Source organism: Thamnophis sirtalis, unplaced genomic scaffold (genome assembly GCF_051295495.1).
Source record: "Thamnophis sirtalis isolate CommonGarterSnake01/CBP01778 unplaced genomic scaffold, rThaSir2_p1.2 scaffold_5, whole genome shotgun sequence".
Taxonomy (NCBI): Eukaryota; Metazoa; Chordata; class Lepidosauria; order Squamata; family Natricidae; genus Thamnophis; species Thamnophis sirtalis.
Genome location: NW_028261385.1, coordinates 118,036,895 through 118,252,958, shown reverse-complemented (window position 1 = coordinate 118,252,958; position 216,064 = coordinate 118,036,895). Strand labels below are relative to the sequence as shown.

Sequence of the window (216,064 nt, the reverse complement as noted above, 5' to 3'; positions counted from 1 at the left end):
ATGGTGTTGCAGCAATGAATTCTTCAACTGAGTGGCAGTCTGCTCTATCTCGGGTGCCTAATGCATTGTCCCCTGAGAAATGGAGACATATAGTAGCACTGGCAAAAAATGTTGGTGTGTATATTGATTCCTGGTAAATGCCTGGGCAAAACATTGGCAAGATTTTATAAGTGATTTGCCACAGCCAGTTTTTTAGGGCCTTACCAAAAGCTAACAGGGTTGGCCCCGTTCTAACCTCCAAGGGGAAGATGTTCTATAGATCAGAAGAGGCAGAAAATGCCTCTTTTCTAGTTCCTTCCAGCTGATACTCTTTGGCTGATGGGATCTGCGTCATGCGCATTCTGCTAGATCAGGTTGAACTGGTAGAGACTTTTGGAAAAAGATGATCCCTCAGATAACCTGGCCTCAAGCCATGTAAAGATGACAGTGGGCACATTCAATTGCACCCAGAAATGCACCAGGTCTGCCAGATGTGCAGCATATTCTTCATATATTCTTCACAGCAACCCTTTAGATAAATGTCAGTATTGCTCCCTCTGAGGAGGGACTGAGTCACCCAAAACAGAGCCTCCGGGTGACTATCTTCAGATGGAGTGGAGAAACAGTTACATTTCACCATGAGGTAGCTTGTGTCTGATTGTATTCATTCCTTGTCTTTCCCCAGAGATGCCTTAAGTGTCTCTTAGACTGTTTAGGTTCCCTCAATTCCCTCATATATCATGAAGAGCACCACAAACCCTGAGCACTGAGAGGCTGCTCAGGCATGATTCAATCTAAAGCCACTGCTGCTTTGCTATTCCATGCAGCCACCAACCACCACCTGGACCGAGTAGCAGGTTTTTTGGAATAACCCCAAGCCTCCCTCCCTCCATTAGTCACCTGAGTGATCCAATACAATAGGCCTGCCCTCCCTGTGAAGAGACTCACTAGTGAGCAATCTGTCCATAGTGGGGGGGGAAACAAAATCCAGAACACTCTGCCATTGCTTTGACAGAAAAACCAAATTGGGTGTATTACCACTGCTATGAGTTGGGCCCTGGATACTTTGGACCAGGACCATGGCTGCCATCATGACCACAAACCTCCGAGCTACCGCTGACCCTTCACCTAGGGACGACAGGTTGAAATATCCCAGCAGTCCAGGGAACTCTATTGCCAGCCCAGCCACAGAATCAAGGTGGTTAGGCAAGGAGATTGCTAAGTAGGAGGGAGCCTGGTAGCATAGCAACAGCCTTAGATGACATCTACTGGTATCCAACTTAAGAAACAGTGTCTCACCTACAGCAATCTATGGGGCAAGGCCCATGGATGCCTCCCAAGTACTTCAGACAATCACCACCACTACCCTAGCTCCCCTACCATGGGGTCACAGCTGGTGCCCAATCCAGAAACCAGCTGGGCAGATTTCAGTGAGTGGGACTCAGCCCCCTTGTTCCAACCAAGTCTCAGTAATGTATGATAGATCAGTCTTTCTCTAGACAATTAAGTCATAGATTAAGATGGCTTTATTACACTGACAGATCTAGCATTCACCAGCAGTAGCCATCAGCTGGTTTGAAAGGGCCTAAGTTTAAATCTGAGAAACTGGAATGTACCATAGGCACAAGATACTTGTGGTTCGGTCCCCATGATGAGTCCATTTCCCAACTCTCACCATATTTTGCCCATCACTATTGGAATTTTATAACCTACACTTCAGAGCTCTCCCCACTTCCCTATGCCAACCCTTGGCTCCCACCTCACACAAACAAAATTCCTGAGAGGCTTTTGCTACCCAAAGCACTTCTATCTAGTTTACTCAGCCTTCCAATTATAATCCAACAGCACTAGGTACTCAGTCAGTCTTTCACTGGACTGCTGAGCACCTAACTACACCAATTCTACCTCCCTTTTCACCCAAAAAGGTGGGCTGCTCCACTCACCAAACTCTCCAACTAATATCAGTCCCAATCAATCTTTTGCAGAGACCATTTGTTTTCTTGACCAGTTTATAATTCCTGCGTACACATTTGTTTTATTATCCTCCAGCTCAATTACAGAGTGGAGTCAAAATGGCTGGCAATTAGAAATGGCAAATTACAGAAAGACTTTGGCATGGGTGCTGCTCCCTTCAAAGTCGCAGAGGGTAGTTTCAAGAAAATTTCATGCATCAAATGTCCATGCCAGCATAATAATGGGGAAGTAGAATCTGCTGAGCATATCAATCTTCAATCTGTGCTGTACAGAAACAAGCATCATATTTTTATCTCCCTGATAATATCAAGACTGTCAGTTATACTCATCAGTCTTATTTGCAAATGTTCGTTTTATGCTGCAGCTTTTAAAACTTGCCAGGAACCAATTAAGAATAAAAACTAATAAATGTCATACAGTCATATGACATAGTTTATAAATTAAAGCTAAATTAATATTGAATTTCTGAATAGTGATAGACATATGGTTTATCCATTCTAATTTTCATTACATTTTATGGATTGAACAATATTAGCCTTATGTTATCTTACGCTGGTTTCTAGCCAAAGTAAAGATTGTTATATTATTACCTTTTATGCAATTATGGCTGTTGCAAATTCTTCTATGATGATGCTTTATCAGCCACTTTACTAACATTTTGTATGATAATTTCTCTTTAACAGCTAATACATTTATTCTGTTTGGTAGCTAACATTGCTGTTATCTATACTTTGTCCTCATCATAAAGATTTGCAAGGATTATAGGAATTACTTTTCCTGAATACCTTTATTATTGATGGTTTGGGCAAAGTATATTATAATTGCACATGGACATATTCATTTATGAAATACATATTTTGAAAATGCTTGGTTTTATTCGGTAATATAGATTTCCTTTTCTACAAAGATTTAACACCAGTTTTGTCTGTCTGGCAGTCCTCTTAATGTGTGCAATATAGGAAACCTGCAGTGTTATGAATTCGTCCATCCATAGTAGTTGTTCAATTCCTAATTTAGGTTTGTGTTGAACTTATTTCTGCAACCGGCAGCACAAAGGCTATATTTCAACCAGACAGAAAACAAAGCAAAGATGCCTTACAGGTCTCAAAGGGCCCCCAAAACAAAGATTTAAAATACATGTCAGCCGAAATTATCTCTTGACAAAAGCCAATCTGCTTTTGCATCTTGCCAATCTAAGGAAAATGCATGTGATACTAGTCACCATTATTGAATCCAGTAGGTCTCTTTTTAAAAACTTTTGTAGTTGATGGCCATTTGAATTGTATAACGTTTTGCCCTTTTTTTGCTGATCACAGGCCTGTTAATTCATTCTCCATGATATCAATAAGTGTTTAAAGAAACTCTCATTTTATGAATGGGATTTTAGTGTTGGGTTTTTTGGCTAGTTGGTTTGTGTCATAAGATTAATTGTATGACCAGAAGGAAAAAGATAAGCCTCTCCTCTCTTGTACACTGCAATATCACATTCACACAATCTCATTTCTAGGACTACCTTTAGCATCACATCTGGTGTGGTTTTAGGACTTGAATGCATTTTAGCTCTAATGTACAATATTTATATATTGTAGTCAGTGTTACAATTAGCAAACCTAATTCCTGACATTCCAGCAAAGATTTGAGGAGTATATGGGAAAGGAAGAATCAATGCCACCAGCAGATGCTTTCCCATAACCAGATAAATGTTAGATGTTAAATCTAATCAGCCAACTTTCCTTGAGAATCTTGGTTTTGATTTCAAGGAAAGTCAACTCTTTTTCATTATATTTTTTCATTACACTTCAGCATAACTGAGAAGCAAATTTCAGATGAGGGGATAGAATTAAATGGTAAGAGTATATAAATAGGCTTTTCTTCTACTTTTCCTCTTGGGGGAACGTTTAAGAGTCAAAAAGAAAGTTTACTTCTGTAGCCCAGTGGAAATTCTGTGTACGTACCTTAGTTTCCCATAACTAGGCAATTAAAAGCAATACAGAGTAGAAAAAACACAGCAAATGTGCATTCCTTCTTTAGGGAATATATAAAAATACATCAATTTCATGAGGTACATAATATATAAATGGATATATTATGGGTTCATTGGGGGAGGAGGATGCAGAGAGAACAAATGACCTTTAACATAATTGAATAGAGAGGGTAGGCTGAACAAAATGGTTTATTATTATGCAATCCGAAGCAGTACTACTATTCTTCTTTATTCAAGACCAACACCAGTTACTAAGGCTGAAAATGTCAATGCTGAGAATACAAGTATTAGTAGTATTACATATATAACATCACCACGTTGGCAGCAGAACACAGCTATTTCTATAATAGTAAAACTGGTGGTAGAACAGAAGGACAAGCCTGACAAGGCTAAAGAAAAATCACTGATATCAAAGTGGACAGTGCTTCTATTTCTTAAGCGAAGTACAAAAATGAATAACTATAATGAATACATATATTTATTTATATATACATGCAATAAATACTTTGAGATGCTATAAGGTTTTATTTTGTTTTGACATTTGCCTGGTGTTCTGCACTTATAAATTTCCCCCCTTCTATGTAATTATTTGATAAAGGGAGTCTCCCTTTAATCTCAAGCTGGAAAAAAGTAAAATAAATAAATCAGAAAAGCTGGGGTATGTATGAGAGTTCTTTAAAACACCTTTTCCTGACAGTTTTCATTGTACTTTTTTTTGCCAGAACAATTAAACTGACAAATTAAGGAATTTAGATTTTTTTTTTTAAGATTGATGTATAAAGCATTGAAGTATACATACCGTATTCCAACACTGAAACCTTTTCAGCTTTCCAAATGATCTATTAAAAGAGACTTTTTTTTTTACAATGGATAATTTCAACACCTTGCTTGATTTTTTTTCAAAATTTCCAGGTGTCTCTCCCATAAATAATCTTTCTTCTACTCGATCCAACCTATTTGCAATATTTCTAGAAAGCACATCTCTTCAAGCTGTACAGTCCAAGGTGGGAGCTGTTACCTTGTTTGCTGATATATATAATTAAGGAATTTAGGAGCCACCAGCATACACCAATGATTCCTTACTGATAAAGCTCAATAAAGCCCCATTAAGTTTATGTAACAGAGATTATGAACATTCTCAGTTTTGTCATGGCCAGCTTTGATGTGGGAAACAGCTATTCTTACAATAAGGTCCAATTATTGGCAAGTTCACAAATTACCCTTTTGGTAGACAATATTTCTTCCATTACAACCTGAAGTAACAGCCTTCTATAATGCAGCATCACGTTAGATTCTGAAGGAGCATGCCATATTGTATTCAAGATACAGTTTTTGAACTTTTACTTCTGCCAACATCACGATTAGAGCAGAAATGAGTATCTGTGAGCAAGATCAAACTTCATAAATTCAACCAATGTGGATTTGAATTCAGATTCTAATTGTATTTGACAACTTTGTTCATAGGTTCAGTAAAAGTTGTCAAATTTTATTTTTATCATTTGTGACTTATGTTCCATACTGTCCACATCATTTAAAGGCGAGTGCCATTCTTTTGAACTGAATCTATTTCTTTGGAAGTTAGAAGAGGAAGTCATGCCCTGTTCATATACAAACCAAGGAAATTAAAAAATGTGGATTTAAACTGCTTTAGCCCCATCATTTTTGAGTGTGCAGGAGTTGGTGATCCCAGGAAAACATGCAGCTGTTCTACAGAATTGCAGACAGCTGCTGCATTTGTGCCCCTAACAATTGCAAAGCATCTTTTTGGAATCAAATACAAAATGCTACACCATTCTATATGAACAATCCATTCTTTGCTGGAGAGACATTTTTATGGTGTTTTGCATGTTTGTGTATGCATGTGAAAGATGAAGCATTTCTTCAATTCAGATGCTTTTTTTGGTGGGGAATCTACACACTAGTGGTAATTAAAGGAATTTTAAGCAAGCCACAAAAAATGATGATCTACCGGAGCTCTTGTGAAGGAGATAAGTGGTTTTAATCATTTGATAAATATGTATGTATGTATGTATATATGTATATTATATACATACATATACACACACACACATATATATATATTAGTTAAAGCTCCATGGTAACTCTCAGTATTGGGAAACATCAAGATAGACCACTATAGACATGAACTTTGATTGATTCATTGTTATAAAGTTACTTGAGTAGAAATGAATGATTCCACTGTTGTTGCAACTGTTTTCCCATTAGTACCATACACGTTTCTGAAAGCTATTTAAGCAGTCTTATTGACATTTTTCTGTGGCTAGTAAATGAAATTTAACTCCCAGTTTTGGATCTGGGTTCCCTTATTCTTTCATACTGAGTTGTTTCAAAATGTATATTATGTGCATAGCAGCTTGGTTACACCAGTGACTGATTTTTGGGTTCTGTATATGATTTGGCCAATTGTTGGCACTGGAATGGTTTTTCATGCTTCTCTCTGACTCTTCCCTGGAAAAGAATCTCAGGACAATGTTGAATTCAGTGATATGTGAATTCATTTACTTTCATAACCCCTTGGCTATGGAGAGATCCAAAACATTTGTGTGGTTTCCATAAGGGGAGGTACAGATGAGATCTATGACATTATGGTATCTTGGGATCATCAAACAATAAGGGATTCATGCTGTTAGTGTGTTATCTCCTACTTGTTTAGAGGTCAGCAGAATAGTCAGAGATGCTGGTTATCCCATCCTGCTCCTACTTGGGTGATGATTTACTTTTTACTTTGGCTGCATAGATTTGCTATGGTAGTCATCGACTTAAAGACGACAGTTGAGCCCAAACTTTCTGTTGCTAAGCAAGACAGTTGTTGAATGATTTTTCCCCATTTTACAACCTTTCTTGCCACAGTTATTAAGTGAATCACTGCAGCTGTTAAATTAGTAACATGGTTGTAAATTTGTTAATTTGGCTTTCCCATTGACTTTGCTTGTAAGAAGGTAGCAAAAGGTTAATACCTGACCCTGGAACATTGCAACTGTCATAAATATGAGTCAGTTGCCAAGCATCTGAATTTTGATCAATGACCTTGGGCAAGTTGCAACAGTTGTAAGTATGAAAAACCATCATGCATCACTTTTTTCAGTATCATTAACTTCAAACAGTCGTTAAATAAACTGTTGTAGGTTGAGGATTACCTGTATGTTTCTTGAGCACTTTGTCAAAATAGAAAGAACATGGGATATGCTGTGCTAATTTTATCTTATTAGCAAAATTATTCATATTAAAAGAATTTTAAAAGAAATTTCTTGTTTCAGAGCAGATGGTAATCTCTTAGATGAAAGCCATCACAGGAAAAGATTGTTATTTTGTTACATATGCATACTAGGCCTTGAATTTTCTTCCTTTCCCTTTGTCTCTTTCTCTCCCTTTTGGTGAAGAGTAATCAGCAGATTAGAAAATCATTTTGTAGTTTCCCAATGATCCAATAGCTGAATGATAAAGGACTGGAAAAAAATTAACTGGGTGCATTTTTGTACAAAATATCTTACATTTAGGATGTGTATTTTGTAAAGAAAAGATCATTTCAGGCCTATGCATATTTTCCAATTTTGAATAAACTCAGTCGTGTTTTAGGGATGCTGTTGAATTTTGTCCATATTTAGGACAATACTTATTATGGTGTATCATTTGTCCATTTGTTAAAATGATACACCATAATAAATATTGAAAGAAATTGACTTCAACATTTTTTTTAAAAAATATTTAGTATCGTTTTTATTAGTAGCATTCACAGTAGTAGCATGACAGTAGGATGCCTCCATGGCTCATCAGATTCTTTGCACAGAAAACAATAGATCTCTGAAGTGCTATCACCAGAAAGTCTCACAACTGACCCACTGCAGAATTCTCCATATGAATCCTCTGAAAACACAAATTGCTAACATTGTTTCAGTGAAAGCATATAAAGAAAGGAAAGGAAAAAATGTGACATCTTGTGCAGAATGCTATAATAAGGGTTGAAGATCCAGTATCACTGCAAAAACAATGCCTGCTTCAGGAAGATAGATGATTTGCCTGGAGAGGTGAGGGGGGTGGGGAGTAATTAGGGAAACAACAGGATATTGACAGAAAGTCAATGTATATCCTCTCCAGTACTCTACACTAGTGTTATAGTCCAATGACAAGTATAATGCATTGGCCAATAGACCCATTTAGCTAATTCCTTAGCTATTGTAGCATAATTTATTTTATCCTACTGGTATTCCCTTTAGTGTGTCTAGTCCATTGCTACCCTGTTGATTGGCTGGAGTGCTGGTCTCTGCATCTTATGTCTCTATAAAACTTGTTTATCTCCTCCAATGAGTCTGGCCCAGACTCTTTTATCTGACCATTGTCTTGGTTATTCCTCAAGGTTATTCCTACTGCCCATTACAGAGTGGGAAGATTTGAAATCTTGGGAGCTTTTTCTTTTTCAAGTACTTGATGGGTGGTGGCATATGATTTAGCCTGTAGACTTCTTTCATCTTTGTTGCTCTTCTCCATACTCTTTCTAAGGCAAGGATGTCAAACTGGTGGCCCGTGGGCCAGATGCATCACATGCAGGCCACACTCACCCCAGTTCCGCGAATGGGAAAAATGCCACAAAATGTCACGTGATGGCAACATGACGCAATGAGTTTGACACCTGTGTCCTAAGGCCTCAGCATTTTTTTTTTGTATCACGGGGACCAGAATTAGATACAATATGACATGTGTGTCCAACACTAATGCAGTTCAGGGCAGTAATATTACTTCTCATGATTTTGATGCTATCCCTGTTAATTCAGCCTAGGACTGCATTTATTTATTTTTTGCAGCTGTGGCACACTGCTGAGTCATACTTAAGTGGTAATCCACCAGAAGACTTAGATCACTCTCACAGGTATTATTGTTAAGCCATGTACTGCCTATTCTGTACATGTGCATTTGATTTTTCATGCCTAAATGCAGGGCTTACTTTTCTTCACACTGAACTGCATCTTGTTGGGTAGGACCCAATACTCAAGTTTCAAGATCCTTCTGAATCCTGCATCTGTCTTCCAAAGTGTTAGCATTTTCCCTAAGGTTGGCGACATCTGCAAACTTGATGAGCTCCCCTTCTACCCTCTCATCTAGATTATTTATGAAGATTGTGAAGAATACTGTCTCCAATACAAAACACTGAGGTACCCCACTGCATGCTTCCCTCCAATGTAGTTCCATTGAGGATCACAAACAGAGTTATGGTTGGTCAGCCAACCGCAAATCCATCCGACAGTGGTATTGTCTATCCCACATTGTTCTATCTTATCAAGGAGTAGGCTGTGGTCTAGTTTATCAAAAGCCTTACTGAAGTCTAAGTATATTCTATCCACAGAATTTCCTTGATCCACTAATTTAAAAGGCAATAATATTTGTTTGGCATGATTTGCTTTTAACAAACCCATATTGGCTTCTAGTTTATTCCTTCCTTGTTTATTTCCAGATGCTCACAACTCTGCTGCTTAATTATCTTTTCCAGGATTTTCCCAGGTATTGATGTCAAGTTGATTGGTCTGTAGTTTCTGGTTCCCCCTTTTTCTCCTTTTTGAAGATTAGGACCACATCAGTTTTTTTCCAGGCCTCTGGCAGTTTCTCCATGCTCCAGGAGCTCTAAAGATTTTATTCAGTGGTTCTGGGATCTCATCTGCCAACTCCTTCAGTATCCTGGGATGTAAACCATCTGGTAATCATGTCATCATGATAATCATGTAATATAATCATCATTACATTATCCTACAGCAGAAGTCCTTGGAGTGCAATAAAAGTGACAATAAAATAATAATGAATTAAAGCAACACAACAATGGAAATGCAAAAAAATTTGAAAAGATCCAGGAATTTTTTAAAAAGCTAAACAAGATATGATGACTTAAAATATTCAACAAGTCTTTGCCTAATCTCACATTGCCTGTATGTATGAGCGCTTGGAGCAGGCCTTACTTGATCTTCTCGATTTCCGTCAGTGTACAACATAGCAAGTAGCTGGCCTTCACATTCCCAATATCTAAACGAACTTACACAGTATTGTCAATGCCAACAGGCTTAATTCATCCTGGAAATAACTGAGAAATGATAAATCTGATGTTATGTTGGTGTTACATGATAATATTGTAATATTCAGTTCTGGTCACTATATTTGTATGAACTGAACTAATCTAAATCATCCCCAAAGTCAGTCCTTGAAAAATGAATCATTTGTAATCATTTTACTGGGAGATTACCAAGATGTAGATCACTAAAGATAAGCTCTCTTTTTAAACAATCAACAAACCCAAGTTATGAATGTGATCCTTTAGAACAGGAATGTCCAAAGTCCAGCCCAGGGGCCAATTGCGGCCCATTTTCAAATTTTGAGCGGCCCGCAGCCTCTTCTCCCCGCCGGCTCAACCTGTCACTCATCCCCACCAGCTGGTGTGTTTGTCTGTCACTGCACATTAATGTTAATGGTTCAAAGAATGTCAGGCTGAATGGTCAGCCCCACACATTTTCACCTCATCAAATCTGGCCCTCCTTGCAAAAAGTTTGGACATCCCTGCTTTAGGAGGAGAAAAAACCTTCCAGAATATGCCAAACTCCTCATGCAGACAGATGACTCACCAATGAGCACTTCTGTCTTGTCTGGTTTCAACTACAGATTACTGACCCTCTTCCAGACAATTACAGCAACCAGACCTTGATTAAGCATTTCCACTTCCTCACCTGGATGAGATAAAAATGAGAAACCAAATGTTAAGATTTCAGTGGTAATATGTCCTGGAATTGAAAGAGTAAAGAGACATAGCAGAATAAGAAGTACAACACACTCTGTGGTACATTGGAATGCGTGGTAAACCTCTTGGAAACCAGCAGAAACATAAAGGGTCAACAGCAGAAGTAGTATTGTTTTGTAGGAATGATGGAGGATAAGAATGTATTCGACTCTGCCTTTTTCCTACAGGTTCCCTCCCACTTCCCCCTCCTCCCCATGTCTTCTTTTGGAAGCAAGCTCTTACTGAGATAATTGGGGCAATGCTCCTCTGTCTCATTTAGTCCCAAGAAGCCAAACTGATTGTGCACGGAATAAGACACCATAAGCTACCCAATGTCACCCAAGCAGATGTCGGCTTGAACAATTAGGGTTTCTCTTTGCTGTCCTCCCCATCTCTTTTGCATAGTTCCAGGTATCTTCCAAATTTTGGCTTTTCCAATCTTCAATAACAAATTAAGGAATGAATAAAGAAAGGGAAGTCCATCCTGCTATTAATTAGCTTTCAATATTTGAGAAGCAGAAGAAATGATTGCAGTTAAATGTCTGGAATCCCTTTGATAAATTCATTGATATATCTGGGAAGAAACTACATTTCATGTTTAAAGGCGATTATTTCACCTTTACCAATACCTCCTACTACATCTCAGTTTTCTCCCCCATGTAAGGAAGTACAGCATGGGGGTGGGGGATCCATACTTCCTAATATCTTCTGCTGTTAGTCTTGGATAGAATAGTAGAGATCAGAATTGTCCTATCTGGTTCCAGAATTGTCTTTTTCCCCCCATTGGTAACTTTTCAGCAAAATGCCTGTAACTAGAATTTCCATTTATATGTCCAGTGGTATTCCTTTGATTTATACCCCACCTTTTCTCCATCAGTTCAAAGCAATACAGCTAAATCTCTTTCCTTCAAATTTCTCCCAGAATTAAACTACTCCCAGATTCACCTAGTGAATTTCCATGCCTGAAAGTGGGCTGGAACCTGGATCTCCTATTCTAATTTTAACCATGACCATGTCGGCACTCTAGATATTAAAGCAAACAGATTTTTCCTATCCTGAAAAGCCATTTGTCCTAATATCTGAAATGAATCTTTCATACCAGACTTACATGTTATTACTAGTATGTTATGATTGACTATAAGTTGCCCACCCCTGCTATAAAAGATATTTTAAACTGTTTTTTAGAATTCTGATGAGATATTAGAGATAGCAATTATGCCAACTCCCAGCATTGTAAATGGAGCCCAGAAGACAAAGGGAACTTAGGCAGATGCAGGAATACTTGCATAACTTGTTCTATAAAGTAATTCTTGAACATCTCCTTACTTACACTCATTCTATAATATATTATTGGTCCAGAAAAATCAACACCTCCCGTAAAGCAGTAGTTAAGATTTCTTTCCTGTATGAAGTACCGTAAACTAGAAGGCTTGTCTTTTGCCAATTTTGTACACATCATGAATAATCCCCAAGCATTACAGAAGTATAATCCTTTTTCAATAACATTCACCTTTTAATTCTTCCACAATCAAACAGAGGAAGAAAAAAGAGAGAACTTATACTTTGATTTCATTATGAAAACTTAGTTTGAATGAAATTGGCAGACTTAAGCATGGATATTTATACACAAAATTCAGAGATTGAATTTCTGCCTCAAGCCATACACAGAGGAAGATCCCACTGAAGAAAGGTGGGGGGGAGTGTATTGTCAATATGCTTTAAACTTCTAGATGAACTCCCACATTGTTCCAAGAACTCCCCTAACTCCAGAAAGCCATTTCTCAGCGAGACATTTGAGGAAGACTTTTGAGAATACTATGAATAGTCAAGAAAACAAACAAAGGAATCATAGGTCACAAATGACTAGGCTCAAGTTATTGTATTTTGGATAGATAACACAAAGACCCAGTTTCCTTGAAAACTCCATAGTTCTAAGCAAGGTGGAATGAAAGTGAAGAAAAGGATATTAAGCAACAAGGTAAATGAGCTCAGTTATAGCAATGATGGATAGACCAGTGGTGGGTTCCTACCAGTTCGGCTGAACTGGTAGTGGTTTGGCAGCTTGGGTCACTGCAACTGGCAGTGACCCAGGCCTACCATGCCTCCAAACAGGTTCCCCGGTCGGTGCAGGCAGCAGCACCATCTTGTTTTTTAGTTGCGTGTACACCAAACCGGCAGTAATGCCAGCAGCAACCCACCCCTGGGATATACCAATGCATGGTGTGTGCATGGCCAGGTGAGGAACAGATCATCCTGGAGACAATCTAACTAAGGGATCACTAGGCATTAGCATTGACTTGATATGAATTCACTCAATGAAGTGGGGGGAAAGAAAGAATTGATGAAAATAATCTCTCTTGCTTCCTCCAGCAGGAACATTGTCTGAAAAGGTTTAGCTCATACTAAGACAGAAAACATTATTTGTGGAAAGGAAGTAATGTTTAAAACCTTTGACATTATGCTCCCAATTTATCTGAAATCAATAATTCAATTTAACTCTAAAAATCTATTACATTTCATAAGAAATTATTTGTTTTTGGAACAGTATAGTTGAAAACACATGAGATGCATTTGAAAATAAGTCTTAGTACATATCTAATTGATTAACATTCTAAAACATACTGAAATATATTATTTCATAATAATATATCTTTAATAATAATAATAATAATATTTTGCTATTATCTTCAATGGCAGTAGAATAAAATTGTAACATTTTAATACAAGTAGTCCTACAAGTAGCTATAACAGTTTATTTAGTGTCTAGTCAAAGTTACGCCACTGAAAAAGGTGAATTATGACTGTTTTTCACAGTTATGACAGTTGTAATATCTCCAAAGTCTTTTAATAAAAAATTCAGATGCTTGGCCACTGGTTCATATTTATGACGGTTGCAGTGTCCCAGGGTCATGTGATTAACTTTTGCAAACTTCTGATAAGCAAAGTCAGTGGGGGAAGCCAGATTCACTTAACAACTGAGTTATTAATTTAACAACTACAATGATTCACTTAACAAAGTCGCAAGAAAAGTTGCAAAATATGGGAAAACTCACTTAACAAATGCTTACTTAGCAACATAAATTTTGGGCTCAATTTTTGTCTTAAGTCAGGGATTACCTGTAGTTTTCAGTAAATCAGATAATAATAAAGATTGTTCAATAACAATATGTTATACTGGAACCTAGTTAATCACTTCACTTAATTTGCCTTCTATGCTAGGCATAATCATGGCCATAATATTTGACCATGAAAAACAGAAGACACTATTTGAATGTGTACAATGTTTTCTTTCCCCCTTGTCCCTACTCCTTCCAGTAAGCAGTAACCTGGCTATCCATTATATCACTAGCAAAACATGGAGGATATTGTTGAAGGTTATGACTTTGAGAAAAGACAATTTGCATGATATCACTATGGAGATCTTCCCAGGAGTTCAGGATGTTGTATATGGAAGCTTATTTTGGTGGGGTTCCACAGCAATCCCCACTAAATAGATTGGGCTGAGTGATACTAGGTGCCCTTCATTTACAAAATATGCTTTAATTCTAAATAGTTATGTGGACTGTCAGCTTCCTGGTTCAAATCCAACCACTTCTTATAATTTGCATCAGTGCCTCCATCCAATCATTTGATTAGATTTCTGTGGCAGCAATCTTGACACATAATCAAATACTGTATCCCTGCTTATCATATATTTAATTATGTTTATATCCTTCCATATGTTAATGTGTACGGATCATTGATCACAATAAAGGACATTTGTATATAACATTTGAGTAGAAATGTTGTAACGTTAGTAATATTGTTTGATAACTAGCCTTTTATTCTATTATGCTAAGAAAGTATGAACATATTATAATCTAGCCAAAGAAAAGCAAGTTTAACGTTCATTTATTTTGATGGCATAGATAAACTTCTGATTGATTTAATTTACATTGAAACACCATATACACTAATCTTACATTTAAGAACAGCAGTTGAGGAATTATATATTGTACCCAAGTGATCCATCCATGTGAGAAAATCAAAGCGCCTCAATCATGCTGTAGGCAGTGCTTATAGCCTTATCCCAGGGCCTCATTATGCCTAGTATTCCAAGTGTCAGATGAAGGTAGCACAGCCCATATGAAATAATGACAAACCATCTTCATCAAAAACAGAATGTGCATAAGGCCCACAATTCTGAATAATTGTCATTACTTGAAAAATGGTAGGATCTGGATAAAGTCAGAAAACACAAGTTTGTGGCTTAGCTAGGAAACCATAAGGCCTGTCTCACTAATGAAAAAATAAAATAAGACAATTTGATTATTTCCTCCAACTTCTCCCAAAGCAGAGTCAGCCTATGCAATTATGGGGTATTGAATGAATTTAAAAATTGGAATTAATGTTTACTATTTAGACAGTGCTAGTTCACTATTTATACTACTGTAATTATGAAATATTCCTACTTAGTTTTATTTGTATTAGGTAGAAGTTGAATCAATTAAAAATGTGTAATATATGCTCAAGATACATTTGACCCATTTTACAACCTTTCTTGCCACAGTTGTTAAGTGAATCACTGCAGTTGTTAAGTTAATAGCACAGTTGTTAAGTAAATCTGGTTACCTCCATTGACTTTGCTTATAAGGAGGTTGCAAAAGGTGATCACATGACCCCAGGACACTGCAACCGGCATAAATATGAGTCAGTTGCTAAACGGCTGAATTTTGATCACATGACCATGGGGTTGCTGCCATGATTGTAAGTGTGGAAAATGGTCATAAGTCACTTTTTTCAGTGGCATTGTAATTTTGAACTGTCAACAAGTGAACTGTTGTAAGTCGAGAACTATCTATATGTCTACCTTCCATGAACTCTAGTTTTCCTCTAATTGGCCACTAGAGATGATTAAAAAGAAACCTTCATTAACAAAGTTAAATATAGTTTAGAAATCATTTATTTTAAATGCTATTTTTGGCCAATAAACTTTTCATTGCATTGAAGGTTATCTGTAAAAGCCCATGTAACTAACTTAATTCCATTATTTTCAAGAGAATAGTGATCTATCTGTTTCTGAAAATCATTAAAATCACTAGTGTTTCAACTCAAATTTGATTGCAATTAATTTCCCATTTCATACATTCACTGGCAAATCATCTTTATCTGCTTAGCATCTTTTCCATTCTAGAATTCTGATCTTTTTTTTAATGTGGAGGATGAAAGACAAAACATTAGTGCCTTTCTAGATCATTCAGACGAAATCATATCATAGCTATGGAATTCTAAGCTTCATTTATCTTTATAAATATTATGGCTTGTATTAAACCATTTTATCATGAAAGTCAATTCCATTGGAATCAGCAAGATTTAGTTGCAGGTAAAAGCTAAGCCTCAGATTTATAATTCCTTGAATAAAAATGAGTATAATCTGAATGCTCTAAATTGTGGTCTTTCATAGGATCAAATGCTGTTACCTCCACAAAGTATTCATCAAGGTTTTCTTCTTTACAAAGAATGAGGATCATTTTTACTAAAAGCCTAAAACTGTGGAGGCATTTGGTAGGAAAATATTATTTCCACATTAGAAACGACTGCTGTCTATTTTAAGTATCTCTTTACACTAGTTGCCAGTAGCTTCCTTAAACATCTAAACATTTATTTTTAGTCAGCAGAGAAGGGAAAGTTTATAGTCAATGAGATTTACAGAAAGCAAATGGAAATCTGACAAGCATATTCTTAATTGTGCATGCATTTTTATTAATATTCAGTGGAGGTGTCCTAAAGACATTATAAATGACCAAATAGGTATCAACAACTCAATTATTCCAAATGTAGTAACAAGTAATATATTTAGCAACAGATCATAAATAAATTAACTGAATTTACAACTGAAGAATGAATGTTTAGGCTTGAAATGGCAAATGTCAACTGTTTAGGTAATTATAACTTGATCCTAATGGTGATGATAAAAAGTGCAAGAATAATGTTCACTCTTGTACCTTTATAATTGGCTGCACCGAATTTGCCAGTACAATTCTACCAGACTCTGATCCTAAAAGAAAGATCTTATCAATGTGCCTTCCAAAAGATGGACGGATGTTAAGAGTGATCAAAAGAATCGCCTAGCAAGGAAACATGTTTATCTCAAAGCAGGGGTGTTTGTGGGATGTGCTACAGAGGATAATTGTAATGGAAGAATGGACTGGTGTATTTAAAAACAGGGTGGGGGGGGAATGCAGACCCCAAGATCTTGCCTTCTCTGGACAAAGTTGCTCCGAACGGAGCGGTGACTTGCTCTAAAGCAAGCGGGGAGTTTCAGGACTGGGTCGGTGGGGAAGAGGCCTAGCTCAGGACTAACCCCGTAGTCCGTCCCTCTGCAACGCGCGGTGTTTTTTATTTATTTATTTATTTACGACGACAGGCGAAACGGAGAGAGATGAACGGGGCGCGTGGCTGGGGAGGAGGTCTATTACCCTTGCGCTCCTCTTATCTCGAAAAGTAATCCGGGTGACAAATGGGATGAAAGAGAGAAGGGTTGGGGGGGGGGGGTTGGACATCGCTGTTCTTGCCTGTTGTTTTTAGGCACCCTCCTCTTTCTTGGGTCAAAACTCAGGAAGGAAGGAAGGAAGGAAGGAAGGAAGGAAGGAAGGAAGGAAGGAAGGAAGGAAGGAAGGAAGGAAGGAAGGAAGGAAGGAAGGAAGGAAGGAAGGAAGTTGTCGATCTTAAATACACCCCAGCAGCTCTCGTGAAACTGTATTAGGAAGACTAATTGGTGGTCACGGGGGGCTACCCCACCGGCTTCCCAACTTTTTCTCGCGCCAAATCCCTTTGCCTTGAGCGCACGGACTGCTTGGCGGGCAGGCTGAAAGATCAAGCCGAACTCAGACCTTAGAAATTAGGGTCGATTTGATAGGTTGCTATCTACACTGGGCGGCGTTTACCCTATTACACTATTGGGTATGTGGAGGCTTTCATAAACTCTGCCTTTTGTTGTGCGCTTGCCGAGAGGGAACCGAGCGCTCTTCTACTTTTTAGTATTCTCTCCGAATACTGTAATTGATTCGAAAAGATTTTCGACTACCAGATGTGGGGTTGGAATGGGGACTATGTTGACAATGGGTCGTCGGAGAGGGGGGATTGTTTGGAAAGTAAGTTTATAATGGAAGGGTGAATAGGAAAACTCCCCCCCCCTCCAGCCCTCCCCTGCTCCAAAACAGAGAGCAGCGTCTCGGATTCTCGCTGCTCCCGGAGTGGGACTTTTTCGAAGGGGCAGGGGAAAGCGAGGACGCGCAAGATCTGAGTTGCTTCGGAAAGCCCCGGAACCGGAGGATAGAGCGAAGCCTCCGGCGCTACAGCCTCTCATCAGCCTAATGGTCGCGTTAGCATAGCAGGCAGAGTTCCGTATATGTAAACCACAAACAGCTAATCGTTAGAAATCCCAGCCTCCGCCCTAAGCGCACCCATTCTGGACCCGCCTGGACTCCCCAAATCGATCCCTTTCAATCGGTGGCTCTTTGGCTAGATCAGCCCCGCGGCTTTTCGAAGCGCTGGCCGAAGTCAAGAGTTGTTCGCCTTCCTCATACAAGCCACCCCTAGCAGCAAACTTTGGAAACTCGCCCCGACAATCCGCCTCCTCCACGCTCAGAGACAGACAGAAAGACAGACACGCTTTCGTCCCACGCAGTTTGTTCCTCCAGTCGGAAGTTCGCCCCCTCTGACAGATTCTTGAGCCCAGGAGCCGCCTAAAGTTCCTGTCCTCTCATTATTATTTTCACTACTTTTCCTTTCCTAAACCCCTCCCCAGAGACCTTGCCGCTTTTGCGGAAGAAGAACTCACGCTCGTTTCTGAGCAAAGGGCAGACTTTTGCTAAAAAGCTCTCCTCCCAATTAGCTTATCTTGCACTACCCAAAGCGACGAAACTCGCGAGCGGAGAGCCCACCAAGTTCACTCGCACCCTCGTCTTATTCGACTTGGGTGGAAGTGTGTGTGTGTGGGGGGGGTGTTGCTCAAAGACCCTCGTAGGAAAGCGAGCAACTCCACTTCCAGCCAATAAATCTTGCGCGGAGGAGCGACAGAAACGCTCAAGGAAGCTAGTTTACCTCCTCGCGCTGCCAGCCCTTTAGGACACCTCCTAAAGGAAAGAAGAAAATAAAGACGCGGGGAGGGAGGGGGCACAAAGCAGCCCAAACACGTAGCAGTGGAAGGAAGACGCGCTGGTGCGAGGGAGAGAGAGAGAGACAGATACACACGCAGAGAGAGAGAGAGAGAGACGGAGCGCGCGAGTGAGCGAGGCGGAACGGAGCGAAAAGAGAGGAAGAGACGCGCTTCGCAGCTCTGCCGCAGCCGGGACTTCGCCGCGGCGCTTGGCCAACAAGCCGCGCGGCCGCCCAAGCGCCTCCCGCATTCAGCCACACTTTTCCCTACCGCGATTTCCCCTGCAACCCCTCTTGCTCTCCCCTTAATTGGAGCCGGTTCCGCCGGTCCTCCCCGCATCCCTCTCCGTCCCCTCCCGCCCTTTCTCTCTCTCTCTCTCTCTCTCTCTCTTCCCCGTCTCTTTTTCGACTCCCCGGTCCTCCTCCAACGCCTCTTCCAGCGGCCCTTCCGAGTCCCCTGCAGACCTCGCTAACTTGTGGCTGTTGTGATGCGTATTCCCGTAGATCCCAGCACCAGCAGGAGGTTCAGCCCCCCTTCCAGCAGCCTGCAGCCCGGAAAGATGAGCGAAGTCAGCCCGGTGGTGGCGGCAGCCCAGCAGCAGCAGCAGCAACAACAGCAGCAGCAGCAGCAGCAGCAACAGCAGCACCAGGAGGCGGCGGCAGTGGCGGCGGTGCCCAGGCTTCGCCCGCACGATAACCGCACCATGGTGGAGATCATCGCCGACCACCCGGCCGAGCTGGTCCGCACTGACAGCCCGAACTTCTTGTGCTCCGTGCTGCCTTCACACTGGCGCTGCAACAAAACTCTCCCCGTGGCATTCAAGGTAAGGAGAACTGGGCAAACCTTCATCAGTCCCCCCCCCTCCCGCCCTTCACGGTGGCCCAAGGCAATTTCCTCCTTTCCTCCTGGCCAGGGTAAGGGGCAAGGCGTCAGGGGGCAGTGTGATAAGTTAGGGCCTTGGCATCCACTGCATGCAGATTAGGGGGATTTGTAAGTGTCGGCTACTATTCTCAAGGAGCACCTAAGTGCCATTGAGATAGTGCTTTCCATCAGCTGAGAATTGTCCATCTTATAGGTACCTGGCCTTGTCTTCTTGGAGTGAGGGAATTGCCTTCACTATATGGCCTCCTCCTTGCTGCCTGTTTTTAAAGCCTTCATGTTACTGGCACAAGTTGGCTTCTCGCTTTTCCTTAAATCCTTAGTCCTCTCCTCTTCCTCCCCTACCCTGGTTATTGCAGTGGCCAAAGGATCTTTCCTTCTTAAAGAAAGGTTCAGAAAAGTTTGAACAAGCATTCATCTCATGCCTTTAGGAGAGGACTTGTGGTCCCCTTTAAAATAGGAGATGTGTATCTTTTGCCACATCAGAAAAGGAGGCATTATATATTTGTGATGGTAATCCTTAGCCTCAGTCCTTAGGCAGCTCCCCAGTCCCCTGTTGACTGTTAGTTTCTTTACTGTCTAGGATGCTTGTTTATAGTTCTTGATTAACATTTACCTCCCTCATATTAGCTCTAGACTGAAGTTCATTGGCTTATTATTAGCAACTGCCCAGTAAGACTAACACAAATTAGAGTGAAGTATTAGTATATATGCAGAAGGCATTTTAAATAAAATGACCCCAGCTGTTACAAAATGTTTTCCATAAATAATCATAAAGATAGGAGTCATCTAATTGACCATCAGGGTCAGTTAGACGCTCCAAGACATCAGGCAAAATCTCTGGAGGACACTGGAACTGTTCTTTCCAGAATCAAAGACTTTGGGGGGGTTAGATCTCTGCAGTGCTTCCATCTTTTGGTCCTAGGCACCTTCCTGACCCATCCTTCCAATGTCATTTTAAGTTTCCCGTGTTGTTGTTTTTTATGTTTAATTTTCTCAACCATAAAATGAGTGTCTGTTCTAGAAGAACTTTGAATTCATTGATGTTGATCTAAAAATGGAATTGAGCAGAAGTTTCATTGTGGGAGGTGCCTCTTTTGCATCTGGTCGTGTTTGTTGTATCTCTCCAGGGCATTAAATAAAAAGTTCTGCTGGAAGCTGTTTAGACATCCTTAATAGAAGGTGTTTTGTTGATTTGTGGAGTAATGAGGATGAAAGAGTCTTTAAAACTAGTGACAGAAAGGAAAAGCTGTTGATTGGGACTGGGTGGGAAGATTTCTGTTGGGGTGGGGGAGATTGTGTTGGACTCCTGCTGGGCAAATTAGGAAGCATTTGCACAGAAGGATGGGTTTGGGATTGGTGGGGGTTTTTTTGGCCAAGGCAAAGAAAGTCAATATTTTTAACATGATCACAGATCAGTGAAATGCTATTCAGAACTGAATCAAGAATGGCTTTATTAATATTTTACAGTATATTCACACTCAAATTTTAGAAAACAGAATGTTTTCTCCACTTTCCTTTCTCTTGTATCCATTTTCATAATCCTCAAGTGAATCTCCTTAATCTGTACTACAGATTTATGCCTCTACTTTTCCTTTTTAATAGGATGACTCTTGTTCAGTAGAAAAGGAATAATAGCTAATACATAAGAGAGCTAAACATGTCACATGGACATTACTATAGTACATCTATCCTTTATTAAGTTTATGTAGATAGAAACAAAATGTTTATATATGTAGCCCTATTAAATTATTTCATATGTATGTATGTCTGTATGTCTGTATGTATGTATGTATCTATGTATCTATGTATGTATGTATAACAGAAAAATACACAGTATATTAATCAAGTCCATCATATCTAACTCATAAGAAGACGCTTTTCCCTGTCCCCCAATATAACAGCCAAAGCTACACTGAATTCTGAGTTTAAAATAACATATGATTAAATGAATAAGGGGTCAGGATTCCCCAGAGAGTTGAATATTAGTACTGAAAGAGATATTCTGTGCATAAATGATAAACAAGACATTGTGGAGCTATTAGGGAAACAGTGAGTTTGGTTTGAGAATTTAGCTAAGGCTTGTATTTATTCCAAACATGCAATGACCTCTTCAGTTAGAGATTCCTGGGAACAGTAGCTAAATCATGGAATAATCTAATATGCCATGTGGTCTTGCCACAGCTTCAGTAAAATGAAATTCTGTAGTTTAAAACTGGACAAAGTTTTAGGTACTTTCAGCTTAGTTCAGTGGCCATCCATTAAAGGATGAAAGTGTTCGTAAACTGAGTTTTTTTAATAGTGTGTTGAAAGGCTGATAAATCTTTCTTTAACTGGGTTTATCAACAGCTTGGATGCAATACCTAGAATCACTGAAAAAGAGAGAGATCTTATTTAAATCTGATTACCATCGTTATTCTGCATCGTAGCTTGGCATGGCAGAAGCTGCAGCTGGCAAGTTTAAAAACAAGCAAGCTTGTGTGTTTATGTGTGTTCATGCATACAAACTTGATTCCTGCTTGCATATTTGCCAAATATGTTTGAGATTTCTTATCTCAAATGAAAAGGCTATGGCAGATACAGGGAAAGCTTCTTTTCTGTAATAATGTCAATATGTGATAAAGTATACTGGTATCAGAATTTTAAACCATGAAAAATAAATATGCTCTTTTTAAATTATTACTGCCACCTGCTGAGTTTTAAACATTAGGGATGTGATGTCCAATCTTAAAATGCTAATATAGAAGTAATAGTATCAGTGACATTTAATTAAGAAGCAGACCCGATATGTCTATACTATACACCAGTATAGATTTATGGTGATTACAAAGACACCATACAAGTTAATTATTTAGTTTGAACAGTAAAAAGTTGTGATACAAAATGTAAAGGTCTGCATTCTTAATCTTTTACTGGTTAACTATGACATGCAAATAGAAAATAAAGCAGTACAATTTGTTTATAACATATAGCTGGAGATAAAGACCCTACTGGAAAGAATATTTGTAAAATAAAATACTGGTAAAAGTTTCCACTAAATAATTTTCACAAAAGGATTTGAAGTTATTTGGGAGGTAGATTATTCTGAAAAAAAACAAGGCATGATTGCAAATACATGTATTAATTACAGGGTTTAAAGTGGTTGCTTGTATTAGCTATCATGTGACGGATCCACTTCAAAGGCACATAATATATAGAAGCTTCTTGGAAAAAGCAGCTTTGTAAGCTATATTGGTTTTAATAGTAGTTACTGAACTGCATTCAGCTGCATACAACTTTGCTGAAGTATGAGTCAAGTATCAGTTGAGAGAAATGGATTTACTTATAAAAAGTCTTTAATTGGAAAGTAATCCCACATAGTAATAATGAAATGAAATGTCAGTTGGAAATTTATGTTGACATGATGGTCAAAGACATCATCCACCATGAGTAAATTTATCTGAAGTGGTTTGACTAGAGGCAAATATGTTTATAAGATTTCCAAATGCTCTCTCACTTATGGCAGAGAGAAGGGGAGGGAGAGAAAGAGGTGGGGGCTCTTTTAGGCTATATTTTGTTGAAATTGCATTGGTCAAGCGTTACTGAAGGTCATCTTTATATTTAGGGGCTGGTTGAAGAAAAGTCCTGATTTATTGAGAAATAAGATTGGCTAAACATTTCTTTTAGAAACTTCATCTATATTTGATTTTTTTTTAAAAAAAAACTGTCTCCCAGGAAAATGTGAAAATTTTAATATCAAAGCTTTATGTAGTAAATTAGGAGCTGCTGAAAAAAAAAACAGGTATTAAGTGAAAATTGTAACTGTTCCATAATATTCACAGTGGAAACAATGTGATCATCTCCATCCATCCACTTTCCCATGAATCATTCTGTATAGTGGGGCTGGACTAGGAATCCAGCATTTGACCCACTGGTAATATTTTAATGTTTCTTTTAGGGACACTAATTATGTTTTCACAAAGACACTGCGTCCATTCATCATATTCCTTGCTCCAGAGAAGCCTTATTGGGAGTCAGTGGGACTTTACCAAAGTAAGTGGCTGAAGGAATGTAGTCAGAATTATTAGTTATTCAGCTCTCTACATTTTTGCTGACCTAGATGATGTCAGTAGTAATAAAAAGCTTGTAAGTTAAAAATAACAGGAAAATAATTACATTTGGTGTGAAGTAATAATGCTGTTGTAGCATTGCAGCTATCTGGGATGTTTCTATTTCCATCAGACCCTGAGTTTTTCAGTTGATTTCAACAGCCTCAAGTTAAAGTCCAGAACATGAATGGCAAGCAGAGTGCTATATTTGTAATTAAAAATACTGTAATTCAAATAAGTTACAGCAAAGACTTCAAGTTTTTTTAAAAACTTAGCTGTACTTTTACTGTTTAGCTACATAAAATTATTGTAGTAATGAATATTTTACATTATTTAAATTCAAAATATATGTTGCATTTTATAAAAGATACCACAGTATACAATGTTACATCCCTTAGAATACATTTAAAACATTTGTTCAGGATACTCGCTCAGATAAGATATTTACATGATATATAGACTATTGAAGATAAACATTGCAACAGTTCAGTTTTTCAGTTTTTAGTTTTAACCTTGTTCATTGGACTGAAAACGGCAAAAATTAAAATAGCTGATAAAAATACAATTCTGCAGGCTTTTAGCAGATTGTTACTCTTATCACTGTTTTAAACTGTAATACAAAATTCCTTTAATTTCTAGTGTGGAAAAATGCAAGTTCTCAAAACATTGGAAATTATGTACCTATATAGAAAAATATATGCAAGAGGCTAACAACAATTCTTGTGGCTCAATTGGAAGTGTGCTCATATGATGTTATAGTCATGCTGTATTTTTTAAAAACAGCTGTACAGATTGGATCACTAAATGGATTAATTTACATCATAGTACATGAAGGAGATTATATGTCATGTAAATTCTAGATAGCTTTAGAAGCACTCATTATGTGTACCCTAAAAATCTGGTTTCCATTTTTATTTAAATAAAATACTCTTACAAAGTACCTCGGTTTAAATGATCAGATCTCAGGTACATGGAACAGAACCAAATTTTGTATCTTGTTGAGATGTTCTTCAGTCATTTTGTGGTATTAGTTAAGTTGTTCTGTGTTCTAGAACAGAGAACACATATCAGCTTAAGTTGCTTTATTTTCAAAAAGTTCATTTCTTCTGTAAAGACTGGGTTGGGGGGGGTATAAAGTGTGGGATTTGTGACGGTCAGAACATCCTGAGATTTGTGCATAGTTATCACCTTGTGGAAGTTTTTTCCATGAAAGGTTTACCTCACTTCTTCTTGCTGGACATTATTGCTTCTGTCAAGGAAGGATCCTGGTCTTCTACTTATGGTTTTAAAATGCCTCACAGAAAAAGTTTTTCTTCCCAAAGTCTTTCCTCCCCAAATCCAGGGTTGGAGAGATGAACTGCCATCATTGTGTATACATATAACAGGATTGCATCTTCTATGTTTGCCACATTTTCTGCGACTGCTATTCTGTTTCCATATTGCTGGTCAGCTCCTCCTTTTCATATCTGCCTACAACAGGAATTAATGATGATTGGGGTATGTGAAAACCAGTGGCGGGATTCACTTACCTTCCCTACCGGTTCGCAAATGTGAGTGTGTGCAGTGCTCACACAATATGTTGGGGCAGGTGGGTGGAGCCTCCTGCAGCCGCCGCTACTAGTTTGCCCACACCGGAGAGAACCAACTGAATACCACCTCTGGTGCAGACATATTCCATATAATAAGCTGAGGCAGATCTTTCCAAAATACATATAGTAAGTCATTTTGGGTTTCTAGATAGAATAAAGTAATACATTTTTTCAAAATGGTATACCATCATCGGGGCTAGTTGTGGAAGCCTATGATTCACTTTCAAGTAGGCTATATTTTATAGCTTGATTCACTTTTAACATTAAATCTAAGTTGGGTGCCCAGTTTGCATGTTGGCTATTGACTTCACTTCATTTCATTTCACTTCCTTCAAATCAGTGTGACTGCCTGGAAAAATTCCTGAAATTTTCTTGGCAAGATTTTGGAAATGATTAGCCCTTGCCTTCTGCCTAGGCTTGAGAGAGACTGACTGGCCTAAGGTCACCAAGATAGCTTTGTGCCTAAGGCAGGACTCATGGTCTCATGATGGTCTCTACTCTGATGTCTTCACCACTACACCATACTGGCTCTCTGGATCTAAATGTAGAATGCTATTAACAGTTCATTCTTTTCAGTTTTATATATCATAATAATATTTGTATTGTTATTGTCCAGAATTACAAAATAGCTCTGGGGATAGTTTGAGCAATTAGAAGTTCAACTGGCTGACTTTCCATTATAATAACTAGTGCAAAAAACGTAGCTCTGGGCTTTCCCACATTTGACTGACGAAAGCAGATACCATAGATACAAATCTGTAACCTATATGTACTTTACATTATAACATACTGGTCCCATTTTGCAGCTGAGGTATATTGACATTCAATGATAAAGTGGAATCAGATAGAATGTACAAAAATAGTAGCGTTACTAAATATGTATATCATTATTGTTTCTCATTACTCTGCAACTAAATTTCCTTTTTTGAAATAATTGAAATAACAGAGCATACAAGGGGTTAATTTTAAAATTTAAATTGTAGCACATGTAGTACTTGTCTTTCACATGGCAAGATAACAACAAAATTGTCTTTCTTTCATATGAGAATGTAGTCCCCTTCTCATTCTTCTTCACAAAATCAAATCTTTTTTTACTGCACAATTTCTTCTAATAAAATAGAAACTCACCTTGTGTGTTCTCCCTGGATTAATGTGTGCCTAGACACACAATTTGGTATCATATAGGGGTGATTTAACTCCTCCTTTACAGAAGTTATAGTTATTTAGGTTCCTTGCTCCCATTGATCGGAAACTCTTTGTGGCAAATGATGAAAAAGATAGAAGTCTAATAATGTGGAACACCTCAAAGTCCCTCTGATTTCAGCAGGAAGTTATTTATGTATCTATTATCATCAATTGAATTGATCCCTAGATGCTTAACCTTCAATCTATCAACAACCATTGGAGCTTTACGCTAAAATCATGAATTCTAAGTTGTTCATGATATGGTTGAAATACATATAATGATGAAAAGTACAGTTAGAAAGCAGAAGTGAAAATAAAATCTGTCCAAGATATACTTAGTTTATTGTAATTTCTATGGTTATATTGGTTTCTTGGTTCACAAAGCTATTTGCAATATTGACACGAAATCCAAAATATACTTGAGAAGTATTTTCACTGTAATTGTGTACTTTATTTACTATAGAATTGAAAGTGTTTCCTTATCACTGTGTGAAATCATAGGAATAGGCAATTTAACATATTGTGATAAATGCAGATTCCAGAATCCATAAAGTGTATTTCTATAGTTGAAGATACTTAATTTTAAATATAATTGAGCATTATTTTTTACATTTAGAATAATTTGGTACTGTTCTGTTTGCTTCTGTATAATATAATATACCCTTATAATAATAAACAGCCTAAGAAGAAATTATATTGCAGAAACAAAATTGACAGTTTAAACTGAGATTCTTAAACATTTAATACAGTTCTCATATTTTTCAATCCCCCCCCCAATAATAATGAAAACTAGAACCTTTTAATCTTACTTTGCTTTGTGTTATTTAAAACAAAATTAAACAGAGACTTATTCCCTGAGTGAAACTTGGATGTGAAGACTATAGTGGAATACACAGATGTAGGGATCCTAAGAATCAGCATATTGTCATGTAAACATCTTCTTTTCTTTAGAATTAAAGCATGGGAGGTCACCATTTTATCTATCTATCTATCCCATGTGGTTTCTGGAGGTGTGCTGACTTAGCAGTCTTTGAAAGCTAAGATCCGCTCTTAACCATTTTGTGGGGATGGTGTAATGATATAATACATCTGGGAGGAGGGGTATTGGGGAAGTTAAGCAGTTTTTCATTGGTTGTTTGATATATTTATTTCAGAGTTTACACTACTGTTTTAATAAGTTTTACACTGAAAAGGCAGACATTTGCACTGCTTGTTTTTTTTTTAAAGCATGATCACCGTGAGTTCTGAGGACTGCAAAACTGGGATATGGCAAATTTGTATCAATATGACATCACCTCCAGTGTCATGATTGCCAATGCTGTGGCCTATTGCTGTAATATAGTAATTGAAGACGTGATGTTTATAGCAATAGCACTTAGACTTAAATATTGCTTCACAGTGCTTTACAGCCCTCTCTAAACCGTTTACAGAGTCAGCATATTGCCATCAACAATCTGGGCCTCATTTTACTGATCTTGGAAGGATGGAAGGATAAGTCAACCTTGAGCTGGTGAGACTCAAACTGCTGGCAGTTGGCAGAGTTAGCCTGCAATACTGCATTCTAACCGTTGTGACAGCCCTATTTGACTATGGAAGTTTCATGAGAAACAAACTTGTGAAAATAATTTATGCTGTGAAGTAGAAACCAGAACCCCATATCCAGGAGGCCGCTGAATGGCTGCTTCCTGGTACAAATGTGCTCATACCTCAAGGAGTGGAATCATAATCATTTGGAAAATAATGGCCATGATCAGCCTGAAACTTCCCCTCTTCTGCTGATACAATTAAAGTGTGCAAGTAACACTAACTACCAAGTATTTAGTGGTTGGTTTGCGACTCAGAGAGATTAAGAAATTATTGTTATGTCTTTATTGTCATAGGTGGTGGCTTTAGGAGAAGTCCCTGATGGGACAGTGGTCACAGTCATGGCTGGAAATGATGAAAATTATTCTGCAGAGCTGAGGAATGCCTCAGCTGTAATGAAGAATCAAGTGGCGCGGTTTAATGACCTGAGATTCGTTGGCAGAAGTGGAAGAGGTAAATAATTTCATTATAGTTTTTTTTAAACCAACAACTGAAAGCACAGTCAAGACCTAAAATGGAATCCATTAACTATTAATCTAGTAGATTAACTATTAATCTACTAGATTAAATGTAGGCTGCAACATTCTTTAACTAGGTTTGGTCATCTACTACAGGATTTTTTTCCTATGGATGGATGGATGGATTGAAGGATAGATGTGTGTGTGTGTGTGTGTGTGTGTGTGTGTGTGAGAGAGAGAGAGAGAGAGAGAGAGAGAGAGAGAGAGATGAATGAAAGGAAGGATGGATGGAAGGAAAGGAGGAAATGGAAGGAGGGAGGGAGGGAGAAAGGAAGGAATCTGGATTTTGAGGAGGTATTGCTTTCTGATAACAGCAAATGGGTTGAAAGGAAGCATGATGGTGTTTCTCTTTTGGTACACAGTTCACTTTGCAATTTTTCACTTATGGAAATGTTGAGGAGAAAAAAAAATCTGTCAAATATACTGCCAGATCCAAAGAACAGTTGGATTGTCTTAGTGGATTCAGGTTATTATTTTCAAATAAACATGCATAGCATTACAGTCTTAATAATAAAATCATTTCCTGATTCTAGTAGAGCAGTGCTTCTCAACTTTGGTCACCTGAAGATGCGTGGACTTCAACTCCCAGAATCCCCAGCCAGAGCTGGCTGGGGAATTCTGGGAGTTGAAGTCCACGCATCTTCAGGTGGGCCAAGGTTGAGAAACACTGTAGTAGAGGAATTATTTTACTTTTTTAATTTTAGTATTGGGTGCTGGTGTATTTATAAACAGTCTCCTCTGGTTTTGATGTAATTGACTTTTTGTGAATCCAAAGTACTTTCTAAATAGGTTTTGAGCAGAAAAGTTATCCTGCTTTTCTCTATCAACTTTTATTTCAATTTAATGAAATAGAATTTAATTCAGACATTCTTTCAAGGGAGGTTAAGAAGTTGAATGTTCTCATGGAGGTGGTATGATGCTTTCGCATTTATTTAATTATGAAGAGGCCAAGTGATGTATATCTGTGATTTTGCGAACATACTCTTCTTCCAAAGCAGTTTGCACCTTCATGGTTTTCCAGTCTTCAATTAAATTCTAAGGGAATACTCCACAAGATATCACAAACCTTCTATGGGTCTTTCTCAGAAAAGGCTGTCTTTGAAAACCACTAAGGGGATGTTAATTAGACCCATTTGTAAAGGTTTTATTCCTAGACTTCAGCAGCTATATAAATGGGTTAAATAAATACACAAAATTCTTCTCCATGTCATGTTCTCAGTTACTGTTGCTGGAAATCCAGAAGGAAGCATAGAAGGAGGCAGAAACAAGATTGAGGATTCTGGTGGATAGCCAGAGAAAAAAATAAGTTTGCAGCTATCACATAAGTGAGAATAAGTGAAAATGTTGAGTACCTGTCTTATTTCTGTACTGAATATACAAAACAAATTTATATAGCTGTCCATCTCAGTGACTTCACAAATGATTTAATGAGTTAGTCATTGCTCTTATAGAAGACTACCATTAACCCCAATACTGCTTTTATACCAATAAGACACTATTTGGAATTCTGCTAGTTGCATGAAAAATGAAGGTAATAGCTAAATGGATAACTCAAAATAAGCAAACAAAATCCCTAAAGGCAGCAATACTTGCTCACCACATTGCATTAGTTGTAAATAAAATTTTGGCTCAAGTTAAAATTTATTCCACAACACTTCCTGAAGCAAGGATAGCAGTGCAGAACTCAAGGTAAGGAAAACCTTGCTAGATTTGGCATCTGACTTATTGCTCTGAAATAGGAGGTGAGGGCTAGTTACAAATTTAAGTACAATAGACAAGTTTGAGGGCACTATCCAAAATGATAACATGGCCTGGTAACCTTGTGCTTGTGAGGAAGGCTCTTCAGCATAGTATTTGCACTTGAACTCAGAGCATAGGTAACTCTGGGTCTAATCCTGTGCTCTGGGTTTAATCCTACATTAAAAGTCATAGCCACAGACTCCAAACTTCCTCAATTGAATAAAAGCAAAACAAAACAAAAACAGTTACTCAGAACTTTCTGGATATGTAATTAACACAAATGCAAATTTGGGAACAAAGGCATGACTGTCCACAATCATTTTACTTTTAAGAATGTGGTCAATACTTTATGCATCCAGGCTGATTTCAAATCTGAATGATAAAATACAACTTCAAAGATAATACAACTTAATAAAAAAAGATCACTTTCTGGATAAGAAGGAAAGGCCTTATACTTTTTATAAAATTTTGTTCTCCTTTAATAACCTTTTGATATTACATTTTGATTTGTCTTTATATTGATTGATTATACTTGAAAGATCTCTGGATGGTAAAACATGGTTTGCAAAAGAAGTATAGTGGTTTCATCATATAATGATTGCTGAAAACAAACATAAATATGATGGAACATGTGTGTTTCAAAATTCAGTGGAGGAAAAGGGTTATCCCTCCCCTCTTCTCTCTCTCTCTTTCCCTCCCTCCCTCCCCCTCCCTCCTTATCTTCTTTAACTGTCACAAAGGAAATGAAATGAGTAATTAGAGAATCATCATGATTATTCCCCACATTTACATCCCATCAGTGAGACGTTTACTGAGTAAAATCTAGAAAAATTGATGATGCATTTTAGAAACTGTTCAACATATTTATTCAAAGAACTTCAAAGGAAAACAAAGGGGTGTATATACAATTTTCCTACATTAGCTTTCCATATTTTGGCTACTTTCCCAAATAGCAATTTTTATATTTAAAAAAGGAAAGAAAAATGACTGAAAGAGAGAGAGAGAGAGAAAGAAAGAAAAAGGGGGAGGAAGACAGTCTTAACTGCTTGCAGACTTTTCACGCATGGAAGATGAAGAAAGCTTCTTTTGATGAAGTGTAATTATGTCCAAACAGAGCTGACCCCCTCCTCCTCTATTTCTTATGATCTTAACAGAAGAAAGTAGGGTATTTCCTTTGAAGCAGCTGGGATTTGGTAGAGGATCCGAAATGCTAGCTCTATTTGCTGCCAGAGGCAGGATGGAGAAATTGGTCCAGACTTGTCTCTAAGACACAGAGCAGAGAAAATGAAAGAAAAGAGTTATCATGAATGATTTTTATGATACTGCTTAAAATAGCAGGAAAGGAAACAGTAGTAGCAAACAGGAGCTCATATGATCTACACACAGCAAGAATGTTCTTGGCTAACCGTATCTGGTCTGTGGTAGCCTTGTAGCCAAGGTCCAGGTAGCAGTACTGAAACATACATTCAGATAAAAATCAGACAAGGTCAAACATGAGAATTTACACTGACTGAAGAACTTTGTTCTGGCAATCACAGATCTGATTGCTTTGAAAAACCATCTCCTGTTTTAAGGACCAGGCCCATTGGCAAGATTCCAAGGGGCTCTGCTGCTCTCACTTGACTCAAAGAGAAAGGCAAGAGGGCTTTAAGAAGAATCAACTTCTAGGAAAGAACCACTGCAGGTCATACAAACTTTGAAAATAGAAACATTTTTTTTCAGTTAGTGTTTTCGTTTTCCTATTTGGTAGGAATAGAATGTCCGCACTTATTTTATGTGTTTCTAATTTTACTTCTTTCTTTTTCATTGAAGTCACAGTCTAAATTACCAAGTCGGCTTCTCTAGTCTGGGCTGTCTCTAGTCTCCCATATGTTCCTTGTTTATCATGACTTCATCATTTCTCTAACCTCACACGAAATCCTCTTCTGCATTTTTATCTAATCTAGCTGTGCAAATACTTAGAATGGCCTGCTCAGCTGTTTACCTACTACCCCGTGCCATCACTAACTTCTCTAATCACTTTATCCACTTTCAGTTGCCTGATCTGGTCTTTTGAAGCATATTAATAGTTGCAGAAGGAGAGAGGAAATAGGAAGGCAGCCAAAGGACTTGGCAAATTCCATAAGACATTTCTAGTCATGTGTTATTTCCTGTCCTCAAAGGAATACATTTCCCCCATAGTTATTTATCAATACACAGATATGCACCCCTCCCTTTATTCCAGTTATCTACTTCTTACATTGGCTCTTCATATTAGTTTTAATTATGCTGTAATCTGATATTATTTACTATTCATACTTCAATTCAGGGAACATATCTACAGGGAATCTTCGATGTACGACCATTCATTTAGGGACTGAAGTTACAGCAGCACTGAAAAAAGTGACTTATGGCTGTTTTTCACACGACTATTGCAGAATCTCCATGGTCATATGATCAAAAGTTGGATGCTTGGCTAATGACATGTATTTACAGTTGCAGTGCCCCAGGGTCATATGATTACCTTTCGCAAACTTCTGACAAGCAAAGTCAATGGGGAAGCCAGATTCATTTATAAACCATGTTACCAATTTAACAACTGAAGTAATTAACTTAACAACTGTGGCAAGAAAGGTTGTACAATGGGGCAAATCTTACTTAACAACTGTCTTGCTTAGCAACACAAATGTTGGGCTCAATTGTGGTCATATGTCAAGGACTACCTGTACTTCACTGTTATCAGTTAATTTCTCTAGATAATTATATACTTTTAAACAGAGGCTCCAGCCCCACTAACAGAAATTCATTGGGTAATTTCCAAGTATTCCTTGAAGCAAATTATAAGAGTTAAATTAGCCTGGTTAAACTTTTGGCTTGGGTAGCTGGCTATAATTACTTAACTGCCTAAGAGACCAAACTGTGTTTTTAGCACACTAGGCTAATGTTTTGGCCAGTGGGCACAACATGAATTCTAAGAACATGCATGACTGTCCTAGCTCAATAGCTGCAATGGAAAGCTCCCCCAGCCCAGGAGCTATGGCATGGCCAACCACAAAACATCCATTTCCAAAGAAGTAAACTGTTGTGGCCAAGAGAAAAGTTATTTACTCAAGAATGACGTAGAAACAGAATTTGGTTAGATGTTTTAAAACACAACATAGATAAAACTATTCAAAAAATTAGAATAAAATATTGCTCTGTACACACATGCATTCAAAAATACTAAAGTTTTCAACATCCCTTCTAACTGACCCTGAGCAGACTGTTCTCTACATATTTCTACATGGTTTAGTTTGTTTGTTGTGACATGGAGCATTATTCAAAATGTTCTGAGTAACAATATTTTGATTCTTAAACATTACAGCCATTCTCCATATTTATTTTCCATTAAGTCCCTGCCAAAGAATGAAAATAAAGATGGCACTCAAGGCTGGTGTTTTGCTTTGCAGTAGGTGACCTTTCCAATTAATAATTGACAGGCACCAAGAAAGACATCCATAGGTTAAGTAAAATTTGAATATATATTACTGCAACAAAGGAGACATTGTTTCAACTTTGTTATTTTGAAGTTGTGGGATACATGCATGCAAAACTTTAAGACTAGAGTACTTAGACCTTAATCATTGCTCTGTATGGAAAGTTATATATGTGCTAAGAAACTTTCTATCTTATCAAATGTCAGTTAAATATGTCAATGACATAGAGTGAATAAAGCAGTATTATAGCCTTGGCACTGAGGTTCATATTAAATCCCTAAAATAATCATTTGCTTTCAGGAATAATGTTTAATGACTCGGAGGAAAGCAGAAAAGTCTGGTGGTAAAAGAATATTGTCATGAGCCACAATTTTTAAAATCCCAGTGATTTAAGCATTCATGTTCTCAAAATGGTGCCATGCTTCTGTCTAGTTCATGCTTTTGATTTTGTAGTTGTTTTATATATCCTAAGAATCTTAAATTATGAGAAATTCATTCTGCGAAGCTGGAGAAAGGTTTTCGCCTCTTTTTGCTTCCATTTTGGTTTTTAATTTTTCTTCCCATATAACAGGAATGGGAAGGAAAACAGGAAAGGCTAGTTAGATTATTGGTCTAAAATCCCTGGGGAATGATTGGTGGAGGGACTATTTTTCCAGCTTTGGGAAGTACCACTCCTGGTAGCTGGTATGAAAAGAGCCTCTATAATCAGATTACCCACTTGTTAGAAATCTATGCTTGACATTGTCCCAAGGGATGTAGAATTGTTTTTTTTAAAAAGTATTTTGATGTGGTAGAATATAATAAAAGCACTGCAAGTATCTTCCTCTTGTAGCTTAATTAAACAGATGTTCTTGTAGTTCCCCACAGATCCAGAAATCTGAACACAGGCTTCTTTGACCTGTTCAGATATATTCTCAAGAAGCATTGGCATTATTTTAGTTCCTTATGCTATGGGGTTATTCATTTCTAGAATTGATTAGTTACATTCCGTACTCTGAAAATATTTGAAGCGATGCCCAAAGGTACTGTTATAAAGAATAAGGTACGCTAAAATTAATACAGTCTAAAAAAAGGAAAAATTCAAATTAAAGTCAGTGATCAGGAATAGAAAGGCAAATCAGGTATATAATGTTATACAATATATAATAACAGTTTTCTGCCTTTTTCAAACAAAGATAGTGACAGCTGACTTCTTTCAAACAGCATTTATTTCTGTCTGCTGTCATATTATGTATTTTTTAAAGATCTCAACAACTCTCCCTGCCCTCTGAGTCGATTTTACGGCATAAACTGTGTTGGGGTAGTCAGATGGATTGGCTGAGCAAGTCAGCTTGCACTGAGAATAAGCAGGCCTTCTCTTTTTGTGTGACTGTTACATTGGAAGTTTACTATTACCTTCTCTCTTTTTGGAGTAACGTTTCTGCAAATGTTCTGAAACCACATGGGTGATAATAAATGATGTGACAGGAAGCTTTGAAAGCTGAATGAGACAGCAACAGACCTGTTCTGTATTACACATGCGTGTGCCTTTGCACACCCACACATACCCCACTCAGTCACACTTCCTGTTTTGTATTAGACTTTGAAATAATGTATTACATTTAGTGCTGCTACATTTTCTTAACCTCTTGTGTTTTCATTAATGCTCTTTGAGTTTCATAAAGTAGGATAGAATAGGTAGAAATCCAAAGTCCCTAGATGGCTCGGGTATTTTTAAAGATCTTTTAAAGATTTTGGTAAAGCAGCAGGCAAAGTGAGCCATAAGCCATGAGATAGCTGACTGTTGCATTGAGTCACTGTTGCACGCCCACCTCTTCCTGCCTTGAAACAGTTTGCAGTTTTGACTATCTGAAATGATTAACGGTTGCATATCTCACTGATTAGAACTGTCAGTGACTCGCAGAACAAAGGCCACAGACTTCCCTGGGTGAAGATTCTGTATGTTCTCTGTAGGCTGTTTTCCGTTTCCTAACACTTGCAGAGTTGCAGGGCACCACATCCATCTTAACTGCAGAATTTCTATTATAGTAATTGGGATTTTCAGAGGAACATACATTTTATGCATTTAAAGCACAATCCTCACCCTTGGCAGATAGTTTCTTTAAGATTGAATAGCTGGAACATGGTCCAGGAAAAGGGGGACCGACCATCTCTCATTTTCTTTGTGAATTATATCATTAGCCTCCTGTTACCCCAGGCATATTGAACATAGGAGACTCTGTTAGGGTTCCCAAGAAGTTATATATATAAGTTCTTTGTATATGATAAAGTCAGCTTAAATGATAAAACCATGTGGAGTCAAATGTAAAAACAGCACATTCCATTCAGTTAAACAGCAGAAGAAAGAGAAATTCTCCTCAATTGAGCAAATCTCCCTCGCAGAAAGTGCTGGAGTAGAATTTTGCTTTCTGTGGAGGGCAAATTATATCAGTCCAGTCCACATGTCACGTCCTAAGTCATAATAATATGGTTTGTTCCATATTGCCACAGACATGTTGCAGATGTTCATGGCCACTGCAATTCACACACTGTCTGTAGGAAGAGATCTATTTAGATATGTTCATGAGGCATTTCTTGCTCTTCTCAAAGCTGAGCCCCTGATGCAACGGAAAGCTACTGTGCTGTAGTGTAGCATCCTGTGTACCCACACATCTCCACATTTGCTTTGAATCCCAAAGATGTAAGAATGTGTTTGGTGTTTGAATCCAACCTTCTCTTCAGGAAACATTTCATCTTGTGGCTTTGCAAGCCAGTTTCTTTCAGCTAACAGCAACCCTGGGTCTTACTTTGCTAGGGGAAGTCTTTATCACTCTTTTTCACTTTGAGTATCCACTTTATTACTTTGTTCCTGTAAGTGTGTGCAGATAAGTGTGAATGTAATTGACATCATGTATTTACTTAGTTTATTGAGTTCTATAGTTAAAATAACAGATTACTTGCATGTGAAATTTGTTCCTAATATACAATATATAGTTCTGTACATTTTACTTGTAATCTTCCCTAATGTTTCCTCAATGAAACTGGCCTGTTAGATTTTTTTTTTTGTATGCAACATATCCAAGTAGGTATTATTTGGGACTGAATTTTGGAATTGAAAATGATGAATACTAATTAGGTATAATTTACTGCTGGATATTTCTCTTTAGAATCTGGCCTTTTTAATTATTTTATATTTTTTAAAGATACTAATATTCTCTCTTTTTTCTGATTGAAACAAAATGGAACTGAATTCAGTTAAGTCTATAGTTACTTTTTAAAGTTAAGACTCTAATTGATATGAATCTTTTAACATCAAGGAAGCTTTCTTTTTTTTCTTGATGCAGAGCTCTGGAGAACTGAGCAGTTATTCATTATTTTAGTGGCCTTAGGAAGGTACTGGTCTGCTGTGGATTTTGCTCTTCCATAGATTTTAGCTATAAGGACAGGGCCCTTAGGTGTTATAGTTAGTTTGTATCATATTTATTTATGTTTTTATTTATAGCAATAGTAATCAGACTTATATACCGCTTCACAGTGCTTTACAGCCCTCTCTAAGCAATTTACAGAGTCAACATATTGCCCTCAACAATCTGGGTCTTCATTTTACCCACCTCGGAAGGATGGAAGGCTGAGTCAACCTTGAGCCTGGTGAGATCTGAATTGCCAAACTGTTCACAGCTGGCAGTCAGTAGAAGTAGCCTGCAGTACTGTGTTCTAACCACTGTGCCACCATGGCTCTTATGATTTTTACATGGCAATACTATCCCAGCTTTTTTCTAAAAGGTCAAGGAAAGATACATATTGTGTTCTTCTACAAGAAAATCAATCTAGATATCTAATGTATTTCCTTCCGTGTTCCTTGCTTCTCTTTCTTTGAGGCCCTGTGATGTGAGTCACAATGCTCTACAAATACATGCACTCAACCTATAGAAAGAATTCTACTCTAAGGTGACTTTTTCAGCATTCCTAGTTCTACAGGTTGAATCATGTTCCATCCTACCTGCCACAGTGGACAGGGCCTCTGAAAAGATTAAGTTCTGTTCACACCTTAGATGATATCTTCAATTTATTTTCTATGACTGGTTCATCTAGATGGTAGCTATACATTGCAGCATTAAAAATGGTGATCTGAACATGTTCTGAAAGTATTACTTACAAGCAGTTTGCTCTTCAAGCAAAAATGTCCTTTTTCTTGAGGAAGATATTGGTTCTAATTATTGCCACTACCTCATGATCTGGTATAAAAAATCCTTTTTTAAAATTTGTGATACTCGGCTGAATTTCACAATTAATGAGGAGGGCAGATACATATTTCTTTGCTCCATTCCAAATATAAAATTTATATTTTATAGTTTTTAGATTTAATGCAAACTTTTCTATACTAATTTCTATTTTTTCTTCCTTTTTTTTTTAACAGGGAAAAGTTTTACTCTAACAATAACTGTCCTTACAAATCCTCCTCAAGTTGCTACATATCACAGAGCTATAAAAGTGACAGTAGATGGACCAAGGGAACCACGGAGTAAGTACTATGTTCTCTATTTGTGATCTAGGATACAGTATAGATAACCTGTGAAATAAATAGTTATAGTTTGTTTTCAGTATTTAGTTTCTTCACCTCACAAATCCAGCCTTGTTTCTTGAGCCTTGAGATTGCTGTAGTATGCAATCTGTGAGTGAGTGTAAGTAAGCAATCCAGAAATGAAATTTTCCATTTTTCATTTTTAATTACTGTATTTCTTTCGTGTCTCGTGAATTTTAGATTGAAGTTGTGGGTTATTTTGCCTTTTAGTCTTCTGAAATCAAAATTACATGGATTCCTTTCCTCACAGTTTGATACTTAAATGAAGTGGTACTTGTGGAGTTCAGACTACTTTTTCTCTATTAGATTACCTTTCTAGGAGATTTCTCCACTGTGAATATAATTTGTCAAAATCATCTGGGCCTTTCATCACAATATAGTTAATAATACAAATTATTACAAGTAATATTTTTTTCTTGGCAATTTTTGTAAGTCATCCTAAACAATCTAGAAGTGGAAACCTGATCTCCAGTTTTCTATTGAATTCAATAAGATATAGAAATTGCATTTTGTATCTCATATCTGAAAGTTCAGGTTAAATGTTCATAATATTGTATTCACATTGTCTCAAACTGCTATGTGGGCGTTTGTTTCCGTATAAGATCCATGTGTCAATATGTCTTTGATTACCTCTATAGTTGAAAATGCCAATTTTCAAGATCTGATTGAGCATGCTCAAGTTTTTGTAAGGAAGTAGTGTTCAATTGCACCAGGAAAAAAATAACATCCTAGTTTGTTACCTATGAATTTTAGCCTTCTTTTTAAAGCATATTTTCACCCTATTCTTACCACCATGAAAAATGAGATTTTTCTCAGCACAGAATTTGTGTTTCCCACCAAAATAATTACAAAGCACCTGTAGTAGATAGTACCCAATGTATTACAAAAATCCCAAGAACTTAAAATATAATTTATATTTTCTCCATATATTGGCTATTTGGGTTTAGGTTTGATTTATACTTTATACAAAATATTAGGCTCAATATCTCTTCCTTGTCCCATCCTTTCACTCATTATGTTCCAGGTTTGGTACTTCTTTGCTATTTGTCCTAATCCAGAGATTTAATTTCTGAACTGGAGACTTTACGAACTCATCAATTTTGACTCTTTCTATCAAATTTAGAGCTACAGCCACCCCCAAAAGCGAGCTACAAAATATTCCCACAATGAAATCTCATTTGTGTGTAGTGTCTAAGTAAAAAATGATGTGATTTCCTTATAGTGCCATGATCAATCAAAACACATTCTTGCTCTAACTCTTGAACTTTCTATGGTCATTTCTAGAAAGCCAGTGTGCCCTCTGGGGTAAGGTAATTGTTACTTATTTCCAGTGTACATATCTCACCCCAATCCTGTCAGATTATGAGTAGGCTACAGTAAGATTAAATATTTAATATTAACAAGGCACCTAAAAATAACGAAATATTAACAAGGCACCTAAGAATAACGCAAAGCCAAAAACATGTTCAAACAAAGTAGCTTTAACAAGTTTGTTAAAGATAAGAACAGTTGGGGCCAATTGTAAATATCAGTCTGTAACTGATAATGAACAATTGATTGAAATTGAAATAATCCACTATGGTACTTTTGAATCAGTCAATTGGGCCAATTATGTTTCAGGGGATAGACTCTCTCTGTGAAAACCTGTTTCTTGTCCATACTCCATGAAGCCTATGAGAACAGGGGAAACTTGAGTGCGGAAAGACGAAATTTGGAAGAAATAGAAATTTCCTAGTATCTGCAATTGGTGATACGCTAACATAAATCTCCAAATGAGCCCCCCCTTTGTGATTTCACATACATTGATAACACAGGAGGCAAAATGGACTTTCCATGCCCAGCAACCATGGTGTAAATTTCAGAAGCACCATCTTCTCCCCTCTAGTTAAACATCTAGGATTGGAAATGCTTTAGCACCTGGAGATTGTAAGATGGATATCATGATTGCTGTGACATTAAAAGTCATTAAGGAATGTATGAAAGCCAAAAAATTTAGTTCTCCATCAAGGCAGGTTCACAGAGCTAAGCTGAAACGGATCTACACTATTAGCCACTTGACCAACTCTATGGATTTCAAAATCCAACAAATCTAAATTAAATCTTTTGTCAGGAATAGTTTCACTATTTCCATTATTAACATAGAGGGGATGATTTCATTACTTATTGCAGTATTTACCACCCCTGAAACCCTTTTTCAGTCCACCTGGTTTATAGGGCACAATGCTAAAGGAAATATGGCCAGTTCCTTAATGTACAGAAATTGAAAGTATATTGGTCAACCGATGGTTAAAATAGAGTTGCTCAGTCACAGTCCTCATCTGGCAAGGTTTCTGAACCCAATATTTTGGCCTATTTCACACCTACATTTCACTTTCAGTAAACAAGAGAACAGACCACAAGCTATTATCCTAGAATGAGAATGGGTAAACGGGGGAAGTTGTGTATACTAATTCTTTCCAAGTCCAAAGTTCTGGAAAGATCTACGAGATCCACATAAGATCAAAAACAGTTATTATTAAGATCATTTGATTTTTTTAAAATGTTCAACCAAGCAAAATAATACAAAGGGGGAAAAGCTTGATTAAATTGTTGTGGTATTTATAACAGCTAGATCTCATGTGTGACTCAATATTGTAGCTAGCAGCCTGTTTGGTAGGGTGGAAATTGGCTGTCTGGAAGAGAGTAGGACACAGAGAGTGATTGTTCCTGTCTTTCCTTTGGATGGAGTTCCAGGAAAAACAGTGGAATATGAGGCCTTAAAAGTAACTTGCTCACAAGTTAGGTGCATGCTAATCTTAACAATACTTTACTGATCTCGGAAGCTTCTTATAGCTACTTAGTGCACTACTTCTTTCCCTTTTGAATTGTTTATTGTACTGTATGGTCAAGCAGGTAGCATGTTTCTGCTTCTGTTGTACATCATATGCGCATTCCTTCAGGAATAAAAATGTACTTGCCAGACAATGAGCTTTTCAATGACAGTGGTTTGGTCAAGTTCCAGTCATTGTTGTACATTGTGCTTTTTGATGTGCACAGTCAGACCTGGTTAATCCATCCTGGTTTATCTGTCTGCCTTTGTCTTTGGAAAAATTCAATTAATAATCAGTGCCATTTATAAGGCAAATATCTTGGTAAGACAATCTTAAATCCTTCTTTTCGGTGCTAATTAAAATCTGAAGTTGTTTGATGAAGCATGCTTGTATTTAAGTTAGAGATTAACTATTATTTGAAGAATAACCACATTTATAAAAACGTGAATTCTTCTAAAAGGATCATTTCGGTCATTTGCATGCCTTTGATGAATAAATGATGGTAAGATCAGTTCTATTTTTCTGAAGCATTACAGAAGAGAATCCAGTTGCTACTTCTCCTTATTGTTCTCCTTTTTTTTCTGATTAACAATAGAGAACTATTGGAAACTCTTATTTTCTCAGTAAATATAAAGTTTTCTGGCCCATGTAAAGTCTGTTTTCACCATATAGCACAAGGCTTTCCTGTTTACTTCATTAATCTCTACTAAATTTACTGCTATTGAAAAAGCTCTTCTCTCACATGCAACTGCTAGCATTTTATTGACTCTGAAAGAATGTTGTCCCTTGTGGAACACTAACAATTTTTGACATCTGGTATTAATTTATTTCTTCCCATTTGGAAATCTGCATGGTTATTCTGATATACCTTTGAAACGGGAAGTTTCTAAACAGGCAAGGCAATTTCTGAATGTGGAGAAAAGTTAATTTGGCCATCAGAGCAACATGTGGTAGCCCAGCATGGAGGAAATATTTCAACAAAAAGACTTCTACGTGTAAAATATCGCTAGGAATGTTATAATACATTCATCTGAAGAAAAAAATTATAATGACCTTGGAACTCCTGGCATAAAGCATCTTTCCACCTACAAAAGGCTACATTTTGATCTATAAAATTTATTTCTTGAAAGATGTACTTTGGATGGCGAATCAAGTCCCCTAAGTTTCACAATGGTAAAGAGCTGGCTTCTTCTCAAAACAGCTGGATATATGTTTTAAAATATGAAAAAAACCCACCCAAAATACAACTTTATATTTAATAAGGCGCTGATTGATCTACTTGTTATTTTGTTTGGACCAAAAGAGGAAAAAATAATGACTACAACAGACCTTTAGCCTATCTAATTTATCTAAAATAAGATTTATTAATAGGAACTTCTAGATCCTTCCTTCCCATGATTGAGCTAGAGACATGGTATGGATGACAAGGGGCTCTCCATATTTTACCCAGCTTCTTAAAATATCTAATTTCACTTTTTAGTAAAGATCTGGGTTAGAGTGCTGGGAAAATATGGATATTCTGTAAGTGTGAACTGGGCCAATAACTACCATAGAACAAATGCAGTGAATTAAATATGAGAATTCAATTGCAATAAAAACAGATTATTATTATGTTCTGGATTCCTTTTTTCTAATCAGCATTTCTTGTTCTCATTCTTTCTTTCGTTTTTCATTCAGCCCGGTATGGCCTGAATAACCTAGCTGAATTTTTAGTTTTCTTTTAAACTTCCTTTTTAATGAAATGTCTCAAGAATTGTTTGGGTTGATTCAGCTTGAATAAACTACTGTTTAAACCTCCATCTGGGATAACAATAATATATAAGGAAACCCAGTACACTGTGTCAACAAATGATAGTTTAAAGAAAAGAAAAAAAAATTACAGAAACAATTTTAAAACATGATTCAACTTGGACAAGAATCATTCATACTTCCATGGAACGTTTTAACATTCCCATCTAAATACTTTCTGGAGAAATATGCTAAAATTTCATTTCCTCCTGAGAATTCCAACACTAATTTGCATAGTAAATTGGTAATTAATCATAGCAATAAATTAGTTCAACTGGCACCAACAAAACAAAGCTAGGTGAATGAGGCTAATTATCAAGCCTCTTTTAACTAGGAATTCAGATAACCCACATGTATCAACAGTCCCCATCTCTGCCAGGACCTGCATTTATTTTACTCGGATGTCTGAAGCATGTTATCCTATTCCTCATTCTTGCTCTCTTTCCCTGGCAGCTGAGCCAGGGCTTGTCACATCACAAACAACTTCTTAATATACACATCTGGCATTGGCAGTTGGACCAACTTCATAAGAGCACATGATCATCATTCATTACAAGATTAAAAAATACCCCATGGCATCATTGATGTTTTTAAACTTTGATCTTTTGCCGTTGTGATTCATCACAGTTATAAAACTCCTCTTTAAAGAAATACAGACGATGACTTATTAGAACCTTCATTCTAAGTAGCATAAACATAAAGTTGTGCACATCTTTACAGAATGTCAGTTCCTTGGGCTGCCAGCTTATCATTTTAAGACATGACATCATGCTGAACATCATGAATTTGTAAGACTTGTTTATAAGAAAGAAACTTTGACCTTCTCTTGGCAAGTACAGGGAAGAAAACAAATGTTCTGTGATTTTCACTGGTAAATGGGAGCAGCATTTCTGAATGTTCACAGATTAGTTTCAGGTTCAGAGGTATGCATTACTTGAAGTTGCAGTTGTTTATCTTGGAAAATTTTCCCTGAATTTTTACATTCTCTAAAATAATCATTTCACACAACTGCATGCTCCTTTATTTTCTGTGTTGTATGGCTGTTAATGTGGGATACCTGGGACATTTTATATATAACATTGATATTAATATATGCATCTAAAATGGTACATGTGTACACCTAACATGTAGTGAGGGAATTCAGTGGATATCTATTACAGAGAACTATTATTGCAAGTTCCAGTTGTATGTGGGCTATAAAACTCAGCTGTCTGTATAATATGCAAAATGCTATTATACAAGCTTAGAAAGCTAAAAGACAGAATTGAAAACTCCTGTCCTTTGGTTAACAGTTATTTATATAAGCAAATTTCATTTTCTACTTCTGTACAAGTAATTTGGAAGTAAAGATGACTTCTGTATCTTCTACTGAGGTGGCGCAGTGGTTAAATCCAGCACTGCAGGCTACTTCAGCTGACTGCAGTTCTGCAGTTCAGCTGTTCAAATCTCACCGGCTCAGGGTTGACTTAGCCTTCCATCCTTCCGAGGTGGGTAAAATGAGGACCCAGATTGTGGGGGCAATATGCCGACTCTGTAAACCGCTTAGAGAGGGCTGAAAGCCCTATGAAGCTGTATATAAGTCTAACTGCTATTGCTATTGCTACACATTTATGGTCTGCTTTATTGATTTCTTTGTAGCTTTATGTTCAGCAGTTGCATTCCAGGGATTTCCTTTGCTTCCTCTGATTTTCTGTGGAAAAGACGAGTGTCCCAGAAAAGAATGGAGAAGCCATTTTTCTGCATGTTTAAGGCAATATTTAGATAGTGGGTTTTCACCTCAGACAATAGTACATTTTTGGATTTCGTGAATAACAGAATAACAGACTTGAAAGGGACCTTGGAGGTCTTCTAGTTCAACTCCCCTGCTCAGGCAGGAAACCCCATACCATTTCAGATAAATAGTTGTCTAATCTCTTCTTAAAAACCTCCAGTTGTTGCAGCACCCACAACTTCTGGAGGCAAGTTGTGTCACTGATTAATTGCTCTGTCAGGAAATTTTTCCTTAGTTCTAGGTTGCTTCTCTCCTTGATTAGTTTCCACCCATTGCTTCTTGTTCTACTCTCAGGTGCCTTGGAGAATAGTTTGACTCCCTCTTCTTTATGGCAACCCCTGAGATATTGGAACACTGCTATCATGTCACCTCCTAGTTCTCCTTTTCATTAAACTAGACATACCCAGTTCCTGCAACCGTTCTTTATATGTTTTACCTTCCAGTCCCCTAATCATATTTGTTGCTCCTCTGCAGTTTTTCTAGAGTTTCAACATCTTTTTTACATTGTGGTGACCAAAACTGGATGCAGTATTCCAAGTGTGGCCTTACCAAAGCATTAACACTTCACGTTATAATGCCATGGTAAGGCCATGCTTGGAATACTGCATCCAGTTTTGGTCGCCACAATGTAAAAAGATGTTGAGACTCTAGAAAAACTGCAGAGAAGAGCAATAAATATGATTAGGGGACTGGAAGATAAAACATATTCAGTGCTATTCACATCGGGATGCGGTGGGTCAGTGGCTAAGACACTGAACTTGTTGATCAGAAAGTTCGGCAGTTCAAATCCCTAGTGCTGCATAATGAAGTGAGCTCCCATTACTTGTCCCAGCTTCTGCCAACCTAGCAGTTCAAAAGCATGTAAAAATGTAAGTAGAAAAATAGAGACCACTTTTGTGGGAAGGTAACAGTGTTCCATGCGCCTTCGGTGTTTAGTCATGGCAGCCACATGACCATGGAGATGTCTTTGGACAGCGCTGGCTCTTTGGCTTTGAAACGGAGATGAGCACCACTCTCTAGAGCCGGAAACGACTAGCACACAGGTGCAAGGGGAACCTTTACTTTACGTGCTGTTGTTTCAATCCCTCTGTTAATGCAGCCTAGAACTGTGATCCCTCATAGTTACTACCATTGAGCCAGGTACCTGTAGAATGTAGAATGAATGAAAAAGAGTACAGTAGAATGAATTTCAGAGGGACTGAAAAATTTAATAATAGAATAGCAGCAGAAATAATATGTATGCCTACTTCCTAGTCTCTTTCCAACTGTCCACAATTAAGCAAAGTAATCCCCCCTTCCAAAGTTCCTGCTATCACACACTCATTTTATTCTTCTCTCCTTTTCTGGCCTCTCCCATGTACAGTTCAATAAACCGATCAGTGACCAGTTGTTTAGGCCTGTGGAATGCCTTTGAAAGAGGTGCTCAGGATAACATATCCACCATGTATTTTCAAACAGTTAATGCAGCAAGATTATTCCAAGGCTTGTGTGAATGCTCCCATGCGTATTCATAAGTGTATATATGCACAGCCCCTTAGCCCTGTTTTTTTTACTTCTTGTAGGCAGCTGAGAGCAACTTCCTAAGCAGCCATTCACTTCTGGCAAATGTGGTGGCTGCCTTCATATTTGAAAAAGAAGAGTTAATGTATGCTAGTACACATTCTAAAATCCTTTTTTGAAGGCTTTGTGACTGCCCTAATATGTAGCCGGCTTTGAGGACTATATTCACTTACTTCTTTGTTTTTGTTATCGAGTTATTTGCTTTCAAGTTATTAGACAGTCTGGTGACTGTCTAAGCAAGTCCCCACAATTTTCTTGGCAGATTTACAGAAGTGGTTTACCCTAGATTCCTTCTTAGGGCTGAGAGAGAACGACTGGCTCAAGATCACCCATCTAACTTTGTGCCCAAGGTGGGATTAGAACTCGTATTTTCTAGCCAAGTACCAGTGGTGGGCTTCAAAAATTTTTGGAACCTCTTCTGTAGGTGTGGCCTGCTTCCTGGGTCCACTGGTGGAACCTCTTCTAACCGGTTCAGTAGATTTGATGAACCGGTTCTACCGAACTGGTGTGAACTGGTAGGAACCCACCTCTGCTAAGTACCTTAACTACTATACTAATCTGGGTCCCTGCTTCATTTTACATGTAATTTTATCACTTTTGGGCAAAAATTGATGCAAATGGTGGGCTTCTAGGTAGTTGCCACTTACTGAGTGCCTCATTTGCTAAAGTTTTCAGCACTGAAAAAGTAAGTTCACAACAGCTCCTCAAACTTGCAGCTCTGTCTCTGCAGTCATGTGATCACAATTTGGGCACATTTATGACCTTTTCAGTGTCCTAGAGTTACATGATCACCTTTTGCAACTTTTATAGCTGGCGTCTGATAAGCAAAGTCATTGGGGAAGCTGGCAAGAAATAACAAGTTGTGATCGAGTAACATTGCTCTTCAAGACTACAATGGAATTGATGTTTTAAGTCTAGCGTGTGTACACAACATTTCATTTAATGCCCACATTACTTAACAATGAAATTGTGGGTCCCAATTATAGTCAGTAAATAGGGACTCCCTGTATTGATATTTACTAATAATTTTATTCACCATGTCTATTTTAGGGTTGTTGCCATGGGCCCCAGCATGGAGCCTATCCAAATTATGGCTTAGTATTTGAGATGATGAGATGGACTGATATTTTTCACTTGAAATATTGAATGAAAGCTAATATTTTTAAATGTAATCCCAAAAGTTAGTTCAGTATTTGGAGATTTTCCAACTACATTTTAATGGACAAAGGAAAGTTTACACTGGCAAAGGATACTGCAAAAAGAAAAAAAAAGAAAAGGGAATGCTGTGAGACGCTCAAATGTGCATTCTGTTCTCTGTTCAGAGTTGTACAACTACCTGGCCCTTCCTATTTTTTTTAGCTCTGCTGAATTCAACATGCTCTTTTATTGTTACACACACACACACACACACACATGTATGTATATACATACATACATACATACCATATTTCCCCCGAAATAAGACAGGATCTTATTTTCTTTTGACCCTCGAAATAAGCGCTTGGCCTTATTTTCAGGGAGGTCTTACTATTTTTGAGGTGCAGGAGGTGACGAGTGTGATGACCTCATGGCTGCTGCTGTGTTGCAATATTTTTGGGGAGGGCTTATTTTTGGGTTAGGGCTTATTTTAGCGCATGCGCTCAAAAGCCTAATTGAGCTTATTATCTGGGAGATCTTATTTTCAGGGAAATGGGGTACATATTATAAGTAGGTACACACACACACAATGGAACAATTATTAATATTGTGATACAATATAATATAGTATGTAATAATATTATTAAAAACCACCATGGATTACCTGCTATTTTAAAGTATTTTAAAGTCATGCAGCATTGTAAAGCTATACTGTAACTACTTTTCATAAGCAAAAGTCAAACGTCTCTCTATGATCTTGCAGCATACATTATGCCCTGTTTCTTCATGTTCCCAGCCTACTATTGCAGGTTATAGCAGAGGAGCTACAGAAACCACAAAATACTATATTTGCTACTAAGCATTCTAAGAAATTTAAAAACTATTATTGTTAATCTCAGTCATAAATAAGACTTAATATTCAGTAAAGAAGATATTGATGCTTTCAAATGTGTGATAAAATTCAAATGTGCTATTCTGTAGTGAAGTTTCAAAAACAATCAGTTATGACTCCTGATGATCAGATCTCTGGTTTTGATCTCAAACCATTAAATCCATCTATAAACTGATGAGGATGGTATTTTTTTATTTAAGCATTTTAAGGAAAAATGACACCAAAGAAGGAAGTAAAAATGAAAGGGGCAAAGAAAAGGAAAAATAAAACAAAGTGACTAAAGTGGGAATTCATTAGCATAATAGAATTTCATACATCCCACAGTATTTATTACAGCAATTGCGATAAGAAACCCACATTTCTTATGTGACACAAATCCATTTATTAATAGAATTATAACTGCAAAATGCAGGATTTCCAAATTGAATTAAATTCGACCTCAGATTTACTGGTAAAATACAAAATTATTTTGGACATTGAGGAATATTCCCAGAGCTTTGTTATATATTCTTCTGCAGAAGGAACTGTGCATACTTTCCAATAGGAAACCTCAATTTTCTTTGTACAGTTAGCATGCACCAAGCTAATTCAGTATGTTTTGTGCTGTGTAAAGTTTAGCAATATTTAATAAAAGTAATAAGAATAGGTTGGAAAGGAAATCCAGCTTTTAAAATGTATTTCATTATATTATAAATATTTTCCATAACTGTTGAGCTTTAACAACATTGAATCAAGCATGGAAAAATGATCTTATCTGAAAATTATATTTCTATTCCATCCAAAGTTCAATTTTGGAAAATTTAGAAAACTGGAAGTTGTTAAGAAGATATTGAACAACGATTTGTTTGAAGTGGTGTAGGGTTTCCTGCCTAAGCAGGGGGTTGGACTAGAAGACCTCCAAGATGCCTTCCACCTCTGTTATTCTGTTCTGTTACAAACTGTCCATTTAGCAATCAATGAAGTAAAATACCAGTAGCAAAATATCTTATACCTGTTTTAAGTAGCATAGTCAAAGTGAATATAATGTTTATCTTACAATTCATTTTCAACTGTTGCAAATCAAATATTATATTCTGCATCCATTTAATTTTACAGCCTTTAACTTGTTTGATTTCTGAATCATATTATACATAAGGCTCAGCAAATGCTCCGAATGAAGTTGCAACTTCAAAAAGCTATTATCTTACAGATATTGACAAATATTTGAATGAAGCACCTGGTATGATTCAGATATTAAGTTTGATATGTGTCATCATTTTAAATTGATCTGGAAAATAAGTCAGTTCAATACTTTGATGTGAAGCATTGAATCATGTTCTTTTGATTGGGTTTTCCCAATTCATTTTGAGATATCTTTAAGAAAGTCAGCTTTGACTCAAAAATTCAAATATATTAGCTTTGAATAAACTTTTGGAAAGAAAATGAGCAGCCCATATGTGTTTCTTTCTCTATTTTTAGTTCTGCTCATAACACAGCATTTGATAACTAAAATATAGTATAAATTTGACTATAAACTGCCATCTTTAAATCTTTTAAGTCTTCCTATATGTAGAAGTATTTTATAGCATTATTATACAGGATACATTACTGAATTATTGTACACACATTAGGCAATCTAAAAGTGGACGGAGTTCTATCTCCATTTTGTCTATAACAAATGTTTGGGTTTAAGCTTGAACACAAGCATTCACTGCAAAGAACATACACCTTGTTCCTGATTTATGATATATACAAACCATATGTTTACTGTAGATGACACTTTTTTTATAATAGCATAGATGAAATTAAAGGTTCACTTTGTCATTCTAAAGACTTGGGGGAGAAATTCAGCAGATTGTCCAATACTGGGAGTAGAAACAAATTCATTCCATTTCCCATCTTCATATGTTTGCTGCAAACTAGGAGCAGGTCTGAAAAAGATTTAGAATTAACAACAAACTCACCCATGTTGCAGAATAGATCACAGCTTGAAACATGGGTTCTTTCATTCCCAAATGGGCAGGATTCCAACATAGACACTTAAGAATCAGAGAATATTTGAATAGGCAAGAATCATGTTTATAGGAGCATAATTAGAGAAAGCTATGTCTGCTTCCATTCTGCTTGATTTTCTTGAAATCAGTATTGTGGTCACCAGTCGTGTCTGTAGCAAACCACAATTATGCCAAAAGGAAGTGTGTAAAATGACAACATCATGCACAGGTCGCTTGCCCCTACCCCGGAACATGTGCCTAGTACCTTTCTTTTCCCAGGCCCCAAACTCTTGGGGATAGCAACATGCAGAATTCTCATAGCCAGAGGAAAGGGCTTTTACTTAACTGTGAGTGGCTTTATATGATGTGGAATTACTATTCCATTTGATTCAGACATTTACATTAATTAGCTTGCAATAAAATTTTCAAAACAAAACATTGCACAGCCATTCTGCAAAAATGGCATGCAGAGCCCCAGTTATTGGGGATTTTTAAAATTCCAGATCTCAATGGGAGAACATGTTTTGCTGGGTGTAGTCAGGTTTATTGCTTTCACAGCTGTGGGCAAGGAGGATAGCGAAGTTGTAGTGGCAGCTTAAAATTTCTAAAGTCATTTTTGGATGCAAACTTAAAGACGTGCCTTTCTCACTACATTTCTTCAGAGAGGCAGATGAGAAGTATTGGCTTGTGGAATCACACACAGGCCTTAGAACCCTTTCTTTCCTTCCCTCAGTTTGAAATTTGGTTGTGGGCCAAGAAGGAAATGACACATCAAGAGGCATTTCTGTTGTGCAACGCTTTGTGGCACTGATGTAAGGGAATCTCCTCTTCGGTTTAAACTTTCCTTGCCTAGCAGTCTTCACAGCAGCAATGAAGACACATGAGATGACATGCTGAAGATCAAAACCTTTCATTTTGCAAAAATTATGACAGCAGTTGAAAATAAACACACTTCTCCTTGCTTTGCCTTCTACCCGTTTTCACTTCCAACATATGTTTATTTAAATATATTCCCCATTGAGGCAATATATTATGTTCTAAGATTATATAGCAAGTCAATGTATTATCTTCTAAGATTAAAACTGCATGCATGAGTTGTCTCTAAACATTGTGATAGCATGAGTAACATGATTTCTACAGAAGAAACTGAACAAATACATATGGATTATGTACTGTATATTGTTAATACTGGTAATTATTGGCTTATGACTGTAATTGAGCCTGGTGATTACAATCCTAAGGTGTGACGGTAGTCAAGCAGGTGACTGGACCCATTTTCATGATGTTTTTGCAGCAGTTGAAAAGTTCTCAGTGTGGCAGTTTTTGCTGGAAATAAATGCTGGTTTCTTGCAAAAATGTTGTGAACTGCAGTCAAATGATCACGGAATACTGCAAATGGCCCTAAACATGGGTCAGATGTCAACCACCCAAAAATGCAGTCATGGGACTAGGGAGGGGTGGCAATATTAGAACTGGACCTGGGTACTTGAGAGACCGCCTCCTGCCAATTACCTCCCTATGACCAATTAGATCCCACAGTTTAGGCCTCCTCTGGATTCCATCAGCTAGCCAATGTCGACTGTCAACCACCTGGGGGAGGGCCTTCTCTGTGGCTGCTCCGGCCCTCTGGAACAATCTCCCCGTGGAGATTCGGACCCTTACCATCCTTCAGGCTTTCCGCAAAGCCATCAAGACCTGGCTGTTCTGGCAGGCCTGGGGCTGATGAGTTCCCAACCCCGCTCGAATTGTCGTGGCTGTTGTGGAGTTTTTAATCTGTTTTTGTATTTTGCTTTTTGTCCTGTTTGTCTCCTTTGTATTGCCCCTATTCCCTTTTGGTTTGTTAGCCGCCCTGAGTTCCCCCGGGAATAGGGCGGCATACAAGTTTAATAAACTGAACTGAACTGAACTGAACTTCAGAACTAAGTTTTAAATCCCTAATTGGGGGTCAGTTACTAAGCGATCAGTTGTAAATCAAGGAGTATCTATATACACACTGGTGGTAATTTGATATATGTATAGAAAGCATTACAACTGGAAGTAGTTTTATTCTAATTGACGTATTCACCTTGTCCGAACAGCTTGTGAGGGAAGCTCTGGATTGACTCTTCTTGGCAGGCTAGAGAGGGAAGGGTATGAAAGCGGACCTTTTCTAAAACTTCCCCACTCCCTTTGGAAATCCATAGTTCTCCAACTGCAGATCAGCTAAGACTTGTATCTTTAAGAAAGCTGTTGGGGATTAAGAGCAGCGTATAGGAAGTCACCTTTTTTATTCTGTCCCCCCCCCCCCCCCGTATCTCATACCCCACTTTCCCACTCCTTTTCCTTCTCTTAATTTCCTATTTCTATTTTTTCTTTATATTTTACATAATAAAACAAATACAAATTTTAAAACAGCGAAGACTGCTATAATCTCTCCCGATAGTCTTCTCTTCTTCAGGCCAAACCTATCCAATTCCTTCAAATGTTCTTCATAAAATTTAGCATCCAAACTGCATAATATATTTTCTCCATTTTTTCGATCTCCTTCTTGTATTATGGTAACCAGAATTAAATGTTGTACTCCAGGTATAATCTGGAAATTATAGGGCAGAATTATCATGTTCCATAATCTTGACTTTATACCTCTGTTGAACCAAGATCTCATTGGTTCTTTTGGCAACTGTAACAAACTGCTAATTTATATCTAGTCTGTCAGGATACCAGATCTTTCAGGCCATGTGTCACCTATTTTGTACGTATGAATCTGGTTTATCCTTTTTAACTGAAGAATCTTATATTTCTTGCAACTAAATGGCATTTTGTTATTTAGGGCCATTGTTTAAGTATATCAAGATTCTTTTGACCCTTGACCATGACCTGTTAGCAATTTCCCCCAACCCATTTTTGTGTTATCTGCAAATTTTATGAACATCCCTTTTATCCACACTTCTGAATCATTTATAAAAATGTTGAAGAGCACCTGAGCCAGAACAGAACTTGACTCATCTCACATGGAGTACCCGACTGCATATCTTCTTTTGTTTAGACATAAATCCCTCAAAGACCACATATTACACATGATTTTGCCAATAACCTTGAATCAGTGGTGGGTTTGTACTGGTTTTACTACTGGTTTGCTCGTGCATGCACGTGCGCTCTTGTGCATGCATGACACTTCTGCACATGCGCAGAAGCATCTGGGTGGGTGGGCAGAGCCTCCTGCCACTACCAGTACAGCTGAACCGGGAGCAACCCACCTCTGCCTTGAATCCATTTGGTAGTGGGACTATATAACCCACATTTCCCCTTTTTTTTTTTTAATAAAAAGGATGTCGTGGTGCACTTATGCAAAGCTTTACAAAAGTACAAGTTCACTATAACCACAACATTTCCTTGGTTGACTAATCTAAATCACTTTTTTAAAAAAAGAACAATTATATGAATCATGTGACAAGTTATTTTCAGTGAATCAAAGGCAGCTTCTAATAAATCACCTTGTTCCTTGCTAAGTATTTGCTAACCTGTATTTTGTAGATTCTTCTACAACTGATGCTAAACTGACCAGTCTGTAGTTTCCGGCATTCACTTCCTTTAAAAAAAAAAAAAAAAAGATGGAACAACAAGGCTATTGCTATTATTGTCAGTTATGTTTTTATTATCTGATGATAACCATTCAAAGACTTTTGAGCATAACTGAATACAAATGTCAATAATTAAGCAAGCTAGCAAATAAAATGAATAAATAAAATAATGCAACTTGGATTCATGTACTCTCTTCCCTCCTCCATTTGTTCTATCACAGAGAAGTGATTTGAAGCATTCATTCCATAACTATTTGGACCAGGCATAAATCAGATCAGGCATTACAGTTTGATCTTGTCTTCTGTTATGAAAACATGATTTATATTTACCACAATTTGTCTAATTCCAGGAAAAAGTATTTATTTTTTTAAAAAAGAACTGTCTATTTATATCTTTATGGTTATATTGAAAGAAGAGTGTTGGGTAAACTTAAGGCTCCTACAACATTAAACAATTGCTTAGTCACCTTATTTTTTAACTAGCTTTTTACTTTCCACTTCATTTCCAAATGATGAAAATGTTGGAGCCGTCTTGGGCAACTTTATTGATAGCCTCAGTATCCTAATAAATATTAACTGTGTACATAGTTCGGTAAGGTAGTCTAATACTGTGTTTCTCAACAACTTTAAGATATGTGGCATTCAATCCCAGAATTCCCCCAGCCAGTACGCCGTCTGGGGGGATTCTGGGAATTAAACTCCACAATCTTCAAGATTGCTGAGATTGAGAAAAAAAGATCTAGCAGTTATAGAAGAAATGGTGATTGTGTAGGATTAGTTTCCAGGTGATCATAAAGGTGATTCTAACCAATCATAATCTCTTAATTATAGTAGAGATAAATATATATATCATAAATAAAATGTAGCTGTTTGTGGGAATTTCCATTTTTTTCATGTTTGTAGTTCTTTTTTTGGTGATGGAATGCAAGAGCTACAATATAAATGTGACTTTTTTTCAGATAATGCAACTACAAAAGAGCACAATAAGGATATGAAAAAATTTGAATGAGATAATCATGATTTTTTTTTTTGTAACTCTTCATACCTAGTTAAAGAGTCACCCTTCCCATCCTGCTATGTGGGCTGTGCAGGCTTCAAAGATTATTCAGAAGAAATACAGCAGCTTTTGCACGAGTGCCTCTCTGCTATTCATTAAAGCAGACCCCTTTTCAGGTTTTGAGTGAGCCTGAAAAAATGGTGCTATAACAAATCACATAATTAAAGCAGTGTGTTTTTAACGTGACTTATAGAAGAGCATCAAATTTTTTCACGCTGTTGGGGAAACTTCAATGAATAATACAAAACTTCTAAGCTAACACTTACATGTGATTTGTAATAATTCTTCCAAATAATTTTTGAAGTAAACACAGCCCTATATTCATTAAATATGATGTGGCTGCTTTTAGAATCACATTTATTTGATGAAGTGCTGAAAGTAGCTACATCTCTTTTTTTTTTAAGTACTCAGAGATCCAGAAGAAAGTTGCCTTGCTGTAAATGAAACGTCCATGCCGTTATTGAAGCTCTTCTTGGGTTCTGTTTAACTCTCACATAAAATGAGTCCCCTTCGGGGGAAAAGGGCAGCATATAAATATAATAAAATGAAAATGAAAAAATGAAAATAAAATGTTCAATATTTAATGCAACATAGTTTCAAGTTTGGGATTCAGGATGTATTGTATATTCATTCTGAGACAGATGGCCACACTAAACATACTAAGGACTTAGTTCCTCGTCAATTATTTTCCAGTTAATTAAGTTCTCGTTTGTACGCTCAGCCTATTTTTCTTTTGCTTTCTAATCTGAGTGGGACAAGAGGAATGCTTGTTCAGAGTGCCATACTTGATGTCAAGTACTTGATATGTTATCTTCTTTACTAGCCAAAATCATAAATTAGCACTTGCTCTGGTTCCTGAATGCAAGTCACAATAGATAATTTCCAAAATAAATGAATATAATCCAACTATTCAACTAAGTTTTACTCTGAAGAATCTATTTTTTTAACCAAATGAAGAAACTGGATTTTGACCAATTCACTCAAGCAGGACAAACCAAAAATTCTAAGCAGACTGCATATACTGGCACCCAATTAATTAACAGTGAATCAGAATTCACAATAGCAATCCCAACTTTCTGTTATGGATGAATAAAGTTTGAGTAATCCTCATAATATGAATAATAGTGCCTGCACATTTAATTGCTATAATGCTAACCACATCACAAAATTATACTTAAAGTTTCAAAAGCTACCAACATTTTCAGTTTAACACACTGTTATCCAGGGTTCTAAACATGTGTAAAAATGTTGAAAGCCCATACCTTTACAGATCTATTGAACCATTCTTTCTCATGAAATTGGATTAGAATCAACTCAATCATGACTAAATTATATTCAATGTCTACATTTCAATTCTAATTAACTTTCTTGATTAGTTTTAATGGCAGAATCATAACCGAGTTTAGCAGGATGGGAAACATTATAAAAATTATGGTTAATTTAAGAGTGGTGGTAATATTGTAATGAAGGCAATCAGAAGCAGTGGATAGTGTGCAGATTTAAAAAATATTCATTCTGTATAAATTGAACTTGATAGGCAGTTTCAAACAAAGGATAGAATTTTGTTTTTCAAAAAGTTAATGATAATCAGCCAGTATTAGTTTGCAGCTCAGAATGCAGATGCCCCTTTCTATATATCATAGTTTCTTCAAATGTTAGTGTTTCATGGTTGGGAAAATCAGGGTTTTCCACAGAAGTAAAAAGTGATGCAAAAATGTTATTTTCAATTTTGGGATAGTATGTATGCCAACATTAGACATTTTATCATCATTTGCTCAATTAACATTTTAGCATCTTTACCGGCAAAGCATTCTGTCCTCCTTCATATAGCATGCTTGTATTGTTCATCTAAAACTATATGTAAAAAGAAGAAAGTTCAAAAAACATAAGGCCACTTTCTCTCCTTTTTGCCACTTTATTTCTCATACTAGGAATTTTTATGTAATTCTTTTTTTAAAAAAAAATCACCATCAATTGTTCTGTTCCCTGTAGCTTTGTACCTACATTGGACAATATTAATCCCAGTTTATAATTTTCTGATTTTATATGAATCTCATTGTTCATCTAAAACAAGCTCTTTCCACCATCAGCTACTTATAAATTGCTATGCATACATATTTTGAATGCCTGAAATAATCAGAGTTTTTTTCTACATATGGTATTCCATAATTATAATTTGTGTTAATAAGTGATTTTGGTTTGATTCTCCCACCCCCCCTTTTACAATGGAATTAATCATGTTAAAAAATTTCACAAGAGCCTTTGCTGTTGAATCAGATACAAAACATGTATATCTTGCAATTTTGCTTAACTACACAAAAAGCACTGAGTGGCTTGAAAAATCAATTTCTGGGGCACTTCATCTTTTCTATTTAATAAAATATCTAAAAGCATTTTGATCAATCTTTTTGTTTTTGGTTAGCTTCAATAGTGAGAAGCTTAGCCAGGGATTGTAGGAGATGCTTTTCTTGTGTTTTGCTCCTCCAAAAATACAGACTAGCTTGGAAAATCATAAGCTGTTAAGGCTGGGAAAAGAGGCTGTTTGACTTGTTTTCTCTTGTAGGTGAGTACATTGTTGCAGGAAACAAAGAAGCATGCTTTCTCATGCAGTTGTAAAAAGATGAGGGCATCCTTAAATAAATATTCACTACGTACAACTACAGTTGAAGAACCAGCTTGACAAGATTCATCAGTCAGTCAACTTTTAGTAGGAATTGTAAATCTCTAGACAGTTTGGCTTCAATCCAGCTGAAGTTAAACACCTCTGAATTCCATTTTGTAGAACTCAGGGTGTACCCAATTGAAGCTACGGTAGTTAGACTTAATTTTATTAATGCCAGGAGGTGTACATTTTTTTAATAACCGTCATTTCCTGGGTGGCTTACAGCACTGAAATGTTAAGTTAGAAAAACAGTTTGAGATAAGTAGTGACCAAGTTGACATAAGAAATTTCTAACATCTGACTATTACTCTAGTTCCTTGCATATGCAGAGAGAGGTATGTAAAAATATTATATTATGTAAAACCCTGTCTTACAACTTAAATAATAGGGTCTAAACATGGATGTTTTGTCTTCAGTGTAGCGAACAGAAATACAATAAATTGCTACTTAAAAATACACTATTAGTGATGCAATATCTAATGAAACCTAGGTCTTAGCTATACTTAATTTTAGTTAGCTTGGAGCTAATTCTATTAGACTACAAGAAAAAACTAATTAGTAATAACCACAACCTACAGTTTAACTACTGAATAATTTGATATTATTTCATTCTCTTTTAGAGAATGCTTTAATGATGACTAACATCTTGAGAGTGAGACAATTTGGTATAATGGTTAAAGGTACCAGGTTAGAAACTGGGAGACTGTGAATTCCAGTTTTGCCAAATTACAAAGTCAGCTGAGTGACTTGGACCAATCATTCAGTCTCAGCCCTAGGAAGAAAACAATAGCAAACTGCTTCCAAAAAAATGCTGTCAAAATTGCATTGACGTGCCCAAAGTGGCTCAGAGGCATCAGAAGCAAAAAACAATTTGATGACTACATGTCTCATTGATGTGCAATGTTCACAGTAAAGTTTCAATAGGTATTAGTTACTTTTGTAACTCCAAGTGCACAATTTGGGAAGCAGTTTTGCATCGTACTTAGTTTTTGTGAAGGTTTCCAAAACTGGAAAACAATTATCCATGAAATGAAGTGGATTTTAAGGAAATGGATTGAAAAGCTAAGTGTATGATGCATTAGCTCTTTCATTACTGAACATAATCAATTGTTAAAAGAATATTATCATGGCACTAATCTTAACAATGTCAGATAGTTGATGACTTTATGAGACTATTTTCAGAATATTTTATCTCATTACTCCTACAAAGTAAAAAAAGAACTACATTGAACTAGAGGGGAATGCATGAACTGATATCATTGCTATAATTTTATATGTAGTTTGCAAAAATCTATGGTTGCAAATAAATGTTTAGTATACTAACAAAGTATATTACAGATGTCTACCATTAGAGAATTTAGCAACATGTTGATTGGATTAAGGAGCTGATTCACCCAAACAAAATCACAGAAAAGCACCCAAACATAAATAAAAGTTCCTAAGATTATCCTTATACTGGTAGCTTAGTACGTACAGGTAGCTTTTGAAAACAACTGCCCTGTTTAGCTATTGTTCAAAATTATGACAATGCCAGTTTTGGGACTTATAACCATTGCAGCATCTCACAATCCTGTGATTAAGATACCTAGTCTAATAAAACTATCCTCCTGAAGATTTTAGAATCTAAAAAGCAATTTACAAACCATTTCTAATATAAGTGATTACTTCTTTAAGTAAAAGGAAGTAGGCAAACCCAATGTCCCTTTGAAGGCTTTGAACCATGGTTTGGGCAAAACTGACTTTCCCAGCTAGTGGTGGGATTCAATTTTTTTTACTACCAGTTCTGTGGCTTGGTGGGCATGGCAGGGGAACTATACTACAAAATCCCCATTCCCTCCCCACTCCTGGGGGAAGGATACTTCAAAATCCTTATTCCCTCTCCGCCCCACTAACCTGCTTTCCAGCTCCGTGCTCCTGTGCCGGGCAACAAAAGAAGACCCTGTGATCAACTGGGAGGCTGGGAGGCAGCAATATACTGACCATCAGCTGGGACTCAGAGGCTGGGAGGCAGTGAATAGATTGGAAGCAGGGCAAGTCAGATGTGGTATTTGCCGGTTCTCTGAACTATTCAAAATTTCTGCTATTTGACGAGAACTGAATACCACCTCTGCAGCTAACAGAGCTTTAAAACCTGCTGGGGAATGCAGTTTTATGGTCTTATAGGGAACATGTGAATGGAGCACTAATCCAGATCCTTTCCTTAATATGGAGAGGAGTTTGGAGAACTGATTCATTCGCTGTCTTCTCTTTCTGCCTTGGTCTTCAGATTTGCTGTCTTCAGTCTGGCATTGCTTCCTCAGAAGTCCCCAAAACTGATGTTTTTGTAAGTGTAGTAATGTTGCATATATATACAAAGGATGTGGGGCTTTAACCTTGAAGAAGCACCTTCTGTCAGCCCTATTAGATAGACTAAACTAAGAAACAGACAGTATATGTTCCCAAAACTGTTATTAGAACAGCTATAAGAAGAGAATCTTGCAAATCTGAATCTGTTTCCTGTTCTTTCTTTATCCTCATGTGTGTGTGTTTGTGTGTGTATGTATGTATGTATGTATACACAAACACACACACACACAAACACACAATATATATATATATATATATATATATATATATATATATATATATATATATATATATATATATATATATATATATATATATATATATATATATATATATATATATATATATATATAGTCTCAAGAGCCTCACATGAACCCTGTCTGACAAACCTATTCTGAGATCCTTTTTGGATCAGAACCTCCCTGGAGGGGGGGCAAAGAAGGGGCAGGATCTCATCATACCCAGTGGGAGGCAACAGGTCCCTCGCAGGTTAGAGATTTGCCCTCTGAATCAGAGCAGGGGTGGCAGCATGGCAACATGGCTGCACAAGAAGCTGGCTTCCAGCCAAAGCAACTGAACAGGAGTGTGAGGATGAAATGAAAGGCCAGTAAGAAGATTCATTTAACCCACAGTCATAAATCAAAACTTGGGAAAGGCAAAGAATCTTGAGAGTACCAATAATATTAATAGACAGATCTGGATTTTGGCAAAAGGAAAGAAAGAAAGGGAAAATGGAAGGTTGAAATACTACCCCCCCCCAAAAAAAGCCATCTGTTTGAAACAATTTGGACAGAAAGGGAGAAAGCAGAGAAGTGACAAACCCACTCAAATACAAACTCTAAATTTGGTTTTGGATTTGAAATAGAAAGCAACATTCTGGGGTGATGTACTTCATCCAAATTTTTTCCAACTAATATATCTTAAGCAACTTAATTAATGAGAGGTGGAATGCAACAAGGGAGAAAAATCAAGAAAAAAGCACTATTTTCTCATTGATAACTGATAACCTAATCTTGTCTGTATGGGAAGTTTTAATTAACCAACTGCCATAAATCAGAATTTGGAAAAGCAGGAGATAGGAAATATACCCAAGTTTGGCTGTATGCAAGTTTGTTCCAATTAATATATTTTGCACAACTATAACCATCGAGAGGTGGAAAAATAATAACAAAATCAAGAACTGGGAAAATATGAAGTTTTTTTCTTTTTCTTTTCCTGCAAAAGATCAAGATGGCTCTAGCTTCTCTTCCATTTTCACATTAGTTGAATTAGCTAAATTTAAGGTGGTCCAGAACTTCAAAATAAGATCTATATAACTAACTGCAATTTTGGAACTGGACATTAAGGAAGAACAAAAGACCAAGATGGCTCCCATCGCTCTTCCCCACAGCAGCTGAAATAGATAAATATAAGGTGGACCAGAACTCTGAAATAAGAACTGTAAAATTAACTGTAACTTTGGAATTGGACATTATGGAAAGGTGGGAATTTGAAGAATTATGTGAAATTATAAAAAATATGCATAAATCATTAAAATCAAGTCTAAATAGAATTCTGAATTCAGAGAAGCGGGTATTTAAAGAAGAATGGAAGGAAGGAGGGCTAATAAGCTTGATCTTAACTTGATGCTTTTCAACTGCCTTAAACATGTTGGTTGTGTGACCTTGGGCCAGTTGCTTTCCCTCAGCCCAACTCACCTCAGGGTTGTTGTTGTTGTTGGGAAAATAGGAGGAAGAAGTACTAGCTATATTCACCCATCTTGAGTTATTTATAAAAATAATATAGGCGGATTAAAAAAAATCTAAAAGATATTCCCTTTCCTAAAAGAATACACTAGACCCAGTCAGCTACCTTAGGCAACTTCCATTTATCATCGCAAAATTGCCAAGGATAACAAACTGAAAAAATGAGGCAGAGCAAGAGTTAAAACTAAAGAGATCTTTCTACTCTCTTTCAGATAGCTGAAGGCAGTGTGGTTATAAAGATACAATGATCTGAGGAAAAACCTATTTGTTTAAATCCAAAACACTCCATTCTCCTCTCTAATATAGCTTTTTCCATATACTATTAAAAATACTCCTTTTTTTAGCCTGCACCATTTGCACAGTGCCAGAGCTCCTGAACAACAGATTGAAACTGGAATTTGAAAAGGGCTCAAATTCAAACTAAACTTGTTATAAACATCTTTGGACCTTCAGTGAATGAAAATCTGTTCCAAAGCAATCTTGGAATTTTGCCTTCTATTGAGTCTGATGTGTGCCTAGACTCAAATTAACATATTTTGATCTTTAATAATATAGTATGTTCCCCCATTTTAAGTCCTTTGTTATGTTCCTTTTACATTCCTTGTCATAGTATAATATATCCCTAGTTTACTGTTATACATTCAAAAATTTTTTAGTCTACCTCTTGTTCCTAAACCGTGTCCACAATATTTGCATTGTTCACAACACAAAAATCCTGTTGCATGGTTCAATATTGGCAAGAAAAAATGTTTTTGGAGGATACTTTTTCTCAGAACTATGGTTTCTGATCTATTTTCTAGTTATTTTATTAGAAAGAGATTTTCTTTATTTCTTCTAATAACTTCATACAGCAATATTTATTTTTTAAAAGACATTCCAATTTATCACACTGTTCATTATATATTGTACCATTCTATTGTTACACATATTTTTTTCAGAATCTGTAAAGATTTCTTGTTATCAATTTTTAAAAAAGATTTCAGAACTCCATAACATACGGTATGGAAAATCTAATTGTTGACAAGCTTGAACAACTTCTTTTGAATCTTATCAAAATCTCAGCTTGGAAAACTTGTTAGTTCCAAATTGTTTTTGAAACTAAAGAAGCTTGAAAAAGATGCTTCTGATGCAGCACTGAATTCTGCCATTCAAAAACAATAAGACCACACAAGACCAAATATAACATAATATTATCAGGTGTCAAGAACATACTTAAGTTTTCATATTCTGCTAAGTCATAATGAGGTGTGTTTGGTTTTTGCTTTTGATGTTTTGCGACCTCTGGTGTTGTTATTTGTAAAACCATGACTAGTGGCTTAGTACATAATATGAACCCAGCAATTGTGGCTTATTTAAAACCATACTTTAAAAAAATTATGGAACAACGTGAAGCTTCAACCCAGCCAATGACTTTATTGAAGGTTTTTTCTCTCGTACTGATGGTTTTCCTTAGTTGGATTAAAAAATCAGGACTTCAATTTAACATGTGGAGCTTAACTAATAGAGTCAATTATTAAACATATTCTGAAGAGATGAAGAGTCAGCTTCTAAAGCACATAGGCCAATACATCAGATTGATCTTCAGGGTTTTATTCTAAGTGTGTTTATTTTCCACTGTAAATGTTGCATTTGTAGAGTTTGCTCTCTCTTTGCTTGACTAAACACTATGATATGTGCATTTTCTGGGTCACCCAATAACAATCATTACTTTTATATAAAAACAGCTGCATTTTTCTACAAAGTTATACACGAGCATGAGAGACTCATTCCAATGAAAGGAGTTATAAAATTGTCTATATAATTATTTTCATTGTATTGAGAAGCAGTTGCAATTAGTGTTAATATATATGGTATTTGTCTTGGAAAATTCATAGATTACAAATAATCAATTTCCTTTTGTTGTACTAATTATGATAAAACTGTAATTGTGTGTGAGATAACTTTTATAGCAGTTGGGAAATTATTTTGTCAATCAATAGCATTTAGAAAATATGCCTATATAGATACCTAGAACCAAAACATCCTAGTCACAGTGGATCCTCATTGTTTTCACTTGTATTAAGTGTCATAAACCACAACCATAAATGAGTCTAACCATTTTCCTTTCTTTCCCTCTCTATCAATATCCTTTCTTCCTTTCTTCTTAATTTCATCTCTGTCTTCTCTATTGGATGGTAACCATCCAGTGAAATAAAAAGCAAAGATGAACCTGTTTTTAATACTGCTGTCAGTTAAGGGTTCTCATCAGATTGGAAATTCAGAACCATCTTCATTATTGTATATGCACTCTCTTTTTAATATCAAAATTAAGTATATTGGATGCTTTACATTTTTCTCATTTATGCCCTGTTATCATTTAGCAGTCAATCATTTTACAATTTTTCTGCCATCTGATACCAAGTTTCAGTGGCAAAAGTTTGATCTTAAAAATGTCATAAAGAAGAATGAAAGATCAGGCGACCCATGAGTTGCCCCTCTCTGTTTTAAGTGGATTGAAGCCAGAGTATCCTAAAGACTACACTTTGATGTAATAACTTTTCCCTATATTATTAACAACTTCTGAGGGTCTTGGGAAATTATGAACTGAATTGATTTGATTTTGGATGAATTAGTCTAACTGTTCAATTGACCATTCTTTTGGAATAATCCATTTTTTGAAACAGAGGATCAACATTACTCACTGCATTCTTTTATGCATTCTTTTAGGTGAACTTTAATAGGACAATGCCTTAAAATGTTTAATTCTTCTTATTTACTAAAGGTCTGCCTAAGAACAAATAATTCTCTGTTTGATTTATGCTACAGTTATAAAAATGAAATAAAGAAGAAAAATCCTTCCTTCCTTCCTTCCTTCCTTCCTTCCTTCCTTCCTTCCTTCCTTCCTTCCTTCCTTCCTTTTTCTGTCTTTATCTCCTTATATACTTAAGGAATTGTTTGAGACCCTTTGAACTCATATGCCATCTGTTGGTTTCAGGTGTCTCAATATCACAATAACTTGACATTTTTCATATTAGCTGGCATTCATATCTCTGGGCTGGAACGTCATTGGAATGTATGGGCTTTGCAGCTCTGTGCCTCATTAACCGAACTCCTTGGAAGGGAAGGAAGGGTTCTTAGGCTATGAGTCTCTCCCTCATTTGGTATTTACAAACAATAGGAATGCAGGGATTAACATAGTAGACTCCATTTATTACACTTGGGTGGATATGGCAATTATGTGTCTATAAAACCTGTAGTAGATTGTGCAAGAGCATTAACCTACATGATTATATGGATGAACTGCTGTTCTGCTCTAGAGACCCTGATTACTGAAGGAACCTTCAGATGTATCTCTATGAAAAAGGATAGGATTTTTTTTTCCACAAGAGCATATTATTTCAACGCACAGCAAAGTACAAAGAAAGGGCATCTTTTTGTTTCCAATTTTATTTAGCCAGATGAATTTTATTAGTGATTAGTGTATTCTTTCAACCTTGTTTAAGAGAGCTTAAGTAATTTTCTTAAAACCTGTTTCATGGGTACAAGCACAATGGTCTTTTAATTCAAGAAAGCTGCTTGTTGAAAGAGGTAGTACATAAACACATATATATCTATTCGTTATTGCTTAACTCTTGTTTCTTCTATGCCTGAACTCCAATTTAACCACAATGTTCAGCCTTGGTTTTGGAAATAAATTAAAAAGCACCTTATTGATGTTTGACAAGCAAAATGGTTCCAAAGCAGCATACAATTGGAGGAATCTCAGACTAGATTAAAAATAAGCACTTTAAAGCTATTATAATGGTTGTGTTTATATTTCTCTCTCTCTTCATTCCTTCAAAGTGATTAGGTTTCGCAAGTGTTAAGAAAAAAGTCTTGTTCTGCCAGGATTTGGAAGTATTCCAGTTCAAGCAAGAGCTTTTCCTCCCCTTGCCTATACCCCTCCCGCCCTCTTCTAGATAGGGACACTTCCCCTCCCCCAGCCAGGTCTTTAATGGAGTTGGGCCAGACTTCAGGAGTGTCTTTTTGAGAGGAAGTCTCCCATTCTCTAACTTTGTGACCCTGATAGGTTTATCAAGTCAGAATATGTCTGCTTAGATATATGCAAGTCAAAGGCATTATGCCATGCCAAAGACATGGGATTAAACGACAGATTACTTTAAAAATTATTTGCCTTCTAACAATGGTCATCACCATGGTAATCTGGCATTTTCTCATGTGGGTTGAAGCAGCCCTATCAATGTGAAAAGAAATCATGGCTCTAAACTCTTTCCCCTCAGTGTTGAGATCTTGTTGATCCTCCCCTTCATTAATATCTGGTCTGCTTTAATTAAAAAGTTACATTGAAAACTCACAACTGAAAAAAGTGCTGCTGCTTACAGCCAACCACTTAACTTTCTCCTTTGAGAGGAAGGACATTCATAAGGGGCCTGTACTTCTATAAATTCTCATTTAGAGCACAGTATGTGCAGATCATGGCTTCACCTTGCTATATAGAAAGGAAAATAAGAGACTCCAGGGGAGACCAGTATGGTTGCATAAAGGGCTTTCTGACAAACCGAGGGAGAAAAAGCACAAGTATAAAAAATGGAAAGAGGGACACATAACCAAAACAGAATACCAGCAAATAACCCAAATCTGCATGGATGGAGTCAGGAAAGCTAGGGCTCAGAATGAACAAAGACTTGCAACAAATGCCAAAAATAACAAAAATAATACTTTCAATATTCAAGAAGAAAGTCAAAGAAATTATAGAGCCACTAATGGGAAAAGATGATAAGAAGGTGAAGAGCAGCAGGGAGAAAGTGGAACTGTTTATTTCCTTTTTTGTATGTTTTTATGCAAAAGGAAAAAATAATGCAACTTCTCAAATACAGCACTGTGGGGGACAGAATAGGAAAGCAGGTTGAAATAGGCAAGAGATTAGTAAGAAGGCACCTTTTCACTTTAGATGAATTCAAATCAACAGGGACCAGATGGTTTACCTCCCAGGATACTGAAAGAGTTGGCACATGGGATCTTGGAACCACTGAACATAATGTTTTAGAGACCTGGAGCATAGGGGAATTGCCCGAGGATTGGAAAAGAGCTGATGTGATTCCAATTCTTAAAAAAAGGAAACAGTAGAACCAGACAACTACAGACCAATCAGTTTAATATCAAAATCCTAGAAAAAATAATAAAGCAGTGGATTTGTGAGCACCTAGGATGGGTTTGTTAAAAACAGAACATGCCAAATAAACCCTTTTGTCCTTTTTGATGAAATATCTAAATTAGTGGATTAAGGAAATACTGTAGATATAGTTTACTTGGACTTCAGTAAACTATTTGGCAATGTAGACCATAGCCTACTTCTTGGTGCAATGTTGGATAAACACTACCATCGCCAGATGGATTTGTAATTGGCTGACCAATTGTATTCAGCATGTAGTCCTTAATGGAACTACATCTACATGGAGAGAAGTATGCACTGAGGTACTCAAGGTTGTCTTAGGCCCAGTACTCAAAATCTTCACAATAATAACTATAAGAAGAATCTAGGTATCCTAAGTATAAGCCATCAGTGTGTTGCAGCTGCCAAAAAAAGCCAATACAGTCTAGGCTGCATCAATAGAGGAATAGCATGAAAATTACAAGAAGTGATAGCACTGCTTTACACTGCACTAGTAAGGCCACACTTGGAATACTGCATCCAGTTATGGTCATCATGTTACAAAAAAGATGCTGAGATCAGAAGTGGGTTGCTCTCAGTTTTACTACCGGTTTGCTTCGCACACGCTTTGCACAGTTCAATGTAAATTGTTCTTCGTGCATGCACAGAACAATTTACAATGAACTACGCAAGTACATGCACTACTAAACAACATGCCAGCAATGGCAGTGGTGACCGGGGAAGTGGTTCAGGGGTGTGGCTAACCTGGGTTGCTGCCAATTCTGCGACCCAGACCAAAATACCACTACTGGTTTGGCCAAACTGAGAGCAACCCATCTCTGACTGAGACCTAGAAAGAGCAACAAAGGTGATAAGGGGGGGGGGGGGTGTCTTAAAGCTAAATCATATCATGAACAGGGAAAGTAGGTATATCTAGCCTCAGGAAGAGAAAGGATAAAGAGTTACATGATGCCTGTCTTCCAGTACTTGAGGGGCTGACAGAGAAGACTGTCAAAGAGAAGGTTGAGTTACTCTCCAAGGCAGGGAAGGATGAGGGAAGAATATGAAGCAATGGGTAGAAGCTTGTTAAAGAGAGATCCAACCTGAAACTAAGAAGAAATTTCCTGACAGTAATAGCAATTAACCACTGGAACAGTTTGCCTCTTGGAGTTGTAGATGCTTCATCACTGGAGGTTTTCAGAAAAAGGTTGAACATGATTAAATAAGTGAGAAATACTGATGCACATGTTAAATCTGTTCCCTTCTTCCATTGTTCCATTTCAAAGGCCTTATTAGATGGCTGTCTGTAGTCTTCCAGAAGCAGCAGAAAAAATATTGCATACAGGTCCACCATAAACTGAGGATAACACAGTAAGGGGTTAACTGGCTTCCAACACCACAAGAACTACCTGTCTTTATTAGGCCTCCAACTCTTGAACATTGTTGAAAATGTTTTACAAAGAATACTGAATTAGGGAAGGCACATAAGGTTGGTCCAGGAATACATTCACACAGAATGGGAGTAATTTACCTAAAGATTGCCCAAACAAATAAAATAAAATAAAATAGTTACTGTAAAGAAAGAGGAGACTTTGGTATCTAACAGGTGAAAGATTTTCACCAAAATATATTTCCTTTATCTTTTCATTGCTGCTTCTCCTTAGATACTTTTTCACCTGTCAGATTTAATTACTAGGTCCCTTAGGTTTGCAACATGCCAAACTCGACATAGATTGATTTAATGGATTGGAAGTAAAAGTACTAAACAGCATATTCTGTGTATCTAACCTACAGGTTAACAGCGTTATTCTAGCAACTTCACAGGTGCAAATAATTATGAGTGCTATTTCTACCATTTGTCTCTAATATCTGACAATGTGAACAGTAGAAACCATTGCTAACTGTAAAACTGTGGTTCTAGCTAGATTGAAAGTCATGGCACAGTTATTATTTTATTTATTTTAGATATATACTACTTTTGCTCTATGCAGAGGGATGAAAACAGCTATGATATAAATCGATACAGAGGGGGGGGGGGAACCAAAGGAAAAAACATACAGAAGCTCTAGTTAAAGAGGTAAAACTTCATTTAAAACGCAGAGAAAATAGTTCCAAACAGAATGTGTTCATGGGAACAATGCAGAAGAAAGCAACTTGTAAGTAATTAAGTTGGCTTCTATAACAGACATATTTAAGTAGACCTTTCCAGCTAATCTTACTGCCATGGCAAGTTCAACATGAGAAATATGGTCCTTCAAAGAGTTAGGCCTGAAGGCATTTTGTGTTTTGAATACTGTATTAGATTGTGCCTAGAAAACAGTTGGCAACCATTGAGCATTTTTCTGCATGGTCCAATATTAAGCACTTGCTAGCAGCTAGCAGTCACTCTATTTTGCACCAGAGCTTCCAGACTCTCTTCAGGCCAATTTCACAGTGAGTTCATTGTGGCAGTCAATCAATCTTCCATTATTTCAACAAGGCATAGGTAATTGGCAGATCCAACTGAATCAGAAACAGATATAGTTTATGTAATAGGCATTATTGTGCAACCCAGCTCTCTGCTGCTCCTTGAGGAATTAAGAAACAGATTGAAGTTCAAGGAAACGTCCAGACTTATTTGCTTGTCGTTTTAGGAGAATACAACTGCATCTAGAACAGGCTGAATTCTAACCTGTTCTTCTGCTAATTAAGAACCCTTTGGTGTCATTTCAGTTTGTCTACCCTGTTAAAATCCAACTTGACAACCAAGACCAAGGACACTACAGAAGTAATGCTTATAAAGACTGGGCCTGGCACATGATCTAGAAAAATACTATGGACAATGTTATAAAAAGCTACCATCATAGGAAAGAGAAAACTCTGAAGTTTGGAAATTAGGAAATTAGCTATCTTGTGCTGGAAGGCTTAAAGTGGTGACAGGCAATGGGACAAAAAAATTGAGGTTCCTGAACTAGGAATAGCTGCTTTTTTCTTGCATTCCCACTTTTCTTTACCTGTGTTTGTTTATAAAAAACAAAGGTGTCTTACCTCTGCTACTAGAATTATTCCATTTCTTATTCAAAAAGTGCCTAAAGCTATTTAAAAAAAATAAGCAGCCTTGCTCTCATTTCAGCATGTGAGTAACAGTTATGAAGTCTGTATAGCACCTTGTTTGGAGAATTATAAGGACTTTTCTTGTGTAGAGCCTAGGGCTTATTATGTAATTATGTCTCTTGGGTAGATTATATATTTCTTCTCATAATTATGTCTACCCAACAGACTGGAAGGACTCCAAGATTTCCGTTTTCTGGGATAAAAATGGTTTGGCTAAGTTTTGTTGCTTTTAAAATAAAAACAATCTTGAATTGTACAACTCAGCTGGAGGGTTGAATATGAAAGCCAACCAAGAGAGCAGCACTTATTTTTACAATTAAACATTTATATTAATATAGAAAATTTTAGTGCGGAGTTGGGTTTTTTCCTAACTTCAAACAGGATTTGTCGTAGAAGCATTAATTTACTCCTTGTAGATGATTTATGACACTCTTATTTTCCCTTTCAGAATAAAGCTAGATGGCTGTTTTGGAGCTGAATGCTATCAACATATTGCCTGAAATTTAAATTAAAAGATAAATTGCAGTGATGCAACAGAAATAACTTTACTCCATTGAAACAGAGCCATTGTGGCAAAGAATCCAGCCTTAATTCTTACTTACTTACTTTACACAGTGGGCAGAATCCTTTTAAAAATACATTATAATAAGTAGTTTAATCTTGTGACTTACTCAGAAATAAGTTCATTGTAGATTATTCTTAATATGTGTTATTAGATATTATAATATGGCATTAATATGTCTTGATATGCATTATAAATGCATGACTTGTCCTACTGTGTGTGTCTCTATGTGCGTAGGACAAGTTGTGCATTTATAAAACACACATACACACACACACACTCTAAAAATGTCACCCAAATCTAATGGGGCATGTGTATAAGATTGCTGTTCCTTTTTCATCAGTTACATAAAGTAATTTTCTTCTTAATCTGAGCAGAAGATCATTTTATATGGACCTGTTTATTTTGGTCAGAAAACAGAATCGGGTTTGGCTTCCCTGCATAACCCAATAGATCAGGGGTGTCAAACTCAAGGCCCAGGGGCTCGATTCGGCCCACGGGGTGCTTAGATCTGGCCCATGGGTCTGCCCTGGAAACAGCGAAGGACCAGCCCATGGTGCCTCTGCCAGTAAAAATGGAGCTTGAGTGGGCACTCTCTCTCCTGAGCTCCGTTTTCACTGGCAGAGGGTTGCAGGAGGCCGTTGCAGCCAAAAATGGAGCTCAGAAAGCCCATTTTCGCTGGCTGAATGCTAAGGCCACCACAGGTGCCCGCAACATGAGTGACATTGAGCTGGCCACACCCACCCTGGCCAAATCCACCCCACCCCCTCAAGGTCAAACACAACCCTTATGCGGTCCTCAATGCAAATTGGATGAAATTAATTTTAGGTTCCCTGTTTTAGTTTAGTCCCTAAACAGAAAAGTGTGGCTGGCTGGCTGGCTGGGAGGGAAGGAGGAAGGAAGTAAGGAAGGTCCCCTCCCCCACATTGATGGATCACAATGCAGTTGGGTGACAAGAACGGATTGCAAATTTTTCCAGGAGGCAATGGAAGTCAGGAGCAGAAATGATCAGCCAATTGGATCAACTATCAGGTCCCTCTCTAGAAATTCTTCTGGCAAATAAGAACACGATCCTTTGGAACATTTATTTATTGTTCTATATAAATAATTTACTAATCCAGTGTTCTTGCCTTGCTTTTTCTTACATTTGTATGATTTCCTTGCCATTACATGCAATTCCTCATTTGAGAAGCACAGGTAGAAATAGGTTTCTGTAATTAAGCAAACTGCCTATATCTTAGTCTTGCATCTTGAAGTTCTTCACTCTTGCAAAATCTAAAACAGCCAGCACCACAGGATTTTTAGTTGCACATTGCAATGCTGGACACATTTAAGTTTTAAAGAACTTACAACTGCAAAAAAAAAAAAAACCTTCACTATGTATAACAAATGGAATGAGGGGTATGCTATAATTGACCATAAAAACATTAGGGATTTCTGCAAAATGTGGAAAAGCTTTAATCCCATAGGTAACATAATAATCCTAATATAAAAATATTTAACATCCTAATATGCTGATGGGGCATTCTATGCTGGGGATGGCTGACAGACTAGAGCACGGGTGTCAAACTCGCAGTATCACGTTGCTGTCACGTGAGGATTTATGATGTTTTCTCATTCATGGAGTTGGGGTAGGTGTGGCCTGCATGTGACACATCCCACTGGCCGTCAGTTTGACACTCCTGGTAGAGCAAAGATCCTCACTCCTGTCTCCTGCTCTCTTGGTTTTTAATTTTTGTTTTACTTAATTTTTCCTAATTCTAATCATTTTGCATTAACTTTTTATCATTTCGTAAGTTGCTCAGACTCACTGCCATAAGGAAATGGGTGATATATAAATGTAATAATGAATAAAATAAACAAATACTGAAGACATAGAACTATGGAAATATTTCTAGCCATGTAAATCCCAAACAATGGGTGAAGCATCCTGCAGACAACTGAAATACCAAATGACTTATGATAATTTCCTATTTTCTAGAAGTGCAGACTACTCTGTCTCCTGCTGGCAAAATTGTGAGGACACCCTAAAGCTTTTTCAGATAAAACATTTGTATCTTCTGAGGTAAATCCTAATTGCTTACCCTATTATGAATCTATCACCTCCAAAGTTTCCTTAATAAAATATATCCTAAGTCTTGTCCTCATCACACTGTGCAGCTTTTTACATTTAGAAAATAGTAACTCAGCAAGCTTTCGTCTGTTCCTTTAACTGTTGATCTGAACCATGTGTTTAGCATGTGTATTATACAGGAACACATTATCCATGCAAAAAATAATCCTTCCCTCTAGCTTTGTGGGTGTCATTGTCATTCCTAATTTAATTGTGTTTTCCTCCTTGTCTGCCACTTTGCAGGCTTTTTAAAAGTTCTTTTAAAATTATCTGTCTATTTGAGAAAAAAATGTACATTCTTAACATTGCTTTACTATGGATTTATTCTGTTGTACAAGAAAGAGACAGATAAAACATAGAATGTAACTTTATAATATAAATTATATTAATGCATTTAATATTAATTAGCATTTTATTTAATAACATCTTTAAATTGAAGAGATTATAATTGCAAATAAAAGTTAGTATTTATGTTAGGCCCATTTGAATTGTTTTTGTTAATAACTCAAGGCAACAAACATAGCTAATACTCTTTCCACCTTTTATTTCCCCATAACAACAACTCTATGAGGAGAGTTGAACTGAGAGAGACTGGCCCAAAAGAGCAATAATCATTGTATCGATATAAGATATGTAACATAGTTAAATTAGGGTTCAGATTAAATTAATTAAATTAATCAAACTTCTATTATTTCATTAAAACTCTGCTAACTATATAATTCTACCTTTTCACTATTTGCTCTACTTAGTTTTATATAAATCATTATGTATAGGTAGTCCTTGACTTAATGATCACAATGAAGCCTGGAGTTTAGTCCTATGCATGACTGTGCTTGATTTAAAGACCATTTTTGCAATACTCATTAAGGAATCACATGATGATAAGTCAGAATGCAACTTATCCAATGCATGTTTTTTTCCTGAAAAAAGGCTAACAACAACAACAACTGGGAGCGGGGGGGGGGATCATGAAATACTGCAACCTGGCCATCGAAACTACCAATTAGGGATGAAACATGTAACAGTGATACCCATTGTCATTGGGGTACTTGGTACCATGTCCAAGAATTTTATAAGATACATCAACAAATTGCAGCTTCCTGCAATAACACCTATGGAACTGCAAAAAACTGCACTACTCGGAACATCATATATTTTAAGAAGGTATTTGGTTGATACCTAGGACGCTGGCAGCAACCCGTATCAACCATTAGCACCAGTCGATGGTCTTTGTGATGCATTTTTGAATGTTGACTGAGTTTCATGTTTAATGAATAAAGTATAATAATAATCACAAAATGCAATCATGTGACTCTACGTGGCTTGAATTGGTTGTAAATGGAAGCCAATTGCCAAATGCCTGAAATGCAATCTCATAGCTATGTAGCAGTCAAAACTTCAAGGATGGGTCTTAAGTAACTTTTTTTTTTAAAAAAATCTGATATAATTTCAAACAGCTAAGTGACAGGTCAGAGGTTGAGGACTCTCTATATGCATTTCAGGGGGAAATAAGTTATTTTGATTTATTTGGAAGGTCTCTTCTAATACCAATCTGTATTAATTGCCTACCTTAATTTTTCTGCATGAAAATGTTTGGTTCAATTCTATCTCTTAATATAAGCAACTGATACTCTGAAAATATATTATCTCACATAGAATAAACTGTAAACAATAGTTTTAATATTGAGTCAATGCAATTCAGAGGATATAGCTAATTACGGGCATCAGTACATTTATTATGGATTTTGATATTACATGATACAGGTAGTGGTCCCAAGAAAAAAGACAACACTTGTACAAATTGCACAGATCAGTACTTTTGCCATATATTGTGATCCTGTAGCAAGAGCATTATGCCTTCAAAATGGTCTTGCTTATTTATGTCCTCCTATCTTTTATAAATGATTTCCCAAATATTTCCCACTGGAATATGTCCTAATCTGGTCTGTCTTTAGTCCACAATATCATATGTTGCAATGGGACAGGAAGATTGCTGAGAAGCTACGTAAATTAGAATAATAGAATTGGAAGGGACCTTGGAGGATTTCTAGTCCAACCACTTGTTCAAGCAGGAAACCCTATACCATTTCAGAGAAATAGTTGTCCAAACTCTTCCTAAAAACCTTCAGTGTTGGAGCACCCACAACGTCTGGAAGCAAGTTGTACCACTAATTAATAGTCCTGTCAGGAAATTTCTCCATAGTTCTAGATTGATTCTCTCCTTGATTAGTTTCCATCCATTGTTTCTTGTCCTGCCCTCAGGTGCTTTAGAGAGTAGCTTGACTCCCTCTTCTTTGTGGCAACCCCTGAGATATCAGAACACTGCTATCATGTTACCCCTGGTCCTTCTTTTCATTAAACTAGACATACCCAATTCCAGCAACTGTTCTTTATATGTTTTAGCCTCCAGTCTCCTAAACACCTTTGTTGCTCTTCTCTGCACTCTTTCTAGAGTCTCTTTTTTACATCGTGATGACCAAAACTGGATGCAGTATTCTAAGTGTGGTCTTACCAAGGCATTATAAAGTGGTATCAACACTTTTACATATGATAGACATTTGAATTTGAACAATGTTTAATTAATTAAATTCCAGACAGTATATTAAAGGACTATTCAACAATTGCAAAAAAGTTTTGGGGTTAGTATCCAGGTGAGATGTTTGTTGAACTAGACATTCACCATCTTTGATGCTTATTACATTGTTATCTTTCTTAGTAAGGTATCACCTAAGAGAAGTGCTTGAAGTTGCAGAAAATTATAGTTAGCATTACTCATGCTTGATTACATTCGTTAATTGATTTATAGTAGTTTTACTATTGGTAATGCATTTTTAAAAAGTATTTAAAAATTAGTAATTTTTCATAAAAGTAGCACTAGCAGTCTTGTTGGAAACTATTGCTAATATTGCTGTACAGGTAATCCGCAGTTACTGACCATAATTCTGACTTGCAACGCAGTTGCTATAAACAACACAATTGTTTATCCAGGCTTACAATATCAATACTGACTGTGGTCATGAAACAAATCACCCACAGCCATTGAGCACAATGTTATGTGACTGCAACTTGTGACTACCTACCAGTTTCCTCATTGACTGCTGGCTGTGAAGGTCTCAAATGGTGGATTATGTGACCTCAGAATGATGTGTCCATCATAAATGTGTGCTGGTTGCCAAGCATCCGAATTGCAATCATGTGATTGTGGGGGATGTGCAATGGCCGCAAATTCAAGGACTAGTCGTCAATCTCTTTTTTTTCAGCATTGTCATAACTTGAACAATTGCTGAGCAAGCAGTTGGTAATCAAGGACTAGCTATTTTTTGCAGGATAGCTTAATTGATGATTCAGGAAATAAAATTAAAATATCTATGGAAAAATCATACTTCATTCAGGTACATGTGGGGAGAATCAAGGCCATTGAGAACTTGGTAGACCTTTGGTTCAATGAAGTCTTTTGCTAAAAGTGATTTCAAGTTGCAAGGTTGCAAATTAAAATGCAGCAAAATAAGTTTTTTTTATGAAGGAGCACAAAGAACAACCTGTTGTTTGCCAAAATACAATTAAAAACAAACTGAAGAGGCAAACTTCCTCATTCCCACACAAAAACCGAGTTACAATTAAATATGATGAATATTTGCAAATGGTTGGATTTCTGTCAGAAAGATGGTGTGGAAGGGAAGAAGGGCAACTCAAAGTTGATTAAGAATGTAACAATACTGGTTCCTAATTGGCAGTAATCCTTAATAGACGAATACCTGCACCAGTTAAGGATAAATGATAACATGTTGAACATCTGATTTGACACTTCTTAAATCTGATATATTACTATGGTGTTTAACAACTATCCAAAATAAAAATAAAAGCTAAAATGTTATTTTAACACATCCAGGGGAGAATAGAAAATAGCCTGGTTGAAATGAATCAGCTGCATTTGCTCAGCTCAGTTTACCATATGGGAAACCTCAGTACAGGTGTTGAGGCCAATGAATTCTAAGAGGGAAATATTAAATGTATCTTGCCATGTAGTAATGGATAAAAGAGATAAACCTGGAGTCTTACACACAGTAATTTTGAAGAAGACTCCCATTAAATTAATTTTGAACTGTCAGTGACTGATTTATTTACATGAACATAGAAACAGAAAAGATGAGAATCAACAGCAGAAAACTAAAAGTCGAAATGAGACTGAGAGGTCATATGAAAACTAACAGCTGTATTGAGGACAATCCACAGATGAGATTTTAAAAAGTCAAGATGGCAACCGTGACTATCCAATCAAAGCATTGTGCTTTTCTTACCTCTTTGCAATGTAATATGCAAATAGAAAAAGGGGGAAGAGTTTAATCATGCAGAGATAGCCTCCATGTTGATATTTTGACTCCAAAGCAGCCCCGCCCCCAGATGCCTCCAACTATAATAAGTGACAGATTTTTTTTTCTGAGGCCTCACTATTAGCCTGTGCTTTCTATGGATGCTTGACAGTCAGGACATAATCGTTGAAGAAAAGCTTTATATTATGAAAATCCTGCTTTTAAACAATCAATTGTATTGCTCTGATATAAATTGCTATAGAGACTGCAGTGATTTGTTCTATGCCTGGATAGCAATACAAGTGCCTTCCTTGTACCAATGCTATAGCGGGTGAAATAGTCCATACTTTGGTCCCTGCACCAGCTGCAGATTACATCTAAATTTTATTTGGTCTCACAATAATAAACAAAGCACTTTAATAGTATTTGTCATGCTAACCACCCTTTTATTTTATGATTTGCTGTTTCCAGGGCACAGACAGAAGCTTGATGACTCTAAACCTAGTTTGTTCTCAGAACGTCTCAGTGATTTAGGGCGCATTCCTCATTCCAGTATGAGAGTAGGGGTCCCGACTCAGAGCCCACGGCCCCCCTTGAACTCTGCACCAAGCCCTTTTAATCCACAAGGACAGAGTCAGATTACAGGTAAGAGACAGAGCCATGGGCTTGTACAGACCATGGTAATCACTGATTGTAGGTCTTCTGTTGCTTCAAACTGGAGAAGGATGTTGCCAAATAAAAGCATAAACAAATGTAAATTACCCAAGATAGTTTTTATTTTTGTAACATTGATTACTGGGACCTTTTAGATTATTCTTTCTGATTTGAAATAAAAATTAAAAGACATGATATTAAAATCTAAAAAAAAATGTTCATCCTTGGGATAATGTTCATATATTCATAAAATATATTTGACTACTCCAAATAGGGGTATATTTATTTAGGATGACTTGCATAGCATAGTAATTTCCCTCAAATATTACTTTAACACATATATCCAATGTACAGTGCCAAGAGTCACTTTGAATAGTAAGATAGGTAGCATATAAATTTAATAAGTAAATAAAATTATTCCAATGTCCAATTATAAACCACAATTATGAATCAGACAGCACTTAAAGTTATAGACATTTTATCAGTTTGCAAGCCAAAATGGATTTCATTGTTTAAAATATTATGTACAGAAGGAAGGAAATTCTAAAAAAATGATAGTTCATTAAAAAAGGAGATAAATTTAATAAGTAGTTGTTTAAAATTATAATAATAATAATTTCACTGTCTTCCATTTAATTATAAGCAGCTTATTGAATAGAGCCAAACTACATTATTTCCACTGTACAGCTTACTTATGAAAAATTGGTTTTAGAACTATCTAAAAGTTACCTTTTGTGTAACTTGTATCTGTTTGCAGATCTAATCAATTGAAGTTCTGAAAACATATTTTCTTTGAAGAATTTTGAAGGCTGTTTGGACCCCAGGCAATCAACTTTCACTGTAGCCTATTCATATATTATTTGTTGGGCACTCATTTAGAATGTCAGGGGTGGAATCTGCATTCCTGGTTTTCTCAACATTACATCACAACCCTACATCATGGCATTCTGTAGTGAGCACAAAAGTTTTAACTAGGGTTGCCATAACCTGGATGTCTGATTTTTAAAAATGTGTGTCTCTGTTTGTTTGTTTGTGTGTATGTATGTAGATAGATAGAGATAGAGATAGAGATTTATATGGTGCAGTTCCAATATTTCTACATTCTCCTGTAGTAAACAACTCAATAATAAATACTTTAAAATATAAAAATGGAAAAGGAGTTATTAAAAAGGATGTAAATTTATATCTTCTCAGGATAACATTTTCCACTGTGAAGGTGAGGTCACCTCATACACTACTCAACCACTGTTGAAATGAGGAGAAGTGCTTCTCCATCAGATTTTGATCTTCAAAGAATTCTAAGCCTTTGCAACACTAATGCCTTGAATTCTGATTAGAATTCAAAATGAAAAATGATATAGCCCTTGCAAGTATACAGTGTGATCTGTAAGTGTGTACACAACATCATTGGGGCATCTTTAAATCATGAACCTGATTCTTACAGGAGATCACCTCCCCATTTAAAGCAGATTGAAGTCCTTCTTGAATCTGTACATCTCTGGACCAAAAACATTCCACTGTCATCTAGAGTAAATTTCAGTTGTTGGATAAGGCCAACAACTCTTCTACTTCACTATTGTCACATAGTGACTAACCAGATGTAGGTATAGTTGTCCTCTTCCACTTTTGTGTCTTAGAAACTTTAGAGTATGCTCTAAAAGATAATTTACAGTCATCCAAACTGGTGATCATTAAAAGACCAGTTCTCCATATATTCATCAGTCCCCTTGTAAAACTCCCTAAATTGCTGAAGTATATCTGTTTATATACTGTTTATCTAATCAGAGGATATCTCTGAGGTTTAACAGTGAGAAAGGAAGAAAAAAACACCTCTATCCCTATTTTCTATACTATATTCATATACTTCTATCAAATCTTCCCTTACCTATTTTCACATAAACTTAAAAAAAAATATTCCAAGAAATTACTCTAGATCCTTAGCTGCTTTGGCAGTTCTTTTTCTGCACATTTTCCAGCAATTTCCACCCTAAGGACTCCAGACATGGAATATATCTTTTTAGCAGTCACAAACCAGGCTAATGTATCATGGAGCTTTTCATTTTAAGATTCCCTTCCTGACAAGCCAGCTTCTATACTACTAATGTATGTGTAAAGTTTGAATTTTTAGAATTCATATACATTATTTTCCACTTGTTTACATTAAATAATACTTTATTTGCAGCTTATCATTGACAATCTTGATCATACTATTGATTCATTTACAATCTTGGCCATTGGGGTAGATCATTTTTTAAGGAATCTCACCAATGTTGATTATTATTGAACCCACTTTACATATCACTTCAAGGTGAAAATTGCTCATTAATTCTTAGTCTTGTTTTCCTATCTTGTAAGCCAACTCATAAACCATGACAATACATATCTCCAAAGGTTTCGAAGAGGGATTTTGTAAAAGGTTTTATGAATTATTTAAATGCCAAAAGATGCAACTTTTAGTATACTAGTATACCTGTACATGCTTAGCTATGAATAAGTAGTTTATTCTTAGTCGGTTTTATTTTTTACAAGGCTTATTTAGTTAATAACACTATATTAAAAATGAGAACAAGTTTCTTGACTTCAAGTGATGATTGTTTTATTTCATCACAAAATTAATGCCTTACAAGTTTTGCAATGTACTAATACAGTATACTGTATCATGTTCATTTTTGTGTGGGTAGAAAATCTCCTGCTAGGCTGGGGTTAGCAGCATACTACATTTTATTTTATTCTAGATCTATAGCAGTACATTAAAATCTTGTAAACAATAGTTGTTTATCTGAATGGTATTAAAAACATAATCCTAGGAATCCACTATTAATTCAGAATAGCTGAACAGTAGCAGTAAATAAATCCCACCCAGATTAGATGACAGAGGTCATGCTACTTGGCAAAGAAGAGCAATTTGTATTGTAAAGAATTCTTATTCTCTGTTGAAATACTCATTGGCTTTCTGGGATAGTAATTATTTCCACTGTATTCCAAAGTTTTTATTTTAGTTCCAACTGTTTTTTGTGAGATTTTAAAATGTCCAGTGCTGAAAATTCAGTGGAAGATGCAATCAGATAGGAAGAACATGAGCAGACTGAATGCAATGCACTATTAGGCACTGAATGTGATTTACTTGTAAAAAAGAAAAGAAATAGTTCACTTTATAATATAATAGAAGTACTACTTTCAATAAAATTATCTGCAGTCAGGTTACAACATTCCACTGCGCCCAGGCTAGTTTTACAGTACTTCTCTGTAATGATAGGACGAATCGTACTAAAATCAAACCTTTCTTATCTTTATAATAAGTTCTCAACTGTTCAGTTTAGTAGAGGGGGGGAACTTCCTTTCTTATTAGTATAGGGATGATTCAGTGCAATTTTTAAAGGTAGTACAATGCTCAGGCAAGATATAAATGGAAAGTATATAATGAAACTATGGTTTACAACCATTTTCTGAAGATCTGGAGTTCCCTGAAAGTTTCCTCAATGGGAATATGTGTAAATTAGGTGATCTTTTCTGAATGACAACTTCACCCACTTCTACTGATCTTCTTCTACAAAGCTTTAGGTCACAGCTTAGTGGAATGAAGGAAATAGTAGTACTTGAATATTACATCCTCAGAACATACCTCAGAATCATCTGGATTTTGAAATGATTGTGCCAAATTTGCTAAAATGTTTATTTGAAAGTATACAGTTTTGAAAACTACTTTTCCAAGCTAATTAATCTAAATTATCAAAATGCATTTTTAGCACAATGCCTCCCTAGGGGCTGCCCTTGAAGAGCATCCGGCGACTTCAGCTAGTCCAGAACGCAGCCGCGCGAGTGATTGTGGGTGCACCTCGGTTCACCCACATAACACCTATCCTCCGCGAGCTGCGCTGGCTACCTGTCGATCTCCGAGTGCGCTTCAAGGTGCTACTTATCACTCATAAAGCCCTTCATGGTAGTGGGTCTGCGTACTTGAGAGACCACCTCCTGCCAATTACCTCCCTGCGACCAATTAGATCACATAGATTAGGCCTCCTCCGAGTTCCATCTGCCAGTCAGTGCCGACTGGCAACTACGCGGAGGAGAGCCTTTTCAGTAGTAGCTCCGACCCTTTGGAACGATCTCCCCGTGGAGATTCGTACCCTCACCACCGTCCAGACCTTCCGCACAGCCCTTAAGACCTGGCTAGCCCATCAGGCCTGGGGACAAAGATAACTGTCCCCACCCGAATGATGAATGAATGTTGCTTACTATTTTACTTCTTTGTATTGTTGTGTCTATTGTCTGTATACCCCCCCCTTATTTTGTGTAAGCCGCCCTGAGTCCCCTCAGGGAAAAGGGTGGCCTATAAGCATTAATAAATACCAAATACCAAATTTTCCTTCCATTTAATCATCAGATTCTTGCAGAGTGCCTGGACAAATCTCTTGCAGTTTTCCTGGCAAAGCTTTTCAGAAGTGGTTTGCTATTGCTTTCTTTTTAGGGTTGAGAAAAAGTGACTACTCCAAGGTCACCCAGTGGCTTTTGCTTAAGGCAGGACTAGAACCCTGGGTCTCCCAAGTTTCTAAACTGACATTAAAGTTCCACAATTAACCCTGAGTAAGATCATTCACAATCTTATGCTGTGAATGAAGACCGGGTGTTTGCAAGATATCTTAAAACTTGGAAGAAGGCCGACTGAAAACAAAGAGACTTAATTCTATGTATAGTACTGCTAAAATTATGATGCATGTTATTACACAACAGATATACCTGCATATTTATATTTGACATACCTTCAGAACTTGAATGCAGCCCAGCAGACAACTATTGTGGCTTGAAAAGTGCCTGGCAAATCCCAAATTTTTGCATTCTCAGACAGGAAGCAAACCAAGAGGCTTTTTCAAAATCCTAGTAGTTAACCAATCACCGCTAATGAGTCACAGGTTGATCTTGTTGTGAAATGCATTGTTGGCATGTTAGGAAATTTGGTCATTGATTCATTATAAGCATAAGTATAGGTATTATTTAATCCCAAATCAAACTGCATATTTTTATCAGAGAAGTAGATGTTGATCCAAGTATTGCATTTAATTTTCTTTTCAGGATTTATATATTATGTTCTCTGAGAATACTGTATACATTTTTTTATTTTCTATATAAGAAATATACTCTAGTGCAGGCGTGTCAAAGTTGCATCATCATGGCGGCATCACATGACATATCAGGACTCCCTTTACTACACCGGTGGGGGCCGGGGCCAGCAGGTGATGGATCCGGCCCGCAGGCCCCGAGTTTGACACCCCTGCTCTAGTGGTTGCTGACTGCCTCTTTCTTGCATTCATGTATGTGCGCACACATATAATTTATTTATATCTCTTGATTTAGATCTAAGGCATAATAAGAAAATGCAAAATATTCAACTTGAGCATAAATTACCAGAATTAACTAAATACATAATAAATTGATATTCGGATATAAAACATTTTAAAAGATATTTTTTTCTTAAGAAAACATAGAGCCAAATAAAATTTAAAACATGTATAAAAGATTTGTCAGTTCAAAATATTGTGTTTGCTGCATTCCCTCCCCAATAACTGTAAGTTTCTATACTAACATAGTTAAACAGATAATTGTTGCAATATTTCAGAATCTGCTTTTAATCTGATACCTTTCTAAAATATAATTGCAAATTTTTGAGATAGGATAAAGTTAAAAATTTAATAGTGTAAAATTTTGGTCAATGGAAATGATGCAGTCTCAGTGAAGAAGTTGTAGACAATATAATTGAAAGTTTATTGTCATTGTGGTAATAATCTGATTGTATTAACTTTTTAAATTTGGATTAGAACAAGTTTGGCTTTTGGGGGGGGGGTGAGTTGATCTTTAAATTTGTTTTCAGCAAAGTCTGCTGATGGATTTGTTTTCTCTTGTCAGGCTCCTTGAGGTGGAAACTATGCTTATTATCAATTCAAATTATTTCATGGTCTTAGAAGTCCATTTTTAACATGCAGTCATAAGTGATTACATTATCCTGGTTTCAAGAATAGCATCATGTCATGCAAATATACTTCAGCAATGTATACTCTTTATTGTATTTCTATGGTATCTGCTATTTCGTAATATATATTTATACTGAACACTTAGCTTGTCAGTCAGCACATGGAAAATATGCAGATTAGAAAAAATATGTCATTGTACATGTAATAATTTTATATTTAGAAAAATGTCTGAGAGAAATAACATACGAACAAACATAATTATGGATCCAATAGGTGTCATTATGAATTTGCAATATGTTTGCTAAAAGTAGCATATAAATATATACTTGTTGTTGGTTTATTCTATTAATAGATATAATTATTTTCTGGAATATATACAGGATCTTCATATTGCTTAGTTAATACCCACAGAGTAGAAAGAATAAAAAGGACATCAAATCTATTAAATACGCATTTTTGAATCAGTCCAAGTTTATGAGTACTTAATAGACTTGATTTTTATCATATTCAAGATTGTTGATTGTTAGATAACTGTGTGATTGATATGCTAAGTAAACCACTGCTCTATTTTGCTGACCTAGGAACAATAGCAATAGCAATAGCAGTGACTTATATACCGCTTCATAGGCCTTTCAGGCCTCTCTAAGCGGTTTACAGAGAGTCAGCATATTGCCCCCAACAATCTGGGTCCTCATTTTACCCACCTCGGAAGGATGGAAGGCTGAGTCAACCCTGAGCCGGTGAGATTTGAACCGCTGACCTGCTGATCTAGCAGTAGCCTGCAGTGCTGCATTTAACCACTGCGCCACCTTGGCTCTGTGCAAATCCTTAACAGTGTCACCTCTGCAGGTTCCTGTTCAAAAAGGTGCTTTTCCTATGGATATCTATGACACTCCCTCTGCTGTCCAATCTAGATCTTAGTTTTATAGGCTAAGTAAGCTCCTTCCCCCGGTTCTGCCTGACTTTTTGGGCACGCCTATAATTTTTAACCTCTTTCCCAAAGCTCAACTTCTTAATGGGTTTTAACATTTTGTATTTAGGTATTATAGTCAGTAGCTGTCCTTTCCTGCTGCAAGGTAGAGATGCTCCTTATAACGTTTTAGATGTGAGAATGGCTAGAGAAGGAAGAACCATGCTATGGCATCTGGAAAAGGAACGAAATTTTATAACAGTACTTTAAAATGGAAATAAAATTTTCATTTAACTATTTTCCATTGTAACACTGGGGTTCAGTAAAAGCTGCTCTTATTTTTTTATATTTAAGTTGAATGGTCTACTAGTGAGGTTTTTATAAAGAAATAACCTTTGTAAATTATGATTTTGTCATATCAACTATCCATAGGAAATATATGAAGCCTCCTTCTTTTAATTTCTCCACTTCGTCACTGGTGGCATTTTCTTTCTGTGCTGCATTTTGCAATATAATGTGCTTTATATCTGCTTCTGTTATTGGGCCTATCTGTACTTCTTCATTATCACTAAAGCATGTTTAGCTATGGATGGGGAGATTTTATGTGCTTTCAGGAAAATTGTTTGACTTTGGGTTGATTGGAAGACTTTTACATGTTTACCTAATTCCTTTCCCCCCTTCCTTCCTTCCTTCCATCCATCCATCCACCCACCCATCCATCCATCCATCCATCCATCCATCTATCCATCCATCTCGCTTAGAGATCTTGCTTAGAGATTAAAGTGCAACTTTTTCTGTTAATTAACTGAAAGAGAGAGATGTAGATGACATGGATTTGTCCATTTTGTATTTAATTCTAATATGAATATTATTTATTCTAATTCTAAAGAGTTATAGGTAATCTTGAATCTTTGCATGCAAAAGGTTTTTTCAGTTTTACTTGCCATAATATTCCAGAAAGTTTAACTCACAATCATATTTCATTGTTCATAACAGACTTTAAAAAATAGCTTTCTTTGCTATTGACATCTGGGAAGCACAGTTCAATGTAAGAAATAGGTAAAAATGCTATGTTTATAACTGGGATTAAGAGTTTTACATTAAGAAACTGAGATAAGAATAATTAAATCTTAGGTTTGACTTGAAACTATTTCATCTTCCAAATTTCAGGCCAGCTCAGGAGATGTTTATCACTGCAATGCCTAGATTTCCGAAGCAATTGCTTTTGCTTTTTCCTAGACCTCCATTGCTATCACTGCCCCTCTTCCTTCTTCTGAATCACTCATACATAATGTATGAGCATAATGAAATAAGAGAGAGTGTGGCAGGCCAAAGATCCTAAAAGGGATATAACTGCAGGCCTGACATATAATTGTTTGTATAATTCAGTCTAAATATGCACCTTGGTAGCTGAAAGCATTGTTTCTTGCCTTACCTGTTGTAGCTTGTATCATTGTTTTCTTTCTAAGATCTTTTAAATGTTTAAATATACACTTAAAACCTCTGCCATCTTTTTTCATAATTGGTTTTTGTACCTTATCTTTTCTTTTGCTAGCCCAGAGCTCTACTTTAATTCAGCTAAATACAAATACCATAAGCTTATAATGTAGTTTTTCTTGGAAAGGTGCATATAATAAGTCCTATATATATATACAGGGAGGTTTCAGAAATAATCAAACATCATCTCTAAAGCTGGACATAGTTTTGGAGCTCCACACAAGTTTTTAGCTAGACCTGAGCTTGGCAACCTTTACTAGAATCTTGATTTAGAAAAGGTTTGGATTTTAAGCTCTTGTCTGTCTATCTTATTGTATTTGTTATTAGCATCTGTATGCTACCTACTCTGCTTTGGAATTGGAAAAAAAATCAGATTGCATCTTTCTTTAGATATCTATTCTAACGTATTGCTAATAATCAGGTTGCTTTTCTTAAGCAACCCCAGGTCTCAGACAAATTCAATCTGAAATCTTTTATAATGCGCGCTAAGAAATGAATTATAGTATTGATATATTTTACTATATTTAATTAGCAGCTCCTTAGCATTGAAGTAAAATTAGGACATTCATCCGAAAAATTGCAAACAAAATAATTTTCTTGCATTTAGGAAATGCCTCCTTTATTTTCAGAGTAATGCTTTTAGGTTCCTAAACAATGCTTTCTGAAAAACATACTCATAATGTATGTTGCAGAATGAAGAACAATCCTTTCCAAAGTATAATAAATCTACCTACCTATTAAAATTCTTCAAGCAAATCATGTCTGAATAGTGGAAGGGAAAAAGCTGAATCTACGAGATGTTAGATAGAGAGGGGGAGAAAAATGATTTTCCTATGATTATATAAATTTCCCAAATAGTAGAAAAAAATTTTTTGCCAGCTAATTATTATAAATTGATCTCTATTTGCAAAACAGTGGTAAAATTACATTAACATACAGTTATTCTATAAATAGAAATGCTCCAGGAATTATAATGGTTTGCTGCTCAAATATCCCCCCAGAAGGATCAGAAAGCAATTTCTCTTGCATAGATGAACAAATTCTTGTTTTCAGTCCTACATTGCTTGATACTGTTAATAAGGAACTTCTTTTCCAGCCTATTTCTCCAGTCAGGAAATGAAAGTTGGGTATTATTTGGTTCAGATCAAATTATTCTGTGAAGTGGGATTGAGAAACAAAGTAACTGTCAGGAACCAACAAGCAACGTATCATTTTTAATATGAATTGGCAAGTAATTGTACTAACCTCCTGATGTGCCTCATCCTGTGCAAATACTAAAAGAATGTATAAGATTTTTCTCACTGTATCACTTTCACATGACACACATAGCACTTGGATAAAAGTTTCCAAACATGGTTTCTAGCATCTTTTGGTAAGTCCAGAAAAGGCTTCAGTCTAAATTTACCAAGCTTTGGGTTCTGAACATGATTATATAATCTAGATTAGTGGTTCTTAAATTATTTGATGCAATTACTCCTTTAGTTTACTTTAGTTAGTTTAGTTTATTGGTTTTGTATGCCGCCCACTCCCGAAGGACTCCGGGCGGCTTACAATAAAAAGGGAAGGGGGATAAATAAGACAATAGAAAATTTAAAATACAACAACATTCACAATTAAAGTGGGGCTGGATACTTCAACAGCCCCAGGCCTGCCAGAACAGCCAGAACTTAGTAGCTTTACGGAAGGCTGGGAGGGTAGTAAGGGTCCGTATCTCAACGGGGAGGTCGTTCCAGAGGGCTGGAGCTGCAACAGAGAAGGCCCTCCCCCGGGGGTCGCCAGCCGGCATTGGCTGGCAGATGGAATCCAGAGAAGGCCAAGTCTGTGCGATCAAATCGGTCTTTGGGAGGTAATTGGCAGGAGGCGGTCTCTCAGGTACCCAGGTCCGATGCCATGCAGGGCTTTAAAAGTAACGACTAGCACCTTGAAGTGTGTCCGGAGACCAATGGGCAGCCAGTGCAGCTCGCGGATGATAGGTGTAATGTGGGTGTACCTAGGTGCACCCACAATCGCCCGCACGGCTGCAATCTGGACTAACTGAAGTCTTTGAACGCTCTTCAAGGGCAGCCCCATGTAGATCGTGTTACAGTAATCCAGTCTTGAGGTGACGAGGGCATGAATGACTATCCTTTTCCCAGTCTCAGATAATGTAATAACTCCCCCAATATATTCTTGTTTTACATAAGCATCTATCTCCAATTATATTCTCAAATTATAAACAAGCAAGTACAAATTGTTCCATTAGCCCAGGATATATCCAAGTTGCCCCTAGTTTAGGAACCATTGAGTCTAGATAGATCAAATGGTTCTATTGGATAAATTAACTTCTTATATTTTTTGTATAGGAATACTACTTTTTTTACTTTACAAATGCATTCAAATCTGGCAAATGGGCATACCTCTGATTTCCTGCTTATTCCTAAAGTTGGCATTTCTCTTTTGAAATTAGTTTAATTTCCCATCCCTTCCAAACCACATACATACAGAAGGAAATAGGAAATATGACATCTTCACTAACACACTGTAAAGTTAGTAGCAGGAACTAGCAATGTAATAAGGGCTAGAATCATTGAATCAGAGAGTTGGAACAGCCCCCAAACACCTGATAGTTGGCTAACATCTGTTCTAAATCCCCCCAGTAATGGAGAACCCAATACCTTCTCTCTAGGTATTGGTTCCACTGTCACATTGCTCCTATAATTAGGAAGTTATTTCAATAGGGTCTGATTTTCTGTTGCTTACATCCCTAATTCTGTGGTTTCCATAGTGGGGTTATAGAGAAGAGGTCTTCTCCCTGCAAAGTTATATATAAATGTCTAGCATAACATAAGTTTTGTTTCAATGTTCTTCATATAATCACATTTTCAATGGAAAGTTATTCATTCTCCAGCAATAAGAAAGGAATCTTCAAAAAATGTAAATTAGCGGAGAGAGAGAGAGAGTGCACACCCTTGGTTTGATAAGGAACAATGTAAATTACATTAAACTGTTACTAGTTCTAGTTTTAAAAGATACATAAAAGAATTTTTATAGGAACCTTTTCTTTTTAATATATTATCTCGCCCCATGACAAGTTTGTGTCATAAGGCAAATTGAATTTTTTTTCACTGTGTGTCTATTATAAATACAGTCAGTATTATAGAATAGTATTAGTTATGCTATTGCGTTCCCCAGAGCAGTATTTTAATATTTCCTGGTATGTGTGTTTATTTGTTGTGTATGTGTGTGTATGTGTTCCACTTTGGCTTATGTTATCTCCAACATCTAAGATTCTAATATGTGTTTCACTAGTAATAATTTTTTCCAGATAAAGCTTGGAATAATAAAAGTCTAAAGAACTGAAAACCGTTACCATAGTTCTGAAATAAAATCATCCAGCATCCTGAAGTCCCTTCTCTGATTTTAGATTTATTTCTGCTGTGGCTCTTCCATTTCCCATGTCCTTGAAAATTCTTAACATCAGATTTCCTAACTTCTGGACCTTCATCAGTAACAATTGTTTTAACAGCAGCTATTTAACTTCCTTTATCTCCTTCATCAAATTTTAATCTGGAAGTTATTCTTCTTATTGGAAAGCATTTGATCAGTCTTTCATAGGACATATCTTTCAGCTTCAGTCCTCAAAAGCCTCTCTGAAATCAAACTGGGCTGCATTTTACATGAATGCTGTTAGTTTCAAGTTTCAGGAGTCAGCCTGATGTTGTCAGTTCTGAATAGTAAAAAAGGAAGAAAAAGACCCAGTGCTTCGAGTTTTTCTCATATGTTCCCATCTTACATATCGTACTTAGACTTTCTGTCTCCACCAACTGTTCCTGTCTTTCATTTTAAATTATTTTCTCTTTTGTTTTGTTTTTAGACCCCAGACAAGCACAGTCATCCCCTCCATGGTCCTATGACCAGTCTTACCCATCATATTTGAGCCAGATGACTTCACCATCCATTCATTCCACAACTCCCTTGTCCTCCACACGAGGTACAGGGCTTCCTGCCATCACCGATGTGCCCAGACGGCTCTCAGGTAAAGACTGTGTTTGAATTAGTTATCTCAGAGGGAAGCTAGGAAAGCCAAGAACAGCTTAGTACATATGTGCTTAGGAGACACGATATTTATTTTTAGGTACATATTACTAAAAAGAGTTGCGGTTCCTCTGTGCGGTAACCGTCTCACTTTGCAGTGATTTGAATGCTGAAAATTTATTGAAGTCTCAGGATCTCATTGCTTTACTATGCTCTGTTCCATGCTGTTTTTAAAAGCAGGAATACTTTACCTCATTTATATGAACAGCTGCTCTTCTTCTTCTTGCTCCTCCCCCTCCTCTTCTTCTTCTTCCTTCTCCTCCTCCACTTCTTCCTAATCCTCCTCTTCTCCTCCTCCTCCTCTTCTCCTCCTCCCCTCTTTCTCCTCCTCTTCTTCTTCCTAATTCTCCTCCTCCTCCTCTTCTTCATCTCCTCTTCCTCCTCTTCTCCTCCTCTTCTCCTCCTCCTCCTCCTCTTCCTTCTCCTCCTCCTCTTCTTCCTAATCTTCTTCTTCCTCCTCCTCCTCCTCTTCTCCTCCTCCTCCTCCCCTTCCTTCCTCCCTTCCTAAATTTGCCCACCCATTATTGTTAAAAACTCCTTAGCTGAATCACTTATTCTTCTACAGCTAATAGACAGAGAAAATGACTTTATCATGTAATCAAGATCCCTCTCAGAAGCTAGGAAATTAAAGAATAGAATGCCATCTTGGAATAGGTTGAGGATAGTAGCAATGAAAAAGGAATGAAAATCTTCACAAAAGTAATGCTGAGCACCAGCAATACTAAGTCTAAACAAATGATCACTTGTTAAAAAAATATGTTCTCTTGGAAAATATTCTTATTGCTATATTGCAACCCAGTCCTCCATTGTCATCCTCTGTAGTTTGTTATTAGTGACCTGCTTGCCTGAAGTATGATTTATGTTTAACCCATAAAAAATTCATATGATCTGCTTTCCTCATCTTTTTGTCAAGTTGGCAAGACACAGTTTTTATTATTCCGTGCACCTGTTTGACTCTCAGCCAGGTGAATGTCTATAGAATATATCTATAGTATCATTGACAGGCTGAACTACAGCCAGGAGTCATACAGGATTTGATTTGTCTGGTTTCTTTCTTTTCTTTTATCTTAGGGATGGGAATTTGTTATATTTCAAAAGAAAGAGCAATAAGAATCAACATCTTTATTCTCAGCTATTCAGTCTGCCTTCAGATGTTTACCTTCATATCCATATTCAGTAGATTCAAATGTATGACTTCTGGAAATGCTAGCCTGCTTGTGTTTTTTTTTCCCTTTTAATTGAAATAGAACCCATACAACTGATTTTAATTTTAGACCATCTTCATTTACTTCTGAACTGTCAAGTCAGTGATTTTTTTGTGTGTGCGATTTTTGCTACTGGCAAATACCTGCGGGAAGCAGTAGGTTGGGACCCAGAGCCCTTGCTTGTCAGTATTCATTCTAGCATAAGTGTCTCACATGGGGAACAGCCAAAGAACTTGGACATCTCACCTCATCTCATCCCATTAGAAAAAGAAAAAACAGCACTTCCTTTGTTCATAGTTTCTAAGAAAAGGTAAATTCTTTCACTAAACTTAACATGTGTTTCCCTCCCTTTTTTCAAAGAAAGAGAACAAGCCTTTTAGTTAGAGAATTGTGGCCTTGAGGTGACTGAACAAGCTATACTTTATTTAAAAGTACAGCCAAAAGTGGATCATTATTGATGTTTTTAAACTGAACTATAATAAATGATCTTGAAATTTGAAATAATAGTACACATATTGCCAATTTGTCTTTTATAACATATAATGATTTTAAAATAATATTGATAGAATAATATCAATATAGATATTGATAGAAAAAGAAGCAGCGGGGACAGGGGAAGTATTTAAATGGAATACCCTGCTGTGACTAAAAAATAGCAAATTGGAAAGGAAGAAAATTAAAGAATTTCATTATCAGAATTGGAAAAACACAGAAAGCCAAATGTTATATATCAAGAAAGATAATCCTGATCTAAGGACCAGCAAAGAAGAAAGGCATGAAGACAAGATTTAAATAGGAGATTAGTGTTGAAGATATTAGGAAGACCGGGAAGAGACTGCTAACTTTAAGTTTTAATGAGAATAGGAATAAATAGGAATAGGATAATAGGAAGCCATTCAGATGGCATTTTCTTATTCAGAGAGTTAAAGGATCCTTTTATAAAGAATAGTCATAGAGTGTTCTATATCAACTTCCTTACTACTATATTTATATTAGTGTTGGTATTAGAACAAAATAGAAAGGCTTTATGCTTCCAGTAGCTAATAACATAATGCTTACAAAAGCAGCAGGAATCTTTAATTCTGATATATTGCACAACCATATTTCTATTCTAAACAGTGTTTACAGTTAATATTGGTTAAATAGAGTTAAACATATTAATGTCAACATCTGGCTTTCTTTATTAGTGTCAAGCAAAATAAGGAATCTAGCCACATTTATGGTTAAGGAATTTAAAGAAGTCCTCCCACCATTTACCATCATACATTTATCATGCTGATGTTCTTGGCATCTTTAACAGTCTATAGCTGTCTAGATATATTAGGGTTATATTAGTGTTTCAGACAGCAAACAGAAAGTTTGAAAGGGCAATAGATGTCATAAATACTTGGGTTCTCCTATCCGGGAATTGCCAATATATGAATATACTCTCTTTGAGCTTTGGCAATTATTTCTCATGAAAACTCGGCATGTCACACTCAGTTCATTCCCTTATAATCAATCCTAGATTCTGAATTGAACTCCACTACCTGACCATCTTTGCTCCAATTGCAGTTATTTGTGTTGGTTGCTTGATTTCTGTTCTTCACACCACCTCTTGAAAAACATAAAACTTTCAAAACTGGGAAGGAAAATTATTCGAGTTTTGAGCGTATATTTTATGAATGCAGAATAATACAGAGGAACTTGGAGGTCTTCTAGTCCAACACCCTGCTCAAGCAGGAGACTCTATACAATTTCATACAAATGACTGTCCAATCTCTTCTTAAAAACCACCAGTGATGAAGAACCCATAACTTCAAAAGCCAAACGATTCCACTGGTTAATTATTATTGCTGTCAGGAAATTTCTCCATCATTCTAGCTTGCTTCTCTCTTTGATTAGTTTCCTTCCATTGCTTCTTGTTCTGTCTTCAAATACTTTGGCGAATACGTCGACCTCCTCTTCTTTGTGACAGTCATTTAGATAGTGGAAGACTATTATCATGTCGCCTGTAGTTCTTCTTTTCATTGAACTAGACATACCCAATTCCTTAAACCATTCTTCATATGTTTTTAACTTCAGTCCTCTAATCATCTTTGTTGCTCTTCTTTGCACTCTTTCTAGAGCCTCTACATCTTTTTTACATAGTGGTAACCATATCTGGATGCAATATGTGGTCTTAACACGACATTATAAAGTAGGACTAATACTTCACATGATCTTGAGTCTATCTTTCTATTAATGCAGCATAGAACTGTGTTAGCTTTTTTGGCAGTTGCATCATACTGGCTCGTATTGAAATACTGCCCATTAGGACTCCTAGATCCCTCATAGTTATTGCTACTGAGCCAGGTACCACCTACAGTATTCTAGACCCGTGCATTTGGTTTTTCTTAGGGTAAAACCTTACTTTTCTCATTATTGAATTTTATTTTGTTGGATAGGGTTCAGTTCACATCTATCAAGATCCTTCTGGATCTTGAGCCTATCTTCTGGTGTGTTGACTAATCCCGCCAGCTTGGTGATGACTGCAATTTGATGAGTTCACCTTTTATCCCCTCATCTAAATCATTTATGAAGATATTGAAGAGTACTGGGACTAAGACAGAACCTTGAGGTACTCTACTGCATACTTCTCTCCATGTAGATGTAGTTCCATTGAAGACTACTTGCTGAGTGTGCTTGGTCAGCAAGTTATAACTCCATCTGGTGATTATGCTGTCTAACCCACATTTTTCTATCTTACCAAGTAGGTTGTAGTCTACTTTATCAAATGCTTTACTAAAGTCCAAGTATATTGTGTTTGTAACATTTCTCTGGTCCACTAATTTAGTCACTTTGTAAAAATAAGCAACAAGATTTGGTTGGCATGATTTTTTTTTGATAAATCTGTGTTGGCTTCTGGTTTTAACTTTGCTTCCCTGTAGCTGTTTGCAGATTTGTTGTTTAACTTTATTTATTATCTTCATTTATTTATTAGGAAAGAAAATGAGGGTTTTGATTGTGTATGCTTTGCTCACCATTGACTTGATAATCCTAATGGCTCTGCTAGACAAAAGTAGGTTGTGGGAAAAGGAACAGCAAGATGTATTTAACAAGTGAGTTAGCAAATGTGTTTGGTTAAGGCATTTATAGTAAAACTCTATATTATGTGCCATATCTGGACATTGACTAGCACAATAAAAAGCTGTGAAATGCTTTTGCATTTGGAAATTAGGCTTTCTTTTTTCCTTTTAGGAAACATAATGATCAGGTTAGGGTTACATTTTTTTCTGGAAATGGCAATCCATGTCTCAATTCCATACTCCATTACCTCATGCAATCTAGGGTGAAAGTGTCAAAGAAGTGTTTATTTGCTATCCTATTTACTCCAAGTAATGTATTATTTTAATGTTGAACAATACATGATTCTTAAGTGTTTGCTTTTAGATTGCAAAAGGTTCAGCTAATTCAACACTATTGTTTGCCCACTTTTTAACACTCTGTACATAGCAATCTGTGCATTATCTCTCTTTCTCTCCATTTTGTAATTAATATTCAAAGGTATTCATGCTTATACTAAATTATTATAAAAGTAACAATTCTAAAACTATAATGTAGTTTGCTTGTTCAACTTTGAAAAGTGTAGTAACTGCAGTGGTTACAGTCTGAGTTGTAGAGTTTAGCAAACTCTGGTTTGGGAGCAATTAATGTATAAAATCCATAGTCAGCTGAAACCATCTGTTAGTATGAGTGGTGCCTCCTTAGCTTTAATAACATTGAGATATCGTTGTATTTAGCCTAATCTTTTACTTGAAGTTGAAGGCTTGCATATATCGGACAGCTGTTATCTTCTCTCCAACCTCAAGGTTGGGGGAAGATGGTAAAGAAAGTGGAGAGGTTTGGAAGAATTGGATTATTATTTTGACGCTTAATACAACTCAGGCTGTGGTTCTGGATGGATGCCACATTGGCCGTTTTTATAGATGTGTGGTAAGCTATGAATGTGAGCATGCAACCATCCTTGTCTTGCTAGGCTTTTCAGGAGCCTATGTTCCTAGACCATTTACAGCAGTTGGAAGTGGGAAGCACTTTTTTACAGTGGTTCTGCTCCTTCCTAAGTGAATATAGTCAGTGTTTGTAGGTTGAGCTCTTGGGCATGCCAATGTGAGGTATTCCAGGGCTTGTTTCTCCCCTTATACCGTTTAACATGTACATTAACTGCTAGAAAAGGTTATCTGCCAAGAATGGACATCATTAACGTACCAGTAATATTTAGCCATACATCTCTATACCAGACCAAATGGGAGATATGATGGAAATCTTGATCCAGAGTCTGGAGGCTATCAAATTTTGGAAGGAGAGAAATTGGTTCTGATTCAGCCCAAGCAAGACAGAGTAGATGTTGGTTAAGAAACCAGCTGATTCTGGGATACAGCTCATCAAGATCTAAGCAACCTTAGATCTTGATAGGGCTGCATCTCCCTGAAACAGCAGGCTCACAATCTGAAAGCACTCCTAGATTTGGGGGTCCTGCTGAACAAGGGCATTTGCCCTGCTTTACCTGCTGCAACAGTTACACCTTACCAAGAACAGGGCACTCTGGAGACAGCTGCTCATCCTCTGTGATCTTGCACCTGGATTACTACAATTCACTATACATGAGTTACCTTTGAAAATCATCAGGAAACACAGCTCCCCGTGTGCAATCCCCATATAATACAGTTACTATGATTGGTTATTGATCTGTTTCCAGGTGTAGTTTAAGGTGCTAGTTAATACCTACATATATATTTTGGGTATTGAATATCTTAGCTATCCTACCTATTGCAACTAAATTCTGAATACCCAGCCAGGAGGAATAGGGAGCGCCTGTTGAAGATTTTCTCCTATCAGAAGGTATATAAAAAGAAGAGAACTGAGGTAGGTAAACCCAGTGACTGCTTTTTTACCCCACTGGACAAGACAAGAATGACCACACTGGAATTAAAACTGGTTTTTTTGTGATTAAACAGCTAGAGGAAAATCTGTACCATTACTGTTATTATTCACATTTTATTGTTTACTTATTTAATTAAAAGTCTTCTTTGTATTCTGACTGATTTTGTACACATCTTGTTTTGCCTCTGGGGTGAAATGACTGATAAATCTTATAAATAAAAAGTAAAATACACACACACACACACACACACACACACACACACACACACACAAACATGCAGACATATATAAAGATAAAGTTTCACTTTGTAAAGATGGAGATTTGCCAAAAGATGAGTTATTTAAACTAAAAAGATCTGTGGAATAATATTCTAGAATAAGATCGATCCATTTCATTAGGTTGGTTTGTGATGTTCCTAAATGAAGCTGGAGGCTTAAAAATGTCATCTGGCAGCCATAGTGTGTACTTCATATAATTTTTATTTTTGCTGCATTCTCTCTCTCCCCCCCCTCACCCCATGTGTGGGGGGTGGGGGAGAAAGAACAAATTATGAATTTATAGATGCATGTGGACAATTAGAGCCCTTGTATATGTGTCAAGGAGGAAGTTTATGGAAGATAATGGAATCCATTCCAGTAAACATTAAAACAGAAATAATGTCCCCACCAAAATCAATGGAAGTTCTGCAGTTGATTTTACTGGAGCCAGAATGTCACCCAAAGTTAGTCATTACTAACAATAAGTATGCGCTAGTTGTACAATGACTATTAAATTTAACTGAATTTAATTTTGTCTATGGTAAATGAGCAGCCAAAAATCCTATGATAATGGCCCTATAAGAAGACTAGTAAAATGTTTTGAACACGATTTTTTTCCCAGTAGGGGATGATAATGAAGCAGAGTTTTTTAAGCATTCATTAAACTACACTTACTAATTTGATTGGCTTGTAACAGGGATTTTAATTAATATTCCATTTTTTCCCCTGGGGAATGTTCATGTTGTGATCTCATACTACACTTTTCAAATAGAAAGTACTCTTTTTTTAGACTTTAGTTTTCAGACCTTTATCTGTAAAGGCTACATTATTATACCGTAATTTGATATATTGGCAAATTGGTACAGTATTTTCTTTTTCATGGTATTGGACCTGGGTACTTGAGAGACTGCCTGCTGCCAATTACCTCCACTAGACCGATTAGATCCCACAGATTAGGCCTCCTCCGAATTCCATCCGCCGGCCAGTGTCGACTGGCAACTACCCGGAGGAGAGCCTTCTCTGTGGCTGCTCCGACCCTCTGGAACGAACTCCCCGTGGAGATTCGAACCCTCACCACCCTCCAGGCCTTCCGCAAAGCCCTTAAAACCTGGCTGTTCCGACAGGCCTGGGGCTAAAGAATTGTTGCCCCCGTCTCGAATGGTATGACTGTCGTGTGTTTTAAATTATGTATTGTTTTGTGTCATTTTAATTTTTTGTTTGTATCCCCCTTCCCTGGTTTGAGTTGTGAGCCGCCCTGAGTCCCCTTCGGGGGAAAAGGGCGGCATATAAATAAAATAAACATTCAACATTCAACATTTTTGCTAGCAAAGGTATCAGACCAAGGTAGTTTGAAAAATTTAAAAGATGGCATCTGTTCTAGAGGAAAACAAGAGGTCCAATAAATATACTAAAGTCTTGCAGTCTTAATGCCTAGTTTGGTGCTTGAGCAACATTACTCACCCGTTGGTATACAATTCCAGAATAAGGCCACTTTACATAGTGAGAAACTGAAGCCAATAACATGAAAAACCTTTGCATGTTTTCCCATATATTTTTTGCAAAAAATATCTACTCTGGACCAAACTCAGCATTATGGAGAATAGCACCGAAACAACCTTTGAAATCATTTTCTCCAATTCAATACCGAACTCCTGAAATTTAGCTGATGGTGTGATTAATTAATTAATTCTCTAGTTTGCAGTGGCTGTGGTAGGGAAACATGAAGTATTAACTTTCTTTTCCTAGCTATAAGGAAGTAGATATTAAGAAAATGGTATGATTGTCTCTTTTTTGTGCAATCAAAATTTGGCCCATTTTTGATGCGAAAACTCACCTTATGCAAATCCTCTGAAAGAGAAGCACTTACAAAGCACCTTTTGTTGAATTATTAAAGCAGTCATATATTCTTACTGACTCATATGGCTTCACATAGCCGCATCAGCACTTTGCCTTGTTTTTCCCAAGCTCTTATTTAAGGGTTCTGAAGCATTTCTTTTAAAGGATGTGCATAGTCCTAGCAGCCATCAACACAAACAGGGAGACACTCAGGAGCAGGATTTGCTCACTCTACCATTCTCCTGCTTTCTGTTGGACTACATATTTGCCAATATTCTTGGTATTTCTTCAAGTTTTCAGTTTTTGTTTACAAAAGCTGAACTTAAGCATTGACTATAAATTCTTTGACTAAATTATGCCTTTATTTTTAAAAAAATTCACAGTAAAGAGGAATGGGGTGAGATTGTTCAAAGTAGAATTGCTCTCTCAGTTATGTGCTACATATGTCAGTTTTTACATGTATAATAATCCTGATGCCTTAATGGAAGGTAAGACTGTAGGAAAACTCAATGACGGGAAAAAAATCTGTATACTCTTGGGCAGTCTATTTTTAATGAGGGTTAACCAAAGGGGAAAAATTGGTGAAACTTTCTGAAATGGAATATATTAGTTGCTGGCACAGGAAATAGCACACTGCAATCGATGTGTGAGTATATAGATATGTTTTATCTGAGCTCTTTTGTGCAATATGTTTTATATTTAGGACACATATCAGGATTTGCATCTGTTTTCAGAACTTGCTGCTAACAGTTAGTAATGATGCCAAAATATACTTGAGTTCCAGCTTGAGACCAAATGATACTGCCTTTTTTGTTATTCCTAATTTGAAGTCTGATATTAATTAGAGACATTTTCCATAAGCACCATATCCTTTTTCTGAAGTGCTCATTAAAATTATATTAACTTAAACTGGAATAAGGCCTCACAGCCTGAACTGCTTTGGTAATGATTTATTCCTAACTGGCCTTTTTCTCATTTGGGTAAACAACATGCTAATTCTTAATGGGAAGAACAAAAAGTCTGATTCCAAACATATAAAAGGAACAAATCTTACCACCCCAGCCTCTGAGACAAAAATCAATAAGAGGTTCAACGTGGGAGACCCCCAGAATTGGGGTTCTAAGAACTCTTACTGGAATTCTATTTCTCAATGAGGATAATTGGTAAGAGTGGCCAGATTGAGAGGTAGGATCAACAAGTCAGAAGAAAAATTCGGCTTCTTTTTCTCAGATGACTTTCTTCAGTTATGGTATATTATTGAGGTCAGGATCAAAGGTAATATCACTACATTTCAACCTAATGCTGGCCTAGACTTCCGTCAGGCCTACAATACCCAATTAACCATTCAAATTATGGTTTGAAGTTGGCTTATTACTATTTAGTCATAGTTAAAGCTAAATCTGTTAGTCTGACTTTGGGTGTCTCCATAAAAGGCAGAGAACGAAAAATGCATAAATCGAGGTTTTCTGAACTCTGGCTAGAAAATGAGCACAGAGACTGCAAGCACATGCCTATTATAGTAAGCCGTTATTTTAATGGATTAACCAAACCATCCCAAACAGCCTACTGTAATTTAACAAAAAGTTTATTTGTTTGTGCCTTCTATCTGCTCTACTTGTTAAGCCATCCTTTGACCTGCCCTATAATGGATTCTTTGATGTACCCAAGGCATTTGTATAGTTTTACACATACCTTAGAAATCCGTGCATTTATGTCTCAAAAATTCCTTTCTAATGACTGTGATGACATTCTCAAAATATTTTCTAGGCACACAAATATTTCTTAAATATTTAGCAATTCAGCATGCCTTTTTGGTAAGATTTTGCAGAAACAATAATAAAGTGTCCAAACTATATTGTAGTCTTGTAGTAGCATTCACTAAGTATCTTTAGCAGCTAGTATTCGATAATATTGGAAAATTAGGTGGGATTTGGAATGAATATTGTGATATCTGATATTCAGAAGTAGTAGTATGTGATATTAAAAATATTGTAATGTGAATATTAAAAAGATATGACAGCTAACACGTAGTAGCAGTTAACATTTGGCAGAATGTGATATATAACATTAACATAAAACAATAATGGATAGATATGTGAAGGCGGTTTGTATCTGATAGCTATCTAGCAATTGAATTCGTATATTTTTACTTATTTTTTCTTGAATTCATTTATTCAATCAATGTTGAAATTACATCAGAAATTTAATTCTGAAATTCAGTTAATAAATTTTGAGATTGTTTCAATTCTGAGTCCAGGACAAACTTGAAAATAGATATGGATAAGATCAACCTAGATTTCTCCATCTTTGTTGTCTCCTCATGCCCCCAGACTAGTTTTGTGCAGGGGCACAAAGCATTCAAATGTAGAAATACATCCACATTTGATATTTTGGCCTATATTTATTCTCATATGAATATATTTCCATCTGTGCAATGGAAATCCCTCTGTTCTCTCTTCCTGTATGCTTTCTATGCCCCAGATCTATTCAAATTATTCTCCTATCATTCCATAACTGTTTTACAAGATACAAAGGGATATATCTGAAGAGGGAATTGATTAATTTGTGGATATCATTCCATCAATGGATGGACACAGTTACAATTCTTACTCTTGTTGTTCTGTACAAGACCACTGCTTAAGAAAAGAAAAAGAAGATGAGAAAGGAAGAAGAGAGGGAAAGGGGATATTAATCCATTTGAAGTACTTTGAAATTTAAAAAAAACAGCAACATAGCAGCACATGACAATGTCTGGGTATGAAAGCTAAGCAGAGTTGAGCCTGATTAATATTTGGTTGAAAGTACTCTTAAGGAATTATGAAGTCTATGGAATAAGATGGGAAATATAGGGGTGGGGAAATTGAACCACAGAAATAACAACTCTTGTTGGGAAGAAAGCTATATAGATATATCTCCGGAATCACCAATATTTGAGTTGGACTTAAATAAAGCTTTAGTCTCTATCTCTTACTGCAGTTCCTGCATTGGAGTCATAAAAGTAATAGAATTCATAAATCCTGTAACTAGGCACTGAAGAGGCATAGAATGAAAGAACTACTGAAAGAACTGAGTTGTAGAATGCATACATAATAAAATCAATTAAAACAACATAGCATATCAAATGTGTGTGTGTGTGCACACACCCATGTGCATAGAACTTCAAGCTAATTTTGACCACTAGCAACCCCCTGGATTAGTCTCTAGCAGGCAAGATATTCATGAGTGGATTGCCATTGCTTTTTTGAAAATTTCATTGTCTCCTTTGCAAAGATGCCTGATAATTCTATTGTAGATTAGAACTGCATTTGTGAAATAAAATTAATATTTTCATGAATTTAGGTCTACATTTTTGGATTATAATTCTCACATTCTTAAGTGAAACAATTCTGTGTTCAAATGGTATTGTATTAAATTCAGACCTCCTCGCCTTTCTTACTTTCCTACCAATGGTCTGTAAATATGTGCTTAAATTGATACTCAACCTATTTTCAAGTTGCTATATATATACATTTTAATCTTCTTTATTCATATATTACATAGTCGTTTGGAGGATTAATGTTAGAAATAGTTTAGTTTTGTCCTCTGCATTTTACTGTACCATTCAGCATGATTAATCATTTTTTTCATTATTTACAAAATGTTAGTTTTTTCTCTTTCCTTCCAGTTGCTCCTTTTGTGTTGCTGTTAATGATTATCACTAAGCCCCTTTTTCTTCCTTTGTATATTTTCCCAATTGGACAGCGGATTTGCTCCTTGGTTTCAATTACCATATTTATTCTGGTGTTATTTAATTTTTTGGGGTCTAGAGTTATCTTACATTTTTATTCATGTTCCATAATCTTAAGTGAACTTGAAGAAAGAAATAGATTACATTTTCTGCAAAAGTTTCTAGCATAGCACTTCTGATTATTGTTGACAATACTTTACTTCCTTTATTTATTACTACTTTGAAGCGGAATTTAGTGAAACATTTCCAATCAGTGTTTTTCACTGAGGAAATAAGAGAGACAATTCTTTTCTATTCTTTTCTGAAGCAGTGATTCTTCTTAACAACTTCAGTGATTCACTTAGCTACTGTGGCAAGAAAGGTTGTAAAATGGGGCAAACAGAAATTTTGGGCTCAGTTGTGGTCATAAATTGAGGCCTATCTGTATTACGAACCTAAATTCATATATGTGTACGAATTCAGGTTCATAATTCCTGGGAACTCAGCAACAGTTCAAAATCTTGATTTAACCTATGTTAATTTGCATTGTGAAGATTCAGAGCAGGTGTCCTATAATATCTAGGATAAGATGCAGTGCTGCATTATAGCTAGAAGCGGGTCTGTTTCTGAATGTCTGGTGTTTGGTGTTGTATATTCTGCCTCGTTTTCTAGTGAAATCAAATGCTATTCCTTCTGTAGAGACAGGGAAATATTGTTTCTACTCATTTTGCCTACTTCTTTTTTCTGAAGATTAAAAAAAAAGTCCTTGTTCTTAACAATGTGATCAAAAATTTATTAAGTAAAGGGGGGGGATTTATCTTGAAATTAAACCTTTAGCAGAAATTAAACCTGCTCCAACAGAGAAGGCCTCTTCATAAGATCTCTACTTTATATTCATTCACCGAGGATGTACACCAGGAGCACATGTGAAAATAGTTTACTTCTATGTATTTTCTTTTGCTGCTAGTATTTTTTTTTTGTTGCAAGTTGAAATGCTCCTTTGTTTCTCTATCTTATCTATGTTTTTAATATTGCTATTACTGTGGGAATTGTGATATAGACCCAGGCTGAACTGAGATTGACTATACTGTAATCCACAAAGCCCTTGCTGGACTGTCTTCTTTGCTACTCTAAATCCTAGACTACTATGTCCATGTCTGATTGTGGGTGAAGGACTATCGATGATTGCTAACAACATGAAGTGCTTATCTTTTGAATAATGAGGCTTGTTTTCTATGCATCTTCTTATTTAATGAGGAATAGGTTGCTACCCTGGAATGAAAGATAACAGGATTACGTTTAACTTCAAACCACTTGCATTTTTAACAACACCAAGTCTAAATTATAACAGTAACATAATGGTTGGTTGGTTGCCTGTAGGAGTAGCTGCATTGTTTTAGCACTTTCATTATGTTATATGATTGCTAATAATGGTTTCCAAGCTGGAAAAGGCTATTTTCCCTTCTTTTCCACTTAGACTCCTTGTATAGTATCCAAAATATAAAATGTTTTCAGGGGAAAAAAATACTACTGAAAGGTAGTAGAGACAATAAAAATGTCAGATGACATTTGCAGACTACACTTTCTGTGTGTGTTAGTGCATGTGTAGAAAGTAGCATTACAGTCAAGTTTAAAATGCTAAATAGTATTAGGTATAAAACAGGAAAGGCCTATTGTTTATTCCCAATTCATTTTAGGCCTTTTATATCCACAAAACAATAACAATTGTATTAAATCTACTATCGAACTAGGAAATTGTTATCTTGAGGATAGATAGCTATAAATCAAAATTCAAATGAAAATAACTGTATACTTCTTAGCTATTTACTATAGATACAAAACTGGTCTCACAGAAGCATTCTCAAGGTAAAGTCTCTATTTAGAGTAACAATTGCTTGTTCACCATCTGGTTCTTTATAAATAAGAAGCATTTATTTACATTCATCTAGATGTGTCTACTTACTTTGGGAAATGGTATTAGAAAAAGATGCTAATGGTGATTAAAATCTACCTGTTGATTAATATTGACTATCTGATGTAGAGTTAATTAATACAAAGTATGTAAATATATGTTAATAACTTCAAAGGTTATGGGAGCAAGATACAGAAACACACAGAAAGCTAAATCAGATCCAACATTGCTATCAAAGCTCCTTTGTGGATTTCAGTAAAGAGGCAATATTTTAGGAGAGTATTGTATTAGGAGAACTGGCTAATTCCACATTATCATTCTTGCACATTGGCCTACTACATGCATATTTCTTAGATGTGATTTTTTTATCACAATTTACTCAACAATTCATTCAATTTCTACATGGTGCTAAGCTTCAATCACACTAACTGCAAAACAAGCTGTTGTGTAGTTTAATATTAAATGTTTATCAAGTTGCTATGTTGACAGAATAACAGAACAGAATTATAGAGTTGGAAGAGACCTCGGAGGGCTTCTAGTCCAACTCCCCACTCAAGTAGGAAACCTTATACCATTTCAGACAAATGGTTGTCCAATCTCTTCTTAAAAACCTCCAGTGATGGAGCACCCACAACTTCTGAAGGCAAGCCATTACACTGATTCTAAATGACAATTCTAGCTGTCAGGAAATTTCTCCTAAGTCCTAGGTTGGTTCTCTCTTTGATTAGTTTCCATCCATTGTTTCTTGTCCTGCCTTCAGATAGGTTGGAGAATAGGTTGAACCCCTCTTTTTTGTGGTAGCCCCTCAAATTTTAAAACACTGCTATCATGTCAACCCTAGTCCTTCTTTTCATTAAATTAGAAATAACCAATTCTAGCATATGTTCCTCATTTAACAATGTCTCCCAATTGATTTTTTGTAACACAAATCAGCTAGGGTAGGGCTGTCAAACTCCCAGCCTGTGGGCCAGGTGCGTCATGCGCTGACCATGCCCACATCCAGTTTAATGAAGGGGGAAAACTCCTGATACATTACATGATGCCGCCTTGATCATGTGAGTTTGACACCCCTGAGGTAGGGTTCACAATCAGACACGGAGACTGAGGGCTGGACCTGTTTATCTTACTCTCTCCCCCAGCCCTCTTATAGTAATCATCTCCTTTGAGGTTTTTTCCCTTAGCAAGCAAAAAGATACGTCTCATCCTTTTCTTATAAAACCTGCCATTTGAGATTGGTTCAGTTTAAAAAGACAGAAATATGGGAGGAGATTTTGGGGTGGAACCTAATGTCTCCTGACCAATATAGACTACAGTCCTGATGTATCTCTAGACATCACAGTGCAATACAAGATATTGAGTATTTTCCAAGTCTCTGGTTTATAATGTGTCCCAATTGCCATAAATACATGGAAATAATAGAAGGGACCTAAAAGGGTCCCATATGAATAATGTTTTTGTAAGCTTCACATGGCCATCCATCTATCATTTTCTGTGAAAATTGGAAAAAGATTTTTACTGACCACACATATTGAATAAAAAGGTCCATCCTACCTCCCAACCCACACACGTATACTTTGCATGTAGGCCTTCTTCAGCATTGTTCAGGGGGGAAAAGCTAATTAAAATGTTTCAGGCAGCTTTGCTGACATTAATGGCTCTTCCTGATTTACAACAAGAATATATTGCTATTAATGCTGCTATTTTTAGGACAGAAAGGCAGACTTTCTGGGATTATTTATTTATGGCTCCAGTATTTTGATAGCCACAAGTAATTTGTATTTAAGGTGTGTGTGTGTGAGAGAGAGAGAGGGAGGGGGGAATTAATGAAATTGAAAGAAAGACTGTGAGGGTGGGTTTTCACCTTCCCCCACTCCCCTTTGGCTAATCTGAGGCACACTACCACATCTGAAGCCACTTGGCTCATTATGGATTTCATGGAAACGGATTCGCTGAAAGTGTTTCCATATGTGTGTTCCCAGTATATCCCGGCGTCCTCTAAATGGGTACAAACTTGCACACGGGCTGGAAATGGCTTCAGGATGTGACAGAGTAGTCATATGACCACAGTGGCTCAGTGGGTGGCCTTGTCCAAAAGACACAGGCCCCTGTTCGTTGGCTTCTGTCCTAGTCCAGATTCAGTTTCAAAGAGGGTCTTCCTTTCTTTTTCTTGAAAGTTTTTAATCAAGTTCTTAAAGGCAAGGAAATGTCTTTCTTTTCCAAAAAAGGAAGTGGGTGGAGGGAGAGCAATGTAGTATTTGAATGAGATTCTAATGGCATAGCTTGTTCCTCTGTTCCTAAGAATTGGGTAGTATCTGATTTCATTGGCAAATAACACAGTACAATTTATAACATTAGAAGCCAGTGCAGAAATTGGCAGAGTGGGTATTCCTCTGAAAAAACAACATGAAGTAACCTATTTTTCCTTAGTTTTGGGTCTGGCAGGATTTATTCACTCGGTATCTTCATATTAAATGTGCATAGCAGGCTCATTATGTTTCATCCATGTGTCTTCTAAATCATAATGAAATTCTGGTGAAGTTATTATTCAAGAGAATTGCTTAGTACTCATGAAATGGGGAAGGGCTCAGAGGAAGCTGAAACTTTTCTGCTATTTAAACACGTTTAATTTTGGCAAGAGGCTAAGCCTTTTTTTTTTTTTACTAAGAAGAGTACATGGGGTATCAAGTGATGGGTTGAGGTGTATGTATGTGTGTGTGTGTGTGTGTGTGTGTGTGTATGTATGTATGTATGTATGTATGTATGTATGTATGTATGTATGTACGTATGTGTATATATATATCCATGCATAAGAGACAAATACAAATATTTAAATGCCAAAAGATAGAGCCAGGGAATAAGTGTTTGTGTTTCTGTTAATTCAGCAGTCAAGGCAAAATTCCCATGTTTTTAGGGTATCCAAGAGGCCCTTTTGTCCTCATAATTTTTAGAGAAGGAATGACCAACTAAGAAAGGGCCTGATCTGAGGAGTTTCTGGCCTGGAATAGTTCTTTGAGTCATTCCAGTGGAAACAGCTTCCTAAAGAGCACTTCTGTTGTTGCTTCATTTGTTGTTCAGCCTCTAGCAACAGCAGTCCAAAATTGGAGGGTGAAAAATGATCTCCGTTCCCCTACCCAATTTCCAATCATTGCAGATTATCTCATTTTTCCACTTGTCTGAAGTATCCTTTTTTACATGTTTATTTATTATTGTATTAATAAAATTTATATAGCCACCCATCCCATCAAAGTTGACCCTGGGTGGTAAGAAGAATGAATAACATTTCAAAACAAAAAAATGCACAAGGTTAAAGTTCTTATTAATAATTATTATATGCAGAATCTTACCTATCACAGCCTTCACTGTAGAGAATAAAACAAAAGCAACTACTTAGCTTCCTCAAAGTTAGGAATGCCATGGCCATTCCTTGATCTAGTTCTGAAAGATGTCGCTGATGGACATTAAAAGCAAAATCTGTTAGTAAATGAAATTATAGTTTTAAGTCTGATTTTTTTCCTTCAGTTCCAAAACGTGTTTAATCCTAGTTGGCAACTGTTACAATATACAGGCAGTTCTGAAGAGGGCATTAGCAATATTAAGCAATAAAACAAAATATGGCCAATCGTCACTTTTAGTGGGAATGTTCCCTTTTCAGAGTTGTAGTCTAAGACTAGTATCCAGACCTTGGGTCCATTGTACTATTCTCTTTCCTTCGGCACCATTTTTCTAATATTCTGCTTTACATAGCTACCAAGCGTGCTTTGCTCCATTGGACTATTTTGTGAGGTTTATTCTGGGAACATTTTTTTTTGGGGGGGGGGGTGTTTTAAAAATTATTTTTAAAAGGTCAAAGTTCCCCTGCATATCTTGCTACCTCCTCGTAATGGACTGCTTGGGCCATGTTTCTTTTGGCACTAACTGCAGGAAATAGCAAGAGGAATTGGACATATTAAGCAATTTCCATTGGCATATCTATAACAATATATGTTTACACAGTATCACAACTAGTGCTACTATTAATTTCTTATAGCTCCTGTAATATGCGGTCACCAATTTTAGTCACCAGGAAAAACATTAAAGTAATAAAATATTTTGAAGCCAAAATTTCGTATACAAATTAGACTGGAATAACATTGCAAATGAAGAGAGACTACCTGCCTATCCATAGATTCCTGTTTTAAGTATATGTGGAACATTTCTTGATCTGCCAGTGCAATTAGTACCATGGGTTATATGTTGAGTAAATATTTCTCAGTTCAGGATTTTCATTATAAAGCAGACTCTTGAAATAATCTGTTGACTTCAAATCTTTCTGGCTGCGCTGTATAGTTATACTTTAAATAATCAGAAGTGGTTGGTCTTAATTTCAAGAGTGGAGTGTGGACAGAAGATATCTATGTGTTCTGACCCGCTCCCTCCGTACACCGAGGCACTCCGAGACAAGATTGCTGCTAGACAATTTATTCACAGTAAATTAACACACCGACAAGACTTTGGCAGCAATCCAGACTTCCAAGATAAGAAATACACATGAGAGCTTCTCCAGCGTTAGTATATTAGTTGAATCCTGCAAACAGCCTCCTCCCAAAGTCTCTCCTTATATACTCTCTTGGGAGTAGCCTAATTACAACCACCTGGGTCCAATTATCTTTTGTATCTGCATAGTTGCTGTCATCGCTTATCTGCCCGCCTTTGCCTGGCATCCAGGACCAACTCCCTTAGCTCCTTCCCACTGCTCCAAGGCCTGACGTCTTCACCACTGCTCCAGGGCCTGACGTCATGGGCACATTCCCTTTGGCTTTCACCGCTGCTCCATGCCTCAGGCGCCTCCTGGTGACCAACCAGCCTCTCTGGTCCCTGCTCGGAGTCTGAACCCTGTCCAGGATCCTCCACATCCTCCAGAGCTGACTCATAGGGCCCGTCGCTATCGGAGCCTGTTTGCAGCTCCAACGGCTCCTGCTGGGCCACAACATCTATGTGTCACAGGATTTATGAAAAGCATGAGCTCCCAAAATCATTTTAATACTCTTTGGAAACTGACAGACTTGGAAGGAATGATGTGCATGCAAGGAAAGTTTCAAAAATTGGCATGCTCTCATTTTAATGAGAATGCATATTTTTACTCATGGTTCTTCCAAATACAACATGAGTAAAATCTGGAATTTTGGGATTTGGTGCTCATAGTGGGTTAATGATATCCATCTTATCATGGTTCTCAGCCACAGTTTGCTCAGGTAGATGAGGCTAACAAGACTGAAATTGAATCCAAACAAGATGTACGCAATGCTGATAGGTCTTCTTGGCATGCTGGAGAGGAGACACCTTCTGTGACAGATAATGTGGTAATTCCCCAGGGTTATCAGGCTCAGGAAAGCTCTGGCTGTGATTCTGAAGAGGAAAGGCATTTCTGGATTTCAAGCCAACATGTTCCAAGTTTCAGGGGATTTCCATAAATTCTGACTAAAGGCATCTCAATCTTTGAAGGCACCGAAACCAACAATCTCTGCCTTTGCTTTCCCTTGCTTGAAAATGAATGAACCGATTCTGGGCTTGTAAACTGGAGGCAGCGGCACAGTGGCTGCTGCAAGTTTTTCAGAATCATCATCTTCTTTTGAGGACTCTGGCATAAAAGTAATGTTTCACCATTTCCAATGGGAAATTGCCTGTACATGCTGTTCCAATTAAGAGGAATATCCCAGCACTTCCCTAATAATAAACTCACTGATGTATATATTTAGAAATGTTGTGGGACTATTAGGACCAAAACTCATTCTAGTCACAGAGTTTCATTCCCTGTTCAGTTTCTTATGCCTCTCAGATTTTGCTGCGAGCAAAATAGATTATTTAAAACCATTTGAGTCAAACTCAACTAAGATGCATGTGTGGTTTTCTTGGCAGCAATGGAAGGAGTTTGCCACTGCCTCCTTTTAAGATGTTTTTTTTTTTACTTTCCAGCCTATAGCTCTAGGTTTTCTTGGTGGTCTTCTATCCAAATATCCAGAGTCAACTCTGCTTAGTTTTCTGAGAACAGCCAAGTGGGTTAGTAACACCTACTTATTCAGGCAAAGAAAGTGGGAAATACAGAAATCTGTCTGGAATGCTTGCTGAGAATATCAGTAGATGGACTGGAGCCTTAGAGTTCACTGGAGCAAGGAGAATACTAACCCTCATCATTGGAGATGCTGCTCTAATTTATGGAGCAAAGAAAGATTATTAATTTAAAGCAGTTAACAATTTGAACAAAGCAGTTAAAAGATGAACAAGCATTTTGTATTGACTTGTCAGTACCAAACTTATAACAACATGGTTAAAAATCAACATAGCAAAAGCGTTAAATTAGACATAAAACGTGTGAACACTGTCACTGGTTGATGTCACTGGTTAGTGTTCAAACACGGTATATGTCCAATTTAACGTTTTCCCTGGACTTTATGCTCTATGTTGATTTTTAACCGTGTTATTGTAAGTTTGGTATTGACAAGTCAATACGAAAAGATATTAAGCCAGTTAGCCATCTCTATGTATGTTTAACTGTTTTATCTATTGCTTAGGTGGGTGAGCTTCATTGAATGGATGAGCTTAGGTAAATGAGTTTTGCATCCGTTGCTCCTGTGTCTAGGGAGATTTTAAAACTTGATTTTGCAATTCCAGTATATTTACCGTATATTTGGAAAGTTAGTTCAATATTCATATTGTACATAGATATAAACATACATGGCAATCTCTATGGGCTTTCCTCCTCTCCCTCCTCTTTCGCTGCTGCAAATTTATTTTGTATGGATAATCTGAAATGATTTTTTGTTATTAATCAATCTACTGAAGTTCATGTTTGCATGTTTAAATTGAAGCAGTTGGAATGTTGTAATAATATGAAGCTCGTTGAACCATTTATACTGGAGTGGAAGGGGAAAAAAAGGTGATTTGAAATGCAGGTTTCCGTTTTTTCCTCTATAGTATACAGACTAGCAGGAATGGGAAACTTGATGTGTGCTGTGAAACTTCTTGGAAATGATACTATCAAAACACTGTGAATGATCCCAGATTAATCTGTTTCAGTGCATTTGATAAATATAAGCACATAAGATTAGTCATAATGCAAGGACGATTAGGTGCAAAACACATATTTGGGGTGAGTAATATAGTTACTATTAATATGAAGATCAACTCTATAAATGTATATAAAAGGACTGTTTGCAGTGAAAACACCAAGGGTTGAGCGTAACCTAACCACAATCTCTGACACGTAAGCAGGAAGGAAATGGGGAAAGGAGGAGAAGTGTGGTTTTTTTTTTTTAAAGTGTCATGAGAGGCTGATAGACTTTGTGGTAGGAGGGATAAAAAAGAGATAAGAATAATGTAACAAAAAGGGAGATGTGTGCTAAAATGTGGCAATAGACATTGCTTCATTTAGCTTCCTACCTTACCATCCTACTTCAAAATTCAAGACACTGGGACCCAGCAAACTGTGTCTTTTGCCATGTTTACTCTTTAGCAGATTGTTTTGGGGACTAAATGCCCCTTTAGAGCCTCCACCTTGTTCTCCTATTTGGGTCTTCTAAAAACGCTGATGTTTACCTAGTGTTTTTCATTTGTATTTAGGTTACAATCTTTTTGGTGTGCAACTGCCTGAGACTTGCTGCTAGAGGAAGAAATGAGCATTAAGCTTAAAAACCAACTTTTATTTTAGGTGTATGGATTGTCTGTTCTGCTTTTTTTTTTTAGAAAAAAAAAAGTTAAGTGCCTGCAGTTTAGTGAGCTTTCCCATCATAATGACCAACAGATAAACACTCCAATTCTGCACACTTATTTGTATACAGATAGTCCTCGATTTATGATCTCAATTGGGCCCAAAATTTATGTTGCTAAGTGAGACATTTGTTAAAGTTTCAAAGTTTAATAACATTTGTATGCGGCCCAATCCCGTAGGACTCCGGGCGGCTAACAATACAAATAAATCAAAAAGAAGGGAAGGAAAGAAAAGATAGATTTAAAAACACACCATGCACTCCATTCCAAATAGGGCTGGACCATATTTTGGGGTCAACAGCCCCAGGCCTGCCGGAACAGCCAGGTTTTAGTGGCTTTACGGAAGGCCTAGAGAGTGGGAAGGGTCTGGATCTCTGCTGGGAGATCATTCCACAGGGCCGGAGCAGCTTCAGAGAAAGACCTCCCCCGAGTAGTCGCCAACCGGCATTGCCCAGTCAACGGTACCCGAAGGAGGCCCAATCTGTGAGATCTTATAGGTCGTTGGGAGGTATGTGGCAGGAGGCAGTCCCGTAGGTATCCAGGTCCTAAGCCATGTAGGGCTTTAAAGATAACGACCAGCACCTTGAAGCGCATTCGGAGACCGATGGGAAGCCAGTGCAGCTCGCGGAGGATAGGTGTAACATGAGTGTACCTAGGTACACTCGATATCGCTTGTGCGGCTGCATTCTGGACCAATTGTAGTCTCCAAACACTCTTCAGGGGCAGCCTCAAGTAAAGCACATTACAGTACATTAAGTGAGTTTTTCCCCATTTTACGAACTTCCATGCCACAGTTCGTAAGTGAATCATTGTAGTTATTATGTTAGTCACACTGAATCTGGCTTCCCCAGTGACTTTGCTGGTCAAAAGGTCACAAAAAGTGATCACATGAACCCCCCCCCCCCTGGATACTGCAAGCATCATAAATATGAGTCGGTTGCCAACTGTCTGAATTTTGATCATGTGACCATGGGGATGCTGCAACAGTTAAGTCTGAAAAATGACTTGTCATGTCACCTTTTTCAATGACATTATAACTTTGAATAGTCACTAAATGGATTGTTGTAACTCAAGGACTACCTGTATAGAGATAGGTTGAATTTGGGTATAGGATTCTGTAGACAGTCATGGAATAACAAGTTGAACAGCAAATACAAATAAGAGCCAAGGTGGCGCAGTGGTTAAATGCAGCACTGCAGGCTACTGCTAGATCAGCAGGTCAGCGGTTCAAATCTCACCGGCTCAGGGTTGACTCAGCCTTCCATCCTTCCGAGGTGGGTAAAATGAGGACCCAGATTGTTGGGGGCAATATGCTGACTCTCTGTAAACCACTTAGAGAGGCCTGAAAGGCCTATGAAGCGGTATATAAGTCTACTGCTATTGCTATTGCTATACAGGTCTTCTAATTTCCATACTTGCTCCAAATAGGTTAACCTCCACTGAGTGACAAAATTATTTTAATAGTTGTGTAAAATGTTATATTTTCTCAAATATTTGATTGTTTAACTTGACAAAAAATTATGATTGCTCTAGGAAAGAAGTATGGATAAAAATATTTTATCTTTGTTTCCAATATTTCTATGAACATTTTCTTGTGTATCTCTCTCTCAAGGTTTAGTTTTGATAAATAATGCCAGGAAGGACCTCATATGAATATTATATTGCCAAACGTTTTATGCTGCACACCAGTACATATCTATTGAGATATCCAGTGAACTGAGTAGGATTTATTCCCTGATACGTTTGTATAATATTCTAGCCCTAGAGAGATTTTTGAGTCACTCGCAATTGCTACAGCCAGCAATGAATTATGTGCATCTCCCAAAGGCATTTGTTTGGCTGCTGTTTCTCAGCCTGAATTTACTTAAACAATTTTTACATTAGTTTATTAGAAGTTACTTCTTTATTAAGTCTGGAACCCAGATTCTAAACATGAAGTGATTAGCCCCAGTGATTTCATCTATATTAAGTATAGTTGCTGTTCTGTCAACCCCTACCTGGCACTAAATACCACTGAATTCAGTGGAACTTACTTCTGAGTAGATGTAACTGTGGTGGCTTTTTCTGTCCTCAGAATCCTACATAATAAACTTTGTTCTCTTGAAACACTGTCTTATTAACTGCCCTGAAGATTATTTATGCAAATGACAAATACATCTTGGTATTTTTAATACCACACTAGATGTGTGATTATTCACATTATGGCTAGTTGGAAGATTGTGCAGTGGTTAGAGTGTAGTATTGCAGGTTACTTCTGCTGACTATCGGCTGCCTGCAATTTGGCAGTTTAAATCCTACCAGGCTCAAGGCCGACTCAGCCTTCCATCCTTCCAAGGTCGGTAAAATGAGGACCCAGATTGTTGGGAGCAATTTGCTGACCCTTAAACTGCTTAGAGAGGGCTGTAAAGCAGTATATAAGTCCAAGTGTCATTGCTACTGCTACTATAGTAGCAGCTTTAGGAATTCAACTGCTCTGAGGATTATTCTGCCACACTGTCTTATTAATGGTGCCTGAAGCTTCCGAAAATAAATTGGTTTTGAAAGACGCCTGAAGAGGAAACTTTGGATAGAATGATCATTATTTCAACTTGCAAAACAGATTGGATTTATTTCCCTGGGAACGTAGATTAGCTTTAGCCCTAATGTTGACCTCATTTATAATGAGCAACTTTGCAGTAGGGATGTATACCAGGGATGTCAAAATCACATCTTCATGTTGTCATCACGTGACGTATCATGACTCTCCCCCTTTGCTAAAATGGGGCGGGGGTGGCAATGTGTGATGCATCCGGCCCATGGGTCACAAGTTTGACACCCCTGATGTATACTATTCTCTTTGGGTCAATTGCCAATAATAATCAATTAATACAGTTCTCTCTGACTCTTAGAAATGACTTTCAGTTAGTTCAAGTGGATTTACTTTGAAGCAAATGTGTCTGGGATTATGGATTATTGTCTGCAATGCTTCAGATGCAGCACCTTAAACCAGTTGCAATTTTTCTCAGGACATTTAAACTGTTGGAGACAGAGACACACACTATGAAGCACCTTTTGCAAACCTCATGCAAATAGCTGCATAACTGTGTAAACTATACAGAGCCTGAGTAGTATTGGCACTATATTGCAAAACAATAATAATTTACCCTTCTCGGCTCTGGAGTTTTCCAAACGGCAGTATTATGAAATAGGAACTACTACTGCATTAGCATTTTTTAAAAAAAGTGTCACACTAAAAACTAAATCAGAAAGCTATGATTTGATTAGACAAGTGGTGCATATTCTGGCAACCGTAAAAATCCTATGTTTTCTCCTTTGTTTTCCAGGCCATGCAGTTCTCTGTGCATTTTTTACATCATTGAGTTCCTTCTTTCAATTTGGAACCATTTTTCTCTTGTCTTGTTCTTTATAGTTTCTAATATAATTTTATCTCTCTTCATTACGATTAGGAGAGGAGCAAATTTGGATAAGGTCACAGCTTATATACAGGAAAGAGTCCCCCTCCCCCCTCCCAAATCAGATGCCTCAATTGAAAATGCCTCACCACCCAGCTGCTACTCTATGGAAACAAAGTTTCCATTGAAATTGCCATTTTAGTTGGAAGAAAGCTTTGACTTTTCCCCCCCATCAATATTTTTGTATTTTTTTTCCTTCTGTGAAATCTTCTAACTCTTCTTTGAACATGGAATTATAGATTGTGCCATTTTGGCTATAAATGAGTTGGCGTGCTCTCTGAAACTTCATTATTGCAGGAAAGACTGCAAAATGTAAGGTCATGAATGTAAAAAGCTGCTTTATAGAAGATAGTATATTTGTCCACTGAACTAGCCCTCTTTTCTCTTGATCAGTGATGGCTTTCTGCTCCGCAAAAGCTCCAGACCAGCATTTTCCAGAGACACCATGTATGACTTTCTACGTGTAAAATCTGTTATTCCATTGACTTGTAGATACTATATACCCATATATTTCCACAAACACACACACACACACACACACACAAGAGGAATTCTTTTCCATGCTTACATTAGTAATTTCACCATTTTTCTAATGTAGGCAAAAAAGGATCACAATTAATCTTTTCTGCATCTGTGGAAATTATATAGCAATGTTAAATTTCTCAATAAATATTAGTCCCTTTCCCCAGTATGAACAGGGACGCAACATGGTATGATTCTAAAATAACAACTTTGTTTCTGGGTGGTATTGCCTCTGGCTGTTGTTCAGTAGGCAGGAATGAAGGAAAAAGAAATGTGTGCCTCCTCTGAAGAGCCTTTGCTGTAAAAGCTACAAGTCACGGATTAGTAACAGACACAAGGAAAAGGAAACTAGAAATGTATATCAAGGGATTTTCTAAAAATATTAGAATGTACTTGTTAGATTAATAACATGGCATGCAGTTCCTTTTCTACTTATTCTTTACTCCAAAGTTAACAAACATGGCCCAGATCCAGGTCTGAACCCCCATTTGTGCAAAGAAGAGTCTTAGTTGTTTCTTTTCCAACTGCTTCCCCTATGAAATATGGCACTACTCTTCAGTAGTTTAAAAGAGAGAGAGAGAGAAAGAAAGAAAGAAAGAAAGCCTCTATTGTGCCACTGGAAGTTTTTTTTTAAAGCTTTTTTTAAAACTTCCAATGGTACAATTTTTTTTAAAAAACTTGCAAATTTCAGGAAAGACATGATCAGAAAGGAGAGGATTAGACATGCGTGCTAATTGGAGAAAAATAAGAGATTATCTAACCCACAGTCTGACTTTAAATTTTGCACCCAGGCTAGATAATTCATATGCTGAATACACTAAGAACAAGCTGCAACAAATGTCACAATAGGACTCTTTGAATGGTGCCCACTGGTGTACTTACTTGCCTTCTTGCTTTGCTTGAAAATGTTTTAACTATTCTGAATCAAATGAGAATGGCTGAACATCTAGAAAATCGTATAAATGGGAAATGAACAGGGCCATATAATCAACCTTTGAGGTTTTCCTTTTCTGTTGTGGGTAAGAGTATGAGAGAAATCATTATGGGGCTGCTCAGGTTTTCTATTCCCAGCAGAATCTGTCTTAAAATACCCAAAAACTTTCATTCTGAGACTAGGTGTGGCTCAACTTATAGCATCACAGTCTTCTATCATCTGACATTTTCCCAGTAAGATTTTTGTTCACCATATATGAAAATATATTTGACTGCTGTTCTCATTGTGGTATCTCCTTCTATTTTTCTGCCACCATCGCAGTCTTTTGGAGGAAGAATAACAAAACCTTAATATAGTGAACTGGCTATTTGGAAAGTAAGGTTATATCCTCACTTGGAAGAATATGGTCAGTGAGCGGAAATGTCTCCATGCACCATGGGTAGCTCATGTATATACAAAATGGAGGACAATGTGTACCTCCAACTCTATCAAGCCTCTCCCCTTAATATTTCCCTTAGCTCCAGTCCTTTAAGCTCTTTCGACATTGACAAGGAACATTTGTTCAATCAGGCATGGTGAATGATGGACAACTGCTATGCTTTTCAATACTGGCCTTGCCCGCATATGGTGTTGTTTTGCTGGAGTACAGCTCTTAAGCTGCTAAAAAGTATTTGGATGTCCAGTTTAGAAGCAGAATGCTGGAAGGAGGCAAAGGGCTTGTCTAAGGTTATAAACTGTAAGCAGGAAATAAAGTGAACCACATTCAGGATCCCTAGTTTGTTAGTGAACATGATTAAATCAACCACAAATTAATGCAGCTGAGATACAAAAGTATCCCTCTCCCCCTTAAAAAGTATTCATCTCCTCTTAAAGGAGAGAGAATGAGATGCAAGGCTATATTTTCACATAAAATGGTGGTTCAGCAGCTGGTATCCTCTGCATAAACAGACAGAGTCACTGCTGGGTGAAAAAGCTAATAATCAGCACATAGGCCATGGGGTAGGAGACCATTCCTTAACTAACCATTATCAAATGTAGATTTAAGTGAAAAGTGTATCTATATACCTGTAGGAAGTTATCACCCAGCCCTCTCCCAGAAAAATGAAATATCCTAGGAAATATTGAAAAGGCAGAATATTTCTCTGGATGTGAAAAGAGAAACATGTTTTAAAAACAGAATAGCTGCCTGCAGCTTCCTGCCCATCCCCCTTTGTCAATGAGCCATTAAAGCCTGAGCTAGTCCACTTTACATAATAAAGAGTTTTCCCCTTCAGCTCCAGAGTGATGGGATTAAGGCAGGATAATATTGGCCCTTTACCCAACTCGCCACATGGCATCTGAGAACTCAACCAAACTTGGATTCAAAACGCAGCCTAGATAGTTGCCTCTGCATGGGCCCATGGGAGTCTGACAACCAATCAGAATACAAGATCAAGATCAAAGGCCAGAGAGGGCATAAAACCAGGGACTCAGCTTCTCTTCCTTCCTTTTTTCCCCCTTCTCTTCTCCACCAATATTGAAGCATGTGATTCACCTTTTCTGTTCAGGACTCAAGCCATGTGGTCCTGTCCACCATTAAAACCATCTTTCCAAGCAGCCTCCACATCTCCAGTGTCTTTTTCCCCACTTGGAGCCGAACCCAGAAGGACATTTCTTCCAACATACCTATGTTAAATAAACTACAATAGCCTTTGGCAATGATTTTGAGAAAGATTATTTGATCAACACCTGAGTAGGTCATTGGCAATTTACACAATCGGTAAATTGAAGTAAGTTTTGCAATAATGGCAAATATCTGTAGCTTGGGTGTAGGATGAGGGTGAGGGTTTATTCTCCGAGCGTGTAGATTGGTTTCACCTAAACTCTGTTGAAGATGTTACCTAGTCTAGTAACAAAATGTTTGGAAGCCAATCTACACATTCGGAAAACAAACCCTCACCCTTATTCTAAGTCTTCTAATAGTACCATTTGACTTAGAGTTGAAGGAGAGTTTATTTCAGTTAGTAGATCTTTTAATTCCATTCTAAGCTTTTACTGTAGATACTGTTTGCTAAGTTTATAAATATTGTACCTGTTTTTAATATGTCCACCTGCCCTCACCCAATCCCATTATTAGGCCAGAACAAAAATAGTATTGCCACTCTTTAAAGGCAGTAAGGGAACAGGAGAGGTCAAATGTTCCCTTCCCCTAGTCTGCTCCGAGGTGGCACAGTGGTTAAATGCAGCACTACAGGCTACTTCAGCTGACTGCAGTTCTGCAGTTCGGCGGTTCAAATCCCACCGGCTCAGGGTTGACTCAGCCTTCCATCCTTCCGAGGTGGGTAAAATGAGGACCCGGATTGTTGTTGGGGGCGATATGCTGACTCTGTAAACCGCTTAGAGAGGGCTGAAAGCCCTATGAAGCGGTATATAAGTCTAACTGCTATTGCTCTTGCTCTTGCTTATGAATGCTTCAGCCTGCACCCTGTTAACATCTTCAAGTCCGCTAGGTGTTTTCACTTCTATAAAGTGTTTCCAACTTTATATACAGATTCAAATCCTGATTTTAAAATCTTAAGTCCCTTTTAAACTAAGATGTGTAACCATTAGAGACAGTTATATAAAGACAGATTATATAAATAAGCATGGAAAGGAAGGTGTGAGTGAATGAAAATGGAAGTACACAGTGTCATAGCTCATGACGCTTTATTCCCAGTCAGTGCATAGGCAACATTCCAGTGACACATTATTTTAGTACATTGTATTATAATAAATATTGCTATTTTTCATGACTTTCCCCATACGGCCATATTTTCTGAATATTATCTATATCCTCTAAATTTGACTTTTAGCCACTGACATCAAGTGAAGGGAAATGTTTCCAGCCATGCTTGCTTCACTTCCAGTACATAAATCAATTTGGATAAACTTCATATTCTTCATGCCAAGTACAAAAATGTCATATGTAGTCCTCTGCCTAAGTGTGTGCATATGAAAATCGCTGCATGTTAAGCAAGGCAGACAGAGTTCTTGAGTTCCTCTAGTGGTGTCAAATTATAGCTCTCCGGAGCTCCAGTCAGGAAGTTCAGTGGTGAGGAATGTGTAAGTTGTATTTCAGCAGCTTTTGAGAGCCAGTGGTTCTCCACCACCAATAAAAGCATGTTAAAACACAACAACTGTGAGGCAGCTGAGAAAAAGGCTAGTTCAGTGTTTCTCAACCTTGTCAACTTGAAGATGTCTGGACTTCAACTCCCAGAATTCCCCAGCCAGCGAATGCTGGCTGGGGAATTCTGGGAGTTGAAGTCCAGACATCTTCAAGTTGACAAGGTTGAGAAACACTGGGCTAGTTGCTACTAGTGAATGTGTCAAACTGACAGCTTTCATTGATAGGTCCCCATTCAAATCCTGTCAGAACGAGAGGTGTAAATTATGAGCAAAGGCTGGAGTGTAGTGGATACAGACAGGTGGATTACATGATCTTAACAGAGTAGCAGCCTTTGAATGCAGAGAGCTCTGAGCTATGTATGACCACTTTTGATGCCAGGAACTATTCCTTGCAGGGATTTTTTTTTTAATGTAGCATGATTTGCTGTTCTTGTGGGGTGGGAAAAAGTGGGTTTGTTTTTTCTCCTCCTTATTTACATTCTATCATCACTCTTAAGAAAGAACTGGATATTTACAGAATTTTTCCCCCATCTTTTGTTGCAATTTTTAGGTGCTTCAGAGCTGAGCCCATTTTCAGATCCCAGGCAGTTTACAAGCATTTCATCCCTCACTGAGAGCCGCTTCTCCAACCCACGAATGCACTATCCAGCCACCTTCACTTATACACCGCCAGTCACTTCAGGCATGTCATTGGGTATGTCAGCCACCACTCATTACCATACCTACTTACCGCCACCTTATCCGGGCTCTTCCCAAAACCAAAGTGGACCATTCCAGACCAGCAGTACTCCATATCTCTACTATGGCACATCATCAGGATCATACCAGTTCCCCATGGTGCCGGGGGGAGACCGTTCCCCCTCCAGAATGCTTCCTCCCTGTACCACCACATCCAACGGCAGCACATTATTAAACCCTAACTTGCCTACCCAGAATGATGGTGTGGAGGCTGATGGAAGCCACAGCAGCTCCCCAACAGTCTTGAATTCTAGTGGCAGAATGGATGAGTCTGTCTGGAGGCCTTACTGAAATTTTCTCTGCGGAGCGTAAAATCTTGTCAGACAGAAAGCAAACCAATAAACAAACGATTGTCAGCTGATTATAAAGTGCCTGATTTTTTGTTTTGTTTTTTGTTTTCGAAATAGATTCTGTTAATATGTGCAACTAAGTAGCTGAGATGTTAACAGCTAATTACATGCATACGACATGAGACTGACTTTCCACATCATAATTCCAGTCAATGTGGATCAAAGCACAGTTTTTGTTCCCCTCCTGGGAATGTTGTCTCAGTTTTATATTTTAAAATATAATGATCCAACCCCAAAAGATGCCCATTCTGTCTAGACTCCTTTAAAAAAAAAGCGAGTTCTTTTGCCAAGAGAGGAGACATGGACTTCTGCCAATTGTCAAGGCAACGCCTGTGCTTTATTTGTTGTCCAAATAAACAGAAGCATCTTGAACTTCAGGTACGGTTGCAGTCATACAATCTCTAGGACCCTCATGCATGCACAGTGTAATTCACTCCGTGTGTTTGTGCACACAGAAAAAAAAAATGCTTCCATTTATACCAGAATATCTTCAGCTTACAGTAACTCCTCAACCATCTTATCAAAACCTTCCCTCTGATGAAAGAGAAAACTTTTGAATCTTTCTTCTTCTTTTGCTGAAATAGCACCCTATAAGGTACCAAGACAAACTTGTTTGTTTTGTGTTATACACTTTTGTGATTACCTTTGCCTTAGTCAAGTTAACCAAAAAAATTCTTGGGGGAAAATGTCCCCCAAACAAAACAAAACAAAACGAAACAAAAAACAAACTAATAAATAAACCAAATTCTAACTTCTTATGCAAGGAGAAAAAAAAGAGAATGGCAATATATCGTACTCAAACCAAAACAGTATCAGTAGTATGTGTGTGTGGCTATCTTGTTTTATTTTATTAAGTTATAAATGTGTACAAAATTGAGGTTATATGCAAAAAATGAATTGTCATATAATTTTAAAGAAATATTTATAATTATTTAATAATGTTTGGTCCCTTTAAGGTTTTTATAATGTAATGATATGTTGACTTCGGTCTCTAAAAATGTCTGTTGTTTTTAAATTGTGGCAGCCTTTGACTGGTACAGAATATCAGACCATGCATGAACTCTGAAAAGCAGTTCCAGTATAAACTATCTGCAATATGTATTTTTTTTAAAAAAAATAATAATAATTAAATGCTTCCATCTCTAAAGAATTCAGGTATAATCATACATTGGCTTAATTTATGAAGGAGGTACTGCTTTAATTGTAACTGAATATTGGGTTGTCTTTTTTTTAACCTGGTAAAAATTAACTGGAAACAGATTGAACAGGCATTATTTTGAATACATTACTCTACAATCCCTCCAGGAGGCGGGATCTAGAAGTCCATGTGGACACTTCTGCTCTTAACACAGAGCCTTTTCATCTCTGCCCTCCCCAAGGCTGCCCTCTGCACTGCAAAGCTCTGTTCCTCAAGATTGGGGCCTTTAGTAGGAGGGTTTCCTGTCAAGCAAAAGAGACACACATACATTTCAAATATACATTTATCTTATATACATACGTTTTAATCCCAGCCAGCTTCATCTGGTGGAATTCAAAAGTTTTCCATGTTTTTCAATCAGCATTTGGGAAACAGTAAAACAGCCCTGCATTGGCGCAAGGAAGGTTCTCCAAGAGACATTTCAGAATCCACCCCCTTACCTGAAATCAGTAGCTTTCTGTTTAAGAACTCTTAAATTATTTTTTTTCAGGAACTATACATTATGTTACAAGGCATTGTATTAAACTGGAATAAGCACACGTGAACTGCTGCAGAGGCCCTCTGCAGTTCAATGCTGCTCCAGCATCTGGCAACATAGAGTAGCTGAAGGTTGATGATAGAAGACAGTGTTTTCATAAAGTCAGGCTCTGCTTCCCTAATTGAAAAACATGATTATTCCTGAAGCTCTTAAAATCGATCATCCAACATTTACCATTTATCATTTTTGCTGGTAAGCAAGCCAAATTAGTTCCTTGGCAAGTAAGTGTCTTTGTCCCCAATTATTCTGTAGTCTTTGACAATTCTTATTTAGATTCATGGTAGATAGAATTTGGCACTTTACACGAAATCCAGCAACTTGTAGCTTTGTGCATAGGCCCAACAGGATGTGGGGATGTGAATGAAAGGTAGGGAGTACTGAAGCTCTTTAAAAGAAGGTGTCACTTTCTTGAAATTCCTTGTCTTTCTAGCCTCTATTTTGATCTCCTTTGTGCTGTCTTTAGCTTGAACTGTGTGCAACAGCTTTTCCATGGATTGTGATACCGCTGAAACTAAGGATAGTTAGATGTAGTATCTTTTGAACACCCAGTCAATAAGAAAATGGACAATAGAGTTGGCAATTTCAATGACGGCTGATAGCTAAGACAGCCCAAAGAATGATTCTACATCCCCATGAATTATTATTGGCAAATTAATATAATTCATTTGCTCCTTTGGAAAAATTATTGCCTTCTAAAGGTTAACGATCAAGTCCCCTTTTTATAAATAGGAGAGACTTTCCTGATGTGTAATTTTCTTCCGAAGTTGGAACTTGCTATTGATCCTATTTATTGTTTGCGGTAGCTTGAAGCATACCCTTGTCCAGTGATTTTTATCTGTAAGATAAGTATGTTCATTTCAGCAGCACTTAAAAATGCTAGTGTCTGGTTACACATTTCAAGTTGGAATATTGTTGATTAAGCAAACCAAAATAAGGACATGAATTGCCAGTGCAAATGCTGTTGTGTATTTAATAAAAGGTACTATATTTGTACATTATTTTTATTGCTGAGAAGGCCTTTTAAAAGATATACTATATGCATCTTAAATAATTTTGTAGGGATTTTTTTTTGTTGCTACAGGGGCTGCAGGCAGCAACCCAAATGCATTTAAAAAGAAAGGAAGAAAGAAAGACATTCTTGTACAATTTCAATACTGCTTTATATTTCTGGATTTAATTCAGCATAGATCATTTTTTATATTCTGTTCTGTAGTTTCAGTAATGTTTATATATCACATTTTTGGGATTATTTGGGATTAAAATTCCAGATTGCTCAGGTTTGCAATTTTGCTTGCCCCAAAACATGTCCAGTTCATACTGTTGACCACACCAATGGAATAATTTGCTTTACAGTTCAGAGTAACCAATAATAAGAGAGTCATAAGCACCTTTGATATAAGCACAAAGCCCTTCTTTAGAGTCTTTCATGTTTTAAGTGTGCCTTAAAAAGCTCTCAGTTGGAAACATCTTTATCCATCTTGGGAGATACCTAATGTTTTGATGGCATCAGGAGAAAAATAAGCTAAAGTTCAAGCTTTACAGTTACTATAATGTTTCTCCTGTATGTCACCCATCTCTCCTTCCAAGTTCGTTTTATTTTGATGCAGGAAGGGAAAATGAGATGACATTAGCATTATGGGCTGTAGTTAGAGTCTCAAGTCCACAAGAAAGGTTGGTCCAGTTTATAGTGTTAAAATGCTTGTGCAGACATCTTTACGGAGTCTGTATAAGAATTTACAGAGAGATTTTTCAAGTCTTTGGCCTTGGATAAAACACAGAATTCATTTGGGCACGGCGAATCCAAAGTTTATTGGTATAAAACAGGCACTAGCGACTAGCCCATGAAAAAAACCCTGTCACAGCATCTGGGACGTTGCTCCATTGAATCTGACTCTAAGCTAGCAGTCCCTGGGCATGGATTTGCTAGCCATTATCTCCTCCTCCCTTCTCGCCAGGCTTCATCAAGGAGAGATTTTTGCACTGTCAAGTTTGCCTGATAAGTTTGCCCTCCTTTTTTGCTGGAGCCTCCATTTCAGTCCTGGTGAGATCATGCATCAGGACTCTGAGAAAAGCCATGAACAAAAGCAATAATTTAAACATAAATAAAATATAAACCAAAGGAAATACTGTTTTCTAAGAGCTTTATTTCTGTGATAACATTTCATTTCAGTATGTTTGACCTGTCATTTTGCCATTTAAGTTCATTGCAATATTTTTAAATAGATCAGCCAGAAATCATATTTTACAGTACATTTTGTTTCCTAGGTACACTAAGCAATATTCCGCAGTATTTTTTTGCTTAAATATGTTTTACCAGTCTTGAATTTCTGCTGGAGCAAAATATTTGTAGCATTTCCTGTAAATACAAGCTTTAATTTCTTTCATTTTCCCCCAATTGCTGTTGTCCAAGAATTGCTTTCCATGCACGGATTGTACAAACACATTCTTTTTCCTTTTTTTTTTGTGCCGCAGACAGCGATTGTGGAAGGGAAGGGTTTACTTTATCTTCAAAGGGACTGTGTGTATTGTATGTTGCAACTGTAAATTGAATTTGTTTGGCATTCTCTCATGATTGTAATATTAATTTTGAGGTTTGAATCTCATTTTCAATAAAGTGGCTTTTTTGTTATTGTTGTTCCTTGCGTCTTTGTCTTCTGCTGCATCTCCATAATTATCTCTTTCATATTTGTAAATAGACTAGAGCTGACTGGAGCCAGACTATTTTGAAATACCAAACTGCATATTGACAGCTCCTTTAACATCTGCAGGACAGAAACTGCTATTTTAAAATAGCACACTCCTAATCTTATGCCTAGTTATATGAAACTCCAAGGATCCCTGATTGATGGTGCACATCTAATGTTGCATCATAGCTTGTATCAAAATAAGAGCTTACTTTAATAAATGAAAAAAGCAGAGGGTGGGGGTGAGGTATTCAATACTGTTGCTGTGGAGGAAAAAGTAGAAAGAAAGCATAGGCAGTGGAAGGTAACCATTTTCTCAAATAATATCTGTATGGTATTATGTTCTAAGTTGGAGTCACTTCCAACAGTCAGAAATTGTTTCTTTTTTTCTTTCTGATTTTTTTTAAAGCAAGGGCAGGAGGAAAATGTCACTGTGAAGTTTTCACTAAGGCCCTATTATTTGGTGTGGTGTCACAATTTTTGCGGTGGAGAAATGAAAAGTTGGGGGCGTTCTGAGGGCTTACATTTATCCCACACATGTGCTACCAAAAAGAGTGTAAGGTATGCATTACAGTGTTTACAAGTGTGTCAGAGCTGAGAAATATAGCCCCCCCCAACCCTTAGCAGTCCCAGCCACTTGGCCAATGGCCTGAAATGCTGGGAGTTGCAGTTTAGCCATACACAAAGAGCCACAAGGTCTCCATCCATGCTAAGGCTTGAAATTGCAGGGTTAATTTTTTCAATAAATGCATTTTTTTTCCAATGATGAGAAGTCAAGGCATGCTTTTAATAAATTAATAAATATTGACATTGGAGAGGTTGAACATGATGATGCATAAAATGACTAAATGTCATGAGCTCAAATAATAATAGTAACTAAAGGTTGATGATTTATTTCTGGGTGAGAAATAAAGGCAGATAGCTGTTAATGTATTTCAAATTTATTTTTAAAAATTCTCAGAACTTCCTAGAAAGGATAGATTTGGCTTTAAAACCATAGAAATTCACTGATTAAGTACCTGGATAATGGGTGGAACTGTTCTCAACAATGTACTCAAAGCAACAATCTTTATAAAGAGGATAGGAAGCTGGAAGCTCACAACTCCATCAAGAGACCAAGACAGCAAATAAGAATAGGAGTGCAAGGAAACAAGGCCTGAAGAAAGGTGACTTGCGTAGTGTATAATATCATCTATTGCAAATGGATTCTTATCTCCTTGCAGTAGGAGTTGTAGGGTCCTACAGTTTATCCAGGAATAGAGGGGGCAATAGGAGGATTCCAAAAAGGAAAAGGCACCACAGTGGAAATAGTAAGTACTTGGAAGCATAAAATATGACTGGACAAACAAGGAGAGGTCTAGATCACAGGGTCTGATTAAGTGATTCTGTTTCTAGACATGGAAGGCATATTTCACCCACCTGATATGGTATGGTATCATACTAGTATCTCAACAAGGGAAAGGACTCAACTTCACGGGGGTCAATGGTGGAAAACTTTTCACAGAGGAGGAAAACAGTCTGGTGGAAATGGGGGACTTATTGAAAGGAATAGAAGCTACAATGTATTGACCAAACATGCTAAATACATTGTCTTCTGCTAGATATTCAGGAGTCAATTAAACTAAATGATCCCTACTATTTCTGTTTTACATTTGGATATTAAGGCCACTGCTAGAAAAGTAAAACATTTTAGAGGATTATAAGAGATGACAAAACCCTGGGTAGTAGGACAATTAGGGAAAGCATGATCCTGGAAGTGAGTAACTGGCTAAGAAGGAAGTAGAGTCAGGAAAAGTTTTAGGCTGTCACCAGTATAAGAGACAGGTTGGTAGGAATGGTTTGCATCTCAAAAGACCAGATAAAAAGAACCTTTTGAAACTTGATAGAAGAAAAAGGGAGAAAGGGGCAAGATTCAGGCAGAGAAATGCTGGGTATGAGGCACATGACTGCTTATGACAAGGGAGGAGGTACAAGCCTAGAAGGGATACTCATAAATCCTCAAAGGTCTTGCAGTTATATCTCCAGTCTCTAGTGTCTACACACCAGAGCACAAAGTATGCAATGCACAGAAGATGTGTAAGAAACAAAAAGAACATGGAGCAATGGAGAAAACATTGGAGAAAATGGAGAAAAACACAATATTTGTAGGAGATTCAAAGTACTAATTATGACCTTTAAAGTGCTCCATGGCTTAGGTCCAAGATACCTGCAGGACCACCTACTGCCACCAGTAGCATCCCACCGTCCAGTGCGATCCCACAGAGTTGGCCTCCTTAGGGTGCCGTCGGCCAGACAGTGTCGGCTAGCGACCCCCAGGAGGAGAGCCTTCTCTGTGGGAGCAATAGCAGTAGACTTATAGGTTCCACCACAAAAGCGCGTAGGACAAAATCGCGCTCGACAAAAGCGCGCTGTGACGTCATCACAGCGCGACGAAAAAGATCGAAAAAATGTAAAAATAAAGCTAAAACCTTCCCCTAACCCCCCCAAACCTAACCCTAAACCTAACCCTAACCCTAACTCTTAACCTAACCCTAAACCTAACCCTAAACCTAACCGTTAAAGTAACGAAAAACGTAACGCTAACCCTTATCCTAACCCTAACGCTAACGCTAACGCTCTAAAGCTAACCCTAACCCTTACCCTAACCCTAACCCTAACCCTAACCCTTACCTTTATGTGAATCGGCTTGCTTTAATTTAATTTTTATTAATTTTTATTTGAATTTTTCGATCTTTTTCGTCGCGCTGTGATGACGTCAAAGGCGCGATTTTGTCGATCGCGCTTTTGCCGTCCGCGCTTTTGACGGGTCACGAGACTTATATACCGCTTCATAGGCCTTTCAGGCCTCTCTAAGCGGTTTACAGAGAGTCAGCATATTGCCCCCAACAATCTGGGTCCTCATTTTACCCACCTCGGAAGGATGGAAGGCTGAGTCAACCCTGAGCCGGTGAGATTTGAACCGCTGACCTGCTGATCTAGCAGTAGCCTGCAGTGCTGCATTTAACCACTGCGCCACCTTGGCTCTTCCCTCTGGAATGAGCTGCCCCCGGAGCTTTGCATAATTCCCGACCTCCAGTCCTTCCGACGTGCCCTAAAAAGTTGGCTTTTCCAGCAAGCCAGCCTGGCCTGAATAGAATAAAATATAGGATTAATTTGGCTGTTAATTTTAATTTAATTTTTAAATTTTTATTGTAAATATCAATTGGGGGTTTTTTGGATACTTTATTTAATGTCCCTTTTAATTTTTGTAATATGTGTTTTCTTTTATGTTGTACGCCACCCTGAGTCCTTGGGAGAAGGGTGGCATATAACTCCAATAAACCTAAACCTAGATGATCTGGGTCAGCCCAAGGTCGGTTACATTATCGGGAACTAGAATGAGTTTATCAAGAACAAACTATCAGAGTAGACTTATCTCTTTTACAAACAAAGCAGTTTGGTAGACTCAAGGAATGCTTTCAATTTACTATACTTTAATCAAAGTAAAGTGTTTGATAAGGTATTAGGAAATGCCAAATCTGTAATGATGATCTTCAGTGATGCCAAAGTCCTGCATCTAGGTATGAAAAAATCCAATACCTAACTACAGATTTGTCAAGATCTGATTTGGTGACATTGTGGGTGAGAAAGATATATGATACTAATGGGTCACACATGAACATGAGCAAGCAGGTAAGGAAGCAGTTGAGAAGTCTAATGCAATATTAGAGTGAATTAGTAGAAACATTGTGTCCATTACACAAGAATGTATAATCCTTGTACTGTACTGATTAGTCCTCTGTTGGAGTATTATGCCCAGTTCTGGATACCATATTTTTAAAAAGACAGTTAAAACAAGAAGTTTACAACAAGAACAAGTTTAGAAGAGAATTACCAGGAAGATAAGAGGTCTAGAAATCAAATCCTTTGAGGAATGTCTATGGAGATTCTCAGTCATTCTCAGAACTGAAGATCCATCTTGGAGGAGAAGCAAAACATCTTCAAGGAAAAACAAAGCAAGTCCAGTTGCCTTTTGAAAAAAGGGACATTGTTTGAGGAATATTTAAAGGAGCTGGGCATCTTTCTCCTACAAAAGTCAAGACTAAGAAAAGACATGGTAGCGAGAGGAGGTAGACCCTTCTCTGTTGAACTAGACCAAAAACCAATGGTTGAGGAAGATTCAAGTTGAATATAAGAATGGTTAAACCAGAAAAAAGTCTGGCTAGAACAATGGTGGACTGCATCTCTCTGTAGGTTTTCAAGCAGGGGCTGGATCACCATCTTTTGGGACAGGTTTCCCCAGGTGTTTTTGTCAGAAGGATGGGAAGCTCTGCTACAGATATAATTTTTATGAGTAGGATGTATGACTTCTTCAGGCATCATGTTCATTTATACGTAGCTATTGGTTCAATCTATGCTTTCAGAGTTACTATTGTGATATGGGAAGCTGTATTAAATAAATAAATAGTTTTATGATTCTGATGCTACAATAGTAAACAAAAACACCAATACATGTTTTGTTTCATTTTGCCAATAATGAAGGATCTTAAAAATGAAAACTCAATTGTAATGATTTTACTGCAAGAATCAGTGTCTTAAGCTTTGAGAAGTCTTGAGCATCTTGACAATTAGCAATTAACATTTTTTTGTCTCTTTCATTTTCAATCTGCTAATTTTCATTTTTTAAGCTTGGCTATGGTTGTTTTTAAAAGAACAGCCTGAATGCTCAAGCAGTTTTTGTTTACTTTTCCATTTCCGGAATTGTCAGAACTTCTGTTGTCTGCTGACCTTGGGTGCTTGATCTCAACATAATGCATCGAATAATTTTTCCCACGAAGAAGATCCAAGCCCCGATCTTACTAAAGGGCATAATGCAAGAAATACCAGCCAGGTAAGCAGAACAGCAATGCATTTTGTTAGTGAGCTGCAAGAAACTTTATGTTAGACACAGATAAAGGCAGATGTTGGGAATCTTGGCTGCTTTGAGAGGTCTGTATCCTTTTACTGCCAGAGATGGTTTTCTCCAAGCAGAGCAGGATGTTCTTTTTTATAATAGCCACGCCAGATGTTAAACAATTCACTGCTAAATCCTGGATAAGTGAGAAGGGGGAGCAGCTGACTTCTGTTAAGATGAACACCAAGAGAATAAGCCAGAAAGTATGCGAGGTCTCCAGGGCCTCTTCTTCATAAGCCCCTGTTTGGCGACAAGATCACAGCATTGGGACTGGAAGTTCCTCATCATATGGCATTTCTGCTCCTATCCCTATTTGAACTGGTTCTAGAATATAGCTTTCTTGATTACATAGGTGTTCCTTCCCTCTCTTTTTCCCTCCCTCACACACAATTGCTGGCTTTATTGTGCTGTTTGCAACAGTTTTGTCCTTGCTTTTTGAATCCATGGAACTGTGTTTAAAGCATGATTTAACAATTTGCTTGCCTAACCACAGAAAACAATGTAATTTTGAATAGTGACCACTAGCTCAAATCAGAGTGTGCAGGTTGCAATCACAGAACCATATATGGGCTAAAATGTTTTACACCATCTATTGCGCCCTTTCAGATGGCACAGTTTTGACGGTGTGATTGCCCCAAAATAGCAGAAAACCTTTCAACCATTTTGAGGCAGGAAGTATATAAAACAGCTTAATGTACTTTAAAAGCACTAAATCTGCCACCTCTCAAACCATGAATTATCCCAGTTTCACCAATGTGTGTGATGCAGCCCCCTGCTGGCAGCATCCCTTTTCCCATTCTAAACCCAACATTCATGGCCTCAAAACTCTAAACCCTAACCCTTTGCACGTTTTTGACCTATATCTAAAGAACGATAAGCAAAATCAAGTTAACCACTGCATAATTTATGAAACGAAGTAAAAGAAGCACAGAGGTATATTCAGTAGTTCCTACACTCCTACCCGTACTTTTGGGTACATAAAATTTTGGTCAAGCTCTTATATGAGTAGAATACTTTATCTGACGATATATGAGAGTTTCTCATAGGAAAGTAATGTAGGATTTACAACTCTTAATGTGCTTTCATTCTTGTTTTTCTTTTTGATTGAAGTGAAACTTCTAAATAATAGCATTGGGATTTTGGGTTCTTGCTCATTCCTTCAGTCTTTTGAGTCAACAGAAAAATATGTCAAAATACAGGGCACTGCCCTTACAGGGACTCTATTCAGCCTCAACGGAAAAGCAGTGACTGGTGCTCTCCTTACACTTTTAATGTGAGACAAAGGCATTGATTGAAGGATTCCTGCTTCATCCCACACCCCTCTTCTGTTCTAGAGACCTGTTGGCTGGGCTATTTTTAGATGGGGATTTAGCACCGAGTAAGCATCAGACTCTGGGACTTCACCCTGTGCCACTCTACCTTTACAAAAGGTTAGCAAGGCATCATTGCACTGTGCTTAGCAGATCATGAGAACTGAGTTGGATTTTAGGAATAGCACATAGTAACCTTACTGTGCTGCAGTAGAACTAACTAACTCTTGGTTATACTGCAGCACAGTTATAGTACAAAAATCTCCAATATTTTATTTAACTCTCCACTACCAACATCAGTGAAAAGACAGAATAAAAAGTGATCAGATGTGCACTCCTGCTACAAGTACTACTGAGAATAGGAATGCATGGTACATAACATTGGCCTGGAATTTTATGTAGCCAGTTTGAGATAGGTAATTTTCAACACATGGATTAAGTAGATATTTAGTATAGGAAGATTTATTTTCTTTCTCACTTATAACTTAATTTGTTGTTGTTTTTATCTTCCCCGGTTGAAGGTTTAGGCTGTTTCACAGTTCTAATAACTGATAAAGGCTGCAATGATGTAGTGACCTACTATCTGTCACAGATTAATTCAGTGGGAGATAGTAATAGTACACAAGGTTTTCTGAAAGACAGATTGTGCTTTTTTGTTATGATGTGCAAGTGACACTCCCTGTTCCTAGGATACACCCTTGCAGTATGTCGCTTAGAATGACTGAGAACTCTGAATTATCTGATGTGTCAGAAACCCTGAGTCTTTTGAAACATATAGGCGTAACGCAGGTCCGTATGCCTTCAGCAGAACCAGGGTTGTGGAAATGGCTTTGTACTTTTGTGAGCCTTGCAATTTTAAGATTTTTCTGGTTCCAGCAACCACTTTGCCAGTACAGATTGAAGTGACTTCTAATGGTACAAGGGACATGTACAGTATTTGTAAACAGTGACCTTTCCTAGACAGAATTAGATGCCTGTTGAGGTCCACAATTGAAAATAGACATAATCCTTATTTTATATTATGCCGTTTGCTAGAGGAACTGCAAGGTTAAAAACACATTCTTTGCTCCTGTTAAGTATTTTGTTGCAAAGACCTCATTTCCAGAATATCAGAATGGGACAGATCCAGATGCTTTTTACATACATTTCCCTCCTTTCTTCCTCCACTTTTCTTCTCTTTGTTTCTTTCCTGACTCACTATCGGCTTCTGTAATAATATTGGTATTCCAATGTCCTACATTAAACAACCTCTTATTTGCAGCTATTTTAACGATCCTTTTAAGCTTTCAGCAACATCTAAAAACTTATTTCTTCACCCCAGCTTTCAGTTAAAGGGCACTGCAGTCTCTAGCTGGTTGGAGATTGTTATTCTGTATAATAAGCTTTCTATGTTATTAAAGAAATAAACTAAACTCTTTTTAGGGTTCTGTACTATAGTATTCTGTATGTTTTACTTGTTTAAACTGTTGATAAGTTGCTTTTGTACATTTTAGTCAATGGTATTTTCACTTTGGACTGGATTAAAGAGTGAGTGAAGACAGAATAAGATATAAAACAATTCCCAGTTACCTCTGGTTTGCACATTATGTTTTAAAAAGCACGGAGAATGCTTCTTTTCAACCCTCAGCATTAGTGTGTTCTATCTATAGGCATACTTTAAAAAAATAAAAATGCACAGTAGTTAGATAACTTTCCTTAAAATATGTTTATTTTATTTTGAATGGAAAAGAGATGAGGTTGGAATCAAAGGCAAACTTGTGATATTGTAATAGTCCAAAATTCCAGTGCTGTTATTCTTGCTGCTGCTGCTGTTTAAGAAAAAAGGGCATGTGGAAGTGTAAAGACACTTGGTGGTGCTCACAGGACTGCGTTCAGGAGATTTAACAAGAATTTGGGGGGGGGGGGAGGAATTAACACAACACTTGTTGAAGTGGCCTCCCTCCATCATCTGTGAAAACAATGGGTTGTAGAACTTTTCACATCTTTGTGAGTTCACATTTTTTATTCTTTTAAGAGGGAGAAGGGACAAAAGGAACATAACAGATGAGCTAATGGTCAAAGAATGAGAACATAATCTAAATTCTGTCATGAATTGTTACAAGGCACATTGAAAGGTACATTCAGAAGTAGTCTTGGTGAGGCTAATGTTGTTGTTTGTGATGCTGCATTGGAAGACATGAAGTTAAAAAAGCAGCCAATGCATAAACAGTAAATAGGGATGTTTTTTAAAAAGCTAACCTTTGGATACTCTACATTTTGAGTTCTATGTATTTTAATATGAAAATAAAAAGAAACAATGATTTATCACCACCATACTTTACTTTCTTTTAGGACTCTCTTTATATTTGCAGGGTAGATGTTCTGACAAGGCAAGTGATGGTAAAGATATCAATACCTAAAGATGTCAGTACATTTTTGTTCAAAGAACAAATTTTATACATAAAATGATAAGAATATCTTCAAAACTTGTCTATCAATTACACTTTTTCATGGTAGAATACTTTAGTTCCATGTTTTTGTTTGTTTAACATAGTATTCAGGGATTACAGAGACACTGAATTAACCAGGAATACCTAGAGGGCGTTGAGTAAAACTCTCAGGTGTTGTGAAACATTGTGCAGTGGTGACAGTGGTACTCCACTTTTCCACCAGTGACTAGATGTTGGATATTGGGAACCTCCACATAGTTTTGCCTATAAAGGCTGGGTGGGAGAAAGACCAATTACAAAAATGATGCTGAATAGAAGAGATAAAGACCCCTTCCCCAAATTGGAGGGGTGGTTTGCGGCTGCTTTGGATTTACAGCTCCCCCAATATATCATCTCATTTCACCCTTAATTTATTTAAACTAGATAATCCCAATTAGGAAGAGTCTCCAAGATAGGAGGAATAGATGTACAGCTAATGTAAAATAATTTTCTTAAACACACAAATGCCCATAACTTTTCATACAACAGGCTTTGTGTTTTTGTCGAAAGAATTCTAAAAGTGCCTTCCAGTCAAAATTGGAACATTTACATATGTTTCCAATTATTAACACATTTTACAAGATTAGTTAACAGGGTACATTCAGTTTTTCAGGCAATATATTTCTCCCTGAAATATTACAGGATATCCAAGCTAAGCCTGGCACTTTGCAAATTGTGGGCTCCTCGCCAGAGACAGATCTTTGAGTTTTCATGTAACATAAAATATTAACTTCTAATCTACTGATGGATGCAAGAATCTGTTTCAATAGCTGAACCTTGCACAAAAGAGCAAAACAGTTTGCTCTTATTGAGGTGAATCATCCTTGAATGAAAGGGATTTATCTTTTATTCTGAAAGATTTCATTTATCTTTCATTCAGAAAGATTGCTTTCATATCTGAAAGGTGCAGTGGATCCTATTCTTGAGCTAAATCTGGAAGGGTTGCTTGATACCTGTGCCTGTGAAACTCCATGCAGACAGGTATCCTACAATGGTGATTCTTTCACTCCACGAGAAGACCTCTGGACCTTGACTATTCACAATGACTGTTAATGGCTCCTTAAACTGGAATATTTTTAAATTCCCCCCAAATACCTCTCATGCAAATTATATCTTATCCACAAAGGTAAGATCTGTGGCCAAACATTGAAAGGTGGGCACACTTTGTATTCTGCCATAGAAGGAAGAGTTAAAATGAACGTTTAGCAGCCAAGAAGAGCACATGATTTTCAGTGACTGTTATCTGAAAAATCTAAAAAGTGGATGGCCCAAGTAATACCATTTTTATATCTTACATGTTTTGTAAGAAGTTTGCTCATTGTTTGCTGAAACATATATGCTGTGGCCAGTGGTGGGTTTCAAAATTTTTTGGAACCTCTTCTGTAGGTGTGGCCTGCTTTCCGGGTCCACTGGTGGAACCTCTTCTAACTGGTTTGGTAGATTTGACGAACCGGTTCTACCGAATAGGTGCGAACTGGTAGGAACCCACCTCTGGCTGTGGCATATAAGAAAGTGCCTGAGCAACTTGGGTGATTCTGTGAAATTATGGCAAATGTTTTCTACCATCTTTTACTCCAGTTGTTTGTTTTCTTCTATGGGTGAAACAAAGGATCTTTAACTTCATAATATACCCCAAACTGACCTAGGCTGATGTTTAGAAAATTAGGGATGAACATGGTTTGCACTTGCATGGGAGATCACAAAGAAATCCACCCTGTAGGGTAGATTGGGAGGTTTTTTAAAAAAAACAAACAAACCAGAAGACAAAAGTTTCCATTTCATCACCTAGAAAGCTGCATAGATTTGTGTTGTCACATAACTCCTTGTGTAGGTGTGGCGGTCACCCATGGCCCAGTGCATAACAGGGCATGTGCAGCCACACTGAACCACACAGGAAAAAACAAACTCCATAACATCCTGATAGTTCATAACATAACATCCTGATAGTTCGCTCTAGATGTGCCTTACCCAACGACGCCCAGGATTTGACATATATAGACAGAACTTCCCTGAGCAGTAAATTAGCAATTGTAGTTTGACTGGCTGTCTTAAATCACATGCTGATTGCTCCTCCTGCCTTTGCCCTATCTCAATAAAAGGGGCTCCCAGACCCCCAATCTGGGTCATCCCATCCCGAGAAAGCTCATGTCCATGTCTTTTCTCAACATTGGCCTCATGGGCGAACCACAGGTACATCACAGATTTGTCCATAAAGTTAACTAAGGGTCAAGCTCAGCTTGGAGGAGATATGAGAGCCCAGAGCTGCTGAAACTGGGCAGGCAGGACCGCTTGAGTGAGCACCAAGAGATTTGCAGTAGAAATGTTCTTGCTGCCAATGGCTGAATGCAGCAGCAGCCAAACCCCATTCATTTCCAAACCCCAAGCCTGTTAAAATCCTTTAGTGGTGGTAAACCATGCAGGGAGTCTCAGCTTGGTTCTGTCTCTCCCTGAGATTTCTGATTCTTTTGTCCTATGCATCTTTTTCACCCAGCTCAGACTGACACTGCAATCCTGCTAAACAATATGCTTATGTATGTTGCTGAGTACAAATGTGTTTGGCATGATTTGTGAGTGAATACGCTCACAACGTATCAAATTCAGTCTCTATCCAGTGTTAGTAGAGTATAGCTGGAAAGGTTTTTCCCTTAAGATTTTGTGGAGTGTTTGTTAGCCTGACGCAGCACATTCAGCTCAAATCCAAGCTAACTCCCAGCTATTGTGGAGCTCCGCTTGCTTGTTAAATAGCAATAGTTGATGGCTCAGTTATATCAGTAATAAAGCAGGGTTGCTTTCTGAAATACATATGACTTTTGGCTACTTCAGAGATAAGAAAAACATGGAGGAGTCAGGGAAAAAGTCTCTGACATTTCTGAAAAATACACAGCCATTATTGCTGACCTCCTTTTTTCACCTAAAGGCAGTTGCCTTTTGGTGAAAAAAGGAGGTCAGCAATAATGGTGCCAAAATAAAAAAGTCAACCAAACTGTCAATAAATTAAAACATGGTGCAGATGAAACAACAATTCAGTAAAGCGTAGCTTTTGGGGGGGGGGGTAATAGAATCTTTCTTCATGGTTGTTTATATCATATCCACAGCCATTTATACTGGCAAACTCTCACATTAAGGAAAGCAGACAGTAACTCTAGCGCAAATATGCCTTTTCATTTTCTAAAAAAAAAAAATCCAGCCCAAACCCCTTAACCGTAAGAGGAAATGGATTACCATTTCAAATCCCATCTGGATTTTTATTTTTATGTTTTTGCTTAAATCCTGATGATATTTTTTCCTCTTTGCAGGCAGGGAGGGTGTAAATTAAACTAAATAAATTTGCACAAATGAAGACAAGTATACGTGTCCCAGGATAATGTTGTAGGATCCAATCTGAGTCGGTCACTTGAACCAGATGTTTAGTCTTGTAAGCTTTTGGACTCTGCTGAAGCCCATCCTCAGGAAACTCCCCCCCTCTCTCTCCCCCCCCTCTCTCTCCAGAAAGTGTGCACTGGATTATTCTGTGTGTAGTATTTATGGAGTGCTGATTTATCACCAGCTTACTAGGAATTTAGGAGCTGAGGACACAGCAGCACAAGGAAACAACAACCAATGCCTTAATAGCCAGCCATCAACTCTCCAATTAACAACCAAGCCTCTCACACAATCAGGCACCACATAAATACTAGGCATAGAACAGCCCAGTGCACACATTTCGGAAGGAATGGCTCCAGCACAAGACTGAAAGCTTGGAAGACTAAACCTCTGGTCCTGGTATGGACTCAGATTGGATCCTAAATAAATTCTGTTGATTCGTTTTACAAATTGACACATCTTGATACTCAAGAATTCAGATCATTATGGGCCTGTATCCCCAGGGAGTGAGAAATGTCAAGGAAGATTTCAGAGTCAGGAGCCTTCTGTACTGTGGAATTTTCAACAATATGTTGTTGTTTGTGTATGTGCATGCATGCCAGAAACAAATGAAGTCAGAGCAGCAAAAAGAATTGATTCTGCTCAGGATCTCTGTGTGTGGGGGGAGTAATTCTTTCTCTCCTGCTTTACACCCTCCCCCCATATTAATTATAATGTTTTCTGATTTATTACAAATGCAAAATGCACCCTGGTTCCCATTCTGTTTATGAGTTGTTGTTTGCTCTCATATTTACATTACAATTTGCTATTTTCAGCTGAGCATTTCATTCCAAGTATTGTAAAGTGATTTCAAGCTTTCTGAGGAAAATTCTTTATCATTAGCTCCTACAGATTAAATATCCTCTTGAGTTTTTAGCAAACTATCCTCTTAATAAAACATGGCCTCACAGCACATGTAATTAATTAATTGTCTGAATGCTTAATGCTGTGTTTGTTCCTGAAATTATAGAAGGAGGCATACAAAATTGGAAAGGGAGTTAGCTGCTTTGCAAATTAGTAGGTAAATCAAGATGTTTTATTCTAGAAGTTCTAGTCATTCCTGCCATAAGGCAGGCAATTGGAAAGCCTTGTCATGGATACCTGTGAATAGTCTTCATTCCCATTAAGGTAAGTATCTCTGGAGGAGCAATATAGATGCTGCAGTAGCAGCAACATATAGGGATCTTTAATGAGGGATCTTTAAAAAGGTGCTTATAGTAAACTCCTATCTCCAGTGGTATTTTCCTGGCAAATTCACTAGGAGAAGCTTGTTTCCCCCTTTCCCATGAGAAAAGTATTTACTCACAAAGAAATAAAAAAAAATACTTGACAAAGGGAAGAGCAACAGAGAAGCAGGATGAGCAGAGAAGGATTCGGTGTTCTTCACCTTGGATCCCTGGTCCCGCCTCCTGTTTTTCTGGAACTGGAGCAAAGTTAGGTCTATCTGTACTGGGCTACAGTGGTTAAATTTGTTTTAGCATGGGAAATGATAAAAGTGATAATAGTTCCTGAGTATCATTTTTGGAAGGAATGTTCTAAAGCTCTGAAAAAGTGCTGCATCCATAGGAGAGGGTGACTTTTTGTTGATTAATGATGAGGGGTTGGACCTCATCTAGCAGGGGGCAAAGGTGGCAGTGGGTAGGCAATGGTACAAAAGTGGTCTAGTTAGACTCTTTGGGAGACACTATTTCCTTGTTGTTTAACTTGCATTATGTTCTTTGGAGTTTGTGTTTCCCAGTACACTTGGTGTTCCCCACTTCAAAATGGCAGGAAACTGCTTTGGTGATTTTGGCCATCCATGTCAAAGGTGGTTCTGGGGCTGCAAAAGGAAAATTCAGGGCCTGGTTGTTCAAGTTGGAATTATTAGAATAATCTAATAAAATTAACTAACAAGGCTTTAAAACCCGCATTGGCACAAGTCAAAAGGATTGCTGAGGACTGTATTTGAAGCAGCAGTTCATTAAACCAATGAATTAATAACCAATTATTAACTTATCCTAGTAACTTTTGTGAAGAACTGTTAATAGCTACTGAGTAGCTATTGAGTAGTATTAATAGCTGTTAATACTCGTGACCCGACAAAACCGTGAACGTCAAAAGCGCGCCGACAAAACCGTGGGGCTAAAACTGCGATGTCAGAAGCGCGATTTAAGTTAAGGTAAGGTTTAGGGTTAGGTTTAGGGTTAGGTTTAGGGTTAGGTTTAGGGTTAGGTTACAGCGCGCTTCTGTCGGCGCACTGTTGTCGGCGCGCTTCAGCGCTCATTCATCGGCGCGGTTCTGTCGGCGCGGTTTTGTCACCGCGGTTTAGTCAGGCACGCTTTTGTTGTTCGCGCATTTGTGGTGGAACCGTTAATACTACTCATACTCTTCTAGGGATCTCTATTTTCTGGATCATCTCTGCTTTTCTTTTACTAAGTGGGATATGCAATACTATATAAGAAGACTTACCATGGTCTTTCTCAGAAGTTCTATCAAGAATAGTATAATAGGGGCTTTAAGAAGTACCGTGCCAATAGTAAAGATCTTATTGAATGTATACGAATGTGGGATGTGGTTTTTCCTCCTAAAATAGAAGAACACAAAAAGTCATTCAATTTTGGTGTTAAAAAAAAGGATAGCCTATCTACATGTAATGGGTAATAATGTCTAGAGGGTAACAGAAATGCATTGCGTCCCAACACATGTTCTTAATAAATGAGATAAGAAATGGAAGCCTACTGCATGGGTGTGGTTCAGTTTCATGGTTTGTTAACACATCAGTAAGAAGCCAAATCATATGGACCCAGAAGCCTTGACACACTCATCCCTCATATAAACATAAAAGACAGAAATGAGAAGAACTTAAAATTCTGATGCCATGGAATTATTCTCTTGCAAAGGAATGGCACACCCTTTTAAGATCTGGACAATTTGCCATTTGAGTCAGGGATAAAGAACACTCTTTAGAGTTTTCTACCCCTGGCCCTGCCTCAGATGCTTTAAAGCATATACACAAGTGTGTACAAGATAAAAACGTTGTTCTTTCTTCATACATACGTATATAACATTAAGCTGTATAAAGGCTTCATTCAATGCACACCATAACAATTTTTTTCCAGATTTCCTTCTTGACATGAAAGCATATTAAACAGCATTTGCCATCAGTAAAATCCAATTTAATCCATGTGAGAAGCATTATAGTCACAGCATGGCTATTGAGTGATGATACCTGCATGACTGAGACACAGGAAAAAGAACATGTACAAAGCAATGCATCATAAATTATGCATTTAAAAAACTCCTCAACTGCAGAGATAGATTTATTGAAAGTAGTGCCAGTTTTAATAAGGGGAATAGAGACAAATCTAACATACAGTTAAAATGAAAAGGAAGAGAGATGAGCAAACACTTAATATGTATACATTGTACAACATGTTTCAAATGTTTTAAATTCTTCTCATACATGATTCCTTACACCAACCTTCTTCAACTTAGTTCCTTATAGGTCTGTTGAAAGAAAGTTCCAACAATCTAGAACACAGGTGTCAAACTCGCTTCATCACGTTGCCGTCACGTGAGGTATTGTGACTTTTCCCCCCTTTGCTAAACCAGGCATAAGCATGGCCAGCACGTGACGCATTCCACCCATAGGCCATGAGTTTGACAGTCTTGATCTAGAAGATATTAGGCTAAGGAAGGCTATCATAGAGATAGACCTTGCTTAGTAACAGCCTCAGACAACAACCATTCGAAGTTATGATGATGAAAAAGTAACTTCATGACCAATGTCCAGGTTTACTAACTTCATAGTTTATAAATGTTCACATGTCTTCACCATACAGTCAGTATGTGTTGTCTTGTGCATGATCCATTTTCCCCCCTCACTGAGGAAAGATATTATCAAGCTGTTTTTCTCTACAGTACAGTGCTAAGGCAGTTTAACTAGCTCTGTCTGTAGTCTTGATTAGTAGATTTTCAGCTGCTGCCTGTAATTGACAAGACTTTTAATCATTTTCACATCTTGGGTTTTTGTTTGTCTCTCAAGCAGCTCTAAACCCAGTGCTAACATTAGGCTAGGCATACAGCCAACTTTAGTGCATTCTCTCAATGTATATTTCCCCACTGTGTTTCTGCATATTCTCTTATAATCCCTTCTTCTCCAATACAAACATTAATTCCTTTCTTGCTAATTATCCCAGTGCTAGGATGAGCATTCCAAAAGATGGGGAATGGGGGAAAAGGAAAGCTGAAATAAAATTATAAGCATAACTGTGGTAACATGATTTTTCCCTTAACGTCTGTGTCACATATTGACTGAATAGTGGTCACAATTGTGATAATTAAACTCTACCTTTTTTGTCCCTCTGAGTCAGTATTGACTCCTGATGTTTGGACACGTCTTTGTAGTTTTCTTGACAAGATTTTAGAAGTTGTTTGCCTTTATTGTCTTCCTAGGGTTGAGATAAGGTGACTGGCCCAAGATCACCCAGCTGGCTTCATGCCTAAGGCAGGACTAGAATTCACAGTCTCAAAGTTTCTAGCCTAATGCCTTAATTACAACAGAAAACTGGCTCTCTCTTTCTTACGTGTTCCCTGATCATTATCTTCAACTACTACATTCTTGGCTGTATTACAGATTTCCCAAGAGGTACATCAGTCTACTACACCTAACATGTCTTCCATAATCATGACACTAACAGAATAAGGAAGGTACTGAAGATGCAAATACATCTGTGGAATGAAGACCAATAGCACTTAAACTTACAGTATATACTGTGCCATAGTGTCATAGTGCTTTACAGCACTCTCTAAATGGTTTACAGAGTCAACATGTAGCCCCCAACAATCTGAGTCCTCATTTTATCAACTTCAGAAGGATGGAACATTGAGTCAACCTAGAACTGGTTAGGATCGAACGCCTAGCAGTGGGCAGTTAGCCTGTAATACTGCATTCTAACCACTAAATGCTTGCATTGCAGATTTGAAAAATTAAAATTCTTTATCATTCAAAAGTTTGTAAAAATATTGTAGAGCCAAGTTCCAGTTATATATTACTATAAGACGTTTCCCTGAATTATGTGATAAATGAGGATAGAATTAGAACCTAAATCACTTTTTTGGGGATGCTCAAGTACAGTTCACTGATCTTGAATTTTGAACATCTGTTCTCTGTCCCTTTTTAATTGCTGATTGTCTTACCGATCCTGGAGTCTTTTATAAATGTAAAAAAAAAATTGTAAACACTTTTGTTAGTGAATAATAAGTAAAAACAAATAACTTCTGTTATTCACTTACAGAAGGAAAGATTACTCAAATGTGCTTTCTGTAAGATTGACAGTTAAAGGTTGTATGCATGGATAGCAGTGCACCCAGATCTTGCAGTACTGAGAACAGAAGTTTTTGGGTAAAGGAGAGGAGGTGTTTGAACTGAGCTGAGGCAGAAGAGGCAAAATAGAGTTAGAAGGCTGTGGAGTAAGCAAAAACAGCATGTGAACAGCTAGCAATAGCAAAAGAAGAACACACTAAGTTTACTGAGTTGTTTTGGACTTTGCACTGTTCACCTAATAGGAGATTCAGGAGGTTTACTGAATTTATGACTGACTAGCAGTCCTCCTGGGGAGAAAAATTGTTTGCATTCTGGACATCAGAAATTAAAAACCAGAACTATGTATACTGATTTTCTTTCAAATCTATGGTGCTGAAATTTCTTTTTCCTTTGCCATTTGCTATGTTGCCTTATTTTCTTCAATTCTTACATACTTACACTGATTTTATAGATGTTGCCTCTGGGTTTATTATCCTATCATTAATCTTCAAAAGTCTTGCCTGGCTGGGTGGCAATATCCTACGTCAGGACAGTATCTTTATTTTATCTCAAATGTATAGTGCTCACCCAATTGCCTTTCTGTAACAACATGCTGGTGCATGAATTTCCAATGAACACCATGGATGGGAAAGTGAATTTTTCGGTAGGTATTATGGCCAACATGTGTGCTTATTTTGAGAAGCTTCCAGCATTTATACATGAGCTAGAATGAAAATTTGGAGTACGTATACTTTTTTGAAAATCCCCAGAATATTCCTCTCATCTCTTCCATACAATTTTATTCGTGCTATTATTTGAAATGATGTTTGAAATAATCATTAAGGTAAGCCACAGTAATAAAATAATATAACAATTATAGCGTAAAACAACACAAATCATAAAAATGCATTAATATTACAAATTAATCAAAACACCTTCAAAGACTAAATTACAAGATATATACCTTTTCTGAAAACAAAAAGAGAAAATCAACTCCAGTTTTAAAGAGAAAGAGTTCCACAATTTGAGAGTGGCATTGATAGCAGCCCTCTGCAAGGGGGAGCATCTTCAAAGGGGTCTCTTCTTCAGATCTCAAAGTCCAGGCAGATTCATAATAAGATAGGCAATGCCTCAGAAAGTCAGATCCAAAACCATTTCAAGCTGTAAAGATTAAAGCCTGTACTTTGAACTGAGCCCAGAAAGTAACTAGAAGCAGTGTAGATCTTCCAACATGGACATGATATAATCTTGGTACCATGATTCAAGAATAGGGACACGTGGATCATGTTGCAATGATATGATTTATTTTATTTACAGACAAAGAGCAGAAGCTCTTTACATTGCATTTAACTTGTGCATGTCTATATGAGTGTATCTGTACAGACACATACACACACACACACACACACACACACACACACACACACACAGAGGGAGGGAGAGGGAGGGAGGGAGGGAGGGTGTGTATGTGGAGGAACACCGAGAATATCCAAGAACCTCAAACCTTACACTACATTAAATGATATAATTCCATAGGACATATCATATTTGTGTACCAAAAAATCAGATTTCATAATTATTTCAATACTTTCCAAGCATTAATGGCAATGGAATAGAGCTTTGAAGCAATTGTGTATAACTATTACATGATCAGATCAGTTTAAGACTAAATGCAACCAACATATTAAACACAGATACTCTTCTCTGGCAATCCAGAAACAGCCCAGGAGCAAGGAAGGTCAAGGAATTTGACTGAATGCAGAAAAGAATGAATCTTAGTTCTCAGCACTGACTTTTTCCAAGCCAGCAGCACCTCCAGCTGGCCTAATTTTAATCTCCGGGGTTCATTTTCATATAGCCAATTATTATTGAATCAAATGTAATTGTTACAGCCCAAGTAAGTCCTCGGACTTACGAATGACAGCTCGGCAGCAGCCAGGCGCGCCTTAACCAATCAGGCGCGTCTGCAAGTTGCCGGGCTGTCATACGCGCGGCTATTGGTTCTTCCGTCTGACAGCTCTATATAAAAAGCTGTCAGACAGAGGAAGGGTGCCGGTCTACTTCTGTTCTTCGTTCTTGCCTGTAATAAAAGCAGTTGACTTACGGTTACCTCAGATGCCTCAGACTGGTTCTTCCGCGGATCTAACAGTAATGCTCAAAGGTATCAATTCCTGTCTTACAGATAGATATAAAAAGGGGGATATGGTTGTGGGCATATTGTTGGCATGTAACACCCGAACCCACTGAGTGAACTCTCCTAGCAGTTCCATGTATATATTAAATAGCATTTTCCATTTCCTGGTGCAGATTACCGATCAAATCAAGAACAGAGCTGGTAGCCTTTATTTCTCCAAACTTTCTCCCCACTTTGATATATGTATAGCTAGCAATATGACTGGACAAGAGTATAATGTGATCTGTCCCAACTTGTGGACCCAAGTGAAAGTGGATTTGACTAACATGCAAAGAATGTCCCAAATTGTCACTGAGAAGCTTCTGACCATATCCATTATGTCTCTGAATAAAGCCTCAATATCTATAATTTGGGGGAAATCATCCCTGTTCAGCTAGCTCTGCAGGGTGTGGCAGGTCAGCACTTTAACCTTGAATCAGAGGTGGTATTCAGCCAGTTCTGACAGATTCTGGAGAACTGGTAGTGGAAATTTTGAGTAGTTCAGAGAACTGGCAAATAGGCTGGCCCTGCCCCCGCTGCCTCCCAGCTGATCTTCTTTTGTTGCCCTGAACAGAAGAACAGAGCTGGAAAGTTAGTGAGATCGTGAGGGAATGGGGATTTTGCAGTATCCTTCGCCTGCCACGCCCACCAAGTCACACCCACAGAACCAGTAGTAAAAAAAATATTGAATCCCACCATTGCCTTGAATCATATTTGAGCTATGGAGAATCTTCCTAACTGGTCTGTGTTACTGGAAAGCAGGATCTTTAGGCTGGAAAGTACCTGAAATTTAGAAAGGAGGGAAGGATGACTCACAGCTGGGCTTCCCCCTCCCCACAATATTCAGAACAGAATGACTTCCTTTCTACATTTCTTTATATCCCCAAAGCCATTCCAACAAGTGCCACTAACGCACCAATAAAACTTCTCACTGGCGATTCAAAGTTAAACTATGGTGATATTGTGACATGTCCATAAAGAATCAAGAGTTAAACAACATGGGCCATTATAAACCTTTTCTGGCTGACATAAACAGTTTAATTCTTTACAATGCATCTGAACTTGTTAATGAGAGTTAGCAGTGCTTTGCTAAACAGCTTTTACTACTGTAGTTGTTGCCTATGAAAGAAAAATGATGGATGATGCAAATTGCTTCAAAGATGTTTTCTTGCATTTCCTACCTGTCTAAAATCTTTATAAGGAGAACAGAACTGATTTAGTGACAGAGATCTGTCAAAGCATAATTTTACAGGAGGCTAAAAATAATACTGTTTGCCACAGATGGATTAGATTAAAATCAAAGATTTCTAAACTACATTCTTGTATTGGATAAAAAGGGGAGCACATCACTGCTTCTACGATAAGCGAGAAGCACCAATGCTTTTTTATTGGACCAATCTGATTTACTGTAATACAAAGGATCCCTTTTTCTCCCAGTTGAGTATATGAGATGAACACAATGCTAGTTCTCAAAATGATTTACGGTACTCTTTATGGAACTTAATACTGCTTCCCATTCCATTGTAAAACAACTATGACAAAACTCATTTTTCATAGTTACAACTTCTTCAAACCGCTGCTGTCCAGTTGCATTCTGAAAGTTGCCAATTCTTAAACTCTCATTCCACAATTTGAAAGGGGAAAAGGGCCCTCATTTACCACTGGATCCAAATGGAAAGGAAAAGCATAATGCCCTGTTAGGACTGGATATTTGTGGGTAGGAGGGCTCTAAGTGTGATTTATAATACTAGCTAGCAAACCAGCATGATGAAATATTTGCTGCCACTTGCAGGAACTTGGAAAAATGAAGTGTGAAGTTCTGAAGAGAGCAGGCCACAGTTCTCCAGTCACTAACACTTCCAACAAGTTGGCAGCAGAACAGAGCTGTGGTCTGAAAGATGAGCCTCAAAAGGATGAAGGGGGTGGGCTGTCTTGTGCCCAGTGTCAAAATACTACTGCAGCTTAAGGTTTTCCATGCATTCATGATTATACAGAGAGAAAGAGATTATTTTTGTTGGTTATCTTGTTTGCATTCATTCATATGCTCCTTTCTGCCTCCTGCTTTCTCTCCTTTTCACTCCCTCAAGTGCTCTTGTTTTCATTGAAGATAAGCAAAAGAAATCAAAGTAAGAACAGGAGCATAGGAAGTCAGTTAATCCCATCGTTTACCAAAACCCCTGATTGATGGAATAGGAAAAAGGAAGCATTGCATTGCCAGAGGCCATGGCTTTCTCTGGGCAGCTCTCCATAGCACCAGGATCTTGGAATGCTGTGCGCAGAGGAGGAGAGATTTTCAATTCCATGGAAAGAAATTTCCTAGAGGTAAAAAAGGGAGGCAAGGACTTTTCAGAATATTTTTGGAGGACACATCACCAGCAAGTTTGCCAGCTCAAACAAAATGTCTCTCTTCATTTTCTTTACTCGAGGGAAATTCACATAAGGTAGAATCATTTTTCCAATTCCAAACTGAATATTGCTTCCCACACTAATTCACATGTTTGAAATATACCTGAGCAGTGTATAATTTGTCAAGAATCCCATCTGATCAATATTAAACACATGTTGAATATTATTATTGCTTGTATATACATACAATTCACTTGGTTTTACATTTTTGCTCTGAGAAGGTGCACTCTTTGTTCCATGGCACATAAATTGAAAGTTCCCTCCTGCAACTCACTTACAGTATGTATGGAGAGAGGGGATTCTCAGTCTGATTTAGAGTCAGGCTGGTGAATATTTGCTATTGCTAACAAGATTCTATTCAATTGTCTTAAAGGAGGGTGGGGGAAGAAAGATGACATGCTCATTCTGTTCCAACCAAGTTTGCACCACATTTTCAAGGAAATAAACAAAACTATATTAAGACAACACTTTATTGTTTACCTGTGGTTTTTGGAGGGGGAGCACAGTAGACTCTGCCTAGATAATTACAAACTATTATTTATTTCAATCTCTCATATCTTTCTCTTGTTCAATACTAATTATATGTGGTTGCTAATTTCTGCCACCACTGCTTCATTTTTGCAATACTTCCAGACAGTATTCCCTTCTATATATTTCAGGTAGTACTTGGTAAATGATTGTAGTACTTGGTAAATGATTGCCCATTGGTGACTGTTCAAACTTATGACAGCACTGAAAAAATTATGACTAGTCTTCAAACTTTACAATGGTTGCGGCATCCCTCTGGTCACATGACTGCAATTCAGGTGCTTGGCAATTGGTGTACATTTGCCACCTTCACTGCCAACTTCCAAGAAGCAAAGTCAATGGGGAAGCCAGCAGGAAGTCGCAAGTTGCAATCATGACTGTGGATGATTTGCTTAACTACTGCAATGGAACTGACATCATAAGTTAGGTGTAGTCAAGTTACATTTTACTTTATGACTGCATTGTATAGCAATATAGTTGCTGGTCCTGATTGCCTTGGTAAGGAAGGACTTTTTGTACTTGCTGGAAGAGGCAAAATGTACTCAAAAGATTTGCTAAGACTACAGATTGAGCCCCATGGGGCTCTTCACACAGTCACTTCATCTGAAGTCAAGAAATGGGAAATAGAGACCCTAAACATTCACTAGCATGAAATTAAATATTTTGTTTAATGGGACTTATTGTCTAGTAGTCAGAACAGAATAATATTCATCTGCAATTCATGTTGTTCATTGCAAACTGCATGTATTAAATTGTCTGAGGCAATTTAACATATACAGAAGAACATACAGAACCATTTCTTGGTTATTTTTGTGCTTACAGTGTCTGATTTCTTTCCTCAGCAGGTATGTATCTTAATTTCTGTATTACTATAATTGTTTTTATTTTATTTTTAATTTTGTTCACCACCCAGAGTCACTTGTTGATATTCATATACAAATGAATAAATGAATACTTGTTTACCAATTGTATTGGGACTGGCAACTGCATCATTAAGCATAGTCATGAAATGAAATATCACAGGACCATACCTGACTTATGCCATCAGTTTTAGCTTTCGTAGGGAAGCAAATAGCCTGCAGACACTAAGTGCAATATCACATGATGATGATGACGACCTGTGACTTCTTCCTGGCTTCCACATTGACTTTGCTTGCCAGAAGATAGCTATGAAGATCTCAAATGGTGATTACTTGACCACGGAATGCTGAGACCATCATAAATGTGCACCAATTACCAAGCACCCAAATCACAGCCATGTGACTACAGGAATACTGTGATGGCCACAAGTTCAAGTACCAGTCACACACCTACTTTTTCAACGCTGTCAGATCTTACAACAGTCACTGAACAAAAAATCAGTAAGCAAGGAGTAACTGTAAATGTGAAACGTTTCCTGCACTTATTTGACATAACTGAATATATACTGCATATTAGCATGTTCAAAATGTTAGAATATGACAGTGTCTTTTGAAAAACTCACCTTTCAGACAACCATGTTACCCACTCAAACACTGCAGCAATTCACTTAACAACTCAGACAAGAATGGTCATAAAATTAGGCAAAGCTGACTTAACAACTGTCTTGCTTAGCAACGGAAATTTTGGGTTCAATTATGGTTGTAAATTGAGGACTACTGTATAGTGCAAACATTGGCAGACAAAAGATCTTCCCAGATACAGCTGGACATAGATGAAAGAGGGAGGAGCGACATGTGGCAGTAGGTTACTCAGCACTGTATTCCCAGATTCTGTGATCATATAAGTCCACATCAACAGTAGGAATATATACCTGTTGTACTCACCTCCCCAAGCCTTCACAATGAGTTTCTGGCCTGCAGGAAGTACCTGGAGAAATCTTTCCTGCATGCCTATGCAATAACATGTGACAGTTTGTCAGAAATCTAGATGCCATTGCTACAGTGGCCCAAGAGACCAAGAGAAGCAATGGAACACAGGAGAGAGAGGACACAGTGCTAGGATCATCCCCAAGGAGCTCACAGGTCTTGCATGGCAGGGGAGTTCTCAAGCCTGCAGCAGATGATTAGGAGAACTGCCTGATCTAGCAAGTGTGATCCAGCTCACGCCTCGTCCCCTAAAACAGGCTGAGGAAGAGCCGAGGTGGCGCAGTGGTTAGGGTGCAGTACTGCAGGCCACTTCAGCTGACTGTTATCTGCAGTTCAGCGGTTCTAATCTCACCGGCTCAAGGTTGACTCAGCCTTCCATCTTTCCGAGGTGGGTGAAATGAGGACCCAGACTGTGGGGGCGATATGCTGACTCTGTAAACTGCTTAGAGAGGGCTTTCAGCCTATGAAGCAGTATATAAGTCTAACTGCTATTGCTATTGCTAAGAGAGAAAGCTGGACAACTTTGAGGCCAGCTAGGGGGAGAAGCAAAGGGAAGTTCCACAGCTGAGAAAATGTTCTTTCTTTTTGAATATTTATCTTTATATAAAAAGAAACATCTGCTGATCATAGGACTATGCCACAGCTGATAAGAGCCCTCAAAAGAAAAGGGGGGGAAGTCTTTCTTTGCTTTCTTTAATTCAGCAGTCAAAGGCAATAAAAGAATAAAGCCTGATTTAAGTCCCTAATTGAAGGAAGAGAGATGTTGCTGCTCAAAGCATACAACACCAAGATTATTTACCTGGATTTCCCTTTTTGTATTGGGGTTTCTCTGGGAAGGCATGGTGATTTAATCAGGACCACCCAGCTGCCACCCACAGCATTGGCTAGGCCAGGTAGATAGTAGTCTCATTCAGTGCAAGGCAATGGCATCTTAATGCTACTTAATAGCTGACATTAAATTTATGGACTGTTTTGCACCTGTGCAATTGTTCGCATTGCTTGTCATCCTCAACTGCCTTTCTAGCCCCCAAGAGCTTGTAGAGAATGAATATGCCCAGATCTAAACAGTATCTTGGAAAGCACATGATGTTATGTTCCATTTATGTTATCTTTACTTTGATAAACACAGCCCATCCTTATTTCCACTTATTCTTTTGATATTCTCTTTTATCTATGAATGAAACAAGTGAACAACTATCAATTTATGAGGGAAAAATTGCTCTGTGTCAGCTTTGTTGTGAGTATTTGCTTTTTCGGTTTATATAATAAACTGGCCTATTTTGAAAGACTCGAGAGAGAGAGAGAGAGAGAAATTACCTCAGGGTGAACAGTTCGAGTTTCAAGTTTATTTCTGACTCTCCTTTACATAAAAATAATGGATTAAATGAGAACATAAACAGTTGGCTTTTGGTAACAGTTGAGTCAGCAAGTTCCTCTCCTATCTCAAGAGGAGCCCTTCTTTATGCTGAATATGTACATTTTATTATATAAAAAACAAACAAAATATTTCTCTGAATAAAAATATGCACAGTATCAGATAGTCAGATCACTGAATGGATAACTCCATTATTCTAAAGTGATCACTTCCATGTACAAATTGTAGATTCTTTAAATTTTAAGGAAATTATGCACTTCTATATGTTCTTCTTTTGGAATTGTTGCATTTGTTTTTGGCTGATAAAATATACATTGGTATCTATTTTTAATTATAACCAACATAATATTGTTTTCATTTCTGAAATATTTTCAAACCTCAGTGTCATCTATATCCTTTTGTTTTACTTCTTGTATTGGTATATTTAGGTATTACAGACCTATTGGTCATCAAGGAAAAAAATTGGCTAGCTAGAAACATAAGCTACAGCACGGAAACTGCTTTGGTCACGCTGATCGATGATCTCTGGCGGGCCAGGGATAGGGGCCACCCCTCTATCCTTGTGCTCCTTGACCTCTCAGCGGCCTTCGATACCATCGACCATGGTATCCTTCTGCGATGGTTGCGAGAGGTGGGAGTGGGAGGCACCGTTCTTCGGTGGTTCTCCTCCTACCTCTCGGACAGGTCGCAGTCAGTGTTGGTCGGAGGGCAGAGATTGACCCCAAGGCCCCTCAATTACGGGCTGCCACAGGGTTCAGTCCTGTCCCCCCTCCTATTTAACATCTACATGAAGCCGCTGGGTGAGATCATACGCCGGCACGGGATTAAGTACCATCAATACGCAGACGATACGCAGTTGTATCTGTCTGCCCCGTGCCAACTCAGCGAAGCAGTAGAAGTGATGTGCCAGTGCCTGGAGGCTGTTAGGGTCTGGATGGGAGCAAACAAGTTGGCACTCAATCCAGACAAGACCGAGTGGCTTCTGATGTTCCCTCCCAAAGATTGGCCAATTATTCCATCTCTCAGGCTGGGGGGTGAAATTATACGCCCCTCAGAGAGGGTTCGCAATTTGGGAGTCCTCCTGGATCCCCAGCTGACTTTAGAACACCACCTGTCGGCTGTGACCAGGGGGACCTTTGCCCAGGTTCGCCTGGTGCACCAATTGTGACCCTACCTGGATCGGGAAGCCCTTCAGACAGTCACTCACCCCCTTGTGACCTCAAGACTGGATTATTGTAATGCGCTCTACATGGGGCTGCCCTTGAAGAGTGTTCGAAGACTCCAGTTAGTCTAGAACGCAGCCGCGCGAGCGATTGTGGATGCACCCAGGTACACCCACGTCACACCTATCCTCCGCGAGCTGCTCTGGCTACCCATTAATCTCCGAATCCGCTTCAAGGTGCTGGTAGCTACCTATAAAGCCCTACATGGCATCGGACCTGGGTACCTGAGAGTCCGCCTCCTGCCGATTACCACCCTCAGACCGATTAGATCTCACAGGTTAGGTCTCCTCCGGATTCCATCTGCCAGCCAATGTCGGCTGGCGACCCCCCGGGGGAGAGCCTTCTCTGTTGCAGCTCCAGCCCTCTGGAATGATCTCCCTGTCGAGATCCGGACCCTTACTACCCTCCCGGCCTTCCGCAAAGCCACCAAGTCCTGGCTGCTCCAGCTGGCCAGGGGGCCTGTGAAATATCCAGCCCCACGGAAATTGTGAATGTTGCGGTTTTGTTTTTAAAGTGTTGTCTTTGTCTAGTTTTCCCCCTTTCCCTTGTCTATTGTGAGCCCCCCGGAGTCCTTCGGGAGTGGGCGGCATACAAGACAAATCAAATCAAATCAAATCAAATCAAAATCAAGCTGATAAAACTACTATAGAGAAGAGATAAGCCACAACTCCATGTATTAGTTTCTTCTCATTTAGTAACGAACATTTATTTCAGCATATATTTCCTTCCTTTCCATTTAATACAAGGAAATTGAAAGAGTTTTAAAATAAAATTATTTAAAATCAATTACAGGGAGGGCAGGGTACAGTTTATTTTACCAAAGGAGCCTACAGATCTGAGCATCATGCAACCTCATTATCCTAAAGAGAATTATGTAAATAATTTGTAGAACACACATGATGACTAATGTAAAAAGTCATTTGTCTGTATGTCAGTCCTCCTTTTCCAGATCATGTCAGATTTTCTGTAGCCAATGAATAGCCAAAATACAGTGATCTCATGGAAGAAAACATTTCATTGCTGTTTAGTGGAGTCAAATGTTTATGCATAGAATTGCTGCAAAATCTCATATTACTTGTTTATTTATTTTGGATAACTCTACTCTGAATTTTTAGCCAGACCCTTAGGTATTTTATATTATAAATACTACAAATTATTATATCCCTGGGACAATATTCAAATGTACTATAACAGTAGCCTTCTTCAACCTGGACACTATCTAGATTATTTATTTATTTATTTATTTCATTTTTGATGCCACCTGACTTCAACTGACTTAAAGTAAAGTTTAAAAAAAAAACATGGACGCAAAGTTTAAAAAATGACAACACAAAAACCAATAAACAAGAAATACAATAAAACAATCAACACACATACCCCAATTTCAAGATAATTGCAAAATGGCAAACCAAAGAACACATACTGAAATGCCCATATTATCAGAATGCAGGCTAGTCATTTTGGGAACTGAAGTCCATGTGTTTGGAAACCAGCCAGATTAAGGAAGACAGCAAAAGTGTATGGATGCTTACAGCAAAAGAAGCAAAGAATTGTTAATCAAAATATTTTGCTAGAAAATTAGAATATGCTTCTGCATTTAAAAATGGACTTGTCATTTGAGAGGCAGATATAGGTCTCATTATGAGATCTATCATCAGGCTTTTAGCAACCCCTTACAAGGATTGGGGCAGAAGAGCACATGCAGTTTTCTACCTTGTATTCAAAAATATGTTGCACAGGGACCTTCCTTGTGAGAATGGAAGATTTGCTGTTGTGTTTCAGGTAGCAACCTGCCTTGGGCTGGCCTGGGGAAAGCTTTATGTCTCCAAGCAACGAGTGTGAGTTTGTTCCATATAGAGGTTTGATTGAGCTTCAGGGTCTGTCAATGTTAGCATAAGAAGGTCTGCAGTCTGATTATTTGTAGCTGTTCATAAAACCTCACCTAGTTTTTCAAGTATCTGAAAGTCATTTTTTTTCCTGCCCAAGACATGCTGGGGAAAGGTTCAGTCAAGCCCTTTGATTCCAGGACCTCTAGTCCTGTAAACCCAAAGATTTTACTAGAGATGTGCAAAGGGATGCTTTGTAAAGAATGCCATTGTGAGTGAGGTATCTCTCTTCTAAGTCCCAAAACATCTGGATTCTTTGGAAACCTGCCGTGAAGGCTGTTGCCAGTGGTTCAACTGCCAACTGCTTCATTTTATTGGGAATCTCAATGGAAGTGTTGCAAGCCTTTTAAAGGACACGGCTGCTTTCATATTTATTTATTTCATGTTTGAATCTCTAGAGCAGTGTTTCTCAACCTAGGCAACTTAAAGATGTCTGGACTTCAACTCCCAGAATTCCCCAGCCAGCATTCGCTGGCTGGGGAATTCTGGTAGTTTAAGTCCGGACATCTTCAAGTTGCCAAGGTTGAGAAACACTGCTCTAGAGTCTTCTGGAGTGAGTGACCATTAATTGTTATTTTTATTATTTGTATACTACCTTGGTACACAAAACCCGGGAGGTTTATAACATTACAGGAAGGAGGCTTCATTAATGCGCAGTGTGTTTTTCAAATCCCTTTCAAATATTTTTCATAACCATAATGCTTACCTAAATATGTGAATGAATATGCAGTGAATAAATTTGAATAAAATAATGCACCCTTAAAAAGCAGAATTCCTTCTTATATGCTTAAGAAGTGGCATCAGTATTATTTTCATCAAATTAAATTTCCTAATTGGTACAAATTGACACAAAGATAAAATAGTTTTCTACCATTTCTGTTTAAAAACCTATAGTAGGGCATCTTTGGAGGTATGCCTGAGTTGGCTCTCAAAGATGTCTCCTACCATATGTTTTTAAACAGAAAGGATAGAAAACTATTTTATGTTGAATTGAACTATTGTAAACTAGTGTGGTATAGGAGTTTAAATAAGCTGGGAATGGTGGAATGGCTTGAGCTCCTAAGAAAATATACAATATAACTATAATAATGAATTAAGTAAAACAGAATGATACAAAATAACCAAATATAGGGTATTAAATAAAATCAAAAGTACATTTTTAGTTTTGATACCAGAACAAGAGAGGGAAGGAAAGAAGTACATATTTGCTGCAGGGAGTGTATATGAACAGTAATTTGTTTTATATTGCCTAATAAACAATAAATATAGCAATATTTATACATATAGAGATGAGATAATTTGGGGAGGTTGAAGGAATGAAAACCCATCACAGTAAAAGATGGTAGGAAAGAGACAATGTCTCTTCTGTGACTCTTTATAACCGAACCCATGTAAAATAAATGGACAGTTATATTTTAAACTGGACTGATTGCTTATTTTGCTTTTAAAATGAGCTGAAATAAGACCGAAGATCAAATGAACACAATTGTGTTTATAACAGAGCCTTCTCCTTCACTTACAAGGGTTGTTGGATAATCAAGATCCCTCAGATATCTCACTAGTTGTGTAAGGGCAACTCCAATTTCTTGGAGACCAGAAAACTCCCTACAGGTTCTGATCCTAGCTGATACAGGTTTAATACACCTGGGGAATAGAAAAAGTTATTAATTTAATAGGCTGCCTTCTTTGTAGCATAGTTGGAAGCATGTATACAAGGTACTTTCTTTATCTTTTCCTCATAAAATTTTCAAAGGGAGATTAAGTCAAGCTATAATGCCCCAATAGTCAATTGGGACATAAATCTGGATCTTTCAGTACACCATCTTAATCACTCTATCACATGGACTCCTAGAGGAAAATTTATTGGCATAAATTTAAACTGAATATGAATTATGAAGCTATCCAAATCATAAAATGCATACTATTGTATTTCCTAATATACCTACATTTAAAGATGTTATCTGCTTTTAAAACTATATGCATCCCTAATATACAGTTTTACAAATTCAGTTGGCTTATCTTTCTGGATAAAACGTTCCCACATTAATACCTGTTTTGAGAAGAATTTGTGTTTTTGCAGAGAACTGGAATTGAGAATACTGAAATGAATCTAAGGGATCTTTTTCAATGCTGCTGTCAATGGCACTGCAAAATCCATTTTGGCAAGTAAGGCTAAAACCTGTGATGTATGTGTGATATACTTCCCTAAGGTTTCTGCATGATCAATTTGTATACACAAAATTGCACAAGGGGGCCTCAAGTCTCATGAAGGCAATGATGTGTAAATGAATTGAACCAGTGAGAAACTGTAAAACAGAATGCATTTCCTCAATGTTTTAGCAAATATTCTGTAGCAAGAAGAACTCATCAAGAACAATTTATTTTGACAAGTATAACCGTCACAGCGATCTTGAATGCAGTTGTGATTCATAGTTGATGTGCTCCTCCTGTTTTTTGTATTCAGATTCACATCTGAGGGACAGCCCTCATCTTTAAAGTACTACTAAGAGATGGAGAAAGGTGAAAATACAGTGCAGATCTCTTCCTACTGTCCTGACATACGTTGATGTTGTATATGTTGGTAAGTCTTTGCAGAATATAGCTCACATAGGTCACTTTTTATAGTGCTATGAGCCAGGCAGACTTTCAGAATAGAAACAAGAAATGAGAACTGAGATAATAACTACTTTGCTCTTAAATGTTTGACATGCGTCAAGCTTCTCTGAAGCCATGGAAAATCTGATGACAGGAAGAAATATGACATAGGCATGTATAATCAAAACAGAAACTTTAAAAAAAAACCCAATTGAAAGCATTCATATAGCATTCCATCATATTATCTCACATTGCAGGGTTCCATTGAAAAGTTGTATGAAAGAAATATTTAGTGTGAAAAAGTGAGTTCCATCCTGCCCAACTCCATCCAAGCCTTAAAAGGATCCTGTGTGGTCATCCCGTGTTCCTTCACTGTCCCAGATTCATGGGATTCTCAGGACATCAGTGTGGCTTGGTACCAGTATCATTTCTGGAACTACCCTAAAATCTACAACAGCAAAACGCTAATCGATGTCCTTCCAGCCTACCAGGGACGAACGGAAGTGGTGGGAAATCTGCAAAAGGGCAACTGTACTCTCAGCATCAATCCAGTAGAGATGGAGGATGCCATGAGATATTACGTTTGGATCAACCCTGACTTGGTCAATCATCTCTTTTATGATGTCACTGTCAAGGTAGACGTAACAGGTTAGTGTATCTTTGGGTCATCTCCTCTGAGGATGGAAATATTTTTCTGGTTGGGATGTTGCATAAATAGCTGGATTTTGCTCCTATTCATTTGAAGAACAGGGAGAGGCTGTGGCCAGAGAGACTTTTGCAGTTGTAGTTGGGTGAAAATAAACTCTGTCCTTAAGATTGGCTCAGAGATTGGCTAATTCACTTTTGAATTCATCCCTGTCAACCTCATCATCATGGACAACAGCTTAATTGGACTTTTAATCACTGGAAATAAGAGATGTTGCTCCAGTTTGGAGGGTGGAGAGAGGTGAGAAATGTTAAAACTATCTCAATCTTTTTGCACATCTGCCCATTACAGAGGTGGTTTAGAATATATCATGGCTGTCCTTTTAGTCCAAATGATTTAAATATGGGGCTAAAACCATGCAGAGATTTGTTTGAATAAGAAATTCATGTTTTCTTTGGATTGGATGGAAGAAGGTATAATTATAGTGTTGCAAATGTGATGCTCTGCTTAACAAACTGTCAGCATTTCCAGAATAAACCTCTATTTTCAGGGGGTTAAAAACATTGCCAGAATAGAAAAAAAGGGGAGAGGGGAGGGGGGAAAGGAGGAAAGAAGGGCTTCTGGGCTAAACTTTGGCAGCTATATTTAAACTGGTAGGAAGATTTTATTTTCAGTCAGATATTTATATATAATAGATCACACATACAACGTTGTGTTAATTTGCAAAGAAATCCTTCTCATGCTGACCAGATATTTATTTATTTTGTAAGGAAGGAGAGAATCACACTTCATTTCAAAAAGGGATCTGATTCTGATGAAAAGATTCCAGTCCTCTGTATTTTTAGGAGTGGCAGCATGGTTATATCCAGGAGCCAGGAATCTATGAGTTCCTGTTCTACCCACCAACTAACTCCTTGTGTGGCCTTGGGCAATATGCTTAACTCTGTAACATCTCGACCTACACAGTAGTTGGCTTCATTCCCTTCTGTGCTCAGCAGCACATAAACAGCACTGCTTGTCCATCATGGCTGCATTCGTTCTGTGGTTCTGAGTTGGAATACCTCGCAAAAACGGCAGACTTTTTCATCATGTATGGAGGTGAAATTTAATGGGAACAGGAAAGATCATTAGCCAAAACAATATGTGTTAGGCTGTTATTGTCTCAGGGCAATTAGTGGAAGAGGAAGGGGCAAAAATGGTATCGTCAAAAAAAAGCTAGTATGTTTATGCTTTCCTTAGGATTCGCCTAATTCCTACTGTTAATCAAGCTGCACTTCTTTAACCAAAAGCAAATAAACAACTGTCAGCAGCTGACCGAAAAATACAGTTATTTAACATATAGATTTATTTTGTAATTGTATTAGTTAGAAGTAATGCTTAGTAAATTACTGATCTTATCAAAGCTGTTTCAAAATGTCTTGCATACTTTGTCAAATTGGGAGACTACATTTCTAGTGAATTTTGCTTGAAGTGAAATGCAGTGGCAAAGGAGAAATTTATGGTAGCTCCCCACTCAGAGAATCTCCCTTCTTTTCACACATTTATTCTGAAGTAGGAATCTTGGCGGTCAAAGTTATATAATTTCAGACACCAAATGGTATCTGCTTGTACTTGCATATTTTTATGTAATGAGTCTTCTCTGGACCACGAAAATGGGCATTAAAAAGTGTTTTGGGGCCTAGGATTGTTAATGTTAGCTGCTGATTGTCCCCTTCTCAGCAGCAATTGTTGCATCAGTGGCTTCTTTCTCTCGGTAGCTTTATGAGCCCAAATTCTGATGAAGTTGAAGTCTTACATTTTATACAAAATTTAGTGATGTTCTGCTTTCCTGGCAGGAAGCTGCAAGCTGCAAGACGTCTTAGTAAAGTGATTGCAGACACATAATTATAGGCCTTGTATAGCAAACATTGTGGTTATCTGGATGGATTTCACTCCATTATTTTCATCATATTGTAATGCTTATTTCTGGAGCTATATTGTGTGCACCAACTCTCCCTTGTCTCCTCTATTTAGTGATTGTAGCAAAAAATGACTTCTCTAATATTCACAGTTTAGATCATTATTAAACTCGTTAATTCTCCTTTCCATCATGAGATTTGAAACATAGTCTATTATTACCAAACTCATGAATATTTGAAACCACTGTAAACCACATAGAGTTAGCATGGCAACACAGTACTATTTTAAATGGCAAAGCAAATGTGTATCATGTTCAACAACCAGCTAGACTCACTGGCCAAGATATGACTTTAGCAGGATATAGGATAAGGCCAAGGAACACACACTCCACAGGCAGCATCGATGAATTTGGGGATACTCAACTAAGTTTCAAATATTAAGATGGATTTAGTATTTTCGACAATTTTAGATTTGCTAAATAACCAAGATTGGTTTAGTAGTTGCAGGGGGGGGGACTAAGAAAAGATAGTCTAGTAGTTCCTTGCATTCATAAAAATCAGATGATAAAAGAAACAACGTTTACCATGATTTCTAAAAGGCAAAGTGTGGTAATGCTAAAGTATTTCTCGGAGGAATGGTTTCTGTTAACCTGACATCTGCAGTTTTGATGCAAGATGACGTGTCAACTCTATCAATGTCATGCAGCTCTGGGAGGTAAGGCACATTTGCATGCATGATCCAGACATCATTGTACAACAAAAGGAGAAGACACGAAATATTGCTGGTAAAGTCTAGGAGTCTGACATCAATAATTTATGCCCATGGTATCAGAAGCTTCTAAGCAGAAAATAACTGCATGGTTACCACCACCACCACCGCCACCTCTTGGCAGTTATCAATAAGATCAGATTTTAAAGGAGAATATTTGTAGCTCAGGGTTGAAATGAGGGGTCCTTGGTGTTCTCTGAGCTTGACTGTTTTTTTGCAGAGGTTTCATTACCCAAACTGGTAACATTATCAGTGCTAATCAGACCATCATTGATTGATGTTACCTAGTTTGGGTAATGATATGTCTGCAAGAAAACAACCAAGATCAGATTTTCTCCTCCAGCTTTCCTACTCAACAGCAGTAGCAGCATTTCGGGCTGCTTGAGCAATCTATTTCCTCTACCTTCATTTTATGTTTCTCTTGATGTCATCAGTGTCACCTCGAGCTCACCTATAGATAGGGTAAGGCAATATCTGTCTACCTGTATTTAATATGTGTAATTAAACAAGAAATTATGATAACAGTGGAAATAAAGTTCTGACTGCTGGAATATATGCAAAGGGGATATGACTTGCAAACTGTTCCAGTCCATGATGAGATGGTAATGGGAAGAGGGAGTCAATACAGGTGCAGAAGGGACAGCATGGCTATAATTGACTTTTTAACCCCTCCCCTACAGACTCCACTGCTTTTCTTAAAAAAAACACCCAGCTGTGTTTGATTATAAGAAAAGTTTTGTGAATCCAGGAGTTCCTGCCTCAATCTCACCTCCATTGGATTCACAGAAAACTCTGTGGCCTGCTCTGATGGAACAAAAAGCTAGCTCTGAATATCAAAAGCAATGTTAGGAGAGCATGCTTGCCATAGGTTTGAGCTGGCTTGAGAAAAAAGGCACCAGTGAAGGAGAAGCTTTCCTGCCACACTTCTTGTGGCTTTTAATGCTGGAAATGTATTACACTATGATGGAACTTAAAACAGATCCTTTAATTAAGGAGCAGCCCACTGAAACTGATGGAAGAGTTTCGCTTAATTTTAGTGAGTGCTGGATCTGGACTAGGGTGAATTCTCCTGGGATAAGATTTCCTCCCAAACTTGCCAGTTTAGTTTTACCTTTGGGGAGTTTATCACATTTAATGTTACATTCAGTTCATAGAATGCGCTTCAAATACATCAGCTAATCTTTTAAAAAGTATTTAGTTCCATACTGTATATTCTTGCCAGTGCACTCCTTTGTCAGCTTGCCTAATACTTGACCAAAAAAACTAGATAAGATTTTAGTGACTTATGTTGAGATTTGCTTTGGCTCCAAGATGACAAATTTTTCAGGACCTGCTTTGCAAATCCCACAACAAAGCAACTTATGGATTTCATTCCTATATTCAGAACTGCGCAACTGTACCCAGAAGTTTATTACCCACATACACAAACTAGAGATATGTGTATGCCCTAAATTTTGGGACATTGTTTCTGTGATTTGCCATATATGTTAACTACCCTTAGGCTTGTGGCTCTGGGCATTATACAGTGTAACAAAATGAAACAAACCCAGAAATATTACTGAAGTAAAATAATAATCCATGAAAAATACAGTAGAAATCAATAGTGGGTTGCAGGCCGTCCACCCCGGTGTCCTTACCTGTCTTTAAACTCTTCGGGGCTTCCACACACATGCACGCTGCGTATAGCCCCTGTGCGATGCTCCGCTGAGCAACTGGAGCATTGCGTAGGCTTGCGTAGGCGTCACTGGATGGTAGGACACAAGTGTGTGCTGCACATGTGTGCGCTGCATGTGTTCATGTGGAGGACGCTGGGCCCCGTTGCAACCATACCGGTTGCAATAGGATCCTGAATCCACCACTGGTAGAAATAGAGGCAGGCAGACTTCGCAGGCAGGCTGAGTGGCCAGATAGAGAAGCAGTTTGTGCTATAGGAACAGCTGGCTGGATCCGTGAGGTGCACGGAAGGCCCAGCGGCTGCAGGCCCAGGCAGTTCCATCCGAGGTTGGCTTCCGCAGTCTGTGGTTCGTCCTCAGAGTAGGCGTAGACCGGGGGTCTGTTGCTCGTCCTCCAAGTTGGCGTAGATTGAAGCTTCTCGGTGGCTGGATACTGCTGCAGCTGAGTGCATGCTGGCCTTGGGTTCCGGCAGGTCCTTCACGAGCTCTTCTAACTGTAGGTAGTTCTGGTAGCCTCTGGGGTTGTGCGAGGTAGACCGGGTAGCCTCCCGGAGTTCAGCCAAAGAAAAGCGTTCGCGTGGCTGCGACTGGCTGTTTTTTCTTGTTCCAGGCCCTGCGGGAATCGCGGATCCCACCCTCGTCGCCAGTTTTAAAGATTGGGTGGATGGAAACGCAGGAGCCATGGAAGTGCAAGGAACAAGATATTTATTTAGAAGAAAGATGACAGCGATTCCAAAAGGAGCCGATCGCGCCAAGGAATTTATAGTAAATGTAACACTTGTAGTAACCAATCAGGGGCCGAGTACTGCACAGCAACTGCTGATGCAGTACCTCGGCCAATCAGGACCCACTGGCTGGTTAGCAACAGTCTATGCTGCGTCCCAGCCAATCAGGGCGCAGCATAGACTGTTGCTGGCCCTTTAGGGTAGATTAGAATTAGTCTGGATATACAACAATACAGATACCAGGTAGCCCTTGACTTACAACCACAATTGAGCCCAAAGTTTCTGTTACTAAGTGAGATAATTGTTAAGTGTCATCTCATTTTACAATTGTTCTTACCACAATTGTTAAGTGAATACACTGCAGTTGTTAAATTAGTAATCTGGTTGTTAAGTGAATCTGGCTTCCCCATTGACTTTGCTGGTCTTGCAAAAGAGGATCACATGAGTCCAGGACACTGCAAACGTCATAAATATGAATCAGTTGCCAAGCATCTGAAGTTTCATCACATGACCATGGGGATGCGGCAACGGTCCTAAGTGTGAAAAACAGTCATAAGTCACTTTTTTCAGTGCTATTTTAACTTTGAATGGTCACTAAGCAAACTATTGTAAGTCAAGGACTACCTGTATTGAGAAGACCTGCTTATCAAAGAACCAGAGCCTAAAGCTGATTTCAAAGTTCTCACAATCTTTCTGAATACAAAAATGGGAGCCTTTTGATGACATTACAGATGGACCATATTACTTGAGGAATCAGAGTGTCTGAGACCTTGGAGAACTGTTTCCTGTAAAAATTGTCACAAGCTAATAAGTAGTAGGAATGGTATGGATGGATCCAAGGATGACTTAGTGTAAGACGCCTTCGCATATACATCTGGGTGGTTATGAAATCATACACTCTCGTTAAATAACAGAGGGTGGCAGTGAAATATGGAAAATGGTATCTGTTTTCTTTTGATATTGGAATATGGTGAGTATCAGTTATTTTGGGAAGAAGCCCAAAGTATACTTGGGAGGGATGCAATAGCTGCATATGAATCCATGGATTTATTTTATAGGGTGATTTGAATTCTGCCAAATATTTGTAGTGTAAAGAAATCATAAAAATTGGCTGGTGGTCTTAGCCTAGTGGGTGCTCCTTATACAGTTGAGAATATTGAATGAACTGTGTGAAGAATGTTTGAGCTATTAGTTTAAAGAAAAAAATACAGTCTTCAAGGAACCCCGTGAAATATAGATGACAGAAATACATTTTCTCTTATCTAAAGTAGACAAGGAATTTTTGCTCTAGGCTTCACTTGCCTGTAATCATCATAACTTGAATTTCCTTTGTGATATATATGAAGATTTTGTTTCTTTTCTTCTTTTTATGCTCTATCTTGAGAAAACATTGCTATCTGTAATTTGATCATCATTATTTTACATATACTCTGGTCATCTCCATATTATATTAATAACCATAAATTTAATAATTCTCAAAGTGTAGCTTGCATCTGTGCCTATCTTGATTTCATCTGAACTTTTAAAGGAAATATTATGATTTATAAAAAAATATTGTCTGTTTTGATCAACAATTTATACTCACGAAATGATTTATCTACACATGCAGTGACAACTACGAAAGCTGCAGAAAAGCATGCTGCATATATCAAGAAAGTTATTTTGTTGTAATAGGTATTTCATACCCCACTCTAATATTGGTTGCCAGTAGTTGCAAGTATCATATTTCTTGTTTAACTAAAATGTATTTCTTAGGAACATACGGTACTACACAGCTGATTAAGTGAAAACTACTGCTTTCAGTTGTTTAGGGATGGATTGTTTTTGTTGGGTTTTTTTTTTTTAACAAAGTAAAAAATTGTTGTTCTATGCTTTATAACAACTGTGGTGACTCTTAGTAGTAATGTTTATAATAGGAACATGTGATTGGAAGGATTCCTGAATTTGAGTACATTCTAAAATATTTAACTTCTTATGAATAATGTAATTTGGCTACCTTTACCTTTTTTGTAAGGGTCTTGGGTCTTAAAACTTTTGTAACCACTCTACAAATATATAATATTTGTAATTCCGGATATGCAAGCTGATTAATCAGTAGGTCCTCAGCTTGGAATTCCCCTGATAAGGCAGAATTGTATCTTTCTAGTTACGTACAAAGAAAGGTGGGTATTGATAATATTTCATATAACTAAAAACAGAAGATTAAGAGCAAGTTACCCAGAGTTAGTTTGGAATTTGACGCTACCAAAATTAAATAAATAAAATAAGGTGCTGGATTCTTTTGTTTTTACGTGCCTATAAAATGCGGGTTTATGGGTATAATCAAGTTTTTCAGAATCATCTTTAAAAAAAAAAGGACTCTGTAGGAGTCATTTGTAAAGGCTAGTCCAGAGGTAATTTGGGAATAAGTCCTAATCCAAAAGTTATGAAGGAAACAGAAATCTGTAGTAATATTATGCCATTGTTTTTGGCAAATTATAATGATATTAATTGTCTTATTTTTCAGTTTCTGGCTTCTGATGACTCCTCTTGCATTTTGCTTTCTGGAAAAAGAAACATTATTTGGGCTGCTAAGAGAGTTGCAGTAACAAATATACTACTGCTCTTCTAAAATGTAAAGGAACCTTTTACAAACATGCTTTTTGGCTTCCTTAGTGTCAGCCTATCAGGGTTATTTGAGGGATTGAAAGGCTGTTATCACTTCCAGTCAAAGACTACAATTACAACCTTCTCAGTACTGTTTTTTTAAAACTTGTTTATTTTTTCTTTAAAAAAACAGTGTTAAGGAAGATGTAACTTCCTAGAAACAAGAAAGCAGAAAGGTGTGCGATAATTTATAAGGATGATAGTAAGATTTCTCAAAACCAGGGTGATTGCACAAATAAAACTTTTTTTTCTGGTGGGGGGGATGGGATGATGACTATCAGAAGCATTTGTCAATGATAATGATAATGGTGATGGACCAAAGAAGGCATGTCCACTACTACCACACTATTATCATCACCACCACTCATATGTGTCAAATTTAAGTACCCATTTTGGTGCACCCAGTAGTTTTGAATCAGCAAGGATGGTTTTGGATTAAAAATTATGAAGTTAAAAACAGCTGAACTTATTATGGTATGAACGATTACTGTTTTTCAAAAAAGTGAAGAATTCATATGGGTGAGTCAACAGAGGCTTTGTCTGCTGTGGTGGAAAGAGGACATTACTGCTCATATCTCCTGTTGGATTATAAATCAAATCTAGTATCACTCTGTAGTGTCCACATGTTTCTTCTTCACTGCATCTAATGGCCTGGATTTCAACATTTTAAATTAAATCAGTGTACTGCCAAAGTATGCTAACAGAGACTATGTAGAATCTGTTAAACTTCACTTCCCTAAATTGTCAGACGCTACCTGGTTTCTCCCTGTCTAACTAAATGGTTTTAAGGGAACAGGAAAGATCTTATACATATCCTAAAGCTGTGTAATCTTTAGTTTGACCATAGAAGAAATGAAGGGAAAATTACAAAAAATATATTTTTTTCATTGCAAACAGAAGTATGTTCAGAAAGGAACATTTTAACCATGAATTCTTTATGTGGTCTTCAATTAAAACAGGAATTCTCCTTTCTGAACCTGTGGGCAGTAGCCTTAATGAATGATGGCTTTTACATAAACTCTTTTCATCTTAGGATATAAAAGCACTTTACAAACATTGATCAGGCTGATTGATGTAAATCCACTGAACTTCAGCCATCACTAAGACAGCGGTTGCCATTTCAGCTGACACAACCCAGGAAAAATGTTTTTACCCATCTGGGAAAGGCAGAGAAACGCAAGTAAGAGATGTACAGTACTATGAAAGTGACTTTGAAAGCTATCAGATTTGGTTTTTATCTGTATGGACATAGGTTGGCCTAATAGAAAGACCATAGGTTTGTTCAAAATCCACAGTCTCTGTTTTTTTTTTCCTTTTGTTCAATGATGTCTGATTCTCAAAGATTACCTGGAACCGTTGCATTTTTCTTGTCAAGCTTTTTCAGAAATGGCTTGCTTTTGCCTCCTGCCTAGAGCTGATTGAGCCAATTGGGAAATAGAAACATCACACATCTATTCAGGCTACACAGCAGTGGTCTGCATTTACTGCAGGTCAATACTGTTTGGAAAAAAATATTATTTTATACCAGCATTGAAAGCTCTGAATGAAACATTTTGGAAATCACAGCCACAAGAGCAGAGGGTTGTCCTTCAGGAGATTATCTGTCTTGCGTATTTGGATATTGGAAACCAAAAGAATGAAGTTGTCATTGCAGTCTAGTGGCTATTATATGAGACTCAAGATAACATATAGATAACATGGACTATAATCTTTTTTTCAATGTGGCTCATCATCTTAGCATGGAAATGTCGGTGAAGAGAGATTTGGAATATATGCCTGATCGTGTTGGTACTTTCTATAATGACTACCTCTATGAAGCTTGGTGTGCCATGGAGATTTTTTTTTCGTTCAGTACCCAAAGGAAAGCAGTAAGAAAACATATTGATTTGTAAGAAAAATCAGAACTGGAACTTTATTCCTTACTCATAGGGAAAGCCAAAACTATTTCCTGTGGTTAGCTCCCCTCCCCTTCACTCTAACTGCCCATTAAAATATGTGGAACCTATTTTCAGGCTACTTTGTTGCTAGGCAAATCTAACTCAAGATATGGCTTTGGGGAAGACCACAAGTTTGGGAAAGAATACAGGGCATGATGACCAAGGTTAATTTCATTTTAGAAAACTGTTCCTTGTCTTTGATTTTTTATTTATTTGTATGGCTCTTATCATGGAATTGTTTTACTAACTTATCCGCTTTTAGGTTCCAGCTTTTCACCCAAGTAGCTTCAGACAAAGGGTACCCCTTCCAATGCACTAAATACTGTAAGCGACCCCTATTTAGCCTGAAGTCTATGATTTTTTCCACCTCATAATGTGTTTCCCCTTCTATCATTAGGGGAGGAGGGGAAGGTTGGGTGGACGGTCTTATGGTGGACCAAATTACTGGCTTCAAAAAGCTACAATGAAATACTGGGTAAATTTTCCCTAGAATTCTGGGTAGACTGAGTTGAACTGTAACTGGGTTAATTATCTTCACTATTGGGAATGGACCTAGAAATTTTGGGCCAAATTTCTTGCTAGGCATTCTTAATCTTATGTATTTGGTAGATATGAAAACTTTGTCCCCCACATGGAAGGAGGGTTGGAGCAAGCGGTGTTTATTAGCTTGCTTCTTATAGGCTTCTGCCACTTCCGCTAGAACTTTTTTTTGTATTTTCCCATCCTTTCTTTAGCATGTCCATCCATTCAGTCAGAGACATGGAGGAGGGAGATTCTCTAGGCAGCTCAGGCATGGGAACAAATTCCATGCCACTGGTAATTTGGAAAGGAGTTAATCCAGTGCTGCTGTGGACTGCATTGTTGTTCGCCACATTAGCAAAGGGTAGCAAGTCTGACCAGTTTTCTTGCTGATAGTCCACATAACACCAGATGTATTGTTCTACCATCACATTGGCCGTCTCCACTGCTCCATCTGTGCTTGGATGAAACGCTGAGCTCAATCCTTGTGTGGACCCAATGGACCTCAGGAACTCTCTCCAGAACTTGGTGGTGAACTGGACTCTGCTGTCTGAAATGACCCCTCCTGTAGGGAGGGGTCCTGGTGTTGGCTTTGCTCCAGCTGCAGGGCAATGGGTCAACTCACTTGTCACTGTGTGGAAGGAGTACAGATCTCGACTCCAGTGCATTGCAGAGCTTCTGTTAGGGAAGGAGAATGTGGGCTGAGCCAGGGCCCAACTAGGTGATCCTGAGCTAAAGTGAGGGTTGATTACATTCAAGTTTGGCTGCGCAAGTCAGTCTGGGAGGCTCCAATCATCTGGTCAGGTACTGGGTGGTTGCTTTTGTCTTCTCCAGCCGTATGTCGAAACAGCCTTTTCAACACTCTCCAGCTCCGACAGCATTTCTCCAGATGCCATAAATCTCCAGGTTTCCTCCTCCGCAGCCAACCTTACAGCTTTGGAATATTTGCAGATTGTGTCAGGACAGAGAAACGATCTGTTATCTGCTACCTTTCCCATGGGCTCTATCTCCATCTTCGCTGATATTTTACGCTGTCCTGGATCAGATCAGTGTCAGGAGTCAGCAGCCCGCCAGCACCTCAACTGCAGGGGTAGCTGGTGAAGTATTTTAAGGCAGATTCGGGTTAATGTCCAGGTTCCAAATAACATCCAAAATTAAATCAGATTCCAAGGCAAAGTATTGTTCAAAGTTCCAATTTATTAAGAGAGTCTTGTGGGCACATCTAGGAAAACCTGAATCTGAAAGGTTCCTGGTTTTCCCCACCCAGTTGAAAGTTCAAGATCTTGCCCCCACACCTATAAGTCCATCACATGGTCCAATCTTCCACTGCCATGCTGGCAGTTCCACCCATCCAGTTCCTGTTTTTTTAAATCACTTTTATACTAAAATGGCATTATGAGTGGAGGAAGGAACATGAAGTATATACAAGCAGAATATGCTCATGTAGGAATTGTGCTTAGAAAAAAAGGGTCTCATCAACACTACTTTGTTTCAAGTTGTGGGCAAAAGTCTGGGACCCCTTATTCTCCAGGATCTCCAAGTACAACATCCCCCACTTGGTTTTTGCCTCTCCCCACCCCTACTTGGGTTATTAGGTACTGATATCAACAGCATCATCTTTCTTTATCTTCTATTTTTAAATTCAGAGAAGAGAACATTTTGGACAATAGCATCTTGATTTTTCTCATTGCTTGTGCAATCAAATCCAGGTTGCAAAATTCTGGATAATCACTATATGGCAGTAAAGATAGAAAACTCTAGTTCTTTGTTGCCATCTAGTTATCATCTAGATATCTGCAGTGTAGATCTGGTTATTCTTCCAATGCTTTTTAACACTCTGGGAAATCAAGATGATGGATTTAACAAAGGCATTGCCTTTTATTCCATTTTTTGGCAGTAAGTAATGAGGTTACTGGGGGCTTCAGAGGCCATGTGAGGTAAGTTCTTCATCCTGTTTTACTGACTAATCCAATTCCAGTAAAAAGAGAAAAGTGACTCTTATGACCCAAAAAATCTACTGATGAACTTATTTTCCAGCTTGCAAAATTTAGTGAATGTTGGAAATTGAAACTCACAGGACAAAGCTAAAACTGCATTCTGTATTCAGCAAAATACCTACATACAATGTATTGCTATCACAGAATCAGAAACTTTCCAGAATTCAGTGTATGTTGTTTTAGCAGATCTTTGGGGCACTTCATGTTTCAGATTTGTTACTGAAAAAATATATCTTTCAAAATGCTTCTTTATTTGGAAAGAAGATAAAGTATTTTAAGATATCTCTTCTGAGGGAATTGCAACTAATCATAAAAGAAATGAGACTTTAAACGTGACTGGTGCCAACCATTATTTTAGTAATGGCTTGTGATTTTATGGCTTGGCTTCTTATTACTGTCAATTTGTAAGAAGTTTTGTTATCATTTTACTCTCAAGATTTCTACTAACACAAAAAGGGATCAAATTCACTAGCTGGTTCCTATTTTTGGAATTGTTTGGGCAATGGTTTAAAATGCTCCATTTCCTTGTTGGGCCAAAGAATTAAGCAGCTAAATCCCACCAATAATGTTTTTGTCGTTGTTGTTGCTGCTGCTGCTGCTGCTGTAATATATACAACAGTGTGAAATCATAGCTGCCAGTTCTTTTGTTGGCCTTTCTTTGCACTAAGTTCTTCCCAAGAACCTAGGATGTTGTAATGTACCAGCACAGCAAATCCAAGCAGTGTGGCTTTTTGTAATTGATAGATGGAAATTTTGTCAATGCCAAGAATTTTCTATTACTTTCTCTATTTTGGGGTCCCACCAGTCGTTGCTTACAGGCAAGTGGTATTCCTTGCAGGCGATCTTCCAGTGCACCACTGATGCTACTTTGTCATGACGTTACTTGTAGTCAGTCTATGCAATTTTCTTACTGCACCTAACTGGGTCCACTGTTTGCATTTCCTGTCTGTTACTGTTTTCTCAATTCTGGCCTTGTATTCATTTATTCTTAAGGCTTGGTCTTGTGCAGCCAGAGTGAGCCCCTTTGTCTCTTTCGTCAGTTGTTCTCTTAGCCATTGCCAGGTCTTGTTGTTATCTGCCTTGCCTGCTAATTTTTTATGTACTGGTCATATAATACATGGCTTTCCCTTGCCATACCTTTTTCCCAGTCCTTATCTGGTCTTTTTTAAAGCTAGCTTGGTCTCTCCAGTGCTCAGTAAGCCTTCCTGGTATATTAGCTTCATTGCATCTTCTTCAGTGTCCTTCAGATATTCTTCCAATGCATCTTTTTCTTCTTCAGCTGTCTGATATAATTGCAATATTGCACAGCCACCTATTTTCCTTGGTAAATACACTCTCTCAAGGTCATTGCATGGATGAAGAGTATGAGTCATTTTCATTATTTTTGCAGTCTTCCCATTCAGGGCCTTTAGTTCTCGTTGAGTCCAGTCCACTATTCCAGCTGTATATCTAATGCCTGAAATTGTTGATTTGCTTTGCTTTATTATTATTATGGTTAATCTTCAATTTGATTCACAGTCTGAATTATTATTATTGATCATCGCACAGTCAGCCAGATGTTCATACTGAGTTTGGCATTTTTTCTATCTATCAAGTCCTTACCATGGACCTGGGATAGACAAATCTGGATGTTTGATGATGTTACAGATGTCATTGCAGGATGGAAGCTGTTCCCAGTAAAGCGCCTTTTGTGATTGACTGATGGTGAATTTGTCAATGGTGTTCAAGTTGTGCTCCAGTTGTTTTGGGATTGCACCCAAGGTGACTACTAGTAGTGGTACTATCCTTACTTGCCTTTGCTACAGTCATTCTATTTCTACTTGTAGGTCTTTGTATTTTGTTATATTCTCCAATTGTTTCTCTTCTATTTTGCCATCTTCAGGCACTGTGACATTCACTATCCAGACTTTTTTGACTTTCTTATCGACAATTGTATTATTATTACTAATCATTGCACAGTCAACCAGATGTTTGGATTGGGTTTGGCATCTTTGTGTACCTATTGAGTCCTTATCAAGGACCTAGGATAAGCAGATTGGATGTTTGATGGTGTTACAGATTGTTGCAGGATGGAAGCTGTTCCAAGTAAAGCCACCTTCTGCAATTGACTGATGACAAATTTGTCAATGCCTATGGTGTTCAATGGTGCTCCAGTTGTTTTGGGACTGCACCCAAGGTGCCAATTACTATTGGTACTATCTTTGCTTGCCTTTGCCATAGTTGTTCTATTTCTATTTGTAGGTCTTTGTATTTTGTTATCTTCTCCAGTTCTTTCTCTTCTATTCTGCTGCCTCCAGGCACTGCCACATCCATCCATCATCATTATCATCATCATCATAATTATTGATTTAATCTTCAATTTGATTCATAGTCTAGGACTGGTAAAAGCTTAACAGTTCAAATCCTAACCAATGACCTGTTAAGGTAATGTCTGAGTATATAGGCAGTTCTGAGTAAGGTGGGGTTTTTTGCAAGTTGGAATATTGAGATCTAATAACTTCCAAATGTTCTTGTATCTAGGCAATCCTTTGGGTATTGCTCCAAGGGTATTGATTTCTTCCTCCACAATCACTCAACTTCAATTTGCAGATCACAATATTTTGTTATTTTTTCAGCTGCTTCTTTTCAATTTGTGTATCACCTGGTATTGCAATATCAATGAACCAGACTTTTTTGTGTTCTACAATAGTGATGTCAGACGTATTGTGGGCCAGATGTCTGTCTGTTTGGATCCAAAAGTCCCACATGAGCTTGACTTGCTCATTTTCAAGAACTTTGTCAATCTGGTATTCCCAGTCATTTTTCCTGCATTTGAACCCTTGAATAGCTTCAGTTGGTTCAGAATACAGTGGGGTGGGTACTTATGTGTCCTCCTAGGATAGCACATATTATCCCTCTGCTTCATGAGCTACACCAGTTGCTTCTGAGTTTAATTCAAGATGCTGGTTTTAACTTTTAAAACTCTTCATGGCTTGGGATCAAGTTATCACCCTGAGTACATCAGCCCAGCCCATTAGATCCAGCAGAGGGGGCATGCTACAGATGCCATCTGCCAGAGGCTTACATTTGGTGGATCCCAGGTGGTGGGCCTTCTCTGCTGTGGCACTTGCCTTATGGAACAATTTTCCCTCTGGACATTAGGTTAGCTCAATTCCTTTTGATGTTCTGGAGGTCCCTCAAGACCTGATTATGCTATCTGGTGTAGATTGTATGGTGCAATAAGGAATGTGGATCTGAAAATAAATATATCAAAGACAAGGTTCTTGATGGAGGAAATGGAATGAATAGCTGCAACTTATACATAAAAGCCAGAGCAAAGATTAAAAAACGGTAGAACATTTTCTAAAGACTGGACAATGGATGGACAAATGTTAAGATGTGCAAATATTGGTTTTAAAAGTTAGTGGATAATATCTGGTTTTCTAAAATAAGCAAAAACAGTTTTCTGTAAGAATGTTTTGTTACATGCATGTGAAAGTTGGATATGTTCAATCAAATATAATGGGAATATAGTACTTAAATTCCATCGTAAAATGGGAAGAGGCAAGGTTAAGAATCAATGGATACTGAATGAATGTGGATTGAATACAAAAGTGAGTGACTATGTGATGAAGTACGTTGAGGTGGTATAGTCATTTAGAAAATATGTATGAAGATTGAATCACAAAATAAATCTAGGGGGAAATAATTGGTTGAGGAAAGGGGAAGATGAAGTCTTGGATAGATGAAAAAAGGAAAAAAGTGAAAAATTTAAAAACCAAAAAAAGAGAGAGCATCATATGAAGAAATTCATGGAAGTGGTGGAAACACTTCCATCAATGAAGATTATCCAAGAACCAAAAATACAGGTAAGTATAGTAAATGGTACTGGTGTAAGCTAGATTTAGCTAATTTATTTTCCTTTTGCCTTTAGTTCCTTTGGCTTACTGGTGTTTATTCTCTTCCTGCACTTTCCTTTCAAATATTATGATGGGTAGAAACATATGTATCTTGAAACAAATGTTTCTTTTCTTTCTCTATTTAATTTATCTTATTTCATTCATCAATAGGTATATGGAAAAATCATTCCATTTGCTTCAGGAGGCATTTTTTTTCTTTTTAACCAGATGATGAGCTCATGCATCTGTTGACTCATTTATGAAGTTCAGAAAGTTTCACCTCAGTTCTTCCCTATTGTCAGACTGTCTCTCTTCACATTCCCAGTGGCGTCCCCACTCTTCCTGATCTTGAGTTCTAACACTTTTGGGCTTGCACTGACTGCTGAATCCCCGATTTTCAAGATTTGTTAAAGGCAAGCGCTCAGCCTCATTTCTTACAGCAAACTGGGCAGTTTTCCTTTTTCTGTAAAAGAGGTAACCCTTTGGACTTCTTTCTGGCACACTGGATAATCTTGAGGGTGCCAGAATTACTCTCTCCAGCCACACTTCAGACACATCAATAAAGTAATAAAAAAGGAACTACTTGTCTTATTTTAGAGTCAGACTTAGTAGGGTGCCTCATAAAACATCTTGAATTGTAATCTTCCCACACACAGACACGCACAAACACATTACACATTTAATTTTACTTACCTCTCTTTACTCTTTACCTCTCTACAACGTAACTTTTAAATATGTACCAGCAACCAGTCTGAATTGTATATGCAAACTCTTTGGTAGATTTTTGTGCCTGCTGTTTTTGATTTTGATCTCAGCTCATAGCTCTACAGTGTAATGTGAATAGCATTAACTACTAATCAACTAGTCACTTGAGTGATAGATGGCTAAACGTCCAAGTGGCAGAAACTTTAAAGATTTCCCACAAATATAGAAGCAGAGTCAAACTTAGAGTTTATGAGCAATTGTAGTCTTATCCCATAGTGTCTAAAAAAAAAATAGACTCTTAGGACTTTCCCCCCACAATAATTTGACGTGGAATCCAGGCCCAAGTTTTGTACATTCCTTCTCCCTGCCCCTCCATCTCCCACTGCCTTCTGTTTTAGGTTCACCTCATCTCTGTGGTTTTTTTTTAAATGCCTCACTTTATAGGCAATTTTAAACTGATTAATTAACATAAAAAATACTCAGACATTTCCATGAGTCATTTTTTTTCTTTTCAGGTCTGAATCATGGTTTTTATTATTGCTCCACATAGATATAATAATGCTGGGAAATCAAGTATCCACTGAATATGGAATAGTCTCTAATTCTCACTTTGCATACTTAGTCAAATCAATAGTTGTGAGCTCATATCCTATCTTACTTCACCTTGATTTTTTATTCTATTCATCTGGGGGAAACTGAATATGATACAGCAATGCTTTGTGATATTCTGACGTATTCTTTAGGGTAATCTATGTAGGATTGTAAAATGATATTTTGTCCTTGGTAGCAGTACCCTTTCTATAAATCAACAGCAGATCAATCCATTCAAGGCAGTCAGATTTTTTTTTTAATGAACTTGTCCAACTTCATTTAAAAGCAATAACCCCTAACAGGGCTATATTCTGGTGAAGGAAATCAATAATATGAATTATTAGCCATTCTATAGCAAATAGCATTTGGTGGCTATTGTTTAATCTGTGAGCAATTTGAGAAATATCTAAATCCATGGAGGCCAAAAACAAACTTTTTCTGGAATATATGAATTTAAGTCCAATCAAATATTTATTGTTGCAGTCCAAGACCAGGGTACATACAAAAACAAGACAAAGCAAAACTGAAATAGGACAAGAACAGAATGTGCTAGAAGCATAAGCACGAAAAGTGAACAATGTAAAACTATACAGAGCAGAAAAAGTACAAAACCGCTAAGAACATCAGCAAGATTTTCTTTACACTTTAATGCACAAGGGAGGATTTATGGGTTGGGGGAATCACCCCATGGTCTCAACTGCCCATCTGTTGGTTCTCTAAATACTTTTTTTTCCTGGAACTGGAGATTGCCAAAGCTCCAGATAGAATGACAGATAGCATAGAATTTGGTAGAAAGCTCAGGAAAATAATTTGCAGGAAAATTTGCTAGATGTTTTCCTTCCTTAGAGTCCTGCTTCTCTATCCTGATGGTTTTCTCTCTCCTGTTGGTTGTAAAACGGTACTGTAAAACGGTATTGTAAACGGTACTGTAGTTTGGTTCCTGATTGCTATCTGTTTCTACTGAGATTGACTGGAAAAAAATGTGAAGGAAGGAAGGAAACACCTCTTCTTCCTCCAAGAAAAATGAAACAAGAAAGAAAAAACTATGCATTCAAAACTTCTTCAAATAAATAATTCCCTCTACCTTCATTTTCCCTCTCTCCAACATTAGGCTGATGGGTAGTAACCTACCTATAGATAGGAAACTTAGGACTGCAAAGTGAAAACGTGGTATCTGTGTTGCCACTACAAAATTTTGAATGAAATCCTTTGTACTTTTTAACACTCAATATTCTAAATAAAAAATAAAAATGTTTTGGAAAAAAATACTTTACATAAGGAAATGAAATGTTTCTTTTTAACTAGAATTAGACTGTTTATATAAAGTAGTTCTGTTGAATTATGGATGCTGTTATATTAAGAATCTTTCTCAACTTCATAGATAATAGTTCCCATCACCAGAACAGTCTTTTCCTAAATTTCCCTGCAGCCAATCACTCACAAACAGAAGCAGATGCTGCACATCAGACTTTTAAGACAAAATCTATTCCTACTGCTTCTGCCTTTTAGGTTCATTCAGATATTTCAAAAACTACTTTTGTTGGAGTTGCTGTTGGTTAGATCTCTGCTTGTAGCCTTTTTAATCCTTGTCTACTTAACAGTTGAGTTCTACTACTTAGCATGTCGATCAAAAAGATTGGCAGTTCGGTGATTCGAATCCCTAGTGCCACGTAATGGAGTGAGCTCCTGTTACTTGTCCCACCTTCCGCCAACCTAGCAGTTCAAAAGTGTGTAAAAATGCAAGTAGAAAAATAGGGACCACCTTTGGTGGGAAGGTAACAGTGTTCTGTGTACCTTCAGCATTTAGTCATGCTGGCCACATGACCATGGAAACGTCTTCGGACAGCACTGGCTCTTCGGCTTTGAAATGGAGATGAGCACCTTCTCCTAGAGTCAGGAACAACTAGCACATATGTGCGAGGGGAACCTTTACCTTTACCTTTACCTAGCATTGCCTGCTCATAGTCACCTACTTCAATTGTCAAGTTTCCATGGAGCATGGTTTCTTAGACAATTTCTCTCTTCCCTCAGTTGTGAGTTTTGCTTCAACCTATGAGCTTCAGTGAAAAAAAAACATATTTCAAAATCACTCTACTCCATATATTCAAATGTTTAAAATGTCAATGGGAATTCCTCCCTGCTTAATCATAACTCGTTTAACCATAATTGAGCCAAGCCCAATCCAGTGTAGCAAATCCAGGCTTAATTTATGACTCCACACACAGACAAATATAAATACTGTAAAACAATAGACATATGGAAATGATAGACATCCAAGAGGGGAGAAATAGACTGCTGATACTATTCCCAGCACTTCGATGTAATTGCCTTAGATGACTACGGACTACTATTTGCTTACTGTCATGGCCAATCTGATGAGTAATATTCAGAAAGGAACAAACACAGAGCAAGCAAATGCTTGTTGAAAGGGTTCACCTTAAGTCAAGTTAAAATATCTGTCCCAACTGCTCATATTAACCACAGAAGGCAATGAAATGCCCCTTTAATACACTACTCAATTTCAGGGCAAACTATTCAAAGATATCCTTAGGCAAGCACACCACTTTTCCTAAATGACAAACAGAGAAAGTGGATTTCTCTAGCTGGCAATCTGATTGTCTTCAGTGTGTTCAATGATACTGGGCTTTCCAAGCTGTAACAATATTAAAGAATACTGAATACCTGCATTGTTATGTTTAACATGGCAATGCACAAGAGATTCATCTGCCAATCTTTTCTCCAAAGGTTTCTATGCTAGAGAATTAGATAAACTGTTGATATAAGACTATAGATGATTTCTGATTAGACTAGATAAAACTAATGATGCCCTAAAAGTAGCTACATCAGGAGTTCTGCTGCCAACTGATCAACAGTCAGAATCCAGGAAAACTGTATTTCTCTGTGGTTATAGAGCAGAATTCAGAACAAGGATCTGGAAACTATGCACAAGATCACTGTATCCATGTCCACTTTCAACATCACAGGGCAACTTTGTAAGTCAAGAAGTTAAATTTAGAATAGTACACAATTTAAATTTTTGAGACCAAATTACAATTCCTGTTATTTCTCAAGGGACAGGTTTCTTATTGCAAATTGCTTTTTAATACTGCAGTATTTTCTTTTCTTTTGTTATCATTAGCCACAATTGCTGCTATTTGTTTCAGTTTCTGATTCCCATCATTTTAGAGTTTTTGCTTGTATATAGAAACAACACCTAAAGTGCTTTGTGCAAAGTACTTCTCATTCCTGTGCCTGGAAATGTTAGACAAGCCACAGGGAAGTGGCCTGATTTTAGCACCAGAAGGATATCATACTCTGGACCAGAAATATAATATCTATGGCAGTGCTGATCCTAGATGGAGGATCTGGAGAAGGAAAATGTTTGAATCACTAGGTTTCGAACTATCTGTAAACATGATTGCAGAATGCAGAATTTTATAAAATTTATATTCTGCATTTTCACCAAGGCTCAAAGAACCGTTAAAAGTTAGTCAAACAGATTGTTAAGGGCTTTGCCTAGTGACTAACACTTGTATTTTGGAAAAAAAAATGAGCTAGGAATTGCTGGAAATCCATTTTCCAGAGACATTAACAAAATGCTTTATTTCTTTCACATTGAGAGCACATTTTATATCTTCTATTCTCTTTCTCCCTCTTGGCCCATCTAAAAACCAACAAAAAGTGTGTTTTCCTCTATGAAGAAACACTTTCTGATTCCCTCAATCTGAGATAATAATCCTTCAGAGATGGTTGGGAATTGAAGCTGTTTTATGATGACTTGTGTCATAGTGCTGTTGCATTTCAATTTTCTTTTTAGTAATCAAATCTTTCTCACAGATTAAAAAAAAAAGAAAATGTAGACATAAAAGAGAAAGGTATAAGGAGAATCTGATTTTAATCCAAGGGCAGCTGGAATTGTTCAACTTGACCATATCACATTCTGCAGGTTTAAGATTTTTCTCAAGAGGAATGTTTACTTTAGAATCCAAATATCTGTTCTAAAAATCTACCTTGGTTGACTGCAATAGTTGTTTTGTACAATGGTTTTTCCTGGGATGGTTATTCTTGTTTCTTTTGCAGATTCTGAGCCTTGTACTCCAGATACTCCCTCTGCCACTGCTTCACCATCATCTTCTGAAGATCCTGCAACACTCACAGCTCCTCCTTCACCATCTCCTCCATTTGGTTGTGACGTCTCCATATTTCCCTCACCACAGCCCACCTCCACTATAGCCCTGAATCTTGAATCATCACAGGTATCTGTTCCTGGCTCACTGAACCCACCTTCTGCTTCCATTTCCTCCCTACATTCTGGTCTTCCTTCCACCGTAACACCAACTGCCTCTGTTTCAGTTACACAACCCCGCATCTACTCACCTCCAAATATTGCTGGGTCACCCAGCCATGGGCCACACCTTATTGACTGGCTTCCATATCTTGCCTCAGTGATGACCACCACAAAGAGAGGGAAGGAAGAAGAGCAAACAACCCTAGGAACGGGCCCACCTGAGCACATGAAGCGCTGTGGAAGCAACTATTTACCAGTACTCAGTGAAGGGGAGAATGTTCATGCTGGTTTCGTCAAGCAGCAACCTCCAGAGTCAGTTTGTTCACCACCCCCATTTCAGGACATTCCCCCCCATTCTGAGCAGGTACCTGCCACTCTAGGAAACATCCTGGCAGAGTTGAAGACAATGAACCACCACCTTTCCATCATAGCAAGGGCTCTTAGCCACCTTGCCTCATCTTGCACAACTCAGCAGGATTCCACAAACGTGCAAGACTTGTAAAAGAGGAAATGTCTGCATCTTCTAACTAGAAAAACAGACAGATTGGTGTGAAAGGCTGTGTGAAATGTAATTACAGACTGTGGCAGGAGTGATTTCTGGGAATTTGCCTTACCCTTGATACAGGAGAGGTTAGGTAGGTTCTTGGGCTTCTTGTTCTTCTCTTGGAATGCAGACCTCAAAACTATATCAGTATCAATAAAGGCATTGGTACACACAATAGCTGTTTTTTCTTTTTCTTCTGTCTCTTACATTATTTGTGGTGAGTAAATGTATATACTCATACAAACCCATTCAGTATGAATGAAATACAAAAATTTCTCCCTGTGAGCAGATTCTAGTATTGGAGCAGGTCGGAGGAAGATAATCTGGAAAACTGCTGGCCTTGTCTGGTTTTGAGCCTTTCCAGTTCTTATGTCTTAAGATTGAGAACAAGGCACATGGGTATGTGTGGGGGAAGGGATTGTTTGGTTGGCACTGGCTACATGGCTGCAAGAGGTGATTAATGCTCCTTTAATGAACATTAAAAACACTGTCTATTTAGAAAGTGCTTCTTGGATCTGGATCTTTGTAACTATAGGCCACTTTTCAATATTCCATTTCAGGGTAAGATGATCAGGAAAGTGTGGCCTTAAGGTCTAGAAACATCAGAATGAAACTGATTATACAGATCTATTACATTTGGGATTTTTAGCTAGAATATGGATGACCTATGCTAGAAATAGAAGAGGGGAATGCAACCCTGTTAGTTAGAATGACAAAGTTAAAAGGAAACTCTGAGATCATCTCATCCAACCCACAGTTCAACTAATCATCAAGTTATTATGTTGATGACTCTCATTTCCTTGATTCAAAAAACAAAGAAGAAGAAGCAATCCCTGAACTCAAATTCAATAACATGCTGGATGAGGGAGAACAAGCTGAAATTAAAAGGAAAGGCTCTTTTGAAGACCCCTGGCACCAGAATCTGACTGAAAGTTGACCACAGAAATAGACTGTGAGAGAAGGTCCTCTCCTATATTGTTTCCAATCTACAGAATGAATTGTCAAAGCTCCCCACAGTATGGGGGAAATTGCAAGATCCCACCACTTTCCCAGAGCCTTTGATTTTTGCTTGCAAAATTTTAGGTTTTGCCTCAATTTTAATATTGTTTTTATTCTTAGATTTTATGGTGTGTATTTTTGCATTGCTATAAGCTACCTGAATGTTATATTAATGGAAAGGTGGAATAAAAAAATCTAAGAAAGGATAAAGTATTTGTAACAGACTAAACTGTTGAGTTGGCTGGTCCTGCAAATCCTCTAGATCAGCAAAGGAGATTCATGTAGAAATTAGATTTTTAGTGCAATGATAATAGAAGCTGATTTGGCAAGGTATACTCCATGCATAGGTGGCATTCAGGCTTCATCTTGTATTTGTATAGTGGCACAGCTTTCACTCAACTGCTACAAACAACATTTAATACTAAATCAGAAATTCAGGACAGAGTTTCTAAAAAGCTTCTGATCAACAGCTGTCAAGTGCATTGCTAGATTTCTGTGGAGATTCTCAGTCATCCAGATCATGATTGTCATGACAACCATCACCTGGATGACTGAGAATCTCCATAGACTTCTGATTAATACTTTTTAATGCAATATCTGATCTTCCAACGTGGTTAATTAAGACATAAAGGCTCCCTGACCCTTTCTGGATTTGCAGAAATCCCTTCAATACTTCACACCGCTAAGAAATCAAACACACCAAAGGCCAAGCTACAAAATGATAGGTATGCAATACTAACTGAGGATAACTTATCTTTAAAGGAACCCAGTCAAATATAGCCTGAACAAAATGGCGTAAAACCTAATAGTCAACATTATGTAAAGTAGGCTGAAGGTATTTTTCACCATTTCTAGCCCTAAATTATAAGACAGCTTCATTTATCTAAATGGTTTTGGATGTGCCCAAAGTAAATTAGAGTGATGTTTACACAGGATTAAATATTTTATGAAAATTACACTGACATAAGGGCAAAAGAGGACACTACCATGATTCTACATTATGATGTCTACTATCGCCAAGGTATACTTGAAGTTCTGCCATATTATGAAAACAAACATGAGAAGATTCTGAACAATTTATAAATGAATGTTCTCAGTTTTCTTGATCTGTGTTCCTGGCATTTTAACCCTAGTGTTTAGGAGCTGTTCCCTTTAAACAAGAGAAAATAGCATTGCCATCAATAGAGTATTTGCAATGCTAATATCCAAAGCAAATGAGCTAGATATATTGAATTAAGAGTGGTAAGCAATTATTTCTGTTTAAATATTTACAAAATTATTCAGATTTAAAATGGGGAAAGTTACCAACCATTACCTGATGAACAACATTTTATAAAACTTATTTCAAAGAATAAATTCTGAGTATGAAAGTGATGTTTATCATAATTTATTTTTATCATCTGCCTTTTAGATAATTATGAACTGGAATTAACTCTAAAGAACAAAACAGCTTTGATTTTTTGCCTAATCCATACTAATGGAAATATTTGCCAGATTGCCTCCACTTTCTTGATTGGTGATAAGTTGCAGGACTGTGTGACTTGATTTATTTTCCTTATGTAAGTCACTAATGAAGATTTATGGATTAGGTTCAGTTGTCATAGTCTTGCTTCAACAAACCAATCCAAGATTGTATGCATGCCCATATATTTCTCATTTCTCTTTTTGCATATGTGGTTAAAATAAGGCTTCTTGGCTTGTAAAGCAAGAGTTTAAAACAGCTGTTAAATAGAGTTTTGAATTAATCTGATATATTGTAATTTGATCTGGGTTTACAGAAAATATTCCAATCAACTTCCCACAAGAAAGATTGCACCCGGCATACCTTATTTGGAAGACAATTTAAAATGGATGGGGGAGAGTGATGAAGGACTGCTTCATTGAAGCTAGTTGCCATGATTCAGCCTGTACCTGGAAGAAGTCCTCTGAAGATGACCTGAGGGAACCAGTAATAACATTCCTTCAGCTACCATCTCTCTTTTTAACTGAATCCAAATATGACGGTGTGAACTCATTGAAACAGTGCCTGGTTGTAGTGGTGAACTCTGTGGGGGCTAGCAAACTGATCTCCATCCAAATAAGAAAGATGTTGTTAGTGGATGACTTCTGTGCCCAGAATGATTGGCTTCAATATATTTTAAATGGGGTTGCTTTCCCACTCTCTGAGGATTAATGTCTTAGGGGTGCTTATGAATTCATCCATCATTCTGGAAGAACAAAAGGTCTCTGTGACATGAAGAACCTTTCACTACCTTAGGCTGTGATGGATTATTGAAGGAAGAAATCTTGTAATGATCATCTATGCCTTGGTAATTTCTTGAGATTGTTGCAATACCCTTGAAGGTGATTTGGAAACTTCAGTCAGTGAAGTTGTGGCAAGAGACAAATTGGGATTGAATTTATAAAAGGTATCTCCATATCTTCTTTATGATCTTGAGTAGTTCCTACTTTGTTTCCAATTCCAACTCATGGTGCTGGCCTGCCCTTCACAGCTATCTGCACAAGTCACTCATCTCTAGGTTGATATTGGAGTATTGGGGGGTGGGTATCTGGGAAAGTTTTCAATTTCATGGCCTCCTTAGGAACCACAGTTATCCCAATGAATTTCTAGTCTGACACATGAAGATAGTTACGCATTGCAATACTTGTGTGATGATGTAAATATGAAGGGCATTGCCTCATAGCAATGGTCAGACAAATTCCTGGTGTAGCTAAGGTTAACTGGTACTCTGTGCCACTGCAGGATGGGATCCATTAGAAAGTCTGTCCAGGTGCCTGATAGTCCTGAAAGGTACCTGGGGAAATTCCCAACTATCTGTGTGGGAATTCCACTGATTCTCTATGGAGCCTCTAGCAATATATAATAAACAAAGCACCATTACTTCTCTCTTATTACATTCATGGGCTGTCAGCCAGCTGCCTTGTTGATAGTAATACATTCCGTAATAGGAAAAGATGTTCAGGAAGACCTGGCTGGCTGTTTGCTCACTGTGATTTTTTGGCTCACCAGTTTGCCAATACAGTTGCTTAAAAGTCCTGACTGCACTGTTACATTCTTTTTGGCCTGTGGTTTATCAGGAAGTGAATAAGGTGCTCTTTAGTTTGATCCCTGCCATATGTGTGCTTGGCCTATATCCCTACTCCCTTTTATCTTAGCTGTGTTTTGTGTGGCAACCTAGATTGGGGGGTTGTCATTGCTTTACTTTAGGAAGGGGTGATACCAGCAGCTTGGAAGGTCCTTGGATCCAGGACTGTTTGATAATGATTGCCCAGTGTCTATCTTTTCCTTTTTAGGGAAGATTGTGGAGCATTTACTTGGGATTTAACTCCAGAGGAAATGAGTTTTCTGTTCAGGTTCAAGCCTATGGGGTTGAAAAATACTTGTTTACTCAAGTAGATTTCCTTTTTGAAGACCTTGAGGGAGGAAGTGTTCTTATTTGATTTCTTGGTGGCTTTTGATACCATCAGTCATGGTATCCTCCTGGATCAACTACAATGAATGGGGATTAAGAGCACTGTGATCCGTTTCTACCTTGGTATTCTTCTTGGATCCTTGAAAAGCTGCTCCTAAACAGAGGAAGATGGCAAAGGATATGACATGAGGAAGTGGGAACCACTGCATTCAAAAGAGGAATGTGGGACAGCATGAACCCATATGTTTTGCATCAAGAACATATAGGTAGTCTTTGTCTAATGACCACAATTGGGCTCAGAATTTCAATTGCTAAGCAAGGCAATTGTTAAGCGAGTCACGCTCAATTTCCTGACCTTTCCCCCCCACAGTTGTTAATCAAGCCACTGCAGTTTTTAAGTGAATCACATGGATGTTAAGCAAATCCAGCTTCCCCCATTGAATTTGCTTGTCACAACCCAGCTGGGAAGTTTGCCAATCACATGACGCCGAGATGCTGCAACCACCACAAGTACATGCCAGTTGCCAAGTGTCCATATTTCAATCATGTGACAACATGAAGGCTGCAACAGTTGTAAATATGAGGACTGTTGTAACTTTTTATACTGCTATTGTAATTTCAAATGCACGCTAAATGAAAAACTGTAAGTCAAGGATTACTTCTATGTTGATAATAGCAATTCAGTAGGGACTTCATCTCTCAATACCAAAACCATTCTTGAACACTGTAAGGACAGAAAACAGGAAAAGGGATGCCATGCTGTTGGATGGTGTGGCTCTACGCAAAAAAATTGTTCTCACCATTTAAGGAGATGAGAAATGCAAGACTGAGAAGGGGCTGGACCATCAGGATCCTTCAAGCACCAATATGCCGAAAGTTACCTCTCTTTGGTGTCCATTAGCTCACATAGCTTTTTGTTTTAGTTGAATATGTATTTCTATGAAAGGCACAGGTTTTTGCAGTTAAAAATTTCTATATTCCATATAGAAATAAAACAGAGCATTTTAAAAAAGACTTATTAATAGAAAAATATTTGTAACTCAAGGATGAACTATAGAGTCCTTGGTGCTCTCTGAACTTGGTTGTTTTCCTACAGACATTTCCTTACCCAGTCAGGTAACTAGACAAGTACTAACAAAGTGCTAACAAAGATTGTTGCACCAAAAGTAAAGAAGAACAATAAAGAATTTTAACCAATCCTTTAAGTAGCAAAAGGAAGAAGCAGGAATGTCTTATCCATAGATGGAAATAATAACAGTAATTAAAAAAAACAACCCCCAAAACAGCAATACAAAGTTGCTATTTTCTTTGAAGACTCTGCTTTGCAGAACAAAGGTGGGGAGAATTTGCCACTGATGTCTTTCTGGCAGGAATCAAAGGTGTGAAACCAGTTTCTGTGGTGGCCAGAAAAAACAATCTGGTCCGCTTTTATCAGTAGCAGCCCAACTGAAAAATCACTATTCTTGTTCACTCCTTTAAAGGAAACGTCTGAGAGTGATAGCAAGGTTAGATGAGGCTGTGGAGCAAGATCCCTCAAGCAGTTTAATCCCTTCCAGCTGCGGCACATCACAAGATTGTGCCAGTTTGAGGTTCGTGGCACTGTCTGTCTATATTGCTGCTTCTTCGCCAGAACAAGCATCTCAACACTTACAGCTTTTGGGTTGTATTATGAGCTGGAGGAGTAGCAAGATATGCTGTCAACTTAGAAAGGCTCCTAGAAATGCTCCATTGAATGGACTAAAAACTTCCTTCCCTGCACTACAATGCTTTGGAGTGCCACTTTCCCTGGTGGTAAACATAATATAGATATATTTTGGGCCTATTGACCTTTGCAAAGTTATTGGGCTTGTTTATATGGTGGGTCCCCCCACCTCAGTTGAGCAGTTCCTTCCAGTGGCCTCCTGCTACTTGTGTTCACCCTTAACAAAAATCTGCAGGAGACCTCTCAAGGGTAGGGTAACCAGAGTTCCTGCAAAAGGAGGATATGTTCTCCCTGTTTTCATGTCCACTGTCTGCCAGACATAATTTTTGAATCAAATATTATCTAGCTCTTTGAGTTAGCTCTTCATTTTTAGTATTTTTGACTGTTTTCACAACAGTAATCATTGAAACGTTTGTCTGTTGTAACCTTATAAATTGTCTGGTTCTTTTTTTCCCTTGTCAATCAACAGACTCAATAGCCTAGATTTACAATATTTGATTTATTTTCTTATTCCAGCAATCAGCTTCAATCCAGGCCTTTCAAATCTATGTGATCTATGATCACTGTAGTCTGTAGATCTCATGACTCGTCCTACATTTCTGTAGTAAAATTTGAAAAGTGCATCATCATCAGTTCTAGGTTATTGGTAGCATGTGTTCCTGAAAGAAGATTTGTTGGAAAAAATATTGCAACTGAAAATCAGCCTTTCTATTGTAAAGTAAGTTCATATGCAAATAGACCTAAGAATCCTTCCTTCCTTCCTTCCTTCCTTCCTTCCTTCCTTCCTTCCTTCCTTCCTTCCTTCCTGCCTGCCTGCCTGCCTGCCTGCCTGCCTGCCTTTCTTTCTTTCTTTCTTTCTTTCTTTCTTTCTTTCTTTCTTTCTTTCTTTCTTTCTTTTTTCCTGGATTATTATGCAACATAGTCACCTAGAGTAGGCAAACAAAATGTTAAAAAGTTATGATACGTATGTGGTTACTTACCAAACACATCTAAATTACATTAAAGTAACCAAAATATCTTTACAATCCCCAAGGCCTGCCACAATTTTTGAACACCTCTAATGTTTGGAAATTAAAAATTGAAAAAATTGACACACCCTAAAATTGCCACAATTAGCAGCAAATAAATTTAATAATAAATTAAAAATAGGACAGCAAAGTTTTTTTTTGTCAGTTACGTATCCCACTCAGTTATCCTTGATGTGGATCTTTCTCACTCCTCCCTCTTCCTCTTTTCCATAAGCATAGCATATACCTTACCAAAAGCTCTTTAGACACAGTATGCTGTGATGACAAACTTTTTTGAAACCTAGGGCACCTTGCCCTATTTACTTTCAGATTAAGTAAAGTGAACAACAATGGATTCAAAAAAGCCTCTTTATAGCCAGGTGGGAATCCGGTGCTTTAGGACTAAATACAATGAGTACTGACTCATCGGCATTGCATAATTTACAAGGGGGAAACGTTGAGTTCAGATATAGTATATGTATATTCTCCAATGCCCCCTCTTTTCCTATGTCTACAGCAGGGGTAGTCAACCTTTTTATACCTACTACCACTTTTGTATCTCTGTTAGTAGTAAAATTTTCTAATCGCCCACCAGTTCGACAGTCATGGTGCTTTATAAAGTAGGGAAGTAAAAAATTTATAAAGCAGAGTTATAGCAAACCCCCACCCCCCACCATGAAAGCTGGAACACCCACTAGTGGGTGGTAGGGACCAGGTTGACTACCACCGGTCTACAGTGTCCCTGTAAATAAATCAGTTATAAAAACTCTTTTACTAATGTTCCTCAGGTAAGATTCCTGCTCCCAGGAACGCTGGGTCTCATACAGAGAACAATTCATTTTCAATACACATTATTGGATCAAGTGACAGTAATAAAGATGTAAAGAGCTTCCACAGGAAGAAGGAAAGGGTGAGTCTCCTGAACTGTTGAAGGAAGGAAATCAAAACGTTTTCAGAAATAGACTCGGGGACACTCCAACTCATGGAGGAATGGAAGGATGAGAACTCTCCCTCAAGTCATTTAGGATGAAAATGCTCTTGAAGTCTCAAGAAGTCACGTTTGTGTTGGCCAAAGAGAGTCCCATCAAAGTAGGTAGGAGCAAAGAACCTGGAGTTCTGCAATTGACAAAGCAACTAAAAAAATCTGCCTAGTAATAAATGATTCCATCTTTAAGAGATTAAAATCAGGTCACCATCTCATATGAGAAAAGGTCCACAATCTCGATTTTTCATATGCCTTTGGAAGGAGAAATGGTCATTGCCTTCATTTTAAATTCATTGTCTACAAATTATTAAGCTGTGAATATGAAAGAGGAAGCAGACACTAATTTCATGGAAGTTCATTTGCAAGACTGCAATTTTCTTGCCCCATTTGATGAAGAATTTGAGAAAAGAAAGAAAATGCTTCATTTGCAATGGCTTCAGTCATTTGCTACTTAATTCTCTTAGGAAAGAGAAACAAGGCAAATTCATCAGACTATATTCCAAATATATGGATCCAGTACAATGTAAGAAAAAGCTAGAAAAGAGATAAAAAAAATGAATTTCACAATAAACTGGCCATCAAATGGTGCCTGTTTTTATTCTGTCTGAAATTCTAATTTCAGGGGAGGGAGATTAATTGAATTGAAAGAATGTAAGTCAACCACTTACTTGTCAGACAGATAAAACATCAACTAAAATGTCAACTCAGATTCTATAAGCTTTCATTGAGCATTAGGCAAAAGGAAAAATGCTCAGTTTAACAGTTGAGGTGCTTTATATGTTCCAGATCTGGAGTTAAGTCTGCTCTCAGCAAAATATATTATAGAAAAATGTGTAATGTGGGAGGAGCCAATGTCACAATGATACGGACGTGCAGTCTCGATGTTCCGAGACCGCAGCTGATACTTTTGCTGCTGGGTGGTCCAATCGGACCTAAACCGTCTCACAGAGACGGTGAACAGGAAGAATATGTCTTGTTGAACTCAGGGACATCGCAATGTCCCTGATCGATGCAAGAGATGTTCTTCAAGCCGGCAACAAAAAATCCAGCCAAGGCTGATGAAGTCGGGGCGGCTCCAAAATGGAAGGATACGGAAAGAAAAAGTGTTTCCAGCTGGTGAGGAATTTTTACCGTTTTAAAAAGAGACTGCCTATAAAAAAAACATAAAATTAATTTAAATTGGAGAACAGAAGAAATAAGTGGTGGAATTAAATTTGGAATGGTTTTGGACAGTGGGTTATCTTACTTTTTAAATGCTATCTTCATGGGTGGAATTTATGCAAGCCTTTTAAAATGAATGGATTGTTTTCTTCTATTTTTTCTTTTATTATTCTTCGTAACCTATGGACTAAATTCTCCTCTTTTATTACTCTGGGTGTTCTTCTAACTCATTCAAGAATTGGACTTTTTTACAACTTGAAATACAAAAAAGATACAAAAAGAAACAAAGAAAATTGCAACAATAACACTGCTACTCAGAGGCAGGAAGATTTGTGTATTGGAAACGAAACACTTTTACTTTTTTCACTGATTATCCTGGCTTGGCACTCCAAGGTCTCACTGCTTGTTTATAGAGAGTAATAAGAAGAAAAGCATACAGATGTCCCTTTGAAGTATATATTTTACCAGAGAAAAGTGAAATAAAACATTATTGTGAATCTATGCTTAATCTTACTAACCTTCCAAGCTAGAGCAGCAGTGTTTGTTACCTGGAGATAATGGCACAATTTCAACAGCAGAAAGAAACTTTAAGTCTGCAAAAAATATTATCAGAAATACAGAAATTATCAAATACATATGAGAGGGTAGAGAAGAAACTGGAAGACTTAGAGCATCCAACAGCAAAATATGATGAAGAAGTGGAGGATGTTTATCATGTGGAAAAAGTGATGGTTAAAACCTTAAAAATTGAAGAGGAAAATGATATAAAGAAATTAAATTTGCTGATATTTATGGTGATTGGTTTGTCTCTGAAAATGGAAAGAGTGGAATACTGAAAGAGGAACTAGGAAAATTTTGTTATTAAATATTATGGATGTTTAGCTAGAATAGGACATAAGGATTCAGTGTTAATGGAGGATTTTAGGAATAATAAATGAAATGCCAGTATGTGGTTATGTATTAAATCTTGGTATATTTTATGATGAAGGACGTTTAAACAATTATAGTCAAATGAAAATGGAGAGATGATGATGGTAACATATATAAATATCTGAGTTAAAATGAGTTAATATGAATTATATTTGTTGACTATGGAAGAGATGCACGAAAGTCTTTTCGTAACCAATTGATGCACTTTCTACAGTATGTAAAGAAGGATGTGTTGTGTTTGTTTTGAAAATAAAAAAAAAATTTAAAAAAAGAAAATGATGTGATGTAAGATTTAAAGGCAATCATTGTTACGTTACTGAGAATTATGAAAAGTACCTTCCAGGAAAATGGACCATTTGAATTAGAAGGTGTGGAAGATAAATGATGTAGTGGCCTGAAACCACAGTGGCCCATACTATACAATAGAATGAGGTGGCCAAGAAAAGTTGTTCCCTGATTGAAATGATGTGTACGATGCAAGATTGACAGATAAATACAAAGTAGTTAACACAAGCAATTCCTTGCAGAAGAGTGTCCTGAAAAAGCATACTGCACTGCACAGATGCAGTGCAGTAGGAAAGAAAGACTTATTAACTGAACTAGCTATGAAAATTCTGAAAACACATTTCAGAAACAAGGAGGACCTTCCCTTGAACCCCACCACCTGCAAGAGTATGTGGTATAGATAGATAAATAAATAAAAATAAAAATTGAAAAGTGGAATATAAACAAAGCTCTGGCTGCAACACTTAGTGCTTTCTGTTCTGAAGAATGCCAGAGGAGCCACAGTGAGACCCAGCGCATTCTTAGTAATTGGAGATGATTGCAAGGAAGAGCCTTTTCTTGCCGGAATAGGACTGTGACTGGAGAAAGAGGTTGCCAGCTAGATGGAGAAAGAAAGCAGCCACATTTAATCAATAGACTGAGATTCCCCCATGTATATCTTAGACATTATAGACTCATAGATCGATAAAGAAATATATTATATATTAGAAATATAATATATATTAGAAAAATTCTCATAGTAGAAAACCACAAAATATTAGCAATAGCAATAGCAGTTAGACTTATATACCGCTTCATAGGGCTTTCAGCCCTCTCTAAGCAGTTTACAGAGTCAGCATATTGCCCCCAACAACAATCTGGGTCCTCATTTTACCCACCTCGGAAGGATGGAAGGCTGAGTCAACCCTGAGCCGGTGAGATTTGAACAGCTGAACTGCAGAACTGCAGTCAGCTGAAGTAGCCTGCAGTGCTGCATTTAACCACTGTGCCACCTCAGCTCTTATATTGAGGATTTGTTATAGTGTAAAAACAAGATAGCCACATATGAAAGCTGATGGCTTATAACCAGATCTGAAGATTTTCACAAGAGCTTCAAGAAATGCGAAAAAAGCATTTCTGAATTTGGATTCTACATTTCATGCTTTTTTCCAACTCCAAAATCAGAGCATATTTTCATATATAGAATCGTTTCCTATTAGTTGACAGGCATATGTGGACACAATCTTCTCTTAATGGATTTCTAAAAAGGAATCTCACACCCACAGTTTCTGAGAAAACAGCAGGTATGAGATTGATATCTGACAGTGTGAAAGACGTTGTATATTCAAAAGACTTTTGTTGTTAGTTGTGAAGCCATGTCCGATCCATCACTATGCCATGGACAATGTTCCTCCTATCCTCTGGACTCCATTTGAGCTCACACCTACTGCTTCAGTGACTCCATCCAGCCACCTCATTCTCTGTCGTTCCCTTCTTCTTTTTTTTTTCTTTTTTTTTTTCTTCATAAAATATTTTATTCAATTTTCACATTCCATTTGCAATCATTTATATACAGGGTATTTACTATATAAAAAAAAAGAAAAAAAAGAAAAACAAAGAAAAAGGGAATAAAACGAACAAGTAAAGAGAAAACACAACTCATCATTCACAACCCCACCCTTGCATCCTCCATACACCCCATCTACCCCCTCCAACTTTCCTTTCTCCCTCTAACACTCCCCTCCTACTTCCCTTTCCCCTCAATCCTTCCTTCTCCCCTTACTCCCCGGACACCCTCCTTACCTTCCCCTTACTCCTTCCTTACTCCTCCCTCTTCTTTCCCTCTACCTCCCTCCTTGGTGTATGCCTTTATTCGAGTGTTGTTTGATCTGATAAAAGTAAAATGAACCAAGGAAAAAATAATAATAATAATGATAAAAAAAAAGAACCACCGTATATAAATACATTCTTGTTCTTATTAAAACTATGTTAACACCCCCCCACCCCACCCCCCACAATCCCCATCCCTAATCCTCCCGACTTCCCAGGGCCCACACCTGGCACTACCTTCTGTCTAAAATATCTTGTATACATATGAATTAAAAAATAAAAGTATATATCAAAAGAAAAGAAAAGCAGAGAAAGGAAAAAAAAAAAAGGAAAAAAAGAAAAGAGAAAGGAAAAAAAAGAAAAAAAAGAAACCACTCTTGTATTGATCTCAGCCCCCCATCTTTATCTATGCTTAAATAGTATAAATCATTCTATCTATATTTTATTCTCGTCTCTTACTTCTTTGCTATTTACCCCAACCTTCTGTAGACTCTCCCGTTCCCTTCCTAAACCTCATGATCCCTTCCAATAAAATTTAAGCAGCGTGGTTCATGCCATATATTCAAATATAACTTTACAGACAAGTAATCAAACTTTCCCTTCTAGTAAAATTTAAACAACGTAAATAATCTTTCTTTACCCCTTTTTCAAACAGTAATTCAAAATAATAAATAACTTAGTTCATTCCACATTCATTTTACCTTCATCCCTCACTTGTCTGATATTTACCACTATCAAATTTATACTAGCATTTGTTTAAAATATAACTCAGAGTGAATTGTAGCATGAATCATTCCACATATTCCAATAATACTTTCAGCAAGAGTCAGTTAACCTTCTATTTTAAGGTAGTCCCTTCTAACAGAGTTTAAACAACATAAGTCATTCTGCATTCTTTTTACAGTTATCTTCCCAGGCGGCTTCCTGTTCTAATAAGCTTTAAACAACGTAGATTTTGCCCTCTTCCCTTGCTTGTCTGATATTTACCACAAATAACGTAGTTCATTCCACATGCATTTTACCCTCATCTCTTGCTTGTCTGATATTTACCACTATCAAATTTATACTAGCGTTTATTTAAAAAGTAACTCAGAACTATTACAACCAACTTTCCCTTCAAATAAAAGTTAAGTAGCATGGATCATATTCAAATAATACTTTCAGCAAGAGTCAGTTAACCTTCTATTTTAAAATAGTCCCATCTAACAAAGTTTAAACAACATAAATCGTTCCGCATTCTTTTAACCACTATCAAATTTATGCTAACGTTACTTTAGAATCTAGCTCAAAGTAGTTTCACCCAGCTTTCCCTTCTGATAAAAATTAGTCCACTTTTTCTACCGGAGAGAGGTCTCAAACCCCCATTCAGTCCTCAACTTTAGGAAGTCTTTTGAAGTATCTAAATTCTCGATCTGCGTTCTTCTGCTTCTCTGAGGGAGGAGGGGCTGCCCCCTCCATCTTGCAGCCGCATGACCAGCCGTTTGCTTTCTCCTTCCGCTTGTCTCTCCTCTCTTCCAAGCGCGTCAGGAAGACCCGCCTTCAGAATCCTACAATAGAAATCTTGAGCCTCCGAAACAGAGTTAAGACGAAATCTTTGATTCTCAAATGTAACTGTAATACCGGCAGGGGCCTCCCATCTGTATCGAATCTGTTGACTCCTAAGCTCCTTAGTTAAAAAGGTGTAATTCCTTCTTGCCTTCAACATCTGAAAAGGAATATCTTTGAAAACAATCAGGTCCTGGCCTTCAACTCGAAAACCGTTATTATGAAACTTTTGCACAATCGCATTTCTAGCTTCTTTTGTGGAAAAATGTATAATTATGTCCCTCGGGAGTTGTCGCTGTTCCGCTATCAATGAGTTCTGGCGATAGATTTTCCGAATCTGCCAATCAAAGTTAAGTCCCGGGCTTCCCAGCGCATGGCTGAAGGCTTCAGCAAAGGTCTGTTTCAAATCCTCTTGCTCCTTTTCACGGAATCCTCTGACTCTAATTGCAGATGCCTTCCTGTTAAAATTTAACATCATAAGCTGATCTTCGTTATTTCTAATTTTTTCTTGTAAAATTTGAATATTGGTAGTCAAATTAAAATTAGCCTTCTCCAGACTTTCCAATTTGTTCTCTATTTCAGCAGAGTAATCTGAGAGGGCAGACACGGCTGCAAACGTATTCGCCTTCATTTGATTAACTTTAGATTTTAAATCATCATAAAGTTGCAATACAAATTCCTGAATTTCTTGTTTAAAGGCATTAAACATTTTAAAGAGATATTCCTGTGTTAAAACTTCTCCAGTAGAGGGCGTAGGAGACAAAGGCTGTGTTTCCAGAAAAGATTCTTTAAATTCCTTAGATACATTTGTAGCAAGACGCTTCTTTGATCTGGGTGCCATAATAAATAAACAAGTAAGCAGCGCTTCACTCCCCTCTATTTCCAAAGAAAAAGAGTTTATTTTGTTAAGGAGCAGTCTGCAGGAAGATAAACCCGGCTAAGTACATCCAGTAATCATCCACGGAGAGAAATCGCCATTTTGAAGTCTATTTAAACAAAGAAGTCTTTAAGACGAATGGAGCTGGTATTTAAGATAGTAATAAAAGCATAAATCTCACAGGGGTGGTACCCTCCCGTATCAATTCTAGCTTGAAAAAACTTTGTTTTGTCCTGGGGGGGGCTAGCCTGTCTGGGGCTGCCCAAAAAAAAAAAGGCAGCTGAGAAGAACTGGCCGGAGATAAAAGCTCCGCTTCGGCTGGATCTAATCTCTTCCACAGCCCAAAAAAAAAAAGGCTGTGGCTTACGAATAGACCCTAGTCTACGGAGCTATCCTCCCTGCCCCTTTCTTAGCCAAAAAGGGGTGCTATCTATGATCTTATTTAGATATACAGACCAGGTCTCTGAGGAGCTCGGTGGAGCCCTCCTCGGCAACAGGCCACGCCCCCAGGAAGTCATTCCCCCATTCCCTTCTTCTTTTGCCCTCAATCTTTCTCACATTAGGCTTTCTCCAGTGAGTCCTTCCTTCTCATTAGGTGGCCAAAGTACTTGAGTTTCATTTTCAGGATCTGGCCTTCTAAACAGCAGTTGGGGTTGATCTCCTCTAGGACTGACTGGTTTGATCACCTTGCAGTCCAAGGGACTTGCAGGAGTCTTCTCCAGCACCACAGTTCAAAGGCCTCAATTATTTGGTGCTCAGCCTTCCTTATGGTCCATTTTCACAGCCATACATTACAACTATAGGCACTTTTGTTGGCAGGGTGAGTCTCTGCTTTTTAGTATGCTGTCTAGATTTGCCATAGCTTCCTTCCCCAGGAACAAGAATCTTTTAATTTCTTGACTGCAATCCCCATCTGTGGTGATCTTGGAGCCCAGGAAAATAAAATCGGTAACTACCTCCATTTCTTCCCCATCTATTTGCCAGGAATTGAGAGTGCCAGATGCCATGATCTTAGTTTTCTTAATGTTGAGTTTCAAGCCAACTTGTGCATTCTCCTTCTTCACCCACATCAAGAGGCTCTTTAGTTTCTCTTCACTTTCTGCCATTAGAGTGGTATCATCTGAATATCTAAGGTTGTTGATATTTCTCCCGGCAAACTTAATTCCTACTTTTGATTTGTCTAGCCCCACCTTTCTCATGATGTGTTCTGTATAAAAGTTATATAGCTAGGGCGACAGTATACAGCATGTATACTTCCCAATATTGAACCAATCTGTGGTTCCGTGTCCAGTTCTCACTGTTGCTTCTTGACCCACATATAGATCTCTCAAGAGACAAATAAGATGGTCTGGTACTCCCATCTCTTTAAGAACTTGCCACAATTTGTTGTGATCCACACAATCAAAGGCTTTAGCATAGTCAATGAAGCAGGAGTAGATGTTTTTCTGGAACTCCCTAGCTTTCTCCATGATCCAGCGTATATTGGCAATTTGATCTCTAGTCCTCTGCCTCTTTGAAACCCTGCCTGTACTTCTGGTAGTTCTCGATCCACACACTGCTGAAGCCTAGCTTGTAGGATTTTGAGCATAATCTTACTAGCATGTGAAATGAGTGCAATGATGCGATAGTTTGAATATTCTTTGCCATTGCCTTTCTTTGGAATTGGAATGTAAACTGACCTTTTCCAATCCTGTGGCCACTGTTGAGTTTTCCAAATTTGCTGGCAAATTGAGTGTAGCATTTTTACTGTATCGTCTTTGTTAGATTTTGAATACTCCGCTGGAATACTGTCACCTGCACTAACTTTGTTGTTTCTCAGATATATACTCTATAAGTCTATATGGAGAATTATTTAACTGTTTTGTTATAGTTTCATCTTTTGAATGCTTCAGCGACTAAAAACTGCTAAAGGGGGATTGCCCATGGCAATTTTAAATTTTGTTCTTGACCCTTATTATTATTTTTTTACTTTGAGAAAGGACCCGAGCATTCAGGAAAGGATCTTCACTCTAAATTTTGTTTTCTTAACTCTCGTGTTTTATATTTGTAAAAGATTCTAATTCCGTCTATGAAAACCATTAAGTATAACCAGCATTGTTTATTTTGATGAAAATAAGCATTGCTTATTTTGATGAATGGGAAAAGTAAACATGATGTTTCAAATTTTGTTCCTCGTTTCCAAGCAAATAGTAAGCAGAGACAACTAGCTTCAGAGGAGGTCCTCACTGTATGCCAAGAAGTTGACTGTCTGGCAAACCCAGAAGAGGAGCAGCAGAGACCAGAAGGTCCACCATGAAGTCTGACCTATGTTGCTAAGAGGGAAAATGTGGAAAGATTCAGCCAGACAAATGGAGAAAAGCTGCAGGAAAAGAGATTATAAATGTATCAGGCTAGTGGCCCAAAGGAAATCTGTGCTGCTCTTAATGCCCAACTGACCCCTCAGGAAGTAGTAGGGTGTAGCTCATAAAATATTTGCTCCTTCCCCCCCCCTCTTTTTCTCTCATTTGTTTGCACTTTGCCCATGAGGATGCTACTTTGAGATCACTTCCTTTACCTTTTTTCACAGGGACACAAGCACAGAGCACTTGCTCTTTGAATCTCCATCTATTAAGTTCTAAATTCCAAGTTCTAAATTGCCTCTCCATCTATGTCCTGTAAATATATCTCCTTCCATTGTAGTTATGTAACCAGATTCAGTAATTCCCACTTTCAGGAACCCTTGAGGGGATGGAAAATATTCTACCTCCAATAGAAGGCATACAAAAGAAGTGTGCCAACTGGGATGTGTCCTGGGGAAAATGAGCTTCCTTTTATCACAAGGGCAAATCACTGTTCCATTTTTTTCCTTGTAAACTGAAGAGGGGTATATTGCCAGCCCATCAATTTCCCTTTTTATTCCACACATATCTGGAAACATTTCAGAGCACATGGCAGGAACCAATTTTTCCATTTGGAAAAGGATATCCCTGACCTCTCCCATAGTAATGTAATGACATTATCGATATGAACATTAGCAGCACATGAAGCCAAGAGGCACCTTCATTACTTGCAGAAGATGTCTCCTCTTTATCTTTTTCTCGGTGTAATATAGGGCACCTTCCCAAGGGCCCCTACTCAAAGGTCCCTACTCAAATAATGGTTTCAAACCTACAAATGGCTTATTGCCTGCCATAGTCAATGGTAGGAGGGCCCTAAATGTCTGCAGCAAATGTATGGCAGAATCAACCTACACGTTTCACTTGCTTATGATGAATTATTCTCAGAACCAGTTGTTACCTAATCCATATAATACTTTAATGCCTAGGGCTTTGGTATATCTTAGGCTGGATGGACATTGCAACTAACCCTGAAGTCAGCAGCTTGGTGTAAGTGTTTAAACTTTGCAGTCATGAACAGACCATAACGAAAAGAAATGCAGAGTAGAATAGTAGAATACTGAAGATTAAGAGGGAGGCATCAAATGGCTTTTCTTTCTACTTCTGGTTCTTCTTCAAAATGTTCAGCAGCTTTGCTTTATGTATTTCTCAGCTCCTCAATTCAACTTCAGTGACAAGAATCCTAGGTTTGTAATCAACAGAATCTGAAAGAGGCTTGGAGATGCATTCCTCTTTCATTATCGATATAAACATTAGCAGCACATGAAGCCAAGAGGCGGCTTCATTACTTGCAGAAGATGTCTCCTCTTTATCTTTTTCTCGGTGTAATATAGTGCAGGCACGGTTTGCAGGGGTTTCTGTCAAGTTCTTCCCCGTTTCCCAAATCACTCAGCTGTAGACTATAATCAGAACCCACATCTCAACCTGTCTTTGATTTAGCTGTAGTTCTTCCTTATTTATTTTGAGATTCTGAGAAATGTAGTAGGCCACTGAGTTGCCATTGGAAGTTCCCACAGGATCAAGTATTGCTTATCATTTTTGCCTAGACAACAGGCGTAGGCTTTCTGATTCCTGAGACAGAGGAGAGTGGGAAGCATGGGGAATGTTGTATTTGTCTCTCTCTTTCCTGATTGCCTTGAAAGAAATCTATGGTGCACTTTCACTTGAGTTGTCCACGAGACTATTTTAAGATGCTGAATTCAACATTTTTAGGATGCATACTATAATTTCCTAAAGCAGGGGGGGGGGGAGGTAGCTCATGCTGTGAACATTGCACATGTGTTTGTTTCAATGGATACCGAGCTTGTTGACCATGTGAGGTTTATAGCAATAGCAATAGCAGATTTTTATATACCGCTTCATAGGGCTTTCAGCCCTCTCTAAGCGGTTTACAGAGTCAGCATATTGCCCCCAACAACAATCCGGGTCCTCATTTTACCCACCTCGGAAGGATGGAAGGCTGAGTCAACCCTGAGCCGGTAAGATTTGAACCGCTGAACTGCTGATCTAGCAGTCAGCTGAAGTGGCCTGCAGTACTGCACTCTACCCACTGTGCCACCTCGGCTCTTTTAATGTCAACTTTGAAAAAAAATGATTTTGTGGGAGGAGGGATTGATTTCCTGGGAACATGATTGTAAGCAATAAACCCTGCATTTCCTCAGTGCAAACTCCTTGCACTCCTTTATGTGTGAACAGGATTCTGTGGTAATTTTGGACTGCACTTATACTCCCTTTTCTAAGGAAGAGCAGAGGAAAAAGCTGATTTTTCTGCTTCTATACACATTTTTGTTAACTCATAGCACAGAATCATTTATTTATTAAGAAAATTTATATGGTCACCTGTTCTGACCCCCTCCTCCATCCAGTAATGAATGCAGAGACAAGCTTAACTGGAATGTACTTTAATAGCAAAACACCAAAACCTCGGTGGCTGAAAGCCAAGCATAACACACAGATAAGGCTTGGCAGCAATCCAGCCTGCCAAGCTCACAGTACTGTCCTCCGACATTCAATCCTGCGTTGACTTCTACAAAGAGGGCCATAGCTTTTATAGTCTGGAGAGGAGCCTAATGACCACCAGCTGAGTGCAATCACCTCCTGTAATTGCATAAATGTTCCTGACACCTAGTAGCTCTTTGATGGCGTGCATCCAGGAACAACTCATTGCTGGCCTCCAGCTCACTCTCCCTTGTCTCCTCCCCACTGGTCCAAGGCTCAGGTGCCTCCTGGTGGCCAACCAGTCTCTCTGCGCCCTGCTCGGAGTCGGAACCCTGTCCAGGGTCCTCCACATCCTCCAGAGCTGACTCAGAGGGCCCCTCACTGTCGGAGTCTGGTGGCAGCTCCAACAGCACCTGCTGGGCCACAACAGTCACCCAACTCACTCATAGTGATGCTGGGAGACTTGCCAAAGTAAAACCCCAAATTAAAAAAAAGCAATAAAGCCTTACCTCCTGCAACAACAATCAAACAATCTGATTCGTTTATTTATTTAAACTGTATTTCATAGCAAAGTTATGCTGCCATAATTTTATTATTAATTTCATTCAATTTTATTTACTGATTTATTGATTGATGATAATAATTTATTAATTAATTATTAGAGTATATCAGATAACCAAGTAAAAAATATAGAAAAATAATGAGACTATGCATTACAAAATAAAGGTAGATTTTATTTATTTATTTCATGTGTTTATTTATTTCATGTGTTTATTTCTTCATTTTCAGTGAAGAGCCAAGGTGGCGCAGTGGTTAAATGCAGCACTGCAGGCTACTGCTAGATCAGCAGTTCAGCGGTTCAAATCTCACCGGCTCAGGGTTGACTCAGCCTTCCATCCTTCCGAGGTGGGTAAAATGAGGACCCAGATTGTTGGAGGCAATATGCTGACTCTCTGTAAACCGCTTAGAGAGGGCTGAAAGCCCTATGAAGCGGTATATAAGTCTACTGCTATTTCATTAAATTTAGATGCTGTCTAATTTTCCATCAGATTCTTTTCCTTAATACTGAATCAGATCTTTGATCCATCAAGATCAAGAACATGGACAGTGGTGGCTTTCCAAAGTGTCAGAGAGAAGTTTTCCTGGCCTACCTGGATATATTTGAAGTTAGAGTTCAGATCTAACACTGATTCCCACCTTTAACTAAGTCATCATTCATTTTTTACCCAACTTCAGTCACAATTTTACAAATGTATATTTGTGTTTTGTTTTCTACACTGATTACTCAATAAATCCATCCATGTTCTTCTTACACCCATTGGTGGCACAGTGGTTAGAATGCAGTACTGTAGGCTACTTCGGCTGACTGCCAACTGCCTGCAATTTGGCAGTTCAAATCTCACCAGGCTCAAGGTTGACTCACCCTTCCATCCTTCAAGGTCGGTAAAATGAAGACCCAGAATGTTGGGGACAATATGCTGACTCTGTAAATCACTTAGAGAGGGCTGTAAAGTCTAAGTGCTATTGCTATTATCTTGTAAAAATACTCTCAAGTTCCATAAACAATTCAGCAGTGTGAATATATACTGTATATATATTTAATCATATTGATCAGCTCTCTTTTTGAAGCTCTTTATTCCCAAAGTAAGGATGAGCAGAATTAGAAAAAAAATTGTTTGAGACAGCTTTTTTTTGGCATCTCCCATCAAACTAAAGAAGAGGTATGGTGTAATCAGCCTTTCCTGACAAGATACTATCCATCTGGATATTGGTATCTGGTACTACAAATGATCATTCTATCCAGGATGGAAGATGTAATCCCCACAGCTTATACAGAGTTGTATATAGGTTTCAGAAATTATATTATTTACCAAATTCTACTGAAACAAAAGAAAATTAATTGTAATTTTTAAACCAAATTTGGATATGAAGCAGAAATGAAAGGGCTTCTAAACACACAAACACATATACACATGCACACACACAAACATATACACAACCTAGATAATACCATAGTAAATAAGCAGAATACAGCATATGAGAGTTGGAAGGGACCTTGGAGGTCTTCTAGTCCAACCTCTGCTCAAATAGGAGACTCTATGCTATTCTGGACAAATGACTGTCCAATCTCCTCTTAAAAATCTGTGATTAGCAAAAGGTTCATCTACAATATCATTAACAGCAAGTACAGTACAATAAAAATATGGCCAACATACAAAACCCCCACAAAACTGTAATTTCTGAAAGCATTCTCAAATTGTTGAGGCTTCAATAACAGTGAAATGTTCTGGAGTGCATTCTACAATAGAACTTTGAAAAGGGAAAGTTTCAAGGTCGAATCTGGATTGGAGTAGAGATTTCCTCTTCCAAGTTTTTGGACTCATGCAGGAGCTCATCTTCAGGGAACTTCTCTCTATTGGAATACAAGCTTTGGGCTATTCTGTGATAAGGATTTATGTGGTGCCATGACTCACGGAATAGCCCAAAGCATGTATTCCGAAGTTCCCTGAAGATGGGCTCCAGCTTGAGTCTGAAAGCTCGGAAGAGGAAATCCTGGTGACCAACCCAGATTTGACCTTGCATTACTATATTGGGACATGTATAATTGCCTTCTGGGGGAAAATTTCCCCTCTCCTATCACACCTTCTTGTGGTTTTTGCATCCTGGAAACCAGTGCCTGGAAGGGAACCCTTTGAATAGCTAAGGTCTGAATTTGGTTGCAAGAATTGGGTTTGCATGCTTTTTTTTTCTGCACATCTCTGCAGTCTGTGCTTTCAAACATGTCAGACCCTGGCAAGGGTCTCAAAGGATGATCCACATTGAGAGACATATCGAAATAGGCCTAGATGTAAGTAAGAAACTGTATACAATTTGTTGCAAACACTGCCTGCCTATTCTTTTAATCAAGAACTACTTACTGGAAAATCACTGTAGCAATCAGGTCAGAAGAAAATGATAACCTGCTGAATTTTGAAAATAACCTTCTCCAGAGGATACAGTGACATTTGAATAGTGCTATGAAATCTCATCCACAAAATATTGAGCATCCATCAGTCTCTCAAATGAATAAGAGAGAAGCGAGCCACAAATCTTTTTCAAAGTCATGGAGCTATAGCAGTAAACTTTTGGATATTCTGTAGAAGGTTCCTCTAAAAGCCTATGAGAAATTGGAGTAATGGAAACATGCTTGAGTGTATAAATGAGTGTGCTTGATTCGGAGGACCTGCCGGGAGTTGCGGGGGCTATGGGGGTGGCTGAGGGGGCTAAAGACACGGGAGAGGGTCGGGGTATTGCGGTCGTGACAGGGAGGGGCAGATACGGCGGGGACTCTAGGGCAGGCCATTACCGGGGAAGGAGGGTTCGCTACATCACAGAGATCCCTCCTTCCGGCCCTAGGAGTCCCACTCCAAGACCAGATGGTGTAAGTAATCAGGACCCTGGTCTCAGGCTGTTGTCGCTAAATGCCAGGTCTGTTGTACATAAAGCACCTCTCGTCCGGGACTTAATTTTAGACGAGAGGGCAGACCTGGCATGTATTACTGAGACCTGGCTGGGCCCAGAGGGAGGAGTCCCCCTTGTAGAACTGTGCCCAGAAGGATTTCAGGTGCTGCATCAGCCGAGAGCCCAGGGAAGGGGTGGGGGTGTGGCCGCTGTTATCCGGGAGTCGTTAGTTCCTCGTAGGGTCCCTGCTCCGGAGATTGTCGGGTGTGAGTCTTTGCTGTTAAAGTTGGACCTCAAGGGTCAAGTGGGTTTGCTGCTAACGTACCTGCCTCCCAACAGCGTTGCAGCAGCCCTCCCCTCGCTCCTCGAGTCAGTAGCCGAGCTGGCAGTTGAGTTCCCTAGGCTGATGGTCCTGGGGGACTTTAATCTGCCGACGCTCGGTGAAAACTCTGATGGGGCGCAGGAGTTCATGGCTTCCATGACAGCCATGGGCTTGACTCAAGTAATTCGAGGCCCAACCCATTCGGCGGGACACATGCTTGACCTTGTATTTCTCTCGGAGCAGTGGATGTGTGATCTTGGTCTGAGGGGGAGTGACATCGTACCCCTGTCGTGGTCAGACCATTGCCTACTGAGGCTCGACTTCCGGAGGCCAAACCCCCACTGTAGGGAGGAGGAACCGACCAGGTGGTTCCGCCCCAGGCGTCTTATGGAGCCAGTAAGGTTCCAGACAGAGCTTGGGGTTATTCCTGATACTCTCACCCACAGTCCGGTAGAGACTCTGGCTGCTGCGTGGCACTCGGCAGCGTCAGAGGCCCTCGACCGGATTGCGCCACTGCGGCCCCTCCGAGGCAGCGGATCCCGGAGACCACCTTGGTTCACCGAGGAGCTCCGGGAGATGAAGCGCCGGAGGAGATGCCTAGAGCACCGTTGGAGGTCCGATAAGTCCGCATCGAACCGAGCAATGGTAACCACCTGCACCAGGGAATATACTAGGGCACTTAGGGCAGCTAAAAGATCACATATAGCCTCCCTGGTTGCGTCCGCTGAGTCCCGTCCAGCCGCCCTGTTTAGGATAACCCGCTCCCTGTTGAACAAAAGGGAGGCGGGGGAACCCTTGCAGGGCAGAGCTGAAGAATATGCCCAATTCTTAGCGGACAAAATTGCTCGGTTTCGGACGGACTTGGACTCCACACCTGCAGTTCCAGCCGAGACTCAGAGGGACCAAGTTCAACAGCTCTGGGTTGAGTTTCAGGAGGTTACCCCCGGGGATGTGGACAAGGCCATGAGAGCTGTGAGTTCCTCCACCTGTGCTTTGGATCCGTGTCCCTCATGGCTGGTTTCTAACTGCAGTGAGGTGACACGAGGCTGGATCCAGGCGGTAGTAACCGCCTCCCTTCGGGAGGGGAACTTCCCCGCCGCACTGAAGGCGGCGGTGGTGAGACCCCTCCTGAAGAAGTCATCCCTTGATCCAGCTGTCCTTAATAACTACCGCCCGGTCTCCAACCTCCCCTTTCTGGGGAAGGTTGTTGAGAAGGTGGTGGCCTTCCAGCTCCAACGGTCCTTGGAGGAAGCAGACTATCTAGACCCCTTCCAGTCAGGCTTCAGACCCGGTTACAGCACTGAAACCGCCTTGGTCGCATTGATGGATGATCTCTGGAGAGCCAGAGATGAAGGACATCCCTCCATCCTGGTCCTCCTTGACCTCTCAGCGGCTTTCGATACCATCGACCATGGTATCCTTCTGCGAAGACTGCGGGAGGTGGGAGTGGGAGGCACCGTGTTACGGTGGTTCTCCTCCTACCTCTCGGACAGGTCGCAGTCGGTGTTAGTAGGAGGGCAGAGATCGTCCCCAAGGCCCCTAAAATATGGGGTGCCGCAGGGTTCGGTCTTATCCCCCCTACTATTTAACATTTACATGAAACCGCTGGGAGAGATCATCCGTAGGCACGGGATTAGATACCATCAATATGCGGACGATACTCAATTGTATCTGTCCGCCCCGTGCCAAATCAATGAAGCGGTTGACGTAATGGACCGGGGACTCGAAGCCGTCATGGACTGGATGAGGATTAACAAGCTTGTGCTCAACCCAGAAAAGACCGAGTGGCTGTTGTGTTTTCCTCCCAAAAATTCGGCCATTAATCCAACACTCAGGCTGGGGGGTCAAATTCTACACCCCTCAGAGAGGGTTCGCAACTTGGGAGTCCTCCTGGATCCACAGCTGTCATTCGACCATCATATAGCAGCTGTGACCAGGGGGGCATTCGCCCAGGTACGCCTGGTGCGCCAGTTGCGACCCTACCTGAACCGGGAGGCTCTCACAACAGTCACTCGGGCCCTCGTGATCTCTAGGCTGGAATACTGCAATGTGCTCTACATGGGGCTGCCCTTGAGGAACATCCGGCGACTTCAGCTAGTACAGAACGCAGCCGCGCGAGTGATCGCGGGTGCACCCCGATTCACCCGCATTACACCTATCCTCCGCGAGCTGCGCTGGCTACCTGTCGATCTCCGGATGCGCTTCAAGGTGCTATTGACCACCCATAAAGCCCTACATGGCAGTGGATCTGGATACTTGAGAGACCGCCTTCTGCCAATTACCTCCCTACGGCCTATAAGATCTCATAGGTTGGGCCTCCTCCGCATCCCATCGGCCAGCCAATGTCGGCTGGCAACCACAAGGAGGAGGGCCTTCTCAGTAGCGGCCCCGACCCTTTGGAACGAACTCCCCGTAGAGATCCGTACCCTCACCACCGTCCAGGCCTTCCGCACAGCCTTGAAGAACTGGCTCGCCCGTCAGGCCTGGGGATAAGGACCATTACCCCGCCCGAATGTTGTATGCATGTTGCGTATTATTTTATTATGTGTTGTCGTCTTAGTACTGTATTGTATTGTATTCCCCTCTCCCTGGTTTCTGTGAGCCGCCCTGAGTCCCCTCAGGGAAAAGGGCGGCCTACAAATAAAATCAATTCCAATTCCAATTCCAATATTATGTTGCCTCCATGTATATATGCAATTTAAACCCTATTTTTATGGCTCAACTGATCACTTACTGAAGGTGAGCTTTCCTGGCCAAGAAACACAACGATTTGATTTTATATTCTGATGCTTCTATTTCTAAGATGTTGTCTAAATCTTACAGAATCCATCAAAGTTCAACCCTGGCAGGGACTGTCATAGCACAGCCACAGTAGCTTGACAGAAGTTTAACTAGCAAAACGATGCTTGTCATCTGAAGGTTCTGCACAATATTTCCAGTGGAATTAACCTGCCCACTAAATCAGCAAACTACAAGTTCCATTTCCTCTGTGTCAAATATTTAAATCTTGCCATTATGTCACCCCTCTTTTCTAAGCTAAACATACCCACTGTAGTCTCAACTGTTGCTCACTGAATATAAGCCTTCCCCCAATACTGGAATGTTTGTTTGTTTGTTTGTTTGTTTCTCTGTCATGTTTCTAAACCAGGTGTCACTCAAAGCCCGGGGCCAAATCCAACCCATGGGGTGCTTAGATGTGGCCCATGGGACCACCTTGGAAACAGTGAAAGACTAGCCCATGGTGCCTCTGCCAGCAAAAATGGAGCTTGGGAGGGCTGCACATGGCACTCCTGAGCTCCATTTTCACTGGCAGAGGGTTGCAGGAGGCCATCACAGCCAAAAACGGAGCTTGCAAGGGCCGTGGGCAGCCCTCCCAAGCTCTGTTTTCACTGTCAGATGGTTGCAGGAGGCCATCACAGCTGAAAACGGAGCTCAGGAGCCTGTTTTCTTTGGCAGAGCGCTCGGGCCACCACTGATGCCCTGACATGAATAATGTCAAGCTGGCCATGCCCACCCTGGCCATGCCCACTCCACACACACACACACCCCGAGGTCAAATACAACCCTGATGCAGCCCTGAGTGAAATCTAGATTTTTCATCTCCCTCCAAGAGGGAAAGTGGTTTTCAACCTTTTCTTCATCATGGATTCCCTTTAAATGCCTTTTGTGGCCATGGAGCATGGCTCCTGACCCCCGAAACTTAACTCAAGATTTACACCATATTTCTTTAACCCTTTGTGGACCCCTTGATAACCCCAGGGGTCTGCAGACCCCCGGGTGAACACCAATGCTTTAGCTGATAGCTGATATCAAATATTAAATATACTCCACAATTCTAACACTTCTTTGTGGAAATTACTAGTGGTCACCCTGGCTAATTATTTATGTAATATTTTTTAAACTAACAAAATGGGCCTTTTCAGGGAAAAGCGTTAGTGCTTTCTCCTCTGTAGAACCGGAAGGCAGAAAATTCCCTGTCTAGAAAGACTCTGTCAAGTGGAAAGGTCAAAGTAATGGCTTACATAAGCTGCCATTTCTACGAGCAAACCAGGCACAGAATGGTAATAAAATTCTTATTTTATGAAAAGGTTTGAAGGGAAGTTCATAAAAATTTATTTTCAACTGTTGCTGAAGGCCACATCCCTTAATATTTCAGCACCAGTTCCAAATTTTGCTCTGAAACCATAGAAACCATAGGTATTTTACAGATTAAAAAACATCAGCAAGCTTCTCGGGGCAAAAATCCTATATTCCATACCAGAGGTGGTATTCTACGGGTTTGGAAACTGTTTACCTGAACTGGTAGCAGAAATTGCGGGTGGCCCTGCCCACCCGCCCCAACTCTATGGCATCCCATTTAGGCTCTTTTTTCTACAAAAGCGCATGTGCGAAAGGCTGAGTGCATGCGCTGATGTATTTGCGAACTAGTAGGGAAGGTAAATGAATACCACTCCTGTTCCATACTCATTTAATATATCATAAATTATTTTCACCATCTATTTTTTTCTTTCTCATTTTTATGTGTGTCTAACCAAGGATTGTACAGTAACAAATAAAATAGACAAATTTTATAGATTTAGTTAACTAGTTTTTATAGCTTTTGTGTCTATAATTCATTATAGTATCTTAAATTTACCTATATATTTACTTCTCTATACATGATAGGAATATTTTGCTATATTGCTTCTCTTCCCCTTTCCCACTCCCCTACACTGACCATTAATAAAGTTCTGGTTATTCATTGTCATCTGATGTTGTCTGGATTTTTACTGCCCAGATCCAAATAGGTTCTTCTGAACTGGTCTTCTGATATTTCTCTCACAGAGAACTATTGCCTATAATATAGTCAATTTTTCAACAGACACAATATAAAAATGATATGTTTAGTGTTCCTAATAACTTCATCAGATGCGAGGAAAGAGGTGCTTACAAGTTCAGCTTCAATAGCTGAAAATGTCAACACAATACTTAATTCATACAACTGAAATCTACTTTGGCCTTTCTCATCCTGTGCTCTCAAAATAGGTTGGGATTTCATCTGCCAGACCTCTGGAAAGCATCTGGTTGTGAAAAGTTCTCTAAATCAATGCCATTCCAAAGTAACTTTGGTAGCATCTCTGTTTCTCTGCCCTGGCCCCTACCACATTCTCAGAGAGTTACTTGCCAAAAAGACCGTTTAAGGGCCCTCCTGTTTAAGGCCTAATAAGTGATTCATCACAGGCACTTTAAACTCCAGTTTAATAAATTAATAATAATTAATACATTTGGAGTACCTTCTTTAAGTGGGAAGCATTTGACTTTCAGCCAAGTAGAGAGGAGGGGATTTCTTTTTAACAGGTAGCCAGCCATAGTATTTTGATACTGCATTCATTTGGAAACACTTCCTTTTTACAAAATTCAGGATATTTAATTTCTAAACAAAAGTTTTCATTGGCAGAATTTTGATGGGTTTGAGTGGTGTGCATGTGCATGTGTATGACTTTAGATTTTGTTTAGATTGAGGGTAACTATCTTCTAAAAGGGTTTGCATATATTTTAATCTCCAGTCTACTGTTCTATAGCTCATTTTGTGGAAGTTCCAAGCCAAATATAATTGAGGATGGGGGGAAAGTTTAGCCTTCATATTACATTACTTTTTAAATGACAACAATATCCCTCCGAGTGGTAATTAGAACCATGGGGAAACTTGAGTTCTCTGTAGAACATACAAAATGCCAAGATTCAGCCAAAGAAGTTATGGAGGCATGCAAGACAAGAGGAAGTACAGCAAACAAAGCAATAAGCCAGAAGAAATAGAAGAGATAAGAGACTGCCATATCCTTTAATGGGTATGATATAATACACTGGTCAAGGTATAGGGAAGGAAGAAAGGCAAGCAAATCATACTATTTGAAACATCAACATTGGGTGCTACCAATTCTCTGATGTACCCTGAATTTCCTCTAAAAGCATCAGAATCAAAGTGAGCCCTTTAAATCCATTTATTTTTGAGCAGATTTAGAGATAGGCCATGATGTCTGCCCCATTTTTAATCTGAAAAAAATGTTAAGGATAATTAAAGTGACCCATGGTTCTCCTACATCAGAGATCCCCAACTTTTCTGGCTTTGTGAACTGGTCGCAATGGCGGCAGTGGCAGGGGAGGAGGGATAGTTTCACCCGCACCCATCGCTTGCACAAATGGGGCTTCGTGCGCATACCCAGTGCTTGTGTGGCCCAATTCCCCACAGGCCGCAGACTGGTACTGGTCCATGGAGTGGGTACTGGGGATCCCTGTCCTAAACCAATGGGGTACAAGTTCAATGGAGAGAAGATAAAAATATGTTGTGTTATTAGCTAAATCAATCATTTTAATTCACTATACTTCGGGCCCCATTAAAACCATATGGTAGAATATGTGGACCAAAACTGCTTCTGGTGCAAAGTTGTGTTCTTGCTCATTCATGGTCAAAGTATATGCTTGCACTCTGGTATAAACAATGCACAATTAAATAGTAGTTTCATTAGTGAAGACCCTAAATTTAAGCCTATCAAGGAAGATTATATTACAAACTTACAAATATGTTGAGTAATATGGAGGAAGAAGTCGTCCTTTTGTGTCATTTTTAGGCATTCTACCTCCCTGTGGAACATAGCGTTGGAGTAGATGTTGCTTCTTCTGTTGTCAGTGTATAATGAACTGTCTTGATAACTAAAATAGAATAATGTGAAGCCAACATAGGGGGGATATGTTTGCTAAACATTCCCAAGAAACTTTCCTGGAAAAGTCTGTTTCTCAGATTTCTTTCCTAGAATAAACATTAGTCTTCCTGTATAGATGCATTTAGATGCAATAAAAGACTGGGTGTTTTTTTTTAAATAGCCAGTTTTCTTTTAAGAAATCTTATTCCTTGAGCCAGATGCTAAAATAGTAAAACACATATTTGTTTATGGATTCAACTCAGATTATTGACTATAAACAACTAAAGACAAGACTCTCTTTGACAGACAAGTCTATGTAATGCTTCCCTCTACTGGATTTTCCTACTTTAAGTTTTTTTAAAAGAGTAGAGCATCCAGATTCCTATAAATACAAAATTATTTATACATAAGAATATCACATATTGTCAACATTAAACTTTCTATCAGTAGATAGCATAGTCATTAGAAACTATTTTTTCCTTGTAGTTCATATGTTTCTGGGACTGTGATAACTTTTAAAATTTATGAAGTCTTCACTGCTTGTATTTAACCTATTCCCAGTTTCCTTCTGAGAGGTATTGCTAACATTTTCAAAGGATTATAATTCATTTTATCCAACCTTTCTTCAAAGGAGATCATATCATCACCAATTTTTCTATCTATGCCCACAATGGCAACCTTGTAAAGCAGAGGACTGTCCCAAAGACAGTCAGAGAATAATGGAAATTTGAATGGGAATCTGACACCAGTTTAGTAGATTTTTAATTAGCCTTCCAGTGGTGGACAAAGTTTCCTTTATACTTGGCATAAGCCAAGGGAATTTTGCCTCCATATCTTCTACATAATATTTTAATGTACTGACTGATCTTAGAGAATAAATACCATCCTCCTCTGTGCAACTTGTAAGCACCTGCTATATTTTAGCCCTAATTTATTATCAGTTATCTGCTATTTTGAAATGCAGATGTGTAGCTCAAGTTTAACAATATTTTAGCTGTGACTGTAAACCATGCAGTGAAAGAGACCTTGTTCATAAGGAGAGAAAAAGTGGTGTGCAGTTGCCATCTGAGAGATTTCAACAGAAAAATAGTTATACTGCTTATTGTCCCATTCCAACCTATACATTGAAGCACAATCAGTATATGGAGGGCATGATGCCTGTCCTCTGGAAACAAATCTCAAATTGTTGATGTGTGTTGTTGGCAATGGCCTTGTGTTTTTTAAGAGAACAAATTGCTAAGCAGAGACAAGGAAGCTTTGAACTCTCTGAAAACATCCTTCATAAACAAGAAGGACCTCCCACCAAATCCTGCCACCTGCAAAGCTATCTGGCATAGATAAATAAATAAAAATAAAACTGAACATCAAACATCTTTTCCATATGTAGAAAACATTTTATTAGTTGACAGGCATAGCTGAGTACAATCCTACCTTCATGGATTCCTAAAATGAAATCTCTCATCCAAGGTTTCTGAGAAAACATAGCAGGTATGGGACTATCACCAGCCTTTATATGGGCTGGTAGTGGGGGAAAAGCCTTACTAACTGCAGCATACAAAAGATCTAAAATATATATTCAATATGAAGGTTTAACTCTTTTGTTAAATAGTACAGTGTTTCAAATGCTTCAGGGTTAAAAACTGATAAGAAAAATCAAAACTGTCCATGGCAATTTTAAAATTTGTCTTTGACTCATCTTAATTTTACTTTTTTTGCTACAAGATCGAAAGTATTAATATTATCTTCATTCAGAACTTTGTTTTCTTAATTCTCATGTTTGAAGTTTATAAAGGACTGAATTACAGGGAAAATTTAATACACATTTGCACACAATGTGCAGGAGCCTTTTTAAAAGTACAAACTGCATAGTGTAACTTTGGAAATAACATTGCCAAAAAGGCATTAAGAGTTGTTAACCTAATCTTGTGTAGCTTCTTCTCTGGTAATATTGTAGTGCTAACCAGAGCATACAAAACATTTGCTAGACCAATTCTTGAATATAGGTCATCTGTCTGGAATCCACACTGCATATCGGACATTAATACAATTGAGCGAGTCCAGAGATATTTCATGTGAAGAGTCCTCCACTCCTCTGCTCACAACAGAATACCTTATGCCACCACACTTGAAATTTTGGGCTTAGAAAACTTAGAACTACACCACCTTCGGTCTGACCTAAGCGTAGTACATAAAATTATCTGCTACAATGTCCTACCTGTCAATGACAACTTCAGCTTCAACCACAACAATACACGAGCACACAATAGATACAAACTTAAGGTAAACCACTCAAAACTCGATTGCAGAAAATACGACTTCAGCAACAAGAGTGGTCAATGCCTGGAATACACTACCTGACTCTGTGGTTTCTTCCTCAAACCCCCAAAACTTTAACCTTAGACTGTCCACTGTCGACCTCACCCCATTCCTAAGAGGTCTGTAAGGGGCATGCATAAGCGCACCAATGTGCCTACCATCCCTTGTCCTAATGTTCCTTTTTATTCGTAGCCATTTCATGTATTCAAAATCATGTTTATACTTATATATGTTATCTAATACATGATTGATTGGTTTGCATTATTTGTACTTGCTGAATAATAAATGAATTGGAACATAATTGGCATATTCATTTCAATTTTACAATCCAGTTGTTTAATTTAATTTAATTTAATTAACCACATTTATATGCCGCCCAATCCCGAAGGACTCCGGGCAGCTTACAAAAATAAAGAGAAAAAAAAAGACACATAACGAACACATAACAAAAGAAAACGGTTTAAAATAGCAACACCTCATACATCCATTCTAATTGGGGCTGGACTTCAACAGTGAGGTCAACAGCCCCAAGCCTGCCAGAACAGCCAGGTTTTTACAGCTTTCCTGAAGGCCATGAGAGTGGGTATGGTCCGGATCTCTGGGGGTAGCTGATTCCAAAGAGTCGGAGCAGCCACAGAGAAGGCTCTCCTCCAGGGGCCCGCCTGTGGGATCTTACTGGCTGCTGGGAGGTATGTGGCAGTAGGCGGTCTCGAAGGTACTCTGGCCCAAAGTCATGTTGACTAATTTATGCATAGAAAGATGTATATATTGGGAGAAAGTCTGCATAACATAAGCATGTTAGAACATGTTAGGGAAACTGATACAACTGTGATTAGATTAGTGCAATTTATTGGTAAAATGTATTTATTAGGGAAGTGGTACAGTGAAACAAATATAGAGGAAATGAGCAGCTTTTTTCCAATTAAGTCAATGCAGAAATGAGTAAAATGCATTTAAAGTTGTAAAATAAGAACTTACACAAAACCAACCATGACAATTCCATCCATTCCTAGACAGATGATTCTTCTCTTTCTCCTTCTTCTCCTCCTCCACCACCACCTCCTCCTCCATTATCAATCATCATAATTATCATATTTTTGAAATCTTTGTTACTTCTTTAATGCTATAGTCTTGTGGCAATTTTCTGAGCCATACTTACTCAGCAACATTCAGTAAGATCTCTGAAGAATTAATATTCTTTGTTACACATATACTGTTGCTACCACTGGAAGCTATTTGTGCCATAGAAACATTACAAGGAAAATGAAAGCAGAAACATCAGTCAAACAAAAGGCAAAGAATACTGGCAGTGAGCAAGCTCTCTTGCAGTTGGTCCATGACCATGACCTGATATGAACTCCAGAATGTGTTGCACTCAGCTGCATTCAATCCAAGCCAATTTTGTTGCTTCATCTCTTCTAGACTGTACAAGAGAAATCTTGTGACAGCAATGTAGCTCTTCCTCTACTTCATAGACTTGACTTATGTTGACAATATTTGAAAAATGCTTGATTAGCAATGTTTTGCAAACTGTTGAAAAATAATAGGATAAAGTATTTTTATGTAATGTTTGATTTATTGACTAACTGAAGTAAGCCAAACCAACTGAAGGCTGGAAAGAAAGAAAGAAAGAAAGAAAGAAAGAAAGAAAGAAAGAAGGAAGGAAGGAAGGAAGGAAGGAAGGAAGGAAGGAAGGGAGGGAGGAAGGGGGAGGGGATAGTGTTAAAATCAAATTACATCAATGCCATTCATTGCCACTTTCCATATCTTTCTTTCCTTGCATTGCTTCATGCATTCTGTTCTTTATATTTCCCAGCAGCAGGTTTTTTTAAAAAAAATATCAAGTTCAATTAATATCTAGCTTGAAGAAAAAAGCCAGATCTTCAAGGCCTTCTGGTAAGGCAGGCAGATTCAGCGCTATCCAGATCTCAGGAGGAAGGTTGTTTCACAAGGCAAAGGATTGCTACAGAGAAGGCATGCCTCCTGGATGGAATGGGGCAACCCACCACAGCCAAATCACTGCGGCCAACTCCCAGTGGCCATCTTGTCATGGTCAATTTGCTGCAGCCAACTCACAATGGCCATGACCCAACTTGCTTGGGAACACTTCGCTATGGTCACCTCGCCATGGGACAACTTGCCACAAGATCATTCAATGATTACATTTAATTATTTAAAATAATTAAAACATTACTTTAATTTTTGTCATTCACATTTCATTTTGTCTCCCCTTTGCCATCCTTTCTTTAATGAGTCTATTCCATCACTTCTTGGATATTCGTGTAATTCTTGTCCTGTGATGAATTGTCCTAGACCATTGGATCCCACTAAAAGACACAGTGTCATGCAGGGGTTCCAGAGTATGCCCATCCTGCCAATTTAGTGGGACAGACGTAAACCATTGCAACACATGGACCTACAAGTAACTGGGCCCTCTGCCATGCAGGGTGTTAAAAGTGATTAGAGGCACCTTGAATTATACCTGGAAGCTGACTGCGAGCCAAAGCAACTCACGTGACAGTGACTGTGTACCTAAGACTGCACGCACTGCTGAACTCTTCATCAACTTCTGAATGCCTTTCAAGGCTAGCTCCATGTACATTAACTTCTCTAACCAGAAACTGATTGAAGCCTGAAATATTTAAACACAGCCTCCCAATTTAGGAATGGGAGTAAGCGGCACCCAAGATGGATTTGTGCAAAGGCCTTCCCAGTAAAGCTCCCACCTCCCTCCCACCTGTTCCTTGAGCAAAAACCCTGAATCCAGGTGGGCCCCCAATGGTACAGAAATGGACATGGAAGTGTGCTCATATCCACATCCATTTTCATTTTATTTGACAAACATATACCGTATTATTTATCTGTATTAATCTAGGTTACATACATTTGTAAGCTTGTTCTGAATATTTACCATTCACCTAGAATCTGCAAATGTTCCCTTCATTTTCTCTGTGAAACACAATTACCTTGGTCTTCAGTTTTCAGGTGCATACTCCTGTAAAATATTTGCTGTAAAATTTTCAGCTTCTCAACCAAAATCTTCATCCGCATATAAAAGTATATGTACACTCAAGTGTTTGCCAACATGTATTCAATGTCATCACATGTATGCCTTATACATTTATCCTTAAATATACAGGTGATCCTCAACTTACAACCATTCATTTAGTGACCATTAAAGTTACAGAAGCACGGAAAAAAATGATTTAGGATCAATTTTCACACTTACAACCATTGCAGCATCCCCATGATCACATGATCAAATTTTGGGCGTTGGGTGACTGGTATGTGTTTATGACACTTGCACTGTCCCAGGGTCATGTGATCATCGCCATTTGTAACTTTCCCAGATGGTTTCTGACAAGCAAAGTCTTTGGGAGAAGCCAGATTTTCTTAATGACAACACAATTCACTTAACAACTGCCCTAATTCACTTAACAACTGTGGCAAAAAGGTAAGAAAATGACGCAAAATTCATTTCTGTTGCTTAGCAACAGAAATTTTGGCTCAACCATGGTTGTAAGTCAAGGACTTACCTGATGTTCAGTGTTGAACCATTTACTACAAGTTCCATTCATGCATGCTTTGCTTCATTCATATGCTATTTTCATCACATTCAGCTACTGTATTTAATTCCATATCATTGCAAAACTTTCTAGAATTACATCCGATTCCTTTTATCATATGCTTTCTCAAAATGAACACATTCATGTAGAAAGGTAGGACATAAGCTTTACAGATTATAACAAAATAATCATAACATTGACAATGGGTTTGAATTCAATTGTCAAGATTCAATAGACAAACTTAAGAATATTTGGATCTGTTCGCAAAAGGGAGTCTTTCTTGACTGAGCAATCTCCCTGAGTCAAGGACATCTTTAGCAGAGTTAATGTTTTTACATTCTTTGCCTAATAAAAACATGGATATCTTCCTTGTTTATCTAAGTACACCTAAATTATTTTATAAGTAAGAAACATTCTTATTCTATTTTTATTCTATAGGTTGTAACTTTTTATGTGGGATCCAAAATATTCTTTAAAATATCATCATAATTATGATCTCTGATGGAAATCCATTGAAAATCCATTCCCACTTATATTGTTCATTTAGAGCAGGGATCAGCAACCCATGGCTCTGGAGCCACATGTGGCTCTTTCATCCCTCTGCTGCGGCTCCCTGTCATTCAAAATATGCGTCACAACTGCCAATGTGTGACACCCACCGGCATGCAATTTATTGAGCTTTTTGACCCCCAGTAGGCAAACCATGGATAAATCCAAGAAAAGAAAAGTTTCAAAAGAAAACAGAACATTTAATTCAACTACATATGCTAGTTGTGTGGCTGCTC

General features: G+C 38.0%; 1 protein-coding gene across 4 annotated transcripts; it reads left to right on the top strand.

Moving 5' to 3' along the window:
- Positions 1–18,849: 18,849 nt before the first annotated feature.
- Positions 18,850–180,613, top strand: RUNX2 (RUNX family transcription factor 2). 4 transcript variants are annotated; one of them, XM_087716744.1, is made up of 6 exons: positions 18,850–19,672; positions 28,471–28,627; positions 38,284–38,388; positions 77,430–77,603; positions 89,839–90,000; positions 120,224–125,119. In XM_087716744.1, exons 1-6 carry the CDS (start codon positions 19,337–19,339, stop codon positions 120,700–120,702), a joined length of 1,413 nt encoding a protein of 470 aa, XP_087572870.1. In that variant the 5' UTR covers positions 18,850–19,336; the 3' UTR covers positions 120,703–125,119. The 4 variants fall into 4 exon arrangements, with proteins under 4 accessions (XP_087572870.1, XP_087572872.1, XP_013918059.2 ...); XM_087716746.1 differs by lacking the exon at positions 77,430–77,603; XM_014062584.2 differs by lacking the exon at positions 89,839–90,000.
- The last annotated feature ends 35,451 nt before the right edge of the window (positions 180,614–216,064 follow it).

Excerpts from the sequence above, each read along its gene's own strand:
- RUNX2 (XM_087716744.1), top strand. The coding sequence starts at position 19,337 with ATGCGTATTCCCGTAGATCCCAGCACCAGCAGGAGGTTCAGCCCCCCT. Across the intron at positions 38,389-77,429 it reads TGGACCAAGGGAACCACGGA|GGCACAGACAGAAGCTTGAT; the intron begins GTAAGTACTATG and ends TGCTGTTTCCAG. Across the intron at positions 90,001-120,223 it reads TGTGCCCAGACGGCTCTCAG|GTGCTTCAGAGCTGAGCCCA; the intron begins GTAAAGACTGTG and ends TGCAATTTTTAG.